This window comes from Mauremys reevesii, linkage group 1 (genome assembly GCF_016161935.1).
Source record: "Mauremys reevesii isolate NIE-2019 linkage group 1, ASM1616193v1, whole genome shotgun sequence".
Taxonomy (NCBI): domain Eukaryota; kingdom Metazoa; phylum Chordata; order Testudines; family Geoemydidae; genus Mauremys; species Mauremys reevesii.
In genome coordinates this window covers 275436151-275641194 of record NC_052623.1, presented here as the reverse complement: position 1 = coordinate 275641194, position 205044 = coordinate 275436151, and the positions used below count along the sequence as shown (strand labels likewise).

The 205044-nt window shown below is 42.0% G+C and overlaps 4 protein-coding genes across 12 annotated transcripts; 2 read left to right on the top strand and 2 right to left on the bottom strand.

Annotated features, from left to right (window-relative positions):
* Positions 1–383: 383 nt before the first annotated feature.
* UHRF1BP1L (UHRF1 binding protein 1 like) lies at positions 384–89598 on the bottom strand. 8 transcript variants are annotated; one of them, XM_039494751.1, is made up of 22 exons: positions 89521–89598; positions 71419–71460; positions 48203–48365; positions 46767–46805; positions 42466–42557; positions 36342–36531; positions 34369–34509; positions 32873–33043; positions 30735–30915; positions 30184–30267; positions 27725–27907; positions 27495–27613; positions 25225–25366; positions 23415–23608; positions 18509–20013; positions 17279–17454; positions 15491–15627; positions 13637–13787; positions 7777–8033; positions 5448–5556; positions 2525–2706; positions 384–1615 (listed from the first exon to the last, which is right to left on the bottom strand). In XM_039494751.1, the coding sequence occupies exons 3-22, from the start codon at positions 48263–48265 to the stop codon at positions 1487–1489; spliced, it is 4245 nt and encodes a 1414-aa protein (XP_039350685.1). In that variant the 5' UTR covers positions 48266–48365; positions 71419–71460; positions 89521–89598; the 3' UTR covers positions 384–1486. The 8 variants fall into 8 exon arrangements, with proteins under 8 accessions (XP_039350685.1, XP_039350668.1, XP_039350678.1 ...); XM_039494734.1 differs by having other exon boundaries at positions 89149–89592; XM_039494744.1 differs by lacking the exons at positions 71419–71460; positions 89521–89598 and adding exons at positions 63726–63872; positions 67521–67754.
* A 236-nt stretch (positions 89599–89834) lies between these two features.
* On the top strand, positions 89835–109406 carry ACTR6 (actin related protein 6). Its single transcript, XM_039494822.1, has 11 exons — positions 89835–89984; positions 91526–91643; positions 93128–93196; positions 94945–95068; positions 97992–98127; positions 98210–98266; positions 99484–99582; positions 100072–100150; positions 103307–103478; positions 104573–104711; positions 106185–109406. The coding sequence occupies exons 1-11, from the start codon at positions 89917–89919 to the stop codon at positions 106312–106314; spliced, it is 1191 nt and encodes a 396-aa protein (XP_039350756.1). The 5' UTR covers positions 89835–89916; the 3' UTR covers positions 106315–109406.
* A 2355-nt stretch (positions 109407–111761) lies between these two features.
* Positions 111762–132554, bottom strand: DEPDC4 (DEP domain containing 4). 2 transcript variants are annotated; one of them, XM_039494796.1, is made up of 10 exons: positions 132368–132511; positions 131683–131789; positions 129895–130315; positions 127214–127359; positions 124600–124786; positions 121599–121825; positions 118979–119121; positions 118608–118733; positions 115290–115368; positions 111762–112455 (listed from the first exon to the last, which is right to left on the bottom strand). In XM_039494796.1, the coding sequence occupies exons 3-10, from the start codon at positions 130158–130160 to the stop codon at positions 112280–112282; spliced, it is 1350 nt and encodes a 449-aa protein (XP_039350730.1). In that variant the 5' UTR covers positions 130161–130315; positions 131683–131789; positions 132368–132511; the 3' UTR covers positions 111762–112279. The 2 variants fall into 2 exon arrangements, with proteins under 2 accessions (XP_039350730.1, XP_039350721.1); XM_039494787.1 differs by lacking the exon at positions 131683–131789 and having other exon boundaries at positions 132368–132554.
* Positions 132517–188226, top strand: SCYL2 (SCY1 like pseudokinase 2). The gene is made up of 18 exons (XM_039494776.1): positions 132517–132654; positions 137922–138126; positions 151592–151749; positions 155729–155873; positions 158742–158891; positions 159805–160026; positions 161452–161568; positions 162184–162309; positions 163781–163957; positions 165212–165334; positions 166521–166634; positions 171908–172040; positions 175545–175663; positions 177281–177381; positions 178713–178779; positions 178913–179002; positions 180603–180722; positions 183977–188226. Exons 2-18 carry the CDS (start codon positions 137950–137952, stop codon positions 184625–184627), a joined length of 2790 nt encoding a protein of 929 aa, XP_039350710.1. The 5' UTR covers positions 132517–132654; positions 137922–137949; the 3' UTR covers positions 184628–188226.
* The last annotated feature ends 16818 nt before the right edge of the window (positions 188227–205044 follow it).

Genomic DNA, 205044 nt, shown 5'->3' with positions numbered 1-205044 from the left:
TTATTATCTATCCCTTTCCTAATGGTTCCGAACATTCTGCTGGCCTTTTTGACTGCCACTGTACACTGAATGGATGTTTCCACTGACTCCAAGATGTCCTACATTAAATTTTAGTTAAAAACAGTTCAATAGTCTGAATATGCAAAGTCAAAGCATAGGATATTAAAGACTATGACAGATTTGTTTGCATAGCTGCAAACAAAACTTCCCTCAAATAACCTATGGTGCAGAAACAACAAGTGTAGTATCAATTAACATGTCTTCAGTTGCCAGATGCAACAAGGTCACTGTGAATTACATCTAGCAAAAACAAAGTCTCAAGGGAATGTACATGTTTTTGTTTGTTGTTGCTAAAACGGATAGAAGCACACTCTAAAAGTCTGTATTCTGTGCTTTTTTATTTATACATTTGTATCAGTTCTTTTAGCTGAAAATTATAGTTCAATTTGTACAAATCACCCACAGTTTAAACTGCATAATTACACTTTCATGTAACTTCACAAGTTCAACAGGGTAATTAATGAGTCTCTAAAGTTTTTTTCAAACACAGTAATATACAATTTATGAATCCTAGTAAGTTTTTGTTTTAACAAATGAACAGTTACATATCTAAATACATTGGGCATGGCTAATCCATGCAGCATGTGGCTCAGGGGTATGTGTAAAGATGGCTAAAGCTCATCTTGCACAGACCCCTGATCCGTTGCTGTCTCTGTGCATGACAAGTCCTTTTGCATGGGGGAGAACAGTTTAATTGATGATCTGAATTACACCTGACTGTAATACCCACAATAAAGCCAAGGACTCACCTGGTAAGGGTATCCAATACTACGATCCTTGTCCTAAGGTCCCAATCTTTTACTCAGGTATACCAGCAATGGAAGAGATCAGTGTAAGTCTCTATGCCACAGGAAGATTACTCTTAAACTTGGTGATCCTGCCTGGGCCAGTTACACTGACTTTAGGCCAGTTTGAGGCCAATTATATTAAGTTTTAATGGCCATAGAATGGGATCCATTCAGTTTATAGTGCAAATGTAATCTCCTTTAAAATATGTTAACAGTAAAATCATTTAATCTTAGCAAATAAAGATACCATATATCAATGATGAATGGCACACATTTTACTCAATTACTCATGTAAACATCTTCCCTTGCCCATCGAACTATCTTATCATCAGATCTGTTCCCCAAATAACATTTCCTCCAATATTATTAGAATTAAGAGAAACATATCCTTGTTGTTAGGAAAATTAGTAAAGTACAGTATAAACTGATTTTTCCTGCATCACTGCAGTTTAAACAGGGCTAAACAGAAAAACACAATTGCAGTGTCTAATCCTAATCCTTCGTAAATTCTCAGAATAGTATTTATTCCATAAATACGTTGTTCTATGCTCATGTCAAAAGACTCTTCCACTAATTCACAAACAGTATTTAAATACAGCCCTTCTTACTCCAGTGCAATCTTTGGAACATATCATCCACTACTGTTGATGTTCAATAGTCATCCTCTTTATACGATGAAGCAGTGTGTCTTTTTCCATGTGGACCTCAGCCAGAGCCATTTTAGCCTTGGCTAGTTCCTGTTTAAGACACTCGTTTTCTTCAATGAGCTGAAATGATTAAATTGAAAAAGAAAGGTATTAGGAGAAAGTTGCCAATACACAGAACTACTATCACAGTAACATTTACAAATGCTGGGTGCAGATGCTCACCCTGCTAGCTGAGGTGCAACTGTGATGGTGTAGGATGCAGTAGAGACATGTTCTGGAGCTAGGTGATTGGCTCACATTGGCTGATAGTGCAGCACAAGGTGGGGGTTGATGCAACAGTTTGCTCCCAAGGAAAGGTGGCCACTGTGGGCTCCTTGTGTCAGTCCCACCCTTAATCTAGTAGCTGGATCTCTGATGACGCCAAGGGCTAAGCTGATTGCCAGTTTTGGGGTCTAAGAAGGGATTTTTACGATATGGCAAACTGCTGAGTGGGTTCTCACCTGCCACCAAGCATCCAAGAGGTCTGGTTTGGGAAGTTTAAATCACAATTTCAACTTTGGCAGGTTCCGGTGTGGCTGGATTAGGAAAGGTGTGACTGAGCTGTTTGGGCATGAGTCCTGGGCACACAATCTCATTTTAACCCTCATACCTCTGGTGCAAAGGATGAATCTCTGGGCAGGCTTGAGGGTATAGAGGGGACAATGGCCTTCACACTCCCCCTAAGGTTTGTGGTATATCCAGGACATTGTTACCAGTTGAGATCCACACTTGAACAACTCTGCCGGCTATTTTGGGGTGGGTAACCCAATTAGACAATAGTTTTAAATAAAGTTGCATCCTCTGCATTTAACCATAGTATAGTATCTATGCCTTGTTGTTTCTAAGTTCACCCAAAAAGAAGTTTCTCAAGCAAAATGATATTCTAACAGTCAGAATATATAATCTGTAACAATTAAACAGTTTTGATTGCTTATTACTACAATGCAATTTAATAAAATTAAAATAAAATTAACGTAGGTTTATCATTACCTCCTCTCTGAGGAAGTCAGCTGTAGGCCATCTTGATGCAGAAGGTCTGGGGATTTCTGGAGAAGTCTGTGTGGCTTGAGACACATAATCCTGCGTTCTGTTTCTGGTAACGCCACTCACTTGCTGCACCGTAGCACTCGATTTCTTGTAGTTCAACACATCACTGCTTAGTGGTTGATTATCTGTTTCATAGACACACAGCAGGAACTTTGAAATGTTTCGTTTTTATTGAATCTTGTTAATATTGAATTAAAACGGCCAACAAGTACAATTTTAACATTAAGTATACCTACATCTTCTTGTCAATATCACATTAAAATAAAAGGTATATATTTCAGAAAGGAGAAAAAAGGCGCGTGTGTGTATATATATATATATATGGCAGCTTAAAGAAAGAAATAGTAAATATGAACAATGACGAAAATCATCATCATGGAAAAATTATTTTAAATGATTAGTTAACTAAACATAAGGAAACTAACTATTCAAAAAGTAAATCTAAATAATATTTTAGACTGGGATTGTCACATGCATGTAACTTGCACTCAAGTCAATGGGAGTTTTGTCTGTTACACACTTATTAATAATATTAATAATAATAATAATAGTATTACAATAGTGCCTAAGGGTATGTCTAGGCTGCAGTTAAACACCGACGGCTGGCCTGTCTCAGCTGACTCGGGTTCCTGGGGCTTGGGCTTCAGGGCTATAAAGTTGTGGTGTTGACATTCAGGCTCAGGCTGGAGCCTAAAGACTGAGATCTTCCTGCCTCATGGTGTCCCAGAGCTTGGCCTCCAGCCTGAGTGTCTACATTGGAATTGTACAACCCCGCAGCCCATGCCCCATGAACCCAAGTCATCTGTGGGTGTTTAACTGAAGTGTAGACATACCCCAAGGGTTCCAGTCAGGATGGGGCCTGTACTTACATATGAAAACATGGTGTGAAAAGCCTTCTGGACCAGGTCCTTAACACAAGACAAATTTTAAATATTTCCATGTTTAACATTAAAAGTAACTTTCTCCTATTTAATATAATTAAAGACACACTTGTGCGTTTAACGTACTTGCAGGCAGGGCAAAATGAGAGGTGCAGTTTTTTAGTAAACTAAATCTCCATAAACATTTCTCTCTAAACTACATGAATTTGCCATTGTATTAAAAAACAAACAAACAACCATACTTCAGGGTTCATGACTATGTATACAGATACACACATCTCTTCATTGCTGAAGGTACTTGACCTCCACTTTGGCATCCACTACACCTGAGGCGTCTATACCAAAGGAATAGGGAAACATGAGAGAACTTATAACTTAAATACATTTTACCAAATGGGGAGAAGAATACAAATGATTGAAACAGACCTTAGAATTGTATATTTGCACATACAATAATAAACACTCACAGCTTTCAGTTTTGAAGCATCTAAGATGACTAAGAAGCATAATTCTAATGTACCAGATGATGTATAACAAAAAAAAAATATGCAAGCTATCCTCACTTAGTGTAGGTGGATTCATTAGGTATCTGTGCAAGGTAAGTGGTGAAGACCCATCTTCTAAACAGAAGTCTTTATTACATGTTGTTATGCAGTATGATTTGTGTGTATATAGTGTATGTCCACACACCCAGACAAACTACGTGCTTGCACACAAATGAGTTATGCACACAGGTATGTTTTTCATATGTAACAGAGGGGTTAAATCCCAGTTTTAGATGCAAATCTCAATGCAATTCTTCCTATGGATCTGCTATGGTACCTCCATAATGCACAGAATCACAAGCAGATACTTGTTCTAGACAGAGAATTTTTTTGTTTTAAACTACATCTGATAAGGTATCTACTGTTCCTGTCCTCTTTGCTTCACACAGATCGCTCAGAGGTCTTCCCTCATGTAGATACCACCGTTAAGTTTATTTAGTGTTTTACTCTACCACCTTCCACATTCAATTAGTCACAGCAGTTACAACATCATCCAGTTTTACTGTCTTTTCTCCAAAAGGGAGGGGGGAGAAAAGGTGTCTCTCCTCCCCCCAGAGAACCCCATTTTGTCAGGCCCAGCCTCCCTCTCTCTCTTCTGCTTCTCTCTGTCTTCCACTTCCTTCCTGTGCTCTTCTATCCACTCTCCTTGTTAATGGGCTAATTAGTTTGTGATCTCCAAACTGATCTGGTAATCAAGGACTCCTCTCCTTAATCAGCCCCCTTCCCAGAGGGGTAACAGGTTAATCAGTGATGAGAGTGCTGGTTCAGCATTCTGTCATACAATGCTTTAACTTATTTCCTTATTATATGTACAGAATCTGGCACAATGGGGCTGTGGATTCTAGGTGCTACTGCAATGCAAATAAGTAGTAATAAATAACAGTAATTCGTTGTTCATTATGTAGTTCCTGTAATATATATGTATAAGAAATAGCTGAGGTAAGTCACCACTTCTCTGCAACATTTAGGCAGTTAAATTGTGTTTAGTCATCTCTGAAAGAATCTGGAATTGAATACATGTACTATGAAATGATATAAACCACCATGCATCCATTGGTTTGACTTGCAGGACCAGGGCCACAGTCAAAACACTGCAATTGGGGATTGTTTTCCCTGGCTAGACTTTATTCAGTTTCAGTTATATATACAATGTACACTGTGGCTATATCTACGCTATGAACTAGGGGTGTGTTTCCTCTTATATTCACACTAGCTCTGAGCTAGTACCAGTACATGTACACAAACTAGGAATCACACCCCTAGCTCATACATAGACATAGCCACAGTGTGATTAGCAATTCTGTGGGGTAACTCACTTTTAATTACTAGCTACATGTTCAAAACAATGTTCACGCAAAGTAGAAACATTACATAAATATAGCAGCATGTACTTTCAATTGTTAACATGGTAGATTTTGGGGTGAATGTATCAATACACACCTCTGATGCAAAAAGAGCCATCGTCATTCCTCTCTAACAAAAGTAGGTCAATATGCAGTGTTACAGGAGCTGGTTCAGGAGCTGAGAGATTATCACGTGGGCTGTCATCCTACAGAATAAAAGTAATAAAAATAGGATTTTTAATGTTGTCTCTCTTTATCAATGATAGGAAATCAAACCAGCTAATTAGAAACTTCAGTTAAACATATTTGAATGGACTTAATGAAACCCCCAAACCCCTCTCATTAGAAGTGCATTCAGACAGAATTTGCTAATCAGATATCTACAAAACGTCAGTACCATTAAAATTACTATGATCTACAGAAACACAAAGAGCCAAATTTATGTCTGATGAAAGTCCACAGAAGTCAGCATATATAGTTTGACTAGAATACCTCAATGAGAACAAAGCAAAGCAAAGCAAGACAGGAGTCCTCACCAGAAATGGAGTTAACAAACCAGTGCTATATAATCTCTCATCTGATTGTCCCTTGAACTCTTTAAAGACAGTAGGGCTGCACCTACTATACTTCGGGGGAAGATTTTTTTTTTTTTTTAATTTGCATTGGGATGGTAGCTGTCATAGTTCAGCGATACCACTGCAGCCAAAAGACACCTCACAAACTGCTTGTGGTGGTTTCTCCTCAATTACGGTTCACTGTTCCTGTCAAGCAGAGTAACGTGTCTAATGCCAACAGAAAGAAAACATATCAACAGCATTATCAGCATCAGCAGATAAATAACTAAAAAAAATGGTTAAAGTGTGACGGCTCTTTCAAAGAGCAAAGACTACAGTATGAAAAAACAACCCTCAAAACTCACTCAGGAAGCAGTGTGCCAACTTCAATGCAAAGAAAATATCCCACTAAATGGGCAATCCAGCCATAAAGTGAAGAACTGATTGACTTCATGGTGACTTGGTGAGGGTTGCACATACAGTGAATTCTTCACTGCCCATAACCTCTTATTAATAACAGCTTAATGTACAGTCTTTACCTACAAAACTGACTATTTTGTCAAAAAAGTTTACCTGAGCCTGCCCTTCCTGCCAGGAAAATACAGAAGACCAGTTTTCAAAATTAGGGGAATATATGCTAAAGCATTCATTTCTGAATTTGGGCACTCAGCTTGGTGCTTAAGTGACAATTTGAGCTGCAAACGCCTTCACTAAGTGCCCTTTGTGCTGCTCCAGTGGCACAAATGGCACTTAAAAATTGCCTAAGCAAGCAGTTGAAAATTTCCCTAGCACAGACAATCCTAAGACGGTGTAAGGCCACCATACAAGGAGCTGTTGGAACAGAGAGGGAATCAGAACTTTGCCGCATCCCTGAGCTGACAGAATGGAGACTGCCCTAGCTGGTGCAACTTAAAGCAGCGCTTAAATTTAAGCTTAAGTGTGGCACAGTTTATGCTTGAGCCCCAAATGTAGATTTAGGCATCTCCTATCTTGGGTCCCAAATTTGGGAACTGAGTCCCTTGCATCTCTCACTGTTTTGAAATTTTCCAAGGCTATTTGTCTCTGAGGGTTTTTTATTTTTGGTTTTGGCAGCAGTGACACTATAACCCTAAATCTCTTTTTAAAAAAAAACAAACAAATAAAATCTTCTTTACACTTACCATAGCCTTTCTGGCTGCCCCTCAGTGAAATCATTGTCTGCTTGAAGTGTTTTAGGGGAAAAACTAGGAGACTGCACTGCAGTATTCTCTTAATGTTGCTATTTTAAGCCACACTAGTGCGAAAGGCTTGTATTATTTAGTAAATATTTCTAGGTAGGGTAGAACATGAAATCTGGGCTCTAGTTAGTAGGCAAGCTGGATTGAACTTGAGCCCTCATAACCTCTTTCCTCCTTCTATGCTAAGCTCTCATCACCACAACTATCCTCGAAGGAGGGCTGATGAGCCTATAGTGTACTTCTCTGTTAATGCTGATTTTGATTTGAAAGCAGGTGCTAGTGCAAAGCAACAAAAGGCTCACTCTACCCTTGGGAAACTGGAACACCTTATCTGTTACAGTCCCAGCTGCTGCTATTCTGGGGACCGTGACATGGTAAAGGAAAAAAAGACACAAAGTATAAAACATTAATTCCTATAACCAGATTGGTCATGCACCAAATTTACCTCTAGGCAAGCCATTGAGCTAACCCAGTTCATGGATTTTTAAAATTGCTTTAGTATTATCTAATCGTAAATATCCAATTAAGACATTAAAGAATAAGATATGAGTTTCTTTGAAGTTAACTATATCCAGATTACTAACTTATCAGTAAAGACACAAGGACATACAGTCTAAACAGTTAAGAGAAGCAAAATGGCTCCTAGTTAACATACTTTTAAATTAATCCTTGTATTAGAAACTTTAATCTTCATAGGCATTACTGCTGCAACAGTTTCATCTTCTAGAAAGTGCTGAATGTTCGTGAGGGAAGACGTTAGAAATTCAGCACTAAAATTCTCCACGTGACACTGTAGAAAGCCATTTTTTACAGCCAGCAGAGAGTGTACTACAGCACTTGGCCCATTTTCCCATCTCAAATTAATTTCAGGTGATGACTTAATTGGTCCAGCCACAGATTTATGATCTGAACCTAGTGTAGAAGAAAACAAAATTCGGATTAAAACTTTAGAGCACACAAAAAGCACTCCAATAAGCAATCAGTATGCAATCATTTCTACCCGCATTGTAGTTACATAATCACAGGAGTAGAAGAAACATAACTAGTTTTCCAATAAATTAACCAGTTTCACTTTTTGATTCAGAAAACCCCATACTTGAGATAAATCAGAATTTTAATAGTACATACGCATAATGTATTGTGAGCAATTTTCTATCACCTTTTTTCTCATCTCTTAATTTCTAATTTAAAAGTAGTACAAGGAGCAATAAACGGTACATACAAGTAGCTTGTAATAGACATAACAGTATACATGTATATATAAGGATCCTGCCTTCTTTCAGCATGCAAAACTTGTGTTGTCTTCAGTGGGAGATCTGTATGCACGGTAAATACAAAACCAAGCCCATCAAAAGCTTTTTTTTTGTTTTGTTTTTAATAAATTACTTAAGACTATGATTCAGGAAAGCACTAGGTCTCTATCCATGTTCAGGAGAGTACATAATACATTTAACTAAGTGCTCTCTTGAACAAAATGATTACTTACCTGTATTGTAGCTCTCTTTCTTTGAGATGGGCAGTTGTGGAATACACATGCAAACCACATCTTAAAGAACAGTCACAAAAAAGATAAGTAACCGTTTTTTCCTTCTTCAAGTGGTTGCAGACATGTATTTCACTCAGATGACTCACAAACAGTACTATTAGGAGGTAGGGCTCGGAGTCTATTTAAGTAGTGATGGCAGAATTGCTCTCCCAAATTTGCATCAGATCTTGAAGCAGTCATGATGACATAACGATGCATGAAAGTATGCACAGAGGGACCAAATGGTAGTATTTCTTAGGGCCATCCCCATGCTGGACATTTGCAGGGCTGCTGAGATGGCCCATTCAATGAGGGTTCAGGCTAACAGTCTCTCCAGAAAGGGGTGTTCAGTGCCGTCATGGAAGTAATACATGTGGAAACTGTCTGTGCTGAAACTGCCTTACCTTTCCTACTGTCAGCAAATGAGACACAAAGCCAAGGAGATAACCTAAAAGGATTGGTTCGGTCCAGATAATAGGCCAGTGCTCACCTTATGTCCAAAGTATGAAGTCGCTCTTCATCACTACTTGAGTGCAGCTTCAGGGGAAAAAAAACAAACAGGTAAGTATTGGTTTGCTAAGATGCAACGCTGGAACTATTTTGGTTAAAAATTTAGACTGAGGCCTCAAGGCTCTTTATCTTGGAAAACAACACACATGGAGGTCCTGCCGTTAGAGCCTGAAGCTCACACACTTGAGGGAAAAATTGATGGCACTCCTTATTGTCTTTCATTGTGAATAGGCCAACTATTGAATACCCCAAGCTTTGAAGATGGTCCTCAGCCCACTGTTCTTGAAGGATCATTTGTGATTCCAGGAGAATGTCCTGCTGAGATGGTCGCCCAATTGATTCTGGGAGTCAGGTAAGTGAGCAGCAATGGGAGCAATGTCTTCCCTGATGCAAAAGTGCCAGAATTTCATCGCTTCTTGACAAAGCTGTTCAGATCATGCCCCTCCCTGTCTGTGCAGACAGTACATTGCAGTTGTATTGTTGATAAGCATCTGGACCGGTGAGCCCTTGATGTGAGGGAGAAAAGCACAGCAAGCACTATGAATGCTCGAAGCTCGAGGATATTGAAATGGAGAGCTGCTACTTGCTCTATCCACGAAGCTTGGGTTCTACACCCACCTCTGAAAGCACCTCACCCTATCAGAGAGGCATTAGTAATGATTGTCTTGATCAGGTGGCGGCAAGCAAATACCGCATCTCTGCATATGTTTTTCTTATCCATCCACCATTACTGGGAACCCAGGAGGAACCTGGATCAACTTGTACAACCAGTGTCTGTTCAGTCAATGGACTAACTTCAGCCACCCCTGAGGGATGCACACGCAAAGCCTGGCATGCAGGGTCACTTAAGTATATGAGGCCATGTGGCCTAGTAACGCTGGACATGCTTGGACTGTGGTGGTGGGGTATAACTTGAGAGGGTATAACTTGAGAGAGGCACATAACTGGCAAATAGTCTGAAACCTGTCCTGTGGGAGAAAAGCCATCGAATATGTAGAATTGAGTAGGGCCTAATTAATTTGATTTTTTGTGTGGGAATTAATGTGGACTTTCTCTTGTGCAGCATGAGTCTTAGACGATGGAAAAGACAGATAAGCTGGACATGGCAGAGAACCTGGGGCTTGGATCTACCTTGCACTAACACATCATCTAGGTAAGGGAAGACACAAATCCCCTTTCTCCTTCAGTAGGCCACCACCATTGCCATGTACTTGATAAATATGTGTGGGGCTGAGGACAGGACAAAAGAAGCACTGTGTATTGATAATGTTGACCTGCCACTACTAATCTCAGAATCTTGTCACTTGTCAACACTTACATATGGAAGTAGGTGACTTGTTGATTGAGGGCTGATGCCAAAGCCGAAGATCACACTGGTACCAACACAATATGCATCGGTGCTGAAGATGATGCCAGGATTTAGTCTTTGTCATGTTTCTTGGCTGATACCGGCACTGTTACCACTAAATCTCTGTACTGGAGCCAAAGATCCAGATGGGCTGGGAGCAGCAGGAGATGCCTTCACTTCAAAGGACTCCTGTACCACAGGAAGAATCCATGAGAGAAAGACAGACAGACTTTTGATGCCACATAAACTTGTGATGGTGGTACCACCAATAATGCTGGTGCTGGAACGGTGTCTCTTGTACTAGACTCAACAGCTATCCCATAGCCAGTACCAGAGTTGATGGTACAGTACCAATACCTTCCCGCTGCAGTGCTGGGGAGAGACAGGTTGACGGCTCAGTTGTACATGAGTACCCAAGGAGTCCCGACAATGTTTCCAGTCCTTCTTCAAAGAAGAACCACCACCACATATCTTCAGTCTGGAGGGTCTCCAATATGTTTTATGGGTCCTCTTTCTGGGAAGCCCTGACGACAACTGACCTCTCTTTTTCCAAGGAAAAGAGTCTGAGTCCAGGGATCTGTCAGAGATCACTGCAGCCTCCATAACAGATTACATGTAAGAGGCAGGGTGTGCAGTTGAAGGCCCTGACTCCGAGGCAGGTTTCAGTGCTTGCTTCATAACGCGTTGCTTGAGGCCTAGATTTTTGGATATCTGTGTTCTGTTTTTTAAAAGAATGGCAGACACTGCACCTGTCTTTAATATGTTCCTTACTGAGGCACAAAAGGTAGAGCATGGAAGGGTCACTACTGTGAACAGACACCTCAAGACAAGCAGCGCTTAAAGCTCGGTGAGCACTGCATGCCATCGGTGCATCACACCAAAAACTAATTCATAACTAGTTAAAACAATAAAGGAAACCTAACTACTGGGTACTATTTACAGGAAAAGAGAATTCGCTGACACTGTTCCAGCACCAGCATTATTGCTGTAACGCCACCATAAGCTTAAGAGGCATCAAAAGAAAAAAAATGTGAGGTAAACCTCACAGGTAGCTCTGACTCAGGCCACAGATGGTGAGAAGGAACTGAAGGGGGTCAGGGCAGTAGAACCCTTATATAGCCTCAGGAGAGGCCACAAGGATGTGCCAGGCATGCGTGCCACCCCACCGGGTACTGCTACAGAAAACTCTCTGGCTCTGGTGTGCTGGACATGAATAAACCTGAGTGGAATACAAGTGTTCAACCACTTGAAGAAAGGATATTTTCCTGAATCGAAGCCTTAATGTGTAAAAAAGAAAGTAACTGGTACTAAGAAAACTGAAACAATTTAATAGCTAGAATAAAGGGCTAGATGCTGCTCCCATTACTTCAATGGGAACAGGAGTGTGTACTAATAAAATAGAGCAGCAGTTTCTGATTATTAGTCTCAATATCTCTACCCACTAGAGAGCAACTGACACACTGAATTGGGCGTTTCTATAAGAGGAAGATAGTCAGAAATATTAGATAAAATTTCAATATTCATCCATTTGCTATGCAAAAGAAATAGATCCTTTTCCTACTTATTATCTCTTCAGGTTTAACACTAAAAATAATTAGTATCAAAAAGAATAGTTAAAATCCTTTTGAATCAGTTTACTGGCTGATTGTTATGTAGCTATAACTTGTAAGGCTTGCACTCAAATATTTTTAAGCTGTACTATACTATTCACATTGAGTACCATGATTAAAGAGTAGACTTACTGGCCCAGACGCTCAGATGGTAGGCAATTGAAGTATGCTTGCTGATATAACTCAAGTGAAGTCAATTGAACTATGCTGAAATTCTGGCCCTTACTTCAAATTTATCCTTTTCACAACACAGGGATTATTTTTAAATATTAATTTAGATGTTTTCAATTAAACCTCTCCAGTTCTCTAGGTACATTCCAACAATTTCAAACTGGGAAATGAGAAACAGTTACAGGTGGATTTAATTTAAAGTCATTCAAGTACGACTAACCAGGAACCAGATTTTGGATCTATTTTTTTTCCTATTTCTATTTTCATTTCTTTCCCTGTGCTATCCCTTATCCTCCCCAACTATACTTGACTATGCATTTGCCAGGAAAGTAACTTTCTAAGTGTCTTCCAGCTCCTTCTGCTACATTGCTTTTACCAAGGTTACACCCTTATACGCATCCCAAGCTCCATGGGATTTTCCTTCGTTGCATTGTACCCTGGGATGCCTCTAAAGAAGCGAAGCCATGCTCCACAGAACTAGTGATCTCTATGGAATTGTGCATCTGATTTATGGACAGAGGCAATGAATTTAATTGAAATAAGGTACCAATGATGTTCACATGATACATTCAAGAGACACATACCACTACAGAGTTCTACTTATTTTGATGTGTAGACCTCCAGATATAGAGACATATTTGGACCTACTGTAAAAGTGATTCTGGACCAGGTGGACATATTCATTGCAAAAGCATGATTAATGTGCTGTTAACTGGCAATGCAATACTATAATCATTCATAGCTGTAGCATTTAAGCATCAGAATCTTATCAAGCTTTTTAAAAAAAATCATATAATTGCACCTCATCCCTCTGGGTACAGGACTAGATAGTAACTTTCCTTAAATAAGACATTTAAAATTAACAAGAAGTGTGGATGTTGAGATGTAGTTCCATAGACTAGAATTTTTAAAGTTATTTTGAAGTAAAGAATGATCTGATCTCATTGAAAGCTCACCAAACCAAGAAATACTCAAAAGTTAAAAAAAGTTAGAGAGTGATAATAATGAAGTTCCAGCTTTATCAAATATCAACAATCTAATGCGGGATATTTGATAAAAAGTGAATCAGCAGAATTCAATGTAATTCATTTGGTTTTAGTTTTGTTTTTTTACTCACACCATCCTGAGCAGTTCTATTTTTATTCCCCTCCCACTCACTGCTTGATAATTAATTAGGAAAGAAGGTAATTGGAACAGAATCACAAGGCTAATACAGATATTTTTATATGATTATGTATTAGAGGGAAGACAACCATAAAACTTCCAATAACTCTTTCATAGTAAAAACAAATGTTTTTTCAACTCAAATTCAATAGTGAGAGTGGAATTGAAATCTCTTGTTAATTCTTACCCACAGTTCTGTTGCAAAGATAATGTCGAACACTGATATTGCCCAACTGGCTTGGTATCACCTGATTCACCTGAAGGCATACTTCTGTGTCTTCACCTTTGATGTCAATTTCACCATTAACGCCAAAGATTTTAAAAACCACAACAGACATCTATCAACAAGTTAAGATACAACTGAGATTATAAATTATTTTTTTTAAATTACAACTTTCAATTATTAGTGTGCAAATATAAACAATGCAACAAGCTTACATTCAAATATTACCAAAGGAAACTCGTATTAATGCAATTCAAACAAACATTTTGGAATTCAAGCTCCTTATTCACCCACTTTTTCCCCCACTCACCAGAGAGGTACTCAGAGACCCAAACAACAGTTATTTTTCTCTCTTTATTTTCTCACCTTCCACCCTATAATAAACTAGTTGATGCACAATGAAAAGCAGATGCTATTCCCTGCTGCAGCCCATCAATACTGACTTGGAAATAGCCAGAAGGGTCACAACAACATGAAATGGTTCCCCCAAGACACTGAATATGCTGCCTTAGTCATACCTATAGTACCTTAAGCATGTGCTTTATATTAAGCATGTGAGTAGCTGACACCATTCAAATGCTGAATCAAAGCCAGAGAGAGGAACCCTAGCTAGAGTCCCAAACTCTGACACTGCACAGTCATGCACTGTGCTCTTCTACTAGTCTGCCCTTTCCTCTTATTTTATTAAATTTTATATCTTGTTGTCAGGCAACAAATGTAGTCAACAGCTGCAAAACGTCAAGTCTTGGTGCCACTTTTTTAAATATATGCTAATTATTTTTATTATTACGGGCCAAGTTTTCTAAGGGGCCTCAACTCATCTTCTACAAATAGAAAACTACAAGTTAAAATGGAATTTGCACACACTTAATTTGCACACACAGATTCTGTTTTCACACATTCTTTATTATTTACATGAACAAATGTAAAGACTATTATTGAAAACTGACCCAAAAAGATACTTACTCATAAGTGTATATATCTAATCATTTGTTAAGTAAGGGGTTTTCTTTAAAAAGATAATTTGCAAGTGTTTTTTAAAAACTCAGCAACTGTAGTTATATGCTGAATGTCTCCAAAGAGAGTGTAGGAGGGAAGTGCGCACAAAACTGATTTCAAAAGCATGGTTGTTTTTTTTTGGTTGTTTTTTGAGGTGCCCTGTACCCTAAGATTACTACTCTCAATTATGATGATAATTTACTATGCAAGAAACTCAGATAACCACAGTGATGAGCATGGTATAAATAGACAGCTAAATAGAAAGAGGAGATGCAACCACCATGGAACTCTATCAGTGCCTGGAGATTGCCTTGGGAGGGGAGATGGTTAGAAAAGTGGCTTTTTTTTTTTTTAAACACTACAGGGCATGGTGATACAAAGATTACAGTAAATATGTTCTATACTTTGGGTTATATATATATATTCATATTAAAAAAATTCACAAAACCATGCCATATATTAAAAAAGAAAAAAGCCACTTAACTGACCTTTCAAGAGGACATCTCCATACTCCAGGTCTCCAAAGTGGGTGTAATGCCACCAGCATAGTACATACTGAGCATTACTTGGAACAGAAGTAGTTAATCTTCAACTTCAGAGACCCTAAAAAGAAGATAAATCTAAAATAAATTATGTGTTTTAATTCACCCTTACTTGTTATTGGAGCATTCAGAATATAAATCTACATAGCTAATGAATTTAAAAAACTATTTTCAAGTCACCTTTAAAAGAAAAAAACAAATATTTCAGCACCACTTTAATGTCAGTTACTGTTTAATTTACTAAACTCGCCCCTTTAATGAATTTCAATAACATTACCATTTCTTCATTAGTCTCTTGAGCACTCTCTGAAGCTGCACTGATGGCATCTGGAGATGACCCACCATAATTGTCAACTCCTGTGACTTCGTCTTGCATGCCTTCTGCTGGCCTTTGGTAATTCATGCCTGTGATAGCTTCCATATGCATATCATCAGAAAAATATGAAAGGTCAATATAATATAATCTGAATTGTTCATGCATTAATATTAAGATACTATGTGTAATAATATTTAAACGTTTTATAAAAAGTTTTTATTTGGATAATTATTAATAAACAAAACTTTATAATTAATAAAATAAATTAGCCAAATAATAGGTATACTGATTTTTGTTATGTCACTAAGCTCATGTGGCAAACTGATTGTTAGTTAGCACTGGCAACACAAAAGGAAATGTCTTAATTTGTCTATGTTCTTATTGATCTATCTATCTATACACCTAATCTCTCTCTCTCACAAAATATTCTCTTTGGGTGAAATCCACTCCATCTACATAGAGTCCAAGTATTCAGACTGTATGACAATGGAGCAATTAGGGAGATGAAATCCACCCCTTCAACCTATGCAGCCATGGTGTGGACTGCTTGCTATTCCAGCCTGTAGGGTGGAATAGAACGTATAGCTCTACCATGTCTTTTACACAGGATACTGGAACCACATGAACATGTAACCCCTTTCCTGCCTACCGCAGCCAATTCATTGTGGCTTCCATGCCAGTATACATGGGCTGGCATAGAGATCTTTCCAGTGCAGAGGGGATGTACAAGCCCCCATGTGGCCATTTCATGTACTTCTGGAGAGGTGAGAAGGGCCCTGGCTCTTGTCTTCCACAACGGAAGTGAATTTCACTCTGTGAGAAGTTTGTTAAAAGTCACTGAACTGCCAAATATGTATAGATACATTTTCAAAGCCTTTAGTGTAAATGGCTACAGTTCTTCTGTTTATAGAAACACTCAGTCAGGCTATATTATTTTCTTTTGTTAAAGCTTTATTTTGTTAAGAACATATGGGCTGAGAATAGTTTTCTATTCAGATGGAAGATAGGAGTACAGAGGAAACTGACCTTTTTAGAGTCTTGCTACTGTACATGTTACTTTTTAACTAAATTATTTCATCGGCCTTCTCTTAGAAGCGCATTTACATAACCCCACAGTACTACAGATTATCTAAAACTAACAGATATTCAACATCAGGCCAAATTTTTCCCTCAGATACCCACAAATGGCTCCCACTGAAATAATCAGAAGCTGGACATCCACCTGATAGCAGAATTCAGCCAATAAATACAAACTGCACCATGAGGAGAGAGTCAGATGTGTCTGTTTGGGTTATTAGAATTGCTGGTGTTAATGCCAAAGAAAACCACTTACCCATCCCCTCATTTTTAAAAACCAAAAATCCTGATACACATTTGCAATGGTAAAACAACACCATAATTTAGAGTCCAATCCTGCAAACATCTACTGCTGGCCTACAGTCCACTAATAGGAGTAGTTCCAAGGAATTCCTGGTCCTACAACAGCACTATAAACTGGTTCCCTCCTCCAAAAAATAAAAATAAACCAGAACCACTACCCTTGAAAGAGGTAATAACTGAGTCAATTTTCAGTTTATTTTTAAATTATATCTTTCATCTAAGTAGGAAAATATTTGGTGCCACCAACTGGTGCAGTAAGTAGAACTGCTTGAGTAAACCAAACAGGATTTAGCCCGCTATATCCTGTTGGCACACTATTACATAATACTTTCATGTATTATATATAATTATTTTGTTAAATTTGTTTACCTTTCTCCATAAAGCTTTGGCTGTCACTTCCATCACTCTCTACCAAATGTTCTTCTAATATCATACTATCAATAGAAATAGTATCCAAAGAGACTTGTGATGGACTTCTCTTCATGTTCTTATAAGAAACAGAGAATGCAGGGAGGTTGGACTGGCAGCGTTCCTTAGGCTTTCCACTTTTTAATATAAAGATATTAGGAAATTATTACTTAAAATGAAAAGAATTCTAGAAAAGAAATCAAAATCCTCCAACACAGGAACAAAATTAAAGAAACATTGGTATGTAATCCAAAATAATTCTGTAATCCTTAGGGCAGTGTTTCCCAAACTTGGGACGCCGCTTGTGTAGGGAAAGCTCCTGATGGGCCAGGATGGTTTGTTTACCTGCCCTGTCCACAGGTTCCGCCGATCGCGGCTCCCACTGGCCTGGAGCAGCGAACCGTGGCCAGTGAGAGCCACGATCGGCGGAACCTGCGGCCATGGCAAGTAAACAAACCGTCCCGGCCCGCCCGGGGCTTTCCCTACACAAGCGGCATCCCAAGTTTGGCAAACACCGCCTTGGGGGGGGAAAATAAAGTACAGCATTCATTCACCGTCGTCTATAAATTACGTTGTAGACGTGTCAATTATTTAGATTTTTCACAACTATTTATTCAAGAGTATGAAATTACAGTATTCTGTACACAATTAAATGTTTAGTTAACAGAATGTTCAATTTTTAACCATAATTTATTGGGGGATTCCACTGTCATTGCATATCTACAGAATTTATTAATGCTTAAAATGATATCTGTTTTGAACTACTAAATTCTCAGTTCTATTATCTATGGCAGGGAGCAGCAACCTTTGGCACACAGCCCGTCAAGGAAAGCCACTGGTAGGCCGTGATGGTTTGTTTACCTGCAGCATATGCAGATTTGGCTGACTGCAGCTCCCACTGGCCACGGTTCGCCGCTCCAGGCCAATGGGGACTGTGGGAAGCAGCGGCCAGCACATCCCTCGGCCTGTGCCGCTTCCCACAGCCCCCATTGGCCTGGAGCGGCGAACCGCGGCCAGTGGGAGCTGCAATCGGCCAAATCTGCGGACACTGCAGGTAAACAAACCATCCCGGCCCGCCAGCGGCTTTCCCTGATCTATGGCAATTATTAATTTTATTTGACTTGTACTATCAACTAACTTTTCCTGGGACAAAGAGTGAACTCACTACTTAAAATATAAAATCTTTTATACCTTAATGTAGACTGGGTTGCAAGCATTCTAACTGTAGACACTTTTTCTTTGTTGATTTCAAGCTCTTCAGATTGTAAGGCTGCTTCTGGTTCTAAGTCTGCCACTTTAACAGGAGAGCCTTCAGTTCCACTTTTCTGATCAGTTAACTTATTTGAAAAAATATTTTTGTCATCCTCTTTATCAGTGAATAATTCAATAGAATCTTCTCTGTTATTTAAAACATTCACCAAATCCCTAGAATACAAGCTATTTTTGTCACTTAATGCTACACAAACGTCTTCTGAATCACTCCTACTAAAAAGTCCCCTACAATCATCTTCATTTGTTTTCCCCAAACACGTATCCAATGCATCATCTGAAAATGATATTCCCTTCTGAAAATCCATATCACTATCTGATTTTAAAAGAAGGGGGTCCATCAAAATGACTTTGTTAACCTCAGTGCTCGCGGACTCAGTTACATAATTAATATCCACACTACCAGTCTGTGTTATATCATTAGTTATTAGTTTACTCTCTGATACAAGAGTTTCCTCATTTTCCAAAGGTGAAAGATCTTCTGCCATGAGACTTTCTTCTTCCAAAACTGGAGACTTGCAGGTTTTTGCTTTAGCCACTGGATGGAGCAATAGAGCTATTTCTGCACTTTCAAGTAAGATCCCAATGCAGACATCTGTTTGTTGTGCAGGTTTTCCTGTCACTGCTTCTACATCTTTCCTTAGGTTTTCCAGGAGCAATACAAGGGAGTCATGGAGCAACAATAAGAAATGGAACTGGTAATGATTGATTTGCATGCTCACGTGTTTTTGAATATGAACAAGGACATGTACATCTGCATCCGAGGAAGAACTTGCAGACAGAACTCCTGAAGTGCTGTCTGAAGGATGAAGCTTTTGAATGCCATTGGTCAAGGGCTCTGTCTCAGTGCTATAATATTCCCTCAAAAGTTTTTTGCGCTGAAGTCTATTAGCAAGGTCACTAGAGTCACTTCTTGGAATGTTAAAAGGTGTCTGATAATAAGAAAAGAGTTCTTTTTGTGACTGTGCAAATCTCGTTGGCTGGCAAACCCAAAGGGAGAGTGGGAATGAATCCACAAAGCTTATTGGTCGGCCTTTCCCACTTTTCATTCCTTCATAATCTATCCAAAATTGGGAAAAATGCACAGCCCAGACATCAGTGGCAGCAGATGTTTTTAGTGCATATTTATTTAGCTTTGGGGTGACATAACCTTTATAAACATCATGCATCTTAGTATCTTGTTCATGAGCGTGTCTCTGGAAGATTGGGTGCAGAAGATTAAAACTGTCATGAGATTTGGGAAAGCTGGTGAAAGTTCTACTGAAAAATTCACAATCTTTGAAGTTCTGGAACAAGGCTTCCAGGTCAGAGTGTCTACAGTTTGGCGAGTGCCTTGTGTTTGTAGCAATCATTTCAGAACTCTGAATAGAAATTGCACGTGGCTGATCTTTATGGATTTCAGGTTTCTTTTCAGAAGGAATGATAAACTGCAATAGAAAAATATATTCATCTAGTTACAAAATAGATTATAAAGGTACACACAGTTTTAAAGAAAACAATAGTTATGTGAGGTAAAATAAACAAATGAAACTAAAGTTTTGTAGGATGACATGTACACTAATACAGAACAGGAGAGGCCAGGCTCCTGATTCTGCACCTTTTCATCTGGGTTCCCCAAATTTTGACCAAGGCCACCTCATACAAACCTGTTCATAAGAAAATTGCCATGAATCTCAATGTCCATGACAGGGCCTCTGGCTTTTCTTTTTTGAAATACGCAGGATGGTTACACTGGGGTGAAGTTTCTAATGCTTTAGGTCAGCTCAGAAGTGTAGACAGTTTAATGAAAAATCTGGTCAATTGTTTGAAAGTTAGCTCAGGGGTTCTCAGACTTTTGTACTGGTGACCCCTTTCACACAGCAAGCCTCTGAGTGCAACCCCGCCTTATACATTAAAAACACTTCTAAATATATTTAACACCATTATAAATGCTGGAGGCAAAGCAGAGTAAGGGGTGGAGGCTGGCAGCTCGCGACCCCCCATGTAATAATCTCACAACCCCCAGTTTGAACACCCCTGAGTGAGCTGAACATGAAATCTTAACTCTCCTTCCACATGCATACAAAAGGAACTTTCATTACATGATTGCTCAGTATTGTGCAATACAAAAGTTTTGTATGATTAAAATCTCAGCCTTAATGTTGCATTAACAATTTTTTTTGCTATTATAAAAGTAAATTTATTAGAACTCTTAAAACCTTGAAGTATTCCACAGTGTGCTAGAATAATCTCGAATTCCACATCTTTACAGTCCAAGTGTAAAAGGAAATAATATTTTAGACCCTGATCTTGCATCAGGATCTGCTAACACAGATCCCTGACACCATACATAATCCCAGTGGGATCAATGGGACACCACCCAGGTACAGTAAAAGCTTTGTTATCCGGCCTGTTGGGGTAGTGGGGAGTGCTGGTAAGTGAAAAATTCCGGTTAAGTAAGGGAGAAGGAAGTTTGGGTGCAGGAGGGGGCTCAGGACAGGGGGCTGGGGCACAGGGTGCCATATCTCGGCAGCGCTCACCTCAGGTGGCTCCCCGCAAGAGATGACATGTCCCCTAGGCCAGGGGTTCTCAACCTTTTTCTTTCTGAGGCCCCCCAACATGCTACAAAAACCCCATTATGCACCTGTGCCACAATAACTGGTTTTCTACATATAAAAGCCAGGGCCGGCGTTAGGGAGTAGCAAGGAGGGCAATTGCCTGGGGCCCCATACCACAGGGGCCCCACAAAGCTACACTGCTCAGGCTTTGGCTTCAGCCTTGGGTAGTGGGGCTCAGGGCCCTGGACTTCAGCCCCATGTGGTGGGGCTTCAGCTTTCAGCCCTGGACTCCAGGAAGTCTAACACTGGCTCTGCTTGGCGGCCCCCCTGTAACCAGCTTGCAGCCCCCCAGGGGGCCCCAGACCCCTGGTTGAGAGCCACTGCCCTAGGCAGAGGTGTGACTAGGCAGCTCTGCGTGCTGCCTCCACCCTGAGCGCTGGCTCCACAGATCCCATTGGCCAGGAACGGTGGCCAATGAGAGCTGCAGGGACAGTGCCTACAGGTGGAGGCAGTGTGCAGAGACACTTAGCCACGCTTCTGCCTAGGAGCAGCAGGGACATGTTGCCGCTTGCGGGGAGCTGCCCGAGGTGAGCGCTGCCCAGATCCGGCACCCTGCAACCCCAACCCCCTGCCCCTAGCCCCCTCCCACACCCAAACTCCCTCCCAGAGCCAGTGCCCTGTACCCCCTTCCACACTCCGAACCCCTTATGGCTGTTCCTCCACCTAGGAGCAGCAGGGACATGTCACCACTTCTGGAGAGCCACGTGGAGGCAAGTAGGGAACCTGGCGCCACCCAGACTATAAACCAAACTTTCAATGAAGAGCAGAAATGCTGGTGTACAGAGCTTTCCGGCTGGTAAAGTGCCACATAACACAGCTTTTACTGTATATGGATCTTCATGGCTGAATCCATTTGCAATGTTAGGGCTTAGGGAATCATACAGTGGAGCACATAAGTACCTTTGTCCTATTATCTTAAATTGAATTACTCATGTGAGTAAAGTTACTCATGTAATTAACTGGATTCTGGGTTAAATCCCAAATTTGTAAGTAAGTATTCATTACACCGTAAGTATATTTTCATAATCAGTATTTGGGTAACTTACAATATCTATTATTACATATACAAATCAAATGCATATTTAGGAAGTTTCATTTAAAGCATCACACTTTCATACTAAGAGCTTGTCTACATAGTGGGGTTATGTACTTTACAAGAGTGTGATTTCTAAAGTGCACTAAGGTGTTGCACATTAATTGGTCTGGGTAGACCCTGCTAGTGTGCACTAAAGGTTCCCTAGAGCACTTTAATGTAATTCTGTTTGAAATAGCAGTATGTTAAAATGCATTAGCAGGGTCTACACAGACCAATTAAAGTGCAACACATTAGCATGCTTTAGAAATCACACCGTGGTAAAGCGCATTACCTCCTCATTCGGATAAGCCTTAAATATTGCAATATCTGTAAAAATGGCAGTTATGGAGTCTGTTTCCCCTTTTCTTTGAGTTTTCCTTGCCATTCACAGGGATAAACTTATTATGCGGTGCCATTTATGACAATTTAATTGCATTTTGAAATAGTTTGTTTCTCAGCTGAAAGCCAACTAAAATTAATTTCAAAAGTGCACAGTCAAACTCATAACTGATCATATCTTTATATTTCAGGAGTGCATCTCTCTAGTACATCAATTTCATAAGGCCTTTACAGCTTCATGATGTGGAGGGGAGAAGTCTGTAGCATCTTACTACAAAAAAGGAAAAATTTTCACTGTGCATAACAAAACTGCTTAACCTGCACTCTCCCCTCAAGAGCCACAATGCTAAAGGATTGTCACCAAACAGCTGCAGTTCTACAAAGAGAGGAAAAAGGCATGATCAGACTTGTCAAGAAGACACTCTTATAACATATGACACCCTTCAAAAAGCTGTAGATCTCACAACTAAAAAACGATGGCAAGTTACTACTGTTCTCTGCATATTAGAGGTACAATTGCACACACAGAGATCTGAACCGTAAATATGCGATCCAGGCATACTTTCCACTCTCAGCGATGCCAGGATGGCCTGTTGCCAATGAGACTTTTAGCCAAACCTACTGACTACTTTGCATCGAAGGGCTATGTCCAGAAGAGATGGTGGTCTGCTACACCATGTCCTCTGTTCTGCTCACACATCTTTCCTTAGACCATCATATTCTCCTTTTTTTCATTACTTGGCTAATAAGTCTTTTCAGAGATAAAGAGACTGTGTTTTGCTCCAAAAAATCCCCAAATACTCCTTCCATACACTACCTTTAACATAAGTCCATCCACTCGAACATCAACATGCTCATCAGATTTTGAATTGTCATTTAATTTATACATGGCCATGAACTGACTGAGACTTTGTTTCACATCCAACGCAAACTGATTTAGCCAAAGAATACTTCTTTCATCCAGAGTGAACTGCAGAGCATTCAGTTGCACATAAAGGTTCGGACATGGAACTGAGGAAGAGACAAAACAAAATTACAGCAAACAACAACATTTATTTTAGCTTAATAATGCAAAGCGATATCATCTCCTCTACTTTCTTCCATCGAAGAAATCATAGAATCATAGAATTATAGACTTTAAGGTCAGAAGGGACCATTATGATCATCTAGTCTGACCTCCTGCACAACGCTGGCCACAGAATCTCACCCACCCACTCCTGTATCAAACCTGTGTCTGAGCCATTGAAGTCCTCAAATCATGGTTTAAAGACTTCAAGATGCAGAGAATCTTCCAGCAAATGACCCACGCTGCAGAGGAAGGCAAAAAACCCCCAAGGCCTCTGCCAATCTGCCCTGGAGGAATTCCTTCCCGACCCCAAATAGGCGATCAGCTAAACCCTGAGCATGTGGGCAAGACTCACCAGCCAGACACCCAGGAAAGAATTATCTGTAGTAACTCAGATCCCACCCCATCTAACATCCCATCACAAACCATTGGGCATATTTACCGCTAATAGTCAAAGACCAATTAATTGCCAAAATTATACCATCCCCTCCATAAACTTATCAAGCTTAGTCTTGAAGCCAGATATGTCTTTTGCCCCCACTACTACCCTTGGCAGGCTGTTCCAGAACTTCACTCCTCTGATGGTTAGAACTTTCGTCTAATTTCAAGTCTAAACTTCCTGATGGTCAGTTTATATCCATTTGTTCTTGTGTCCACATTGGTACTGAGCTTAAAGAATTCCTCTCCCTCCCTGGTATTTACTCCTCTGATATATTTATAGAGGGCAATCATATCTCCCCCCAGCCTCTTTTGGTTAGGCTAAACAAGCCAAGCTCTTTGAGCCTCTTTTCATAAGACAGGTTTTCCATTCCTTGGATCATCCTAGTAACCCTTCTCTGTACCTGTTCCAGTTTGAATTCATCCTTCTTAAACATGGGAGACCAGAACTGCACACAGTATTCCAGATGAGGTCTCACCAGTGAGTGGAAAACCCACTCCTTTGGCCATGGGAAAGGGTAGGCTGAAGGAGCCTAAGTGTATCACTCCTAACTCTCTTTGATGTCTCAATCACTGCATGTAAAAACTTAAATTAAAATAGAATAAAAAGGAGGTGGGCACCACAGTTAAAAGAAAATGGCAGGGCCACAGAAGAGCCTCTGTCCCGAGCATCATCCCCAGGAAGCCTGCTGGGATTTCCTTACATGAGAGAATGTTGAACCCTGTCACGTTACTAAAATAACTCTAGCAGACCTTTTGTTACATCTTTGGCAGGTCTGCAATAGCTTGATTTCTTTTGTACAGCAGAGGCGTGCAAACATTCAAAAAATGTATATATATTGTAGAATCAGTATTCTATTTCTTGGTAAAAATGTCACACATTTTTGTACTTAAAATGTAGTATTTACAAAAATCAATGCTTTAAATGTGTTGCTAGGAACAAACATCAGTAAAATGGTGAAGTGTTATGTTCACAAAAGTAATTTTACAATTAATTCAGTGCAAAAAGCTTTTCACCATTTTTGAATGTCAAACTTGAATCAATATTTCCATTAGGTCTCAAGCTACCATTAGGCTTCGCAAAATAGTGCAAGAGATTTATTTTTCAGAACAAAAACCTTACTAGGATAGTCTTTTCCATCTGGATAGTAGTATTCAGTGAATTCAATATGAATAGCTGACATTTCTGGTGGAAGATAAAGTGACTTTTTATTGCAAGAAATCAGAGTTTTAGGGGAAGAACGACATTGGTCTGCTGTAGAGACCTGCAAAAGACAAATGTTCAGTTTTTTCAATATGTAACTATTTTTGTGAGTCATTAAAAATGCTTGATTCTGCCAGTGGTGCAAGGGATAGTGCAACCTCACATATGGGATCTGCAACACACTGAGCACTGGCATGGTAACCCCACCGATGTAGATTCCCAATGGCACCCATCGCAGAGAGCAATGCATACATGACTATCACGTAATAGAGGCAGTCTGCATGCACTCATCTCCAAGAGAGTGCACAGAGGACAGAAGGGGCACGGTGATGGATGGAGTCAGGGCATGGCACTATAGTCCCTGTGCATGTGTGTATGAGAAGCAGCAGGTGCATGCAGCAGACAAGGGGATATCCACACAGACAAGATTCAGGCAAGGACCTGTAGGGACCCAGCAGCTTTGCCAAAATACAGGCAGGTCTGCCGGAGAAGGGGTTTGCCTGAAAGATGGCCAGTCCATGGTGTTCCCAGCTGGAGAGGCAACTACAGACAAAATTCCCCTCTCTCTGCACTGTTCTGGAGCCATGTGCACTGCAGCTTGTGCGCCATCTCTCCAGGGACAAGCTTTGGATCACATGCTGCTCTGCAGGGTGCTCAGTATGCTACTGCAGGATTCTTTGGGCTCAGCGACACCCTGAGGGCCACAGAATAGCAGAATCAAGTCCTAGTAGAACAACATCTCTCCACTTGTGCTTTTAACAATATAAATGTTACACAAACTTTACATTAATTGCATCCAAAGTAAATTATGCAACAATAAAAAAGTGTTACTTTTGGTACATAATTTATCTGGCTCTTCTGATGGCTTAAGATTTGAGTGTGGACTAACTTAAGAAATATCTGCCAAACCAAAAATGCTCGCATCCAGTGCTTTTGTATGTCAGCTTCCTACCTTCAAAATAGCTTTAAAATAAGTGTTTAAATATACAGTCCTGGTTGGTTTCTGTTTTATTGATTTTGAAGAAGTATAGTTGGAAATTATACACAAGTAAAATTGTATAAACCTCTCACCCAGTTCAGATAACTTAAATTTCATACATGTCTGTATTAATACCTATAATAATTCTAAATAATACTATGGCAAAATATAATTTCACAAATACAAAACTTAACTTTCACAATTACATCAACTTAAAATAAGTAGCTTCCTAGCTGTCCTACAAAAACAATGTGAAGTAATATTAGAGAGAGGGCAAAAAGAGAGAGTAAAGCAACTGAAAAGAAGCAAATTAAATATAAAACGTCTATCAAACTAAGAAACAAACATTTCATAAAATAATTATGCAAATACTGAAGTGTATAAAAAAAATTTTAAATCCAAATGTGAGATTCTGGTAGCAAGCTGCAAACTCCACTCTAACAGGGAGACTAGCGCGGGCATAGCACCAAAAGCCTGGGAAGGGGCAAGGTTAGGGTGGCTGGAACACATCTCAGGCATCCTCTGCTGGCAGCTGAAATTTAAAGCTGCCTTCCCAAGCAGAGCACCGCCCCAATACCATCTCCAGGAGACAATGGCAATAAGTACTCTTCTGGTGCAGCTGCCCCCTTCCTATGCCTGTGAGAGTGAATCTGGACCTGAGAGAGTAACTAAAACAGCAGCAAATAACAAATAAAAAGAATGTCAAAAAGTTGATTAAAAAAATATCACTTGAAGTAAAATATTAATAATGAAATGTTAAATCAGTTTAAACATTACACTGGAAAATCAATTCAGCATATATTTAAACAGGGAATATGAAACCCTAAAAATGAGAAATCTAAAACGACATACTAAAACAGTGAATCCCTTGAATACTCCGCATGACACAATGAAAGGATAAGATTCTAAACTACAGCATCTGTAGGTGATGTCTTTATATTACAGCAGATCCCTCGCAGATCCAAAGTCTTACTCTCATTAAATCAATGACAAAAATTCCATTGATATTCATATTTTAATATAAAACAAGAGCAAGTCATAAGAGTCTAGTCCAATAACTGATATAGTCAATGGAGAGAGTCCTATTGACATCAATGGACTTTGGATCAGGCCCTTAAAAATTATGGCTAATATACATGAGAGGTAAAGCAGTCAAGGGACAAAGCGACCTCAAATTCACCAATTGGGGGGCGGGAGGTGGAAACCATACCTGGTATATATTGAAATCTGCAAGTCTAACAACAACAGGACTGGACATGAGTTTATCCTTTGGTTGTTGGGGAGATACAGAAGAAGCCCTAGATGTTACAGGTATCTGGTGTTCCTTGCCTGTAGGAAACAGAATGGCAAAGTCATTTAAAATAACCTAAGTTAGGATACACTGTGTCTCCAGTGAACATTAAATGTAAGCAATAAAACGTGTGAACAGAGACAAAGTACCTGTTTGTATGTTTGGAGGAGAACCATGAGGCGGGGATTTAGTAGGAGTATCTATATTATGATCCTTCACAGCCTGTTTAAGCAATTCAACATTGCTTTTGAACTCGTGTAATAATTCTTGAGCCCATCCGCTTCTGGTTTTGGTGGCATCACTATAATGCATCCAGTGACTACAGTTGTCTTCTACAAGAGAGAGACGTATGTGGCCCAAAACTAATACAAAGTTTCCATTTGAAATATATTTCTAACAGACTGAAAAAACATTTGAAAACTTTTCAGATTTTCTTCAAAATGTGATTGCACTAAATCTTGTGACTATGGCAAGTAATAGCACTAACTGACAAACTCCTCACTGACCTCAAGAACAGAATTGCTCCTTGACTTGAGCGGTTAGGCAATATTCAGGGCCTTGCTAGACTGTATCCATTAAGAGAAGAGATTGATAATATGAGTCAGGCATTTTTTTAGTGCCATCTACAAAGATTGTACACAAAGTGCTGTTTCCTTGATCACAATTTCCAGCTAAATTCCCTCTAAACTGCACAGCCGCCCAACAGGCTATCAAGTGCCGTACACTTCAGGTGTTCTCCCCCAACTGCTGCGCTGCTCCTGCCCTCTGCCTTGGAGCCCCTGGTCAGCTGCTCCCAGGATCCTCCTGCTTGCTGTGCAGAGTAGGAGGAGGGGTGTTGAAGTCAGGGTGTCCCCCTCCCTTTACTCCATCTCCACAGAGTGGGGCGGACGGACATGACAGGGCTCAGGCCGGAGAGAGCCTGCTGGAAGCTGTTGCTGTGTCTGAGCAAGCAGGTTTGACTGCTGAGGGCCGGTCTACTTAAAAGAGCAGCATACTTAAAGGGGCAGTGCATGTCTCTCTGTGTCACACAGAGAAACAGTGTGTCCCTCTCTCTCTCTCTCACACGCTCTTTCACACTCACCTCCCAACACATACTTGCATGATTGCTGTTGTTACTTGATACTTCTTTCAAAGTATCTTGATTTAGTTTTTTGACTTGTCTATGCATTTCATAATTTTTATTTCTCTCTTATGCTTAAACTTAATTCTTTGAGTAGTGAGTTCTAAAATGCCTAACCTGTCCTGGCTGGAGTAATTATCCCTATGGTAACTTTTAAAAATACATATTATATCTAGGTTTTTTGTTTCTACTGGTGGCACACATCCACACATTACCTCGATATGGTGCACATAACAAAATTCATTCCGCACATGGATGGAAAAAAATTAGAGGGAACACTAATTTCCAGCCTGCCTTTCTAGCAACTCCTGTGCCCCAGGGAGCACTGTCGCTGCTCCCTCTCAGGGACATGTTCACGACTGCTTCTCTTGTTGTCAGTTTACTCTCTCTTGGCTTGTTCTGGTCCCTTTCTACCTCTGACACACAGCTGCAACCAACCAATTGCCCCAACTGGCTTAGCTTCTGCTCAAGCCTTGCCATGCTGGTCAATGTCTTGGCTTCTACTGTTTCAGTAAGGGCATTTAATTCCTCTTTCATCTAGCCTGAACGAATGATGCTTACTGTACCCATTGACTTTAACCAGGTCTGTGACTGATGGCAGCCATTAACACCTTCCAACACAACAGTATCAGTTCTTATCCAGCAACTTATACTGAATTTCTGTTTTAATATAACTGTAGCTCAGACTGAAATTTCTCAATTTCTTCTCCTCTCAGACAAACAATAGAAAAGAACTGCTTGCCCTAGTCCATGTAAGAAGGTCCACTATATCAAGCTGTAGCTAATCCCAAATTTAAAGGTAACTTTTGGCCAAAATTTAACAATGGACATTAAAGAAAAAATGATTTTTTAATGTTTAGATTTCTGGAAAAATCTATTAGCCCAAAATGATTTACAACAAATCCTAGTCTGGAATTTACTACTAGCAAGTCAAGCTTCAATTCTGGTACCAGTCAATTAATTCTTCCATGACTTAATATGATGGCTGCATGGCATGCTCATTGCACTTCCATAGTAGCACACTAACAAAATTAAGTGCACTAAAGAAATTCTGGGGAATCTCTGTACCACATTTGTAGAATCAAGTGTGGAATCAACAACAAAAAGTTTGAGAACTGCTCATCTAGTAGATTGTACCTTACTCTCCCTTAAATTTCAAATTAATACATTCAAATCTTGGTGTCGTCTTTCTTCACATGAAATGGATTACAATGTTCCAACACAACTGTATTTATGTCCAAAGTATTTTGTTAACTAAACAAAAGTGTTATGCTTTAAAGAGCTAGTGTATAAAATTTTGGTTCAGTTCTCAGTATTTTTATTTCATATGTAATGGATATGAATGTACTGAACTGACCTTAAAAGTATATATTTCAAACACTTGTTTGTAGAAATATTATTGCCCATGTCTTCTGTACATTTGACTAATTTTTATCTTTAAAACCAAAATACAATTAATAAAAATACTAATAAATATTTATCACATACCTGCTTTGTGAAAAGGATAGTAGTCCACAGCTAATTGGCTAAAGGAAATCTGCATAGCTCCTCCTGTAATACTTCTGTTTGATTCTGTGAAAGAAGGCAGTATTTAGATGCCTGACCTACATCAGTAAGTTTTCACTTTTTCATTACAGTGAATCACCATGGCCAAAAGTATTGGATCAAAAAATGAGGTATCACAAAAATAACTTTGCAGTAGCGTATCCTGGCCTAACTGGCCAGGATGGGCTCCCAATGCCTAAGATAAGGCCAATAAATTTGTAGCTGGAAACTCTGGTGCTACTATCAAGGAAATACTTTTGAAAAATCCTGATTCTTTAATTCCTATTAATCTCTTCTATGTCCATTAAATATAGAGCAGCCTGCTATGCAACAGAAAAAATGACTATGTGGCTCTTTGGATGTACATTTGTATATAGTTTTATTCTGGTTATTTAAGAGAGACTATACAAACATTAATAGACTTCTCAATCTGTCTTCCAATTTACAATAAGTTTGAGGATATAAACAATTTTGGAAAAGGAAATTTTTGTTACCTTTTTCTTTAGAGTGAATATCATCACATATATGCAGGTCCAAATGAGAAATTACTAAGTGGTGAGAAGTTTCCTTAACATCAAAATCACTGAACAGTTTTACAATTGCATCATTCTGATCGGGTGCTGCTGAAGTCTGGTGTGTTTTCACTTGCTGAGAGGTGGGTGCAGGGGTGGAACTCTGAAAAAATTAAGTCAAATAACTTTAGAGAAACTTTTCATTGAAGCATGAACTTCAAACATTTTAAGACTGAAATGTAAAAACAATTCTAGGGAGAGATTTTCACAGGCACAAGTAGCAGTTAGGTTCCCAACTCCCTCTGAAAGTCAATGGGAGATAGGTGCCCAACTGTTTGTTGTATGTGCCCTGGAAAATCTCACCCCTAATTACTGATTAAGGCACTGCATTTCCTGCAAGTACTCAACGCCAGCAACTTCATTTAGTCAGCCTTCATAGTAACATCTTTTTATGTTTGTTTTTTTTCCTTATCACGTCTACCACTTATCAGTGCTACTTATGCTTCAGAGCTTGCTCTCTAAGGGTAGGTCTATACTTACCTGCCGGGTCGACGCGTAGAGTTCAACTTCTCGGAGTTCGAACTATCGCGTCTAATCTCATAGTTCAAACTCCGAACGCGCTCCCGTCAACTCCGGAACTCCACCACCGCGAACGGCGGTGCTTACTGATGTAGGTCGACGGGGGAGCCGTGGACTTCGATCCCGTGGCGTCTGGACGGGTGAGTAGTTCGAACTAAGGTAGTTCGAGTTCAGCTACGCTATTCGCGTAGCTGAACTTGCGTACCTTAGTTCGACATCCCCCCTAGTGTAGACCAGGCCTTACAGCACATTTACTACTACTTGATTTTGCAGTCACATCTGATTGGCCAAATCTTACTTTGTTTGGGAAGGCCCCCCAACTCAGCAGGATTTTTGCTGTATGATGGTGAGAGAGGGAGATAAATGATTTATGCAGCTGGTGTACAGAGTGTGTTCCCCAACTCGTCCCTGTGCCAGCCTGCTACATGTCCATGCAGTAAGGTTGGATGGAAGAACGTGAAAGTGGATTTGTCAGTATGCAGATTCACTGGCCATTATTCTTCATTGAGGGACACTTTGGCTACTTCAACCTCACACCACAGTAGTGGTGTTAGCAGATGTTCTGATCAGCCATACAGAAAAAAGCCCGGAAAAATTGATTTCCTTTACCTGTCTGGCCAGTTTGAATCTCAATTCCTGGTTGGACTGAACTATCTGCTGCAACCCGCCCCCCCCACAAAAGTCCTGTCCCCTCACCCAAAATCACAAGAAGGAGGGCTTTCTGTAAAGAGACTGGACAGTCATAGGTTGCTCCTCTCCCCTTGAGGCGTCCGGGAAACACACTCCACCACCATTCTGCACTTGCTCAAAACTACCTTCCTGCAGGCGTCTAAACAGACCAGAGTTCCTGAAAACACGAGAAGTCTCGCTGCTTCCTCATGAACAGCAAAAGGAGGGAAAAAAATTCAAAAGCCCAGCTAGTCTGTCTTGCTATGTATGTTATAGGATGCGGAGGTTTTCAGCATAATACGATATTCTATTTGTGACATCATTATCACTTCCATGGTAACAGATTATGATATCAAATATAGACTTATGATTTCACTCCAAGTTCAAACAAGAGAGGCTAGGTTGCTAGAGGAAAAGCTCGTATTAAAACACAATTTTTCAGTAACACTAAAGAGAAATAAAACTATACCAGTACTTTTCAATTTTGTGTAAGTATCCTCCCTTTCTCTCAAAATTTGCTCTAGTGTGCAAGTCTCTCTTTAAACATATTTTGGAATTCAAACACAGAAAATGGTTCCCATTGTAAACACAGCACTATACACCACATTTAATCAACCGCTGAAATAAATACAGAAGTCTAAATATTCCATATACATGATTTAATAAGTATAATTTACTTCCTTGTCATGATACTCAGAACTGACAGCTCTTATAACTTTTAGCATGATTTAAGATGCAAAATCTGATACTCTTGATCAAAAATGAATAACCTAAGAGCTCTCCAAAATAAATTAAACCAACTAATTGTTTATTATGGTGTTTTAGAGTATCTGTATTTACTAAAACTTTACTATGACAACCAATTAGCTTACCTGTGTGGGTTCAGAAGCCAAGCTTTTTCTTTGTTCAGTTGATTTCTCTATTGCTTCGCTAAGAGATTTGGCATATTGTACCATAGCTTTCAACTGGGAATCAGTTAATACCCATAGCAAATCATCTAGTATTAGAACCAGTTTTGATGCCACTACATTGCAATCCTTTAACTGTTGAATAAATGAAAACTGAATTTTAAAAATGAAATGGGAATATTGCAGTTGATGCAAGAAATGAGTATTTGAAAAGAAATAAGTTAAAATGCAAAGGACGTGGTACACAAGAAATGTGACACTTTTTCCATAAGATTACATTAATATTTCATGTTAAGTGTGATTTGCCTACTAAGTAAAAATGACCGTAAAATAGTATTATGAAGTTCTGTGTTTGTCTCTCAAGGATTTTCATATCAAATATGCTCAATTTAGAAATAAAAAGATGCTGTTTTCTAACTGCCTACCCTGCATATTCAACCTAAACCCTGAGAAGTAAAGCTGAATTCTTTCCTCATTATGCATCAACACAAATAAAGGCAATACAGGCCAAATTAGACCATTAGCTACACCTATATAACCCCATGCTCTTCACATTTTGCCTGCTCTATTTCTTGTCCATTGCATAGGTCTAACTACTGTAATCAGAGCTTGGTAAACTATTCTGTTGATGATGCTTCCTCAGAAAAATAAGATGAAATATCTTAAAATGTATAGAGTGCCATATTTTATGTAGTCCTAGTGCAGAATCTCTGCTGTGTGCCTACTATGACAGACCCAGGCCAGTGGGGTACAGGAGTCTGGTAGAGGGCAAATATACTGGTCACTGGGTGAGTAGTTTTCTGTTCCCTGAGTGACTAGAGCAGGGGCTGCACTAGAGTAATCAGGAACCTGCTAGAACCAATTAAGGCAGACAGGCTGATTAGATCACCTGCAGCCAATCAAGGCAGGCTAATCAGGGTTTAAAAAGGAGCTCACTCCAGCCAGGGAGGGGGGAGCCAGAGGAGAGGAAGTGTGTGTGTGAGGAGCTGGGAGCAAGAGGTGCAAGGAGCTGAAAGTGAGAGGGTGTGCTGCTGGAGGACTAAGGAGTACAAGTGTTATCAGACACCAGGAGGAAGGTCCTGTGGTGAGGATAAAGAAGGTGTTTGGAGGAGGCCATGGGGAAGTAGCCCAGGGAGTTGTAGCTGTCATGTAGCTGTTACAGGAGGCACTATAGACAGCTGCAATCCACAGAGCCCTGGGCTGGAACCCAGAGTAGAGGGTAGGCCCAGGTTCCCCCCAAACATCCCAACTCCTGATCAGACACAGGAGAAGTTGACCCAGACTGCGGGAAAGATCACTGAGGTGAGCAAATCTGCCAAATAAGCGCAGGACCCACCAAGGTAGAGGAGGAACTTTGTCACACTACCTATACAGAATGTTTTGTAAAAATAAATGTCAAATACAAAAACAAATGAAAGAATTTATAAACATATCACAGATTCACAAGTTTTCAAATTTACCCTTCTTTTAAGTGTAACCCTGATTTTTGATTGGTTAGTAATCAGTCGAACTGGAGCACTCATGATTTCATGCTGAGAACTCTGGATTGCATCTGCTTCTATTCTGATCATTTGCCAGTTGATCTCTTTAAAAGTTAATACCTAAAACAAAACAAAGCCTGTTAATTTAGTATGCCAATTTGCCAGTAAGAATAAGAACATTTTATGGAGTTTTAGTAGCAACAGAAAAGACATGTTCCATATTCTGACTAAAATGGTTGGTAATTAAAGCTCTGACCCTTCAAGTAAAACCAAAACAAAAAAAACCCAAACATACATATATATCCCCTAGAACTGGAAGGGACCTTGAAAGGTCATTGAGTCCAGTCCCCTCCCTTCACTAGCAAGACCAAGTACAGTCCCTGACAGGGTTTTTTTTGTTTTGTTTTGTTTTTTGGCCCCAGATCCCTAAATGCCCCCCTCAAGGACTGAGCTCACAACCCTGGGTTTAACAGGCCAATGCTCAAACCACTGAGCTATCCCTCCCTTACACCCACCAACACAGTCACTTCTAAGATCAGGGATTATTTTTATATTTTGTCGTAGTAGATTTGATTATAAAGTCTGTTAATTCACTTCTATAACATTTAGTCTTTTTAAAGGTCTTATGCTGGTTTCTTCTGTGGACTGGACTCCTCAACTGGTCTCAGAATGTTCAATTCTAGTGCTGTTGATTAGTTTGGGGAAGGGGAGATGTTTGATGGCAGAATTTTTTTTTAATTAAAGAGAATTACTACATACATTATGGATCCCACTGAGTGTATAACTCTGAGTTGACGAGGGATACAGCAGGCAAGGAATCAGATGAAGATGCAGAAAACTACTCCTACCTTAGGAGTGACACATTCAAAACCTATTCAGGAGTATGAACATCTTAATGCCTGGACTAAAAATGAGGTAGTCTACAAACTAGGATTATAAAGTAGTGTACATGTGTATATAAGGTTCATATACAACAAAAGCCATGTACTAAGGAATTCCCCATACATTTTAAACAAATAATGTGTATTTCAAACATCCACACATATAGATACAAACTCTCATTAACAGGTAATTAATTTACATATAAGCTACAAGAGGTACACTGGGTAAAGAGTAAAAAAGGGGAGTTAAGATTTGTCTGGATGACTAATTTTGATCTTCTCAGATAACATTTGTTGGGTTTTTAAGATCATTACTATGTTCACTTTGGGTTTCTGCCCTTAGGTAAATGATAGGCATCAGTCACGTTAACTCTGGCTGAAAGTTTTTTAGCTGGAATAACCAACTCTAAATAAAACAATATGGTCAAAGTTCAAAATATTAAGTCCACTTGACTTATAACAAAATATGTTAGAGAAACAATCTTTCAATATAAACTTGCTACTCTTAGTCTAACTTTGAGCTCAATTGCACATTATCATCTTGGGTACTAGGCAGAAAACAAGAGAAGGGTATCCATTAATCTAGTACTCTTATAATTTTTAAAAATTATAATACCTTGTTACTTGAACTAGCAATTAGGAGATATTGGAATGGTTTAATTTGACTTTAAGAGTACAGTATACTAGTAAATTCCTACAAAGAAATAACTTGGTTAGAAAAGAGTTAAGGTTGCTTAAGAAGAACATTCACCCATGCAAAACCTTAAAAGCAAGGACATGTCCAATTAAGAGATCTTTCTTTAGCACACCCCCAAATCTCATATTCCCTACCTTCACAGACAGATTCCACTCTTCTATAAACAACCTATAAATTAGAGGCTGCTCTAGTTTACAATGGGTTGCCCACAGTCCTGGGGGCAACTGGGAGCAGCTGAGACTAGCTGGAGTGCACAAGCGCTCGAGCCACATCCAGGGCACATTCCTTTGATTGTTTAAAATTATAAAGTCACAATTTAATTACCTTCCTTACTACAAAGTTGACAGAAGCAAATAGCAAAAGGTATTCTTTACCTCTCCACGCTGAGATTCTTGTATTCGAGTCCATCTTAGATCACCATGTTCCCAGTTTGCATTTACACTATATATTCTCAACTGGGAAAGTTCAAATGAAGCATTAAAAGCTTTCGCTCCAATCCGGATTATAATGGAGTTCACAGAAACAGAAATTCCTTCTACCACTTTTTCAGCAAAGCCATATTCACTGGAAAGTGAAATGCCAAGATTTAAATTACAGATCTAATGTTAGTGCATAAAGTGATACTTATTAAGCAATAAGACATGAAACATACCATACAATACAAAACTTGTAGTGCACCCAATACTATTCATAAATGTTCATTAAAGATATTTAACTCTGAAAAATTTGTAATAGAGTATAATCTCCATTGTATGTTCCTAATCTAAAACAATTTTTCATGCAGTTGAACGTCAATCAGGTATAACACATGCAAGTTTCCATTTTAAATATTACAGTAGTCTTCAGATTATTCACCAACCTAGCATCTATTTATGTATATTTTAGGAAAAATTAATGTCAAATTAATTAACATTATTCCACCACAGTAGCATATTAGCCTTGCTAATATTTATCTGTACAACAAAGCTATAATTACTTTTATATATTATGCTTTTTTGAGTGAGGTGAGGATGGGAAGGCATAATATAGGCAAATTGTGCTTAAACATATATTATATGGTTAAATGCATATACTCAAGGAGCTGAATTTCAGGATTAAAGGGACACTTTGGTTAAAACTTGTTTTTAAAGGAAATTTTCTTATTTGTGTTACAAATAATGCCTTGTATTACTAAAAGTTAAAGAATTTTAAAAATCCAATTTACTTTTCTACTATTTTTCCTTTTAAATACAAAAGCTTTCAGTCAGCTTAGACAATGAAAGTAGTTTTCAACTTTTTATTCTTTTACAGTGCTCTAAATAGTAAATAGAACCTATAAGGGTTATTAATGTAGGTCCCAGCCCTGCAACCAGATTGATGCAGGCAAATCCTCTGTCAAGGTGAGCCGGCTTTCTAAGGATATGTCTAATGCTTCTGGGACTGAGCCTCCCAAGCCTGTGTTAGCACCCTAAGGTGCGTTATGTTCAAACAAGTCTGTCAACCCAAGTTGGGATGCCCATTCCAAGGTGCAGTGTAGCCATACCCTAAAGGAGTTGACATAAGCAGATCCAATTAAATGACTGGGACCACAATTATACCTGTATATACAGTAAAAGCTTTATCATCCAGCATATTGCGGGAATGGGGGTGCCAGTAAGAAAGCTGATAACCTCACTCAGTTATGGTCAGTGGTGTAGGACTCTGGGCATAGCAGAAATAGGAGCTGACACTGATTTAGGAACCCCAAAAATTTGTTGCAATCACCCTTAAACTTGTCAGGCAGGGGGACTTTGGCCTTGTGGGGAGCAGGGGTAAGAGCTGAAGGCTCCATAGCTTGAGCTTGCAGGACTGCAATCTATGCCTGTAGGGCAGCAACTTGGGCCTGCAATGTCTATAGGGCTCCCACTATGTCCACCATAGAGATACTGACCTTTGAAGAATCCACGCACACTGTATAAGCCAGGGTGGGCAAACTATGGCCTGAGGGCCGCACACAGTCCTTCAGACATTTTAATCTGACCCTCAAGATCCCGCCCGGGAAGCAGAGTCCAAAGCTTGCCCCATTCTGGCGCTTCAGTCGGGGAGCAGGGTTGGGGGCTTGCCCCGCTCCGTGCAGCTCCCGGAAGCAGCGGCATGTCCCCGGTCTGGCTCCTACACATTGCTGAGCCCCTTGGCTGCCCCTCACTGCCTGCCCCAAGCACCGCCCCCGCAGCTCCCATTGGCTGGGAACCACGGCCAGTAGGAGCTGCAGGGGCAATGCCTGCGGACGGGGCAGCATGCAGAGCTGCCTGGCTGCACCTCGGCGGAGGGGGGACATGCCGCTGCTTCTAGAAGCTGCTTGAGGTAAGCGCCACCTGGGGCCTGCACCCGACTCACTCACATGCCCCAACCCCAGCCCTGATCCCCCTCCTGCCCTCCGAACCACTTGGTACCAGTCCAGAGCCCTCTCCTGCACACTGAACTTCTCATTTATGGATTCACCATAGAACCCGCACCCCTAGCCGGAGCCCTCACCCCCTCCCCCGCACCCCAAAACCCAATTTCGTGAGCATTCATGGCCTGCCATACAATTTCCATACGCAGATGTGGCCCTCAGGCCAAAAAGTTTGCCCACCCCTGGTACAAGCTCTAGTTCTCTTATTGTCTGTGTTGGGGCTGCTCAAACTGTCAGTAACCGGGACATGGGTGGTCATGCCTAGTGCTTAGAGCAGGCTGTCATAAACATGCAGCTACGGGTAGCATAAAATCCCTCTTTACCCTGTAAAGGGTTAATTCCTCTTACCTGTAAAGGGTTAAGAAGCTCAGATAACCTGGGTGACACCTGACCAAAAGGACCAATAAGGGGAGAAGATACTTTCAAATCTGTGGGGGAAGGTTTTTTGTCTGTTTCTCTCGGAGCCAGCCAGGAAACAGGGCAGGGGAAAATACATCTCCCTAGCTATATCTGAACTAAGCATCTAGTCTTGCAGAAATAGTAAGTAATGGCAGAAAAGAAATGCGTTAGATTACCTTTTGTTTTAGCTTGTGAATTTTCCTGGTGCTAAGACGGAGGTTTATCCCTGTTTCTGTAACTTTAAAAAGTTTTGCCTAGAGGGAAAATCCTCTGTGTTTTTGAGTCTTTTGTTATTCTGTAAAGTACTTACCATCCTGATTTTACAGAGGTGATTCTTTTACCTTTTCTTTAATTAAAATTCTTCTTTTAAGAACCCGATTGCTTTTTCATTGTTCTTAAGATCCAAGGGTTTGGGTCTGTGTTCACCTGTACCAATTGGTGAGGATATTATTGTCAAGCCTCCCCAGGAAAGGGGGTGTAGAGGTTTGGGGGGATATCTGGGCTCCAAGTGGCCCTTCCTGAATATTTGCTTAAATCACTTGGTGGTGGCAGCGATACTAAGCCAAGGAAGGAATTTGTGCCTTGGGGAAGTTTTAACCTAAGCTGGTAAAAATAAGCTTAGGGAGTCTTTCATGCAGGTCCCCACATCTGAACCCCAGAGTTCAGAGTGGGGAAGGAACCCTGACACAGGTATTGGACCTAGTGGTTACCGCAGGCATCAGAGTCCAGGGTCAGAGCTGGAGTCAGGAGCTCAGGATCAGAAGCAGTCAGAGCTGAAGTTAGAGGTCAGGACTGGAGCTGAAGATCAGTACCGGGTTACCTGGAATGGGGTTCAAGGCAGGAGCAGGACTGTGAACAAGGCAGGAGCAGGAACTATCTCAGCCATGGGCGAATGCTTTGAGCAGCTGCTGAACTGCTGCTGCTGTTGGGCTTCAGAGCCGGTCTGCTGACTCTTCCAACCCATCAGACAGTGTAGCCAGTTAGACAGCCTACTATAGCACAGCTGCTTTCATTAGGTTGCCCACAGACTGACTCTGCTACAGACCCTGATACCTGACGATGATATTCTATTTATTGAGCAAATGGGAAGCCAATAGTATGTCCCAAAACAGAGATGTTTCCCTTTTTGGCGTCACATGAAGTTGCTAAGATACAAAACTATGGCTTCCACATTTTCATATATGAAGGACTATTTTATCTTTCCCAGATTCTTCCTAATTATGACATTTTATGGCTTGTGGGGATCTAGGTGGTCAGAGTAGATTATCACTGCACCCCATATTCTTCACAGTGATATTATAGCATAATTATGATGCATTTTGTACAAGACAGGTCACAGGAGATGTCACTGGAAAAGTTATGATTTGCTGAATATGATTATCTTATTTGTATGCATGCATAATTTTTGTATCTAAAGTTAGGAATACTGACAATGTAACTGTATTTCAAACATGCTTACTCTGAGTGACACCCACAACTAGCCTTTCTGGTACAACAATGAAGAAGCCAGACAGTGCTGATGGGCCAACAGCAAAGACAATGGCTCCTCGAAGAACTTAACCTTCCTGAAAACCTCCCAGACAACCTATAAGTAATGGCTGTTATGACTCAGCAAGTTATGCCAGGGCATGTGACCAGGCCACATGACTGTGGACTCCATCTTGGGATGTCAGTGTTTTTCCACAAACTGAGTTTGGGATAAAGGGTTCCCGCCATACGCTAAAGCTATATAAGGCAGGGAGTGGCATCATCCATTGTTCTTCATTCGCCCACAACAGAACACCTCAGAGAAGCTCCTAAGTAAAAAGACTGAACTGGGGGAAGTATTGGACCCAGGCTAAAGGGATTTCTAGCCTGCGTATGAAAAACCTGGGGATTCCAAGCTGCAAAGCAAGAGCAGCTTGTACCTTGAGAATCTGCCAGCCTGCTTGTATCATCAGCCAGGGTGAGAATTTGCTAATTCATATCCTCTCTTTCTAGTATTTTTAGATTAGTTTGCATTTTTGTTTATTTACTAGGTAACCTGCTTTGATCTGTTTGCTATCACTTAAAATTTATCTTAAGTAATTAATACACTTATTTTATGCTTTAACCTAAACCAGTAAGTTTGGAGTGAAGTGCTTGGGAATCTTAGCTCAAGGAGCTGCTGCATTTCCTCTCCACATTGAGGGAGGGATGAACTCTGGGAGCTTATGCTGTACAATTCCCTGTGCGGAGCAAGATGGTATAATTTTGGGTTTATACTCCAGAAGGGAGTGCATGCCTGGGAAGCTGGTGGTTATCCTGGCTGTAACCTCTCTGTTGTTGGTTCATGCAGTGGCTGGTCAGGAAACCTGCATGTAACTGCAGCTGGGTATGTACCTGCCTGTGGGAATGCTGATGGAAGTGTAGGACCGAGAGCAGGTCTGCAGCTTGTCACAGCAGCACAGTGTGAAAGGGAGCCCAGACTGGTGGGTCAGAGGGCTCAGGCTCAGCAGTACCCCAGTTCCAGGTGGCACCCCGGGGGAACCCGTCACAATCATAATGGTTCCTTCTGGCCTTAAAATCTAATGCTGTTAATGGTTACTTCTGGCCTTAAAATCTATTCTGTTGCTCTCAAAACACAGGTCTCTTTTCCTGGCAGTTGCAACAATTCTGTCACAGATGTTGAAGAGTCCCAATTAAGTTCCTGCCCTTCACATCCATTACTAGTCATTCCTTCTTTTTAGCATGGATTGAATCTTCAATGTCAAAATCAATTAGGCTGAGTTCACAGACTGTTATTCAATTTTTCTTTATTTGAATGTACTCCCAGGATTTAACTAGTTCTAGCTCTTAATTGATTTTCTAACACTTTCACCCTGTTGACCCTTTTCAAATTATGTTCAGCAGTCAGAACATATTCAGATTAGACCCTGAACTACCCCCCTGTGTAGTCAAGACATTTTCTGCTCAATATAACTGCCTATGCAGCTTAGTAACTACAACATTACTCTCTATTTTACCTTCTAATGGTGACATATTAACATGAAGACTCAAGGAATACTTCCATGAGCTCTACTACAGTCTCCTCTTTCAGGCAGATTTAGAAATTATGAGACCACAAGTTTGGGGCTCCCTGTCCCACCAATTATCTGATATTTTAGTCAGACTGGATTATACATCAAATCTCTTAGGCCAGATTTGGCTGATGTAGTCCTTGAAGAAAACAGGACTATGAACATTCACACCAGCTGAGAATCTGGTCTTTAATGCTATTAGACAAAAGTTAATATTTTGAAAGCAGCATATCTGTTTTCCAAATAATTAAAGCGATTTTGCCTTGGGCCTATCCAAAAGTATGTTGTTCTTATGGTGCTTGAGATTTATTCCTCCATCCTAAAATGCATTACGCAGATTAAACAATCCTATGAACTAGAACATGCAATATATATTTAGGATACATTTTTGAGCATGGGTGCCTAAAATTATACATCTAAATCTACATTAAATCACCTAAATAAGTGGCCTGATTTTAGGGGTGCCGAGGAAGCAGGCCCTGACCCTAAATTTTTAAAAGTTATTATACTTTACCTTTAGACAAATGGATCTAACCTGCTTTCGGATGCACATATATCCTTCAATCTGCACTGGTTCATGAGAATAGATCCGATAATTTTAAATGTTTTGTATCAAGTGCATGTCAATATTTAAAAACTGCAACTGACCTCTGTCCTGATGCAGTTGCTATAGGTGATGGTCCATTCGGGGCACGTGGTTCTTCACAAGTACTCATTTCCATTATTACCTTATCCAGGGACTTGAAAAAAAAACACAAAGAAATTTGGTACAAATTTCAATTTACTGCAGTAGATTAATAGATAACTTAGATACCTCATAATTAAAAAGTAGTAAGAACATTAAGTAAAAATCTTTCATAAATATTCTCTGGCCATAGCATTTTCTAGAAAACCTTTAATAGAATACATAACCATTTACATTTTTGGACTTTTGTTTATACAGTGCTTATATCAGATATCATTTTTTGCAACTCTCCTAGACTTTTGCGGTCATATATAAAAACTTTGTATACTTCTTGACTTCTAGTCAGGGAAATAGTCTATTCATCTCACTGTAGTATATTTCTCAAAGGCTGAATTCTGAATGAGTATAAAATGAGGAAGACATTTGATTTTCTCTATACAGTCAGTCTTTCAGTGTGAAGGTTCACATAATATTAGCTTTCATGCCCTTTCAATTTTCTCTATAGTGTTTTTTCTTTTCAGACATTTTTATTGGAAAGTGTTTGAAACCGGTCTATTGTTGAAATGTACCAGTGGCCACTAGATGTTTTATTGATATCTTTAAAAGATTTTGTATCTATAAGAAAATTGACAGAGGTGAATTGTCAATAAATTTGCTATAATGGGTAGTTTTTGAGAATAAAATATTTAAGATTAACAGTCATCTTTGCCATTATTTTTCATTATTGAGGCTGGACTTCTCAAAAAGGAGACTAAAGGAGTGAGGCACTCAAATCCCATTGATATTGAAGGGTATAATAAAATAGCACAATTGCACCTTGCCAAATCATTTAATAAATGATAAAAAAAACAAAAAACACAGTGTGTTATTCCCAGGAAGAGACCATCTAAATGCAGAAGCAGTCTCTTTGCCCCCGATATTAAAAATGGTCATGGTTTAAATTTATAATAACGGCTAAGGAGAATCCCTATTTTTAAAACTTGGTTCCTGCAACCTCTTTCCCTCTGGCCTGGGCTACTGTAACTTTGCCTCCTCTTAAATCCATTCAAAACTTTCCTGCTAAGATTATCTTCTTGGCCCATCGTTCTGACATCACCACACTCATTATAAGTCTCTCCACTTGCTCGCCATTTCCACCACAAATATAAACATCTTGCCCTTAACTTCAGGTTCTTCACAATTTTGCATTGTTGTACCGAATGGCTCTATTATCTCAATCAGCCATTGCCTTCATACTTACATCAGCTTCTATCTCCCACTTGTCCACTTCTCCCATAAACACCTTTGCACTTTTCTTTCATGCTGCCCATTATACATGGAATGCCTTCCCTCCTCCCCCAAAATTCATAAGCTTATTACCTGATTCCTCCTTAAGACTCATTTACTATGATGCCTACAGTGTGCTGCTAGCTGATATGGTGAGCTGAAACTACAGCTAATTGCTCACCTAGCTCAATGAACAACAAACAAACCCTACAAAAACAAAAGAAACGCCTAATGCGCACACAATCATTTTATGAAAAAAGTAAAAACATAATTATCTAACTCAGCCTCCCTGCCCTCTCTGTTTGTTTCACTAATCTCTTAGGCCTTTTCTTAAAATAAGGTAATAAGATCTTTGAAACAGGGACTGCATTTTACTATATGCCTGTACAGTACACAGCACAATGGGGCCCCGACTTGATTGGGCTACTGTAATACAAATAAACAATACAGCTTGACTATGGGCTTTCTCAAATAGATGCTTGATGCCTCCTCCCCGTTCTCCACTAAAAGAGCTGGTAATCATTTTTATTTTAGAACAGAAAACTGCTACATAAAGTCTGTGCAAGAGTCCTCCTTGAAATTATTTTGCTTAACAAGTACAAATAGAAAGGGAAATTTAATCGTGAGCAAAGGCACTTCAATCTTTTAATATGGTGGCAAATGTTTTATTTCCTGAAAGCCTTTGTTTTTAACAAAAGACCATTGAGTTCTGGCAAGCGCACCACTAACTATTCGAGCTATCTAAATCATGTATACAGAGTATGCCAACTAAATGAAGGCTACTTAAGCTCAACCTTGCTTAAACAGGTGAGCCTGCACTCTGACTGATTACCCCTTCAGCTTTTTCCAGGAGAACTAATTCATATCTAAGTAATCAATCAAGCTGGCTGGCTGACAAGCAGAGGCACAAGAAGGAAGTGCCAAGCCAGCCACAGAGAGGCTCAAAATAGGGATACCTCTGTGTCTCTTAGGCCCTGGCGAGAGGGCCAAAAGCTTGGTTAACACTGTAAATAGACTGTTGCATGGGGATCATTGTGAAAAGAATGGAGGGAACGTAAAATAAAAGGACACGGAGAAGGCACAACCACAGGAGTCTGTGCCGTTTCTGAGGGGAGAAGGCAAGAGAGGAGCCTTGCCGAGTGACAATCGCCTTCAATTACACACATGCACCAAAGATAATGCGGTTGTGGTGATGTAATTGAGGGCAGAATTCAGCCAATAGCCTGAAGTGTCCCATGCTGGTGAATACACTGCTTTCTAGAACAACCAGTGAGTTCCTGGTACATTCTATCATTGAATTATTAACTTTTCCTACCAATTCCCATTCACTAACTCTGTTTGCAGGCAACTTATACAAATAATGAATAAGTACCTCTATTAATAAACTCAGATGGAAATTGAATAATGACAACCAGTGACTGTCAGCTAGTCTAGTTCTGGCTTCTCCAACCTCTCCTGAGAGGCTTGTAGAGATGGAGAACTGACAAATGGCAACAATCCAGTTCTATGCATCTCCTAATTTTGTTGGGTTCTGTCTACAATTAAAAACCGGTCTAAAGCCATGGACATGTTTTAACTGTGTTGCAACTGGGTCAGGGGACAACCATGCTGTCACTGAGTCCCAGGGCTAGGTTACAGTCATAGTGTGGAAAGGGCCTTAGAGAATAAAGTCAGACAAGAAGGAGGCAGGAACTTGCAATGAGACTAAAAGACAAAAATCCATATTTCAGGTAAAGCTGAAATAATTAAAAATGATGGAAAAAACAGTTTTTCTAATAGGAATCAAGCAACACCTAGAGACCCTCATCTTTTATAGGATAGCGATACAGTCGCCAGAATGAATACCAGCAGATGGAGATGACAAAACAAAGGACACACTGTACACACCAGCTAAGGTTTAAATTATTTCTAAATAATCTCAGGGAAACTGTAAAGCATTTTTTAAAAAGGAATGTATTTACAACTACTATCTGAAAGCCCATGCTATCGAAAAGGTATTGAGAGTCGGTATGCCAGTGCAATAGTGCCCTTCTAGGCCAACCAGGGCATAGCCCCAGCTCACTCAGCTCAGTGGGTCTGTCAGTCGATTCTGGCTACCCCAGAATCTGGAAAATCCTCTCTGATCTCGGGTCCATCAGGGGGTTGGTAGGAGAACCCAGCCACTCCACTGGGTTCCAGCTCAAAGCCCTCAAGCTGGAAAAGCAGGACCAGGGTTCACAGACTCTGACAGTGGCCTGAGCTCCTTCCTACCTTCCCCTGGGCCTCTGCAGGCTCTTCAACTGCTGGTCTGTTCGTGCCTTGTTGGAGTGTTGTCTCTGGACAGCTCTTTAGCAGTTTGCTGACAGGAGTTCCTTTCTCCAGCCTGCTCACTCCTCCCATGCCCTTATGCTTCCCAGACCTTTTATTCTCCCAGCTGCTGTGAGGCTACCAATTAGCACTGTCCGACAGTACCACTATTAACCCTTTGACTGCTGAGCCCGCGTGGGGTACATATACTGCATGACAGGTATTATTTGCAAAGTCATGTGTAAAAAAAGCTGAAAATGGCTGAAAACAAACTGGATTGTAACAGACCACAAATTCCAGTGATAATTTATGATCGGTGATATTCTAAACAAAAGCAGTTCTTAAGCATGTTTGTAGCTGTTTCCACCACTTCACACTGACTCAACAGACATTCTAGTCTTCAGAGTGATGTCTGAGGTTATTGTGCATGCTGGTTGTGTTGTTCTGTAGGTGGCTGTGTTTATTTGTATATGATTTGTGTTATGCTGGGAGAGGTGTGTGGCTGAGAACTTAAAAATTGGACAGTAAAAGACCACAGAACCCAGTGATGATTCAACCTGGTGCTGTGCTGAACAAAAGTAGTTCTCAACTATGATTGTAGCTGTTTCCATCACTTCACAATGACTCAGATATTTTAGGCTTCAGAATGACATACAGAATGTCATTCCTGGAATCTTATATATCTACATTTTGGGTTGATTTCAGAACTTACCAGACTGATTGGATGAGTTTTCAATTTTGTCCATGGTATCTGAAAGAGAAAACATTATGCTAAAGCAAATCAAAATAAACATCGAAGAAAATGCATAGTAATCAAGATATCTGTTTGTCATTTTTATTTTCTAGATATAAAAATAAAATTTACATTGAACTGCTGGACTTGCATGTGATCTTTTGAAGCTAATATACAAATAATAAATAATTTTATGTGAGAAATATACATCATATAACACACAAAGTCATGTGGCCACAGGGAAAGGTAGCTTAGGAGCTACTGGTGGCAGAAAGGAAAAAGGATCGAAAAAATTAATCTGTCTCTTTAATTCTGTGTTGCCAGACATAAGAAAAGTCCAACTGTTTTTCACATTCCTTCCTTAAAAACAAAACAAAAACCCATATTTGCTATGTTATGATATAAATCATGATAGCTTGCTTTCTCAATTCCCATTCTAGCATGGTCTGGGAAAGAAGACAGTAGTAGGGTTGTGTATCACATCGCTTCCTAGCAAGAGAGACTGAAGGAGCACTGTCCACTGGCTCCAGAGAGTTATGTCCAGTTTTCAGCCAGAGTATGTCACCATAATATATGGCCTCTGAGGGATGGGAAGGGGGGGGGGGGGAGTGATACTACATGAAAGAAAGTGACAGAAAAAGTACAGTAGAACATCAGAGTTACAAATACAAGAGTTACAAACTGACTGGTCAATCACACACCTTATTGGAAATCAGAAGTATGCAATAAAAAGCAAATACTATATAGCATAGCACTGTGTTAAAAATAAACTACTAAAAAATAAAGGAAAAGTTTAAAAAAAAAGATCTGACAAACTGGTTGTGCTTGTTTCATTTAAATTAAGATGGTTAAAAGCAGCATTTTTCTTCTGCATAGCAGTTTCTAAGCTTTATTAAGTCAATGTTCAGTTGTAAACTTTTGAAAGAACAACCATAACGTTTTGTTCAGAATTACAAATATTTCAGAATTATGAACAACATCCATTCCTGAAGTGTTCGTAACTGAGGTTCTACTGTAACACACAAAAGAACAAAGAATAATTAAAGCAGATGGTATGTCATAGCCAAAGGAAACTCCAGTAGCTTTCTCTGCAAAAATATACAATCCCTTGCTCCATTTCAAAGTGCATATGAGGAAAATTCCACTTGGATAAAGAAAAAATAAATTAAATCACTGTTCATTTTCATTGCTTCGGTTATAGTCTTACAAGGGATAACAATTAAGAAAATTTTCTACTATCTAATGCCTCCATCATCTTTTTATGAAACTGTTAAACACCTACAACAAATTTTTAACATTATGAAATTCAGAATTAGCAATTTTCAGACTTCTTGAAAATAAGTTTTAAGAAGGCAGAAAAGACGAAAAAGTGAGAGTCTTTCTTAATTACTGTTTCAACATAATAAAATTCTCACCCTAATAGCTGCTTTATTGCAAAAAACCTTGTTTATAGCAAGCCATGTTGGAAGATCCAGCATGTTCTGAAGCACCTCTTCATCCAACTCTAAATTGGTCAGCTGACCTTCCCCCTTTAATGTGCTCAGATTGATCTTGTCAGGTGACAGGTTTTTGGTGAACCTAAAAGAGAATATGCATTAAAGCTTAAGTTAATGTCACATAAAGCAAATAGTTATCCATGTCATAGCTCATAATCAGCACAGAAATAATCTGAAAAGAACAGACTTCAAAGTACAGTTTGACCTTAAAACTGACATGGTAAAAATGGCCCGGGGGTTTCATTGTTATTTGTCCCTCAAGGACTTCCGTATCAAATCTGCTCATTTACAAGTAAACAAATGTACTCAACAATTAAGATGTGTTCTTTCTGGTTTGTCTGTCATCAGGAATAAAGATTCTGTACTTAGAATTTAGCTAACAATTCTTTTGACGTTGTATGAGCCAGAACAGAATCCAGCTCATTCTCCTTTGAACTGTTTTGGCACTGTAGGGCTAACAGGAGAAAAACTAGTGAAAATGTATTTTTTCCTTAAATAAGCAGATATGACTATGAATAAACTCAGGTGGCAGATCTTTAGAGTAAAAAGGTTTTATTTTTACAAAGTCACTTTTCTAACTTTATTCGCACTTTAAGCTTGACAAAAATCTTGTATAAATTATACTTAAAACATTCATTACTGTTTAATTTCAGAATTTATCAAAAACATATGGTAGAAACTGTTTTGTTCATAGGATTCTAGTGTATTTACAATGTAGCAATTCAAATAGAGGATTATAAATCCTACCATAAGTGCTTTTTTGTCAGAGTATACTTTGAAGTGTCATGATCCAACTACACTGCAAGGTCTTCTATATATTTTTAAAACTGAGAAATCTCAAAGATGACACACATACTGTACATATTACTATTTTATTAAAAGGCACAATAATTTACTTAAATCAGCATAACAGTCCATGTGATTGTGCCAATCAGCGCACAGCCTAGTGATGTATAGCAAAGCCGAGGGGTGCTTGACGAAACTTACCTATCTACCTAAGTTCTTATATCACACGTAGCATATTTTATCCGCTTTGCTGGATCAGGGCCTGAGTGCCTAACTTTCTGCCATGGAAGTTTGATTTCGATTCACAACCTGGACTCTCATTTTACAGCTTCAGATAGTACATCACCATGTCCATTGAATGTGGTTTGGGTCCTCTCAGTAGCAGATTGCCACTTGTCTGTCTTTGCCAGAAGAATGGGGAAAACATTCTAGGAATTACCACTTTGCTGCCATGTCCATGCCAGTTACAGCTCATATGTTTTCTCTGAACTGAGAGAGCCTGGTTCCTAAGAAAACTGTCAGGTTTCTTGTTAAGCTAGGTTTTTATTTTTATTTTTCATGCTTTTTTTCCCCCATCAATCTCCAATTACTGCTGAAAATACCTGGCAGTCACTTTCCCTGTTTGATTGTTACATCATGTTCTGGGGGTATCAAAATTTATAAGCACACTAACCTGCTTAACAAAAACCAAAATGCCCAACACATATTCAACAGTTTAAGTTTCCTATTAAGGACATGGGATATCATAGAATATCAGGGTTGGAAGGGACCTCAGGTGGTCATCTAGTCCAACCACCTGCTCAAAGCAAGAACAATTCCCAACTAAATCATCCCAGCCAGGGCTTTGTCAAGCCTGACCTTAAAAACCTCTAAGGAAGGAGATTCCACCACCTCCCTAGGTAACCAATTCCATTGCTTCACCACCCTCCTAGTGAAAACGTTTTTCCTAATATCCAACCTAAACTTTCCCCACTGCAACTTGAGACCATTACTCCTTGTTCTGTCATCAGGTACCACTGAGAACAGTCTAGATCCATCCTCTTTGGAATCCCCTTTCAGGTAGTTGACAGCAGCTATCAAATCCCCCCTTATTCTTCTCTTCTGCAGACTAAACAATCCCAGTTCCCTCAGCTTCTCCTCATAGGTCATGTGCTCCAGCCCCCTAATCATTTTTGTTGCCCTCCACTGGACTCTTTCCAATTTTTCCACATCCTTCTTGTAGTGTGGGGCCCAAAACTAGACACAGTATTCCAGATGAGGCCTCACCAATGCCGAATAGAGGGGAATGATCACGTCCCTCGATCTGCTGGCAATGCCCCTACTTATACAGCCCAAAATGCCGTTAGCCTTCTTGGCAACAAGGGCACACTGTTGAGTAATATCCAGCTTCTCGTCCACTGTAACCCCTAGGTCCTTTTCTGCAGAACTGCTGCCTAGCCATTCGGTCCCTAGTCTATAGCAGTGCATGGGATTCTTGTGTCCTAAGTGCAGGACTCTGCACTTGTCCTTGTTGAACCTCATCAGATTTCTTTTGGACCAATCCTCTAATTTGCCTAGGTCCCTCTGTATCCTATCCCTACCCTCCAGTGTATCTACCCCTCCTCTCAGTTTAGTGTCATCTGCAAACTTGCTGAGGATGCAGTCCACACCGTCCTCTAGATCATTAATGAAGATACTGAACAAAGCCGGCCCCAGGACCGACCTTTGGGGCACTCCGCTTGATACTGGCTGCCAACTAGACATGGAGCCATTGATCGCTACCCATTGAGCCTGATGATCTAGCCAGTTTTCTATCCACATTATAGTCCATTCATCCAGCCCATACTTCTTTAACTTGCCAGCAAGAATAGTGTGGGAGATCGTATCAAAAGCTTTGCTAAAGTCAAGAAATAACATGTCCACTGCTTTCCCCTCATCCACAGAGCCAGTTATCTCCTCATAGAAGGCAATTAGGTTAGTCAGGCATGACTTGCCCTTGGTGAATCCATGCTGACTGTTCCTGATCACTTTCCTCTCCTCTAAGTGCTTCAGAATTGATTCCTTGAGGAATCCTTGTCCTCTTTGTTATTTTCCACACCCCCATTTTTGTGTAATTTGGGAACTTTATTACTGATGATTTTAAGTTGTCTTCCAGGTCATTGATAAAAGTGTTAAACAGCATAGGGCCAAGAACCAATCTCTGTGGGACCCCACTGGAAACACACCTTGATGATGATTCCAGATTTGCAATTACATTTTGAGACCTATCAGTTAGCTAGGTTTTATTCCATTTAATGTGTGTGTTATATTCATTTTATATCATTCTAATTTTTTAATCAAAATGTCTCGTGTTACCAAGTCAAATGCCTTACAGATGTCTCTGTACATTATATGTTAATACCTTTATCAACTAAACCTGTAATCTCAACCCCCAAAAAATCTCAAGTTAGTTTGACAGAATTCATTTTCTATAAACCCATGTTTATTTGCATTAATTACGTTAGCTTCCTTTAATTCTTTATTAACTGAGTCCCATATCAGCCACTCCATTATCTTGCCTGGGATAGATATCAGACTGAAAGGCCTCTAATTACGCAGGTCGTCCCATTTATACTTTTTAAAAATTGGCACATTAGTTTTTTCTAGTCTTCTGGAACGTCCCCAGTGCTCCAACTGAAACTCATTTAGTTAGAGAGATGGGTTTTGTTTTTTCTTTTTTTAAAGAGAGAGATTGTTTAAAGAGATTTCTTTTCTGAATATGTCAAGTTTTTTATTACCTAGCAACTCCATTTTTTTAAAAATGTAGATAAACCTAGACAAATTGCTTCTGGTTCAATTATAATTTTATTTCTTAGTTACTTAATAACTATCATTAAGAAACAAAATCTGGAGCTACTGTAACAGGTGACCACAATTATTTTCAAGGTTATGAAGAGAAGCTTACTCACCCTGTGCAGTAACTGTGGTTCTTTGAGATGTGTCCCTATGGGTGCTCCGCTCTAGGCATGCTTGCATCCCCTGTGCCTCAGCACAGAGATTTTAGGTAGCAGCGTCCGTTCAGCTTGCACATGCACTGTCCCCGTTACAGTGCTATATAACCCTCGTGCAGGGCATGAAACGGGCGAACTACCCGCAGTTCCTTTTCTGCCACAAAGCTCATTGGAATCAACTTGGAAGCAGAGGGGAGGAGGGCGAGTAGTGGAGCACCCACGGGGAACACACCTCGAAGAACCACAGTTACTGCACAGAGCGAGTAACCGTCTCCTCTTCTTCGAGTAGTGTCCCTATAGATGCTCTACACTACACGACTCTGAAGCAGTACCCCTAGTGAAGGGGTGGGGCTTCAGAGTCAAGTTAAGAATTGAGGATAAGACATTAGAGACAAATATGGTATCGGATACTGAATTGTGAGTAACTGCATAACGTTCAGCAAATGTATGAGCAAATGTCCAGGTCGTGGCTCTACATATTTCTGTGACTGGAACATTTTGGAGGAAGGCTATGTAAGGCTCTGTAAGTGACAAGGAATCTCATGCAGTGAGTTCATACTCTAGAAGAAGGTTGAAAATTCCTCTAATATCCCTGTGAGACCAATAGTGGTAGGAAATGCAGCTCAATATCCATCTAGAGTCTCTTTGGAGATTGAGGATCCCTTAGATCTGTCTCCAATGGAGAGAAATTGTCTGGGAGATTTCTTGAAGGTCTTAGCCCTATCTAAATAAAAGGCTAATGCTCTCCTGACATCAAGTGTGTGAAATGTTGCATCTCTTTTGTCTCGTGACTTTGGAAAGATAACTGGGAGGTGGATTAATTGGTTTATGTGGAAGTCCAAAGATATTTTTGTTAGGAATATGGGGGGTGGTCATAGTGTGACCTTGTCTTTAAAGACTGTAAAAGGGAGGTACACCATTAGAGCCCTTATCTCTTCCACTCTTTGAGAAGAAGTAATAGCTGCTAGAAATGCAGTGTAGAAGGGAGCAGGTGGCCATGAGTTCAAAGGGAGGTCTTGTAATATACCTGAGGATAAAGTTGTGATCCCCTGCCAATGTGGGGCAGCTGATTTTGAGAAAAGGCCACCTAGACCTTTGAGAAAACTTCTTGTTGTGGGATGAGCAAAAAAGAATAACCCTCTATCTTATGATGGAAGGTCATGGCAGCTACAAGGTGCACCTTTATGGAGTTCAGAAATAATCCTGACCTTTTTAGTTCTAGGATATAATCTAGCACAAATGACAATGGGAAGGATGTTGGAGGAATGTGCCTCGAGTCACTCCAGAATTTGAATCTCTTCCACTTTTGGATATGTATGTATATCACAAGTAGTGTGTTTTCTGCGATGTAAAAGCACCACCTTTACATCCTCATTTCTAACCCCTCGAACCACTGACCAGCCATGTCTTGAGCTGGAAAACCTGGAGATTGAGATGATGGACCTGGCCAGCACCCTAGAAGAGGAGATGAGGAACAGGTTGGAGAGTGACTGGCTGGCAAACAGACAGCTAAGTATGGTAGGAGAACCATGTTTGTCTTGACCACGTGGGAACTGCCAGTATAACCCTGGCCTTTTCTCCCTCTATCTTGATCAGGACTTTGGGTATTAGAGGAATTGGTGGAAATGCATACAAGAGACATCTGTTGCATTGCAGGAGAAAGTTATCTCCAGGAGAGTGGTGACCCTAACTGGCCCTGGAGCAGAACTAGGAGCATATCTTGGTTTTGACTGTTGCAAATACATCTCTTTGGGACGCTCCAGCATAGAAATGTGTGGTGGAGAATGGAGGGGTCTATTTCCCATTCATAATCCTGGGAGAAGTGTTTGCAGAGAGTATCTGCCACGGTGTTTTGTATACCCAGAAGGTAAAACTGCTGAGATGTTGATGTGGTGACGAATGCACCAATTCCAGAATTTCACTGCTTTGGCACAGAAGGAAGGTGATGTCTCTCCTCTCTGGTGGTTTATATAATATATAGATGAGAGGTTATCCATTATGTTCTTTATATGCTTGCCCCTGGTCAGGGGGAGGAAATGCGTGCAATCGTTTCTGACTGCTCTGAGTTCCAGCAAATTGATATGTAGAGTGGACTCGAGTGGAGATCACCTGCATTGAATAACGTGGATGCTCAGGTGGGCTCCCCATCCCAATAAGAATGCACCCAATGTTAATACCAATGTTGCGGGGGGCTGAGAAAAGGGAACCCCTGAACGATCATTGTGAGGGTCTTTTCACCAGTTGAGGGACTTTTTGACTATCAAGGGCATTGAGAGAAGTTTATTTAAGCTAGGTTTGCTTGATAAGTAGACTGTTCTGAGCCACTCTGCAGCGCATGTAAAGTCTCATGTGATTTATTACAAAGGTGCTCACAGTCACGTGCTCCAGTAGCTGGAGACAGTTTCTGGCCGTTGTGTGAGGGCCGATCTTGACAGTCCAGGTCAAATTTACCACAGTGTTGAACCTGTGTGAGGGGAGGAATGCTTTGGAGTTAATGTGGACATTCAATTGTAGTCCCAGTCAGAGGAATAGGTCCATGGCCTTGTGTGTGCCCATCAAACCCTCACCGAAAGAGTATGCTTTAAGCAGGCAATTGGCTAAATATGGGAAGAGCATAATTCATTCTTTGTTTGCAAAGATGTGCCACTACCACAGAAAGGACCTTTGAGTATGCTCTGGGAATGGATGATAGATCGAATGGGAGCGCCTTGTATTGAAAGTGATCCTGATTCAGAATGAACAGTAACCTTCTGCAGGTTGAGTGGATCACAATATCGAAGTAAGCATCCTATAGATCAGTGGTAAGCTGCAGGGATGTGCTGGCCGCTGCTTCCCGCAGCTCCCATTGGCTGGGAACGGCGAACTGCGGCCTCTGAGAGCTGCAGAGAGCCGTACCTACAGATGGTCAACATCAGCGAAATGTCTCGCGGCTAGCATTCAGATTACCCTGATGGGCCACATGCGGTTGCCCACCACTGCTGTAGATCTAGGGCCCAGAACCAGTCCCCTGGGTCCAGAGATGGAATTATTGCTACGTGAGTTACCAATTTGAATTGCTGAATCTTTACAAATTTGTCCAGTGATCTTAGATCTAGAATGGGTCTCCAACTGCTGTTCTTTTTCATTATCATGAAATACTTGGAGTAGAATCCACTCCGTGCTATGTGGGAACAGGTTCTATAGAACCCAGCTTCAGTAGAGAGTTGTTTTCCTGTCATAGAAGGTGCTTGTGAGATGGTCCCTGAAGAGGGACAGGGAGCAGGGTGGAAAGGGAGGTAAAATGGATAGAATAGCCTATAGAATGAGCTACAACACTCACTTGTCCGTAATGATGTGTTCCGAGTTTTGACGAAAAAGAGCAAGATAGTCGCCAAAGCAAAGGAGACATGCAGTCTGTTGCAGCAGGTAAGAATGGGGGTGGTAACTTAAGCCCTCAACCAACCCATCAAAACTGATGTTTAGATGTAGAGAGTTGTAGATTTTGGAGGTTAGAGGAGGTCTGGAGAGAATGCCAGGTGCTTTGCATAATTCATCAATTTAAACTTCACCTTTCAGATTGAATAAGGAGACTGCCCAAGTGGAGTGAGCCTGGATCACATCTGGGCATCTGAGTCTCATCTACTCTGAAGACCTGCTGAATACATGATCTGATGCATTTGGCCAGATAGACCAAAACATACCCTTTTTTAAATCCCTCAGATAGAACAAATGACAAGTCCACTCTACACAAATGTTCAGTGCTGTCTAAACAAATCTTAAGGGCCCATATCAAATCAAAGATGTGCCACACCTTTTCCTTCGTCCCTTGTGACTGTGCACTGAAACTCCGGAGAGAGAGTGGTCCAGGGGAGGTGCAACAATTTGTAGAGTCGGGGTGCTGAGAGCAATTGCACCAAACTGTAAAACCTTGTATACAAGGGAAAACCCTCATTTTACGCCCCGGTGTCCTGGGCATCTCAGCTGCACAAGGAGCCTCCTTCAGCCCTGCTGTCAGCACTGCCCTGACCCTAACCCCACTCCTATCCTTCACAGCTGGGGGGAAAAAAAACCCTTTAAAATGAAGTTGTTTACATTAGAAAAAAATAAAAAAATAAATTCTACTTAGTTTAGGCCTTAGCATTGGTTGTCATTATTTCAAGTTTAATTTTAAATAGGCATATTTTTTTAAAAAAGAAAAATTTATTTAATTTAATTGAAAAATCCAATTTACATTTAAAAAATCTACCCTACAGAAAACTGATCAGGAAGAGTGGCAGCAATGGACATGTGTGTCAGGGTAGTTGGTACACCATGGCACATTTATGTGCTTTGGGTATAGTAAGACTTCCTGGTTCTCATTACGTTCATGTACAGTTGGGAAAGTCTACAGACAATGGAAAGAAAATTCCATTCCCCAGAGGAACAGGGGTTGATAAAGTTCAAATGTTGGCAGGTCTTTGGAGGCCAATTTATTAATAAATGTATCACATATTGTCATGCAACATACATTTATTATATGAATGTCAATAAGGGTAAATGCCTTTGAGATGGCCACCATCTTGGCCAACTCCAAGGACTGAACAGGGAACCTCTAGAACTGAAAGCTAACTCAAGATGTTGAAAATCCTAAGGGCCAAGTTCTGTAGCCATGAGCTGTAACAGAGACACATTCTCTGGGAACAGGGTACAGAGATAGAGAAATAAAACACACTCACCGGTGGGTTACACTGGACAGAAGGTAGCTTGTCTCAAGAGTTTAATGCCCACAACAGTTTGAATTCCAGTTGAGTCTCACTTATGATGGCTGCCATCCTAACATGCCAGAGATTGAACTGGGCACCTCCACAGCTAAAAGTATGTGTCCCTCCATCCCAGAGCCATAAGAGAACCGTATCTGCTCTGAATCAGGTGCTCAGGTGGATACGTAACATATGCTAGCCAGTGGGTTACACCTCCATGATTTTCCTTTAAAATAACTTGTGCTTCAATTTTGCACACACTGGATGAAGCCTGTCCCCACTGAAGTCAATTGCAAAACATTGATGTCAATGGGACCATAGTTTCATCCTTTGCTTCTACATTCAAAGAAACTGACCCCTTTCAAATAATCGCTTCCATTTCAATTACCACACACCAGGCCTCCGTGTAGATTGCTGCTTCAACTTACTTTCTGGAGACATAACTAATCCAAACTGCCCTCAGATTTACATCCTAGCATAAGGAGTCCTGTCCCCATGCTTAATATATTCTGACTTCCCTCCCATATCTTTTGGCTTCGGTGCAAATATCAATTCCTCCATTACAACAAATCCCACTTCTCCATGTAATATTTGTAGAATGGTTTGTATTTGAAAAACGATGTTGGTTCTCCTTCAGATACAAATAGATAGAGCAGAAACAGCTGCTGTTACCAATGGCTATAATCTAATTGTCACATTGCAGATCTCCAAGACACCAGCCAGTGCCTGCACACGAATGAGGCACTTACACTACAAGAATGGGAATCACTTTTCAAAAATATAAAACACTGTTCAATCTACTTCTTTTTCTGTTTCGTTTAATGTGAAGTCCTCACAGAAGCATATTCATTGTCCTTCCTATCCCACAATAATCTTTTCACAGCTCACTTATGAAAGCCTGGAAATTGTTAGAGATGTTATCAAATCCATCTGGGCTGTTACAAATATAGTAGTCCTATAGATAAGGAACTTAATGAACACAATGACTACAGGACACTATGAACATTAAGTTTCTCCTATATACAAAAACAGATACCTTACCAAACTTATATAATTTATGTAATTTCTGTAATACAGCTAGCACATTTGAGCACTGCAAAAATAATAAACTGATCACATTTTTGACAATTGGACTGTACTTGAAGGCTTATTAACTTCTGCTCAAAATATAACATTCCTGAACTCAAGCTAAGAGACAATTTCACACAGAAAAGGATTGATAGTGGGGAAAGTCTGAAGAATTTAAAATTATGAAATAATAAGATAACAGTGAAGCACTGGCTTTTTCTGCAAATAGCAAGCTTGTCTGTGACTTACTGGAGAAGTAGTAGCTGAAAGCCTGTGCTATTGTACAGGTGTAATTCGTAAAACCGTGTATAAAAACTTGAAAATGGCTGAGAACTTAAAAATTGGATGGTAACAGATCACAAATGCAAGTGATGATTGAATCTGGTGATATTCTAAACAAAGAGAGCACTCACCAACACTTGCATATTTTTCCATCTCTTCGCACTGACTCTACAGATATAATAGAACATAAGAAGGGCCGTACCGGGTCAGACCAAAGGTCCATCTAGCCCAGTATCCTGTCTACTGACAGTGGCCAATGCCAGGTCCACTCCCTCTGGGGCACCTAACAGGCAATGATCAAGTGATCTCTCTCCTGCCATCCGTCTCCACCCTCTGACAAACAGAGGCTAGGGACACCATTCCTTACCCATCCTGGCTAATAGCCATTAATGGACTTAACCTCCATGAATTTATCCAGTTCTCTTTTAAATGCTGTTATAGTCCTAATCTTCACAACCTCCTCAGGTAAGGAGTTCCACTAGTTGAATGTGTGCTGCGTAAAGAAGAACTTCCTTGTATTTGTTTTAAACCTGCTGCTTCATAGTGACAAGCCTGGAATCTTATTACATAAAGATGCCTCTGGCAGGATGGATGTTTTTCTTCCCTGACACACTTTTATCTTGTGTATGCAGTAGGTTTGAGGTTTTTCCACCCTTATTTCTTTTCTCCTCCTTCCTGGTTCCCACACCATGTGTCCAAGTTTCATTATTGCCAACCCTAAGTATTCAAAAATAATGCAACAGCCCTGCTGCCCCAAAATCACAAGTTATTAAGAAATAGTAAATTTGTGGAGGTTTGTTTACCTACTGGATTTTGAACCTTTAGGACAGTGGGTCTCAATCTGGGATATACATACCCCTAGGGGTACGCAAAGGTCTTCCAGGGGGTACATCAACTCATCTAGATATTTGTTTAGTTTTACAACAGGCTACATAAAAAGCATGAGCAAAATCAGTACAAACTAAAATTTCACATAAACAAGTTATTGTCTATACCAGGAGTCGGCAACTTACGCGAGCCAATTTTGCCTGGCACGCAGCTTCCAGCCGCGGTCCTGGCCGCCAGCCCTGCTCAGCGCGGCCAGCCGCCGGGACCCCAGACCAGCGGCCAGCGCGCCCCTTGGCTCCCCCCTCACTGCACTCAGGTTCTGCGGCTCCCGGGAGTGTGAGCCGCCAGGGCACAGGGCCCTTAGCCTGCTGCGGAAGGGGCGGCGGAGGCAGCTCATACTCTCGGGAGCTGCAGAGCCCAAGCGCAGCGAAGGGGGAGTTGGGGGGTGCATGAGGCCCGCCACCTGCATGCATCCACTGCAGAAGCCCCCCCCCGGGGGGGGGCCACCAGGCCACAGCCCGGGTAGGCATCCCCCCCCCCGGCTCCTCCCTCACCGCGCTCGGGTTCTGCGGCTCCCGGAAGTGTGAGCCACCGCCACCGCTGCCCCTCCCGCAGCTCCCCCCGTCCCACTGCCTCAGCACTCCATGTGGAGTTTTGCCTCCACATGGAGCCAGTGTCTCACCTACATGGGCCTGGTAAGGGGAGTCCCAGGGGGCAGTCAGAGAGCAGGGGGAGGGCTGGATGGGTTGGGAGTTCTGGAAGTCCTGTTAGGGGGTGGGAAGCGGTTGAATGGGGCGTGGGAGTCCCCGGGGGTCTGTCTGGGGGTGGGGGTGTTCATAAGGGTTGGGGCAGTCAGGGGTCAGGTAGGGGGTAGGATCCTAGGGGGGCAGTTATGGTGGGAGAGTCTCAGGAGGGGACAGTCAGGGGATAAGGAGCAGGGAGGCTTAGGTAGGGGGTGGGGTTCCGGGGGGGCAGTTAGGGGCAGAGGTTCAAGGAGGGAGCAGTCAGGGGACAAGGAGCAGGGGTGGGTTGGGGGTTCTGACCGGAGCAAGTGGGGGGTGGGAAGAGGGAGGGAGGGAGTGGATGGGGGTTAGGGCAGGGCTCTCCCCTCTTTTTTGACTGTTGAAATATGGTAACCCTAGGCGAGGGGGGAGCCAGAGGGCGCATGGGGGATGGCGGGCCGCCACCTGGGCAGGAGAGGCGGGGGGGCACAGCTGCTCCCCACTAACGGTGCCACTGCTGCCTTTGTAGGGCTGCTGCCCCGCTGCACCACGCCGGCTCCTCCATGGCTGGGGCTCACTGCTGCCACAAGCAGGACGCTCTGGCTCTCTGGTGCCTCTGGAAGGTGGGTCCTCCCTGCCGAGCTGCTGCAGCGGCCCAAGCCCGGCAAAGCCAGTGAGTAGACTCAGGGAAGGGGCCACCTGGGTGGGGTTGGGAGGGCTCGCAGGGGGGCCGTGCACCCTCCAGGAGAGTCCAGGGGAGGGGGGAACCTGGTCTGGGGAGCAGCCCCTGGGCACGGCTGGCCCCTGGGGTCTATAAAGGCTCATTGGGATTTGCCCCTCAATGAACTGATGTGCAAGGAGGAAGTTTCACCTAGGTGGCAAAATATCCTTGCATCAGCCCTGCCCCAGGGGGTGCGTGCACCCCAGGTTAAGAACCACTGCACTAAACTGATAAGATCTGTAGTTTAATTTAATTTTAAATGAAGCTTCTTAAACATTTTTAAAAACTTGTTTACTTTACATACAACAATAGTTTAGACTTATAGAGAGAAACCTTCTAAAAACGTTAAAATGTATTACTGGCACGTGAAACCTTAAATTAGAGTGAATAAATGAAGACTCGGCACACCACTTCTGAAAGGTTGCCGACCCCTGCTCTATATTACATGCTAAAATAGAAGTATAATTTATATTCCCATTGATTTATTTTATAATTATATGGTAAAAATGAGACTAGAAGCAATTTTTCAGTAATAGTGTGCTGGGACACTTTTGTATTTTTATGTCTGATTTTGTAAGCAAGTAGTTTTTAAGTTAGGTGAAACTTTGGGTACGCAAGACAAATCAGACTTGTGAAAGACGTACAATAGTCTGGAAAGGATGAGAGCCACTGCTTTACGGTTCCCACTTTCAGGCTTTTCTCCATAGCTATGAAGACCAGGAACTTTTTTTTGTTTGTTTGTTTAAATGAAAGCCAAGATTCTCATGTAACCAGAAGATTCTAAGAGCTGGGGCTTTAAAAGAACCCCAACAAAAATTGTGAGACTCACAATAAAATCCTAAGTGTTGGCAACGCTAGTTCTCCCCTTCTCTGCCTATCATGATGAAGACAGTGCTGAAGTGATTCAGATGGATACAGCAGTATCTGAGGAAGATGGGCTGTGTATAGATTCTGGACTACACCTGTGTAAGTAAATAATTTTTTGGTGCGCTGACCAAAAAAAACAGACAAAAATCATTTTGTATTGAATGAAATGTTTTGTTTGACCCTAAATGCTTCATTTTACTTTCAGGGCATTTTAAGTTTTTTTTAATTATTATTTACTTATTAAAAGCAAAGGAAATACGGAAATGCCAGTCACAAAACCAGACGAGAGGGAAGAAACTGGTGGTGGTGGTGGTGCTGCTGCTGCTGCCCCTACATCCTATAGCCCTGAGATGCAGAAGACCCAGATTCAAGTTCCCACTTTGCCAGCAGGGATTTGAACTTGGCTGTCTGTCACAGAACAGAGTGAACAGGGTCCAAAGCACCTGTAATTTATTACCTGCCACCCAAATGGGCTTAAGGGAAGGCATCTGGGCCTTATAACTGGGGAGACAGCAGCATGAAACATGAAAGGAAGCTGTGGCTTAAGGTACACCTACACATATAACAGTGTGTACAGCTCAGATGCTGCATGCCCAGCTAACCCTGGTATAAACAGCAGTGTAGACAATGAGACGCAGTTTAGGCAAGTAGAGCAGCGTGCCCTATACTCCTGAATCCCCATGTTATATACCCTATATGGCTCTCTACAGACCCACACAGTACCTCTCACGTTTACACTGCTATTTTTAGCAGAACAGTGTTCCACTGCCTCCCTGCATTGCTGGAGGTGCTTTCACTGTGGCCTTTAGCTACACATTAGTGTCTAGTCTGGACACAGCCAGCATTTCACCATAGCATGAAGCTACATGTGCAGTGCCTGTACTCTACACGCCCTCACAAGCACAGACATAGCCAAAGCAGAAGGATGCAGGAGAGTCTGAGACACCAGAGGAATGAGACTCCAGCCACGTTGGGCTAGGACTGGCCTGCAAAAAGCAGGAGAGAACCAAAGTGAAGCTGGAAGGCTCGGATCACCTCCAGGGAAAAGAGGAAAAGCCCCAGGACTGACTGAGGTACTAGGGACAAAAGACTATAAGTGGGAAGGCCTGGGAGTGGCTTAGGAGAGACAAGCATTCTCTTCTGAGAGAAGCCCCAGGACTGAGTGTTATTTTTGAATTATATATAAATAAATAAGACAAACAGAAGTATTATTTTAAGGATTCAGGAATAGTGGAGTCTATTTATGGAGCCCTGAAGATGGGAAACAGAGGTGGTGCTTGAGAGGTGGGCCAACTGTTACAGTCTTCCATGTTGCAGGTCAATGCCCTAACTACTAGGCTATAGGGTATTCTGAGTAGAGTGTCTCTCAACCTCTCCAGCTGAAACTATTCCATTATGTATAAATAATTAAATATTCATTGGGTCATTTTTTCTGTCTGGCCCATAGCCTGGTGGTTAGCACACTCACCTGGGCTCCAGTCCCTGCTGCCATACATATTTAATTTATACAGCGTGAAACAGCTTCAACAGAACAGACAGAGAGCCCTAACCCAGAATACCCCAAAGCTCAGTGGTCAGTGCACTCACCAACAACATGAGACCCCCAAGCTCAAATTCCTTCTCTAAATCAGGCATGTTATGGGCTTGAACCCATGTCTCCCACATCTCAAGTATCTAACCTTTGGGCTACAGAATGTAAGGGGGCACCACCACCTCCTCGACTTTTTAGGAAGGCACCCAAGTACCCTTGTGAATCTATCCTGAATTTTTGGGGGGCAGGGGAAGGGAGGGGTAAGAGAGGTGTGCTGAAATTCTTAAGCAAATTTGTGTCAAATTCACAAATAGTTTTGGTGGATCCAATACTGCATTTTTTTGATGAATGAACTATTTGGCTAAAAAAAATTTGCCCAGCTGTATTCGAGATTCATCTCTTCTTCTCTTTCACTGATGAAAAATTCTAGCTTCTTGTGATTCTACACTGAAAAATAAAAGGCATGCGTTTGAGCGTGAGCATGTGTTCCCTCTAAACTGCTGCCATTCTTTCACTGTAATTAAGCAACTAGGACTTTCTGTTTCACTATGGTTTCCATTATACATTCTCTTCAGGTCCTTAAAGCATGACAGTTTCAAATAAATTCACTTTTGGAGGAAGTGGGGAGGCAGTCTCCCCATATACGGCATGACACCAGAGGTGGGCAAACTACGGCCTGCGGGGCAGACTGCCCTGCCGGGCCCCTAAGCTCCTGGCCCAGGAGGCTACCTCCGGTCCCTCCCCTGCTGTTCCCCCTTCCCTGCAGCCTCAGCTCGCTCATTCTGCCACCAGCGATCTTTCTTTGAAACCTAGACGCATAACAAACTACTGCTTTTCACACAAAAGGCATCCAACTAGTAACTTACAGTTTTCTCCCCAAAACAAACTATAAAAAAAATGTATAACCACCTCTAACATTTATTTTAAAAAGGTGGGGAAGGGGGTATTACCTGAGGGCAAGAAATTCAGGCAAAAGGCCCCTATTCCTGGTGAAAGCAAGTGGTCAGTTCCCATGGTTTCTTAGGAGCTTCTGGCACTCATTTTGGTAGTAAGGATATTCACAGCAAATCAATCTCCACCACAGCAAGCAGGGATCGCTGCAGGGAATGGGACACAGGGGACACACAAGGGAGCGAGTTTAAAGGGGGAAGAGGAATGATACAATAATGAGAGACTTTTAAATAAAGAGAACAATAAGTATGGCGTTCTACATTATGACATTCTGTAAAATGAAATGACAAATTTGTATAAAGTGTAAAGGAAGGACGGTCATGAGAAGATCCATCACTGTACTGATGCTACACAGTTTCAACTACATTTAAACAAACAGCTGATGTAGAATTTAAAAAATGCAGACGCTATGTGTGACATTACCCAGGGTACAATCTGGATGGCTGATCAGCTGTGTCCCCTCAATTCTCTAACCTGGGATGCCTTTTACACTGCTTCACTGGGAGAGCAACCACTCCTGGTCTGTCTCGCACAGCCTCCAGCATGTAAATCACCCCCAGCTACACTGTATGAGTGCTATAGCTAGCTAGCCAGCTACCCATTAATTATATTGAAGAGAGACACCAGCAAATTCCCAGTCCCAGACTTGTCCCCAGAAATGTGAGTCTTGTACTGGTCAGTACCCTCCTTGACAATACAAGCTCATAGAAAGTCTGTCATTTCATTAATAGAAAATGATATGCACAAATCTAGTTATCTCAAGTGAAGTTTCCCAAACACTTCAATCCAAACACATGCTGGTTTAGATAAAACAAGTGTATTAACTACAGAAAGACAGATTTTAAATTACAAGAAAGTCATAAAAGTCAGAATTGGTTACAAAAAAATAAAAGGTAAAACTCAAATACCTAACTTAACAAGTCAAGTGAATTTAAAGCAAAAAGATTTCTCTCTAGAGGCTGGGTCTGTAGTGTGGCCTGGGAGAGAAGGTGGGTGAGAGAAGGTCCAGATCAGCTCTCCACCCCACACAGAGGGCTGAGGGAGCTCCATCCCCATGTGGTGCCAAGATCTCTTCCTCCCAGCCCTCCCCCTCTATAGTTTCTCTAGTACCTCTCAGGCATTCCCAATAGCGTATGTTGCTAGGTTGCAGCATCATGGTCCAGCCTTAGAGTGCTCATTCAGTTTTTATTGTTACATTCTGCAACATTTTCCTGAGGAACACAAATGAGAGACGGGAAATGGCAATCTTTAAATTTATATCATAGCAAAAGCTGAATCGAATGTTATGGGTCAAAGAAAAGGCATTTGTGTAGCCGGAGGGTTATTCTCCTACCAAATATCAAAGATCTGCTGCAAAAGCTTCTCAAAGAAAATAACAATTTTGTAAAAATGGAAAGTGCTAAGCAAGCTAAATATAGCTAGAAGTCACTACCAGCTTCCTCTATAATACATGAAACAATAAAATCTAGGGGCTCAATTCTGACCGAACATTTGGATATGGATTTATATTATAAAACCAACTACTATGCACACAGCTGATTTTAGGCATGCCTTAATGTAAAATACAAAGATTGTGGTTCTATTTCTCCTTTCCTGGTGCATAAAATTTAACACATCACTAACAGGAGATATAATATTGTATTATGAAAAGAATAAACCTCTACTGTATACAGGAACTTAGAGCTTCTGAACTACTTCTGAACTTCTGATCTTTACATATGGAACAACCATGTCTTGAGGAAAATGACGGGGTTGATCTTACGATATGTTGAACTCCATCAGCTCCTACTGAAGAAGCCAAGCACCACAGAGGGTCAGGCCCTAAATGAAGGCCTGCAATATCATGTATGCTCATGGTTAATGAGCTGATTCTGCACAAATGATATCTTGGTATTCCATTTCCATTCTCAAAGTGTTCTATTATGTTCAGGTCATAACACGATTTCTCAAACAATAATCATCAATGCAATTATAAAAATCAGAAAAAAATAAAGTTGTATCATTTCTGCTTCGTACATCACAACTAATCTTTAAGGAGTAGACAGAGCCAAGATTTTGCATCAGAGTTTAGCTAACAAATCTGTTGTTGATGCATATGGCACAAGAGAATTCAGCTGTCATCCAGAGCTGTATTTGTTTTTCCTTTTTTTATTTTGCTGTTTATTACTATTGGCAGCAGTAAACGCATATTCTGTAAATCATATATGACTTGAAAGACACATAAGGAGCAACTAAGAAGAGTAATAAAGGCTATCTTTCCAGAGCAGTTTTTCTAAAAATAAACACACACACTGAAGGGCTGCCAATGTTGTGCATCACCACAGATTCTGACTACAGAGTGAAACTTTTTGGTTCCCCCTTTTAAAACAGTGAAACCAAATTATTCAATTGAATTTTTAAAAAAAAACTCTCCCATTAATCAGATCATCTCACTACATTCGATAACAGCTGGCACCTCTGGTTACAGTTTTTATCTTTCACACACACGTTTGTGTACATATGCATGTACACACCCAGGACTGAGTGCATATTTTACAACAGAGTTGTTCTTTACCATGAAGTGAATTAAACAACAATCACAGAGACAGTACAAAAAATTTAACCTTTTGACTGCCTGGCATAGTGGGCATGAATTGTTAGAAAGCATCTTCCTGCGCTGTGCAAACGTGCAGGAGAATTTGATTTCACACCCATGTGGGGCTACACATGTATTGTTTTGATTGTAATAAGTCAAGGGTTCAAAAGACCAGCAAAGGTGTTTTGCATCTTAACTACATTGGATTTCAAAATGCTCTTTTGTTCACTCAGCCAGCTCCCTAGTATAGTAATCCTTCTCTATGTCAGGGATTTTCTTATCCCAGATTACTCACTTGCCCCATGAGCTGTGGCACCTACTAAAATTTCACCACTGTTCTGGATTCCTTGTCATCTGAGACAAATGTGGTGTGTCTGTGCAGCTGTCTGGAATAGGCAGCAAAGCCTGTGCGCACTGGACTCCATGACATCAGCCATGCTGTTGCTTGCTCCTCCCACATACAACGTGTCAAGTACAATTTACAACCCACCAAGCTGCTCCCTCTTCTCCTGGCCAGTGACTGTAGCTCAGCTCTCCCTCTCACATCCCTCAGTTAGTCACTTTCCTGGCTACTTCTCTTGAAATCCGCTATAACTATTTATGCCAAACAATCTGCCCCGCCTTGTATTTCGCTGTGACACTCTAAGGACAGTGCCCAGACCTGCAGAAGAGCTCTGTGTAAACTCAACAGCTTGTCTCTCTCACCTGCAGAAGTTGGTCCAATTAAAAATATTACCTCACCCTCTGTCTTTCTGCCTTTCCAACTACGCACTGATGCTGGAGCAGAGGGGCACAGACTGATCTTTGTCCTCTGCGACAACTGGCCAGGCTGGTTGCGAGGCCGCCTTATACCCTGCAGCACTCAGGAGAGGGGACGGGGACGCTTCAGGGATCTGGGGGTGGCTGGAGGGGAACCGACCCCGCCAGTGTGACTCATCCCCGACTCTCCTACGCCAGCCAACGCGAATCCCTCTGCCCCCGGGGCTGTTCGCTCGCGCGGGGGTTTCCCAGGAGCCCGCCCGCCCCTTGGCACCAAGCGAGGAGATGGTTTTCTTACCCTACAACTTCAAACCCAGCCCACATAACAGCTGCCAGCGCCCCCGGGCTCCCGCGGAGGGGGCGTTCATGGGCCCCCATCTCCACCAGGAGCTGAGCGAAGCCCGGTCCCGGCGAGGCGAGGGGGGACCCGGCGGGCCTCGCACCGCCGGCCCGCGCTCACCTGGAGAGGTGCTTGAGGATCTGCTTCTTGATAATCCCCGCCATGGCCCGGGCGCCGGCCGCTCCCTGCGAGCTTCACGGGAACCAAACGGGGCCGGGAACGCGGTTCATCCCTGCGCTGCCTCCTCCCGGGCTCAGGGAGCGGAGCCGCCTCCGCTCACGCTCCCGACGCCATCTTGGCTGCACCATCACCTAGTGACAGAGGCCGGGGGCGGCGCCGGGCAGAGCCACCTCCCCCGGGCTGTCGGAGGAGCCGAAACCCAGCTCGCACTCGGCTGCATGAGGCAGGCACTTGGGGGATCCCGGAGGAAGGGAGTCACCGCAGCCTGCGCCTGCGCCTCCCTCCCTCTCCCCCAGATCTGCATCCTGCCTGCCCCCTTCTTCACCTGTATTCCCATCCCCTCCTTCGCTGTGTCAGCTAGTCCCCCAGGACCCTTCCTCACCCCCTCCCATATTTCCATCCCTCGACTTTGAGGGGGGGGAGTATCAATCACGCTGCATTTTTTCCCTGTTACTTCTGTTGAAAATAAATACAAACAATAGATTAATGCAGATGCACTATGCGAGCGACATCACAAGGGAGCTAGGAGTCTACTGTTTTCAAACATAAGAGTTTTGTCTTGATAAAAAGAATTATTGAAGGTGGACAACTATTTTATTTGGGGGGAGGCCTAGAGTTAAAAGATAATAGCTGTTGACTATCACTTCAATGAGTAGTTTTGTACCATGACTACATTTGTCCACTTTTAATAATAAGAAATTAACTTCTGGTCCAAGCTCAGTGTTTTCTTTCTTTATTACTGCAATCCCTAATTTGGGGAGGGGGCTTTAACCTCACCTCTCCAGCCTCTAATTGTCTATGCCCATGATTATATATATTATCATGGTCATCTCCCACAAATGCCCTAATGATTGGTCGGGGTGGAGCAGGAAAACTTTCTTTTATTTCATTCACACTAGCAATACATAGTTTTGTTATATTTCAAGGCAGAATGGAATTTCTTCATACTCCTCCAGTTCTGTTTTTAATACAGCTTATCTCAGTAATGGACCAAAGTGAAGCTTTTAGACCCTTTAGTTACAAACAGTACTCCTTTCCAACTGGAATGATACAAATAAAAAAAATTATCTATGCCAGGAACACCATGTCAAAAGCAAAATAATGAAGTATATACAAGGCCCAAAGAAAGATATAGCTATAACCCGTAAACTTTGCCCTAATAAGAACTACTAAAGGAGAAACTTCTTCAGTACTTCAACACTAATAGATACTTGTGCCTCTGATGACCTGAATTTCCCAACAATTACTCAAGTGCCAGACTTTTTAAAAAAGATCTTCTCTTAATCTTACTGAGGCTCTACACAGTGAGATTAAATACACAGATAGATTACTTCCTTTCTTTGGAGACCAATTCACCTAAAATTATAGTTAATCTCTAGGTGATCTCTAACCACTTTATTTACTCTGTCAACAAGCCATCTATCTACAATCCATATGACCTGAAAAAGAGCTCTTGTAAACTCCAAAGCTTATAGGGGGGAGGGATAGCTCAGTGGTTTGAGCAGTGGCCCTCTAAACCCAGGGTTGTGAGTTCAATCCTTGAGGGGGCCACTTAGGGATCTGGAGCAAAAATTGGTCCTGCTAGTGAAGGCAGGGGGCTGGACTCAATGACCTTTCAAGGTCCCTTCCAGTTCTAAGAGATTGGTATATCTCCAATTATAAAAAATATATATAAGCTTTCACCAACACAAGTTGGTGCAATAAAATATATTACTTCACCTACCTTGTCTCTCTAACAACCCATCTTTTCATTCTAGAGCTTCCCCACCCAAAAATATACAAAAAACATCCCGATGGCCTTGGGAAACACCTTAGTTAACTAAATAAGAGTACCTCAGTACAAAAGGTTTCAGAGTGGTAGCTGTGTTAGTCTGAATCAGCAAAAACAATGAGCAGTCCTTGTGGCACCTTAGAGACTAACAAATTTATTTGGGCATAAGCTTTCATGGGTTAAAACCCACTTCATCAGAGGCATGGAATGGAAAATACAGTAGAGGTATAAATAGACAGCATATGAAAAAATTGGAGTTGCCTTACTAAGTGACGGCCAGTGCTAACAAGCCAATTCAATTAACGAGGAAGTGGGCTACTCACACCTTCTTGTTAACTGTTTGAAATGGGCCACCTTGATTACATTGGCCTCAGTAGCACTACAAAAGTGATTTCCACCCCGTCAACTGTTGAGACTAGCCCACTTCCACCTTAATTGAACCCACATTTTAAAGTGTCCTTCATTTAATGTTAAGAGGAAACCAGAAACTGCTGAACTGGAAAATAGACTTCTGATAATACCAGTGACCTCCCTTCAAGAACCAAAAAATAGATCAGTTAGAGCAAGGATTAAGTATGCTGTCATTAAGTCACTGACCTGGAGCACATAAAGAGGATTGGTCTAAAAACAGAATGTCGTGCATTCTGCTGCCAATCCTGGCTTGAGAGAAGAGACCTCTATTTGTGAATCATATTGAAACATTTTATATCAATAATTTTCTAAGGCCAATATTTGCAAGAAAGTCAGTTACATTAAAGAGGGATGAGAATATTATAATGCTTTTCTTACATTACTGGATAACAACAAAAATGAAAACTATGTCAAACTAGAAAAAAATATATAAAATCCATCATACTGGGATTGTACTCACTGGGAGTTTGACATGGACTGCAGTGAAACAAGATCTGGTCAATCACCAACCACAAGAAATGGCACTACCATTGTTCTTACAATATTTGGGGTAAATGGTCTGCTTGTAGGCAATGAAAGGGTTAATATTGTTGCTCTGTGTCTCTATCTGTGTCACTTTCGGGTTACTGTGATAGGTTTAATCACCGAGATCACCTTGGGACTGTCACCTGATGTGCTGAAATTACCTCTGAGCCTGTTTTCCCTGCAAGCTTGGGACTTCCAGAACCCTGTCTTGTTAAGCCAGAAACGCTAGCCTGCTGCAACAAGATCCAGGGTCCGGTCCATGCCCCCAAAGCTGCAGACTTAACTGAAAACAACTCAGCAGGTTACCTGTCTCCAGCACCTAGACACCCAGTTCCCAATGGGCTCCAAACTCCAAATTAAGTATAAAAAGTAGGATTTAAGTGGTTTCAAGTACTAACAGACAGAACAAAGTAAGTCACCAAGCAAAATAAAGCAAAAACACGCAAGTCTAAGCCTAATACATTAAGAAACTGATTACAGGTAATATGTCACCCTCAGAGATGTTCCAATAAGCTTCTTTCACAGACTAGACTCCTTCCTAGTCCAGGCCCAATCCTTTCCCCTGGTACAGTCCTTGTTAGTTCCAGCAGATATCTCATGTGGTAAGCAGGGGGTTTTCTCATGACTGGAAGCCACCCTTTGTCCTGCTCCACCCCCTTTTATAGCTTTGGCACAAGACAGGAATTTTTTTGTCTCTCTGGGTCCCCACCCCTCCTTCTAAATGGAAAAGTACCAGATTTAAGATGGATTTCATTACCAGGTGCCATGGTGACATGTCACTGTAAGACCCCTAGTCTCCATTCCTCATGGGCTGGCCCCACACATACACAGGAAGGCTTTCAAGTAACTAAGGCCATTTACAACTGATTTTTTTCTGGGGCACCCTTAATGGCCTTCATTTAATATGTTTACATCAGTGATACAAGTTTATATCTTATTCTCCTAACTCCAGGCATAGAAATAATACATGCAAACAAATAGGATGAACACACTTAGTAGATTACAAGCTTTCTAATGACACCATGCAAGGGGTATTTAGCATAAAGCATATTCCAGTTACATCATATTCATAAGCATACTTCCATAAAGTGTATGGAGTGCAACGTCAGTTACCAAGAACAAAGCACTTACCTCTGTTAGAACTAGATATACCTCTCTCTGTCCTCCTCACAACTGCACAGCAGAACAAAAAGGAAAAGACAGAGAATTAAAAATGGAATTTATGTTTTTATCATTCTCTAAGTGTTTATTTCTAGATATTTCTAATATAGTATTGCTGATTCAAAGCTATAAAAATGCACCCCACCTATGACTTGTCTAGAATGTCTGTAACTTTCTTTCAAAATTCCAAATTTACAATTACAGTTAGACACCTAGGCTAGACTCACTGTGACACAGGGCCAGAAGGGGTTAAGCACCTTGCAGGCTAAATGACTCAAATTCAACCTTTAAAGACATGTTAGAGAACTATATAAATGGTAATTAGGGCTATTTCTTATCAATAGTTAATTTAGCCTTGTTAAATAGACTAGACTTTGAAATGCAAAGCTGTATTGTTAGAGAATTAAAGGTAATACTAATTGTATGTGTTTATTTATATCTTATTAGATGTTAACCATGTAAACAGATGGTTCCTGTTTGTTACTATATCTGTTAATTCAAAGATAAAAAGGAAATATTAACATTTAGATAAAACTTGAGTGTAATAATTTCATTGTCTATACTTCTCTTTGAAGTATGTAGTAAACTGTATATAAACTGCTTAATGAATAATTACTTTATACTAATGAATGCAACTAATTACTGGTGATGCTTAGGAAATAGGTTACTTCAAAAGCCTATTGTTCACCCAAGGACTGCGTGCTGTCAAGAGACTGTGAAAATCTCTATAAAAACACTTGGGACTTGATCCTTTTAATCTCAGATCTGCTTAAGCTTAGTCAGGGGAAATTTGAGTCACAAGACTGTGGTCTCCAGTTACACCCTGGACCGCCCTGATATTTAATATTTGGACATTGGACTATAACCTATGGACTAATTCTGAAAGAACTCTATGCAACTCTGAAGTCTACCATCTCAGCTATGAAACTGATCTAAGAATTATATTCAAGTCTGAATGAATAATGATCTTTTAACCAATACTCTCTCTCTCGCTCTTTTTTAAAATAAATCTTGGTTTGGTTAATAAGAATTGGCTGTAAGCATGTATTTGGGTAAGATCTGAAATATTCATTGACCTGGGAGGTAATGTGTCCAATCTTTTGGAACTGGGATAACTTTTTTATATGAGTGAACAAGATTTTCAGTAATCTTCATCATATTTGACTTGGCTGTCTGGGAGGAAGTCCATAGACTGGGTTGCTTTAAGGGCACTGTGTAACCAGTAAAGTATTGTAGAAGCTGTTTTGTTGCAAATTTAAGTATTAGAATAACCACTAGTTTTGGGGATCAGCTGACCCATTCTTTGCAGTTTACCCTAATTGAGCAATCTCAGTGTGGCCCCCTAGGACTCCAGTCACACTGACAAATAAACTGAGGCACCTAGAAAATCACTGGGCTCCACGACTAGATTCGGCATCGAGGATCCCTATACAATGAATGGGGAAAGATAGGTCCCTCAGAATGGGATTCACAGAAACCAGCACGCTAGGCGGTACCCAACCTAAGCTAGTCAAAGGGAGATGCCAAGGTGCTGGAGCATGTCCTAAGCCCCAGCCATCTCAGAGTTCAGCACCTAAGGCCACGTCTATACTGTAAACTTTGGTCAATGCAAGTTATGTCTGCGTACAGATGCTGAAGTTTGTATATCTCTCGTGCTTGTGAATACTTTGCTGCCTGCATTGGCTCAGGCCTGGTCTACACTTGGGCCTGGTCTACACTAGGCGTTTAAATCGGTTTTAGGAGCGTAAAACCGATTTAACGCCAAAACCGTCCACACTAGGAGACACCTTATATCGATTTTAATGGCTCTTTAAACCGGTTTCTGTACTCCTCCCTAACGAGAGGAGTAACGCTAGTATCGGTATTAACATATCGGATTAGGGTTAGTGTGGACGCTGATCGACGGTATTGGCATCCGGGAGCTATCCCACAGTGCACCAGTGACCGCTCTGGACCGCAATCTGAACTCGGATGCAGTGGTCAGGTAAACAGGAAAAGCCCCGCGAACTTTTGAATATTTCCTGTTTGCCCAGCGTGGAGCTCCGATCAGCACGGGTGGCGATGCAGTCCGAAATCAAAATAAAAAAAGAGCTCCCGCATGGACCATGCGGATGTGATCGCTGTAAGGGCAGGCAAATCCGTTCTATCAGCGCTCCGTTACAGAAGATGAAATTCAGAATCCTTTTTTAAAAATCTCCAGACAGACGCCATAGCAGGGACTCAGCGCACTGCAGCGTGACAAGCGTAACGGAAAGCCAAAGAATCAAATGGATGCTCATGGACTGGAGGACTGAAGCTATCCCACAGTTCCTGCAGCCTCCGAAAAGTATTTGCATTCTTGGCTGAGCTCCAAATGCTTCTAGGGTCAAACACAGTGTCCACGGGTCAGGGCATAGCTTGGCAATCTACTCACCCACCCCCCACCCACCCCCAGAAGCGAAAGGTAAAACAATCCTCTGACTCTTTTACATGTCACCCTATCTTTACTGAATGCTGCAGATAGACGCGATAGTGCAGCACTCAACACCAACATCCTTGCTCCCCCCCCCCCGCCATGGGTGGCTGATGGTACAAAAAGATGGAAATCCATCCTCATCATCAGCCTCAGCTGATGGTACAAAAGGACTGGTAACCGTCCTCGTCATCAGCCTATTGGCCCTAATTTTTTCTGGTGGATGGATGGTGCAATATGGCTGGTAACCATCCTCATCATAGCAACAGGGGGCTGAGCTCCATCAGCCCCCACCCTTCATGTGTAAAGAAAAGATTCAGTTGCCCCTGGACTAGCAGTGGGATGCTGGGCTTCTCTCCTACACACTGCTTAATGTCCTGTCTGGACTATCATAGCAGCTGGAGGCTGCCTTCCACTCATTTCTCACTAACAAGTCAGTGTGTCTTATTCCTGCATTCTTTATTAATTCATCACACAAGTGGGGGGACAATGCTACGGTAGCCAAGAAAGGCTGGGGGAAGAACGGAATCAACAGGTGGGGTTGTTACAGGAGCACCCCCTGTGAATAGCATACAGATCATAATTTCTGCAGGCTCTGACACAGAGCAGCTGTGCTCTCTGGTTCTATGATACGGTGGTTCTCTAGTACACTTGCCTATATTAGGCAGCACTGATTCTATTTTTAGATACCAAAAGGAGGGATTGACTCAGGAGTCATTCCCAATTTTGCTTTGCGCCCTGGCTGATTGGCCAGGGCACTTATGACAGCAGCAAATGGTACAAAATGATGGAAGGTGCAATATGGCTAGTAACCAATCTTGGCTTTTGCGCCCCGGCTGATCGGCCAGGGGCACTAGCAGCAAATGGTACAAAAGGACTGGTAGCCATGATCATCCTCAGTTCCAATTTATGGAAGGGTTTGGATGGTGCAATATGGCTAGTAACCATCTCTGCTGTCATGCAAAAGCAAAAGCATGCTTCTGTGTAGCGCTGCTGAATCGCCTCTGTGAGCGGCATCTAGTACACATACGGTGAGAGTCACAAACGGCAAAACAAGCTCCATGATTGCCATGCTATGGCATCTGCCAGGGCAATCTAGGGGAAAAAGGCGCGAAATGCTTGTCTGCCGTTGCTTTCCCAGACGAAGGAGTGACTGACGACATTTACCCAGAACCACCCGCGACAATGATTTTTGCCCCATCAGGAACTGGGATCTCAACCCGGAAGTTCCAAGGGGCGGGGGAGGCTGCGGGAACTATGGGATAGCTAGGGAATAGCTACCCACAGTGCAACGCTCCAGAAATCGACGCTAGCCACGGACCATGGACGCACACCACCGATTTAATGTGCTTAGTATGGCCGCGCTCCACCCGATTTTATAAATTCTGTTTTACAAAACCGGTTTATGCAAATTCGGAATAATCCCGTAGTGTAGACGTACCCTTGGACTTTAAGTCGAATTTAGCAGCGTTATTTCGAACTAACCGCTCAACCGTCCACACCAGGAAGCCATTTAATTCGAACTAGAGGGCTCTTTAGTTCGAATTTGGTACTCTACCCGACAGGTGGAGTAACGCTAAATTCGACATGGCTAGCTCGAATTAGGCTTGGTGTGGATGCTAATCGAACTTAGTAGCTCCGGGAGCTATCCCACACTGCACCACTCTGTTAACGCTCTGGACAGCAGTCCGAGCTTGGATTCTCTGGCCAGCCACACAGGAAATGACCCGGGAAAATTTGAATTCATTTTCCTGTCTGGGCACTTTGAATCTGACGTCCTGGTTGGACATCGGGGCGAGCTCCGCAGCACCTGCAACGATGCAGAGCTCTCCAGCAGAGGAGTCTGGGCAATCCCAGAATAGAAAGAGGTCCCCAGCATGGACTGACCGGGAAGTCATGAATCTGATCGCTGTGTGGGGCGAGGAGTCTGTGCTCTCAGAGCTGTGCTCCAGCAAGCGGAATGCAAAGACCTTCGAGAAGGTCTCGAAAGCCATGAAAGACAAAGGATACAGCCGGGATGCAATGCAGTGCCACGTGAAAGTCAAGGACCTAAGACAAGGGTATCAAAAAGTCAGAGCGGCAAACGGACGCTCCGGAGCCAAGCCCCAGACATGCCGCTTCTACGAGGCACTGCATGCCATTCTAGGTGGGTCTGCCACCACTGCCCCACCAGTGACGGTGGACTCCGAGGACGGAATAGTGTACCGGGACAGTTCCTCCTCGATGTTCGCCGATGGGGAAGATGAGGAATGGTCTTTGGAGGATGGCGCAGGCGACAGCGAACCCACTCCCGCTTTCCCTGACAGCCAGGATCTCTTCATCACCCTCACAGAGATCCCCTACCAACCGTCCCCGCCCGTTAACCCGGACTCAGAATCAGGGGAAGGATCAGGCGGTAAGTGCTACAAACAGGGAAACATTTATTTTTTAAGAAACAGGTATATAAAAAATAGAAATACTATATAAAAAATTTTAAATCTCAAACTATACAAAAAGTAGGTCCACACATATAGGAATAGAGCAATAATCCTCTTGGGACAGTTCAAAAAAGCTCTCAGAGAGCAGCTCGAAAAGCCTCCGCAGGAGGTTCCTGGGGAGAGGTGCCTTATTGGGTGCTCCGTGGAAGCACACTCTTCCGCGCCAGGCCATCCTAATGTAAAGGGGAATCATCGCCTCCACAAGCATGGCAGCATATGGTCCTGGTCTGTGCAGGGCTTCTCTTAGCATCCGCTCTCTCTGACTCCGAGTGACACGCCTCAGGGTAATGTCGTTCTGGAAGTGCTGCATCTAATTAGGGCAATTAGTGTACTGTTACTATTGTGAATGGTACAAATTGCATAAGAATGACCCTCGCTTAACAGCCACGTGTTGGAGGCCACAGAGGAAAAGCATACAGTGATCTTTCCCGTGCACTGCCGGGAGGGGCTGGAAAAGGCTCAGACTTTATGCTTTCCAGATTGCCTTTAGCGGGAGGGCACAACTATCCATTAACTGTTAAGCAGACTCTACTGTAAGGCTTACCAGGACTGGCTGCTAGACGGATTCAGCTGTCCCTCCCCGCTGCCTCCTGTGCAAGACCGCAACCACTGAAAGCATATTCCGAAATCTCGAACTTGTCCTGAGATCTCGTGAGACTAGGTGCCCTGTATGGTCTTGTTCACAGAAACTGACTAGACTGTGTTCACTGTTCGCAAACATGTATCTGTTCAAGGAAATCACTTACTTTTTCCCATCACACAGCTTCGGCTCTTTCCCGGACTGCCACGTCATCCACCTCGCAGAGGCTGGCTAACATTAGGTGGCGAAAGAAAAAGACTAGGGACGAGATGTTCCAGGAACTGATGGCCTGCTCCACAGCCGAGGTGGCAGAGCAGAGACAGTGGAGGGAGACCCTGTGTCAGCAGCATCGCACACACATCGAACAGGAGGATAGGTGGCGGCAGGAAAATGAGCAGGCGACTCAAACGCTGCTTGGTCTAATGAGGGAGCAAACGGACACGCTCCGGCGCCTTGTAGATGTTCTGCAGGACCGCAGGCAGGAGGAGAGAGCCCCCCTGCACTGCATCTGCAACCGCCCTCCAACGCCAAGAAGTCCTGTCCCCCCCTCACCCAAAGTTACAAGAAGGAGGGGCAGTAGGGGCTGTGAGAACTGTCACTGCACCGCAGCAGAGCGCTAATGTACAAGACACCTCTCGCGCTCTAAATTTGTAGAAGTTCTTCCCTTACAGGATCACCCAGTCCCAAATCCAAGTTTCAACCCCCCACTGTGTATAACATTATTAAAAGCGGTTTGCTGTTACTCTCTGTTTCCGTCACGTTTCTCGTGTCAGAAGACTTTGTGTGTAGGGGGGGGAGATTTTTAATTGCAGTGCATAGCCCACATTACCAGGGTACAGACTTGGGGGCAGGGTCAACTGCAGGGCACACACAGACTGCAGTCACTAGGCACCAGGGTCAGTCTGTGTGGTGTATGCTGCCCCGGGTCATTCGTTGATGTGTATGCTTGTCCAGGGTCCTGGCGCCTGCCATCCCCGAATGTAAAGGCAGGCTTCCCTTACCATGCACTTCGACCGTAGCCACGAGCCTCTCCGCTGCCCTGAGCCCCAAAAAGAGCCCTCATCCAGGGACAGATACTCACCCGTCCCCCCCCCCCCGCACCCCTTCCAACGCCCAAACCCACAGCCCACAGCCATCATGCAAACCCCTATCCAAAGACGGCACCCCTCGCCCCTTCCTGCAAACCCACCCATTCCTGCAAACCCACCCCTACATGCACAATCACTGTAAACCGTGTAGGAGCAGGAGGCTGTCCGTCCTGTATTGGACAAGCGGTCTGTACATCAGTGAACACCGAACCCAACACAGTATGCTTCCATGTTTCAACCCAGGAACAGAAATGCAAAGTCAACGAAAGATTTATTATTAATTACTGTTACATTTCATTAGTTTTAAAACGTGCTTTGGAAGTGGGGGAAACTTGGAGAACCGGGATTGTGAACTCAGATCTAACTCGACACATACAGACACAGGCCCATGATCAGGCTCTCTTAAAATCAAGTGGACAGTCACAGGTTACCCTGCTCTGCGAGGAAACTAGCTTTCAAAGCCTCCCGGATGCACAGCGCTTCCCACTGGGATATTCTCTCGGCACGGGTGTCTGGCTGATCGTAAACAGCAGCCAGGCGATTTGCCTCAACCTCCCATCCGGCCAAAAAGGTCTCGCCCTTGCTCTCACAGAGATTGTGGAGCACACAGCAAGCAGCAATAACTACGGGGATATTCTTTTCGCTGATGTCCGAGCGAGTCAGTAAGCTCCGCCATCTCCCCTTGAGACGTCCGAAAGCACACTCCACGACCATTCTGCACTTGCTCAGCCGGTAGTTGAAGAGTTCCTTCTCACTGTCCAAGGCGCCTGTATAGGGCTTCATGAGCCAGGGCATTAGCGGGTAGGCCGGGTCCCCGAGGATCACTGTAGGCATCTGCACATCCCCAACCGTTATTTTGTGGTCCGGGAAGAAAGTACCTGCCTGGAGGCGTTTGAAGAGACCAGAGTTCCTGAACACACGCGTCATGAACCTTGCCCGCCCACCCGACGAAGATGTTGGTAAAACGTCCCCTATGGTCCACCAGTGCTTGCAGCACCATTGAAAAGTAGCCCTTTCGGTTAATGTACTCGCTGGCCTGGTGGGCTGGTGCCAGGATAGGGATGTGAGTCCCATCTATAGCCCCACCGCAGTTTGGGAATCCCATCGCGGCGAAGCCATCTATGACGACCTGGACGTTTCCGAGAGTCACTACCTTTGAGAGCAGTTGCTCAACGATTGCGTGGGCTACTTGAATCACAGCAACCCCCACGGTAGATTTGCCCACGCCAAAGTGGTTCGCTACTGACCGGTAGCTGTCTGGCGTGGCAAGTTTCCAGAGGGCTATGGCCACTCGCTTCTGCACACTCAGGGCTGCTCGCATCCGGGTGTCCTGGCGCTTCAGAGCAGGGGCCAGCAAGTCACACAGTTCAAGGAAAGTGCCCTTACGCATCCTGAAGTTTCGCAGCCACTCTGTTTCATCCCAGACCTCCAGTACTATGCGGTCCCACCAGTCCGTGCTTGTTTCCCGGGCCCAGAATCGCCGTTCCACACCATGAACTTGACCCATTGCCACCATGATCTCCACGGCGCGGCGTACCCTGCTTTGTGAGAGGCCTGCGCCACTCTCCTCACCGCGCTGCCGGAGCCTCCTCGCCCGATTTCTCAGCATCTGACTGTGGAAGAGGTGGACGATAAGGTGCGAGGAGTTGACAACGGCCATAAGTGCAGCAATGATCACAGCGGGCTCCATGCTCGCAGTGCTGTGGCGTCCGCGCTGTAACCGACCAGAGAAGGGCGCGATCAGATTTCCCGCCGGCGCTTTCAAGGAGGGAGGGCGTGATTGACGGTTCAATGATGACAGTATCCCAAAACCGCCCTCGACACATTTTTCCCCCCAGCAGGCATTCCGAGCTCTACCCAGCATTCCAATGGGCAGCGGGGACTGCGGGAACTGTGGGATAGCTTCCCACAGTGCACCGCTTCGAAAGTCGACGCCGGCCCCATTAATGTGGACTCAGAAGTTCGAATTAGTGTATTTAGTGTGGATACACAAATTCGACTTCATAAGGTCGAATCCACAAATTCGACTTAAGTAGATTCGAAATAGTCTTGTAGTGTAGACAAGGCCTCAGTGTGTACTCACCAGGAGTGCTTGTGTCAATGCAAAGTGCAGTATAGATATCCCAAGGTGCCACGCACTGCCATCTGGCACAATGCCTTTTGGGAACTTTTTGCAATGTGGTGTTTAATAGAAATGACTTGCTCAGGGATCTCTGGGAGCTAGAATCAAATTCCCAGCATGCAACTTTCTCCATTCCATAATGCTATCCATATCCTTCAATTTTTGTGCCTTTTCTTTAAATCCCACTAATCCTTGCAGCATTTTTTGGTATTTGGCATCTCTGACAGAAGCATGGAGGCCGCAGATCTCTTCACTATTCTCATGAATGTAGCAAATATGGAACGCATGATTCTCCTGTATTTTCAGATTTTCAGGAAGTACTGCAACAATGTGAGATACGGCAATTTGTTTGAAGATAGTTTGCTGCAGGACAGAGAGAGAAACAATTCAAGGTCGTTGATGGCATTCGTGGCACAGCTGCAGATGGTGGAGTCCCACTTCTGGGCCTGAGAAATGAGTAGTGACTGGTGGGATCGCATCATAATGCAGGTTTGGGACGACAAGCAGTGGCTGCCAGACTTTCAGATGCAAAAGGCCAAATTCCTGGATCTGTGTGCCAAGCTCGCCCCAGCCTTCCAGTGCAGGGACAACAGAATGAGAGCTATATTGACAGTGTACAAGGAAGTGGCAATCACATTCTGGATCCGTTGGAAATCATTTTGAAGTTGTAAAATCCAAAATGGGGGCCATTGGCATACAATGACAGGCTGTACAGGACTGTGTCTCTTGGCAATGTGAAGGATACAATGGATGGATTTGTAGCAGTGGGGTTCCCAAATTGCAGCGGGGCAATAGATGGCACGCATATGTCTACTTTGGTATGAGTCCACCTCACCGCAGAGTACATCAGCAGAAAGGGCTACTTCTCTGTGGTTGTGTAAACCTTGGTAGATCACCGGGGCCACTTCACTGATATCAATATAGTCTGAGATTATCATTAGAATATTGAAAAGCCAATAGCAGTTCTGGGGGATTTGGCCTACCACTTGCTCAGTGCTCCCCCAGCTCATGAAGCCATACTGTGGCCAACTCAACAGCACCAAAGGAAGATTCAATTACCAGCTCAATAGGTGCAAAATGACGGCTGTTCTATGGGTGTGGAGCTTTGGGTGCTGCTAGGAACTGTGTAGTACTTGCTGAACACTTGTAAGTATGAATAGGTGTTTTCCTGAAGCTATGAATTATGTCGTGCTGTAAGGATAAGGCCTTTTCCTGTAGCCATATTGTAAGGCCTAAGGCCTTTTTCTGCAGCCATATTAAGAGAGCAGCAGCCATTAGCTAAGAAGCAGGAAGTCACATCCTCACATTCCATCTAAATTACATTAAACCAGTGGTGAGCTGGAGCTGCTTCCCACCGGTTTGCGAGAACCAGTTGTTAAATTTAGAAACCCTTTTAGAACCGGTTGTAAAGGGCTTTTAAATTTAACAAAAGCTCCAGCAGCTCCCTGCCCTGCCCCTGGCCCCAGCTCACCTGGCTCCAGCTCTGCCTCTGCCTCCTCCTCTGAAGGCTCCCCCTCTAGACTTCCCGCCAATCAGCTGTTAGTGTGGGAAGCCTGGGTGGGCTGAGAAGGAAGCAGCAGCTTCCTGCAGGTGAGCTGGGGCGGGGGGCACGAGGAAGGCTCTAGGCGCCGCGCCTCTCCGGCCCTGGCCCCGGCCAGCGCGGCTCCAGGCCAGCCCCCGGCCCTGACCCTGACTCCGGTGGGGTGGCGCAACTGCGGGCCGGCCCCCAGCCCCGACTCCGGCTGGGTCGTGCGGCTCCGGGCCGGTCCCCGGCCCCAACCCCAACTCTGGCCGGGCGGCGCGGCTCTGGGCCGGCCCCTGGCCCCGACTCTGGCCAGCCGGGCGGCGCGACTCCGGGCTGGCCCCCGGCCCTCGACTCTGGCCTGGCCAGTGGCTCCGGGCTGGCGCCCAACTCCGGCCCCCAGCTCTGGGCTGGCCCCCGGTCCCGACTGCAGGCCGGCCCCCGATTTCAGGCTGGCCAGCGGCTCTGGCCCGGCCCCCGACTCCGGCCGGGTGGTGCGGCTCCGGGCCGGTCCCTGGCCCCGACTCTGGCCGGCCTGGCGGCACGGCTCCAGGCCGGCCCCCGGCCCTGGGCCGGCCCCCGGCCCCCGACTCTGGCCTGGCCAGTGGCTCCGGGCTGGCACCCAACTCCGGCCCCCAGCTCTGGGCTGGCCCCCGGTCCCGACTGCAGGCCGGCCCCCGATTTCGGGCTGGCCAGTGGCTCTGGCCTGGCCCCCAACTCCGGCCTGGCGCCCACGGCTCCCAGCCCCGACTCTGGGTGGCGCGGCCCCCATCTCCAGGCAGTGCGGTAAGGGGGGCAGGGAACGGAGGGGGGTGTTAGATAGAGGGCGGGGGGTGGATTAGGGTCGGGACTCCCAGTGGTCAGAGGGCAGGGGAATTGAATGGGGGCAATGGTCCTGGGGGGGCAGTCAGGAAGGACCAGGGGTTGGATGGGGCGGTGGAAGGCAGTTAGGGGCAAGGGGGACAGAGAGAAGGGGTGGTTGAATGGGGCAGGGATCCCGGGGGGCCATCAGGAATAAGAGGAGGAGTTGGATGGGGCAGCAGGGGGCAGTTAGGGGACAGGGAAGGGGAGTGGATGGGGCGGAGGTCCTGGGGGTGGGGTGTCAAGGAACATGGGAGGTTGGATGGGGCAGGAGTCCCTGGTCGGGGGGGGCACGACCCCCTCGTGGGGTGAGGAGGAGGGAACCAGTTGTTAATATTTTGGCAGCTCATCACTGCATTAAACCAATGTAATATCAGGCTGCTAAGAAGGCAGTCCTGTTCTAATACCACCCACTATCACCAGATAAAGAAACAGAACTTAAGATGGTTAAAGAAAACTTAGTTTGATAGGTTTCTGTCTGGCAAAAAAAATCACTTATCACAGTTATGGTTGTGAAATCCTCATTCCTTTATTGTTTTATCTTTCTGGTCCCCACTTTCCTATTGTTTGTCTGTATGATCTCTGTCTGGTTCTTTGATTGTTTCTGTCCAATCCTAACATATCGTAACAAAATTTTATAGCCAGTCAGACCCCACCACCTGAATTGATTTACACCTAGCAAAATTAATTATGTAAGACAAAAAAATCACTTATCACATTTGTGATTGTGAAATCCTCATTTCTGTATTGTTTTATCTTTGTTAAGGTATATAAACTGGGGTCCAAAAGAAAGTTCTTTGGGTAAAGTGAGGTGCCTTTCACCTAGAGGATAAAAGGGACCTCCCTATGTATATAAACAAAGTCATCTGCATGCCCCTCCCATCCACCTAGCCCAACAAGGGAATGAAAAACAGATAACTCTACCTCTGTTTGTTGTACTTCTCTCTCTTCTCATAAAACAATGAAAAGTCAGTACCTGTGTTTTATTAACTTGAGGCTGGGCTGGGCTCCATCTTTAAATGTAAGCATTGTAAAGAAAACTGCATGCACACCCTTATCTAAGGCTCCTTCCCCTTCATCAGGCTTGTCCATGCTTGGCTGGTGGGACTGGCTAGACCAGGGGTCAGCAACCTTTCAGAAGTGGTGTGCCGAGTCTTCATTTATTCACTCTAATTTAAGGTTTCTCATGCCGGTAATACATTTATTATTATTTATTATTATTTTAACTAGAAGGTCTCTCTCTATAAGTCTATAAACTATTGTTGTATGTAAAGTAAACAAGTTTTTTAAAATGTTTAAGAAGCTTCATTTAAAATTAAACTAAACTGCAGATCTTATCAGTTTTGTGCAGTGGTTCTTAACCTGGGGTGCACGCACCCCCTGAGGCAGGGCCGATGCAAGTATATTTTGCGCCCTAGGTGAAACTTCCACCTTGCGCCCCTTGCACATCAGTTCATTGAGGGACAAATCCCAATGAGCCTTTATAGACCCCAGAGACCAGCCGTGCCCAGGGGCTGCTCCCCAGACCAGGTTCCCCTCTCCCCACCCCCTGATCTCCCCTAGAGGGTGCATAGCCCCCCCGTGAGCCCTCCCCATCCACCCCACCCAGGTGGCCCCCGCCCCGAGCGCACTCACTGGCTTTGCCGGGCTTGGGCCGCTGCAGCAGCTCGGCAGGGAGGAGCCACCTTCCGGAGACACTGGAGAGCCAGAGCGTCCTGCTTGCAGCAGCAGCTAGCCTCAGCCATGGAGGAGCCAGCACGATGCAGGGGGCAGCAGCTCTGCAAAGGCACCGGCGCTGCCACTAGCGGGGAGCAGCTGCGTCTCCCCGCCCAGGCTACAGCTCGGTGCCCCCCTGGGGGCTCCTGCAGGCTGCAGTAGATATATGTGGGCCAGCCCCCATGCGCCCCCCGGCTTCCACCTCACCTAGGGTTACCATATTTCAACAGTCAAAAAGGAGGGGAGAGCCCTGCCCTAGCCCCACCCCATCCACTCCCTCCCACTTCCCACCCCACTAGGGAGCGGAGTTCACAATTGTGAGCACATTGGTCACTTTTGGACATTGTGGGACAGGTGCTGGAGGACTTTTAGGGTCAAAACAGGTCACATTGTCTATGCTTGCATTGCCTTCACCTCAGTGTCAATCATGGCTCCATGCCATTCAGGGAGTTGGTTTTACTGGGTGGCCATAACAGGGCACTTACATTGACTGGAGACAAATTTGAGCATAGGCACACTCACAAATAGATCAATGCAAAGCAACTTATGTTGACCTAACTGTGTAGTGCAGACCAGGCCTAAGTCCAGGCTCCAGGAAAGTGTCTTCTCTTGAGCTCTTGGTGTTAGGTGCCTATGCTGTTTTCGAAGTGAAGTCTGGAAGAAGGTAGACCACCACCCTTGTAACTCTTAGTCCAGTGGTTAGGACACTCACCTGGAGTGTGGGAGACCCCCAGTTCATGTTCCCCCTCAACCTCAGGGGGAGAAGGGATGTGTCACATGTGAGTGCTCTAACCACTGGCCTATAGGATATTCTGATGGGGGGCTCCCTCTATCTCTTCTGTGGAAGCTGTTCCACTGTGAATAAATAATTTAAAAAGTCACTGGCCCAGAGAAAGCGAGAGAAACTGCAAGCAGGAGAATGACTCTGTAGCCTGGTGGTTAGAGCACTCACATAGGAGACCCACAATCTAGTTCCCTTGCTCCAATGGCTTTTTAGTTGTTAATTTTTAGTAGAACAGCTTCAATAGAAGAGACTGAGGAAGCCCCACATGAGACTATCTTATAGCCCAATGGTTAGAGCACTCACCTGAGGGGTGACAGAACACTGTTCAAATCCCTTCTCCCAAGTGGGGACTTCAGCTGGGTGTCTCCCTCATCCCAGATGAATGCTCTAAACACTGTTGAGGTAGGTCCTCCTCTTCCCTCCCCCTGTTTTGTGCAAGTTCATGTCTGGGACCGATCTGGTGGACAAGCTCTGAGCATGCTTATCGGATTGGGCCCTGCAGATGAGTTAGATGGAGAAACCCCATCTTCCCTTGGTTCATGCATCGCTCTGGGGCTTGGGCATCTGGACACCTACAGTGGGCCTGCAGTGCACATGTACAGGGGAATAACCATAGGTGCCTAACTTTTTTGCTGCAAAACCTTGGGTGCTGAGCAAGTTTAGGCACATACAGGGTTCAGTGGCAGCTAAGTTGGGGTTTTATGAATCTCAGTGGGGCCTGATTTAGGCTAACTGGGCTGGTGCTAACCATCTAAAAATAACTGTATAGACGGTGCTTTGACGTTGTGACTCTGGCTGGAGATTGAGCTCGAGCTCTGAAGCACATTTCCCCTCCCTAGATTTCAGAGCCCAAGGTGCAACTTCAAAGCACTGTATAAGCAGCTATTTTTAGAGCACTAGCAGAAGTCTCACTAGCCTGTCTGTTGACCCCAGCTGGTAGGCTAGCTCCCACTCAGTAAAATGTGCTGCATAGACATACCATCTTGTGCTAGAAGGAGTTAATATTGCAGATCTGACTGCACCCAGAAACAGTGCTGACTGTTGTGCCACTTCTGTTATCGTTATCATACTAATTCCCTCTGTTGAAACCACTTTCCTTTTTGTGCTCCTGGCTCCTACCTGCACCATAACATGGCATCACACTCAGTGGTTTTCTTGGGGTTACCACTTTTAGAAATATGAATTCAAGACAAGAAACTGTAATTATTAGTTTCACATACATAAGCATATTGAACACAAAATGTATTTTATATATATATATATATATATATATATATATATATTATACACACATACATACATACACACACACACACACATTTTGTGTTTTTATAAGGAGGGGTCGCACTCAGAGGCTTGCTATGTGAAAGGGGTCACCAATAAAAAAAAGTTTGAGAGCCACTGGTGTAAATGATTTTAGGTGAGTTGCAGCTTGCAAAAGGATAACAATTTTAGATTGAAGCTAAATATATTATTTATATATATATATATATAAATAATATATTTAGCTTCAATCTAAAATTGTTATCCTTTTGCAAGCTGCAACTCACCTAAAATCATTTACACCAGTGGCTCTCAAACTTTTTTTATTGGTGACCCCTTTCACATAGCAAGCCTCTGAGTGCGACCCCTCCTTATAAAAACACTTTTAAACATATTTAATGCCATTTTAAATGCTGGAGGCAAAGCGGGGTTTGGGATGGATGTTGACAGCTCGCAACCCCCCCATGTAATAACCTTACCACCCCCTGAGGGGTCCCAACCCCCAGTTTGAGAACTCCTGATTTACACTGTGTGCCAAGGATTGAATTATTGCACAGTATTTACCCCTTTGATGCTATCTTCATTTTGCTGCTCTGGGCTAAATGTTAACCAAGTTGAAGGATTGTTCTGTAGCAGCAGAGGCCAAAGAAAACAACTGTACACATCCAGCCCTGATAAAGTAAAGCCTGTGTAATGCTGGCAGACCAGGTGCTAGATCATGTCAAGGCCCCTAGGCCTCAGCTGAACACTGAAAATACATAACTGGAACCTGTGTGTTAGCATTGTTAAAATAAGTATTAGAATTACACAAATTTGCTTAGTGTTTAGACTTTATGGAATATTTGTAAATTGCTGCATGTATTTATCTCACTTATATCATCTGTATCCGATGTTATTAGGTAATAATGTTTGTTCTATGACTGTTGCTGTCCATAACAGCAAATCACCAGCCAGAAGGGAAACATTATCAAATATGAAAACTAGTTTGCCACAGGAGGCGTTATCTCTTATTCAACAAAAAAAAGACCCATCACCGGCAGATGAACCATTGTGGAACATGAGGACAAAAGACTTTGCTGATTGCTTCCCCAACCTCTGCCCCATTTCCCCCACCCCCCAATGAAGAGGTAAGGACAGAGCAACTGAAATCCTCCCAGCAACTGAGCTTGCAATGTGAAGCAGAAGGGAAAGAATAAAAGGCTGTAACAAGCAGCAACTATCTTGTATGCTGCTTGAACTCTGAGGAGCCAGGATTACTAAGCATAAGCAAAAGATCCTCAATGCTTGGCCTGGAATAGCCCTAAAGAACATATAGAGCTTGCTTATTAGGGAAGTGTCTATTACTTTTTGTGTTTATACACGTTTACCGACTTTAACTTTGTAAACAAATTCTCTTATTTTCTTTTCCTAGCTAATAAAGCTTTAGATAGGATTGGCTATAATCAACTACAAGCACTGTTTTTGGTGTGAGATCTCAGGTGCAGGTGACCTGGGGTAAGTGACTGGTCCGTTGGGACTGGGAGTAACCTGAATATTGTTGTGATTTTTGGTGTAAGGGACCATCTGTCACAAAGACAAACTTACCTGGGTGACAAAATAGATCAGAGTACCCAAGGGGAAACTATCCGTGACTCCATGTTAAGGGTGTTATAGTGCTTAAAGAATTTACATTTGATAATTTGTTGGTGAAGTCTAAGTATAGAACTCACAACCAATTTGGGGTCTGTGTCCTGTTGCTTAACAGTCTGCCCTGACGTTGGAATCCATGCTCTTGAGCCACTGCAGAATAGCTTGATAACCTGGATGGCTTTAAAGCCCAGATCCTCAAAGATATTTAGGCTCCTAACTTCCATTAAAATCAATGTTGTTTGCAGTATTATTGTAGCCTTGTTGGTCCCAGGACACTAGAACAAGGTGGGTGAAATAATATATTTTACTGGACCAACTTCTGGTCCAATAAAATATATTACCTCACGCACCTTGTCTCTCTGTTGAAATCAAGAGGGAAGACAGAGGGATCAATCTTGACCCCATTGTATGTAATAAATGGCAAAATTCTCACTGACTTTAATAGCAGATGGACCAAAAAGAGAAGTGTCTCAAAAAACAGCAATAGTAAGGTTTCCACTCAAGTGAAAGAAAACCTATAAGGGATTTTAAAGTTGAGTATGCTCATTTAAAAAAAAAACAAAAACTTCAGAAAGTCAAGACTGATCTTTCCTGGTTTTTCTGGATAATTTTTTGTTGTCAAAGGAGAAGTATATTATGAGCAATCAGATCGTAATTGAAAGCATATAGATATTGAATCCTTCCCCCCCCCCATGAGTTACTTCAGAATATGAATTAAATAGGTATTTAAAATTTTGCTTCATATTTATTTTGTTAACAATCTGACTCAAAGTTCCTTTCTCTTGACTGCTCTTATCCTTGTCTCTTGGAGTGCTACTGACATTGACATATCACAAGCCAAAATATGCCAGGATAAACAAGACTTGAATTTCTCTTGTAAAAAAAAAAACAAACAAACAAACAAACAAACAAAACCCAAGCGCGGGGTGGGGGGGAATTAACAGAAACCTTTCAATCATTCTTTTTTTCCATTAAGAAAAGAGAAGCAATAATAGCAGAAACTCACGTTACCCTCTACAGCTCTCCTTTAAAGCTATTCTAGTTTGTAAGTTTAACTACATATTTCTTACCTTGTAGTTAGTGATAACAGTAGTTTCATTTAAGATATTAAATTCTATCACCTGTCCTGTATCTAAACTGCTGCCGAAGCATTTTTTTAAATCTTCTTATGTTCAGAATTTCTCAAGTGCCTGCTACCTTACTCACCCTGACCCTTGGCTGAGTGACTCTAGTACCTTTGATGCTATACCACAGAGCAGCGATTCTCAATTGTTTTCTCCTTAATACAACGGATGCGGTTACTTGGTTGGGTTTCCCTAGGCTGTTTTGTGGCTGAAACAATAATTTCCTCTTCGCGGCTGCGGAGAGGGATTTGCCTCTCCCCACCTGAGCACGCCGGAAGCGTAGCACAGAGATTTCACCACAGACCCGTTTCTATCAGGGACCCCCAGGGAAGAAGGGCGCGGGCAGAGGCGCGACCCGGTGCTGTTCTCGCTACCATCAGAAATCCCACAATTGAGTCCCCGCCAGAGCCCACAAGCAGCAGGCGGCGGCGGAGGCGCAGCTCGCGGGGCGCACCTGCCAGGGGCTGGGCGGCGAGACCCGGGCGGGGGCGGAGAGACTCTGCACCCCCGGCCCTGCCGTGCCTCCCCGCCCGAACCGCCGTGGGGACGCAGCGCCGCCTCCCCCAGTAACGATCCCGCAGGTGCAGAGCCGCGGCCTCGCGCAAGACGCATCAGAACCGCAGGGCGCGACACTTCCCCTCCCCCCCTCAGGTCGCTCCGCTCAGGCTTTGCCTCCAGTGTCATGGCGGAAAGCTGGGGGCGGGACTGGGCACCACGTGTGACCAGCTCTCTCGCGCCAGGCGCGCTCGCCCGGAGTCCTCCCCGTCCCCATCATGCAGCGCGCACACGTTCCGCCGCTCAGACGCTATGAGTTGCTCGCCGAGGAGGTGGAGGCGGGGCTGGAAGGAAGATGGCGACGCTGGTGCTGGATAACGGCGCCTATAATGCCAAGATCGGCTACAGCCACGCGCACGTCAGGTGAGTCCCCCGCCGAGAGCCCGGTGCCCGTGCGGCTTCCCTGCGGCGCTGCGCACGGTAGAGCCGCCGCCGCCGGGTCCCTGCTCCCGAGAGAGCCCGTGAGGCGGCCTGCGCCTCTCAGGCTCCGTTGGTTTATCGGCTCTAGCTCCGGAGGTGGCGGGGCGGCTCCTGCTGCAGGCCCGGCCCCCTGCGCTGCGGGCTGCTGCTCGGCCCCGCCTGAGGAGTCTGTGAGCCCGGGACGTGATCCAGCCCCGCCCCGGTCCTGCCGCCGCTCCGGAGTCAAGCGTGATAGAGTAAAACGGGGCCTGCCTCGCGGCTGAAAATACAAATCCTGCCAGCTCCGTGTTCTGCCCCCACGTCCCAGTCGCTGACGTTTGTGTTTCCCGGTGGCTCCACCCCGCCCGCCCCCTCCCTCCCTCGAGGCTCCCCGCTCCCGCTTCCAGCTCTTTGCCCTCCCCCAAGCGCCTTCCCCAGCTGCCAAACAGCGGATCGGAGACCCTGCCCCCAAACAGCTGTGGCTGGTGGGTGCTGAGCACTCCTGTTTTTTTCCCCATGGGTGCTTGGGCCTGTGCCCCAGGTCATTAGGATTAATTTTACCTAGAAAGTGCTGTGGCAGCTGGGGCTCCTGCTGTCAGCCAGCCCTGGTCCTTAGTCTATCTCTGGTGTCTGGACTGCCTGCTGTCAGCATGACAACAGGCGCCACAGCCACTTGGGGGTGACCGCAGGAATCCCTCCTCACGGAGTCCCTGTGAGGTGAGCCTCCTGCTGTCAACCTGCCCTGGTTGGTGCTAGGGATAACAGTAGGAGCTACAGTCACCCTGGGGCGCCCGCTGTCAACCAGCCCTGGTTGATTGGGGCTCCCTGCTGTCAGCCTCAGCCAAGGCTCCCCAATGTCAGCTGGGAAGTGAGAGAGGGGACCCCACTGTAGACCTCGGGAGGCTGAGGAACCCAAAGAGGAGCAGGGGTGAGGCTGGGACGGTTGAATTATGGCCTGGTGGTTTCAGGGGGGCTGAAGTGAGGAGGGTGAGGGCTGATGGGTTTGGAGGGCTGTATTAATGGTGGGTTCTGAGCAGGTGGGGTGAGTGCTGGGAGGGTGAACTGAGAGCAGTGAGGGTTGATTAGTTAGGGGACTGATCTAATGGGGTGGTGATGATGGGGACTGGGAGGTTGAATTGAGGTGAGGTGGGTTGGATGGGGACAAGATTAATAGCTGGGCAGGAGAAGAATATGTGGGGTGAGAGCTCCTGCAGTGGAGGCCAAAATCACCTTATCCAGTACATGTGGGAGAGTGGGCAACACTACTAATTGTCACATGCACACACCCTGGGGATGGGTAGACTTAAGATTGACCTAAAAACACAATGTCTTCTTTTTTAAAAAACCTCATGATTTTTGGGTCAATCTCATTATTTTCTAAAAAGTACAGTCACAGAATATTATGGAAAAGGAACTATTTATGGAATTGATGTGAAAATGCACAATATGATTTTTTTTTAATATATGATATGATGTACAGGAAAACATTCTTAACTTTTTTTCAGTGTTATTCCCAACTGCCAGTTTAGATCAAAAACAGCACGCTTGAAAACTTTTACAGCCAATCAACTGGATGAAATTAAAGATCCCTCCGGACTCTTTTACATTCTCCCTTTTCAGAAGGTAATTAAGATGCTTTTTAGATTTAGCAATGCAGTCTATTACAGGCTGTGGGTTAAGGGTCTATTACAGGCTGTGGGTTGATCCTGGGGCCGGTTTTGTTCAACATCTTTATTAATGGTCTGGGTGATGGGATTAATTGCACCCTCAGCAAGTTTGCAGATGACACTAAAATGGGAGAAGAGGTAGATATGCTGGAGGGTATGGATAGGATCCAAATTGACCTAGACAAATTGGAGGATTGGGCCAAAAGAAAGCTGATGAGGTTCAACAAGGACAAGTGCAGAGTCCTGCACTTAGGAAGAAAAAATCCCATGCACCTCTACAGGCTGGGGACTGACTGCCTAAGCAGCAGTTCTGCAGAAAAGGACCTGGGGATTACACTGGACAAGAAGCTGGATATGAGTCAGCAGTGCGCCCTCGTTGCCAAGAAAGCCAATGGCATATTGGACTGTATTAGCAGGAGCATTGCCAGCAGATCGAGGGAAGTGATTATTCCCCTCTTCGGCACTGGTGAGGCCACACCTGGAGTATTGCATCCAGTTTTGGTCCCCCCACTACAGAAGGGATGTGGACAAATTGGAGAGAGTCCAGCGGAGGGCAATGAAAATGATTAGAGGGCTGGGGCACATGATTTATGAGGCGAGGCTGAGGGAACTAGGGTTATTTAGTCTGCAGAAGAGAAGAGTGAGAGGGGATTTGATAGCAGTCTTCAACTACCTGAAGAGGGGTTCCAAAGAGGATGGAGCTAGGCTGTTCTCAATGGTGGCAGATGACAGAACAAGAAGCAGTGGTCTCAAGTTGCAGTGTGGGAGGTCTAGGTTGGCTATTAGGAAACACTATTTGATTAGAAGGGCGGTGAAACACTGGAATGGGTAACCTAGGCAGGTGGTCGAATCTCCATCCTTCAAGGTTTGTAAGGTCCTGCTTGACAAAGCCTTGGCTGGGATGATTTAGTTGGTGTTGGTCCTGCTTTGAGTAGGGGATTGGACTAGATGACCTCCTGAGGTCTCTTGCAACCCTAAAATTCTATGAATGTTTATGTTTAATATATGCAATATGCTACAACTGTAGAGGCATAAACAATATTTAAAACAAACTTCAGATAGAGCAGTGTAACTTCAGTATCAAGCCTGAAGTGTGGCTTCCATAACCTGCCACCAGATACTAATTTAGGAAGCATGATTCATATTATAGTAAACTTACTATGCAATAATTTAAACCAAATAATAGGGAACAACAGAGGTACAATATCACTTATCTTTGGATCTTCTTGCTTGTAGCTGCACAACATTTACCCCTTTAAATAGGTTTGGAAGGGCTTCCATTATCTTAACTCAGAAATAAGAGCTTCTTCTTTTTGTTAGGTTATCAGTCCATCTAACAATTACTGATGGAAGCCTGAAATTCTGCAGATGTGGAATAGTTAATAAATATGCAATATTGTCTTATAAAGAATGTCTTTTTTTCCCCACAAACTTCCATAGGGTTACTTGGTGAACTGGGATGTTCAGAGACAAGTTTGGGATTACCTTTTTGGGAAGGAAATGTATCAGGTAACTAAAACACTTAAGAAACAAAAATCTATAAATACAGATTTAAAACAATTACTAGAGGTAATACAAAAATATTCCAAATCATGGATATAATGGTGAATTCACCAATTTATGAATTTTGCAGGAGTATTCAACAAGGGCTCACATCTAAAATTTAGGAAGTTGAGTTACCTATGATTTTGAGCTCAGTTCATTCAGGCCATGACTCTGCAAACTAGAGCCCATGTTTAACATTACTCACACGAGTAGTTTTGGTGACTTGAGTAGGACTAGATACCTGAGTAAAGTTAAATATGTGTTTGCAAGATTGGCGCTTCAGCTAGTAAAAGTTACTTGATAATTTTTTTCATAGACTTAATTAGTATAACTTATTTGAAGAACCAGGTTTTGTTGCATGAAGGAGACAGTTACAAAAGTGGAAGAAGGGCTGAGATTTACATTGACAGTCTTTTGGGATCAAGTAGTCATTTTCTGTGCATGAATTTCTCATTTTTACGATGAATAAGTTGAATTTATAAAGTGTATTAATAGAATATTATTTTGCTCACTTCACCAACATGGTTTAGCATGAAAAGAGCGTTGGCGGCTCTAGCCTTAATTTTTTTTATAAGAAATAAATATGATGATGCTAACTTATAAGGCTGGTCTTTACAGTACTTAAAGGGGAACATGTTGGGAGCCAAAATAACTCCTCGAAATATCTTTGTATAGATCTGGGTGGGGAAATTGGGCTGGTTTAAGATTTTAAACTATTGGGTTCATAAAAGAAACTCATTATTACCATGGTTTTGGTACTGATTTGCAGAATGAGCACTGAAGAAAGGAACTGTTGACTTGTGTGTTCTAGTTCCCATTGAGTCCCATTATGGTGAAAACACCTTAGGGCAGGTCTACACTACGGGGGAAAATCGATATAAGATACGCAACTTCAGCTACGTGAATAACGTAGCTGAAGTCGAAGTATCTTATATTGAATTACTTACCGTCCTCACGGCGCGGGATTGACATCCGCGGCTCCCCATGTCGACTCCGCTACTGCCGTTCGCATTGGTGGAGTTACGGAGTCGACATGAGCGCATTCGGGGATCGATATATCGCGTCTAGATGAGACGCAATATATCGATCCCTGAGAAATCGATTGCTACCCGCCAATACGGCGGGTAGTGAAGACGTACCCTTAGTGAAGGCCTGTTTTAGAAAGTCTGAGAACTGAGTAAGTGCAGAAAGGGCAGGGATGAAATCCTGGCCTTACTGAAGTCGGTGAGATTTTTGCCATTGACTTCACTGAGGCCAGGATATTACCCAGGTTACTAGAAGAATCAAGCTTCTATATAAGTGGCAGAGTTCTGTAGTTAGTAGGACTAGGGTAAAGTTTCTTGTATACACGTTAAATATTCTTTTATTATTACCCATTGAAGTGTAGAGGAAAGATAAAGGGATAGGTTGTTCTTAAGAGCCACAACATTAAAAATGGCGGAATAGGACAGGGAAATGAAATAATTCTATTCTGCCCTGAAAAATGTTAACACATTGTGTGGTGTAGCAGTGACAGTGCACATAGTGTTTCTTATTAATTTTTTTCCCCCAAAACCCATGTGCCACAAGCAGCTGGTAGCATTCATATCTGTAATAGGCCTGGGGGAAATTTTATACAGCATGGTGGTTGTTACATACCACAAAATGTAAATAATATGGATAGTGGTTTCTAAAATGTTGTTTGGGAACAGAACTTTATTTTTTCCCCCTAGGTGGACTTTGTAGATACAAATATTATTATTACTGAACCTTATTTTAACTTCAGTTCAATACAAGACTCTATGAATGAAATTTTATTTGAAGAATATCAGTTTCAAGCAGTTCTTAGAGTAAATGGTGAGTATATATTTTGTTGCTCTGCATTAATGTGCTCCAGGCTAACTTCCCAATTTAAAAATAATGTGCCAAAGAAATTACTTCATTTGTTTCCATGACTCTATAGAGTAGTATTTAACTTTTTATTTCTTTAACCTATATTCAGTTGTGCATACACATCTAATGTTTCTTCTATATTACTCTATATTTATAATAATTTAGTGAGAGGATTCTGATATGTAACAGCAAGAAACACAAAGTGAAATGGGGGGAAATCAGTGTAGGCAGAAAGTCACTTTCGTCTTGACGCTCCTTTCTGTCAAGGTTCTGTTTTTAAGTTGGTTTCTGATGACAGGAATGTTTGAGACTTCTTGAGATGAGGTAGTATGTGAAAGAGACTGCACTACTACTTGTGTTTCTTGGCTATATTTGTATGGAGTTTCTGACAGTTCTCATTCACTTTTTGAAGTGGCCCATGAAATACAGTGCTACAATTATATACTACTTCCTATCCTGCAGAACACATGAAATTAGTGACATGAATCATCATACAGTGCCCTTTCTGATGATGTTATAAAAGTAGGGGAGGGATGAGTTGTCAGTGCACGTGGGGAGGGTCTTTGCAAGCTATTCAGTCAGGTTTTAGATGAATTCTAAACAAATTTTAGTACTGGTAGTGTTATACTGAAATTACAGGAAAGATGTGTTGGTTTCTTTTTTTAAAACTGGCCTTGAAATAATAGTCATCTGTCTTAGACTTGAACATATAAAATAAATGTTTTACCTTTTTTTCTGGGGAATGTTTTATAGTCCCAATTTTCTTTGTTTTTGAAAAATATTTCAAAAATTCAAGTAACTGAACATAACATGAATAGTTTATATTTAAGTCTAATTTTTTATTACACATTGGACACTGTGGGCCTGATCATGCTTTTATTGATATAAATGTGAGCAGAATATATAAATGGGCTCTGTGTTTGTATGCTTCCTCTTTGGAAGTACAGTAGAACCTCAGAATTACGAACATCTCGGGAATGGAAGTTGTTCATAATTCTGAAATGCTTGTAACTCTGAACAAAATGTTATGGGTGTTTTTTCAGAAGTGTTCAACTGAACATTGACTTAATAGAGCTTTGAAAGTTTACTATTCAGAGGAAAAATGCTGCCTTTTATTTAAATGAAACAAGCACAGAAACTGTTTTCTTACCTTATCAAATCTTTTTTTAAACTTGCCCCCTTTTTTTTAGTTGTTTATGTTTAACACAATACTGCACTGTATTTGCCTTTATTGGGGGGTGAGGGGTGGTCTTTGGTGCTGCCTGATTTCATACTTCCGGTTCCAAATAAGTTGTGTGGTTGACTGGTCATTTGTAACTCTGGTGCTCATAACTCTGAGGTTCTACTGTACTTTTTAAGTTATATATACTAAGGAAAACTATGGTTCAAAAGACAGTCTTTCTCATAAAGATAACTTCTGGTTATGATGCACTCTGTTGTCTTTTTTAAAAGCTTCTTTAATCCATTTGTGAGTTTGTAAAGTTTCTTGCTCCTATAGTTCTACAGAATACCCAGCATAATTAGAATTAGAGTGGATTCTCTTTCTTTTCAGGGACGTTGTGTCTGTTTGTGATGTTTGTAGCCAAAACTAAGAAATCAGTACAGCTATAATTTATAATTAAAGGGGCACAAAGTTAATATTCACACTAGTGTAACTAGAAAGCTGGTGGAGAAGGAGAACTATTTCCCTTTTTCCAGTTTGTTTTACCCAGTATTTAAATTCCTCTGAGACTATCAAATCACAAATACCCAATGGAGACTTAGGGGACGGGCAGTGTGGTTCCTCAAACCACTTTTAATTCCCCTTTTTTGAAAATATCATCTTGAGATTGTCAGTTCTTTCAAGTGGGGAAAAATAATATTTTGTTTTGCATGCTCTCAAATGGATTTCTTTACATGTATTTTAACAAGGGAATGCAATGGAACTGTTAAGAGCTTTTATACAAGATCTTAAAATGCCAAATGGAATACCACAATTAAAAGATGGCATAGAGATGTATTTCCTTATCTTGATGGTTTTTAGTTTAAATAAATGCAAAGAAGAATCTTTTTGTATACATAGTGAAGAGCACTTGTAATCTAACTTTTTCAGAATTTTTTTTAGATTAATGAGGTAAATAATTATAATGTTCAAATACTACCTCTAACTGAAAGTGTAGCTTCTTGGTCGAGGAGTATGTGTGGAAAGCTGTATAATTGTTGTACAACAAGCATTTTAAAAGGTATGCTTCCCTTCCAAAATCCCCCTTGAGTTTGTGTAGTGTTTCTATTAGAATTGTTATCACATTCCACCCCAGCAGTGACTGTATTTCAATGCCTGATTAAGTTACTCCTTTATATAAAGCACTGTGGGAATGAAAGATGTTATATAATTGGTCAAAAATAACCTGAAAATTGACTAGCTAGACAAATTGAGACTAGAAAGATGACATACATTTTTAACAGTGAGTAATTAACCATTAGAACAATTTACCAAATGTTGTGGTGGATTCTCCAGCACGGACAGCCTTTATATCAAGGTGTGATCTTTTTCTAAAAGATATGCTCTAGGAATTATTTTGGGGAAGTTCTGACAGGAGGTCAAACTAGATGATCAGAACGGTCCCTTTTGGCCTTGGAATCTATGAATCACCTGGGCACACTGCGAAATCCATCTACTTGGGCTTTTGGGAAGGACAGAGCTGAATAAAGTCTGTTATTTTTGAGAGAAGGTGGGGTATTATGTTTGATTAACTTTGGCTGTGGGTGAAATTGTGCTGCTGGAGCTATTCTGTATTGAGTTACCGAAGATCTGCCAAAGGCACCTAAAATATGGGATAGGAACTATATCTATTTAGATGAATTTTAGATTTATAAATAAATATGGGTTGGCATTTTTGTGTTTCAGCTGGGGCTCTCAGTGCACATAGATATTTCCGGGACAATCCATCCGAGCTATGTTGTATCATTGTGGACAGTGGCTACTCCTTTACACATATTGTACCATACTGCAGAAGTAAAAAGAAGAAAGAGGCAATTATTAGGTAAACTGCCTTATTTCTTTACAGGTGGCTTTTTTGATATGTCTGAAGCGAATGATGACAGAAAATATTTATTTCTTTTTAGGATTAATGTTGGAGGAAAGCTCTTAACCAATCATCTAAAGGAGATAATCTCTTACAGGTAAAATTATGCTAACTGTAGACACTTGAGGCCTGGTTAGAAGCCAATTAAAGTCAATGGATGTCTTTTAATTAAGTTAAGTTTAGGATTAAGCCCTCTTTGAAGAAGAGGAAAGCCTGTAAAATGACATCTTGAGCTTCAGCTACCATTTTAACACCGTAAGACTCTAGTTCAGCAAAGTACCAAAAGCAGTTGCATAATATTAAGGATGTCAGTAATCCCATTCACTGGGATTACTTGCGTGCTTCAAGTTACACATATGCTTAAGTACCTTACAGAATCAGGCCCTGTGACTTTTTCTGTCATTATAGTAATAAAGCTGTAGCCAGATTTACACTTGACCAATAAGATGGCACAGCTCTGAGAAATTGACAGTTTAATTCCACCTGAACAGTGAGTAGAACTCACTAAGCCAGTGTTTGCAGGAAGGGTCTAGATGGGTCATGGAGCCCTAAGTAAACATACACTTCCCCAGCCCAGTGTGGAGGAGATGCCCTGGGAGGAAGGGTGCAGTCAGAGAGTGAGCCTGACTTGCAGTCACCCCATAGTAGTGGCGTCTGTCCCACTGGGCTGGGCCTGACTCTCCGTTCTGGGTGTTGCGACCAGGTGCATGGGGTTGCAGTGCCACTCAGGTCTGGCTTAGCTGTCCCTCATCCATACCACTCGCTCAAATACCAGTTGGCCTGGCCACCCAGAGTGTAGCACAGTCCCGCAAGGCAGGAGCTGATGCTGCAGAGTGTATGTGGCAGGCTCATTCTCCAACCTTTCCTCTTTTGGCGTCTCCCTTCCGCACTGGGTGGGAATTAGGGTTATGGTGATGAAGCGGAGATGTTTATATGTAATGGTGAGTCACAAAAAAAGACAAAAGGCAGTTGGTGAGTCATCTTAGTAAAAAGTTTGGGAACCACTGCACTAAGGCTCGCATCCTGTATTGGGATCCCCTATAACTGACCCTGTGCAGGCATCTTTGCTAGCAGACTGGATGCAAGATCGTGGCCACAGTTCTTAGTGTTGACGGCTTTACGTTGTTTGGATTAAAGAGTAAAAATACCCTCTCATTTCTACATGTCAAAACTGCTTATATATAAGTTAATGTACATATTAAAATGTCAACTTCTTGCAATTTGAAAACTGCAAGAACTGATCAGTAGTGAAAAAGAATAATTATAAATGTATGTTCAGGATGATCTGTTTCTGACTTTTTTATTTTTTTATAGGCAGCTACACGTTATGGATGAAACTCATGTAATTAATCAAGTGAAAGAAGATGTATGTTATGTGTCTCAGGATTTTTACAAGGATATGGAGATTGCTAAGTAAGTTTACTATGTTGCCAAATTTGAAAGGAGGTGGTTTCAAATAATCTAATTGTGTAGAGCCAAATACCACCATCCTTATTCAGGCAAAACTCCCCCTTAAGTGAAAGAGACTCTTACCTGAGTACGGCCTCCAGGATTTGGCATACTTTAGCTATGTTTTATTCCAGGGGCCGGCAACCTTTCAGAAGTGTTGTGCCGAGTCTTCATTTATTCACTCTAATTTAAAGTTTTGCGTGCCAGTAATACATTTTAACATTTTTAGAAGGTCTCTTTCTATAAGTCTATAATATATAACTAAACTATTGTTGTATGTAAAGTAAATAAGTTTTTTAAAATGTTTAAGAAGCTTCATTTAAAATTAAATTAAAATGCAGAGTACCCCGGACCAGTGGGCAGGACCCAGGCAGTGTGAATGCCACTGAAAATCAGCTCACGTGCCGCAGGTTGCCTACCTCTGTTCTATTCTAAGCTTGTTGTCTTTTCCAGGTTGAAAGGGGAGGAAAATACAGTAATGATAGACTATGTTTTGCCAGACTTCAGCACAATCAAAAAAGGGTTTTGTAAGGTAATTATGACTGTCAACCTTTTCTGGAATACTCTCTTTTCGTCGTCTTCCTTGGTAGTGAGGGAGGAGGGGTGGAATTTTTTTTTTTATATGATACTGACTGGTAATATTTTCTGCATTAGGAATTAATTGGTAAAATTTTCCAAAAAAAGTAAGTGACAGAGGGGTTCAAGTTTAACGGATTTTCAAAGTCACATAGCTGCTATTAGATATTTTATCCAACATCTGAAAATCAGCTATAATACCATAGGCTCAGTATCTCAATCTAGCCCTGTATTTCTCATTCCAGTGTAAAATATGAAGTATGTTATGTCCTAATTTTGATCACCTTCTCAAAACTGTCTTACCTGTTGTTTGTTATATGGTTATAATTTAAGGCTATGATTTAGTCACGGGTATTTTTAGTAAAAGTCATGGAGAGGTCACGGGCAATAAACAAAAAGTTACAGCCCCTGACCTGTCCATGACTTGTACTATATAAATACCCATAATTAAAACTTAGGTGCTCGGAGCGGGGACCCTACTGCTGCTGCTCCAGGGGGTGAGGCAGCCTGGGGCCCAGCCCAGGGCCAGCTGACCTGTGGCTGGTGTGGCTGGTCCCAGGTCTGCCTCAGTTGCTCAGGTGGCCCTGGGGTCAGTCACACCAGCCTCTGCAGAAGTCACAGAGGTCACAGATTCTGTGATTTTTTTTTTCCAGGACCTCCGTGACCTCCCTGAAAGACATGCAGCCTTAGCTATAATTAGGCGTGGCAGAATTTGATTTTCAGTTTTTTCAAATATGATTTTTAATGATACTTTTCAATTTTTAACTTTTTATTTTTACAGTTGGGGGTAGGGCTGGAGTTAAGGCAGTGCTGACAGCAGGGCTGCAGGGGGCTCCCTGTGCAGCCAAAGGGCCCAAGACACCAGAGCGCAAGGTGCGGGGGAAGCTGTGGTTGGCCTGGCCTGATGGAGCAGGGACCCCTGCCCAGAACTATAAGCAGGAGGATGAGGCTCTGGCTGTGTGGGAGACCACCCCACTGCTGTGTAGCTCCTGCCCACACTCCTGGCTGGTGAGTGAGCAGGTGGGGCTATGATAGTGGAGCTGCAGAGGGCTCGCTGCACAGCTGTGGAGCCAGTGAGATTGGATCCCTGCAGGCACATGGTGTGGGGAAGGCTCCTAGTGGGGCATAGCAGTCACACTTGGACAGGGCTGCAAGGAGGAGGACATGTCCTGGCTGCAGGGGAGGCCATCTGCTATTGAATGGCTCCTGCCTGGGGATGGAGCCATTCAGCATCAGGGTGACCTCCCCTGTGGCTGGGGATCACAACAACTCCTCCCACTCCTCCTCCTTGCAGTCCTGGCTGGGCATCTCTGCTCTGCAGAGCCAGGACCACAGTTTTCCCTGAACCTTGTGCCTGCAGGGATCCCATGTCACTGGCCCCACTAACTCACCAGGCAGGAACTGCTCCCCTGCAGCTGCCAGCTCATCATACTCCTTGCAGTCCTAGCCAGGGGTCTCTGCTCCGTTAAGCCAGGATAACTGCACCCTCCCATGCACCTTGAGCATGCTGGGATCAGGTCTCACCGGCCCCACTGCAGTGCAGGGAACCCTCTGCAGTTCTGCTGTCATGGCCCTCCTCCCTCACTCCCATGATAGTGGAGCTGCAGAGGACTCCCTGCATGACCGTGGGTCCAGTGTGGGGAAGGCTGCAGTCCTGGCAGGGCAGAGCAGACTCCCAGCTTGTAAGTGAGAGGGGTCTATGCCATTGGGGCTGCAGAGGGCTCCTTTTGCCCCAGAAGCCATTCAGCAGCTGTGTGGCCTTGGCCGCCTCCTCCTTGCAGTCATTGTCGCTAGGAGCTTCTGCTCTGCCTAGCCAGGACTGCAGCCTCGCCACTGCACCTTGTGCCTGCAGGAATCAGGTGTCACCAGCCTTGAGACAGCACAGGGAACCCACTCACTCACTTCTATAACAGCAGAGCTGCAAAAGGCTCTCCTCATGGCTAGTGACAACTGATCTTTGCAGGCACCTCAACTATTAGTGATTATTTTTTTGTTGATTTCAGTGTATCAGCTGAAATGGTGTTTGCTGACAGTTATCAATTTTAAGATCGAATGCTGCCAAGCCTAGTTATATTTAACTTCCTTTGCTGTAATTTAAAAGTTCTATATCAAAGTGCAGTCATAAGGCACAATTCTGATTCTGGTATCTTTCAACTATTTTCACATGCTATCCTGAGAAGTTTTGCTACTTCTTGGAACTCAGACACTTACGTTATAGTCAGTAAGTGTTGTGGATAAATGTTACACCTCTACCCCGATAGAACGCTGTCCTCGGGAGCCAAAAAAAGTACTGTGTTATAGGTGAAACTGCATTATATTGAACTTGCTTTGATCTGCCGGAGTGTGCAGCCCTGCCCCCCCGGAGCGCTGCTTTACTGCGTTATATCTGAATTCGTGTTATATCGGGTCCCGTTATATCGGGGTAGAGGTGTATTAGCATGGTTACCAATAGAAATTGCGATAATTAAAAATGGGAGACTGTCTTCCATTATAGTTTCCTGTTTCTTTTTTTAATAACTCACCTTTTAGAGCTGAAATTTTCCATGCCTGTACTGCATCCTAAGGCAATATATTTTTTGCAAGGATCAAATATCTTTTTTGAGTTAGGAGGGTGAAAAAATATTCTCCTGCTAGAATAACACAAATCTAATACTCAGACTTTGAAAAATTGCTTATTGGTAAATGTGTAATTTAGAGAAATAGGGTAAAATTTTCAGAAGTACCTAAGTGTGCACTAATCTTGCATAGGCAAAACTGCAGGTGTCAGTGCAGAGTCTGGAATGGGGCTCCTTCAAAAATGCAGCACCAAAATGCTTTCATATGCTATTCAAATTGACACCACTGTCTGCTCAGTATGGCAGTAAAAAGTTAACATCGGACACAATTCTCATGTTTCAAGACTAGAGTAAGGGATTACAAAGCATTCTGGAACAGATGTCCGCTCCCTAAGACTTGTGCATGATACGTGACTCAATATATAGAAGATACTACCTTCAGAACCATCCATAACAGGTGAATAATATGTAAACAATGAGATTAGATAAACTTGTTACTCTTGTGTGTGTTCTTCCCTTTTTAAGAGGTAGTTATCATTCATGTCTGCCTAATTTAGCCAAGGGAAGAAATGGTGTTAAGTGGAAAATACAAGACTGGGGAACAAATACTTCGTCTAGCAAATGAGAGATTTGCTGTTCCAGAAATTCTCTTCCATCCTTCAGATATTGGCATTCAAGAAATGGGAATTCCTGAAGCCATTGTTTATTCAATTCAGAATTTGCCTGAAGGTATAGTGGTTGCAATGTTTTGAAATGTATTCTTGAAGTCTGAATATTTTTGTTAGAATCCAAAGTGTATCAGAAGCCTAGCATACTTTATGTGCCAGGAATTAAGGAACTAAAAATTGATTAAAAGTGCAACAGTGTTAACTCCTTGTGAATGTTAGTTACTCCAGAGCTCTTTTGCAGTTTCCTTTAATATTTCCTGTTTATGGAAATACTTGCTTACTCTGGTAAGCTGATTGGTTTCTATTTGTGCTTCAGATAAAATGTAATAGTATGGCTGGAAACCTCATGAGTTCATTTTCTAGTACAAAACACAACCACATTGAATTATTTCCTCTGAGGATGGAATCCTCATGACTGCACTTGAACTTAATTTCATTTTTATTTTAAAATGCCTTTTAGTGTTGGGAGAGGAGGGAATAATTCATGCTGGCAAATGAGGCCACTGAATCTTAAAAATGAAAACTAATAATCACCCTTCTGGCTGTGTTGTATTCTGTGGAAGCAACAATTGTAACATGACAATGCACATGTTACTAGGTATGTAGATACATTTCAAATTAATATGGCCAAACTTCTGCAGGGGAAAATTTTCATGACTATGTGGTGTCACTTCACAGCTGTAGCATCAGAGCCACAAAACTACATTCATTCTAAAAATATGAAAATTAATATCTCTTGTACGTTGATACTATTTCTTTCCCCTAAACTGGGCTGTTTGAGAGCATTCATGAAATCCAACATTTTTAAATAACACATTTCTAAAAGACAAATTTTGAAAGTCTCACAAAGCAGAGGGACGCTAATGAAAGTTTTCATATTTAAAAAGGGTGCAGTTCATCAAATTCACCTGTCACACAAGAAAACTAGTTTCACACTTGTGATTATCACCTAATTAGTGGAGCCTCTTGATATGTGCACATCCTATTGCTTAGTTATCCATGCAATACCCTTTATCTAAATATAACCAGTATGTATTTCATATATTTAGAACATTATCTAAACATTAGTTTTAATTCTTGTCCACTTTAACTTAATGTACATGAAGAAATTGGAGAATCTTAAGCTAAATACATCTATTTTGGTTTTGTTTAAAGAAATGCAGCCTCACTTCTTCAAGAATATTGTACTGACTGGGGGAAATACCCTTTTCCCAGGCTTCAGGGATCGAGTCTACTCTGAAGTTCGATGCCTCACTCCAACTGATTATGATGTTTCTGTTGTTCTGCCAGAAAAGTAAGTCCTAAACAATATAAATAAAAATGCATCTATTTTACTGTTTGGTTCTCGTAACAGAATAGAAATTGTAAAGTAGGATTCCTTCTGCTAATTAAATATTTATATTCCATCATTTAACTTAATCTGTTCAAGTGGCCCAAAACTAGACCGGAAGGATGTTGTAACTCAGTACTTAAAGTGCATTTGCAGAGCTATATTGTGCTTGCTGCAATCCTGCAGACACTTACACGTGTGCTTAAGTTTACTTCTGTGAGTAGTTCCATTGAAATTAATGAAACCATTCACAGCAGCAAAGTTAACCAGTTGCTTATGCATTTGCAAGATCAGGGGGATTATTTTCATCTCTCTTATTTTGAAGAATTCCTGAGTATTATAAACATTATACATACCATATCACTGATACCTGCAGCATTTCTGGGATTTGGTGAGTAGCAGCAGGGTGGATGACTGACAGTGACAAGAGTGCCAGGAGATTCACCTCTCTTAAAATTATTATGGAATCATTAATGTCTGTGCAGAGTAGCGAGAATGTAGGTTCAAAAACTCATCCTAAAGACTCCCCCACCAAATAAATACATTGTATGGGAATTTTATCTACTGTGGAAGGATGGAAGACTGGTCAGTCCAGCTCAGATTTGAACCTTAGGTTTGAAACATTCATTTGAACCAAATGCTTAGATCACTGTATCATACCCACTGGCTCCAAACCAGTTTTGTTAGTACAAGCCATTCACCTTTGAAGAATAACTTAATCAGAATTATTTATTTATTTTAGTTAGCCTTATAAATGTGAACTGTGATTTTTAGAGGAAAACAGTCTCTACCCATGGAAATTAGTTATTTGGCCTCTTTGAGGAACCTCAAAACATGATAATCAAATAACTGATACATGCCTGCTATAATAAAACAGTTTTAAACTGAAGCCTCTATTTCTGCTAAACCTATATAGATCTGTGATATAGCTATATAAAGGTTCTTCTGTTTAATAGAAATCATGCTCTTGTTGTCATCTCATGAGTTCTGATACCAATTCACCACCATTCTTTAGCCCAATTAAGTTGTTCTGATTTCCTTAAATGGGTACTGTAATTTTGAAAATATAACTTGGGTGAAGTATAGCACCAACGATGAACTTGTAAAAGTTTTCATCAAATATTTGTTGTTGAAGCTTAATGCAGGACTCACTTACCATTCCTAAAAAATACATGGTTACCAATTTAAAATTTTCATAAACCCACTAAAAAGATCTGGAATACTCTGAGCCGGGCCCCCTTTGCATCTTTCTAAGGGATGCAATTTTTCAGCAGATTGTCCTAATGTATAGGCATAATGTCTTGTTTTACATTTTATTAATGGCTGTGGCTAATTTCTAAATAAAAGTCCTAAAATGATGGTCTCACTTTTTCAAAATACTACATAATTTGAAGTATTTAAAACTAACTTGTGTGGTAACTTTTTTTTTCCCCCCAGCCCTATTACTTATTCTTGGGAAGGTGGAAAGTTGATTTCTGAAAATGATGATTTTGAGGATATGGTAGTAACTAGAGAAGATTATGAAGAAAATGGACACTGTATTTGTGAAGAGAAATTTGATATTTAAGAGGCACATTTGGAGATATAGTGATACTCCACTATTTCACTTTGAATGGAACTTATTTGAACTACAAACTATTTTATGTAAATTAGAACTGTTCTAACTTTCTTTCCTATAATTAGGAATGTACAATGAATTAGTGTAAATAGCTTTATTTTCACAGATTTTAAACTAGCACTGAAGACTGTTATATATTGTGCTTTGTCATTTTATCTTATTGTATTCCATCCTTACTAATATTTTTCAATAATTGTGTAATTTTACTTTAAAAAAGTGAATTACCTATTAATGGCATGAAAAAAAATATTTGAAGAGTAGTGTAAAACAATTGTATAGAAGCACTAGTCTAAACTTTATTTTCTCTTCCACCATGAATGCTGTTGTCTTTTTACTGAAATAGTATGCAGAATAATTTGCATCAAATACTCTTTAACCTGGAGCTCATTTTAACATGTCCTGGGAGAAAAAATCCTATGAAAGGCTTACTCTGACTTCTTGTAATTATCTCAGTGAATGGTTAAACTCAAAGTGTAATCATTGCACTGTGGAATGTACCCCAACTTTCTGAATATTTTCTTTTTTTTAATAAGTTTAGGATAAATCTATACAACAGAGATTACCCCTTTGCACAGCTCTCACCTGTAGTTTAAAAAACAAAACACAATTAAGTCTTCAGATTAACTACTTTGTTAGCCTTCCAGCACTGACTCTAACTCTGCCCTTTATTTTGAGTAGTGGACTCACCTTTGAATATGAAATGATTTAAAAAAGTTAGAATTATGTAGAGTACACCAACATCTGAGGTCTCTATTTTAATCCTTGTCCTTCCATACTCTTCCCCCCCCCCCCTTGTTCTCCCTTGCTGTTGCACTTAGTTTAGCTAGTAAACTTTGATATAGACCCATCAAGTACCATGAATATTTGTTATTGATGTATTAAAATTAAACATATTTCCAATTGGCCTTTGCAAAACATCTTAATCGAACTCTCTCATGTAATTATTTAATTAATTTGAAATGTATAGCCTGTTTCCTTTATTTAAAAAAAAACAAACTATCTGGGCTAGGCTACACCTTTGCATTTCGCATGCAATATATTGTAGCATTCTTTCCTTGCCCCATCTCTTGAGTATTGTATGTACTGGAAAGGAAGAGAATCATTGGTTACTGAACAAAGTGCGTGTGACTTTACAACAAAATACTAGAAGTGATTTATGGAACAATCCAGTAATGGTAGAATTAGATAATTTAGAGTGAGTTCTACAGATTTAGTTCTGTGTAAAGAACATAAATGTCACTAAGCTGGACTCTGATCTTCAGAGAGATATAGTCCATTTGAGGTGGTGAAAGGGTGGGCTGGCTGTTGGTGGGAATGAGGTGGCAGAGTTTTCAGACTGGAGTGGAGGGTAAAGAGTGAGAAGGAGATAAGAGTTTTGTTTTGAACTGAAGATGTATTTACCATTTAAATAAACTGACATTGGAGGCCAGGGCTTAGACAGTTGTGAGCCAGATCTAATGCAGCATGAATGCTAGACACAAACCCCGGAAAGGCACAGCACTAACAAGTCCAGGGCAGTTTGCCCTACTTCTTACAAGGCTTGAAACAGCCAAGCACCCACGTGGGGTGCAGGAAGTGCGAACCACAGCAGCCATGCTAGGCCTGAACAGTTATTCCATCTCCTCCTCCTGCCTGGGGAGCTGCTGTTTGTTTCTCACCCACGGTACTGGCTGCTGGGCAGGTAAAAGGGAAGTAACTAAGTGATTCAAGAGAGCTCTGAGTAGCATCAGACTATGATTAGTGAATTAAGGGGCAAGGCACTATGAATAATTAGTCAGTGAGACTAGATCAGTTACCAAAAAAAATCAAATGGGTAGGAATCACAGATGGTCATATAAGTATTCGAAAAATTAGACTACTACTCACAGACAGACAATTGCAAATAGGTGGATTAACAAGGCAAACAAACCTTAAAGTCCAGAAGAGTCAGCCAAGAACTATAACATAGGGAGAGGAGCAAAGGTTAAGTGACAGAAGTTTCCTGTCAAAATTAAAAAGTCTAAGTATTGATACAAAGGCCAGAATTTGTCATTTAATGCACTGCCTCTGGGTGGCAAAACATTTTTTGTCCCTCCTTTAAAGGGAAGGGGCAGGGCTCTCTAGAAGATGGAAATGACATGGCAGAGCAACTTGTGGGCCACTAGCTGGGTCTGAAGATCTGGGTTAGGTGTCTACATATTCCGTAGAGTTTCATTGTGCCTTCATTCAGAATTGCTACTTTATACAAGTTGTAGCTAATGCTATTTAAGAGCAGGCACTTGGGGACAAAACAATGGCAAGACAAGAATAGCAAAACCTCTATTTCCCAAAGGAAAGTGGGAATCTAGGCAGGGACATTAGCTTCCATTTTAAAGTCTCTTCCACAGCTCCATTTTGTGTGCAGCTTAAGACTTCATTCAGTTCTGAATTAACAAATTTGGTTACAAGGTGAAGGTTAAATTCTGTATGTGAGAATACTTTCTTCTACCAAGTAGTTACAGAACACAGTCTCACTTAAGATCTTATATCAAGTGTACTTACCATGTTTTTGAAATTTTAAAGTTTGTGGATATCTGTTATGATCTGCATTTGTAAGCTGATAATGTCAGGAGTGGCAGAAATGAGTTTTAGCTGAGACTTTTAAAAAATGTAAAGATACTGTTTCCATAGCAATAGGTATTCAGCCCTCTTGCTAGCAGCAGAACATTATCCATCACTAAGTTTTTGTCATGGATATTTTTAGTAAAAGTCATGGACAGGTCATGGGAAATTAACAAAAATTCATGGCACCCTGTGACCTGTCCCTGACGAGAGAGAGGTGAGTTCAGCACCCATTGCTGCTGCTGGGGCTCCCAGGTCCCCCACTGATGTGGTGCGTGGTATGTCTGGAGTCCCCCTGCTCCTGGAGCTGGGATGCTGTGGGGGGTCCCCTTGCCTGAGCAGCTGGTAGCTGCAGAGTCCCCCAGCCACTGGCTCTGGCTGTAGCTGGGCAGATGCGGGGGGTCCACCTGCCACTGGGCAGCTGTGCCAGGTCCGTCCGGCTGCTGCAGCTAAACTGGGTCCTGCTGCAGCTGGGCAGCTGCACTGGGTCCCCCCCACCAAGTTCAGGGTGAGGGCAGGGCTGTTTGGGAGCTCCAGCCCCAGGGCAGAAAATGTCACAGAAGTCAATGGAAGTTACGGATTCCATGATCTCCATGACAATCGTAGCCTTATCCATCACTATTGAGATAAGCTGTTCCTCTGCATTAAGGTCAGTTCAATCTAATTCTTTCCCTAGCACCACCACAAAACTGCAGACAATTGAAGGGTCCTAGGATAATTACTTTAGTCTAATTAAAGTATTTAGTAGCTGCCATGGTGGGAGTACATTCTCAGTAAAGAGATGCAAAGGCAGTATTCCTTAACTAGGTAGTTCTGTCACAAATATTTGTAAAGATAGTTGAAAAACAAGCACTTAAAGTCTAATGTAGTTCCCTTGAATGCTGGTATATGGTTGAAATTATAACTGATGGTGGAAAAACTGGAAGTATAGTAACTTATTTTTTGCCAGGCTCCCTTTCCCCCCAATAGAACCCATCTTCATACTTCATTTAGAAGAAAGCCTCACGCTTAACATGGAGAGGCTGCTTTTTCCTCCCTCATAGAGGACATGACTCAAATGTTGTAGGACTCTAAGTACCTAACTGGGTACAGGCCTGATGTTTCACAGGCTGAATACCAAAACTGTACTATAAAAGAACAAACAGGAGCTGTAGGAGCTCAACACCTCTGAAAAATGAGGCCCCACTTATATAGCATTCTCATTGGCCAAGATGTTACATAAGATTTGTTCATCCGACTGGTAGAAACAGTAAATTCCTACTAAGGTAAAGCAAACACTTTTGAAATTAAGTGTCAAAGGAAAGCCACTGCAATAGCTTAAGGGAAGAGATTTATTTCATGGCGTTATTATTTTACTGAATTAGTAAAATAGTGTATTAATTATACAAGTAGTAATCTTGCTTGTATAATTGTAAGTGATTTAAATAAATGGCAACTTAAATGCTCCAACCCCTTTTTAAAGTAGCTTAATGTGCTTTTGGAATTTGCAGTGTTTGAGTGTCTTGGAAACAATGTACTTAATTTGTCATCTATCTTGAAAGGTGTTAAGCCTCTGTAGATGATTTGTACTAGTATTAAGTAGGTAATCATTAACTTATTTAATGTGAAATTTAAGTCCTAATATAAAACACTGATTTTTCCCAATCTTCTTACACAAATCTTTATAACAGTGATACATTAACACTTAATTTTTAAATTCCTAAAGCAAGATTATTCCAGTAGATCAACCAATTCAAGGATAAAAATTTTTTAAAAGTGCACATATGCAGTCTACTCAAGTTCCAAAACTTTCCTCAAAACCATCTGTGCTGCAGCTCAAAATGTTAGGTTGTCTCTTAGTAAATTTTAGCCATTGTTATGTATATTTCAAAGTTGATGTGTCTAAATCCTATTTTTTTTCCCAAAAAATGATGTTTCACAGCATTATAGTAGCAGGTAGAGGATAAAGAACTGAAGCTATACCTCACACTCTTCATCCTCCCCGCAGACTACTTCTGAGGTGGTCATAGATAAAGTAATCTACTCCTCAACTTTTACTCAACATTATGCAAGTTTTTAAAATCAGTATTTTACAAAACACAAGCTGTGCATACAAGGCTATGTTTGCAGCCTCAAATACTAAGGACTCAGCTGCCATAGCCAAATCTAAAATAACTGAAGAAAGTTAAACAGATAAAAATCTGAGGTAACAAGAATCTAACACTAAGGGTGTGTAAGACATTTCCACAGGTAAGAGTTATCGCCTCATACTAAAGTGTTTAACTGGTACATGTACACTTTAAATAGATCAGTTAAGGCAATTATTTAAGTCTTAATAGGACAATATAATTTAAGAATTACTCGAACCATTATGGTAACATACTATACACATATACAGATACAATCAGGAATCAAATATTTCTTTGTATCAGACATTTACTACACAAACCTGCCCATCCCTGTATCTATGGGGTAGACCAGAGCTCTGCAGTGGGACTGGGATCCCATGGGTCCCGCTGTCATAATAGCTTTGTGGGTGAGATTGGGTGGGCAAAAAAACAAAAATCCATATAACTGTGGTAATTTGCAATAAAACACTTTAAACCTTTTAATGCTTAAATGTACGTGAGGGATAGAAAGATTTGATGTCTATTATACCAGGAGTTAAAGTATTTTTACATGGTTTAAGTAAGATTTGTTTTATTCGTTTGGTGGTAAAATTCTGGATGAATTCCATTTTTTTTTATATAATATATTTGACAGGTTTTTCCCCCAGTAGAATAGAGGAATCTGTCTCTCTGGATAAAAATGCAAGAAACAATGTATAGATCATGTGAACATACAGCACACTAGATTGCTGCACACTAGTTTTCCATTTGGATGCTGCTACGGTGCATTAAAAGTTCCATAGTCCACTTTGACATACTCCCCAACTAATGCACTGTATGCACACCAACTCACCATGTAGATAAGTCCTAGAACTAGACTAAACTTATGAACTAAAGACATACAAAATTTTAAAATATCCAGAAATTTAGTAACTCTAACTTAGGTCAGAGTAAAAGTGCTTTGAATGCAGAATTTCAGCCAGACTATAAAACCTAGACAACTTTCACAATAGAAATGTCACCAGACCCTAAACTTAGAGCAGCAATAGAGGCCCAGCATTCTTACCTACTGTAGAAAAAACAATGTCTAATACTAGGGTCGTTCAAAAAAATACAACCCTTTAACAATGAATGCTTATGAAAAGGAGTCCTCTTCATAAGCATATCAGCATTATAAAAACGATAGTTGACGAGGCTCATTTACAACATTCTGCTACAGTGCAAAACCGCATTCGGTGTCAAAATCACTACAACAGTGCTACAGAATGATGCTTTTGGAATTCTTTGAATAGCTTCTTTTTCTGCTTAAGAGAAATGGTGGGATTACTGTCCATCTCTTGAATCAACTCCAGAAGATGGTGCCTTGTTTGTTGCTTTTGGTCTTCAAATTCTTCAGGAGTCAAACGCTGACAAAAGGTGAAGCCTTAATAGGAAAAAAAGGTTAGGATTATTTTACGGATATTACACATTTAATAGCAGAATCATATAAATGTAGGGCTGGACGGGACCTCAAGAGATCATCTACTCCAACCCCTGATGCTGTGGCAGGATTAAGTATACCAATAGGTGTTTGTGTAACCAGTTTTTAAAAACTTCCAGTGATCGGAATTCCATAACCTCCCTGTATGTTCCAGGGCTTAATCATTATAGTTAAAGTATTTCTTAAAATCAAACCTGAATCTCCCTTGCTGCAAACTAAGCTGATTACTGCTTGTCCTAACCATTGGTGGACATGGAGAAATTGATCAGCACCCTCTTTATAACGACCATTTGTATATTTGAAGACCTATGTCTCCCACCCTGCCCGCAGTATTCTCTGCTCTAGACTAAACATGCCCAATTCTTTCAGAGGTTCCTTATATTTTCTCTTATTTTTGTTGCTCTCCTCTGGATTCTTTACAATTTGTTCACGTCTTTCTTAAAGTGTACTGCCCAGAACTGGACACAGTACTCCACCGAGGCCTCACCAGTGCCAAGCAGAGCTGAACAATTATTTTGTGTGTCTTACATATGACCCTCCTGTTAATACATTCCAGAATGACATTTGCCTTTTTTGCAGCAGTACCATACTGTTGACTTTTATTCAATTTATGACCCACTATAACCCCCAGATCCTTTTCTGCAGCATTACTGCTTAGCCAGTTATTTCCCATTTTGTATGTGTACAAAGCTGAATAGAGCTACACTAGACAGTTCTTAACTCTTCACTTGGTCATTCTGGCCTCACCACTGGACAGAAGAGTTTGGCATAGGACAGGGGTAGACAAACTTTTTGGCCTGAGGGCCACGTCTGGGTATGGAAATTGTATGGTGGGCCATGAATGCGCAGTGGGGGGACTTTATGGGGTGTAGCATGGGGGAGCTCTATAAAGGATGTTACCAAAGTTGAGGGAGGATGGAATCATGGGGTCGGGGGGGTACCAGGGACTCCTAGGGGACCTGCTGGCAGTGACACCAAGGCAGATGTACCAGGCACTGCCATGGGCAAAGGCACCCTAGCTGGGATGGGTGCGGCTCCTGGGTGGTTTTGAGGCTCTCAAGGGTGGGGCCTTAGGAGACCGGGAGGGAATTGGGCACTCTGCCATGGAGTGGGTGGGTGGGTGGGTGTTGCCATGTAGGGGCGGGGTTCTGATCCTGGAAACAGCATAGTGAAGTCGTTCCTGCGCAGTGTGGCTCTGCATGTGCCTGAAGATGCTGGAAGTGTGAGCTGGGGGCTGAGTAGTGCCAGGCAGGCAGAGTAGGGCAAACCTCTGGCACCGTTCCCCAGCTAGAGCACTGGAGCAGGGCAAGCCCCTGAACACACTCCCTGCTGGGATTGCCGGCCAGGCGGAGCAGGACAAGCCTCCGATGGGAGCTCAGGGGAAAGATAAAAATGTCTGATGGGCCGGAAGCGGCCCTTGGATCATAGTTTGCCCACCCCGGCATAGGATAAGGCCAGTGCTCATCTGTGTCAAGATACTGGTTATAATCCATGGGCTGAAGTAGAGTCTGGATCTGCTAGGCGGATACTCAGGGGCCTAAGACCCACAGAAAAGAAGAGTTCCTTTTGTTCTCCCTACACAAAGTCCATTTAATTGCAGCTTCATAGAGGATTTGGTTAGTAGTGTTAGTACAATTTAATAGTTTTAGTAAATGTCTAATAAATGCATAGAACAAGATAGGGCCACTTATAACCAGATGATAGAAATAGCAAAGTGGTTAAAGTACAATTATGGAGGACGACATTTTTAGAAGCAGGGCCAGAAGCAAAGGAATTAACTGGAAAAAAAAAATCTATTCCCAGACAAATATTGATTAAAATATTTTTTATACATACTCTAGCCCAGGGGTCAGCAACCTTTCAGCAGTGGTGTGCCGAATCTTCATTTGTTCATTCTAAGTTAAGGTTTTGCGTGCCGGTAATACATTTTAACGTTTTTAGACGGTCTCTTTCTATAAGTCTATAATATATAACTAAACTATTGTTGTATGTAAAGTAAATAAGGTTTTTAAAATGTTTAAGAAAGCTTCATTTAAAATTAAATTAAAATGCAGGGTCCCTGGACTGATGGCCAGGACCCAGGCAGCGTGAGTGCCACTGAAAATCAGCCCACGTGCCGCCTTCGGCACCTGTGCCATAGGTTGCCTACCCCTGCTCTAGCCTAAGTTATGCTTAGGAATTAAGGAACTCTTTGCTTCCTGCTCATCAAGAAATTGAAGGACAATGTTCTTGCAAGCAAAAAGGAATCAGCTGGTCTTTGCACAAGACATCTTCTGTTGCAGCAAAAACCCAAAAACCTTTGAGTGCTAGGGTAGTTTGTGCATGCCTTATGGTAGAAGCACAACAGGAACACAGACAAAAGAAATGTTCAGAGAAACCAAATTACAGTAAGTAATTTTCCCTTTTAATAATGTATGTTAAGTAGAAAAGTGAACAAAAAATTCTACCAAAGTAATAGTTTATATGTCTTTAGCCAAATCATATTTTACACTATTTTTTACTGAATTTAACTTTGTGAAGGAAATTACATAATCAATTACGGGACTGCAGAGAAGTTAAATAGAATATGGCCTCGGTCACCATTTAATTTATGCTTTGTTTTAGGTGGGTAATCATTAAATGAATTAATGAATTAAACCACTTAAAGCCCTACTATCAGAATAACAGAGAGGATGAGGCAGTCAGAAAAAGCATTTCACCATAATTTGATATGTAGTGCATTAAACTCATTTACATGCAACTACTCATATAACAATGCACAATATCAGACTTTCTACCTGAACTGGCATCAGGATCTTGTCCTTCCAGCAAGCTCGTAAGTTTATTGCTAATTAGTTCCAACAGAATTAAAGGGGTCTGCACAAGAACAGAATTTTCAGATATTTAGTTGGTGTTCATACAGTTCATTATAAAATGCATACTTACACAATAGGCAAAACCCCTTAAAGATGAAGTTAAAGTTGAGCATATAAATGGGCACTCCTGGTACATGTGTTAAAAACCCAAAGTAAATTGTTGGTGTTTTTTTTATTCAAAAAGTAGTAATGTACAGTAGAACCTCAGAGTTATGAATACCAGAGTTATGAACTGACCAATCAACCCAACACACCTCATTTGGAACCAGAAGTACACAATCAGGCAGCAGAGACAAAAAAAAGCAAACACTGTACAGGGCCCCATGAGAGGCCATGAGCAGGTTTCAGGGGGTCCTTCAAGCAGGGCCAGTGTTAGACTCCCTGGGGTCCAGGGCAGAAAGCCAAAGCCCCACCAGATGGGGCTGAATCCTGGGGCCCTGAGTCCTGCCACCTGGGACTGAAGCCAAAGCCTGAGCTTTGCAGGGGCCCCTGTGGCATTGGGTCCCAGGCAATTGCCCTGCTTGCTACCCCCTAACGCTGGCCCTGGCTTTTATATGCAGAAAATCAGTTGTGGCACAGGTGGGCCATGGAGTTTTTATAGCATGTTGTGGGGCCTCAGGAAGAAAAAGGCTGAGAACCCCTGCTATACAGCACAGTCCTGTGTTAAACTATTAAAAAAATAAAGGGAAAGTTTTAAAGATTTGACAAGGTAAGGACACTGTTTGTGCTTGTTTCATTTAAATTAAGATGGTTAAAAGCAGTATTTTTCTTCTGCATAGAAAAGTTTCAAAGCTGTATTTAGTCAATGTTCAGCTGTAAACTTTTGAAAGAACAACCATAACATTTTGTTCAAAGTTACAGACAACCTCCATTCCTAAGGTGGTTCGTAACTCTGAGGTTCTACTGTATTTTAAACAAAGTAAAGGTCATGAAAATTAGTGACACAAGGACCAGCGTTGTTTTGTTTTAAATGAAACCTTAGGCTCTGATCCTACAAACATTCATATGCTTAACTTCACTATCTCACTGGCTTCAAGGGGTCTACTCTTTATTATAAAGTTAAGCATGCACATAAAATGTTTTCAGGATCAGGGCCATAAGCTGTAAATTAACAGCAATTTCAGAGTTTGGTTTCCTAGTAAGACGACTTGTTAGTTGGAATCATTAATAACTGAGCCTATATTGCACTAATTACATTTATGGTTGTTTTAGGGGTGGTGATAAAAATACAAATTGTTTGGGTAACCTCTTTCTTTTGTTCAGATACTATTAACTTTGTATATCCAGACTGTCAAAAGTTCAGACTGATTATAAAACTGCAAGATTCTTTTAAGGAAATCTGTTCTTAAAATTCATCTGCTCGGTGTTATCTACAGCTTAAGTTAGAGAAACTAAAAATATTTTTTTATTAAAGATTTAAATGTTGGATGACAGGTATCCTTAGAGATAGCAAGCTGGATGGGAACTGTCAGATCAGACCAACTCTACCTGCTAGTGTCACACTTCCATTATGGCCATCTGTATTAGGCTTCAGTAGCTTTAAGAAATGTGGAAATGTCTAAACTAGCTAATCCCCTTCCCCGCACACAGGCCAAGATAATAAATCAAAGGTGAAGTTTCTAAGCCAAACCATTCTGGAGGTATGACAAACCAAATAAATATCTGGAAAGTATCCGAGAACTGAAACATATTATCTCCCAAGCAGCTTTTTTAAAATTTCTCCCAAGGTATCCAGAAATATTCTATCCTGGGCTAAGATCCTGCAAGTGAAATTTCAAGCAAGTTGGTTCTTTTTGGTCAAAGCTTGAGAAGTGTGGTTTCTAACTCAGCTTATCATGGAAAAGTAGCTTCAACCTCTCCCTGTACATAACCTTACACTAAAAAAGTTCATGTTTTTTAAATAGACTAATTCAGTTTGGCAACATTTCAAGATAGCATTGAGTCAGCTGCTTAAGGCCTCAATACTTAAATGAATTGTACGGGGGCAGGCCCATTTGACTTTAAAAGGGCTCTGTGTGGGTGCAAAGGTCCATCTGTGTGCAGCTCTTTGCAGAACTGGAGGCCAAGTTCTCATAATTGCAGCGTCCTAGAAAAGCAAGGGATGTGCTAAAGTAAGTGATTCTGTATGTATGAGGGAAGAAAAGAGGGTTTGGGAGATAAGTACTGATGATCATCCACATGCATTTCCCTTCAGGGGGAATAGATTCCCTGCTTGTGCCCTTCTGGCAAAACTCACAAGGTTTGAAAGTTCTAGTAAACATCCCAAACCTCTACTGTTTATCTAATTATTTACCTGAGAAACACAGACATCTCACATAGAGAGTCTTTCCCTATTTCTAATACTTGATAATTTCAACTGAACCAGAAATAGTGCAATAGCAGCTTTTCCTATGCTATTTTAATGCTTCCATTTCTGACCCCAGCTGATACGAAATAAAAAGGGACATGTGAATATTTGTGTGCCTTAGTGTGTTGGTTTAATATGAGGATTTTTTTCCAATATACACTATCCAGAGAATATTTACCATTTGATTTTCAGGCAGCTGAGATGGAGTTTGAACTACCAGACATTTTCCTAGTTGTCTTTTTTAATTAGTTTTGCAACTGGAAAAATAACTAAAACAAATACTGTAGTTTTAATGTGCGTTAGCTAAAAACTTAAATTAAATAGCTAGAAAAAGTACATCTTTTCATATGCAAGAGATAGTTGAATGTAACTGAAAAAGCTATACAAGTATTTCTGCTTATTCATAATGGATTTATCATTGACAAATGGGAAACATTTGATTTACCTACTGGGTTTATATATTAACTGCCAAAAGTAAGAAAGATTTTAAAATACTAAGTTAATTCCTGGGGCCGAGAGACGCTGCCAGCGTGTGCTCAGCCTCTGCAGAAGTTCACCTTTGAATGACTCCCTCTAGTTAGCACTCAAAGTACATTAGCTGGCTTCTGCAGGGAGTTGTTTCCAACACTGCTTTGCTAGAGAGAGAAGTGCTACAATGAGCCTGAGAATTTGAGGATGGGGACAATGAAAGTAGAGGCCAATGATTTTAGAAGATTTCCCCTTGTAGTCCACAAAAACTGAATTAGTCTGGAACATTTTCTGGTCCTACAAGACTGTGTAGCTTTTACAGGTTGCCATGACATATACAAACAAGCACATTCATATAAAGCTGCTTTTTGACAATTAATATCTAAAATTACACGGTCAAAGTGTGTCAGATGAGAAGGAAATACCTTGAAGAGTTCAGTATGATTCATCGTCAGTAACTGGATTAGCTGTTCAGTCTGTGTTTTTGACAATCCTTTATTTTGTAAAATGGCCTTGGTAAAAGTCTTGATGATCACTGATCTATTATCAAACTATAAAACAGAAGAATAATGACTTGGATTAGATTTGCTTGCAGTTATTCTAGGTGTTAGCTAAATGATTGTTATAAACAGGTGACAAAAATCTACACTGTGAAAAAAATCCATTTAAGTTAGTTTTAAAAGCATCAAATTGAAATGTTGTAACGGGTCAGTTTCTATGGCTGTTAAAAAAAAAAGTCTATTAATGTAACTATGGGGGAGTGAATTTATACACTACGTTTCAATGCAATACTTACTTGTTTTTGTAACTTGTAGCCCCCAGGTTCTGACGCAACAGTCATAAACATCAGTAGCCTACGCAGTTCTTCTCGGATGTTTGGCACTAGTAATCTTAAGTAAAGCTGCGATGCCTCCAGGGCTTGTGCTGTTTTTCCATTCTCTGCAATGTTAGTGAAATATTGTATATAGTGCAGTCTAGTGGTTTGAACAGAATCAAGAAAATGTAATTAAATAGGAATCAGTTTCGGATTCTAGGCTTAAAACCATATAGCCTTTGTCTTAGAGCTAGGCAAGTAATATATTTTTAAAACAACATCCTCTGGATATCATGAAGTCTTACATGTACCAGATGCAGAACCTCCATTTTACCATGTGCGTACAGTTTGTGTTTCCCTACCTTTGACTGAATCCTTAACTGCTCCTTTATATGATGTGATGCAACATGACCAGTGTGCCTCACTGTTGCACCATTCCCATTGCTGATGAGCTTTTTAAATCACCAAGCTACACCCTTTGTGTGGTAAAGGGACAAGGCAGGAATCAAACTCTTATCTAGCATTCTTCATCTGTAGATCTCGGAGCATTTGCAAAGGTAAGTATCTTTATCCCCATCTAACAAACAGGGAAACTAGCAGAGAGATTAAAGTCACAGCAGGTCAGCGGCAGAGCCACCAATCTCTGATTCCCAGTCCTCTGCTCTAGTCACTGGTCCAGATAATTATGTCTAGCAAAATGCAAACTATAATTAAAAGAAGATTGGCCCAATTATTTTCTTTGAAAGAATAAAAGCAACTAGAATTGATATGTAAGCACACTGAGACTTGGAAAAGAAGAAAGTATGAATGAAGGTAGAAAGCAGAGAGAGTGAGCAAATGTAGAAAAGAGAAGAGCATCAGAAGACCAAGGTGAAGGAAAATATGGAGAAGTTGACAGATTAGATAACTGATGAAGGACAGTTTCCAGCTGCCACAGAGGTTTAATCACAGATCAGGAGGAGCTGTTAAAAAAAAAAATAAAAAAAAAATGTAAAAGCTTTATTGGGATGCTTTAAGTGGGTTGGAGGAAAGTGAAAGGAGCGTGTGTGCTAAAAGCAATAAGGGACATGTGATATTAAAGTCTATGGTCTTAAAGTCTATGATGCACTTGACTACTTGCACCTGCATGCACTCACTAACCATGGTGCCCTTTTTATTTTAGGGGTAGTAGTGGTGGGGAGGGGCGGGGTTGATTTATTTGTGTTTGTTATAGTTTCATTTTTAAAAACAGATTATTTCAGCTCTCTGTTGACAGTGAAAATTTTTTTTGAACTTAAGCTGGCTGTGGGTTCATGGAGATACAAGTTTTCAGCATCTGCAGTACACACACAGCAAGAGCAGACTGTGTTCAATTGGCTGCAACAGTGACTGTGTGAGCATGTAACAATCCCTCCCCAACCCCAGGCCAAATTTGCCCTCTGGAATAGCCAACAACTAAATTAGGCCTGGTCCTGCAGTCCTACTGAAGTAAGATCAATGGCATGTTTACCTGAATAAGGGTTACAGCACAGGGCCCTTTGTTCAAAAGCATCAGCCAGCAGAATAAAGATTAATATACAGGCAACCCTAGGCAACTCTATAGCCTGCACTTTGCAACCAGTGGTAAAATAAGTATAACCTCCTCCTAATGTATGCATGAGCTGTGCCTCTTGTATAGACTGATGAGCAGCAGGAGACAATCAAACCTAAAGAACTGGAATGCTTAAACAGAGGTCCACTTCTAAATATATTAATTATGAAGTTAGGACCACCACCAGTCCAAAACTAAGCTGGGCCTACATTAGAAACTGTTCCCCAGGCAGATTTTAGCTGACTAAAGTTTGGGAAGTGACACAGGACTGGCACAAATTAGCGTGGCATGTTCATAGAACATACTGTTTAGCTTAAGAAGAGATTTTAAATAAATGGGGAATAATGAGGGAGCTAAAGCATGGAGTTCTTTCAGTGATTTATGTCACGAGCCTTTCCCCCGCCTCCCTTTATGTGAAAGTATGGTAGGCTAGAATTCCTTAAGTAAATCAACTATTTCTAATTAGTAATCATGGGTTGGGAATTTACTGTAGTCTTACCACAGATTCCTTTTTATGCTCCCTTTATTTTAATTAAAAAGGGTCTCATTGCCAAGTGTCAGTCCTAGGCAGGAACATGCTCAATGTCTTCCGTATCATCACTGAGCTCATGTGGCACTAAGCTCTGTGAAGCATCTCTGAAAACTGAGCATTCAGGTAACATTCCATACATTCTGCAAGACCTAAGGTGTACAGAAAAGACAAACTCATGCTAGAGTTTCATTTAAATCCAAATTTAAGGTAACCCTTGCTGTTATTTTGTTTTGGGAAGATTTGTTTGCCACAAAGGTCTCAGAATCAGGAAGAACTTATAGCCTGAATTGAATCTTAGAATTAAGAGAATTTCTCTGGTCCCTTACCTTGTTAGTTTATTCTCTATTAATGGAAACTTGAGTCCATAAGCTATGAATCCCTCTTTTGGTTGACAGGGAAACTGTAGCATAAAGTGATTCTACTCATAAGATGTCTGTATTAGTATTAAGTTAAGAGAAGTTTTAATTTCCTTAATGTGTAGATAAAGATTATGCACTTACCTATAAGTTCAACAATTCCTGAATGAATATCAAGATCATGATTGCTGAAAAGGGGGTCTCTCACTTGATTATAATATTTTGCTATCACATCAAAAAGTATCTTCTTGTGCATATTCAAGTGACTTGGTTCATTACTGATTTGAAGTAACTGCTGACCAACCATCACTATTAGCTGGTCTGGAAAATACTCCAAGCATTCAATTGCTGCAAAAAGCCATTTGTCAAGCCTGGGGAGAGAAAGTTAGTTTTAGTAGTTACATTTAATGCTAGGTAAAACACTTTATTAAACTAAAATTCAGAAAGAATTAACCAGACACCTACAACTACATGCATATTTGAACAACTGCATCATACAACTTACTTAATAAGCAATTAAAGAATGTAGCTGGATGCTGTAGCTATAAGTCCACTGAACTACTACTGCAATTAACAATTAACTCACCTCCCTAGACTACAACAATATGGCTGAGGTTTGCCTTCCCTCAGACAAAGGAAGCCACAATGGTGCGGTCTGTCACAAACACTTCAGAAATGCAAGTTGTGACAGTACAGTCCTGCCTTGTCAGTTTCAGCCATCACAAGGGAAAAATAGTTATCCAGCTACACAACCAAACACTGGCTGAAACTTTAAAGGAGCAAAGAAACTAGACATTAAATTTAAAAACAAAAACCAAACACTTAAAACCCTGACAAATGAAAGGAAGCCAACAACTAACTAGGAAAGAACAAGAAATAAGCACTAAAGATTGCCACTGCAGGCAAAAGCACTGCACACAGATGGATCCAACACTGTCAACTGCCTGGGGCAAAAGGAGAGCTAAGGTGGGCGAGGTATCAAGGGGTAGCCATCTTAGTCTGTATCCACAAAAACAACAAGGAGTCTGGTGGCACCTTAAAGACTAACAGATGTATTTGGGCATAAGTTTTCGTGGGTAAAAAACCACTTCTGATGCATGGCGTGAAAATTACAGATGCAGGCATTAATGTAATGACACATGAAGAGAAGGGAGTTACCTCACAAGGCAAGGCAAGGCAATCTCTATTATTGGACCAACTTCTGTTGATGAGACAAGCTTTTGAGCTTACACAGAGCTCTTCTGCAGCCCAGACCTGAAGATCTCTTACCAAAAGATGTTGGTCAAGTAAGAGATATTACCGCACCCACCTTGTCTCTTTAATACCTTGGTACTAACACAGCTACACCACCACTGCATGCGGTAAGAGTGGTAGCAACTCTCTTCTTGTAATGTTAGGTCCCACAAACGGACATTTATGGCTCCAATAGGAAATATTCTTCTAGATCAGCAGTTCTCAAACTGTGGGTTGGGATCCCAAAGTGGGTCATGACCCCATTTTAATGGGGTCACCAGGGCTGGCTTAGACTTTCTGGGGCCCAGAACTGAAGCCCAAGCCCCACTACCTGGGGCTGAAGCCCTTGGGCTCAGGCTTCAGACCCCCCTCCTGGGGTCGTGTAGTAATTTTTGTTTTTAGAAGGGGGTCACGGTGCAATGAAGTTTGAGAGCCCCTTCTAGATAGTTCATGGCCAAGTGTGGGTACACACATCCCACATGGCAGCATAAGCAAAGGGAATACCAGTAATTGTTTTTCCAGGCATAAGTAAACCTCACTGTAGGCTGCCAGAAAGCATGCAACCCAGAGAGAGCCACAGAATTGAAAAGGCGCAGCTGAGATCCTGATTTCAGTCCATTCTCTCCAATATCCTAAGACACCACTTCATTGCAGTATGAATCTGGAAAATACCCTTGGTTAGTGGGTTCAGGGATACCGATACTGGAACTGTAATCAACTGTTTGAATATACCGTGAGTTCTCAAATGGAACTGTTGCTGAAAGAAAAATAGCTCGGCTTAATTTGATTTTAAAACTGGATCTATGCTACACTTTAATGGGTTTTAGATGGTTGAAGACACCCATTTTTACAAAACTGGCTTCAAGACCAGAGGTGTTTCTTAGAATCAATTCAGGCCACCTTCAACCACCTAAAACTAATTTGAACAGCTTATACCAGTTAGAAATTAGCAGCAACTGGAGCTTCACTGGTTATCTAACTCTCAATGTATTTTGCTTTGATTCTCAAACATTTTCCATGTGAACAGACTATTGTAATGCAGATGCTTTTTTGGGGGTACACAGACTGACCAAAATTTATCAAAACTGGGATGAATTCTGAAGTGAAGCCACACTAACTTTTCAAAACATGGCTCAGGATAAATACTAGCATAATGGCAGAGTAATTCCTCTTATGAATTGACCTCAGGCTACCCACATGCAAGAGGCTGCGCGTCAACACACCATTCCATGCTACAAAATGAAACTTTTCTACAGTTGTACTGCAATGTGGTAAAGCAACCCAGATGGTGATCATCAGGAATAGTTTAGAAATACTGGAAGGTTTGGAAAGGCAAACAGGCTGGCACTAAATCGCCACATCTTTCTTTCTGTGGTACAATTACCCTTTTGTCACAGCAGGGGCTTTCCCTTGCTATCTGTAATAATGGCTGCTCCATTTGCTTTACACACTCACTGCACCTCCACTTAAAACCACCAAGAAAAGGACTGTATAAACCCCTTTGAGATACCTCAGTTATGAAAGTCCTAAAATAAGACCAAAATTCACATATTTCACTCCCCATATTTGTATAAGAAAGAAGCATTTAGCTGTGAAATATCAAGTCTAGAAGAAGGGGAAGTGTTCACCCATCCTCTCAAGTTAAAAATGTAATTTTGCTTATTTAAACACCTCTTAGCTTCTGAGTGCTCTCAGAGCTGCAGTCTCAGTGAATTCCCTTGCTATTTCTGAAAGGCAGTAGAGAGAAATCCATGCTCATCCTATTCTAATCTAAACGTGTTGCCTCACCCACAAAGCCTACCTTGCCCACTTAAAGCAGAAGTCTTGAAAGCCAGAGTGAAATTTATGTGTGATCAAACAGTGAAATGCTAAATTATTCACGTTTTTATAAAAACATATTTTTATAACTAACTCAGGCAAATTTAGGCTGCACGTGACCTCTCTGTCAAGGAAAGTATTTGAGATAATCAGATCTTCCTCTTTGCCAAGATGATCATTTTTCCTCTTGTCTGGAAACTCCAAAATATTTTCCAGGACTGGAAGATCAATTAACTGCAGTAGCCGTAACAGAGTCTGTTGTTTCCAGACATCATCTATAACTAGGAGTACAAACAGGAAGATGGAAAAAAAAACCAAAAAACCAGAAGTCACGGTTACTGGGAACAAGAGTAGATACACATAGCATATATGTAAATATCAAAAAGAGGAATTTTTGATTGATTTGAAATACAATCAGCCCATCTTACATATACAATATATTCATTAGATGTAAATTATGTTATTTTGTTTTTTAGGGGGTGAGTGTCTTAAAGAAACTGGGCAAAAAGCTTTTAAATACTTTTTGTTTCTAAGTTATTACTTTTTATAACTACCTGCTCTAACAACATTTAATATATACAGTAACAAAATACATGAGAATAAATACATTTTAAAAAGGAAAGAGCCTTATAACCAAAAAAACTCCCAACAGATTGTGTTTTTAAGAAGGGCAATGTAAGCCTGCAAATCATATATCCATCTGAAAATTTGGTATGGGCTATTTTACATGAGTCCCTAAAGTGCTTAGAGAGAATATTCTTTTCAGTTTTTTTCAATTTGATTGCTGTGTGCAGGACTACTCTGCATAGAATCAGTGTCATTGTTTTGATCACAGTTGCACTGTAGTCTTGTATGCTTTTGAGAGGAGTTCACAGGAATGTTCTTCCCCAGGCTCTGCAAGAACTGCTGGTGTGTGGCTTTAGGAGTGTGACTTGGGCTCTTTCTTCCTGGACTCCTGCACAAAGAAGCCTGGGATATGTGCATGGAGCCAACATTTGTTAGGGCAGAAGGGACTAGGAGAGAGAGAGTCTCCCCTCAATCCCAAGACTTCTGGATGGGGCTGGGAGCCAGTCAGGGAGGCCAGGAAAGCCTCTTTCACAGCCAGACTACACAACAGGATTCAGGAGTACATGGTTCCTCAGCTGGACCAGGGAGAAGGAAGTGACAGCACCCATCTTATCCCTTGCGCCCAAGACTGGAGACAGTAGGAATAGGAGCCAGAGGAAATTCCCCAACAAGACCCTCTCTCTGGATTTAGGCTGGGAAAATGTGATGATTATCCTCCATCACCTACATAGGAGGACCACCAGGAAAATAGCAGCATCCTCTGTCCGTAAGCCTCTACTCAGAGGTAGGACCAACCTGGGGCCAAGAGGGAAATAGCAGTCCAGGCAGGAGATAGGAATCACTGAGTCTGGGAGGAGCTGTGGGAATCCACTGGCCTGGCTTCCCCTGTCCTCGAGTGTTCCTAACATGGAGGAAACTGAGGATCTAGGAGCAGTGAGAAGCAGCAGGGATCCTCAGTTTCCTTCATGTTAGGAATACGCGAGGACAGTTGCTTACTGCTAACTCCAAGGACACTGAAAGGGAAGTGGCTTGACAAGCATCAATTGCAGGGAGTTGCGAGGACAGCTCCTGACCACATTTGTTGTTGTCTCTCTCAAGTTTGTCCATTATCCACCATGGAAAATCCTTCAGAAACAGCAGTGTGATCAGAAAAGTGTGAAAAAAACCACCATTTTTTTTCAAAAGCATCCAGACTTGTTACTGAAAGGGTGTTGATTTTCAAAGTCGTCAATTAAAAAGTTCTAGTTGGCAGAGTTCCTTTATGTTCTAGGCTACAACCTCAGAGATCAAATAAGCACAACCCGGAAAAAGACTGGGCATAAGCACATTCACCAGGGAAAGCCTGGTTCAAACAAAGAAGAGCAAAACATTTGATCTCAATGGAAAATATTTCTAGATAGCTTTAGTGTGTTACACAATGTAATCTACTTGGTAGGGATAACTTCTCTTCAATAAAATAAGGGAGCAGGAGTGTAGACTCCATGCATTGTGGTTATAGTTGCTTCAGATTAAACATAGATTAAGTATCTACTTTTTTAAATGAATAGTTGAGGTCTCCCCACCATTCACAAACATCTAGTTGGTGTTATCATAATTTGTTATTTCCTAATATAGCAAGAACTTTGATGGGCCTTTGTTATATGGATTTTAAATGCTTCTAATTTAAAGCAAACAAAAACTGTGTATAATGCTTTTGTAATTTATTAAACTAGGGCCCAATCCTGAAATTCTTATGGAAGTAATCTAGTTATATAAATAGCTACACTGATTTCAATAGGACTGTGTGAGTAAGGGCTCAAGGATTGAGCCCTGAATTCTGTGCAAGTCATTTTAAAAAAATCTTGGTTTCAGTGCAAGAGTCACTTTCTGCAACATCCTGGGCACTACTCAAAAGATTTGTTTCAACTACAAAAGTAGCAAGATACACAAAATTCAAATAATAATGCCAGGAAATGATGTTTCAGCAAGATATGCCAGTTCTCTTTCTAAGAGGCTGGAAAATGGTATATTTCTAATTTTCAAAACATCTATTATTCATTGCTTGTTTCAATAAACAAATTATAGTTTAATGTTCATAAATACCTTGTGATAATATTAAATAGCACAAAATATATTATATTCATAAAATAAAATATAATCACCTTCTTTTGAAAGTAGACAGACTGGTTCATTAACTATGTTCTTTAAAGGTAAAGATGGATGTACATTTATAGTTTGCAGAAGTTCCTCTATCCTTTTATCAACAGCTTCTAGTGCTAAGGGATTTGAAATTGTTTCACATTTTGCTCTGTTATGAAAAAAACATTGATAAACAACAATTATTATTAGTATTATCATAGCATTTAGGTGCTCATTGTGTTAGGCACAGTACAGACACAGAACACAGATTCTAAGCTCTTTGGGACAGGGATTATCTCAGTATAAGACAAGAGACAACAGATGGATACAGACAGACGGAGGAGCCCAAGGAAAAACCAATGACGCTCTGTCTGGATTAGAACAGGCTGGAAAACAAGAATTCCATTTTGTGCAAAATTTTGACATTTGTTTCTGCAGACTGAAACCAAGGCCTTTCCAAGTTTTTTTTATGAAACAATGAGAGCAAGGTACGCATGTGCAGACATACCCCTGCCCCTACCCTGAGAATAGCCAATAGCCCAGTAGTTAGGACGCTCACTTGCAATGCAGTAGACTGAAGTTCAAATCCCTGTGCCAAATCAGACAGTACACCCCTTTAAAAACTCCTCTATTGGTTCTGACAAAACTTTTTCTCAGGTCCAGGACAGAATTTCTGGTAAAAAAAAAATCAGACACACAGAAATCCAACCCAGCATAGCCAACAGTCTAGTGCAGACCTGCACAACATGCGGCCCGCGTGGGCTCACTGTGCGGCCCGCGGGGGGTGAGTAGGCAAGCAGCAGGTGAGGGAAGGGGGCTGAAGGGGCGGGCAGGCAGTGAGGATGCGAGCTGGGGGAGTGGGGGACTGAGGAGGCGAGCAGGTGGGCAGTGGCGGGGGCTTAGGAGACGAGCGAGGAGTCAGTGGCTGACCTGTTCTACTGATCTGGTCTGGCTCCCATCCCCTCTCCAAGGGTTGCAGCTGTCTGGAGGTGTCTGCCTTCCATGCCTTCCTCATTCACACCTCATTCATTCATTCAACAGGGCAATTGATTACAAAGTTGGGGGAAGATCTTATTCTACTAGCAAAAAGACATTTTTCTTTTACCTTAATTATACTACCTTAGGGGCTTGCTAGAACATATTTCCAAGGTTCAATACCGCTGTTTCAGTGGGGCAGCGCTGGAGAAGGAGGGTTTGTTTCCGCGGGGCAGGCGGTGCCGGGGAGGAGTATTTCAGGGGCTAGGCAGCGCTGGCGGGGTGGTGTGTTTGTGTTGCAGCCCTCAGCTGTTTTCTTTGGAGTAATATGGCCCTCGCCACTTTACGAGTTGTGCAGGCCTGGTCTAGTGTTAGGGTACTCCCCTGGGATGTGGGAGACACAGGGTCAAGTCCCTGTCTGACTCAGGCAGAATAGGGACCTGTACCTGCTTGTACCCTAACCACTGGACTATTGGCTATTCTTAGGTCTCTCTTTAGACATTCCACCCTGGACCTGAAATACTTTCCTAGTGAAAATTAGGAAAAAATAATACATTTCTGCAAAGAGTTTGGGTTTTGACTATTCTGCATTTTTTAATGAAAAACATTTGATGAAGAAATTCCTGACAAACTCTACTTTGAATCCTGCTTGTGGGCTGCATTTTTATTAGCCTCTGGATAGTTAAGTTGACTCCCTTTCCATGCTCTCGTGTGGCTGCTGGAAGAGAGGGAGGAGTCCAACTGTTTGTGCTGGAGTCTATGCATCAGTGTCAACTTTTTATTTTTTTTCAACACTTCCAAGGGATTATTTTGTATATGGGATGGGAGTCTCAGGGCTGCAGGAGAATCCTGGTGAATATTACTACCTACATAATGCTTTATAAACATAAATAATCACAACACATCGTGAACATTAACAACTAACATTTCAAGTGGGGAAATTGAGGAAGAGAGGCTGTAATTTGACTAAAGCCAGAGGTCAGTGTTAGAGCCTGCGTCAGAACACAAGAGTCCACGTCACATGCTTAGCCAACTACCCCAACTCCCTTCTGCATTACTGAACTGCCCCACTACCAGAAGGCATATTGGCTGCTCAGAAGAAAAGACTGAAGAAGGCAGTCAATGGGGTGGGAGCTTGAAGTGACTCTAGTATTACCAGTAAAATCCTCAGTGGTATCATTGTGAATTAAGTGTGGCATTTACCCAAAGTGTCAAAGAACGTGTCACAGCACTTTTCACAGGTCTCAAAGGTCTATTCCAAGGGTGGCTATAGAGGAGATTGTTAATAACTTAATAGGAAACAAAAAAGCATCAGAGAATGTTTGGCACTCGCAACTGGTGTATTCACATTCAAGGATCTCTTTGGAAGACAAAGCACTAAAAACATAATTAAAAAAAATTGGAATTAGTATGTACATTTTTAGGTCCCTAAAAATCACAGCTCCCCCAATCTGGGTCTGAACAAGTGGGTCTTTCTAGTCCTAATGTAAATATTTTAGTCACTTAGTATTTTCACAAGGTAACAATCAAGAAATATTTTTATTCTTCCGTAATTAATATACTGCCTTTGAATTGGGTCTCAGATTTTTTCATAGCATGAATGACATCTAAACCGTGTGTCTCATGGAGCACCTCTTCCCATTCATGATTGTGTAAGACGGCATTTCTGTTGTATTTATTGGGCCCACATTTGAAAGACTCTTTAAATGTATACATCTGCATTACTAACCGTGAAAGTTTTTTCGTCTTAAGTTCAAGAATTTTGTCAGAGGACAAATTCTCAATATATCCGTTCTGTTTCAGTAAAAGAGGAGAAAGATGGCTGTCCAGAAATCTATAAAGACTATTACTTGTGTCTTCAAACTCTAGCTCTCTCTCATTCTTGAATAGTTTTGGTCCAACTGGTTCAAAAACCTTGTGATCCATCAGAGCCTGGCAGAGACGGACTCCTTTCAGTCGAGAAAGATCATTACTACTTAGGTACATACTGTGCATAAGATAGCTCAGCACCACATCAACAGCATTGGAGCCAGTAAAGCAGTTTCTGTACGTCCTTAGATGATGTCGTCTTCTTTTTATTTCCACCTGGCTTTGAAGAGCATGAATAATACCATTCCATAACCGAGTTGCTTGAAAAGGACCACTACCTCCTGCAAAAATATTTAAAGCATTCATGTTACTAAAACATTTATGTTTGCATACTGTAAACACTTACTGTAACATTTAAGTGTATTATTTTTAATTTTCTTTTTGAAAGTGCATTGGCTGCATTCTCCAGAAGTGAAATTTAACTTTTCAAAGCACAGCCAGAGATAAGTGGTAGCAAAATAAGCAAACTAATTCCTGCAATGATTTGACACCAGGTGATACACAGGCAAGCTTATGCCAGGAAAGGAAAACAAGAACATGCTAAATAAAAAATTGCATTTCTTTTCATTTTACCCAAACAATCTCAATGTATCTGCTGGAATTATTCTTCTAGATAAAAGTAAGACAGTGCACCATCAGATACTAGTTTAACCATAAATTCCTTTATTAAATCTAAAAGCCCAAGGGGAGTTATACAATTGCTCTAAATGTGTAAAAGCCTAAATCATAAGCATTTACTACATTCAAACAGTAACAAACATTTGTAAGTATTTGATCAAGATACTCAAGAAAGAACTAGATCCATGGGTGCTTAGACACATATTGGTTGGCTCCAACTTGGTTAGGCATATATTAGCAATGAACTCTTTCAAGACCTTCCCACAACTGCTAACAGAGCCACCTTATATGGCCTCCAAAAATATTTTTCTTCTTCAACTATTTTAACCCTTTATATCCTACAGTATCCAGGGGTTCTGGAACAATTTTTACAGTGGGGGTGCTGAGAACCATTTAACCAAACTGTAAACCCTATATATAATGGAAACCACTGCAAACCAGGGGGTGCAGCAGCACCCCTAGTTCCAGAACCTACTATGACAGTATCAAAATACCACTCTAGGTACTGACATTGCAAGAGCAGGCAGCTGCACCCAGAGTTACAAAGGGAGCTCAGAAATGGGTACATTATTTCCCCCAGGACAGGGTGCTGAAGGCAGAAACCATGTATTTGGATGTTATTACCACTTCAAGCCAGGGGTGCTGCCGCACTTCCAGTATTCCTAGTTCTAGTACCCTTGCCCCAGGAGGGCAGTTCCAAAGACGCCGCCTTCACCTCCCTCCTCCCCCACCCCATTGCTGAGAGTCTCTCCTCATCCCATTGAGACCAAAAGGCCTGACCAAGACCAGGACTCTCAGAATCTCCCTGCACCCTTTCCTGAGCAGTGCTCATACGCCCCCACGTGCACACCCAAAGGCTCAGCTGTCAGAGCTCTCACAGGGTGGGCCAGGGATAGGGTGACCAAGCGGCTGGTTTTCGACTGGAACACGCCGTTGAAAGGGAACCCTGGCGGCTCGGGTCAGCACTGCCAACCAGGCTGTTAAAAGTCCGGTCGGCGGTACTGCGGCACTAAGACAGGCTAATCCTTACTTGTCCTGGCTCCGCGCTGCACCCCAGAAGCGGCCAACAGGTCTGACCCCTAGGGAGGCGGACCACAGGGGTCTGCATGCTGCCCCCTCCCCAAGGTGAGCTGGTGCCTGCAGGTGAGAGCAACACATGGAGTCTCCTGATCCCCCGCACAGGACCCAGATCTACTGGCTACTTTTTGTAAAGACTGTGGTGCCAGGGCGGGCAGCCCGCCTTAGCCTCTCTGCTGCACCACTGAGTGGGAGCCACCCGAGGTAAGCCCACGCGGCAGCCCTGAGCACCCCCAAACCCAGAGCCCTCTCCTGCACCCCAACCCCCTCATGCCTGGCCCCACCCCAGCCAGAGCCCACGCACCAACCCCCTGCCCCGCCCCCAGGCCTGCGAGAGTAGGGGACTCAGGGGAGAGTGAGCCACCGAGGAGGGGGAATGTAGTGGGCGGGGGCAGGGGCGGGGCCTCAGGGAAGGGGCGGGGCGGGGCTGTTCAGTTTGTGCAACTCGGCAGCCCTAGTCGAGGACGCGACCCGGGGCTCGGCGACAACAGCCAAACCCCGGCGGGTCTGAGCCGCCCGCTGCGGGGCGGGGCCGGACCGTTCGCAGGGGGAGCCCCCGCCTGGGCCGCACAACCACCTCCCCAGGGCCCACGGGCGGCGGCAGGAAGCCGGCCGGCCCCAGGCCGGGGCTCGCTCACCTCCGCGCCGCCGCCGCGCGCCCAGCTCGCTCTGGCTGTGAATCCTCCTGAACCGCGGAGTCAAATGTGCCGCCATCGCCAGCCACCTTCCTGTCCCGCCTCCCGCAACGTCACTTCCGGCCCCGCGACGGAAGTGAGGCGGCGCTGGGGTGGGGGCTGGTGGCCCGGGCGCTGGTTCGGTCGCCATGGAGTAGCCGCAGGGGGCACGGGGCTGAGCCGCGGCTGGAGAGCGCGACGCGGACGGACGCACGGCGGGCCACGGCCCCCGCAGCTTCCCGTAGGCGCAGGTGAGAGGGGGGAGCGGCGGCGGCCTCCAGCCTAGCGACACCGGGGGCCCAGGAGCCGCTCCCGGGCAGGGCCGGCAGCCGGGCCGCGTTTTGTGCAGGGCCAGAGCGCCGGGCCGGGCGGGGGTGCGGAGCTGCCCTCCACTGCGCCTCTCCCGTCGGGGGCGGAGCCCGTGGGGGGGGGGGTGCAGGCGAGGTGGCGACTGACAGGAGCTCCCCGCGGGGAGCGGTACGTGGCTTGGTGACCAGGACACGCCGGCGAGGAGCACGTGACCCGTTAAAGGGGCCAGTTGATTCCCTCCCAACACCCGAAGGGCCCTTGTGCCCACGTGGCTCGTGTGACAGTTCAGGTTGTCCCCGCTCTCTCCCAACCCCCTGCTGGGGGCCTATAATAAATAACTTGGTCTGTTGTCTGTCGACTTGGTAGCTTGCAGGGTTTGGGGGTTTCAGCCTTGCCCTGTGGCACAGAACTCGTGATGAAATCAGGATGTGCTTTGCCCTGTTATCATTGGTACTTTACATAATCCATAATATTTATACTTTTCAAAAATGTGCTTTGAATTGTTTTTATAAGTAAAGGAAGGCTTGATTGTAAGGAGAATACTGGGAACCACTGGGTATCAAAAATACCTCACTGAGGCCCAGTTTCTCCTGTGCTCCACTGTTGAGCTGGTGGGGCGTAATCTACTTTTTGTAGGGTGCACCACTGTGTGTATCTAGCCAGCTCTGTGGAATGGCACTTATGATAGGGTGGAGTTAGGTTTTTCAGCCCTTTTACTCCATTTGTGACCAAGGGGGATCAGCCTTGCCCGGGGGGTCACAAACCAAGCAGAGCACTGATACAGCCATGGGGGATGGGTGGCATTGGTTTCACACAAACACCCCCCTACATTACCACAATAGAAAAGAGAATAAACTAGCTCAAAGTGATTACTCAACTGAAAACTGAGGAGGAGTTGGGGGCTTATTTGTTTTGGCTTTATTTTTATTTTCAGTATTCTTAATGTTTCCCTATCTTGTGCCACTTACTCACATGTTGCCTTAGCAAAATTGTAAAGCTCCAGTTCTGCAAGCTGATCTGTGCTAGTGTTTGCCTACACAGAGCCCCTGTTGACTGTTTTGGGGTTCCATGCAAGCATAAGGGCTCCTCTACACCCATCAATTTATAGGATTGGGGGCCTGTTTTTGTATGGATATTGTACTCAAATGTCAAACAGGAAGAAGAAAAGTTCTATCTTAAATATTTCTAGAGTGCCCACTCCTTGTTCCCTTGAGTATTATAGTTACTAAGATACTGGCGTTTTCTTGCTTTTCGTCTCTTCTACATTTTTAATTTAAAAGCGTAAAATGCTTTATGCCTTGTGGATGCTTGACATTATTACATCATTGTCTTTTGAGTGTTACTTTTTCTATGTATAGTAGCTCAATTTTAGACTTGAAAATACTGCTGAAGAAGCTGATATTAACTTTAATATTTTATATACAACTGCTTTGACTGTAATTTGTGTTATTGAAATTGTCACTCTCCAGGTTAAAATCTTTTATGTACTTGTCTTTCTAGATATATTATTTCAACTGACATTTAATATGGTGTAATTGAAATTGGTAATAAACTATTTTTATAGAACAAAACCCATTTTAGATTTCAGTCAGATTGTCTACACAAGGATTTATAAAAATATACTGACAATATTAACAGACATTAATTTATGAAAACAATCTGCATGCTGAGAGAGAAAATTGGCTCATTATCTCTTTCCTCTGCTGAATTATTCAATGGTTTAACTTTGTGCAGAGCCAAGTTGAGAAGGAGCAGATTTGATCATACATATCAGGCCTATTTGTAAATTCTCACTCTTTTGATAATGATTTTTTGTTAGTATCCTCCCTTACTGCCTTCTCCAATCTTTTCAATACAGTTACCACATGGAACTGCCACCTCTAGCAGAGAATGCTTTCTGCAGTTTAATTGAAAGCATTTTCATTCATTCTTCCACCTCTCAACAGAGAGACTGTTCTTCAAACTTAAGCACAGATAAGGAATTTGAACATGTAAAGGGGAATATGAACAGGAACTTGTTTACTTTCAGTGTAGTCAAGTTTTTAAAGATGCCCCTCCCATGTTGTGTTTTCAAACACAAAGACCCTGTGCTAGTGGGTTAATACCAGAAAAAGAAACTGACTGTTCTAGTTTCATTATCCATGTTGAATGAAATACAAAAGTAAGTAATATAAATGACAAAAAGGAAACTAGACCTAAATTATTGTAGTTTTAACAAGCTTGAGGTAACACATAAGTATTCATTTAATATTTAATCCCAGTGTCACAGACTTGTTTTACATCAGTCCTTTGCCCACTAAGCCCATTCTGTACCCTGAGATTCTGTGTTGCACATTCTTGGGAGATACAGTTTCTCTGCTTTTGAGCCAAGACCAGTAAACATGGGAGTCCTATATGCTGTCCTTCCACAGTGAGAATCCAACAGGGTGCAGCTAAAAAGTTATCAGTATAGCTCTTACCATATTTCTGTACTAGTAAAGGGTCAAGTTCTGTGGGGTATTGAGCACTGCCACCCTGTTGATTCCAGTGGGGATAGACTGCGCTCAGGACCTTGCATGTTTGGGCCCAAATTTACTTGAAAAGGCATTTCAGAAATGGAGACACTTAGAAGGGATTAAACTGGAATATATTGTTTCTGCCTATCTGAATGAAGTCTTCAGTTACAGAAAAAGCAATATCAGGAAATCAAATACAGTGCTATATATTTTTATCTTGGTATCTGCTTGGGGCCTGATTATGTAGTCCTTTTGCATGCGGAGCACCCATGCAGAATGGCTGTAGAATAAGGTCCTGAAGGACTACAGATACCAGCATCTCTTTATTTCAAGCTGTCCTATGATCTATGAGGCATGGAGTTTTTCCATACTTATCGGGTAGGCAACTGCTTTTCCTTAGGTTGGGGAGTTTAGATATAAGAAATCAGTCTTTATCTTGGCTGACACAACTACAATTTGTATAACATCTTACCTTAACGCAATACACAAGGGGTGTGTGTGTGTGTGTGTAAATTTCTCTAGCTTATTTTCACTAACCCCTCCAACAGAGCATGAATACTTGACAGTTTAGTACATAATTACTGTGAAATAATTGTCTACCTCATCCCTTGGTCTCTCTATTCCTGTTTAGTAGCTGGTTGAACAAGAAATTTCTGGTTTGTTGGCGTGGTTCCATATCATGAAGTTCAGTTGCTTCAGATGAAATGTATTTACCAATAGTTAACTCTTCATACCTAAGTAATTAAGGCTCTGGTCCTGCAAATGCTTACACACATGCCTAACTTCATGCATGTGGTTAGTCCCATTGAAGCCACAGGGGACACTCAGGAACTTAAAGCTTAATGTTTATAGGACTGAAACCTAAGTAGGCAACTCCCTTCCTTTCTACAACATGTTTTCTCCAACCAGCACAAGTGGGGTGAAGTATTCAGCAGAAATTAAAAAACTGAAAGGGATTACAAATATAACAATATATTTTAATAATAAATATATTTAACAATACATTTATAAGAATTTTATAGGGAGTATTGTCATCCAGATGTGTGTGGGTGTTGGTTGGTGTTTTCCCACAGTACCCTCACTCACAATTCTAACCTCTGAAAACAAATTACTTAAACTCACTTACCTGCAGGTGATTTAAATGAAATGTAACTGCATAAAACTGCAATTTTCAATTTAATCCTAGTTAGATATTGTGTCCCCCGCTTATTTCTATCACTTGTTTTCCATAATTTTGAAAACATTGGCTGTATCACCCCCAAAATATCCTCTCTTCCATTTGGAAAACACAGTGGAACTCTTTAGAGTGGTGGGTGAAATGATACTCCGAATCCATGTAAATATGTCTTAAATGTCAAAGAAGATGGTAGGAACTAAATATACTAAACCACCTCATGAGGCTAGTTGGCCAGAAGGTAATGACTTAGTTATTGTAAGAATAATATTGTGGTGACCTAGGTACGTGATCAATAAGGCTATAAATTTAAACAGTATGTCTGCACACTATTTTTCAAGTTTGTTTCACCTTTGTCTGGTGGAGAAATGAATATTCCTCCATACACTCTCTTTGAGATGAAGTTGGAGACTGTCTTAATTTAGAGCAGGGGTCGGCAACCTTTCAGAAGTGGTGTGCCGAGTCTTCATTTATTTAAGATTTCACGTGCCAGTAATACATTTTAACGTTTTTAGGTCTCTTTCTATAAGTCTATAATATATAACTAAACTATTGTTGTATGTAAAGTAAATAAGGTTTTTTACTTTATGTCTCAGTAACAACTTCTTAAATGTTTAAGAAGTTTCATTTAAAATTAAATTAAAATGCAGAGCCCCCTGGACCGGTGGCCAGGACCCAGGCAGTGTGAGTGCCACTGAAAATCAGCTCGCGTGCCGCCTTCGACACACGTGCCATAGGTTGCCTACCCCTGATTTAGTGTTTGTTTTTGGGTGTTCTATGTATGTTAACTGTTACTAGCAATTAATTTCTCCTTGTGTTCCATCTTTACCTCATTTCTTACTGCAGGTAGGGAACAAGACGTGTGTATGTCTCTCTCCCTGTTTCAGTATGAGTTTCTTGTCCTATTCCTCCAATAGCACACTCAGCAGCAGAAAGATATTTGTGTTAATGGTTTGAGCTGCTGGACGGTAGTGCTTTCTTGGTGGCTCTGGCAGCAGTTGTTTGTATTAACTACCTCAGTTAAGTGAGGAAATTATAGTACAGTAATATAGTACAGGTGAAAATGAACTTTATTGGAAACCAGACTTGCATTTCTTAAACTGAATAACCATGTAGAAGCACTAATTCTAAAGCAAAGCATAGAAAAAGCAGTTTCTCCACTTTCCCTGCAGCAGCTGATGAACTCATTAACACATCAGAACTGAAAAGGTTAGTAACATCAGCAGTTATTTTAGGTAAAACACTGAATTTTGAGCGTGGGTTTTGGCAGGTACAGTGAGAGAGCGAGGACTCATTTTTAAAATGTCTTCAGTCTAAATATACTTTTATACTGTTGATGATTTGAGATCTTAGGCAGGTTTACTCTTTTAAGAAAAAAATAAAACTTTACTCTTCCCTTTTAAAATATAGATTTCCCATAGCTGGCTTTGTGTTCTGTGTTTTTAATAATATGAACTAATGTAAACTAACCATTTTCAGTACCTTCCATTAACAGAAATGGAAAGAATTGTGATTTTTTTTTTTCCCTTCACGTTTGTAGGCTAACGTGATAGCATATTGTTGGGACAATGGAGTCCATGCTGAATAAGTTGAAAAGTACCGTTACAAAGGTAACAGCTGATGTCACCAGTGCGGTCATGGGAAATCCTGTTACCAGGGAATTTGATGTTGGCCGACATATTGCTAGTGGTGGCAATGGGCTTGCTTGGAAGATCTTTAATGGAACTAAAAAGTCAACAAAACAGGTGAGATCTCAGGTGAAGGCCTGTGGTTACATTAAAATCATACTTGAGGAATGATAACAATTGCATGTTTTGTTAGGAAAGGTTTAGAAGAACATTTTGTTTGGTAAACTATTGCTAGCGTTACAATTTGTGAAGTCAAACGAAGACAGAAAAGGTATCCAAATGTGTTAATTTAAGGTTCCCGCTGCTCATTTAATCACAACAGACTGGCACAGTTTAATTTCTGGTTCAATAGATACACAGAAATTGAGCAGTAAGAAATGTTAGACGTGAAGTATGTTGACCAAAAGTATGTTGGGGATGGCCTCATGCTAACTGCCGTCACCATGCCTGTTTCAGGTCATTGCTGTTAACCCCTCATTCCCGTAAACACTATATTCACTCAGAGGCGGCAGGTTTGTATAATTTTTGGTGGTGCCCAGAATGGGTCCAAGTCTCGCCACACCCCCACAGCTGCCTTGTAAGCCGATATATATATATTTTTAAATAATGTAAAAACGGACTGGAAACAGTGCTTAATAGATGGGATAACTCTTCTGTTTCTTTCAGTTGCAATGGATGTGACTGCCTTTCTCCATGCCCCCACAGCATGGGTATGGCTGTGGGGGCATGAGCTATGGCACCATGGGTATCTTTCACCTGGTTAATAAGCCACTCCAGACAGGGAATTAAGCTTAAGTACATTTTTCAAGTCTTGATTGGGTCTTCTGACAGTAGAGTCTGCGTGATTTGGCTCCAAAAGTGGTAAAGCAAACCCTGACTAATGTTTCTGCAAACTGTTTTGTCACTGATAAGGCTAAAAGTACACTGCCAGTTCCATGTTACAAGGAGTCAGTATTTTATTGCGTGATGATTAGTTGTATTTGACTAATAGTCACATGATTATCATTAGTCCATATTTTGGCCAGTCATCACGTCAGCATCAGTCTGATGCTGCAAAACAAAACTAATCAGTGTGGTAAGTATTTTGTATGTGAAAGGGCTTCCAATAATTATTTTCATATAAGAATAATTTCTTGAAGGATGTCTTTTTCCAGATGTTTGTGAGGAGTTATACTCTTTGGTAGACTCCTTCTGAACATTGCTAAGATATACAGCGAATTGCAAGATATATTGTGGTTATTATATTGCATGCTATCTGTTCATTAGTAATTTATTTTATTCCTTTGTTCTGCCAGTCCACCCTTCTGGCAACTTGTGAGTGGCCGTTTATCATCTGTGCCAGTGACATCACTAGCTTCCCCAAAATGATACGTGAGTGTCCTGTTTCAAATAGCTCCAATTTTTTTTGTCAGCAGTATCAGCATTCCACTAGCCCACGAAAGCTTATGCTCAAATAAATTTGTTAGTCTCTAAGGTGCCACAAGTACTCTTGTTCTTTTTGCGGATACAGGCTAACACGGCTGCTACTCTGAAACTCTAAGTGAAGGAAACTTGTTACTGCCCTCCTGGATCTGCTGTCTGTCCTGGTTTACAAGGATGTTTATAGTCTAATATTTGATTATCAGGTTTTTGCTTGCTTGCTGTCTGGTTTACACAAATAAATCTGTGAGATAATATAGATATGCATGTATGAATATTTGTGTATATGTGTTATGAATCATCCTATGTAGCTCACACACACACACACATATATATAATATAATACAATATGTAAACATTATTTAGGCCCCAGCATTTTTATTTTTTTGTTGTTGTTCAGCCCATCTTGAGATTTGTTGTTTACTTACTCCATATTGCCTTGAACATCTTTTTATATATATATATTTTTTTTCCTGGCCTAAGGAAGCACTAGTTCCCTCCCTCCCCTCTTCTTAAAATGCAGTTAGGAAGGCACAGATAGGGATGGGGGCACTTGAGAGAACTTTCTTACCAAACCACCTTGTCCATCTCAAGGGTTAGCAAAACATGTAAGGAGATGATCATCTGGGCACTAGAATCCCTGCTACACTTAGTTTCTGTTCCTTGTTCAGAGAATCCGTTAGCTCTCACAATCTTGTTGGAATCAACATTTATTTATTGATTTATTTAACTAGTCAAGTGAGGAAGGGAGATGAGTTTCAGAATAATCACAGTTGAATGAGGCTATTACTAAAACAACCTGGAAGGAAATGTAATTTAAGAGACTCCGACTTTAAAAAAGACTTGTGAAAGACTGGGAGAATGGGGCATCTCTTTTGGAAAAAGAACAGATGACTATTGGAATACTAACCTTGAGGTTCCAGAAAATCTGAGTAGCGCATCATGTAGTCAAATGCTGGGTACGTGTTCAGTTACTGAATGGAATGATTTGCCAAATTATATCTATTACACTCCCCAAAAAAGTACATTGATTAAAAGAATATTATTAAAGTTGCAAAGTCAAGCACTTAAAAGTTAGGAAGTGCCAGAATTAAGGTTGCCTGTACAACTGAAATTTGGTCACCATGTGCATATGCGTTGTGATACATTCTTTAATTACATTATGACATACTATATTTTCCTCACAAGACCGCTGCCTCATTCAGTGCATAGGATGGACAGTTCAGATTTAATGAGTAGATAATCAATATTTTTTTTTCTCCTCATTATTCAATGTGTGGCCCTAGCCCCAGGGGTGGCTCTAGGCATTTTGTTAGTCTTTAAGGTGCCACAAGTACTCCTGTTTTTTTTTTCTAGGCATTTTGCCGCCCCAAGCACGGCAGGCAGGCTGCCTTGGGCGGCTTGCCTGCGGGAGGTCCCTGGTCCCATGGATTCGGCGGCACGCCTGCGGGAGGTCCGCCGAAGCCGCAGGACCAGCGGACCCTCCGCAGGCATGCCGCCGAAGGCAACCTGCCTGCCGCCCTCGCGGCGACTAGCAGAGTGCCCCCCGCGGCTTGCCGCCCCAAGCACGTGCTTGGTGTGCTGGTGCCTGGAGCCGCCCCTGCTTAGCCCTTATTCACTGCGTGCTATTCAAACCTTTTTCTGAAGACAGAAATATTAATTTCCTCATAGACTTCTTTGGCACTCATCACTATCATAGCTGAGTGCTTCATAAAGAGTAAGGAGGTTATTTTCACAACACCCCTCTGAGATGAGGCTGTATAATTATCGCATTTACAGATGGAAAACTGAGGCACAGTGAGATTAAGGTGAAAAGTATCCACTAATTTTGGGTACCCAATTTGAGGCACCTAGAATCTGAGGGGTTTTTTTCCCCCCAGAGTCTTTAGCATTATATTGCATGTTAGGTTCAAAGCACAGTCCCACCAACTTCAATTGTGTCCAAGTGCTCAACACTTCTGTCGTTAGATTCTGGGGTGTCAACTCAAACATTGAGAAAATGCGATACACGCAATTAGTGCTCACTAGTGAAAAGTTTGGTTTAAGTGACCTGCACAGCAACGTATAGGAACTGGCAAAGTCAGTGGTAGAATAACATTCTCTAGGGCAGCATTCAACTGCCCTAACAGACCATCGTTTCTCTCGTTGCAATCCCTTGTCGTTTTCTACATACCTTCCAACTTTCAGAACAAATGAAGCAGGGATCCCACAGTCTTCACTACGCAGCCCTGATTCATCCTCAGAGAGGGTTCATCCTGTACACTGAATGAGGCAGGGATCCTGTGGGGGGAAGAAAAAATAGCATTTAATTACATGATAACATGCTATCATGCATAAGTTTGGGGATGGGGGCAAATTAGAAGCACTTTATATTCATAGGTTTCAGAGTAGCAGCCGTGTTAGTCTGTATCCGCAAAAAAAACAGGAGTACTTGTGGCACCTTAAAGACTAACAAATTTATTTAAGCATGAGCTTTTGTGAGCTCAGAGGGCTCTGGGCTGCCCCAGCCGTGTCCCCGCCTCGCCCGGCCCCGCGCACCCGCCTCCGCCGGCCCCGGCCTCAGGGCCGCCCAGAGGGGGGGGCAAGGGGGGCAATTTGCCCCCGGGCCCAGCAGGGGCCCCCACGAGAGTTTTTCGAGGCCCCCAGAGCGGGGTCCTTCACTCGCTCCGGGGGGCCCGGAAAACTCTTGTGGGGCCGGGCGCAGGAGCTTCTTCTGCTCCTGGTCTTCGCCTGCGGGGGGGGGGTGTCCTTCTGCTCTGGGGCGGAAGGACCCCCCACTGGCGAGTTTCCGCCCAAGCAGGACCCGCTGCCGAAGTGCAGCCCGGTCTTCGGCGGTAATTCGGCAGAGGGGGGCCCTTCCGTTCCAGGACCCGCCGCCGAAGTGCCCCGAAGACCCGCGTCGGGGCCTCCCGCCGCCGAAGACCGGGCTGCACTTCAGCGGCGGGTCCTGCTTCGGCGGTAATTCGGCCGCAGGGGTGCCCGGAACAGAAGGGGCCCCCCCCGCCGAAGACCCCGGGCCCCCGGAATTCTCTGGGCGGCCCTGCCTGGCCGCGCGTCCCCCGGCGCCGGCTGCGCGTCCCCCACCGCCCGGCCCCGCATCACCCGGCTCCATCCCCGCGTCCCCTGCCGCCCGGCTCTGGCCCCGGCCCCGCATCCCTTCCCGGCCGCCCTACTTTGGTCGGCCAGCTACCTGGCTCTGGCTGTCCGGCTCCCGCCACATCCTCCAGCTCCGGGCTCCGGCCGCGTGACTCCTGCCCCGGCCCAGCATCCCGGGGCTCCTGGCTCCAGCCGCGGCCGGACTGTAGTGCCGCCAGCCACATCCAGGCAGCGCAGTAAGGGGGCAGGGAGGGGGTGTTGGAGAGAGGGCAGGGGGGTTCGGGGTGGGGGGGTGCATAGGGGTTGGGGGGGTCAGAGGGCAGGGAACAGGGGGATTGAATAGGGGCAAGGGTCCTGGTGGGGCAGTTAGGATCAGGGGATGGATGGGGCGGTGGGAGGCAGTGAGGGGCAAGGGTTCCAGGGGCTGTCAGGGGACAGAGAGAAGGGGTGGTTGGATGGGGCAGGGGTCCCTGGGGTGGGTGGAGGTGTCAAGGAACGCGGGGGGTTGGATGGGGCAGGAGTTCGGGGGACCATGATCCCTAACCCTAAGAACATTTGCTAATGTTGTTGATTGTTGTGCAGGGGAGAGGGTGAGAACTGTTCCCATCAGTCTCCTTGTTGTCCATTCCTTTTCCCTTCTTTATTTACAGCATAACTACAAAATAGTTTTCAATATTTCTGAGTATATAACATATGCCGTCAAAAGCAGGACTACCAAAAGTGTTAAAAGTGTTAAAAATACTGGTACATGTCTTCCTATTCATTAAATAAAATACTGTTTTACTGTTCTACTAATGTGTATATTTTCTTTAAGTTAAAAAAAGTTAAAAATTTAATTTTTTTAAAATAGCACCAAACTTTAAGGGTGCGGCTTATAATCAGGAGCGGCCTATACTCGGGACAATACGGTATTTTAAAATTCTGCATATTTTATTAGTCAAAATAACACAAAATAAACATGCCAGTTTCAATTATTTTGGTAATTTATTTCAAAATACCAGTCAGCAAGTATGTCTGTAGCAATACAGACGACAAAAAAGATTCAGGAAACGTTTTTTGACAAATAGATTCCTTACTAGGTATATTAATAAAGAACTTTGAGTAATAATTCTTTAGACTACAATATAGAAATGTATTTCTTGCACCCCTCAGAAGCAGTGCAAAGGCTTGGGGGAGTCTGGGGTAAGGGAGGAGCTGAGGGAGAGGGAAGCAATTGCTGGGAAGGAGCCTGGGTGTGAACTGGGAGGGTTGTGTATGGTTGATAGAAGTATGGAACGTTGTTGTTGTTTGTTTTTGAACAGGGGGAATGAGGGGATCGATTGTTAGGGTGCCTTCCCCATGCTGACTCTAGCCTCTCTGAGTCAGACACATCTGCCCCTGTCCCCATCTGGCTCTGCACCCCCACTCAGCCACCTCCTCCCCCTGTCCTCTTGTGTGCCTGCACCCTCACTCCCATTCGTGTGCGCTCCCCCCAGTAGCCCCACGTAGCCCCATGTACCCCACATAACCCTTGCCTCTTGACTTGGCCCTATGGGCAGAGCGCTGTGAGGAACGCAGACTTTTCTCTTCCCTATTCACAGCTTGGGCTGCTCCCGCCAGGGATCGTCTGCTCTCTGTCGTGACACCACAGTGGCCCCTGGTCAGTGAAAGGTGTAACTGCAGCACTTCTCATCAAAATGCATTATCTGCTAAGGAAAACAAATTGTGTGTAGCACATGACTTCTGCGCATGCGCAATGGCACAGAATTCCCCTAGGAGTCGTTCTCTCCTCTGTGTGGATGAACCTCTAGACCAGGGGTTCTCAACATTTATCTTTCTGAGGTGCCCCCCCTCTCCCCCCAGCATGCTATAAAACCTCCATGGCTCACCAGTGTCACAACAGTTGATTTTCTGCATATAAAAGTCAGGGTCAGCATTAGGGGGTAGCAAACAGGTCAGTTGCTTGGGGCCCCATGCCACAGGGAGCCTCGTGAAGCTAAGCTGGTCAGGCTTCAGCTTCATCCCCAGGTGGTGGGGCTCAGGGCCTCAGGCTTCAGGCCCATGCAGTGGGGCTTCGGCTTTCTGCTGGCCCTGCTGACAGCCCCCCTGAAACCTGCTTGCGGCCCTAGAGCAGGGGTCTCCAAAGTGGGGGGTGCGGCAGGAAGAGCACCTTTTTTTACTGATGGGGTGCACGATCAAAAAAGTTTGGAGACCACTGGTCTAGAGGGGGATAGAACACTTTGCCATTGGATTTCACATGCATAAGAGAATGGTGAGACTTAGGTTCCATTCCAGGCTTTGGAGGAGGGATGTGTGCTCCAGTGGGCACAGATTCTTCTGCCCATTCCCCAAGTGTCATCTCTTTTGCCCTATCCCTTCCAACTTGTCCATTTCCCAGTCCTGTCTCTTTCCCACACCAGGCTCCTCTTCCCTGTCTCATTCTCTTCACTGAGCCAGGCCCACTTTCCACAGGCTTCTCATCCCCACTCCAGTCTTCTTGCCCTATCAGTCCCTAGTTTCACCCCTCTGGACTCCTCCTCCCAGTTCCAGCACATTGCCCGCCCAGTCCTAATTTTCCCTCCTCCCAGCTCTCCATCTGATTGTCTATCTCCCCAGTCAACTCCTCTCTCCCCAAGTTCCCTATCCCCTCTGGCTTCCTGTCCGTTTTCCACCCTGGGCTCCTCATCCACTCTCAGCATTTATCCACCCATCTCTTTGTCCCAGTCTACTTGCCAAGCCAGTTTAAATTCTTCTCAGTAGGGTTCTAGTCTCAATCTACCATTTCCATCCCCTTGCCCCTTTCTCCCCCCCCCCCCCCCGCCCTTATCCCAGTCTACTCAATAGGTCCTGCTCTTGTAATCTCTGCATCCGAATCAAGCAGCTTCCTCCTCCAAACTGCCTGAGACCAGGAGGGGAATCCTTAAGAGCACAGGAGAGAGAGGCTTCCTACTCTCAGTTCTGGTGCCTGTGCCTGGACCTGAACTAGGACCCAGCAAGGCCTGCAGCAGCCCAGAGCTACAATTGCAGGGAGAATCTTGTATTCTTACCTAGGTTATTCGTGCATTTGTCACATAATCCTACATTTCCTTTTCTTTCTTTCAAAATATTTTCAGTTCACCTATGGGTTTACTAATATGTCTGTGCAAGGAAGTGTTTTCTAGAGGCCTGTGGTTCAGCAAAATATTTTTGCCTAACGTTTCCTCTTCTCTACTAGAATATTTGGGGGTTGACTTTGCTTGAGTCATTGTGCCAATGCTGATACGAAAAATCAATTTCCATTATGAAATTTAAAGAACTCTGGACAAAGAGTGCTTCATTTTAAATAACTAATAAAAACAAATGTAGCACTTGAATGTGCATCCAGACATAAACAAAGCTGTGCTCATGTGCAGACTGCAATTAATGTGGTTATATACCACTTTGTGTAATGAAGGGGTTTGCTTTCGATTTGCATTTTAATCTAAATGCCATAAAGTTCAGGTTTTTTATCTCCATGAATCTTTAAAATATTCACAATTGCCTTTGCCTCCATGCTATGGTAGAAACAACAGTTGCAGATCTAAAACTGTAATAGTTTTATTATTGTAAAGAAACTTCCTTATTGGTTTAGGAGAGAACTCCTTTGTATGTGCGTTTTGGTTTTTTTATGTCCCTGTAAAGTCCTATAAAGATAAATGTTTTCTATAGCATTTCAGCAAAGAAATTATGTAAAACTGCAACAAGTATTGACTTATTCTGGCAATCAGAGAGTACCCAAAATATTAAGGACAATTCCTTCTTTACCTTTTAAAACACATTTGTTGTTACTAATTCCAAGTATTAATGCTCAGATGTTAAAGGCATCATTAAACAGGCAAAAAAAGAAACCAGAAATGTTGTACTGGTTTGTGTGGAGATCCAGGTTGTCAGTCACTAGTCGTCTTATATATGTTCACACTTGGCTGTGTGCTGGAAAATGGCACACCTATTTATTTTATTGTATTTACTTATATTTAAAAATATTGGGTACAAATCAACATAAAAGAAAAAACAAATGTTTAACACTAGTATTTACAATTTGTTAAAGTGAAGTCCTCAACAAACACCTTGAACAATTTTCAAGACAATTACTTGTCAAATTTCAGTGAAATCTTCCAGAAGAAGAGTATCTGGTGTAGAAGCTGAATTTTTTGAAGCAGTTATACAGCAGCCAAAAAAAAAATTTCAGAAATTATTTTTTTTAATGTGTTGGACTGGGTTTTTCTATTTACTGCTTGAATACTGCTTGTCTCTTAAAAATTAAGTCATCATGCAACTACATGGGGAGATTTAACTTGAAATGACCCTTATAAAATATTTGGCAACTACATTAGAGTCTTTCTGTGGGGACTTAAAACATATCCATCTTCTATTGTATGTTGTTTTTGCCTTTGCTTCTTCACTTCTAGACTGTAGGCTGCTTTATTACTTTTCCTAATATGGTTATAAGAATAAAAGACAGATTGCCAGTTTTGCTTGACAGTAAATTCTTTTTCTCTGAAGGCTCTCTGGTAAAAGCTGGTCATCTTTCTGGATTATCATCCCCTTTGTTGGTTTATTTTGTCTCCTTTCTTTAAATATCCTTTCCCAAGCACCTAAACCTTCTCTCTAATGGCTTGCATTCTAGATTAGACAGACATTTTAGTTATTTAAATGACGGGCCTGGAATATGTATCTGAACTCCTTGGAAACTTCTGAAGCCATTTGTTTTCCCCACTCTGGCCTCTTATTTGTTGCTGGTTGGAAAGAAGATTGGCATTGCTTTTTAACTCTGCCATAATCACTGAAAGTTTTTGTGAATTACATAATTTTATATTAAAGAGAAGAGTCTTCTTTTAAGGAATGCATCCATCTCTGTGTCATGGTGTCTATTATTTAAACATATACTTGACATAACTTGAATTTCCTGTTGCCTATATTTTCTCATTTAATTTTTAATAACCAATTGAAGTCTTCCATTCACCTTTGCTCAATGCAGAAATTCTTATAACAGGAAGAGAAAGTAATAAACAAAGAATTGTATTTTTATTTGGGGCCTAGGCTGACCATTAAATAAAATTCAGTTTATAATTTCTTTTGTGATTAGCTGATGTTATCCCAGTGTCTGACCAAATTTCAGTGAAGTCTGTTATATTTTGCTTACCTACATGTTTATCTAATTTTATAACTGCATAAAATATACCATTCACTTCCTATCCCTGAACTATTGTATAGCAATCATGGTTCCTTTCCAATGGTTACTGCATGTTGGTAGTGGATGAAATTGTCCCTGAATGTGTATAGGATATAATCCTTTAAGTTAGGCACTTTACAAATATATAAGATGATAGGCACCTGTTGGTTTTTAACTTTTCATTTTGAGTCTGGGAAAAGGACTATATGAATAACTTGCTATTATAATTCCAGATCTACTAACTGCCCACATATCCTTGCCCTTCTCATCACTTATACATTGTGGTGTTCTTAATACAACCTGTCCATATTTCATTTTTACATACAGATAGAGTTTTGTGTGACATATACAACTGAAAAAAACAACCCCTAATTTCTGAGCTCAATTAGACTGGACAGTTGCTGGGTAACTGAACCTGTGCTGTATGATGATTGGAGGTGAGGGGGCTCTGTAAGTCAGCGTCTCTGCGTATCTGTGTTCTCATTGATACATCTTGAAGTAAAATAACTACTGTATTTTTGTATAACAAATTCCCATAGAGTTTAAAACTTCATCTGAGTAGCCTATTATAAAAATGCAATAAATAAAATAAAATCCACCATTGCACATTTTTTCCTGTGTAACACCCCCTTCCCCCACTTCCCCGGGAGATGTCTCAAGTATGCATACCACAGTTTGGGAACCCCTGATTTAGAGGAATGTCTTGTACCGCTTTTGCGAAGGGGTTAATTGCTTTGATCAGCTATGAGAAAATCAAGTGTCTTTGGTCTTCATTGTGAATGACACTGAGCTATTGAACTGTATTCCAGAGAAGAACACAGTTGTTTTCTGTCCCTTTGCTTTATGAGGTTAAAAGATGAGAGGCAGTCAGAAAGTAACTAAGGTCTTTTCTACAGATCTGTAATTCTTAGCAGATGTGTGCAAACTCTTCTGGTGGTATCTGCAGTTTAGGCAGAGCTTGGGGGTGTTTACTGCTCCTTCTGACAGTGATTAGAACCTTGTAAGCTCTATGTACACTGCAGTTTCTGCTGTCATTACTGTAGGTGGATCTTGTATGTGTTAGGGAATTACAGGTATGAGAAATCCTAGTGCAAACACAAAATAACTTCTGAAAAAGGAAGTTTTAGGCAAATTTGACTGGTATCATAGCATCAATATTTAATAGTATTGATTTAATATGCGTTATAAGGCTTCTGCTATGTAAAAATTGAAGGCGGCAAACAATGTGTGAATTACTTTAAATGCTTTAAATCCTGAGCTGTTTGTGGCACTGAGGGCTGTTTTCTAATGAGGGATATCTTTCATGATTGAGTGGAAGTAAACTGAAAGGAGATTTAGTCAGAAAAACAATTATACTGTAGCAGATGAGAAGTGGCTAGCATACAAAGATTTGCAGTTGACAAGGATATTCTTGAATTTCTTTTAGTATTAAAAAAAATAAGACTTCATGGTTTCAGAGGGACTACTTGGAGTCCATAATGTTAAACCCCTATGTAAGCCTTTGCAAGATGTTACTCTCAGTTTTGTAAATAAATATAGCACTATTTTTGTCTTGTAGCTTGACTAACTTTTTTCCTAAGAACTTTTCATGAAGAGAAGAAACTGTAATGGGACCAAACAACTATGTTTCAATTTTCTTTAGAAAGAACTATATAGAGAGTGCATTTTCTTGTTTAATGGTAACAGTTTCCAGGCACTCATAATGGCAGATTGTTGAGATGAATTTACTAGATATCTCAAAGAATCATGCTGGATGGAGGAGGAAGATGGAAAAGGCTATCTCATCTTAAATAACCAACACTGTATGCTCTTCCACCCAATGGATTGCGTGAAATAATCTGAACAATGGATGCACCTAAAATGTTCATGCTTGTTTTAGAAATATTAGCAATTCTAGTAGTATTTCCCATTTTAAGTATAGGACATATTGCTTGAACTGTAATATCACTAAAACTCAGGTTAGTTTGTGTTCCCACTGCAGTTCCTTGGAATAAAGTTGACCCTTCTGGAGGGCGGGGGAGGGGCAACATAAGTCTTTACTGCAGTATTTAATTATGCATAAACTGTTTTTAGTTTGGTTTGGTTTTTTTGAGGCCTCAGACTTGGGGTGGGTCCATTATAAATAATTTCCATATGGACAAATAAAATGTAATATTTATTCACATAACTTACTGCAAAGGTCATTTTGCTGCTTTTGCTTTGTCTATATACATAGTGAAAATTGTTATTAGCATTGTGCTGTTTGCATGTGTGACCTCCTGCTGCATAGCAGGCTGACATGCTGAATATGCATATTCATTAAAATAGCACTTGTGCCCAAATTTACACCAACAGTTGCCTCCTTGTCTTGTCTTTGGGCTGAAACCTAGCATTTTTTATACAAATTAATATTGGTAAATAATATAAATTCTAGCTTTTATATTAGTTTATATTTTATGAACATATTTCCTTCTGTACATATATAAAATAGAAGTTCAGTTAATGAATTTTTATTTTATTTGGACATTGGGAGTCAGGAAGCAAAGGCTCAGGGTTAAGTACCCCCCTCACCTTTTAATTGCTGAATACATCACAACTGGAAGCAAGGTCCAGGCCACGTGATCACACAAGAAAAGTTCCAGAGATAATGTGTTCTCCTTATTTCCCCTTAAATTAGGATTTTTGCTCAAGAATATTATCAGACTCCATATTCAACAAAAAATTAAGACCTACCAAATTAGGTAGTCCTCCCCCAAATTAATTTTTAAGATACAGCAAAACATTCTGAAATCAGTAGAATTTGCATTTTCTCTTCTGAGTAATTTTTTAAAAAAGAGTTGAGGGGGAAAAAAACACTGAGGAAAATATTGTTTAGGGAAAGAATTTATTCTTTCCATTCTCTACAATGTGCTCAAGAAAAAATACAAATGTATATCATAAAGCATCATTCCAACAAATAGAACATAGAATATCAGGGTTGGAAGGGACCTCAGGAGGTCATCTAGTCAAACCCCCTGTTCAAAGCAGGACCAATCCCCAGACAGATTTTTACCCCAGTTCCCTAAATGGCCCCCCTCAAGAATTGAACTCTCAACCCTGGGTTTAGATAAATAAGTGTATTCTCAAACTATTTAAATTACCAATACCTGAGCTGATTTTGAGGTGCTGAGTATCCAAAACTCCCATTTATTTAAAATCAGGCCAGTTGCTGTCTTCAGATGTGCTGCTTAGTAATTGCATAAGTAGTGCTGGTACCATTAACCATAGGTGGCAAGTTTCTAATCTGCCAGGGGGTGCTCCCCCAGGCTCTGCCCAGGGCCTGCCCCCACTCCACCCCTTCTCCCAATACCCCACCCCCCACCCTGCTTCTATCCACCCCTGCCCTGCCCCCACCATGCCTCTTCCCGCCCAGTTCCACCCCCAAGTGCACTGCACCCTAGCTCCTTCCCCCTTCCCCCCCAGTGCCTCCTGATGCCACGAAACAGCTGATCTACAAGAGGCACAGGGAGGGAGGGGAAGGTGCTGAACCGTGGGGCCACGGGTGGGTAGGAGGTGCTGGGGGGAGTGGAAGGTTCTGATAGGTGGGCTGCCGGTAGGTGCTCAGCACTCACCATTTTTTTTTCCTGTGGGTGCTCCAGCCTCAGAGCACCCATGGAGTCGGCGCCTATGCCATTAACACAAGCTTGTGATAATAGTCAATTCATTATTTTGTATAAAGTATGTAGCAGTAGTTTACTGGCTCAGGAAAAATATATTCTTGAATTGAGATTAAAAAAAATCATGTTGATTGTAACTGAAATAAATTAGTCTAGCATTTGGCTATGGATGTATAATGAACTACTTTCTGCTTTGATGGATCATATTAACTTTACTGTGTGGTGTAGGTAGTACTGACTGAGTTTTGTTGCTTATTTTTAGGAAGTTGCTGTTTTCGTCTTTGATAAAAAGTTAATAGACAAATATCAGAAATTTGAAAAGGATCAGATTATTGATTCTTTAAAGCGAGGAGTTCAACAACTAACAAGGCTTCGACACCCTCGACTAGTTACTGTCCAACATCCATTAGAAGAATCCAGGTAAATTTTAGTAAAATTGTAAGAATTGTTTTTTTGCTGGAGATAGAGGTCTGGAGCATTTGGAAAAACGTGGTGGAATAATAAAAGATATGGACTTGGCAATTAGACAAAATAAATAAAAATAGGTCATATGCCCCTGTGTTCTAGTTGCACTGTTGCCCAAATGGTCACTTTTTCTGATATTATTCACAGATGTTGAAGGTACAGTATGTGACTGACTTCAACTGCTAAAATATTCATTAAAACCTTGTTTTGCGCAATTATACTTCACTTGAAAGAGGGCTGAAGTCACGGTAACTGCCAAAGCAAAGAGCTTTTCTTGGGTTTGGTTTAGTTTTTTTAGCATTATTTGTGAATTTTTACAAAGTAGAAGCCATGTTTTTCCACCATCATTTCCCCAGTCCTTTTCCACTCTCTTTGCCTGAACTACAGCAGGAGACCTTGCCCATGCTTAAAAAAGTTAAAATTATAGGCAGGTGCCAGCTCCTGGATAGTTAAGGTTGAGAAAACTTTACGGTTTGAGGTCAGTTCTTGTAAGTGCTCTTGTATCTGCATAGTTACTCACTTTCCCTTGGAAGTTAGTGTGCCTCATGGGGTGCTGGGGTAGAGATAGTGATATAAATTTGGGGTTGTTTCATCAAAACGTTCCTGAGATGTAGCCTCCTTTGGGGAAGCAGTATTGAAAGTGTTTAACAAAATTAATCTCTACAGGCTTGAGCCTAACACTCATGCACAAAACTGATTATCTTGTGTATGTGCATGGTACCCAAGTGAGTTACTAGTCAGCCAGTTTTCACATGATCTGGATGGCTGAATGGGAACTGCTATGGCTATTGAATATGAGCAACACCTAGGCATTTTAATCTGGCACCCATCCTTGGTGGAAATCTGGAAATGAAATATAGTCACATTGCTACAATCTGCCTTTGTCAAAGAGGTCTTTTGTTGTTTTGGGGAAATGTCGTCTGAGTACAGCAGAAAATTCAGAAGATGCTCAGACAATTTTTGAAAAGAAAATAATTTTATATGCAAACGCTTGCTGGGAGGTGGCGTTGGGGGCAGAGGAAAAGAGAAGGAATGGGGGAAAGGGGCTTGGGCTTGTGGCGGGGGGGGATAAATTGGGGTAAGTGTGAGGGGAGAGGGGTTGGGAGGTTCAGGTCGGGGAGAAGATGGATGAGGGATGGAACACTGGGAAGGGTGATATGTGGGGTGGGTGCCAAGGTGGGGGGAGGGGGGGACCTGTCAGCCCCACATCCTTCTCTGCTGTGACTGTGCTGTGATTTTTAAGGTGTAACAAATCTAAACCTCTGAAAATCAGAAAATACAAAGTTAAGGTATATGCCATATCTTGCAGGGGAGGGAAGGCTGACTTGCAGGGGAGGTAGACTGGGTGGGTCAAAGGCATGGCTGGGTAAGTCTGGCTGAAGCAGATGGGGACTCCAGCTAGGTGGTGGCTCATAGTGGCAGTATGGGGCCTGGTTCAGTGTACAGCACAGGGTACATAATTCAAGGAAGCATGCATACCTCCAGTAAGCTGCTGCCTGTGATAAATATGCACCCTCAGAGGTCACCAGACAGCAGGGAGCAACGTATTACATGCTAATGGCTTCCCAAGTGCTAGTGGCTTAATGGGACAGGAAGGGGAAGGTGAACTTGAAATGGTGGCCAGGGAGTACAAGAGTAGGGGTAGATGTAGGTGTATTAAATGTTGGCGCAGCTTGGCAGAGGTGTGATAATGATAGGAGATCTGGGGTGGGAGTCATGACTTTCTGGAAGTGTGTGAATCCCTTTGCCTGACCCCTGACTGTGATCTAAGGAAAGAGGTGCCTATGTACCCCGAGGGATCCGGTGTGCCTCATTTCAGCACTGCATTGTGTGGGTTGTGTCAGTAGCAGGGCCCAGGTGTCTTCTGACTATGGGCATTGTCATCAGTTAGGTGGGAGATGAAGGATAAGAGGAAAGGATAGTATTAGATGGCATCCTGTGCATATGAGTAAAGGTTGTAAAATTTAGCAGATATGGTGTTTTCTGTGGAGTAAGCTAGGTGTTCGAGTGTAAGGCAGGTATAGATAGCTCTTGTTCAGTACAATGAAAGAATGTGTGCTATGGGCTTATAGGTCTTTGCTCAACGAGAGTAGAGTTAAGGTTACATGGGCATGTACCTTAACTCCTGTATTTCCTGGTTTATACAAGTTTGAGTTTTGCTAAAGTTGATGTTTTGGAACAGTATTAAGGCATTTAAATCTGTTTTTTGTTGATGAATAGGAATAAAAGATTGAGTGACTTTGTCATCCCCCTGTTCTGGTCTTACCTAGTGGGTCAGTACAAAACTGAGTTTCTGTAGAGGGCATTGTTTTTTATATTTAAAAAAAAAAGTGCAGGGTCAGGAGGAACCACTATGCATTGGTTTAATTGGAAGCCAACTAACACCAAGGTTGAGCATCTTCAGTTGGGTTTTCTGATGCTTGTATTCTGCTTTAGGATTCTTGCGTCTTCACAAACGCAGTGGTAGGGAGAACTGAAGCTATGACTTTTAGTCTTTGAAGGTGATGAGCAAGGATCTTTCATGTTTCATTAGTTTTGTTTCTTTGGCCTTTTTGTGCTTTAGAGAGCAATTTTGTTGGCTTCTGATGTGTACAATCCATTAGGTTTTATCCTACTACATAGTGTTCCCTGTGATATTTTTGAATGACTCAACAAATATTTAGTTTCTTTTCTTGCATGAGACTTCATCACCCTGAGTAATATATTCTGACTGGTTTTCTTACGTTTCAATTTTCCTTGCTCAGGTGGAGGCAGTATTCGTATTTTCTTATATATAACCTGCTAGTTCTTTCTCACAACAGGCTCAAGTGTTACCAGCTAGCTAAAGCTTTTTCCTGTAGACTTTAGAACAATTGAGACTTAACCCACGGTTCTTAAGTTGCTAGGCTGTTCCAGGGGTCTTAAGAATGGTATGACTATGCTACCTGAAGCCTCTACCTGTGAGGCAGTGTGGACAGCAAACTTGCTGGCATCATGAGATTGATATGGAGAGTTAAGAGTCACCATGATCCCCTGCTCCTTGACAGTAGCTGGAAGGCTTGTAATTGTGTACACATACATGTGTACTCCTCTTACAGCCACTAAGAGAGAGGCGAAATGAAGAGCCGTTTTGAGCATAGTCACAGGGAGCAACCTCATTTATTGAGAGGATAGTACGTGAACATTACAACACAATGTTAGAGGAGAAGTGAAACCACAGAGGGAAAGAGGAGATGGGGACATGGTGAGGGATGAAGGGAGAGAGTAAGGAAGACGCAGTAACACTGTTTATTTTGCAGTCGTTCTGATGAGTGTCTCAAGCACCTTTGCCATAAAAAAAAAATTGTATACTTTGTAGTGCCACTAAATAGTCAAGAATTGCTTCATTAATTGTTGGTCAGCACATGTTCTCTGCTCTACTGAATTTTTTATTTTCAGTAATTTTCTCTGCCTTCCACTATGAACAAGGCTCTAGTTTGGTGCTGACTTTTGTCTCATGGGCTTTGACCCTAATATTCTGGTTTATGGCTGACTGGTGTACACAAAGGCTGCTTTACTCAGAATCTAATCAATCCTGGTCCTAACTAAAAGCCTGATCCTGCAATTTGTACGTGAATTCCTACTTTACTCCCGTTGTTGTGTTGGCTCAGTACAGGGAAAATATTTGTATTCTTTACCAAACACTATGCACGCTTTTAGTACTATATACAGAGTAGTAAATGCCTTACTCTGACCAATACCACCTTCAGACTTATATAGTGCTTCTAAGACATCTTGTTACAGAATTAAAATATTTGAGATCTATTCTTCAAAAGCTGACATACAGCATGGTTTAAGTAATAGTGATTATTGTGGTGATATATCATGTGAAAGTTATTTTCTGTCATTCAAAATCATGACTAAGAGCTTATTAAATGTATTTACTGGATATATTGGATACCTCTTCCCTTTTTAGAGATTGCCTGGCATTTTGTACAGAACCAGTCTTTGCAAGTTTAGCTAATGTTCTTGGCAACTGGGACAATCTACCCTCTCCTTTACCATCTGATATTAAGGAATACAAACTTTATGATGTGGAAACCAAATATGGCTTGCTTCAGGTATGTTAATGGTTTTATCTTTATATTTTTTTCTGTATGTCTAGTATTGGCTTACAAACTTAAGCCCTGATCCTGCTAACAGCTATGCACATGTTTACCTATGTGAGTAATTGTGGGTAAAGAGAAACATGTGTGTAACAGTTTGCTTAGGAATTCTGGAATTATTTATCTAAAAGCACAAGACCTTTCTATCAGAGCATTCAGGATTAATAAGATTTAAAAAAAAAATCACAGCTCATGTAAGTGCATTCAACTCCATTTAAGTCTATAAACCCAGTTATATTAGTGTTAATTTTTTTTAATTTTATTTATAGGTTTTTCTATAATGGCCATCACCATAGTATCTGATCACCTTAAATAGATTAATGAATCTATCCTTACAACAGTCCTTTGAGGAGGGAACTATTTTCCCTATGTAAGAGAGAGGGATCTGTGGCATGAAGAAGTTAAGTAACGTGCTTCAGGTTGCTCAGGAAGTCTATGGTGATGCTGAGAATAGAACATAGATAGACTAAGTCTGGGTCTATCCAATGCCTTAACCACATACTGTATTTTCCTCTTGCCATCCTTGGTAAATTTGGTCTATTTTCTTCTCCTTGAGAGAACTGTTTAGTGTAAATCCATCTCTTGGAGGAGAAAGGTGAGGTGAGGGCACAGAACCCTGTGTTAGTTCTGGACAGACTACATTATAGTGGTGCTGCTTATCACTGAGGTATTCAAGGATTTGCTATCAGTTCCATTACATACAGTTTTTCAGGGGATTGTACATTTTTATAATAGTTGATTTTAGGTTAAATACTATCCTACAAGGTTTCAGCCTGGAGTTACCCTTTTGAAATAGAAATTAAAAAAAAAAAAAATCACCTGTGGGCCATAACGTTTGACAAGTAATCTGAACACCAATGATGGTGATCATAAAAAAAAATATTTTTTGAGCCATCTCTGCATTAATATTTGAGAAGGGGTAAGAGATGAACCAAAGAAACTGGAGCAAACACTAGTCATGGATATTTTGCTGTACGGCAGGTCCCAGCTTCAAAAGAGCATATAGTAAATGAAATAATTATGAGGAGAGAGTCCGCAATGCTTTGAAGACCCTTTTATAAACAGAGTGGCGGAAAGGATGAATGCTTGATGGCATGCTCTGGATTGCTACTGTTTCTGCCCAATCTCACTAGAGAATTTAGAACTGCACATTTCACCATTTCCCTTCTAGTCCGCCCCCCACCCCCTGCCTTTCTTTTTAATTAAGAGTAATGTCAGTTCCTGTGAGTCTTAGCTTTGTGGCCTCTTGTCTTTTTTAAATAAAATTGAAATGGGTGGCAAACTTAAATTTGCCTTTTTTCTTTCCCCAGTCATACCACTGCCACCCACATAATTCAATCAGTGCTCTGTCTTTAAGTGAATAGATGATCCCCCAACCTGATGCTGCTCCTGCTACTACAGAGGTGGGCAAACTACAGCCTATGGTCCACATCCAGCCCGCGGGACCGTCCTGCCCGGCCCCTGAGCTCCCAGCTGGGGAGGCTAGTCCCCGGCCCCTCCCCTGCTCTCCCCCCTTCCCTGCAGCTTCAGAGCGTTGCGCCGTCAGCACTCTGGCCCGCCTCTCCTGCTGGGCGGAGTGGTTGGCTCCAGCGGGGCTGCGAGCTCCTGCTGCTCTGAGCAGCATGGTAAGGGGCAGAGGTTCCCGGGGGCAGTCAGGGGACAGGGAGCAGGGGGCATTGGATAGGAGTGGGAGTCCCGGAGGGGCTGTCAGAGGGCGGAGGTGTGGATAGGGGTCGAGGCAGAGGTTGGGGGGGTCAGGGAATGGGGAAAAGAGGGTTGGATAGGCATGGGAGTCCCAGGGGGCCTGTTTGGGGGTGAGGGTGTGGCTTAGGGTTGGGGCAGTCAGGGAACAGGGAGAGTGTGTGTGTGGGGAGGAGGTTCCAGGGGGGTGGTTAGGGGTGGGGGAGTCCCGGCAGAGGGAGGTCAGGGGACAAGGAGCGGGGGATGGATAGGTCGGGAGTCTGAGGGGGGCAGTCAGGGAGCAGGAAGTGGGAGGGGGTGGATAGGTTGTGGGGGGTCAGGCTTTTTGGGGAGGCACAACCTTCCCTACCCGGCCCTCCATACAGTTTCACAACCCCGATGTGGCCCTCAGGCCAAAAGGTTTGCCCACCCCTGTGCTACTACCTTTATAGATGCTCAGGAGCCCTTCTGTCTGTGAGCACTCTATTGCTATCTCCCTCTCCCCTTGTCAATGAGCCCTGGCACAGAGGGTCACCACTCCTTGCTTCATCCTCCCATTCTGTTTGTTAGTTTTTTTGTTTTTTTTTAAAGCAGCCTCCAACCACTCTGCTCTTTCACACTCCTCCTCCCCACACAGGTCTGTGAAAAGAACAAAGCAAACTGCTCTGTCCCCTCTTCTCCTTAAAAACTAGCTATGCATAGGCAATTTTGTTCCCACCTTCCTGTCTGCTAAAGGAGCACAAGCACATATGCTGCTCTGCATCTTTTTTTGTTCCTTCTCTTCTAGAGAAGGAGCCAGTGGCTCCTCATTCAGCCAACTCCTCTGGTGAACATTCTAGTCATCCTTGGGCAAGTGGGTTTTTCAAGCCCTGTGATAGTTAACTTGGCATTAGTAACTCCATGAGCAAGTTCTCAACCTGAATTTGGTTTGCTTGATGCATGTTTAATTTTTTCAAAGATTTTAGTCTGAAATATTTTCTTCCCTTGTGGTAGGTTGGCTTGATGGTTTCTTAACTAACACATGCCAGTTGAGCATGGGAAGTGAGACTTTGCTGTGGCAAATGACACGTGATAATTAATGTAAATATTTTTGCAAGTGTCTTGAAAGAATATTTACAAAAAATAATCTTTCCTTGTTAACAGGTCTCTGAAGGTTTGTCCTTTCTGCACAGCAGTGTGAAAATGGTCCATGGAAACATTACTCCTGAAAATATAATTTTGAATAAAAGTGGAGCATGGAAAATTATGGGATTTGATTTTTGTATTCAGTCAACAAATCCATCTGAACAAGAGGTAATAAGGTTTTATTTTTGTCTGCTTTTTACTTTAAATGCAGATAGTGTCTGAAGCAGTCTGCATGATCTACTAATTCTAGTGCTGTATCACCTACTAATTTCTCTACACCTTTTTTTTTTTTTTTTTTTTTTAAATAGCGGGGAGGCTATATGACATGATAGGTCATCAACCCTTTATTTCTGGAGGTCTAGGTTCAAATTCTGCCTTGGGTTACAACTGAAAAAGAGTTTGAGCTGGCTCCTTAGACTAGGGATTGGGTTCTAATCCTAGTATAGTGGTCAGTGAAAAATTCCTTGTACTTTGAAAACGAGTGTGATTTCATCCTTGAGCCCCATGCACATTTGTTGCAGAACTACTACATGCTTGATAGTTGTTGCTCAAAAGAAACTTAAGAGTGGATTAACAAGGACTAAATAGTTCAGGGAATTAGTATCTGGATGTGGAGTTTGTGTAGAGTACAGCATATACATCTACTGGTAGGTCAGTACAGGAAGACGCCACCTTTTCCCCTAGCAGCAGGTCACCAACCAGTCTTGGCACCAAGATGAACCAACTCCCTGTGCAGCATCCTTGGGATTACTGATGATTCTTATCCAAAAATACATTTAATTTCCTAGAATAAAACGGGTAGCATATTTTCTCTAGCTCTTTATTCCAAAGATGAATTTATGCCTAAATATGTAAAGCATTCTTTGAAATGTTCATCAAGTTTCATAATTCTAAATCATCTTGGTGTGATATCTGCAACATTCAAAGCATACCCATTTAGCTTATATAGCCACTTAGTCAGTTTTGCTTCACTCTGTCCCTGTTGTTTTACTCATGGTGAATTTGACTGTTTGCTGCTTATTGAGTAATTTCAATTTAAATTCTTCAACCACTATATTTTCTTTCACTGTTGTTCTTACAGCTGAAGTTCCTATGTAAAGAATGGGACCCAAACTTGCCATCCTTGTGTCTTCCAAATCCTGAGTATTTGGCACCAGAATACATCCTTTCAGTGAGCTGCGAGACTGCCAGTGACATGTACTCTTTAGGAGCTGTCACGTATGCAGTATTTAATAAAGGGAAACCTATTTTTGAGGTCAACAAGAAAGATATTTATAAAAGTTTCAGTAGACAGCTGGATCAGGTATCTGCTATACTTGGCAATACGTTCTGAATTTGATTTTCACTTTTTAAATGTCTCAAGTTTTTAAAGCAATTGCTACTTTTAAAAAAGAAAAGAAATGAATATCTCAGTGTAGTACACAACATCGAGAGCTACTGTAGTTACAATAACAGGTCACATCATACATGCTACCTCTTTAAAATCAGTCTTTACAAAATACTTGGAATAAAAATAGATGCATAATTCAAAATGCCTGAATAAACTACTAGTGCTGACATTCTACATGGGGCTTCTTATGTCTCCCTTCGTATGCTGCTAATATGGGATAGACATATGATGTGCCACTCTGACTGTGAGTAGAGCAAACAGGATATCAACCACAGGACAATGAACAACTGTGTTAGCCATATGAGAATTGCTGAGTTTAAATAAAAGGTGATGAAATCACCCACAGGTGAGAAATTGTGGGTGACTCCTCCCTCCCTCCCCTCCCATCCCAACAATTGAGTTGGAAAGATGCCCTCCCTCACTTACCTTCAGAGAAAAAGAGATTAACTTTTCTTTCTCCACCTCTTGTCTGCTGGAGGAAGAAAAGAGATGCTAAGTTATACTGATGTTCTTTAGGGCTTGTCTACAGTGGCAATGCTAAAGTGCTGCCGCGGCAGCACTTTAATGTAGCTTGTGTAGTCACGGCAGAGCACTGGGAGAGAGCTCTCCCAGTGCTCTAAAAAACCACCTCCATGAGAGGCGTAGCTCCCATCGCTGGTGCACTGTTTACACTGGCGCTTTACAGCACTGAAACTGAGCAAGAAAGTTAGTGTTGCAAATTGCCAGGGTAGACAAGCCCTTAGTCACGTTTAATGCTCTATCATGACATACAGATCACAATGCACTATTAAAGAGCCAGGGAGCCATATAGTTGAGCTCCGTAGCGCTACAGAACTAGGCTATGTCTATACTACCACTTACCTACCTCCGGGGTATAAATATTCCACCCCACTGAGTGACATGTTACACCAACATAAGCGCTAGTGTGCACGGTGCTATATCAGTGGGAGAGCTTCTCCTGACACCATAGCTTTTGCCGCTCGCAGAGATGGTTTCATTATGCTGACAGAAGAGCTCTCTCCTGTCGGCATAGGGAGTCTTCACCACACACACTGCTGTGGTGCAGCTTTATCAGTATAGCTGTGCCGCTGCAGCACTGTACGTGTAGACATGGCCTTAGTAAACTCAGGTTTTAAACCTGTGCCAGCATGCAGTGACACTGTAAGATAAGAGATAGGAATGACCACAGCTTAAGATTCTCGCATTTATAAAAATTACATTTAATAAAATTTGCCTAATTAAAGTAGAAATAACAAGTCATCAAATCAATTGTCTTAAGATAATGAGTATGCAGAATTTTCTGTATTCATGGATCATGTCCTTGAATTATTTGTACAGCTGAGTCGCTTAGGCTCCACTACACTTCAGAATATACCAGAGGAAGTACGCGAACATGTAAAACTACTATTAAATGTAGCTCCTGCAGTCAGACCAGATGCAGATCAAATGACCAAGGTGAGTGCCTAGAAAATACCGTAGCTGCAATAAACAGGGCTGATAACATGCACTTTTTAAAAAATGCTTAGTTATTTTCTGTTAGTTGTCCTTAAAGGTACTACTTTTCCTTTTGTTTTATGACTGTCACATTCACTTGATGTATCGAAGCAGGGCTGTAAATTCCCAGGGAGGTAACCAAAGGCTGGGTAGTCTAGGAAATAGCCTAATAATGTAGAAGTAATAAGTATACATTACTTCTTGGTAAGCTTGCTCTTTTATTAAAACTTGTATTCATTCTTAGAGCTTTTGTAATGCAAAAAATAATTCTCTTCCATATAAAATAAACCAAGTTAGACCATATCAGCCATATAAATATTATCAGTTTTCCTTTAAAAAGCTAGGCTCAAGCAGTTAATTGTTTTAATGATGAAGTTTACCTGTCAGTCACAATACTACTTATTGTGTAAAAATGTACTTTTCTATTTATTAGATGTAGCCACTTAACTATACAAGTTTTGTTGATTTATAATGCATTTGAGAGGGTAAATTAGATTATTTTACATATGTTACATTTACAATAGCATTGGTGGTGGTTTCTCTCCAAGATCACACTTTTTTATCCTTTATTTTTAGATACCATTCTTTGATGATGTTGGGGCAATGACACTCCAATATTTTGATTCTTTATTCCAAAGGGATAATCTTCAGAAATCACAGTTTTTTAAAGGGCTACCAAAGGTTCTGCCAAAACTGCCTAAGGTTTGTTTTCCTTTATCTTTTAATATTTTTAAATGAAGAGTATTGGCATCTGTGCACCTCTGTTCTATACTGGGCTGCAGTAGAATATAGTAAGGAAGATGAAGTATGACAGATTTGTTTTATGTGGGAATACCCTGCAGCTGCTGATACTCCTGGAGATAAGAAAAAATGGCAACCTTGAACTCTCATGGTAGCGAAATTTTCCTTGAAGAGTTCCTCTGGGTTCATCCCACTCAGAACAGAAGATCTCTTCCGCCCTACGTTCCCCCTTCCCATTGCTTTACAATCTCCATCTTTCAAGGCTCTGTGAAGTAGTCCCCATCCTTCCAGTGGAGTTGGACCGACTGAAGTCTTTTTTTTAGAGCTAGTCGGTGCTTCTCTATTGTTGAATGATGCAAAGCTTCCTTTCCCAAGGGCACTTGGCCCATTGTGCTTTTTGTGCTCACAGACAGCCTGGAAAGCTAGAGACTGTCGGTCCAAATTTCTTCTCCTGTATGGCAGGCAGATGGTATGATAACACTGGCCCCATCCCCTTCCCTTTTTTGTTAAGGAAAAAATCCTTGTTTACCACATAATAGAATAACATTTGTGACCCATGTGATTACATTTCTTCATCTTTAATTAAACTTTCTTTTTGAACTATTTACAAATACAAGTACAATCCTACTGCAGGAAGATCTAATGTTGAGTAATGTCTTTTTTTGTTTGTTTTTTGTTTTGTTTTTTTACTTATCAATTTTCTCCATTGATTAATTAATTTTGTGACATTTTAGAGTTGGACAAAGTTTCCAGGAGTTATGAAAGAGAAGGCGGGAAGACACAGGGAAGCTATTCAGCCTTACATTTTTATTTCCCCCCCATTTCCATTGGTGGTAGTATATCAATGTTAAATACATCTCAATGAATAGGCTTTCTGGAATCATCGCCATCAGTGGCCATTTATCATATGCTTATCCAGGCTAGGTATGTCTGCAAGATTCTTGCAAGCAGAAGTAGAACCAAAGGTTGGAGGTGGCGGTCAGCTGTAGGAAGGAAGCACTTTTCTTTTGTATTGGGATTACAGGCTTCAAAGCTAATAAACCTTGGAGTCCTGCAAAAGCTGAATTTTATGCTAATAACTTTATCTAGTCTTTAGAAAAACGGTATCGTAAGTGGCTTCCTTAATTTGTATTCATGATTTTAAATCCTATATACAGCCTCATTAAATTTATAATAGCTTTTAAGTGGCATTAAAATAAGATGATTGAGGGTCCATTTGGACAGACTGTGTCTTAAATACAAACAGAAAAGAAAGCACTGTAGTATATAAAACTCGAGTTTACTCTTAAAGTAGGGTTCAGAACTGATTGTTGCATTTGTCTACCATTGTATAAACGTGACTTTTATGAAAAAATCTTTGCTGAAATAAAATTAGAAAATAGTATTTTATTGCAATGCAAAGCAACCACACCTCTTTGTCTTTCTCTCTCAGCGTGTTATAGTGCAGCGAATTTTGCCTTACTTGACCTCAGAGTTTGTGAACCCTGATATGGTACCCTTTGTTTTGCCTAATGTTCTGCTGATTGCTGAAGAGTGCACCAAAGAAGAGTACATCAAGCTTATTCTGCCTGATCTTGGCCCTGTTTTTAAACAGCAAGAACCAATCCAGGTAGATTAATGTTGTTTAAAAGTAAATCTCATTTTTTCCTTCAAGGTTTTTCCTGACAAAATCCTAATCAATTTTCTATTCATTTCCTTGTTCCAATCTAACGCAAACTTCCAAACCTCAGTTCTGCTCTGTAGCTTTCCAGAGAGATCAGTCTTGAGTGAAGCAAGGCATTTTGTCACCTGAAATGCACTGAGCCCATTGCCTCTGTAGCACACCTGCCCTTGACTGGTCTGGAATGCAATTTTAACATGCCAGACCATTCCCCCTCTAAAGGAGCAATAGACCTTTCATTAAGCATAATATTGTATTGATACGGTGAGTCTAGAGTTACAAAAATCAGATCTCTAATTTACCATCAGACCTGTTCTGAGCAGGACTAAACAATACCGGATAAATTTGCTACCACTTTTTAATTTTTTTTGCTGGTATTGACAAGCCCAAAGAGGGAACATAGGAATCTATGGTAAAGGTTGGGTTTTTTCCCCCCCTCTTAAGAACTTTCAGATGATTCGGTGGTAGTGTGTCTGGCAATCTGATGGTATATGTCAAATGTCCAAACAGATACTTCCTCAACCCTTTCTGCCTTCTTGAAAAGCTGTTGGGTTTTGGGGGTTTTATTACAAGTTCTAGTGTTGCTTTTCAAAAGAAGAAATGAAGTTACCTTGGTGAAGTACCGTATTTTGCTTGGGGAATTACACATTTTTATGTCAAGTTTGGTTTCACTTTAGGAATAAACCTATTTTGTGCCAATACTGTCACTGTAATGCTGTGCTCCTTCAGTAAGGTCCAAATTCTGCCTTCTGATGCATAAGTACAACTCCAGTTGAAGTAATTGGGAATTGCAAATACACATCAGAGAGCAGAATTTGACTCCAGGTTTCTTTGGAAACTAGTGATTTCCATAATGGCATGTATGTCAAGAGTTTGTTTCTATAGCTAAAGTTTAATAGTGGACTATTTTGTAATTATAAAACAAAAGTCCATAAGCCTTGTTATTTTTTTTTTTAAAGGTCAGTATATTTGTTTTAATTTTTATTTGCTGTTTCAAAAATGCAATAACATGTCTAAGTGTCTTTTTATCTTCCATGCCTTCAGGCTAGCAACATGGTGAGTGTAAATACCATTGACTCTGTTATAAGAAAGCTTTTTTAATGTTTCCAAACTATATTGCTATAATAAACTTCAAATTGAAAGTGTAATGTTGCAGAATTAAAATCTGTGGTATTCATAACATTTTGTCATCTTGTTTTATAGATTTTGTTGATTTTCTTGCAAAAAATGGACTTGCTCCTAACCAAGACTCCACCAGATGAAATAAAGAATAGTGTCCTTCCAATGGTTTACAGAGCTTTAGAAGCACCTTCAATTCAAATTCAGGTGTAGTAACTATGGTTTTTCTTTAATAGTGTATAAAACTTTCCTCTTTGCTGTGAAGGGATACTGTCAAATTATGTATACCCTACAACTTTTCTCGCCGTAGAAGAGGACGTTAAAACTTGTGCAACATACCTGAAGGATTATGCATTAATTCCAGAGTGTGTTGTTGGACTTTCTCCCTCCTGACTAGAGAGATCAGTTAATAAAACATGGATGTTCACCTAATCATGCCAAATGTTGTTTATTCACTGTTTTCCAGTGTATGAAACATTTTGTCAAGCACAGTGACACTTTCTGCTCAGGCCTGTTGCCTAAATAAGTATTTAATGGATCTTTTATTGCTTTGTCTTTTGCCTTTTGGAATTTACTTTTTATGTACTGCCAAACACCAGTTATCCAGAAGTCTCCACCAAATCCTTGGATAAATGGGGGCTCCAGCCCGGCAAAGCTTAGAAATCATGGGGGAAAGTAACTGACCTGTGGCTTAACTAGAATTTTGGATAACTGGAGTTAAATTAACCTGTCTCTATATCTTAGGTTAGTGTTACTATTCATCATTTAGTCTAAGTAATTATTATAATTGGATATTTCTTTACTGCGGAGACACTTTTTATAGTAGTCAGGTGGCATTTTAGGTGCTGTCACATATGTTGATGTGAATTTAATTTTCATGTAACAAATCAAGTGAAATATATTTTAATTCTTTGATTTTCTGTGATTTAAAAACTAGCTCTCTGTAAAGTGCTGCTTTGTGAAAATATAAGACATTTTTTGATCCAGATATTTTGTAGTTATGATACAAATGTAGCTCTTTCCATTCAAAGCACTTCCCAGGCATGAATCCTCAAATTATGCTTTATTAGTAGTAGTAGTAGTAGTAGTACCACCAGTGTGGTTTACTTTAATATAGCATGTAGTAGTAGTAACTGAATGATGTATCAATAATATAAAAACATATTTTTAGTAAATCAGATTATTTGAAGTTTTAGCTTTTTAAAAATAAGTTATGGATCAATTAGGTGACCACGTTTATTGTTTGTTTGAAGAGGATGTATTGAGAATTTAACTAATATTGTATTTTTGCTCTGAACAGTACGTGTGTGTGTGTATTTTTATAAAATACACACATTACTAATTTTACTGTAAAGTGAGGTTTTAAAAAACTCCTATGTTTGTTTATTTACAGGAACTTTGCCTTAACATAATTCCTACATTTGCCAACCTAATAGACTACCCATCAATGAAAAATGCATTAATACCAAGAATTAAAAATGCATGTTTGCAAACTTCCTCTCTTGCTGTAAGTAAACTAATGTTCTTGATCTCTCCATCCCCTACTCCCAAAACATTAAAATAGTGCTCAGGTAATTTTGGCTTTTTTGTTGTTGCTTTAATTATTATCAACATGCTGCAGGAAAACAAGAGCCTTGTTCAGAAAACAGAGCAACCCCTACCATGATACTGTGCATTCTCTTCAGGTTTTTCTAAAAGTATTGCCGTTTGTTCAGTAACCAATATGCAATCACTTGTGTTTCAGTGATGCAAAACTTTCTTTTGTGTTTTTAAAAAGAACTATTCTGGATTTTCCTTTGTATACTTCTTTTTGTTATATGAAAACTCTAGCTAATGTGAAAAGTAATTGTCTAGTGCTCCTTGATATGAATTATATAAACTTTTTCAAAGTAATTTTCTGGGTTTCTCCCCCCAATTCCTGTCAAAAATGTGAATAATTGGAGTGATTAGGTATTCTTGCATTCAGAGTTGAGTCTGTTTGATAAAGTAATATGCCATTTCAGTTAAGTAGATTTCACACATACTTTTTGAGTTGCATTAAGCCTTATTTGATTCTCTGATTAGAATGGAGATATTTTTCAAAATGAAGTACCCATCAAGTAACATAAGTACCTAAATATGGACTTAGGATCCTAACTTTTAGACACCAGTTATAAAAAAAAAATCCTGTCTTTATTAACATTTGTTTGAGCCTTATTTATGTTCAGAAAAGGTTTTTTGAAGCAAAGCAGCAGTGTTTAAGTCATCTTAGCAACCATGGGAAATGTCTTGGGGGGGTGGGGTTTTCAAACTAAGATATGCAACTTCAGCTATGCTATTCATGTAGCTGAAGTTGAAGTATCTTAGTTCGACTTACCTGGCCATCCTCATGGCAGCGAGTCGACCGCTGCGGCTCCCCCGTCGACTCCTCTTACTCCTCCTGCCGAGGTGGAGTACGAGTGTCGATTCGGTGATCGATTTATCGCGTCTAGATGAGACTCGATAAATCGATCCCCGATGCATCGGACACATCCGGCGGGCAGTATAGATGTACCCTTATTCTTTGAGGAAATCCAAGACATAAGGTGTGATGTGTGGGAAGGAGTCCTGCAGGATACTGCAGGTTCCTCCAGTTTCTACATTGTGAGTTGCACCACTTATGGTTCTGTATCACTTTAAGTGACATCTGCTTAATTTAGTAAACTACAGCAAGAGTGTATTGTTCATGATCTCTGCAAAGGCAATATCACAACAGAACACTAAATTCTATCATCGTTTGTCTAGTGTATAGTATCAAGTGTAGAATTAGTTTAATTCTAATACACTTTCTGTTGGGAGACTATATCAAACACATGTTGATGAACTGTACTGAAGAGTTGTACAGTCTATATGTTCCTACTCTAAATTTTTTATAATGGAAAAGAGCTAATATTAGAATTGGTCTCTTGCAAAATGGAAGGTTTTCAATGTGTTGTTTTTCCCCAAGCAGGTTATGTTTAGTACTGGAAATTAAAATAAACTTGTTCTGACATTTCAGCAAAACAAATGGGTTGTGGAGAATATACACTGCATGGAACATGAAAATATTCAAAACACAAGACCTGGTAGTAATGGGGGACTTCACCCACACATCTATTGAAAAGTAATAAGGCAAAACACAATTTCCAACAAGTTCTTGGAATGAATTGGGGACAAGTTTTTGTTTCAGAAAGTGGAAGTAGTAATGAGGGAGACAGCCATATTAGACTTGATTGTGACCAACAGGAGGAATTGGATATGAATCTGAAGGTGAAAGGCAATTTTGGTGCAAATGATCATGAAATGATAGATTTTAAGATTGTAAGGAAAGGAAGGAGTGAGAGCAACAGATTAAGAAGACTGAACTTCAAAAAAGTAAACTTTAACAAACTCAGAGAATTGGTAGGTAAGGTCCTAAGAGAAGAAAATCTAAGGGATACAGAAGTTCCGAAGAGTTTGCAGTTTCTCTAGGAGATTTTATTAAAGGCATAACTGCAAGTTATCCCAATGCGAAGGAAAGATAGGAAGAATAGTAAGAGGCAATATGGCTCCATCAGAAGCTCTTGGATGACTTGAAAATCAAAATGGAAATCCACAAAAAGTGGAAACATGGATGAATTGATAAGAAGTAGTACAAAAAAAATAGCATAAGGATGTAGGAACAAAATCAGAAAGGCCACACAAAATGAGTTACACCTAGAAAGGAACAAAAAAGGCAATAAGAAGAGCTTATTGAAATGCATTAGGAGCAAGAGAAAGATGAAGGAAAGTGTAAGTTCTCTACTTAGCGGGGAAGGAGAGCTAAGAACTGATGACATCAAGATGGCTGAGTTGTTTAATGCCTATCTTAATGCTGACTGGATACTCAACACAATTAATATTAACAAGAAGCAGGAAGGAACGCAAGCCAAAATAGGGAATGAACCAGTTAAAGAATATTTAGATAAATTAGATGCATTCAAGTCAGCGGGACCTGATAAAATTAATCTTAAGGTACTTCAGGGACTAGCTGAAGAAATCTCTGAACCATTAGTAATTATCTTTGAACACTCATAGAGGATGGGTGAGGTCCTAAAAGACTTGGAGAAGGGCAAACAGAGAGTACCTATCTTTAAAAGGGGGAGTAAAGAGGACAGGGAATCCAGTCAGCCAAACCTTGATACCTGGAAAGATACTGAAACAAATTATTATACAATCAGTTTGTAAGCACCTAGAATAAAATAAGGTGGGTGGATGAATGGATTTGTCAAAAACAAATCAGGCTAAAAATCTACTTTCTTCTTTTGACAGGGTAAATGACCTAGTGGTTGGGTTGAGGTGCAGGAGAGAAGCAGTAGACATGATGTATCTTGATTTTTAGTATGTCTTTTGACACAGTCTCAAATTACATTCTTATAAGCAAACTTGGGAAATGTGACTAGATGAAATTACTATACGGTGGGTGCACAGCTGTTTGAAAGACCATTCTCAGAGTAGTTATCAGCGATTCACTGTCAAACTGGGAGGGGATATGTAGGGGAGTCCCACTGGAGAGTCAATCCTGGGTTCCAGTACTATTCAGTATTTTCATTAATGACTTGAATAATGGAGCAGAAAATGTGCTTACAAAATGCAACATGGACAAATTGGAGAATTAGTCAGAAATCTACAATTCAAAAAAGAAATTCAATAAAGACAAGTCCAAGTATTTCACTTAGGAAGGAAATATCATATGCGCAACTACAAAATGGGGAATAATTTGTGAGGTAATAGGACTGCTGAAAAGGATGAGGAGGTTATAGTGGAGCACAAATTGACCATGAGTCGACAATGTGATGCAGTTGTGGAATGAAAGCTAATATTTTGAGGTATATTAACAGGAATGTTGTATGTAAGACATGGGAGGTGACTGTTGTGTTCTGCTTGGCACTGTTGAGGCCTCAGATGGAGTATAGCATCCAGTTCTGGGTGCCACACTTTAGGAAAGATGTGAACAAATTGGAGAAAATCCAGTGAAGAACAATAAAGTGAGAAAAGGTTTAGAAAACCTGACCTATGAGGAAAGGTTAAAAAAACCCAGGCATGTTTAGTTTTGAGAAAAGAAGACTGAAGTGGGGACCTTAATAATTGTCTTCAGACATAGAATCATAGAACTTAAGATCAGAAGGGACCATTATGATCATCTAGTCTGACCTCCCGCAAAATGCAGGCCACAAAAGCTGACCCACCCACTCCTGAAATAATTCTCTCCCTTGACTCAGCTGTTGAAGTCCCCAAATCCTGATTTAAAGACTTCAAGTAGCAGATAATCCTCCAGCAAGCGACCCCTGCCCCATGCTGCTGAGGAAGGCGAAAAACCTCCAGGGCCACTGCCAATCTACCCTGGAGGAAAATTCCTTCCCGACCCCAAATATGGCGATCAGCTGAACCCCGAGCATGTGGGCAAGACTCTCCAGCCAGACACTCAGGAAAAAGACTTTCAATATCCCAACATTGACCCTCGGTACTAATTACCAGTGGTCGCACGTTATTGACCTATTGACTAAGTCACGTTATCCTGTCAAACCATTCCCTCCATAAACTTATCAAGCTTAATCTTAAAGCCAGAGAGGTCCTTCGCCCCCACTGTTTCCCTCGGTAGGCTGTTCCAGAATTTCACTCCCCTGATGGTTAGAAACCTTCGTCTAATTTCAAGCCTAAACTTCCCGACTGCCAATTTATATCCATTTGTTCTCGTGTCCACATTAATACAGAGCTGAAATAATTCCTCTCCCTCCCTGGTATTTATCCCTCTGATATATTTAAAGAGAGCAATCATATCTCCTCTCAACCTTCTTTTGGTTAAGGAAAAACCGAGCTCCTCAAGTTTCCTTTCATACGACAGGCTTTCCATTCCTCGGATCATTCTAGTGGCCCTTCTTTGTACCCGTTCCAGTTTGAATTCATCCTTCTTAAACATGGGAGACCAAAACTGCACACAGTACTCCAAATGAGGTCTCACCAACGCCTTGTATAACGGGACTAGCACCTCCTTATCTCTACTAGAAATACCTCGCCTAATGCATCCCAAGACCGCATTAGCTTTTTTAACGGCCACATCACATTGCTGACTCATAGTCATCCTGCGATCAACCAGGACTCCGAGGTCCTTCTCCTCTTCCGTTACTTCCAACTGGTGCATCCCCAGCTCATAACTAAAATTCCTGTTAGTCATCCCTAAATGCATAACCTTACACGTTAAAGGCTGTTACAAAGAGGACTGTGATCAATTGTTCTCCATGTCCACTGAAAGGAGGACAAGAAGTGATGGGCTTAATCTGCAGCAAGGGAGATTTAGTATACGTATTAGGAAAACATATTAACTCTAAGAGTAGTTAAGCAGTGGAATAGGCTTCCAAGAGAGGTTGTGGAAGGCTTTTAAGAACTGGTTGGACAAACACCTATCAGGGATGGTCTAGGTTTACTTGGTCCCGTTCTAGCATGGCGGCTGGACTTGATGACGTCTCAAGGTCCCTTCTAGCCCAACGTTTCTGTGATTCTGTGGTTCAAGATATTATTTTTACAATAATGTTTAATCATAACTCTATTAGAGGACTTTGGGTTCTGTCTGTTTCAATCTTGTAAAAATGTAGTTTGTCCAGTTATTTTAGTCTTTGTCTTAACACTTTTGTTAAAATAGAACTTAAGATTTTTGTATTTAATCTGTTTTTATAAAGATTTAATATTCATGTCTTTCAAAATGTTAATTTTTAGTCAAAAATAGAGGTTAGAGATGTTACTTAACTTCTGTTACATATTTAATAGGTCCGTGTGAACTCCTTAGTGTGCTTAGGAAAGATTTTGGAATATTTGGATAAGTGGTTTGTACTTGATGACATTCTACCCTTTCTACAACAAATTCCATCTAAGGAACCTGCAGTGCTTATGGGAATTTTAGGTAATGAATATTTAATTTCCCTTGTTGTTACGGTTTTGTTGTAATCTCTATATGGCATATTGGTAGTGCTGTATGTGTTTCATAGCTAACAATTTATGTAAAAGCCTATTAGCTGTTTTGGACTTCTCAGAGATTTCCTTTTTGTATTCCCAGTGCTCCTCTGTTCTCTATTAGATGTATTTGTAGTCTATGGGCTCAGTTCAGCCACAAGTATTCTCCACAGCTGTTGACCTATGGAGCTTCTATGGGTCCTTTGGTTTCCACAGCTGCAGGGGCTATCTGAATCTGCCTGAGAGCACTATAGATCACTGTCACCTCTGTTTCCTCTTCAGTAGTTAAACTGTAAAATCTGACTTTCCAAATAGCTTTGCTGTCCAGTAAAGAATCCCCTTACACCGCCCAGTTGCATTTCTCTTAAGCAGTTTCTTTCTGGATGCTAATGGGCTGGGTTCTTTGATCCACCAAGTTTACTTTGTGACACTTAGGTTACACAAAATGAGCTGAAAATGACTGGAAAATGTCCCAGGAGAATTCCTCCTCTTCAGAGGGGAATCTCCATTGCCATGGGTGGCTCCACCACTTATATCCCCCAGCAAGGGGAGGGGGCAAGTGAGCAGGGGCATATCTAGAGGGGCATACAATGAAGCTCAGCTATGACTGATCTTGGCTGGCTGAGAATAAAGGAGTCATAATTCTCTCCCTGTTGATATCCCATCTGCACTGTGCCCAAGCTCTGCTCAGACACCGTGGAGAATAACTCCTTAATTTTGGAGTGGTGTGCAGAAATAAACTGTGCAGACCTCTTGGATTATGTAGTCAGACCTCTTGATTAATACAGGTCAAAGCTTCCAGAAGGAACCCCTCCAGAAAGCAAGTAGACCACAACACTTTCACGGTTGCCAAGAGCAGGTCATGAACTCTCAGTATATGGGTGTCACTTGGGTTCAACAGCCACAAGAAGTTACCTTGAGCCACCCAGTTACTCCTTTCTTCTGTTCTGAATGTTAGGAAGTCAAGGTACCATTTGAGGGGGGCTGGGAACCCTTCCCCCCCAAGTTCTGTACGGGAGGTGTGCAAGCTCTCAAGTGGAGCTCTTAACTGCAATTAGAACAGAGGTGAAAGTGGGCCAGTACAACATACTGGTAAGAAGTGGCCACCAGAACAGGCCACCAGAACACAGCTGACGACAGCGCTTTAATGTCGCTGCCTCTTTTGATCCCCGCTGTCGGCGGCCCTGCCAATAGGGACCCTAAGGACAAGAGGGGCAGCTGCCCCAGGGCCCAGTGATTTAGAAGGGCCCAGGGCGACCGGCCACTGCTACCGCCGCAGTGGCCGGAGCCCCAGACCCTTTAAATTGCTGCTGGAGCCCCAGGGGGCATGGGCCAGGCAGCACTGAAGGGCTGGCTGTAGGAGGCTGACCCCCCCACCCCGCCCCTTCTGCCCGAGGCCCTGCCCCTTCCGGGGGCCCAGAGCTGGGCCTCTGTACTGGTAAGCCTTTTATGTTATTTTCACCCCTGAGTTAGTGTGAAATGTAAGTTCTACAGTGGAGAGGTGCCTGTGGGGCAGAGAGTCAGTATTTTATTTACAGAGGCAGGGTGATTAAAGATAAGAAAGGGCTGGTGATTAAATTAAGGATCTGGAAGTTTAGCCTGTAAAACAAGGGTCCCTGGGAAAGTGGGTGGGTGGGAAGGAGGAGGGGTTGTTTTAGAGAGAACATAGCCAAGCCCTTGGAGCCAAGGTTACATTCGGAAAGGGGGGAGATTTGGGGGCATAGGTGAAAAGAAGGGCCCAAAACCCAAGGGAATGGATAGCAGTGGTATAGAGAAGTTCCCACTCTACCTGTGGTACTTATGTGGTCCCATCACCATAGTATCTGAGCGCCTAGTTCTCCTCACAGCCCCTCGTGAGGTAGAACAGTGCTGTTGTTATCCCCATTATACAGAAGAGGCAAATGGTCCCAGGTGATTGGGATGGATGTCATGGTTGACAGCATGAAAAACAGCACTGAGGTCAGGAAGGATGGAGAATGAGAGTCAGATGAGTGGAGATCACTCAACTCCCAAGGGGTGACAGGTTCTGCCCCATGCTGGGTTGTAGAGCAATGACTGCTGTGCGGTTTTACATTTTAAAGAAAAAACATTTTGTTTTGTCATTTTTTGTTCTGAGTTCAAGAAAAGGAAGGAATCAAAAAGTGTCATAAGTATCAGATGTGTTTATGCCTCAAATTCTTAGGGTTTCAGCTGTATTCAGGCCAATTCCAGAACAAAGAACAGAAATTGCATCCACAGAGTCAAAAAAGTTGACTATTATTATGACATTGATTTTGTATTATTCACTGTGGACCATGTGTGTGCTCAGCAGTGTTCAGAATATGCCAGAAAACGTAGTCCCTGAGACAATGTGTATTAAATGTGTAGCCCTGGATAAGATGGGTTAGATATTTAAGTATGAAGTGTGTAGTTATTAAGCACATGTTAATATCTGTGAGTGGAGGCACTGGTGGCAATAGAAGTTTTACTGGATGAGGACTAGAAGGTTTGACTCTCCAACTTCCTTTCAAGAGGAAGAGTTGCCCAGAGTTCTTGTGCCTGTTTATTTTCTTTTCCTGCCTGCAGTGGCCCTGATATACCTCAGAAGTCTCAATTTTTTTCTCAACTTTAAAATGTGGATTTTTCTTGGTGTTTGGTTTTACATATTCTCCTGTGAGAACTGCAACTCAATCACGGTAGTGTTATATAGTGTTGTGTTTAAGAGCCTTCTGGAAAGTAACTAGCCTTTAAATGGAAGTAGAACCCCTAGAGCCCAAGGCACGTGCAGTATAAACTCGTAGGGCCTTGGCCTAGTAGGTTGTTTCCAAAGTTAAATGATCTATTCCAAGCTTGGTGAACTGCAAAAAAGTGATAGGAAGTAATCTAGATTTTTTCCACAATTGTTTCAATTGTATTCAAGAGTTAGTAACAAAGTAAGACTATATATTAATTTTTTTAAATCTAACCAGTGTCTCTTAAGTGACTTGACACAAGGTGTGAGAACATGTTAGTATTAGAGCTGAGTGGGTCTAATATTTATTTCTTTTTTATATATAGGAATTAGATACAGTGCTCCTATCAGCTAACTTCTAAGTTATCTGCCCAAAACCCCCCCACAAATCCTAGAGTTTTCAGGTGCCTAAATAGCCCCTGGAATCATGGTTAAAGTCCCCATCTCCTCCACCACCACCACCAAAAACTGAAATGCTGCCCCTGTTAGGAAACCCTGTCTTTTTGTGCCCAGATTACACTGGATTTCAATACTTCAGTCCTTCACCTTTTGTTTTTTCTAGTTTTGTGTTTAGTTGCAAATGAATCAGTTTCTTTATGTACAGATTTTTCCCTGGTACTCTGACTTTTGAGTCCTCTGTTCAGTTTTATTATCAGTACGTATAGTATGTATAGTTTTCTTGGAGCTCATTCACAATATTAACTACTAAACTACCGATCTTGCTATTTTAACCTTCTATACCAGGTATTTACAAATGTACATTTACTCATAAGAAGTTGGGAATTACCAAAGAACAACTTGCGGGAAAAGTATTGCCGCATCTTATTCCTCTTAGTATTGAGAACAATCTTAATCTCAATCAGGTACGAACACCGTTTTAATTGTTTTTGCACACTTTTACCTAATGAGCTGGTCTAGAAGGAAATACAAAATTAACATAGTTCTCTGACAAAATAGTTTATATGTTAGTGCATTTCAATGTGACTATAAACAATGATAAAGGCTTCCAGTGATCCTGTCAGAATTGATCAGCTTAAAGAGCAGTGTTTGTATAGTGGATCTGGTCAGTAATTCTAATTTAAGATTCTAAATGTGATGTTTTCATCTTTAAACATGTTGCATCCATTAGTTATCACTAGATCTTCAGTTTTCCTCTCACTCTATCTTAAATTAAAGTTTATCCTAGAATATTTTCACTAATATTTGCCAATAAAATCCAGTATAGCTTAGTAACTGAATTACATATCTTCAAATGTAAGAAATTGTCAGCTGATAGTCTTGACTTATAGTTAATAGACGCATGAGAGAGTATGTAGTTCAGAATAACATCTAAAAGACCTACATTTACTTTCTGGCATTTTAGAGCATTTCTGGTTTTCTAGCCATAATGTCAGCACTCAAAAAAGTAAGTAAATATTTCAAACTGTGGGACTAAAAATAGAGGAACTGAAGTCAGCATGTCACTTCCCTGATCCATACTCCTTCTGCTCATCTGTTGTTTTTACACTATAGACAATGATTTAATCAAGAGACTGACGAAAAACTTGTCTGAGTTTGCAGATGATGGATGTAGACTATAATAAACACTATGGAAATATTTAAACAAGATTAACTTTACAAGGCTGTTGGAAAATTTTACATTAGCAAACATATGATACCATTCAAATATGCCACAAAAATAATCAGGACAAAATGTAATGGGATTTAATCAAAGCATCAGAAACAAAAGGGCCATGGAGTAATACACCTCTACCCTGATATAATGCTGTCCTCGGTAAAATTTCTTAGCTCCCGTGTTATAGGTGAAACCACGTTATATCAAACTTGCTTTGATCCACCGGAGTGTGCAGCCCCTCCATCCCCCCCCCGGAGCGCTGCTTTACTGTGTTATATCCAAATTTGTGTTATATCGGGTCGCGTTATGTCGGGGTAGAGGTGTATTGCAAGGTCTTCTAAATGTCCTGGTAATGTAATTAACCACCTAATATTAATACAATACAAATCAAAAGCTAGAATGCATTCTTAATGTTTCCACTTGCAGCTTTGTTTACAAGTGTTGCCAGTAGTGTAGCAATGCAAATATATTGCTGTAAAAAAAAAAAAAAAAAGGTGAATTCCTAAGAGGAAATTTTTAGAAAGTAAATTGGCTAAGTAACACCCAATCTTTTACTTGGAGCTGCTTGAGAGACCCTGTCACTGGCTACTTGCTGTGATGTATTTCAGTTTCAGCACCACATTACTCTGCTCGTAGTGGGGGTATACCGCATGCAAAGTAGCAAAACCAGATAAACTTAACAGGCTTTTAGAAAAATTACTGTATCTGTGCATACCTAACATAGGTTTTATTAACATACTGAACAGTTGTTTAAAGTTCTATATAACTGGATTTCTAGCAATAAATGATGTTAGAACACAATGCATTTTTTTATATATTTACCATCACAATGCAAATCTTAACTTTTCACCCATTTCCTTTATAGTTCAATTCCTTCATTTCTGTCATAAAAGAGATGCTTAGTAGATTGGAGGTTGAACATAAGACCAAACTTGAACAACTTCATATTATGCAAGAACAGCAAAAGTAAGTGTGTGTGTTGTAATGCATCTCAGTTCCACCTGTATGAGCAAATGTGAAACATCTCTAGCTGTAGCAGCACATGCAGTAGAGCAGGGATCGGCAACCTTTGGCATGCAGCTCACCAGGGTAAGCACTTTGGCGGGCCGGGCCGGTTTGTTTACCTACCGCATCCGCAGGTTCGGCCACGGAGCTGCGGAAAGCGACGGCCAGCACATCCCTTGGCCCATGCCGCTTCCTGCAGCCCCCATTGACCTGGAGCGGCGAACTGCGGCCAGTGGGAGCCGCGATCGGCTGAACCTGTGGACATGGCAGGTAAACAAACCGGCCCGGCCCTCCAGGGTGCTTACCCTGGCGAGCCGCGTGCCAAAGGTTGCCGATCCCTGCAGTAGAGCCTTCAGTCATACAGTCATTGATCACTCTCTCACAAATGGGCAGTCTTATCTCACCCCCCCCCCCCACCACCACTTTCTCAGCAAAGATTTGAGTCCTGTATTGAGGTCTTGTATTGTAACTAAAAATTAATTAGTTTTATAAAATATAATACTGTACACTTACTGCAAAGTGTTGTAATAAAAATAAAACATTTTTGTCAGATTTTTTTCTTCAGTTTCTTAGCCTCTTCATGCAATATGGTAATCCACTATAGAGCTCCATTATTTAATATAGTTCTGGAATATGAAAATATATTTAAACAGTTGGTTTTCAGTAATAGTTGAGGACTGAAAAATTACATTGGAGAAAAATTGAGTTCTTTCAAAAACAAAACTTACTGAAGACTCTAGGGCAGTGGTCCCCAACCTTTTTCGTCTGGCGGGCGCCAGACGACAAGCCACAGAGGACCATGGCGGCGGACTAGCATCTGCCGAAATTCCGCTGACAAGCAGCAATGTCAATAGGCGTCGCCGCCGATTTCATCAGCGATGCCTCTGGATGACGCAGCTTGTCGGCGGCATTTCGGCGGATGCTCATCTGCTGGCCAGTATGCGGGCACCATGGCGCCCGCGGGCACTGCGTTGGGGACCACTGCTCTAGGGATATTGTATGGGATTTACCATGGGTTTAAATCAAATTAAGCTAAACTAGCTATACATATCTACTCCTGTTTAGGAGAGAAACAAAGAGTATTTGAAATTGGCCTTAAATAACTCACTACAATTTTAAATACTGCCTTTTCTAATCTGTCTCATGCATGCGTGCTCACTCTAAATACAACAGTGTTGTGATAAGAAAAGTTTTCTTTGTTAATTCTCTTTAGAATTATGAACTTTGCTGAATTAGGGTCATTGCTTTGACTGGGAGCCATCTTTTTGTAATATTTGTACTCTGTACTACAGGTCTTTGGATATAACTAATCAAATGAACGTATCTGAAGAGTCAAAATCTAATAGTACAGGTAATCAGGTAAGAGACAACATTTTGCATTGGCTACACACAGGCATCAAATTTGAAATTATCTCTGAAATATTTGGTTTATCTTTATCATAAATTACAAAATTTAAAATTGTTCATGGATAATCTTTTTCAATTTAAACAGATTGACAAGGTGTTTAACAGTACTGGAAATGACGTTCCAACTAGTGGATCAGATAATAAAGAAAATGGATTGTCATCAAAACAGAAAAAGGTAAGCTCTTTCTGAAGGTGTTTTGTTATGCAGATACCTTGTGTAAAAGGCAAATGTGTTGGAAGCCAAAGGCCTGTGTTGTACGAAAAAGTATGCATGTAAGCACCTATCATATTTTCTTTAAACATTAAAATACAACTGACCAGTTTTGCTCAGCACTGCATTCTGAATGTCCACATGGTGAGGAACATTGAGAAATGTTTAAATTCTTCATTATGTTCCTGAGTCTCTTTGAAACAGTTTTACTGAAAACTGACATTGTTTGTGACACCAGCAGTATAGGCAGCAAGTAATATTATCAACTAGTTTCTTTCCTACTTCACCACCAACAAAACTGCCCAGGACGCCTGCTGCCTGCATAGGAACAGTTTAAACTCAGCTGTTCACTCCCTGGTTCAACCCATGGGATTAGGAGCCATTTCTGGCATCCTTGTTAATTTCACTCATAGTTGTTGGGGCTAGAGGGTAGAGGGGAGGAGAGAAACCAATGTGACAGTGACTTTTCCCCTTCCACTGGCTTTTATTAGCTCTGGATTTAAGCTGTGCAGCCAAATGCCTGTTCTATTCTACCCATGCCTTGGTCTCACCCCCTCCTCCCCCGCCAACTGTGAGTGAAATTAACAAGGATACTAGAAATGGCCCCTAATCCCATGGGTTGAACCAGGGAGTGAACAGCTAAATTTAAACTGTTCCTATGCAAGCAGCAGGCATCCTGGGGAGGCTTCTCCTTCAGCCAGTCCCCCTGCTCCCTTCTGCAATTTAGAGGGGAGCCGCTGCAGCCTCTGCTGAGTGCGAGGGGTTGGGGGAACACGGAGCCTAGCCATGTCGGCAGCCTGACTGGAGGAGGAGGGAGGAGAGAAATGAATGTGACAGTGAGTTTTCCCTTTCCAAGCTTTTATTAGCTTTGAGTTTAAACTGTTTTTTATTCAGCCAAAAGAGGTGAAAGTAAGACAGTACTCAGTGCTCTACTTATTTGCCGGTACGCTGCTGCACCTTTTTTTACCGGTACTCCGTACCGGTTTACTTTCACCTCTGCAATCCACAGATACAAACATAATTTTACAGTAAATTAGTAGTTTAGATTTTATCATCAGATTAAACATACATTATTCTCAAGAAACACCAGTTCTTCCAAGAAACACCAATTACAATGACTTCACAAATTTTTTTTGTCAGATTATATTAGCTGATATTTCTATTTCAACCAATACATGAGAATACCTACATAAAATATGTTGATTTTTTTAAAACCCAGCAAATTATGGGTCAGAGGTAAGGCAGCTGTGTTGTAATGAAATAGCCATTTCTTTATACTCATTAAGAAATTATGTGAGCAGTGTTAATTTTATGATATCCTTAACAATTCATTTCCTTGCTTTTTAACTACTTGGGTTTTCTAAATGTGATACGTTTTTGTGATAAGTTTTTGTCACTTAGCAACATTAGCCAGTTTTGAAATGAAGTTTATTTTTGGAATAAAAAGTATGTACTGTATCATTAAATAGCTAGGACTGTCATTTATATTTAATATACTATAAATTAGGTAACTAGTCATGAGACATACTATCCAATGTTAATGCTAATACTTTTTGTTTTAAAGGTGTCACTTACACTTGAAGAGAAGCAAAAGTTAGCAAAAGAACAAGAACAGGCACAAAAATTGAAAAACCAGCAACCACTTAAGCCTCAGTCACACACAATCACAGCTCCAGTCAAACAGGTGAGAAAAGATCTTTACTGAACAGTTTCCACGGTAACCTTGCCCCTACCTCCTTGCAAGTACTGTATGTGTTATAAAAGTGATCATTTTCTATGTCGTACCTTCTTGATTTACTGACATTCCCCACTCCCCCTTTTCAGTGGTGTCAATACTATAGAGTCAATGTAGCTAAATAATAACAAATTGTGTTATTTTCTGCCTAGTGCCTCAATAGCAATATTAATAGTATTTATTATTTATGACACAGTAGTGTCCAGAGGCGGCAACATGATTTGGAGTCCCATTATTCTAGTTACAATACAAGCTTGCAGGAAGACAGTCTCTGCTCCAAAGAGCTTACAGCCTAAATAGATAAAGATAAAGGGAGAGAGGAGGACAGGAATGCAGCACATAAGCAAAGCAGAGTGGTGGTTTGCATGCTGTTCATTACACCTTTTTTCAAGTTATGTCTGTGTAAGGTAGGAGGAAATGAGTTAGCAAGTATGAAGAATAGGAGAAGAGATAGAAGGATGGGAGATATTTAAGGATAAAGGATCAAAAAGGTGATTAGGAAAGAGAGAGGACAGAAGGGCAAGGAGCATGGAGGGTAGGTAGAGCAAGGCTGGCATCAGAGGGGTTCTGATGAAGATGAGATTGGAGCAAATAGTCACTCAATAAAGGAAAGAATTCCTGGAGTTGAGCCTACAGAAGCAAAGCCTGATGAGATCACTGACAGTGGCAGATTTAGAGTTAGTGGTGTCCTATGCGCAGCTTCATTTTCAGGTGCACCCCCTACCCCTTGGGACTCAGCCAAGAAAAAGAACATTCTCTCTTATGTCTCTCCCCCCTATTTTTCATTCTTTTTTTTCTTCATACTCCTCCTATATTATAAGTAATGGGAAGTAAATGAAAATAAAGTGAGGTACCTTGATTGGGCAGAAGGGGCTGTGGGGGGTGGGCTCTGGGAGAAAGTTGGGGTGCAGGCTCTGGGCTGGGGCAGGGGGTTGGGGTGCGGGACGGGGGCGGTGCTTACCTTGGGAAGCATGGCTCCCAAAGCGACCAGCACACACATCCCTCCGGCAGCGGCTCCTAGGCGACAGGAGGGGTGGGGGGCGGCAGTGGGTCTCCGCGCACTGCTGCTCGCAGGTGCCACCCCCACAGCTCCCATTGGCCACAGTTCCCAGCCACTGGGAGCTGCGGAGTCGGTGCTCGGGGCGGGGGCAGGACACACACACCCACACCCACATGCTGGCTGCTTACGGGAGTGAAGCGAAGTGGCACAGAGGGAGGGAGGCAGAGCAGGCAGGGAGCTGCCTTAGCCTTGCTGCTGGCACATCTCTGTGTGCCCCTTGGTGGGGAGGGGACTGCGGGTCTCTGTGCGCGGGCAGGGGCAGCACGCGGAGTTGCCTCCCAGGCCACGGGCGCACAGAGATGTGCCAGCAGCCGTCCGCTTCCAGGAGCGGCGTGGGGCCACCGGCCACCGCATGCAAGCAACCTCCCTGCCTGAGCACTGCTGCACCGCCAGCTGGGATTTGGGGGCAGGTTGTCAGATATTTGTCCTGCATTTTTGGGAGCACCTTGTCGTTGGGGGCCCCATGCCACCGCATGGTTTATTTCATGGTAAATCCGCTCCTGATCACTGATGTCCTGAGGGATTGTGAAAGCCTTTTCTGGCACAGAAATCTGGTTCCTGGGTGCTTTCAGTATCTCCTGGAAGAATATTCATGGTCCCGGAGTTGGGGTCCCATTCTCATCCTGGTTCTGGCTTGGGGAGTCTGTTCTGGGGTGCTGTTTCATCCTCTGTCAGTTCACATGACTCCAGAAAGTTAATTTGTTGTTGTCTGGTTATGTACAACAGAGGGAAAAAATCCAGCTTGATTTTTAGATACAAGAGGAGCTTGCAGTGTTGATATTTGAAAAAGTTACATTGATTTGTTTGTGGCGGCTGTTGATGGTAGATACACACAAAAGATGTTTTCTGGCTACTATCTTGCTTTAAGAATATTACAGCAACCTTTTCTTCACTTTGGTGGGATAGTCAGAACATGATTTACATATTAATGTAAATATTTTGTGTACCTTAGTTTTCTTTAAAAGTTTGATAGATCTCATTACAGTAATTTCACTTAAACGTGGCTTTGCCTTTTATGTGAGATTAATTTAAACTCTGTTCAAAGTAGGGTTGGTCGTGGAAAAACTTGGGGCAGGAGGACTTGTTTCCTTCCCCTTTTTTTCTAAAATGGGGGAGGGAAGGAACGCAGAGAGGGGGAAAAGAAGGGAGAAGACTTTGTCTGTCTGTCTGTCTGTCTTTCTCCACACACCTTCCTGTGGGGCAAGTGGGGAGGAGAAGGTAGTGGGGGGGAAAAATGATTTTTTCCTTCTCACTCTATTACAAAATGAAAAATAATGTTGTTGTTGTTGTTGAAAACCTTTCTGTGCAGCACTAAACTAGGATGGACTTGTTTTTTTACACCCTTTAATCTGAGTATACCCACTTTGCCGATCAGTGAATGTCTCCCATATTTACAGCAATGGGTGTCAGCGCTCCTTTACCTATGGTTAAAGACCATAAAACCACATCTTAGTTATTCTTCATATTTGAAGTCTCTGTGCAACTTTTATGATTTCAGACCAATATATATATTGGTGCAGCCCAATACATTTTGAAGAGGACAAAATGCCTGTCCTCAGATAGGAGCATGCAACTTTCAGTGACCTCAGCAAGAGTTGTACATACATGTGAAGGCTAAATTTAGACCCATATATGTAGAAAATGTGTAATTTATAGTATAGAATATTGATTTACTGAACATATGCTTAGTGCATCTTCTTCAAAATATCAAAGGATCTCAGTGCACATATTTCATAGAGAGATTTTTCAGCATGATACTGTGTGAGTATTTAGTCATGTGACTCACTTTGACTTTAATGGAATCAATTGTGTTCAGTTCTCTCAAGCTGTGCTGAAAATTCTTCTCAAGCAGTCTTAAAAGTGTTAGTTTAGAAAAACAATATTTGCCAGACTCGGATGCCAAATCTGTGGAACAACTCAAACACCTGAATACCAAAATAACCAAATTGTCCTTGTATAAGGTAAAGAAATTAACTTTTATGCCAAGTTTGAGTGAAACATGGAATAGAATTAATTTCAGCTTCTGAAAATTGGGGTTTAAAAGAGTGCCACCTGTATCTTAACTGCAGAAGCAATGTAATAAAGTGGTGTTTGTGTGTCTGTAAGCATCAAAAGCATGTAACTACACTTGTATGTTTTGCAGACAAAGGACTTGACAGATACCTTGATAGATAATATGTCGTCTTTGACCAGCCATTCCATCAGCAAACCTAAAGTTGCTTCTTCAAGTAGCTTCTCTTCTGTCCCATCTATGGGTGTTGGAATGGGATTTTTATCACCTGTTGACAGCACAAAGAGAAACATAGCAAATGGACTAAATACTAATATGGGATTTCAGACTTCTGGATTCAGCCTTGGGGCAGGTACTACAAACCAGAATTTCTTCAGTAGTCCAGCTGCAACTGGAATGACCAAGATGAACATGGTACCAACTGCCAACGTGCCAAACTACAGCCCTGTGAGTGCTACCTCTGGAATCTCACAGCCGACACAACACAACAGATCCCCAGACATGTCTGCTTTAGATAGTCTTTTTGGTCCTCAAAAACCCAAAGTTAGTATGAACCAATTGTCACAACAAAAACCAAACCAGTGGCTTACTCAATTTGTACCGCCTCAAGGTTCCCCGGGTGCAAGCAGTTCTGTTTTGGGACCACAGATGAACGCTCTAGGACAACCTGGTTTTGGTATGCAGGGTAATCCTTTCTTTAACCCTCAGAACTTTGCACAGCCAACAAACACCATGACAAACAGCAGCTCAGCTAGCAATGACTTAAAAGATCTTTTTGGGTAAAATGTTTTGCTTTCTTTTTCAAAGATTGATACAATTTGAATGATGGGTAAGCTGATTAACATCTTTGTATGATTGGTAAAAATTTGACTTGGGGAAACTTTCCACCTAGCAAAATAAAGACTTGTACTGGAAAAAGATTTTGTTTTCAGGCTGACCTGGTAATGCAATAGAATCTCATAATTGTCAAGTTGTCTTATGTGATAAATAATCTTGGACCTTTTCCCCCAACTTCAGGGTTTTAAGTCAGTGTACATCAATCTGCATACATCCATGCACAAAAGCAGAAGCTAAATATTTCATAATTGTTCAGAGATTTGTTCCAAATAGCTTTTGGATTTGTGTAGTTTTACGCAAATTGAACAAAAATGGTTAAGTTGTAATAAGCTAATTTATATTGTTTAGTGCCCCCACAATATGCAAGTCTCTGTTCAATGTGTGCTAAATCCTGATGTGGTATTGATTTGGACAGCATAAATTTGGTATGACCCTGAGTTGTACTATGACACACCATGGGATTACACTGCATCCAATTGTCTAGTTTTTTTTAGCCATGTTGAATGAAAATGTCTCTAATCATGTATAAGAGACTAAGGTTTTGAAGGGAAATGTTTTGGCTTTCACTTTATCTCGTTAGAGAGTAAGAAGGGTTAATACAGCAGTAGTGTTCAACAAGAGTAAAGTGATAATGGTGATCATTCTAATTCTCATTAAAACAGAATGGAGATTTTGGGGGGTGAAATTGTGATATTAACTCCTAAGCAATATCCAGTTTAGGACACAGAAAAGCACTGCTCCAATAGTCATGCTAGATTATAACTTGCTTCATGATTTTTGATTCCCGATTTTCAGCACCAGAGCAAGAGCCGTGTACCATTGATGTTAAGCCTTTCTAAATCCTGCTTAAAACATGGTGGGTAACTTAGTCAATCATGTATATTGTAAGTGAAATATTTCTGTGTTTTAGTGGCTAAGACGATCTGCCTCAAAATTGGATATAGCTTGCATAGTTACATGGAAACATTTTGGTCACTTAACATTTTCTATATATATTAGAGGAGACTGAAGAGGACTGCTCAAAACTAGTGCTGTGTATAGTTATGTGAAAAAGCAGTCTGCCATGATTGCCTTGATTTAAAATAAACAATTACTCAGATTTTTTTTCTGCCAAACTCTTATGAAGGACAAATGCATATGAAGTGAATTCTCAAAAGCAAAACTGTAAGCACTAGATTTGGTGACTAGATAACTAAATCCTTTTAATGTATTGCTCCAAATTTAATAAAGTTCTCCAAAAATTTAAGCAGTAGTTTCTTCTGCTTCCAAACAGGTAGATGTTCAGCTTGCCCATGATAGAATCTTTTGTCTGACAGTTACTACAGTTTGTTTTTAACTCTTTCCTAGGAAATTCAGGAACCTTCTTGTGTAATATTTAGAAGACTATTTAGAAGACTGACTATTTTGAGAAGGAAAGAACTAGTTCACTTTTTTTTATAGAAAACTTGTACTTTATTTTTCAAAGCCTTTCGCTGATGAAATTGTTCTTTCAGTTGCTGCTTAAGAAACCAAAGGGCCTTATGCTGTAAATGTGACTTGTACTTTGTTAAATTATATTTCCACAGTTTTAAGCAGTAAAAACGTTAAAATGAATCTTTTTAAAATACCTGTGTATTATAGCTACTGCCTTAGTCCTTTTGTTTTAAAATATCTGGGACCAGTGGGGGAAAAAAAAAATTTTAAACGCACATTGTATGTGCTGTTGATATTTTTGGTAGATATTGTAGGTTACATTGAATTAGCAGCATAATTTAAATGCGATACTAGGACTACTAAACGTTTTCGATACATATATGGTTAATGACATTCTATACTGTGGGTGATCCTAATGTCTTTTTTTATATAAATCAACTTGCACATCTGATTTCTGCGAGATGTACTTTATTAGGGCAATCTAAGGCAAAACTTTGAAGAATTACTTGAGTCTGCATTCTCCTGAATTATGTGGGAAATAAAACAGTGTTAAAAAATGACCACTGTTAATATAGCTTGTTGTAAAATCTGTCATCCATGGAAGAGATGCACTCAAACCAAAAAATTCTAATCTGGGTTTTGACCACTCCTGTGCTCGTGACCGTCCCACACATAGAGTTGGGGGGCATTCAGGGCATTAGGATTTTGGTTCAGCCTATTAGAGAGAGGGGGGACAGTTGAAAAATTTGGAATTTTGGGTCCATGATTTTAGTTGGGCCAATCTCCAATTCCAAGTATATAGGGTAGTTCTTTGTAAACTATTTTTATGCCCTGAAGGGTTTATTTTCGAGAGAGAGAAAGATTGTACAAGAGGTAATATACTGGATAAATGTTTCTGTCTGGCTTGAATAATTTGGAATTTTTTTTGTGCAGCACTTTGGTGCAAAATTTGTTTCCCTGTGAAATGAGGCATAGCATCCAAAATCCAGAGTTCTATGCCTACGTAATGCTTCTTGGGCTCTGTAACAAGAGGGATTGTTTACGAAGCTGACTCTATCTCCAGGTGCTTTTGCTCACCCCCAAGCCACAATGATGGGTTGAACTGCAGATAGTAGTATATCATGCAGTCTAAGTTAATACTACTGGATCAGCAGTAAGATATATATCTGGAATCTGCAGAGGTATTAGGGAAAGGATAGGGGAGAAATACAGAGACAATGTTACAGAAGATGGCCATGCCTCAGGCCTGCCATTTTCCTAGTAAAGGAGGGAATTCCATGGGTTCAGAGGTAAGTCGGGAAGATGGGTCACACCTATACTGCCCCTTCTTTATTTTCTGTATCTGCTATTTTTTTCTCTCCATGCATTTAGCCCTCAAATGGAATGGAAATTTGCTTTGAAATTGATATTAGCTGTAGGCAATGTGTAGAAAATATTTATATTTGTATCACCAAAATAATCATGCACTGTAAAATTAATGGTGTTGTGTTGTCTTGAACAATTAATGCAGGTTTTACGTTTCTGCCCTTCACGCTGAAATGAACCTTAAAAATATGTGCAAACATTGCATGCATCAAGTACATTTGTTTATGTAACGCCCCAATCCTGCACTTACATCTATGCGATCAGACCTCCATTGACTGCAGTAGAGTTCTGTGTGGGTCTGGCTCTTAGTCAAGGATTGCAGTCCAGGTGTGTTGTAACTCGTATTTGTTAGAACTGAAAACTGGAGTGAATATATCAAAGCAAAAAAGGGATAAGGGAGCAAGTTTCCCTTTGATCCACTTCACTGCCACTTTTTTAGTGTAAGACAAAATATAAACACTGGGGAAATATAGATGCATTTCCTCTGTGTGCGAGCATTAGTTGTCCTCCTGCTGTTCTGCCATGCAGTATAAATTAGTGACTATAAGCCTATTCATAGGCTTCTGGCTCAGACCCTTTTGTACTCTAAAGTCTGGAGAATTCTGTGAAAAACAAACAAAATCAGTAACACAAATTAGCCTTTTCAATGGGGCCACAGTATTTAGCGGCTTGAAGAACCTGCTCGACTAGGGCTGATAGAAAGTTTGCCTGGACAAGTGAGCTGAGGGGGGGCCATGGAACTGCCGACTCCTTTCCTGGGAGGGAGGGAGCTGAGTAGCTCCTGAGCTGATATCTTTTTCGGGAATCCAAGAGTGGAGGAGGGGAACAGAGCTGCTGCTTTTCCCATAAGGGTGGAGGATATGGAGTGGAGTTGCCTATGTGGAAGACCAAGGACTTCTTGCATATGCAGAAGGGTAGTAGCATCAGAGCCTTGCAAAAAGGTACTGAGCATCCATTATTGAAAAGGAGGGCAGATTTCATTGCGGGGGTGGGTAGGGTATCAGTTGACTATTGGGGGCACAGTTGGTTATCATGAGGGAGGGAAGATGTGGTAACGTGAACAAAACAGGTGTGACCTTGGGGTACCAGGGTCTTGAGGGGTTTGACAGTACAGGTACTTTACACTGAGGCTCAGCAGGCTTGGTCTTTGGACAAATAGGTGTCACATATTTCAATTTCTGTATTGAAACAGTTTTTTCTTTAAGTCTTGTCTTCCTAGTGACCTACACTGTTGTGACACGTTACTGTTTTGGAGCTTTCTTAAATACTGCGTTTGTCTTTTTAAGTAAGAAACAAAAATATGGCAAGGGAAAGATGCATTTGCTGATTTTTGTATCATGCTTTGTACGTACGTGTATTTAGATGCCATGATACCACTTGTCTTGGTTACATTTCACAGTGAGAACAAAAATGAAATGTGAGAGTTTAGATTGAAGTCAAATTTCACCCATCTTCTATGTGGAAAAAGGATGATTTTCTTTGTGTTATGATTTGTGTGTGTAAATGTGTTTAGTATGTCTATATCTACCTGAATTGCAGCAGAAAGGGAATAGAGTTTCTTCCTAAAATAAGCTTATGAACACTTGATCTCAGTCGGACTTCAGAAGTAACTTCTTTGTGGGTGTTTTTGAGTTGATTGGCTTGTGCAGTTCAAGGTTAAAGAAATGCCCTGTAAAAATGTTTGTGTGTGTGTGTGTGTGTGTGTGTAATCCGGTGTCCATTTTATATTTGTTCTCTGCAGTGTGAGATTAATTTTATTTACTGATAATTTCTGTTTTGAAACAGCTTTCCGGGTAAATTCTCCCAAATTATCTGATTTGCAATGAGATTCTGCTTTGTACCTCTCATTCCAATAGGATTTGACTGATGTACAAGGAAGTCGCATGAGACATTAGAGACTAGGATTAATACCCCCAAGTCCCCTTATCATTCCAGTCCTGGAAACAAAAATCAATAGAATAAGTGGGTCCCCGATATTGAATTGGAAGTGGTTTGTTCTCATAAGTGCTAAATTTCAGGCTGTTCTAACCACTGTACAGATCTTCAGGCTTGAAGTTGTAAATCGAAACTGCTTTAATGTATTATAGGGAACTCAGGCCTTGGGCAAGATATTTAATAGAGTATTTGTTTACTTGTCTAATTGTACAGTCTGTATTTAGTGGCAGTTTTATGTTTAGAGTGTAAAGCATTAAAATTCTCAAGTGTGTAAAGTGATGTTACTATAGTGTCAGCTGCAATTCACGATCAGCAGAACTGACATAGCATGACATTGTATTTTGGTTTATTGGACATCCGTTCTTCAATAAATTTATTCTTGTATCAACTTTTAGATCAGTAATCTTAAAAAATGTAAAATGCACAATGAGAGTTTAAAGAAATTCATACCACTTTGTACTGTGAATGAAAATGGTGTAGTTTTGAAATCTGAACAAGGTTGCTTACTAAAATAAATGAATTTTTCATATTTTCATGTTGGAAGTAAAAGTGAATATTTTTATTCCCAGCATTCCATAAAAGCAAGCAACGCTAACCTATGTGGAAAACTTTAATTATCACGTTTCTGTTTGCACTGCCATTGATCCAATAAGAAGGGCATAATTAAACCACGGAATGATTAGTCCTGGATTCAGTTTTCCTTCACGTGGTTGCTGCTGAGGCATCTGTGGATGTGGAGCACATGTTGCACACATGCACAGAATGGACATCATGAGTTTCAGCAAAGAGCCAGAAAAGAAGTTTGAAGAATCACAGCCAATCTTTGGAAAACATTCACGAATATTAAAACCTAAAAATTAGCATTTAATTTTTCTGTCTCCTCTCGCCATCACTGCGTATTAATAAGGGCCATATTCTGTCGTCTGTCTTCCCAATGCAAAATTTCTGTTGATATTGTAGCTCCTTTTGATCTGAGCAGTTAGCCAGTATTTGGGTCCTTGGGGGTTCTTTCTGATATCAGGAGAAATTAATGAAAGTCCAGGTATTTGAGTATATTCTTTATAAATAACAGGATTGTACCAGCAATGTCCTATTTCCCTAAACACAGTGGAAACAAACGAGCCCATTTGATTGCTTACAGTTCCAAGCCTCTTTCCAGCCAGCACACTGTGCAATAAAATCTCACTCAGTGGCTTCCTCCCAGGGCTTCTCTGGCTGTCTCCTGGCTTTGTCTGGTGGCTTTCTGCTTCTCACGTATACAATCCCTGGCTTTTCAATCGGCCCTCAGGAAAAACCTCTCTTCTCCTGTTGTGTAGACAAGCCCTAAACATACAGCTGCAACCACTGCTGATATATTGTGTTCAACTCTGATGTCCGCAATTCAAGAAGGATGTTAATAAATTGGATTAGAAAACATGCTTTCTAGAGACTCAGTAAATTCAATCTATTTAGCTTAACAAGGAGAAAGTTTAAGAGGTGACTTCATTACAGGCTCTAAGTGCCTACAGGGGGGGAAACTACTTGATAATGGGGTCTTCAGTCTATAACAATCCAATGGCTGGAAGTTGAAGCTAGACAAATTCAGATGGGAAATCAGCTGTAAATTTTTAAGTGTGGGTAATTAACCATTGGAACAATTTACCAAGGATCATGGTGGACTCTCCATCATTCACAGTTTTAAAATTGAGATTAGATGTTTTTCTAAAGGATATGCTCTAGGAAGTATTTTGGAAAAGTTCTATGGCCTATGTTATGCAGGCAATCAGACTACTCGGTGGTTCTCAAACTGTGGGTAGTGTCCTCATTTTAATGGGGTCTCCGAGACTGGTGTTAAACTTGCTGGGGCCAGGGACTCAAGCCCCAGCACCACTACCCCAGGGCTTCAGTCCTGGGTCTCAGGGCTCAGGCTTTGATCCCCTCTCCTGGAGTCATGTAGTAATTTTCATTGTCAGAAGGGGGTCACAGTGCAATGAAGTTTGAGAACCCCTGGATTGATTATCATAATGGTCCCCTTCTGGCCTTGGAATCTATGGTCTAGTCTACACCTAAATATTAGTTCTTCGAGTCTTTGCTCATGTCGATTCCATTCTAGGTGTGTGTGCACCCATGTGTGCAGTCGTAAGAGTTTTTTGCCTTTGTGGCGCCCTCTTGAGTGCCATGCTCATGCATCAGTATATTAGGCACTGCCGGCCCTGCACCTTCTCAGGTCCTTCTTACTACCAGTGGTGGTTAGTCGGAGCACCTTTTACCTTGCCTAGATGGGTTAGCAGTTCTTTCTCTTGGTCTTCAAGCCTTAGGACCTTGTAAATAGTTTGATTATGTCTCATTATGTACTTATCCAGCAGGCCCAAGATGATGCTGGCTTTGGTAGAGCAGAGTTACAAGCTGTGTGACCGTGAACTCTGAGCGCACCTCAAGGGATACTGCTTGTGAGTCACCTACAATGGAATTGACATGAGCAAGCACTCGAAGAAGAAAAAAATTGTTACCTTCTTTTTGTAACTGTTATTCTTTGTGTTGCTCATGTCCATTCCATTACCCGCCCTCCTGCCCCTCTGTCAGAGTTACCAGCAAGAAGGAACTGAGAGGGTATAGGACAGGTGGCACCTATTATATCAACACACAAGCATGGTGTGACGTGCAGTCTATATGGGTTTATAAAAATATGGTAATAAGTGAATATAATGTAACTGGAATATGCTTCATGCAAAAGGTCTCTTGTAAGGTATCATTACAAAGCTTATAATCTACTGAGTGTGATCATCCTATTTGTATAAATGTACCACTCTTGCATCTGGGACTAGAAATATAAAATATAACTCTGAGGGCCTATTGTAATAATGTAAAGTGTGGACCATTAATGGTGGTTTGGAATCTTAATGGCTCCCATCAACCAGGACAATTGACTGGGGTTCTGTTTGCTTGCAGGCCTTCCTGTGAGTCAGACTGGGAGGAATGAAGGCTTGGGGTATGGCTACACTGGCGATTTGCAGCGCTGGAAAGCCTCCACCAGCGCTGCAATTAGTAAGTGGCCACACCTGCAGGGCACTTCCAGCGCTGCAACTCCCTGGCTGCAGCACTGGCCATACACCTCACTCGGCATGGGGAATAAGGATTCCAGCGCTGGTGCTGCAGCGCTGGTCATCAAGTGTGGCCACACACCAGCACTGTTATTGGCCTCCAGGGTATAAGGATGTATCCCAGAATGCCTGTTCAGCCACTCTGCTCATCAGGTCAGACTCTACTGCCCTGGCCTCAGGTGACCCGCCCTTTAAATGCCCCAGGAATTTTAAAAATCCCCTTCCTGTTTGCTCAACCAGGTGTGGAGTGCAATCAGTGAATCTTTACAGGTGACCATGCCTCCACGTGGCAAACGAGCCCCAGCATGGAGCAATGGCGAGCTGATGGACCTCATCAGTGTTTGGGGGGAGGAATCTGTGCAGGCACAGCTGCGCTCTAGTCGTAAGAATTATGATACCTTTGCTCAGGTATCAAGAGCCATGCTGGAAGGGGCCATGAGCGTGATGCGCTGCAGTGCAGGGTTAAAGTAAAGGAGCTGCGGAGTGCCTATTGCAAAGCACGTGAGGGGAACCGCAGATCCGGCGCTGCCCCCACGACCTGCCGGTTTTACAAGGAGCTGGATGCGATTTATGGGGGTGACCCCTCTGTAAATCCAAGGACCACGATGGACAGTTCAGAGCCGGTAGAGGAGGGGGAGGGGGAGGCAGACAGTGAGGCTACTGTGGTGGGGGAAGACACCCCGGAGTCCCAGGAGGCATGCAGTCAGGAGCTCTTCTCAAGCCAGGAGGAAGCTAGCCAGTCGCAGCCCCTGGGGCTTGGTGCAGAAGAATCACAGAAGCAGGTCCTAGGTAAGCAGCTTTTATTGCAATGCAAAGGTTTTGGGAGAGGAGGGGGGGTGGTATGGCTGCATGCCTGCATGCCTAGACATGGAATATCCCATTGATGTGGTCTATCACGTTGCGGTAATCTGCCTCTGTAATCTCTTCAAAAGTTTCTGCAAGAGCATAGGCAATTCGCGTGACCAAGTTTAAAGGGAGAGCCAGTGTGGTCCCTGTCCCAGTCAGGCTAATGCGTCCGCACCACTGTTCCAGGATGGGTGGGGGAACCATGGCTGAACACAGGCAAGCTGCATAGGGGCCAGGGCGGAATCCGCATTGTTGTAGGAGACCCTCCCTTGCTTCTTTGGTAACCCGCAGCAGGGAGATATCTTCAAGTATTAACTCCTGTGGGAAATGGAGGGAGTGTTTCAGTGCTGCTTGCTGCCTGCCTTTAACAAAGCCCAAAAACAGGCACTGTACCCATGAAGCAAAAAGCACCCCTGCCCAAGCAAACCACGGCAGGAACCCCAGGGTTAATTCCTGAGGGACATGGCAGTGCTGCTTTCCCCAAGTGCTGCTTGCTGCCTGCCTTTAACAAAGCCCAAAAACAGGCACTGTACCCTAACTTACCATTTCTGGGAGGCTGTGAATTCTCTAGCTGTGTTTGAAATGTCTGAGGAATGCTACAGTGTGAGACTTGAAACTAACTTCAGATTATACACAATGCAGGCTCTATTAAAATGTATCATTTGCTGATTTTTTACAGTGTCCTTTCCTTGACTAGTCCTGGTCCGGTGTTATCAGTGACTGAAAGAAAGCTTCAGAACCTGAGAAGGAAGCCTAACAAAAGCAAAGAAGATTTGGTGAAGGCAGTTATGAACCAGTGTGCAGCAGAGAATAAAACTGCGCAGGAATGGAGAGAAAAGATGCAGCACTGGAAGGAAACAGAAAGCAGGAGAAAGGCGTTGACGCTGAAGAAAACCACGAGGCAGCTTATAAACCTCATGGCGCGCCAAACAGACTGTATGCAGTCAATGGTAGCAATGCAGGCAGAGCACTATCGTGCCAAACCCCCACCCTTCCAAACCTCTTTCCCCTATGCACCAATGTCAGCTCCAAGTCCCGTTCCCCAGCATCCAGGTTCTTACCTACACCATCACCAGCTGCCCCCGACACCTGTACGGTCACCTATGAGCCCAGAGAACTACGACCCTTACCCTCTGCACTCAACCCCCATCACCATGCAACAGTACAATCCTGAGGTGCACAACAGCACTCCTGGCAGTACATATGCAAAACTATGAATGTACAGTTCAACAACCAACCCCCCTGCCCGTTTATTTGTTTTTTTTAAATAAATGATTTCTTTGATTATGAAACAGTTTTTATTATTGCATAAAGTGAAAGATAACATACCCCAAGGAAAACACAGGCACTTAAAAGCACTGTAACCAGTGCACGTCACTCCTGGTCAAGGCAAAAAACATTACTGTTGGCTTTCAGCCTCAAATTCCTCCCTCAAGGCATCCCTAATCCTTGTTGCCCTGTGGTGGGCGTCTCTAGTAGCCCTGCAGTCTGGCTGTGCAAATTCAGCCTCCAGGACTTGCACCTCATTGGTCCATGCCTGACTGAATGTTTCACCCTTCCCTTCACAAATGTTATGGAGGGTACAGCACGCGGATATAACCGCAGGGATGCTGCTTTCCCCCAAGTCTAGCTTCCCATAAAGCGCCCGCCAGCGCCCCTTTAAACGGCCGAAAGCACACTCCACAGTCATTCGGCACCGGCTCAGCCTGTAGTTGAAACGGTCCTGGCTCCTGTCCAGCTTCCCTGTATAGGGTTTCATGAGCCAAGGCATTAATGGGTAAGTGGGGTCCCCAAGGATCACAATGGGCATTTCAACATCCCCTACTGTGATCTTTCGGTCTGGGAAAAATGTCCCTTCCTGCATCTTCCTGAACAGGCCACTGTTCCGAAAGATGCGTGCATCATGCACTTTTCCAGGCCAGCCTGTGTAAATGTCAATGAAACGCCCACGGTGATCCACAAGCGCCTGGAGAACCATAGAGAAATACCCCTTGCGATTAATGTACTCGTAGGCTAGGTGGGGTGGTGCCAGAATAGGAATATGTGTCCCATCTATTGCCCCTCCACAGTTAGGGAAACCCATTTCTGCAAAGCCATCCACAATGTCCTGCACGTTCCCCACAGCCACGGTTCTCCTTAGCAGGATGCGATTAATGGCCCTGCAAACTTGCATCAAAACGATTCCCACGGTCGACTTTCCCACTCCAAACTGGTTCCCGACCGATCGGTAGCTGTCTGGAGTTGCCAGCTTCCAGATTGCAATAGCCACACGCTTCTCCACCGTCAGGGCAGCTCTCAATCTCGTGTCCTTGCGCCGCAGGGTGGGGGCGAGCTCAGCACACAGTCCCATGAAAGTGGCTTTTCTCATACGAAAGTTCTGCAGCCACTGCTCGTCATCCCAGACTTCCATGACAATGTGATCCCACCACTCACTGCTTGTTTCACGAGCCCAAAAGCGGCGTTCCACGGTGCTGAGCATTTCCGTTACCGCCACAAGCAATTTCATGTCACCCGCATTAGGCAAATCCAGATCATCGTCGGACTCCTCACTGTCACTTTGGAGCTGAAGGAATAGCTCAACTGCCAAACGTGATGTGCTGGCGACAGTCATCAGCAAAGTCCTCAGCAGCTCAGGCTCCATTTCACACAGAAAGCGTGCTGCACTCACAATGGCTAGAAACGTGGACGGGGAAACTGTACTGCTGGGAAGTGAAGCGATGCACCACGGGGCGTTGGAACAGGAAGCGGAATGACCCACACACTTCCTTCCCCTTCCCACAATACTCAGCGGCAAAACGGCGCCAAAACAGGACGAGGTGCTCTGTGGGATAGCTGCCCACAATGCACCTCTCAGTACAGCGCTGCAAATTCTGCAAATGTGGCCACACTGCAGCGCTGGTAGCTGTCAGTGTGGCCACACTGCAGCGCTGGTAGCTGTCAGTGTGGCCACACTGCAGCGCTGGCCCTGCACAGCTGGACGACCAGCGCTGCAAACTACCAGCGCTGCAACTCGTCAGTGTAGCCATACCCTTGGAGTTTTACAGTGACGTGATCATGTCGCAATGAACTGGAATCCATCTTTAACCTGGTGCTTTTCCAGTGGGGGGTGGGGGGTGGAAACCCAGAGAGAGACAAAGGATTCCCGCCTTATGCAAAAGATCTATAATGGGGTGGAATAGAACAGAGGAGGAGAGTCATCATGAAGAATCCCCTAGCTACCACCTGAGCTGGAACAAGAGCTGTACCAGGGGAAAGAATTGTGCCCAGTCCTGCAAGGTGTCCAGTCTGAGGAAAAAACTTACTGAAGCATCTCTGAGGGTGAGATTATGTGTATTCAGTTTGATTAGACATAGATTTGCGCATTTTATTTTATTTTGCTTGGTGACTGATTTTGTTCTGTCTGTTACTACTTGGAACCACTTAAATCCTACTTTCTGTATTTAATAAAATCACTTTTTACTTATTAACTCAGAGTATGTATTAATACCTGGGGAAGCAAACAACTGTGCATATCTCTGTCATAGAGGGTGAACAATTTGAGTTTACCCTGCATAAGCTTATACAGGGTAAAAGGGATTTATTTGGGTTTAGACCCCATTAGGAGTTGGGCATCTCAGTGCTAAAGACAAGCACACTTTTTTCAGGTAAACCTGCAGTTTTGAGGCAAGTAATTCAGACCCTGGGTCTTTGCTGGAGCAGACAGGACTGTCTGGCTCAGCAACACAGGGTGCTGGAGTCCTGAGCTGGCAGGGAAGACAGGAGCAGAGGTAGTCTTGGCACATCAGTTGGCAGCTCCCCCGGGGGTTTCTGTGATCCAACCCTTCACACGCGGCACTCAAGAGGGTGCCACAGCCAGGGCTGTCCTTAGGCATAGGCAGAATAGGCAGCCGCCTAGGGCACCACTCTGCTGGGAGCCCGGACAGATGGGAAGCAGTGGAGCACGTAAGAGCAGGCTGCTGGGTCCTAGAGAGAGCCGAATGCAGCACAGTCTGAGGGAGGGGATTGGCTGCTGGGGTCAGTCTTTGAACTGAACTAATTGAATAAACTAATTGAACTGAACTAATTGAATAATTGAACTGAAATAATTGAATAAACTGAAATGAAGAAAATATTCTCTGCACTTGCAGAAGAGACTACTGCTGTCAAAAGCTGGTTTAGCACTTCAACAAACTCTGGTTCTAGGTGCTTAGCCAGTGACTTCCATCAGTTTAATGGTTTGACTTTCTTTAAAATTTTGGCAGCAAACATATGCTGTTTGATGTGATGAAGTGGGGAATTTTTAATATTTTTGAGGCCTACATTTGCTTCAGTTTCCCCTTACTCTTTGCATTGCTACCCAGGTGTGTGTGTGTGTGTGTGTAGGATTGTTTGTTTGCTCTCCAGGCAGAGTAAGGCTTTGTCTACACCGGCAACTGAATGACAAAACTTTTGTCATACAGAGATGTGAATAAAACACCCTCCTTGCCCCCTGTCTCCATCCCCCTGAAAGACGCAAGTTTTTGCCAACGAAAAGTGCCAGTGTGAACAGCGCTTTGTCGGCAGGAGTGCTCGCTTGCCAACAAAGCTACTGCTGTTAGTTGGGGGGTGGAAGATTTTTGTCGGTGGGAGAGCTCTCTCCTGCCGACAAACAGCGGCTACACTGCGACTTTTGGCAGCATGGCTGTAGCAGCACAAGTGTGTTGCTAAACAGTGCACAGTGTAGACAAAGTCTAAGAGACAGACGTGTGTGTCACTTTCCCGTCTGGTTGGAATGAATAGAATAAATAAAACTGCCTGAAACCGATTAACCGGGGGCCAGAGAGACAATGCAGGCTCTAATGATTCATTGATTGACACACTCAGCAGGGAAGCTGAGCAGTGACACCAATTTGAGAAAAAGGGCCTGAGAGGTGTGAGGTGGGGGAATAAAGTGTGAGCTCTGGAAGAAGCTGGGAGCTCTCTCACCTGGAAACTGACTAAGGCTATGGTCTACATTAGAGAGCTTACAGTGGGCCAGCTATTCTGATGCAGCTGTGCCACTGTAAGATCTCTCATGTGTCACAGATCCTGTGGCTCTGTGACACATGAATATTCACTTTTTATGTTTAATTTAAATGATTTTGATAGATTATAATAAGTTTAGGCCTTAACATAGGTTGTCAGAATTTGAAAAATCATTTTCAATAGCCTGATTTTTTAAAAGAAAAATGTATTTAATTTAAATTAAAAATTTAAAAACTCATTGATTAAATTTTTTTTAAAATTCACCTTCAGCCCATGTTATTGTGAACTCCCTTAATGAAAAAGAACTAGATTAATACTCCAGTCAGTGCCATTTCTAACCTGGCCCAGGTATAGCCTCAGAGCAGCACAAACAAGACTCCACAATGGTTCTTAGATTTTCTTTAAGGCTAGATGAGATCATGATGGTGATCTAGTCTGATTACCTGCAAAACCCCCGGCACAGAATTTCACCCAGTGATTGCTGTATCAATTTTAATTTGTGGGTGAACCAGAGCATATTTGTTAGCAAAACATTGAGTCTTAATCCTCCATTATAAACTATGTTTTGGTGCCAGTTCAGGATTCAAACCACAATGTCTCACTGCAATAAAACTTCCGAACCCTGGGGCTATCCGTACTTCCTTATGCAATAGCTGGTTTGGGGATTTTGTTTAAGTGTATCACGGTTTTCTTTTCTCTAGCATTCAAAGCACATGGATGCTTTACAAGAGCTGTTGCAATGATATACACTTTAAAAGACCCAGATCTGGGATTGGAGGAACACAGTGAACTAATATACAGGGGGTTGGTGAATCATTCAATTGACTTCCTGTATTTTCAAATAGCAGCTATGGGTACGTTTGAATTGAGGACTACACCTGCATTACTTAAAATAAATTTTCTAATAATCATGGGCAGACGTCCGTATGGAAGACTATTTTCCCTTTGAAACATTTCCCCAGGGTGAGGGTGAAGCAGAAATCGTAGGCAATTCTGAAGGAACCAGAATGAGACCACATTTTGCGTCATCTAAAAACAAAAGCTTTTCAAATGCACAAAGACCTGTTCCTTAATTATATTTATTGAATCTGGGAAACAATGACATGTTCTGTGACTTCAATAGAGAACAATAAAACTACCATGAGATGTCACTATAACCTAAACAATTAAGTGAGGATGCTGAACCTAATGCAGCAGAGATTTTCAATCATGTGCAGTGACTTTGTAGAAATTATTTTATCCAACTACCGTGTCTTGTTTGTGTGGCTGAAAAAGGCCATGTTTTAAAATGTCATAGGAGAAAGAAAGTGTGTATATTTATACAGAAAATATCCATCCGAATTTGTGAACTATTTTGATCTGTTACCTTTGTCACTTTTCACCCTAACCTAACATGCAGGTCTAGTGTCTTGTGAGGAACTGCCAAACAGATATAACTTACAGATAGTCACACAGAAGGTATGTCTAGAATGCGTACTTCTTTTGGCAGCATGTAGAGGGGTAAGTACATGGGTAGCCACCCTAGCATAGTTATAAATAGCAGCCTAGAAGGTGATGCACAGTTTAGATGAGTATAGTAAAGACATGCCTGAAGCCTGTGGGTACGTACCCGTGTGTGTACCCTACACTGCTTTGTACACCCCCAAGCAGTGCATCTCCATCTATGCTGCTACTTTTAGCAGGGCAGTGTCTCGTCTGCCTCCCCGCTCCAGGAGCCTTTTCCCACTGCGGGGAAAGACTTCAGCAGCAGAGAGAGGCTCTGGGAGAGGGGAGATATAGAAGGCTTTCCCCACTGCCTCACCCTACCAGAACCCTTCACTGACATGTAGTTACACACTGCAGTGTGGATGCATTTTGCTTTTCACTGGTTCGTGTAGTTAAACATACTCTAAATGCTGCCACTGCCGCTGGTGTGCAGTGTAGACATAGCCAGACACTATGATTCTAGTGTGCTGTGGGTCTACATTTTCAAGAATGATTAATGATTTTGGATATTGAACTTGCCAGACCTTAAAGGTGGCTTGATTTTTCAGAAGTGTTGAGTAACCGCCTTCTGAAAATGAGTCTCTTTTTTTAATGTCTCAGATTGGACAACTCAAAAATTGAGGAACTATGAATCTCATCACTTGAAAATGAAGGCCATGTTTCTTCATATACTGTAGAGGTAATTTGCTTGCCTCCTTTTTAGCTGTTTTACAGTATTTGCTCAGTATATTTGATTACATTGCAAGGTCTTAAAACTGCTATAAAACAACAAAGAATATGTCTTTCTAGCATACATGTTTAGCATCTGTAAATGTGATTGCAAGTTATCTGCCTTTAGAAACAGGATAGGGAGCTTTTTTATTTTTGAGGAAGTTGAAGTAGTCTATGTAATAGCATCCACATACCTTTGGAAGAGTACCTTTGGAGATACTTATTAAAAACATCTCACACACCAGCATATAAGATGCAAGGAACTTAGCATTACATTAGTAGCTTCAAGTAGGTTAGTCAATATCCTATTTATTATATATTTGTAGTTATTAATTTATTGTTAATATCATGGCACTTTCTGTTTTCCTTGGATAACTATGGCTGAATCTCTGATATTTGTGATCTGGTCAGGAAACAGATGCTAGAGCCTAGGGGTGAAATCTTAGGGGCTGGGATTTCATCTAAAATTGTGACTTGGGTTGAACCCATGCAGGAAGCATTGGTCAAGTTGTAAAAATAAAAGATCTAGATTCTGATCTCAGTTACTAGAGTAACCTAGAGATCCAAATCCCAGTTAAAATCCATCTTCAGATAGTGAGCATTTGTTCCAAGAGAACAGAATTTTTGCATCAAGCTCAATAACTTTGGAATCCATTGTGTACGTGATTATTTATCAATGTTGTGATTGCACATAAAGGACCCGCAACTGAGATAGGGGCCCTTAGTGTCAGGGCTGGCTTTATGAATGGTGGGGCCCGATTTGAATACCCGGCGGCAGTCTGGGTCTTCGGCGGCACTCCAGTGGCGGGGGGTCCGCTCTCGGTCTTCTGCAGCACCGAAGGACCCCCGCCACCAAAATGCCGCCGAAAACCCGGAGCGGACCCCCCCGCTGCCCGGTGAGGAAAAAAAATAATTAAAAAATTAAAAAGACGCCTAAGGCGTAGGGCTTCTCAGGTGTGGGCGTGGGGCCTGATTCCGGGGAATCGACTTAAAGCCGGCCCTGCTTAGTGTGTTGGGTGCTGTACAGACACATAGTAAGAGACTGTTCCTGCCCCAAAGAGCTTACAATGTAATAATAAATGTAGTTAGCACATAAATAGAGCTTTACATCTTCAAAAGACTAAAACAAACAAACTAGCCCTCATAGAACTCCTCTGAGGTAGGGAAGAATTATCTCCATATTACAGCTGGGGAAACTGAGGGCAGGTCTACACTACAGTGGGGATTGACATTCAGATCGATCCACCAGTGGTCTATTTAGCGGGTCTAGTAAAGACCCACCAAACTGACTGCAGATTGCTTTCCAGTTGACTCCTGTACTCTACCCCCAATGAGAAGAGTAAGGTAAGTCAACAGGAGATTTTCTCCTATCGACCCTGCAGTAACTTGACCAGCTGGAGTTGCATAGCATAAGTCGACTTACCATGGTAGTGTAGACATAGCCTGAGATACAAACTATGATCCTAATCTCTAATGTCCAAGAACAATATTACTATTATTTCTGGTGGTTTTGCTTGTGTTACAGTGGCTGTTTTGCTGATGCAAGCTCCAGCAGGCAGAGACTGATATGGTTTGTGATGTTAGAAATATTTTCACTTAGGCTTGACTTTCAAAATTCAGAAGTAGTGGGGCAGGCTACTTGACTGAGTGTCTCGCATTCTACTACTTTTATGAAACTGCTTCTAATGCAGTAGGTCTGAATATGTGCTCTTTCTCATGTGATGTCCCCCTCCCCTTGGGATTTCATTTAATGTCTTTACTCCTGTTCTCTCTCTTGATGGCATACTAGTGAGTTCTGCTGTTGAGCTGTGAGATTTCTCCCTTGGAATTGATGGCTGCCATTTCTAAGAATTTCTTTTGTTAAGTACGTGGTTTGAGAAGAAAAATAAGGCTCCCCCATTCATATCCAAAAGGATGCTCTAGTGGGTTTTAATTCCCCATAATCTACAAGGCAAAGGAAAGAACCCACTTAGTCATGCTCTGCACCTGCGGGGTGACTAACCAATTGTCTCCTGGCCAGAGGATGTGCAGCTAAACCTTATAAGTAGACTGACAGAGCTAAGTGGGGGGAGATAACAGAGGAGACAGCAGGTGTCTCTCACAGAGAAAAGCTCTGGAATAGGGTTTAATAGGCTGGATACAATGGAGAAAAAACACTACAGCAGCAAGATAGGCTCCTGTAGGGGAAGCCTGGAGGTAGGGCCAGTAAGGGAACTTTAGTGAAGCCTGAGAAGGGCAGAAGGTCTATTAGTTTGACGATTAACTTGGATTTTCATTAAGGATTTGTTTATGCTATGCCTAGACGGGTTTTAGACTTTTATGCAGGGGCGGCTCTACGTTTTTGGCCGCCCCAAGCAGTCATGCGCGGGAGGCGCCCCGGAGCCGCGGGAGCAGCGGACCTCCCGCGGGCATGACTGCAGAGGGACCGCTGGTCCCGCGTGGCTCGGCTGGACCTCCCGCGGCTGCGGACGGTTCGCGGGTCCGGCGGCTCCGCTTGAGCTGCCGCAGTCATGCCTGCGGGAGGTCCAGTCGTCCCGGGACTCCGGTGGACCTCCCGCAGGCATGACTGCGGCAGGTCCGCCGGCCCAGCCTCCCGCCCCCCCCGGCGGCAGGGGACGCCCCCTAGGTTTTGCCGCCCTAGGCACCAGCTTGTTTTGCTGGTGCCTAGAGCTGCCCCTGCTTTTATGTGACTTGATCGGAGGAGGGCCAAACTATAGAACACCCACAGGGGGAATTGGGAGAGGACGCAGGCTTAGAGAGATCATTGCAGGCCAAGGAACTGGCCACCATGAGTGAAGAGATGAAGTCCCTCACAATGCTGCATCCAGGCAGAAAGGGGCACCTAGAGGTGAGAACTCATGCTTACAGATGCAACTGGTCAGAAGCTTAAGATCAACTATTTCCTCCTTTCCCCTGACTTAGTCTGCCAGGAAAATGCAGTGTTGCCAACTCTCAAAATTGTACTGTGAGTCTTGCAGTGTTTTGATGTCTTCAGAAGCAGGGGCTTTAGGTAAAACCAGCGGGTTTCATGAGAATCCCAGCTTTCACATAAGAAAGAAAGAAAGTGGGGGTGGGTTCTGGTCAGCCTTGTTACTGAGGAAAGCTTGAAAATATGCCCTGAATGCCCCCAAAGGCTCAAAAACCAAAAGGCAAACAAAATAACAGTTAAAAAACCCGCATGAATTTTAAGCCAACCTAATGAATCCTTGGGACCTAATTCATGATTTCTTTTAATGTTTCTGGTTGGCAATACTGGAAAAACAATAAATGTAGAAAATTTGAATCAGTGAAATTCAGCTTTTCTTGCTTTCTGTGTTATTTAATTTTTTCTTCCATGTTTTCTCTCCTTTTTTCCAAATCATTTTTTCTACCTTTTCTCTGCCTGCTCCCCCTCAAGTCTTTCACGTTTTGCTGTGTTTCCCACTGTTTGACATTTTCCCTTTGCTCCTCAACAATTCCATGCACTGATTCCAATATCCTTCTCTTCCCTTCCTTTCTTGGGGCCCTGAGGGCTGCCTCTGTTCTGAGCAGAAGATGTGGAGCTGTGCTCTGGCTGAGTAAAGTATGTAGCAGTACAGTGTGCTGCAAAAAGTGTAGATGCATCATCCCTTAGGAGTAGCTCTCCTGATTCAAAAGGTACTATTTTTATGTAGGAACTTCCCAAGCAAGAACCTCAGCTTTAGGTTCAAGACACTCATTTCTCTCTCTGTGTGTGCAAACTCCCTCATTTTCATGTATCTGTGTATGGTGTATAGGCCATTGGTACTCCCTCAAAGCGACTGCAGAGTGATCCAACAAGCAGCCATCTAACTGCAGGTACCGGTGATGTCACCACATGCTTGGTCACAGAATTCAGATTAAAACAATCAAATATCAAGAAAGTTAAGTTATTTTGTTCTTAATTTAAATGTTTGTTACAATTTGAATAATACTTAGCACTCAGACAGCACTTTCCATTGGAGGCCCTCAAAACCTTTTATATATATTAAAAAGACTCATCACACTCTATGAAGTGAATTAGTATTATCTCCATTTTACAGATGGAGAAACAGAGGCACAGAAAAGTTGAAGTAACTTTTGCACAATCTCATTGTGAGTCAGCGTCAGTGCTTGGGTTGATATTACAATTAAGTATTTATAAAATCCTAGAACTTTGTATATTTTACAGAGATGAAAAAAGTACCTGCCTTCAAGATATTATAAACTACAGCAAACAAACACAGAAAGTGAACATAACAAAGGATGTCAATGGAATTGCACCTACCTACACATTGGGGTGAAATCCTACCTCCACTGAAGTTAATGGAAAAACTCCCATTGAGCTCAATGGGGCCAGGATTTCACCCGTGGTCTGAATTTGATTTGATTTTTTTTTTTAAATCAGTGCTCTCAGTGTGAAGAATTTTCCAGTCCTTTCAATGAACACACTTTTCCCCCGCAACAAATACGATAGCAAAGTAGCCAGCCTCTAGGTAAGTATTACATAAGAATGGCCATAGTGGGTCGGACCAATGGTCCATCAAGCCCAGTATTCTGTCTTCCCAC

What these genes read in the sequence shown, in the direction of transcription:
- ACTR6 (XM_039494822.1), top strand. Translation starts at nt 89,917, where the DNA reads ATGGCGACGCTGGTGCTGGATAACGGCGCCTATAATGCCAAGATCGGC. An exon ending in AAGGAGATAATCTCTTACAG is followed by an intron (nt 98,267 to 99,483) that starts GTAAAATTATGC and finishes ATTTTTTTATAG; the next exon opens with GCAGCTACACGTTATGGATG. An exon ending in TCAAAAAAGGGTTTTGTAAG is followed by an intron (nt 100,151 to 103,306) that starts GTAATTATGACT and finishes TGCCTAATTTAG; the next exon opens with CCAAGGGAAGAAATGGTGTT.
- DEPDC4 (XM_039494787.1), bottom strand. Translation starts at nt 132,554, where the DNA reads ATGGCGACCGAACCAGCGCCCGGGCCACCAGCCCCCACCCCAGCGCCG. An exon ending in AGGAATTGTTGAACTTATAG is followed by an intron (nt 119,122 to 121,598) that starts GTAAGTGCATAA and finishes CTAACATTGCAG; the next exon opens with AGAATGGAAAAACAGCACAA. An exon ending in GCTACAAGTTACAAAAACAA is followed by an intron (nt 118,734 to 118,978) that starts GTAAGTATTGCA and finishes TCTGTTTTATAG; the next exon opens with TTTGATAATAGATCAGTGAT.
- UHRF1BP1L (XM_039494696.1), bottom strand. Translation starts at nt 67,564, where the DNA reads ATGGCGGGGATTATCAAGAAGCAGATCCTCAAGCACCTCTCCAG. An exon ending in TGGCTTCTGAACCCACACAG is followed by an intron (nt 30,916 to 32,872) that starts GTAAGCTAATTG and finishes TAATTTTTTCAG; the next exon opens with AGTTCCACCCCTGCACCCAC. An exon ending in TGGCTCTTTTTGCATCAGAG is followed by an intron (nt 2,707 to 5,447) that starts GTGTGTATTGAT and finishes TCTATGAAACAG; the next exon opens with ATAATCAACCACTAAGCAGT.
- SCYL2 (XM_039494776.1), top strand. Translation starts at nt 137,950, where the DNA reads ATGGAGTCCATGCTGAATAAGTTGAAAAGTACCGTTACAAAGGTAACA. An exon ending in CTAAAAAGTCAACAAAACAG is followed by an intron (nt 138,127 to 151,591) that starts GTGAGATCTCAG and finishes GCTTATTTTTAG; the next exon opens with GAAGTTGCTGTTTTCGTCTT. An exon ending in ACAATCTTAATCTCAATCAG is followed by an intron (nt 175,664 to 177,280) that starts GTACGAACACCG and finishes TTTCCTTTATAG; the next exon opens with TTCAATTCCTTCATTTCTGT.